Raw genomic sequence first — 243793 nt, 5'->3', positions numbered from 1 at the left:
ACTTGGTAATTGTCTGGAATGAAGAGTACAAGGAAGTAGGTCAGTGTATAGAGTACTGTCACCACTGATGTGAACAAAAGTTGTAGCAGACCTCAAACGGGCTCTATATGACATTGCACATCACAATGAAATACATTGGGCCCGCATATTAATCCATAAATTAAGTCCAGTGCATGAAATATCAATTGTTTACTTGTCAATACAGACTCCCATACAGAAGGAAGGTTGACAGATCATTTAAAATGACAAACTCTTTTATTCCTCAGTTCAAATTTGCAGCGTCAGTCTCTGACCAGTGTGCTTTCAAATGGACAGGATCAAAGCCCGACCTTTTTTCAATATCTTGAAGATCTCACAGTATGTCAGCTCTGATCTTTTAAAATGCAGCTATTTCAAAGCCATAATGAGGGCTTTTGGCACTTCGGTTCAAATGTCTTCAGATCTCCACCTCTACTTTACTTCTGTTGGACGATAGTTCCCACTGGTTTTGTTTCTGTGTTTAACGTTGACATATTCAGGTTCCCCTGTGGAAAACAGAAAGATGCCAATCACTCTAGTTCTGGCACATTACTCAGAAACATTGTTCAGCATCTTCCTGGTGGATTATGTTAGATTGGTATTCTTACTAGTTGAGAACCTCTGTAAAGGATTACACAGAGGTCATCATGCAGAGGTCCACCAAGTATGAAAAATATGGGAAAGAAAATGAGATAAGCAGTAGTTATACAATACTAAATTTCTAAAGAATTTCTAAAAGGATGGTAGTCGTCATTTGCTTGCGAGTTGTTATCTAAGGATCTTTGGTGAATTTCTGCAATACATCTTGTAATACAGAGATAATGGGAACTGCAGATGCTGGAGAATCCAAGATAACAAAATGTGGGGCTGGATGAACACAGCAGGCCAAGCAGCATCTCAGGAGCACAAAAGCTGACATTTCGGGCCTAGACCTGCCATCAGATGAAGAGTCTAGGCCCGAAACATCAGCTTTTGTGCTCCTGAGATGCTGCTTGATCTGCTGTGTTCATCCACCTTCACACTTTGTCATCTTATAGTACACACTGCTGGTACTGAGGCTTGATTGTAACTGGAGTGGATGCTTGGAAATGTCATGCCAATCAAGATGCTGTTTTGTCTTGGATGGTTTTAGTAGTTTTATTTTATTTTGAATGGATGAGGGCATTGCTGATTAGGCCAGTATTTGTTGCCCATCCCAGAGGGCAGTTAAGCATCAACTTCATTGCCGTGGGTCTGGAGTCACATGTAGTCCAGACCATGTGTCATGCTTTTTGAGTGTTGTTGGAGCTGCAGTCATCTAGGCAAGTGGGGAGTATTCCATCATTGATAACAAAGTGTGGAACTGGATGAACACAGCAGGCCAAGTAGCAACTTGTGCTCCTAAGATGCTGCTTGGCCTGCTGTGTTCATCCAGCTCCACACTTTGTTATCTCGGACTCTCCAGCATCTGCAGTTCCCATAATCTCTGTAATTATATCACTCCCCTGATTTCTGCCATGTCACAGTTTGTGTTGGTCACACTTTAGGGAGTCGGGAGGTGAGTTACTCCCTATAGTATTCTTAAGTCCTGATTTGTTCTGGTGGCTACAGAATGTTGAATCTCTAGTCAGTGGTAACTCCCAGGATGTTGACAGTATTGGATTCAATGATAATAATGTTATTGAATATTCAGAGGTGATGGTTAGATTCTCTCTTATAGAAGGTTATCATAGCCTAGCATTTGGGTGGGACAAATGTTACTTGCCATTTTCAGCCCATGCCTGGATATTTCCATGTTGCATTTGGACATGGGCTGCTGCATAGCCCATCAAGAGATTTGATGACAAAATTCTAGGTTGTCATACAAGTGCAACAATGACAAAGTTAACACAATGTGGAGCTGGATGAACACAGCAGGCCAGGCAGCATCAGAAGAGCCGGAAAGCTGACATTTCGAGTTGGGACCCTTCTTCAGAAATGACAGAGTGTCATGCCATCAAAGCTGCTTTCTGAATGAGGCTCTAAACCAAAGCCCATCAGGCCTTTCTGGTGGATGTAAGAGATCTTATGAGTCAACTTTGAAAAACAGTGGAGTTTCCTCAGTGTCCAGCCTAATGTTTATCATGGAGCCACCAAATTTAATGGCATGGAAAGAACCCCTTCAGCCCATCATGTCCACACTGGCTATCAAGCACCCACTACACGAATCCCATATTCTAGCACTTGAGGGAATGAGTTCCAAACATACCCAGCTCTCTGGGTAAAAAAGAAATCCTCAAATCCCCTGTAGACCTCCTTCCCCTCACCTTAAATCTATGGTACTCTTTGACAAAGAGAGAAAGTCTCTTCCTATCTATCCAATCCAAGCCCCTTATAATTCTGTACGCTTCAATCAGAAACCCTCTCAGCTTTCATTTCCCTCAATCAAATTGAGAAAATAGATTATTTGACAATGATCACATTGCTGTTTATTGGAGCTTTCTGGGTACAAGGTAGAAGCTGCATTTCCTTACGTTGCAACAGTGGCAACACTTTGAAGGTGCTTCATTGGCAACCTGAGGTCATGAAAGGTCTCTCTTTACATTAAGTTTGATAAAATTAAGACAGGTTGGAAATCAGAGACATTCAAATCATTGAGCTCGATGTGTGTTGATTGGATTTGCTTAGGTGTTGATGAAATTCAACCAAAATATATGTATGTGATGAGGAAAAGTTGTTGTGTAAAACTGAATCATTGTAAAAATCAGAGATAATGGGAACTGCAGATGCTGGAGAATCCAAGATAATAAAGTGTGAAGCTGGGTGAACACAGCAGACCAAGCAGCCAAGCAAGCATTTGTGCTGCTGAGATGCTGCTTGGCCCATTGTAAAAATCAGGCTTTTGATGGAATGCTTTTTGTGTCCTTACTACATCCTGAGATTCACTTCTACCTTGAAATGAATTCATTGTTGTCAGCCAAAGCAGCAACCACTTTGTTTGGTTCCACGAACTGCAAATGATGAATAACCTGGTAATCTGTTTTCTGTGTAAGAAATAATCCTGCAATGGAATCTTTCAACCCACCAGTCACTTTTGCTCCCCCCAACAGTGTAACAATTTACCATCTAATCTGAGATTCCACAATACTTATCCATTAGAATTTTCCATATAATGCCATAAACGCTCCCCTTTCAGATTGAAAAGCCAGATCCCACTACCTCTCGGGATGTCCTGCACCATGTGCCCAAAGTTCCGTGAGATGGAAATCGATCTGTTCAGTCATGTGAAGGCCCACAGCAAAAATTGACTGCTGTGTAATGAAAAGTTTGAATTCTTCCAATTTTTGCTTGCAAATCAAACCACTTACGCTCGGGAGCCTTTTTCTTCCCTGTACTGCTTCCAGGATTTAAAAATACTCGAGGTGTGATCTGATAAGGGTACTGTAAATTTTGATCACAACTAACCTGAATGTTAAACAACTGGCTGGTTGTGTAGTTTAACGTTGCTTTTTGTTGCTACTGTGTATTGTTTGGACATGTTTAACGTTGAGTTTACTAGGATCCTTATCTTACTGTCTAATTCCTCATTGGCTATTTCATCAGCGTTCACAGAGTGTGTGTTGCTTATTTTTCTGTCCTTTTTGCAGTACCGTGCACTTGTTTGTATTAGATTTTATCTGCCACTGTTCTGCCTCCATAATTATCTTGTCCAACTCACTGCAATTTTTGCATCGCTTCTGTCAATTATGCTGCTGCTTCCAATTTAGTATCATCTGAAAATCTGACTATTTTGTAATGTATTTCTGAATCCTGCTCAATTATATAAATGAGAATAACCCTGTGGCATCCTGCCAAGAGTTTCTCTCAACCACTCTTCAACACAACGTGTCTCCTTTAATTCATTGCTTTCTAACCTCCACTTTATTGTGGATCCATTCCTAAGAGGTTTTTGAATCTCCAGAAATAATTTAATGTGTGACGTCGTCAAGTATCATTTTGTATGTCAAGATTTTCTATAAAGTATGGCTCTCCATCATCCACTTAGGATGTCACATCTCCAAAGTAAACTAGGAGTTTGGTTAAACTCATTTGAACCCTTGCTGGCTGATGTCCACCATGTTACCACATGATAGCAAAAAATGGCTGAACGCACTGAATACTGCAAAGGCTATGGACCCTGACAACATTTGGGTAATAGTACTGTAGGCTTGCGCTCCAGAACTTGTCATGGCCCTAGCCAAGCTGTTCCAATACAGCTACATCCGTGCGATAATGTGGAAAATTGCCCCAGTGTTCCATATACACCAAAAAGCAGGGAAAATCCAACCCACTGAATTGTAACCCTTTAGTCTACTCACAACCATCAGGAAGGTGATGAACAGTTCATCAACAGTGGATTGCAGTGTTTCAAGAAGGTAGCTCACCTCCAACTTCTCAAGGGCAATTAGAGATGGCCAATCAATGCTGTCCAAGGCAATGGTGCCCAAATCCCGTGAATTAGTAATTTTAACAATTACACTTCCTTGACTTTTAAAACTAGAGACATAGAGTGAAAGCAAGGAAGTTATGTAAACCCTTATAAAGCACTGATTAGGAATAACCAGCTCAGTGATGCTCAATTTGGATGTCACCAGGACCACTTAGCTCCTGACCTCATTATACCCTTTGTTCAAAAATGGACAAAACAGCTTGGGGGCGCTATTTTCCCTGGAGCATTAGAGGCTCAGGGATGACCTTATAGGGGTTTATAAAATCATGAGGGTCATAGATAGGCTAAATAGGCAAGATCAATTCCCCAGGGTGAGGGAGTTCAAAACTAGAGGTTTAAGGTGAGAGGGGAAAGATATGGGAGGGACCCTGGGAGCAACTTTTTCATGCAGTGGGTGGTGCGTGTATGGAATGAGCTTCCAGAGGAAGTGAAGGAGGCTGGTACAACTACAATATTTAAAAGGCATGTGGATCATTAAATGAACAGGAAGGGTTCCGAAGGATATGGGCCAAATACTGGCAAATTTGGATGGAAGACGATTACCTAGCTGTATTATCACTGGACTGTTAATCCGGAGACCCGAATAATCTTCTGGGGACCCAGGTTTGAATCCCACCACGGCAGATGGTGGAATTTGAATTCAATAAATATCTGGAATTAACAATCTGATGATGACCATGCATCCATTGCCGATTATCGGAGAAAATCCCATCTGGTTCACTAATGTCCTTTAGGGAAGAAAACTGCCATCCTTATCTGGTCTGGCCTACATGTGACTCCAGACCTGCAGTAATATGGTTGACTCTTAACTACCCTTTGGGCGATTAGGGATGGGCAATAAATGCTACCTGGCCAGCAATGCCCTCATTCCATGAATGAATAAAGGAAATGGAACTAGATTTATATAGGATATCTGGTTGGCATGGATCAGTTGGACTAAAGAGCCTGTTTCCATGCTATATATCTCTATGACTTTATGAACTCCAGAGGGGAGGTCAGAATACCTGTTTTTGACAATAAGGCAGCATTTGACTGAGAGTGACATCAAGGAACCCTGGCAAAACCATAATCAGAGAGAATTAGGGAAAATTCTTTGCTGCTTAGAGTCATATCTAGCACAAAGGAGAAAAGTTGCAGTTGTTCGTGGTTATTTATCTCTGCTGAAGTTCCTCAGGATAGTGCCTAGGCCCAAACATCTTCAACTGCTTCATCAATGACTTGCCCACCATAATAAGATCAGAGGTGGAATATTTGGTGGTGTTTATACAATTTTCAACACCATTCATGACTCCTCAGAGACTGCAGATTACCAGTCCATGGCAAAATATAACACAATAAGACTTGCACAATATCCAGGCTTGAGCTGACAAGTGGCAAGTAACATCTGTGCCAAACAGGAACCAGGCGATGATCATCTCCAACAAGAGAGAATTTGTTTCCTCTTAACATTTAACAGCATTATCACTATTGAATCCCCCCACTCCCAACATCCTGGGGGTTACCATTGACTAGAAACTGAACTGAAATCACGTATAAATATTGTGGCTGCAAGATTATTCAGAGTATAGGAATCCTGCAGTATGTAACTCACCTCCTGACCCTACAAAGCGTGTCCACCAACTATGAAACATAAGTCAGGAGTTTGATTGAGTGCTCCCTTTTTGCCTAGGTGATTACAGCTCCAATAACACTCGAGAAGCTTGGCACCAACCCGGACAGAGCAACTGATTGCTTGGCATCACACCCATGAACATTCTGTCCCTCCACCACCAATGCTCAGTATTAGTCAGGTAAACCATCTACAAAATGAATCCTCAAATAGAACCTTCCAAACCTGAGACTCATACAATCTAGGAGATCAAGGACAACAGACATCTGTGAACAGCACAGCCACAGGTTCTCCTCCTAGCCATTACCTTTTTGACTTGGAAATATATTGCCGTTCCTATAGTTTTATTGGATCAAAATCCTGGAACTTCTTCCGTAGAGCATTGTGGGACTACTTTAAACCCATGCCATCTAGTTTTGGACTCCCCTACCCTCAGGCAAAAGACCTCATCTATTTGCCCACTCCATGCTCTTCATGATTTTATAAATCTGGATATGGATTGCAGTGGTTCAGGAAGGTAGCTCACCACCAATTTTTCAAAGGCAATTAGAGATGGCCAATAAATGCTGCCCCAGCTAGCAATGACTATATCCCACGAATTAGTAATTATTAAAAATTACTGTAAAGTTACACTTCTTTGACTTTAAAGATTGTCATAGAGTAAAAGTAGGAAAGTTATGCTAAACAGTTATAAACCACGGGTTAGCTCCTAACTGGTTAGTTGAATTGTGGCCTATTATGGGTAACCCACTTTTGGAAGGAGGCCAAGACACAAGAGCGGGCATTGAGAGAATGTGATAACATGACTGAGCAATTTCATTTGCTTATTGGTGCTAGAAACATGGGCTTATTCTCTACTAAGCAGTAAAGATGAGGAACAATTTAATCTCAGTATTCTGAAAGACTTTGATACGGTAAAAAAAGAGTAAGTGTTTCCAGTAGCTGCAAGCTCAGTAACCAGAGGATATGAATTTAAGGTGGTTAGCAAGTGGGGGCAATGTGATAAACCCTACAAGGTACTTAATTAATCTCTTTATGGAGCTCATTGAATACAAGTTCTCTTGGTTTCCTGCTATAGCTGAGCACTTTGTAAAGCAGACTCAGTGATGACAAACAGATAGGTTACTGCCACGTTGTGGATATCTGTTACCACTTATCTCCAGCTCAAACCTCTATCTGTCCAGGGTTGAGACGAGCCTATATACCATGAGCAGTGGCTCTATTTGGTGTTCAATAATGAATGATGTTCCTTTCCAGTCAGGCTTCCTGAGTCATTACAAACATAAAGGAAAATAATTTATGTATTGCTTTCATTTAGAATACACTACCTGAAAGGGCCGTGGAAGCAGATCCAATGGTTTTCAAAGAAAGGTACGATTATAAGATCAGTTGTCAACAGCAAGTGTTGAATGAGTGCAATGTATGATAAACCTGGTGGTGGGAATTAAAAAGGCTACACAGAAAATCCTCCAACAGAAAGTGTGGGAAGAAACAATCTGTGGTAAACTACATTAAGAGACTCCAGGGTCATGATTGCAAGGAGAGATTTCAGCACAGTATAATCAAATTAAAAATACAAACTGCAACAGTCTGCAAGTACCAAGGGATCAGAGGATGCTGAGGAGCGAGATAAACTCTTCTTGATTATTACACCCAGCACAGACACAAAAAATATCTTCTGGTTTGCTGATGTCATGGTTAATGATCAGGGAACTGAGTTTATTTTGAACATAGAAAATACAGTATCTATTCTTTCAGATTCTAATTCTAGCAGACATTCAAATGGCATTGAGGCAAACACTTGAAGGGAGGTGTTTGAAGAACTATCACAAAACAACAGAGGAATACAATTATTTGGACAGTTTTATAGAGCTGGCATAGACAGGACGGATTGAATGGTCTTCAGTGTGCTACCTTTTTATGATTCCTAAATACACCGCTGTAAATGATACAATTATTTTTCACACAGAATGACACTTAGATTAATTATTTTTAATTGCTAGCTTGTCACCCTTTTTGAATATGGGTATCATGTTAATTTTTTTCATGGACTAGTATCTTCCCTCTCTCCAATGACCATTCTTTTAATGCTTGTCAGAACCATGCAAATCTTACATAGAACATAGAACATTACAGCACATTACAGGCCCTTCGGCCCTCGATGTTGTGCCAACCTGTCATACCGATCTCAAGCCCATCTAGCCTACACTATTCCGTGCACATCCATATGCTTATCCAAAATCTTGTCCCTACTTGTTTTCAGAATCCTGGGATTAATATTACCGACTCTTAGTGATGTGTTTGTTTTGAGCATTTTAGCACTTCTGGTCCATTTGTATCAATGTTTACTGTTTAAACATCTTTGCACAACAGATTTTATAATCCTTCTTACCTTTTCTGATTAATTTCCTGGCCAAAAAGAAAGTGGTAATTGACACAACCAATATGATAGACAATATGCACCCAATCAGGATCCATGTTGAGCCTGCCAAATAAATAAAGTTATCAGATCACTATTTACTGGCATCATTTATCAATAAAACAATGGGTATCACTGAAAAATATACAACAATAAAAAGAAGATATACCTGATTTAATCAAAATGGCTAAGTCATGAATTCATTGCTGGCTGAAGAGTATTCTCGCGCTACACAAGGTATTACAATGATGCAGGATTGGTTGGATAGATGAGAAGGTCTTTACCTGTCCATCATTGTACATATGTTATTTTTCTTATTTCATGTGGTCTTCATGAATCATCAGATCAGTGCTTGGATACAGTATCACAGAAAAAAATTATTTTCTCGGATACCACCTGTCACTATTCAAGATGAACCCCTACATCAAAATATTCAATCACATGAGCCTGTGAGTTATTTGTATCTAACAATTCATCCCATCTTATGGACTCTATGGCATAGGGATATATATGCACACATACAGTATAAATGACCGGAAATGTTATTATCACATTGTGGATATCTGTTTCCACCCGTCCCTGGCTCAAACTGTTGTTTGTTCACATTACACAATCAAACATCTCCTCCATGATCCAACATGCAAAACAGGATTCATAAAATATTATCAATTGACTACGTCTTTGCCTTCCACAGTTGGCCGAATTGAATACTGCTCATTTATGCAAGGCAGGTTAAATGTTTAAGAAGTGCAAAAGCAATAGTGTTGAAGCTGAAGTTCTATTTGGCAAAAAGTTCCTTCCGTTACGTAGTACAGAAGCAAATTGTGCCTTTTTTAAATGTATTTGCCTGCCTCCTTCTTCAAAATTTTGCTGATCTCTCCACACCATTGGACTTCTGAGATCTTTCTCAAACATCTTCAAACTCAAAAAAATGAGTTCACTGAGATGTATCCTTTCGACTCAGAACCTCTGGGCCTACATAGCTCAAATGTTAACCAAATGACTTGTATTGACACAGCCTCTGTCTGAGACTTGTATAACATTCTTTACCTGCCCCACATCCCTGTGCTTCATGTCGGGAGAGAAGCCTCAAAAATCACCTCTGAAGAAACTGCTGTTGATTTTTAAGGTCTTAGTTGTGGAAAACGTTGTTAGTGTTCAATTAGATATAGCAAAATTCTTTTCAGTACAACATACCATATTGTTTAGCTGATTTTTTAATATAATCCTGGTTATCAAAACAGCCACCTGTCAACTTGGCACTAAATTCTAAGGCAAAGGGCAATTAAACAGGGAATAATTGTGTTCTTATTGGATAAGGGAGCATCTGAGGAATATTATCAGAATATGAAACTGTAAGCAAGTATGCACATTGAAAGTGGTTCAATCAAATAAAACATGTCTTATTCTAGGATGATCCTGTAATCTTGCATTGCGGCAATCCTGTTTTTTTTAAAAAAATAGTTTTTTTTATTTTTTCATGGGATGTGGGTGTCATTGGCTAGGTAGTATTCATTGCCCGTCCCTAATTACCCAAAGAGCAGTTAAGAGTCAACCACATTACTGTGGATCTGGAGTCACGTAGGCCAGATCAGGTAAGGATAGCAGTTCCCTTCCCTGAAGGACATTAGTGAACGTGATGTGTTCTTCCCAACAATTGACAATGGATTCATGGTCATCATTGATTGTTAATTTCAGATGTTTTATTGAATTCAAATTCCACCATCTGCCATGGTGGGATTCGAACCCAGGTCCCCAGAGCATTGTCTGGGTCTCTGGATTAACCGTCCAGTGATAATACTACTAGGCCATCACCTCCCTGGTGGTATTGTTTACAGCACAGTGTAAAAATGGCAACATCAACTTTGCAGGGAGCTGAGAGAGATGCCAGGAGTAACCAAGCACCAGTTCTCAGCTGGGTTGGGAGGTTTTCAGTGAAAGAGGATCCAAATTCAGTCACCCCATGGTGAGTGCACACGAAAGACTCACAGAGCCCTGGGACCTGCCAGCCAGATAATGCATGCGACAGAAGTCGAATCACAGAAGACCATAAGTTCCAGAGGTAGTCCACAGGGTTGCCAGAGCATGACAGAAACAAAAGCAAGCCCGCAGCAGTCAGAAACAAAGCAAGCTCAGACATCAGCAGCAGTGAGTGTCGGATGAGCGCAGAATGCAAGACACTCAGTTACGGGAAATACAAGGGCAAACAGAAAACCCTCCAGCAGCAAGCATATGAAGAAAGATAGTGTGGTAAGCCGCATTAAGAGACACCAGGGTCACAAGTACAAGGAGAGATGCCATTTCTCCACAACATAATCAGTACAAAATGTAAAATACAGGTTGCAACAGTCTACAAGTATCAAGGGATCAGAAGATGCTGAGGAGCAAATTGAATTCTCCTTGAGATATCGCACACAGCACAATATTTCACAGACACACAAGGTGAATTCTGGTTTGCTAATATCATGGCTAATGGTGAGGAAACTGAAGTTATTTTGGGTACAGGAGACGCAGTATTTATTCTTGCACATCTCACACTGTGGCTGAAGCATAAGCTTCCTCAAACTCTTAACTTTTAGTGTCTAAGATTAATTCTGAGTAGGCCCAGCATGGAGGAGAGTTAGGTCCTACTGATTTTTCCAGAGCAAGCACAGGGCCTGGAATCGTCGGATGCTACATCAGGAGAGGCGATGTCGGCGAGGTAGGCCCAGCGGCAAAAGATGGAGCCTGAGGATCGGCAACTTCATTGTTGGTTGGGGCCAGCATTGGCTGCAGCAAAGCGGTGGTGGAGGGCTATGGGCCCAGCGGCAAAGATAGTGCCTGAGGATCAGTGACTTTGATATTGCTTAGGTCAGGTGTTGATAGTGATGGCAGAGAGATGGCAGCATAGGGACGCCAACACTGCTGAGCTGGCCCTCTTTGAGCTCTATCTTTTTTCTCCCTTATTCTTAAATTAATCAGAGTGGCTCCTTCTTGTGGTGACAAATGTAAGCTTTTCACTATATTTCATTGTATTCTTACTGTAAAATACACATGGCAATAAAATCAAATCAAAATCAGTAAGAGTATGAGAATGGGTGATCATTTGCTATACGGCAGAGAGATCACCAAAACTTTGTACATCATTTCTGATCACCATTGTTACTTATTAAATATGAACCTTTTTATAGCTTTGAATCTTCTTTATAAAGCAGTAGCAGTGCAGGAAGGTGATGTTGCTTCATTACTCTGTGGAATCAAACTTCTTCAATAAAACACCCTTCCGAAAATATCAAATGGATTTGTGAAATGTTCATTTTTTATGAAGACTCTAATTGTACGGAACAGAGGCAGTGCCAGCAGTGAAGATGACCAGCCCCCATTGAATGGGAATGAAGATACCATTGTTATTAACCTTGCATTCTCCTAGGCGCTTTGGAAAAAAGCATTGATGTTGAAGTAGTAAAAATTGAAATACTTCCTATTGCTAAAGGGACTGCTCCAGAGGAAATTAATTCACAATAGAATATTGAGGATCTTCAAGTTGAACAAGTAGCATATCTAAATGGGCAACTGGATTTTTAATGCACTCAACAAGGCAGCTCACTACCACCTCCTCAAGGGCAATGAGGGACAGGCTATAAATGTTCACGCAGCTAGCGACTCCCACATCCCACAAATGAATAAAATCAAAGAATAAGGCCAGGAAAAGGAAACCTCAGAAAATGAAAAATAAATCAGACACTTGTAGCAGCTACTTGATAAGTTACAAAAAAAAAGTGAGACCTCCTGCAATCCAATATGAGGAAGAGAGGGGAACAGTAAGGTAACTGAGTGTGAATGGCTACCAGCTTTTCAAGAACAGGAAGAATGGTTCACTGAAAAAGTGACTAGAGAAGAGTACAAGCTGGAAACTGATAAAAGAGAAGATGATGGACAACTTTCATAAATTCAGTACAGAAACAGCCATTGCTCATGAAAAACAGACAGAAAAAACAGACACACTGATGAGGGCAATAGAGTCAATTTGCTGAAATATTCACATTTCCAAAATCGCTGTGAACATTACCTGAGGAAAATATGCTATAATCAAGGTTGTCTTATCAAGTGAAAAATAAATTCTTGCATTTAAGAAGAGAGATCTTAGTTTACATTTGCAGAAGACTATATTTTGAAAGCAAGCCTTCAACAATGAAAAGGATCATCATTTGTCTTTTGAAGAACTAATTAGAGAAAAATGTGAAAGAAAATGTAAACTGAACTCCTCAATTCTAGCCAGTATAAATTCTGAGGTGAGATTAATAATTTCATGGAAGTGGCACTCCCACTGCCTCAGAAATAAACAGTCCTCATCGTTAATTTAGAGATGTTGTTGTCCACTCCAGACCAGCCTCCAGGTCATGAAGGAGAGAATGTTGTACCATTGCCTTTATATTCAGATTATCATCAGAGACTAGAGCCCTAGTCTGCTAAACATTTTCCTTCTGAGAAGAATGATACAGATCCATCCCCCCCATCCTCAAAAAAAAGCCAAGAATATGGTTTTGATATCAAAGCCTTGGCCAGAAGAGATTGTGGTGGTGTGTGGAAGGGAAGGTGAGAGCAGAGACAGAAATATTTAGCTGAATAGCAAGTAAACAGGTGACGTATGATCTGATTAATTAAGGCAGAGAAATAATTACAAAAAGTAAAAAATAAGACAGTGCTTGAGACCAATAAAATGGCTAGAATAACATGATAGGTTTAAGAGTCATGCGCAAAGTGCCAATATTCAGCTATTAATACTTTACTCACACTATTTGACGCTTGTGATCACCGGCAAAGACTTGTTATGCAGCCTATCGGCACGCCACTCATGCTATTTGAACTATCTTCAGATGCTCTTAATTACCCAGACTGATCTTGCAATTCCCTCTACACCTATATTTTCTGTGCCTGTGCGCTTTCCTCTACCTCCCCTGATGAAGGAGCAGCACAATGAAAGCTTGTTATTTCAAATAAACCTGCTGGACTATAACCTGGTGTTATGTGACCTCTAACTTTGACATACTGTGTCAGGACACCGCTGACTGATGGGTGCCTCCATGGACTTTGGTGAGGACTACTTCCCTCAATGTTGAGACATGGCTGCCTGCTCAGTCGGTGTGTTTGCCTCATAAGCTGCAGCCTCTGCTGGGAAGAAGGCCATTCACTAGCCTTCCCCTATAGTCAGAGTCAGAAGGAGAAGGGAAGGTAGAGGGGTCCCAAAGTGGAACCATCCCACTTGATTAAATGCCATCTGCCACCAAACTCAGTACAGAGCATTAAAAGATTTTATATGTGGTAGCAGGACTTGGAAAATCAAAAATGATTTGGCTGAATTATCATGGTTTTGTGAAAAGGAACGTTTGTTTGACAAATCTATCAGAGATTTTTGTCACAAGATAGATAAGTGGAACTAGTGATTGGTGTAAACTTGGTACATTGAAAGGTATTCAAAATGTTTAGTGTCACAGAAAATCTCTTTGGATGCTCTAAAGGTAACTATGGGTATGAACTTCCATATGTGTAGTTTTTCCCTGCCTGGAGCAGATGCTATTTGTAATGTGGTTTAGTGTGCTATCTGCTTTTGCACAGGGGGTCCACTGAGGCTCTGGATTCCAGGAGAAATGAATAAATTATTTTCTCCCTTGTCACTGATGGAATAAGCATGGAGCTTCATGAGGATTGCAGGATTCTCACTGTCTGAGTGTTGTGTTAAAATTCTGAGCTGCCTCATAACCGAGGGAGAATCCACTGTGACCATATTGTGCAGGTAAATGCCTGGTATCCTAGCAGCAGTCATCAACTTGTCATTCCACAACAATTTGCTGTGTCATCAACTTTGAGTGACTGCCACAAACCTTGGCTGTTTTTTTTTGATCAATGACAATGATCTTTTCATGATGTGCCTCACGTCTGTGGTGCACATCCTACAAATTACATGGCAGCATTGAAATAACCACATCAGCTGTGATAGAGGAAATCACTGGGGAGTGAAATTAGAGTTATCACAGCCCAGATTAGTCAAGAAAAATCCAATTGTTCCTAATGGGGGAGGCACAATGGCTCAGTGTCTAACGCTGCTATCTGTGGCATCAGAGACCCAGGTTCAAATCCAGCCTCAGGTGACTGTCTGTATAGAGTTTGCACATTCTCCCTATGTCTATGTGGGTTTCCTCTAGGTGTTCTGGTTTCCTCCCACAGTCCAAAGGTATGCAGGTTAGGTGCACTAGCCATGCTAATTTGCCCTACAGTGCTCGGGGATAGAACAAAGAAATTACAGTACAGGAACAGGCCCTTTGGCCCTCCAAGCCTGCACTGACATGCTGCCCATGACGATTAAAGCCCTCTACCCTTCTGGGGACTATATCCCTCTATTCCCATCCTTTTCATATATTTGTCGAGACTCCTTTTAGAAGTCACTATCGTGTCTGCTTCCACTACCTCCGCCAGCAGTAGGTTCCAGGCACCCACCACCCTCTGTGTAAAAAACCTTGCCACGTACATCATCTTTAAACGTTGCCCCTCACAACTTAAACCTACAGCCCTTAGTAACTGATTCTTCCACCCTGGAAAAAAGTTTCTGACTGTCTACTTTATCCATGCCCTTCATAATCTTGTAGACCTCTATCGGGTTGTCACTCAACCTCCGGTATTCCAGTAAGAACAACCCTAGTTTCTCCAACACCTCCTCATAGCTAATGCCCTCCATACCAGGCACCATCCTGGCAAATCCTTTCTGTATCCTCTCCAAAACCAACACATCCTTCTGGTAGGTTGTTATCTTGGGATTACTCCCTGTGCCATGTGCCAGGGAGGCTCGAAATAAGAGGATAGTGCAGCTCAACACGTGGCTAAACAGATGGTGTGAGGGGAGGGTTTCGTATCTGGGCCATTGGGATCTCTTCTGGGGCATGTGGTACCTATACAGGAAGGACGGGTTGCTTCTAAACTGGAGGGGCACAAATATTCTGGCTGGGAGGTTTGCTGACATCATTCGGGAGGATTTAAACTAGCTTGGCGGGGATGAGGGGTGGGAACCAAGGCAATGGCGAATTGACTGAATGGGAACTAGAGAGTAGAGCCAGTAAGACTCAGAGGAAGAGCACGCGGTGTGTGGTTGCTGATCAAAGCAGACCTGGTGGACTGAACTGCATCTGTTTCAACACAAGAAGTGTAAAGGGTAAGGCAGATGAACTTAGAGCTCAGATTAATACTTGGAACTATAATGTTGTTGCTATTACAGAGACTTGGTTAAGGGACGAAAAGGATTGACTGCTTTACATTCCAGGATGCAGATGTTTCAGGTGTGATAGAGGGGGACATAAAAGGGGTGAGGGAGTTGCACTACTTGTTAAGGGGAATATCACAGCTGTACTGCGGGATGAAACCTTGATGGCTCATACACCAAGGCCATATGGGTAGAGTTCAGGAACAGGAAGGGTGCAATCACAGTGTTTGGGCTTTGCTATAGGCCTCCCAACAGCCAGTGGGAGATAGAAGAACAGATTTTGGCAAGATTTAAGCAGCGGGAGAGGTGACAGCACAAGCCAGGGGGCTGCCAGGAAGAGAAGGTACAAAAAACTTCCGATAAAAAACTCACCTCGAAAATAGGCGGAATAAAGGCTGAGCAGGAGCAAATGTGGACATGGGGACTGCTGCGTAAGTGAACTAATATTCAGGCAGTGGCACCCGCCTTCTGTAACCAAAAAAAAACTCTGTGTGGAGGGTTGGGAAGGTAAGCTTTGTTTTTCTTTCTCTTTAGCACTTTTGGCAATCTAGACCACAGAAGATGGAAGCTAGGGCAGTTGCATGCTCCTCTTGTGGGATGTGGGAGGTAAGGATCACCACTAGTGCCCCTACTGACTTCACCTGCAAGAAACCCACCCAATTCCAGCCTCTCACAGACTGCATTAGGGAGCTGGAGTTGGAGCTGGATGAACTCCGGATCATTCGGGAGGCTGAGGGGGTGATAGACACGAGTTATAGGGAGGTAGTCACACCCAAGTTACAGGATAAAGTAGCTGGGTGACCATCAGGCAAGGGAAAGGGAGCAGGCAGATAGTGCAGGAACCCCCTGTGGCTGTTTCCCTCAATTAGAAGTATACTGCTTTGGATACTGTCGGGGGGAGATGACTTACTAGAGGAAAACCACAGTTGCCAGGAAGTGGAGGGGCACTAACAGAGCTCTTTGGGAGGGTTTAAACTAGCTTGACAGGGGGATGGAAACCATAGCTACGGATCAGAGGATGGGGTAGCTGGTGTACAGGCAGATACAGCATGAAGAGAATCTGTGAGGAAGGACAGACAGTTGATAGGGCAAAGTTGCACTCAGTGCAATGGGTTAAAGTGTGTCTATTTTAACACAAGAAATGTCACAAATAAGGATGATGAACTTAGAACATGGATCAATACTTGGAGCTACAATGTTGTGGCTATTACGAAGATTTGGATAAAACAGGCACAGGAATGGTTGTTGGATGTTCTGGTGTTTAGATGTTTCAAAAGAAATAGAGAGGGAGATAAAAGACGAGCAGGAGTGGCATTGCTAATCAAGGATGGTATCACAGCTGCAGAAATGTGCAGGATAAGTTGGTTAGCCATGTGACATGCAGGATTACAGAGATGGAGTAAGGGGGATGGTCTTCAGAGGGCTGGTATGGACTTGGTGGGCCAAAAGGCCTGTCCCCTCACTGAAGGGGCTCTCTAATGGAGCACGGAGTGAGCTTCACGCTCCTCATCAGTGTAAGGAGGAACCTGTGCCACTGGCTACAGAGGAGGTATGTAGCTGAGGAGCAAGAAGAAGGAAGCCATCACAATTCCTTTCTAGACAGCCTGCCCAAGATCAACGAATTTATCTGCAATATCCATTAATTCAGAACCCAATTCCCTGTACTCCAACAGTTCCACTCCTGCCTTCCTTCTGTTTCTGACCATCAAAGCAAATCACACACCCTGTGCCCCCAAAAATCAAGCAAGAGCGATTTGCCAAGGTATATGAGATAAGTAGTTGGTTTTATATGAAAAACTTCAGTTGTTCACTTTAATGTTAGCTACAAGAATATCAGATTTGATAAATTTGCGTTCACAACTTGGGATTTGAACTCATAAACCCTGCCATTGTTGTAAAATTAAGCCTCATTTTAAATGTTTGCCTGAATCTTTGCTTCAAAAAGATTGAATCAATTTATACTTATATCCAGAGTATATTATAAGGGAGTGCCCAAACTCTTTACTCAAACCCCATACACTTTCTAGCGAGAGTCACAGGGCAGTGAGCAGGAACCAGTGTTCACCTTTCCCACCCCATTTCAGAGCCAAAAGGTCTGCTGAAGCTAACTTTACACCAAAATACCATCAAAGCTTGGATCTGCCACCAGCACACAATGCAGAGCCAAGATACTGGATGAAGAAAATCATTATGCTGCATCTTCGTAATTATAAACAGGAAATTGCCACATACCACCAATTGTGTTGTCATTGGAAGACACTGCCATTTCATTGTTGACAACTGGAAATAATAAGTACATGTATTATTCAATTTGCTATAGTAGTGAAACTCCGAGTTCTCAAAACTAGACTGTTTGCTAAATTAACGTACTTTCTCAGTTGTGAAATACTTTGAGAATAAACAACTAATTAAGTGAGAATAGAGAGCATATGGAACAAGTTGCCAGAGTGTACATTCAATCACAGTTTTTCTGAAAATGAGAGCAATTTGGAGCTCTTTCAAGAGGTCAATATTCTATAAAATAGATCAGGGTCAATGTAGTCTGCTGGACTGGATTCAAATGCCTAAATATGTTGGAGAGGAATTTTTCAGGTATTTGGACCCCTGATTGCCCCAGGAGTTATACCTGCTTTTTAACTCAGGGATTGCTTGATGGACAGGGAGCACCCATACCTTATTTACTGGAGAATCATAGCTTCATGGGACAAGCTAGAAAGACCAAGCAGTCTTTTCCTATCATAATCATATCTATTCATTTTAATAACCAAAAAGCAATCATTTACAAATAACACATACCTTGGACCTGCAGGTGAGTGCCATTCCCAGACATTCTGAGCACTGGTGGAGGAATCTCAATTAATACCTCACAAACGTACATCCCAGTGTCATTCCGGTTTATTTGGGAAATAGACAAAGTGCTAATTGTGTCATTGAGAGAGTGTTTCATCCTTTCGGTGTAATCCGGGTTAGGCATCGTTATGTTCCCTTTGGATGTCAGAACTAGAGTCTTTTGCTCTGATAAAACTTTGCTCCATTCGATCCGCCGTTCCAAACTGGAGCTATTAATCCAACAAATCATTGTTGCTGTCTCTCCTTCCATTGCCGAAAGGAGAGGTGGAGACTGTGTAACCATAAGAATCACACTGTTCCCAACTGTAAGGAAAAGAAAATGCACAAGGATTGAACTGTTCAGTCTTTGTATAAGAATCTTCCGGATATCACCCCCTATTGTTTTCAGTTATTCATGCAACTGTATGCACTCAGCCATCTAAAATATTTCCAACAACAAATGATCAAATAAAATATTTTATGTGATATTGATTGCAGAAGGCATATTTGCCTGGATGACTTGATGCTCACTTACAAATTGTATTATAAGAATATCCACCTGAGCAATAAAAACAAACAGCATGGCTTCTTTTCAACAATTTATCCAAATGACAAGATCATTAGGAATGCAGTGTTCCCTTTTTAGTGAATTGTAATGGAAATGGACCAAATGAATGTGTTCTTATTCTCTATCCTTAGAAGATCATTCCCCATTAGTAAATTGAACAGACTGGAATAACATCCCAGTGCCATTCTAGAGAACGTCTTCTGTATATTCTTTAAGGTCCTAAAATCCTTTCAAATTGTGGTTGTTTTAAGTAATGCGTTTAACGACTGAACTAAAGGGAAATGAGTGTTAATAAATGTGTATATTAAACACCTGTGGGATACCAACCAGTATAATATGTACAATTATGTTTCTGCCATCAGACTTACCCAGAATTGAACACATTACTCCATCTAGGACCTGGCTAAAATGTTATAAATTGGTATAATTTGGTATAAATTGTAGCTTTTGTACGATAGCTGTATGCTTCTATTAATAAATCTCTTATGCATTTTTAAAAGCCTTCTCAATTTGATCTGCCACCTTCTGAGATGTATAATATATACATCCTACACTTTTTATTCCTGGCTAACAGTAAATTTGTATTGCCCCCCTTTCATTTTTCCTGCCAATTTACTTCAAACCTTTCTGCATTAATTATTCCAGCCGTCTATCTTCCCAGCTCACCATGTTCTCCTGAAGTCTGTTACCATCCCTGCAAAATGCTTATGATGGCTCAAACCATCCAAATTCTAGATGTCAGAGTCAGAATGTACAACCTGAGATGTGCATTGGTCCTCCGTAGGAGTCTGGATGCAATGACCTTTTTGAGAATTGAAAGGGAGGCTTGAAGTTCCAATGGGCAATCCCCCTTCTCCTTGAGCATACTACAAATGTATCCAATTCTGTCTCGAAGCTGGGAGCTTTAGATAATTCTGATATATTTACATGAATAGTTGCCCTGGAAAAGTAAGACAGGAAAGTTATAGTCTAGCTCCCAGGCAAATCCCAACTATTCACCAGACCGTACCACTCTGACTATCTCATGTGATTTAGTTTGATTTGATTTGATTATTTTCACATGTACTGAGATATTGTGAGAAATATTGTTTTCTGAGTCATCTAGACTAATCACACCTTACATGAGTACATCAGGGTAATAGAACAGAATGCAGAATATAGTGTGAGAGCTAAAGAGAAGGTGCAGAAATAGGTTAATTCTAATTTATGAGAGGTCCATTTAAAAGTCTGATAACAGCATGGAAGAAGCTTTTCTTTAATCTATTAGTATGTATTTTCAAATTTTTGTGTCTACTGCCCAATGGAAGAGTGTGGAAGAGGGTGTAACCAGGGTGGCAGGGGTCTTTGACTATGTTGGCTGCTTTCCTGAGGAAGTGGGAAGTGTAGATGGAGTCAAAGGAAGGAAGGCTGGTTTTCGTGATGGACGGGGCTATGTTCACAACTCTCTAATTTCTTGTGGTATTGGGCAGAGCAGTTGCCGTATTTCCTTAGCCTTCTCAGGAAGTTGAGGCATTGGTGCGCTTTCTTGACCCTAGCATCAATGTGGATGGACCAGGACAGACTGTTAGACATGTTTACTCCTAGGAGTTTGAAGATCTCACCATTGACACAGGCAGGGGCGTGTCTTTCACTCACTTCCTGAAGTCGATAGCCAGCTCCTTGGTTTTGCTGACGTTGAGAGAGGGATAGCTGTCTTTACACCAGCTCCCTATCTCTTTCCTATACTCATCATTGTTTAAGGTTCAACCGACTACAGTAGTATCATCAGCAAATTTGTAAATGGCCGCACAGCCATGAGTGTATAAGGAATATAGTATGCAGCCTTGCAGGGCACCAGTGTTGAAGATTATTGTGGAGGAGCTATTGTCACCTGTCCTTACTGACTGCAGTCTGTGGGTCTGGAAGTTGAGGTTCCAATTGCAGAGGGGAGAAGCAGTGACCTAGGTCTTGGAGTTTGGAAATGAGTTTGGGTGGAATTATATTGTTGAAGGTGGAGCAAAAGTCAATAAGTAGGAATCTGATGTAGGTGTCCTTGTTATCCAGCTGTTCCAAGGATGAATGTAGAGCCTGGGAGATGGCATCTGCCGTGGACCTATTGCAACACTAGGCAAATTGTAGTGGATCGAGGCAATTTGGGAGGCTAGAGTTGACATGTGCCACAACTAGCCTTTCGAAGCACTTCATTATGATGGATGTCAGAGCATGGTCAACATGAAAGCACACTGCTCAGTTTTCCTTTTGCATTAGGATAACAGTGGTCTTCTTGAAACAGATGGAAACCTCACATAGTAGTGAGGAGAAGCTAAAGATATCTGCAAGTACTTCTGCCAGCTGGCCCGTGCAGGATCTGAGTGCACAGCTGGGGTCTCCATCCAGGCCGGTCACTTTCTGTGGGTTCGCTCTCACAAAGGCCAATCTAACGCCTTCGAAGGTGACAGTGGGTATATGTACACCCGAGGCTATATGGGGCAGGTGACATTTATTTCACTGGCCTTCTGTTCAAAACAAGCACAGAAATCATTCAGCTTATCAGGGAAGGATGCATTGCTGTCAGCAATTCAACTCAACTTCACTTTGTAGCCTGTTATATCGTGCAAGCCTCGTCACAATCAACGTGTGTTCATGTGGTCAGTCTGGGACTGTAGATTAGTCTGGTGTTGCCCCTTGGCAACACTGATGGCTTTGTAAAGGTCATACCTAGATTTCCAGTATAAGTCAGGATTGCCAAGTTAAACACATCAGACATGGACGTCAGTAGGGAGTGGCTCTCCTGGTTCATCAATGGTTTCTGGTCGGGGAGCACTCGGATTAACTTCTTTGACATGCAGTTCTCTACTCACTTATTGATGAAGTCTGTGACGGTTGTGGCATTCCCATTTAGATTGGCCACTGAGTTCTTGGACCATTATCATTCACACTGGACATTTAGACCTACAGCAGTCAATACCAATAAAGGGTGGTGTCAACTCTTCCCCTTACCCCACAGCATTGTGATGGGGTTTTCCAAGGATATTGTGCTTTGTATTTCTGGAGATTCTGAACTCAAAAGACCAGGCAAGAAATACAGAACACTGCTGATTTGGGGAAAAGGTCAAATGAAGCAGCAATCCAGTGATCATCGCCACGCTGTAGAACACTGCGTCCAGTAATGTGTGTCATTTTCAAACTTAGAAACATTTCCTTTTATTCATTACTCTGGCCATGAATTCATTTCAAAGAAAGTGGTGAATCTCAATACCAACTCTTGAAGAATGGCATGACATACATCCTTTCAGTCTGAAAAATAACCAGATACCATTCTTGAGTGCCTTCTGTTCCTTAACCTATTTTGAATTCAGAATGCCACGGTTCCTTTAATTCAATGGGTTTGAATTTTGTTTGTAAACCTGTGGAAGGTCACAGCCTGGATGTTGAAATTGAAAATTACCTGCACTTGAGCAAGTGCTTGGATGAGAACATAATGGGGATTGTTTGTGATGCACTCTACATGATGGGCTCTTGTGGCATAGAGTAGCATCCCTACCTCTGAGCCAGGAGATCCAGATTCAAGTCCAATCTGTACCAGATGCATGGAATAACATCTCTGAACAGGTTGATGTGAAACTAGTTTGGGCCCTTTCTGTGGTACAGTGATAGTGTCCCTACCCCTGGATAAGGAGAACTGGGTTCAAGTCCCACCTGTATCAAAGGTTTTGTGACAGTGTCAGATGGATTGAAAATGTCGTTCTTTAAAAAAAAGCCTGGCTTGGTGTGCGATCTTACTTCCTATACATAATGTTGCAATATTTTTCATTGTCTGTACAGTGAAAGTATCATCTAAAGCAGGATTTTGCCTCATTTCTTTTTGACACACCAAATGCAGGAGGATTGTTTTCCAAGTAACATCTTCATTGTGAATCACTCAGGTAGGGATAGAATAAATTTCTTCAGAAGGATGTGTATTAATGACCTTCATTGTAATTGAGTATATAATCAGGCTGCCATGCCACTACTGGAGTAAAGATAAATTGACAGAAGTGCACCTCTTGAATGAGACCGTCGATCAAGACCCCATCAGTAATGAATATAGAAGTGTCCATTACACTAATCAGTGGCAGCAATTGAATTTTTCAAGTGTCTCCACCAACATTTATCCATCAACTAACACTCGCAGAATTGCTCTAACTGGTCACCTATCTCAATGCTGTTTGTGGAATCTTTCTGTGTATGGATTGGTTACTGTGTTTGCTTAGCTAACAAGTGATTACACTTCAACATAATTCAAGGAATGTGAAGTTCTTTGGATAGCCCCAGAAAATGCATTTTATGAGTGTAATTCTCTTTCTCTGGTACAACTTTGCTTTCTCTATGATTGAAATTTATTCAGCTGCCCTGCAAGGCTTTTGGGTTTCTCAGCTGGGGAAAAAACGGAAATGCGCTGTTCAGCATTTTAATTTCCTACATTGGCCTTATAGTAATTACAGAATGATATGATATGTTTAGTCCTAAATTCTGGGTAATCTTTTGAGCCATGCCTTAAGAAACTTTTTGATCCACTGACAGCCAGTTTACTTTTATTCAAAAATTTAAAATATAAATTTCCTAATTATAGTACTTTATGATTTGTTTTAAATACTTTTAATTTGCAATCCCAAAGTATTATAGAAAATAGTTAATGTTTGAGTTTGTTTCATAATAACTAAATAATGAGTCATTCAACATGATCACAGGTGATCCTCTACCTCAATGTCATTTATCGATTTTTCCCCATATGTCCTACAGCCTTTAACATCTAAAAATGTATCAATCTCTTTCTTGAAAATATCCAGTGACTTAAGTCTCCACAACCCTCTATGGTAGAAAATTCCACAGCTTTACCACCCCTTAAGTGATGGAGAAAAACATGGTGGCTCCACATCTCAAAGGAAATAGACATATATGCATTCTCATAGTCTGTCCAACAATGTCCATTATACCAATGTCACTTGTAACTGATTGCTCTCATGCAATAACCTGTACCTCATCCCAAAGAGGGATGGTGGCTACAATTCTACCCAATGATGGCCAGGGGTCAATCTAGCTCATACGAAATGATCCCAGTAATGCTCAACTGAAGATTGAGGTTAATCACATCTTAACACTCAGCTCATCTTCACTTCCACCCCCAATTCCCCCATTCCCCACAGACCTATTTCAAATTGTCAACAAAAGTCTCAATTGTCACCCACCACAAACCAGAAATGGGGGTGTTCTAGGCAGCTGGGTTTCTGATTCGAAACTTTTAAAATTTTACTTCTCATCCAATCCAAACCTACCCATTTTAAAAAGGTTAAAATTTCCCACTAACAGCTGTGAATGGAATTTGCGTTTTTATATCTAGCTACTGAACTATTGAACCACTCTCTATGTTTCCGGTAGGCATTTACACTTATCCCGCCCCAAGAGAAAACTGCTATGCTAACTGGTGTCCAAGGGCAGAGAGGTGCCCTTTTTGGTATGAACATCTGAAAAATACCAACCAGAATCTCACCACAAGCAGAACATTTTAATTATCAAGTGTAGGAAGGGGAAATCTCACCAACAGTCATTTGTTTGATATTCTATTTATGAGACCTTCATAGAATCCCTACAGTGTGGAAACAGGTCCTTCAGCCCAACAAGTCAACATTGATCCTCAGAGCATCTCACCCAGACCCATAACCCACCTAATCTACACTTCCCTGAACATGATGGGCAATTTAGCATGGCCAATCCACCTAGCCTGCACATCTTTGGACTGTGGGAGGAAACTTGAGCGCCCGGAGGAAACCCACACAGACACGGGGAGAATGCACAAGCTCCATACAGACAGTCACCCAACGGTGGAATCGAACCTGGGTCCCTGGTGCTGTGATGTAACAGTGCTAATCACTGAGCCACCATGCTGCCCATAATAGGTACAATTTGTACCTATGTACCTTCCTAGGTACAATTTGGCTACTTGAACACCAGTTGTACCCCATTGTTTAAACAATTGTGGGGTGCAACTTATATGAGCAGATAAATGTTTAAAGAATTGACTTTCTTTGTCAGCTTTTTTAGCAGGTGGAGTTTACAATTAGCCACCTCCCTGAAAACAAAGAACATTTAAACACAAAACAACATCACAAAGGGTCTAGGACCGAAACATCAGCTTTTGTGCTCCTAAGATGCTGGTCGGCCTGCTGTGTTCATCCAGCTCCACACCATTATCTCACAAAGACTTTGTACACGTTTATCATGAATGGTATTTTGGAGGAGTACAAATGTTCTGTGGTAACTTGGGAAAATGTAATGTTACTCAGTATATCACAGACAACTAGAACCTTGAATTCCATCAGAGCTTGGGTCAGAATCTTGAGATAAGGCAACACCGGACAGACTGGACATTAAGACCAGCTCTTAGTAATTGTCAAGTCCTGACCTAGAAGGGTATTCCGCTGGTTCAGTTACAGTAAGTATGCAATCTGCCAGAATTCACGCTTACATTCTCTGGTGACCAGCAGACGGTACATTGCAGTAGTGAAGGGAATGGTGCCCACTAGAGTTTTCCAAGTTGGAAAAGCAACCTCAACATCTGTGGTTTTTCACAGAAAGGGCTGAAATTTGAGGAGATTTTCTGATCTCTGCCAGATCAGGCATCTTGCAAATAGACAATGATCTATTGACTTATCATCTAATACTGAACAGACAACAAAGTGAAATGAGTGTCCATCTGTTCTACCTATGCTGCTTGTTCCGGGGATCCTGAGCTGGATCAGGTCTTGGGTATCATTGTTGACAACTGATTCCTGTTTTTCCAAAGTTACAATTGATTGATTTATTTAATTATAGTCACATTTATTCATTACAAATACAATGAGAAGTGTTGTATAATGTCGCCACACACCAACGCCACTTTAAAACACAGAAATAAACCAAAGACAGAAAATAACGTCAGAAGTTTAACATTACAATCCTTCTTGTAAGTGCTTAGCCATGGACCTGAATCCAAGCTCTTTCACCCGATGCAGAGACCAACAGCAGCAGAAAGCAGTTGTCCAAACTCACGACCCTTCACCGCTCTGCCGCTGCAGGAACTGTGCGAACAATCTTTGGCTCCAGCTTGCCTCCACCGAGAACACCGCCAGCATGAATCTACGTGTGAATCGATCACGGAAAGTGCAGCAGCCACCGCTGAGCCTGACAAGTCCCACACCAGCCTCCGGGAGGGTTGAAGACGAAACGTAATAGTTTCAAATCGCTTAATTCTGAGGCGAGGTCCTGTTATTCTTCAATTTTCTTCGTGATTTTTTTCCTCTCTCAACCGGGGCTCAGAAACAAGGTCAACCTTTTCAAATCAAATTCTCACCAGGGCGTGTAGCAAGGTGGCTCTGTGCAGATTACCGGAACGTGCACAAACACTTTCCTTACGATGGTTTGAAAACAACTCTGTGGCCTTCCTTGCAAAGTAAATGTAACTGAAACCTCTCATTGCCCTCTCTCCAGTAAATTAAGATGCTTAAACTCCGTGAGATTAGGGGACTTTTAGCGGATGCTTGCCCAGCTCAAACATTTCACTTGCTTTCCACCCACTCACCTGCAGCTTTCATTAGAAAATATTTTGTAGTGATAGTACTGTTATTACATTTTTTAAAAAGTAAGGTAAAATTTTGTAAAATAAGAACAATGGCAACAAACTGTCAACACAGAGAGTGAACGGGGGAGGCTAGAAACAGTTCCTTCTGATTTCACACTAAGTAAAAGGAAAATGATCTTTTATCATTCTGGCAGAAAATCAGATAAACTCTTTAATGAATCATATTTCAGCAGGAGGCCTGAGAAGACATGCCATAGCAAATACAACACAAAATAAGTTTGTAAAGGGCTGCATAATAAGTGCTAACCTTCAAAGGATGTCCTTACCAATATAGTGTGTGAGGCACATGTGGAATTGAAAAAGTCTGGCCATTTGTATTAATTCCATCCTCGCCCGTTATTTTAATGAAAAACAGACATGGAGACCAGTGATTTTCTAGACAGCTCCTTGTGCAGAAACATCCTTATAAGTTACTGTTCCCCACATTGTTTGAGAATTGTAACATCACAGTAGGATGTAAACTCCTGTGGTTCGGTCTGCAGCCTGTTAGTCAGAAGGTTATGTGTCTAAGTCCACTCCTCTCCCATTTATAAGAGACCATCTCTCGTCAAAGGATCAAAGTGTTTCCTATGCTCCACACACAAAACTGGTTTAAAATCAGAGAGCAAAGAAATGTAATTTTCTGGATGGTGTACACTCACAATGCTTCCTCATGGAGCTGGTAAATAATTTTGGGTGAAACCCAGTTTACAAACTAATGGGGTCTGCTGGACCAACTAGACGTTGTAGGCCCAAGTATAGATTTTCTCCATCAGTAGCGCAGTGGTAGTGTCCCTACCTCTGAACCAGAAGGCCTGGGGTCAAGTTCCACCTGCTCCAGAAGTATATCACAATATGGCTGAACAGTTAGATAGACTATGGACTCTCTCCTATTTCTCCCTTCTCATTTAGGGCCTTACTTCCATCGGCCCATAAACATTAGCAATTTAAAGCCTGACTCCTAAAAATAAATGGTTAAGCTCCCACATCCAAAACAGGTAGAAATACTTCCAAACTACAAAGTTTTGAGTCAGGGTCCTGCATTAGTGCAGGAGTAATGACAATAAAGCTAATTCTAATTCTATTGACTTTGTGGGCATATGGCCAAATGGTGCACCGTGTTAGGTCCCAGCATGGGATGTCATATCTAGCAGTGCTTAGGATAATCTCTGCAGAATGCTTTAAATCCAGACAGACTAAAGTCTGTAGGGTTGATCTTGACCTTCTTGTTGCTTGTCATTTCAATAAAACACCAAGCTCCCAAATCTGTTATGTGCCGAACACAAGCTAGAGGAGCAATGCCTCATTTGTCCATCTAATCATTTTATAGATTCTAGGACTCAATACAGACAGTCCCCAATTTAAGAGCATTCGGTTTACAAACAATCATACTTATAAAGTCAATCCCAGGCAGGAGTATAATTTAAGACCAGACATATGAACATTTCCTGTATTTAGGAGCAGTTGCTTTACATTGTCCAACAATGTGCTCTGATTTACATAAAAGTGACTTGTGAATGTAGTCCTTTGGCTTAAAACCCAGGAACTGCATGTATTGAATTCTACAACCTCAGAGCATGAACAGTGTATCTTTTTTTCACTTCTTCCACAGCCCACATCCACCACTCGATCTTTACTCACCCCGCCCTCCCGTGCGCACGCATGTGGTACAACAGACACACACACACACACACACACACACACACACACACACACAGGGTTGACTTTTACCAGGCCCATTTTCTTCTGTACAAGACGTCATTCGTACCCTTTTTACATCTCTTTCTTCCCTTCACCATTATCAGCAAGTTATTTATCATTGGCTTTGAGCACCCTTACAATCTGTTTAACTCATTAATCTACAGAATAATAAACACAATTTCCAGCTCCTTTCAGTTCTGAGGTAGGGTTATCTCAGATTTTAAACATCAACTCTGTTTCTCTCTCCACAGATGTATCCAACCTGTCAAGGTTCTCCAGACCTCAAAGTTTTTATTTCAAATTTCCAGCATTTGCAGTATTTTGCGTTTATATAAAGCCCTACTCATGAATAATCCCTGCATACTCACACATGTCAGACAGCTAGAGTTAACCAATTTCCTGGAATAGTTAATCAATGAGCCACTTCTGTGCAGTACTCATAGGTTTCTAGCCACACACTAATAACACCCAACCACTAAGAACAGTTCAGATTTCTCGCTGCCTCGGACAGTTAGCTAATACCTCAGCCCAATTACCAAGCCACGTTCTTTAATCTCCATCAGAAAAGAGATTATATTTGTATACAGCCATCCATGAAGATTCTTTTGGGCTTTATCCTTATCCAATTCACTACCGTCTTGGGGTTTATGTGGCATGTATTTTTCCTTCAAATGTATTACATTTTATTTGTGTCTAAATTTCATCAGCCATTGCTCTGCTCACTCACATGTGAGATTAGGTTTTCTTTCTATTATTGTAGAATTGTTAGAACTGTGTTGTCATAAATTGAAGTATATCTATTCATATTGCACTTTGTATACAAGTTGCAAAGTATGATAGATAGGTTTAGTTGAGTATGAACTAAGACTTCCGTACAAGTGATGAATTGTGAAGAAGCAATATGTGATCATTAGTTCAGCAAGCAAATTATCAGTGTTAAATCTTGTCTGGACATTCATCAAATAGAATAATACAGTTAGGTGAACTTGACTGTAGGCTGCAAAGCAAAAAGATTGTGTCAGACAAGTCAAACATACTCGCTTGATTATTGTAATTCTAATTCAATTATGTCAGCCATGGAGTCATCACATAGTCATGACAATAGAGCATCCCAATCTATTCATTTTAGTATGATAAGACTCGAGAATCCTGAAAGGTATACAATTAAAACTAGCATGTTTCAGCAAAGGAAGAGGAAGACATATTTCAATCAAGAGACCAGAGGTGCAGTCTACCAAAATTTGAGGACCAGCCTTCCACAGTGAATGCACCTGCTAACCACTGTCATTTGTTCCTAGTTATCTACTTGTGATAACCTTAATAGAATAATATTTATTTAACCATTCTAGCATAACTCCTGCCATGTGCTAATGCTATAAGAGTAATACAAAAAAAACTCAACAAGCGTTTGGAGAAATAGCACAGCAGTGATGACCAAAGATCCCTGGAACATCAGAACCAATTCTGAGAAGGAGAAGTGTGCACAACTGGGATGGGATTCAACTCAGAGATAGCAGGGACTGCAGATGCTGAAGAATCTTAGATAACAGGGTGTAGAGCTGGATGAGCACAGCAGGCCAAGCAGCATCAGAGGAGCAGGAAGGCTGATGTTTCAGGCCTAGACCCTAGACATTTCTGAAGAAGAAACAATACACCTTGTTATCTGGGATTCATCTCAACGGGATTTGGAATAATGTCCCGATAGGAATGTTAAATAGTTCTGCAGCAAGTCAGGTTTGGACAAGCTTGCCAGGGGAGGGATATAACAAGATAAAACATTTGTTGGCACAGGCTAAGACTGCACAGAACTTAGAGAGACAAAAAAGATCGCAGTAAAGAATGACTCAGAAATAGGAAGGATTAGATACAGAGAAAATATGAGATAAACCACAAAGAGTGCAGGAAGCATGCATAAATGCATCATTTCTGGTAAAATGGCTGATGACCTGTAGGCGCATATAGATATGAAATAAGGAGAGCTAATGTTACTGAACCAAGAAAAAATGTGGCTGAGTGAATTAGAATCAAAGACTGTCAGGTGACGAAGTAGTTGAGCAATGAGATGTTTTCCAAGAGGGGATTGTTCAGGTACAGACCAACATTCCCTGAAGAGAAAAGGAATGGGAAAGCTGCCTTGCTGGATTAGTAAAAGTATAGAGATAACGATCAAATGGAAAAGAAGACCAAATAGATGACAGTTCATTGTTCAGTGGAGAATTCTGCCAAAGACAAAAAGTACAGGGGACTACTAGAAAATAGATACAATTAGGGCAACAAAATTACATGAGAATAGATCATGAGAAAGTATGAAAAGGAACCTAAAACAAATTGTGAAATGGTAGTCAAAGGAACGTTGGAATTAATTGGAAAACAATAAGGAGATCTTCAGCAGTATTAAATAAGTGGTTTGTACCTATCTCCATTCAGGAAGAGAATGCTGCCAATGCCACAGTAAAGATGAAGGACGGAAATTGTACAAAAGAAAAATAGAAATGGAGAGATACCAAAATGCTTAGATGAGCTCAAAATAGAAAAGTCACTCAGTGCTGATGGATGTGCCACAAGATGCTGAGAGATACAAGGGTGGAAGAAGTGGAGAGTCTGCCATAATCTTCCAATCCTCCTTAATCAGGAAAGAGGTTCCAGAACTAAACGCAAGTGTGGAATAAACTTAGTAACTACAACCTAATGTCAGTGTTGGAAAGCCATTACAGATAGGACAAAAAAATTGTTACTCGCCAAAATAAAAGCTGGTAAAAGGTAAGTTTGCCATAGTCCTAGATAACCATAAAGCAGCTCTCTCATTAGAGATAGAATGGCTGATGGTGGTTTAAATTGAGATTCACCAAGACTCAAGCGAGGGGAAAGGTTGAGAAGTCATGGGAAGCAAAAAAAATGAAAGCTAGCAAAGCTTTCCTAAGGACAAGTCATGTTTGAGTAGTCAAATTATGTATTTCAAAAAAAAATCAGGGATGATTGATGTCACTGTTCATGTTGTCCATATAGATGTTCAAAGGCCTTTGTTTAAATTGTATAAGCTTGGCTTATTAGCAGAACTGAAGCCTATAGGATTAAAGTATCAGCTCCTGTGGATAAGCACTTCAATAGAGGATGATGTCAAAGGCTGCAGACTGGTTGAGAAGGCTGAGGAAGGATAACAGAGATTAAAGGCGAAAGATTGATTTTCCCACTGAAGGAAAATGTGCATGTGTTCCCTCAATTTTTATATTAGGAATACAACAGAATTTGGTTCATATTAATGACCAATAACTAAACACAGAGAGCATAATTTTAACATTAACTGATATTACAAAAACTTGGAACTTCAACAAATATGAATGAGGAGACTAGCAGAATTCAGCAGATATACAGATGGAATGAGCAGATCTTTGGCAGATGTAGATGAAAATATGAAGATGTGAAGTGATTCAATTTTGGGAGAAAGAATGAGCAGATGCAACATGAACTAAATGGTACAATTTTAAGTGGGAGTACAGGGACAAAGAGATATGAAGACAATGTGTACAAGTCTTTGAAGTTGATGTGTCAAATCAAGACGGCTGTTAGGATACCTTTTTATCCATTCCTGGTTTATCATGAAACTCCACACTTTTGAACTTATTTAATTGCTCTTCAATGCCATTTTATGAAAAGCTTTTCAAAAATCAAGGCACGCTACATAACAGGGGGCATCACAACTCAGGCAAGCTATTGTCTTCTTAAAACAGTTATACAGGTTTTCCCTTCTTAGCCCATGTAGTCTACCTAGGTTGCTGTTACACGTATAGACCTCATATTCATCCTGATGATCAGCTTTATTATTTTATATAAATGGGAATAAAGCTAATCATTCAGTTGTTGCCCCAATCTACTTGTACCCCCTTTTGAATAATGCACTAGTTTAGCCTGTCATCAATTTTCCAGTTTCTTCTTCCTGTTCAATAAATCCATCATAATGACTGTCAGTTCTTCACAAGCATCTCCCAAGTCTCTTGTGACACTTTGAAATACCCCATGGAATTTATTTGCTTTATGCGCAGCTTGCATGTCTGAGTTTTCCATTTAATTTATAACAAAGACATAACTTGTGCTTGGAATGTCTTTGTTTAGATAAAATGTGTTTCTCGTGCTCCTTTGTGAATACACCAAGGAAGCAATCATACAGAATATTCATCAGTTTGAAGTCAATTTGCATAGATTATGGTTTTCAGCTGTTCTCTGACTGTCCTCTTGCTGATATAGTACTGCAAAAATCTTTTACTGTTGACACATGTAGTCTTATACAGAGCCATCTGGGCTATGCTTTCTTCCCAGCTCCCTAATCACCCTTCTCATGTTTTTTTTATATTCATTTCCTGTCTCCTTTACTTCATGGGTTTTCTATGTGTCATTTCTCCTTTTTTTTAATCTCACTTTTGTTTGATGATTCATTTAGCAATGAGTTTGTTAAGTCTGAGCTTGTTGCTTTTGGGGTGCCTATATCCCACATTTTCAGGCTTTTATCTTTAAAGGCATTTCCTTTGTCTTCTTCTGAAATGTTGTGAACCACTTTCCAAGGTCGATTTATATTTGCTAGATATAACCCATCAAGAATCTAGTCTATATTGCAACTTCTCATTCTTTCTCACAAAATTGAATCACTTCACGTCTCGATATATTAATCTACATCGGCCAAAGATCTGCTCTATTTATCTGCTGAAGCCTGTTAGTCTCCTCATTCATATTTGCTGAAGTTCCAAGTCTAGGTCTTAGTGTTTTTTATTCCCACATCCTGTTAAACTTAGTTACTGTATGCATCACTCTAGGGAGAAGTGCTATGTTTTCTGTTCCTGTAAGGTTTCTGAATGATTTATTAATACCAGACAAAGATGGTCACTTCATGCCTTCCTTGATACATAAACTTCAGCAGGAGTTAAAAAGCAGTCATGCATTATTGAATTGAATTGAACTGAATTTGTTTTATTATCAAATGAATACAGTGAAAAGTTTGCAGCCGCTGCATTACAGCGCAACCTTAGATACAGATGCTTAAGACCAAAATTCTTAGGAAACTAAAAAAAATTGGAAGTGTAAAGAAATAAATAGCCCAGCATTACTGGACATAGGAATAAATTAGAAAAATAAAGAAGGGAGAAGTTCAGAATATCAGTCTTACTGACTCAGTCCATGCCTGCGCCTAGCCTCAAGGGACACCCCCACTGCCTGGCCACCACCTGCACTAGACCTACCAGCATAGGAGTCGCCCCACTTTAGGTGTAATCTCTTCACTGCTGGGCCCACTTCACTCATGCCACTGAACCCACACTTGCCCCACAACCAAGAGCCCCTGGCTCGGCTGCCAGGCCAGGCTGTCATCGGGCCATGAGTCTCACTTCAGCTGCAGATGTCGTCTTGCCAATGACACCATCTTGAAAAGTTCACTGCTGCTGGCGCTGACATCCCCAATCACTGGGGGAGCTTTGCTGCCACTGCTGCTGGCCCTGAATGCCAGGAGAATTTCCTCACTGCCACAGCCACAGGCCCAGAATGGCAGGACAATGTCCTCATTGCCACAGGCCCAGACTGGCAGGAGACCATTCTCACTGCCGTTGTTGCAGGCCCAGACTGGCAGGAGAACATCCTCGCTGTCACAGGCCCAGACTGGCAGGAGACCATTCTTGCTGCCGCTGCCACGGGCCCAGACTGGCAGGAGAACATCCTCGCTGTCACAGGCCCAGACTGGCAGGAGACCATTCTTGCTGCCGCTGCCACGGGCCCAGACTGGCAGGAGAACATTCTCGCTGCCGCTGTCACAGGCCCAGACTGGCAGGAGACCATTCTCGCTGCCGCTGCCATGGGCCCAGACTGGCAGGAGACCATTCTCGCTGCAGCTGCCACGGGCCCAGACTGGCAGGAGACCATTATCGCTGCTGCTGCCACGGGCCCAGACTGGCAGGAGGCCATTCTCACTGCTGCCGCTGTCACAGGCCCAGACTGGCAGAAGGCCATTCTCGCTGCCGCTGTCACAGGCCCAGACTGGCAGGAGACCATTCTCGCTGCCGCTGCCACGGGCCCAGACTGGCAGGAGAACATTCTTGCTGCCGCTGCCACAAACCCAGACTGGCAGGAGACCATTCTCACTGCTGCCGCTGTCACAGGCCCAGACTGGCAGGAGGCCATTCTCACTGCCGCTGCCACGGGCCCAGACTGGCAGGAGACTGTTCTCGCTGCCGCTGCCACGGGCTCAGACTGGCAGGAGACCATTCTCACTGCCGCTGCCATGGGCCCAGACTGGCAGGAGAACATTCTCGCTGCCGCTGCCACGGGCTCAGACTTGCAGGAGACCATTCTCGCTGCCGCTGCCACGGGCCCAGACTAGCAGGAGAATGTCCTCGCTGATGCTGCCTCCTATCACCTGGGGAAGCCATGCCTACCACTCCTCTTGTGATTTGCTCTCACTGCCGCGCCGGTGCTAATGACCAATCCACCACAGAAAGAAAGAAAAGAGATGAAAAGAAAAAGAAAATAAAGCTAAAGAAGAGGAGAAGCAAAGAAAGAAAGTAGATGGGCCCCAGGCAAGAGACCGCATCCAGACCTGTTACTCTACTGCCACATTTGCCAGGGGCCAGAACCTTCTGGGTTCTGGAAAGTAAGGAAGAAGAATGGAAAAAAATACAAAAAAGACCGTAAAATGAGCATACAAAATGAAGGCAAGATAAAGGATACCAGAAAATTTATGTATAACAAAACAATAACAACAACTTACAATAATAACAATTTGCATCTCTAACATATAAAAGAATCATAAGGTACTTAATGCGAGTTTTGTCAAATGAATAGCTGATCACATTGAGAGTATTTCCAAAAGATCCTCACAAGCTAATGTGAAGTTTATGCTAATATGCAATGTTTTGCTATATGGAAAACCTGGTAACCAATTTGTACACAGCAAACTCCCTCAAAACAGTAAACAAGCAAATCCAGTTTAAGCACCATTGAATTCAACAACAACAGGAGAAACTCTCCACACTTCTTTGGAATAGTGCCAGAGGATCATTCATATTCACTTGACCAACCAGAGATGAACTCAGTTTAGCATTTCTTTCAAAAGCCAGAACAGCACTGCACTTACCCAGAATTGTCTGCGAGTGTGAATCTCAATTCTGTGCTTATTCCTGAAGTAGAGTTTCAACCTACAATGACCAAATCCTGTTCCCTTCTCTTTTGAACCTGCAATCATCACCAATCTCCTAAAAAAAACTTGACCCCAGAGTGTTTGTGAGCTAACACAAATCTCAAGCTTTCTTTCTTCTAAAATATCTTAGAATATGTTGTCATCTCCGAAATTTGTGCCGATCTTTCTCAAAAGCTCATGTTTGAACCCCTTCAATCAGGAATGTGCAGGCTAAATGATGGTAAATGTGAAGGCCATGGTAAATACAAGGTTACAGGGACAGAATGGATCTAGATGGGATGCTCTTTAGAGGGTTGTTGTCGACTCAATGGGCTGAATGTTTTACTTCCACACTGTAGGGATTCAGTGATTCTTTAACATGTTGACCATGAATTTCTGTTCCAATGTCTGTGTATCATACCCAGTCATGAGGGACATTGCTCACATTGCTCCATTCTCACCTATCCTTTCATAGTCCACGAATCATCTGCAGTGGTTCACCTCCTCATTTCATATGTGGGTGGCTCCAAGGATCTATACTTGACCCCTTCTATTTCTCATTTACACATTCCTCTTGATGAAATCATCTAGGAACACAGTCAGTTTGTTCATGTAAAGTGATTATTACCAGCTCTGCTTCATATTCACCTCTCTTGACTGCTCCACTCTTTCTGAATTGTTAGATTTCTTTATTAAAATTAGTAAAGAAACCATTGTCATTGAATCAGCCACAAACTCCAATCCTTTGAAACTGATTCCATTCCTTGCCCTAGCAAATGTCTGAGACTGAACCTGATTTGGAATGTTTATAACATATTTGACTGGGAGGGTTGGTTAAACTTGGGTCGGTTGGTTTGCTAAGCAGTGCCAGCAGCGTGGACTCAATTGCCAAAATTGGCTGAGGTTACCATGGCGGTCTCTCCTTCTTAACCATTCCCCTTGCATGATGTATGGTGGCCCTGAAGTTAAATCACCGTCAGTCGTGTCTTTCTCTAATATGAGAGCTGCTGTGTGGTCTAGTAAGACTACAGCAACACAATACAATACAAGTTGAGCTTTCCACTCACACGTCTGCGCCATCGCGAAAATCCATTTTCACTTCCCTAACATCACCCAACTTGTCTAAGCTTTTGTTACTTCTGGATTCTACTATTCCAGCTCACTCTGAAATGGCCTCCCTGGCGTTACTTCCCTCACAAACATGAGGTCATTTACAATTTTGTTCCCTGTGTCTAACCTCAAAGCATCTGATGAAATGTTATACAATTGAAACATTAACCCTGTTTGTCTCTCACAGACACAGCCAGACTTGCAGAGTATTTCTGGTATTTTCTGCTCTTATTTCACATTTCCAGCATTTATGGTATCTTCCTTTGGTACATCAAAAATAATATCTTTTCAAATTCTGCAATGGATAATTGATACAAATGCTAAAAGATACATAAATAAATAAGCAAGCCCTGCATAGTTTCTTCTTTCTCATGACCTGGTTTTCACACTGCTTTGAGGTTATCAGTCTGGTATCTTCAAGATCTTAATAAGCTGTATGTGGCGTCCTCAGGGTGCAAATAAACTTTGAAATGGTTCTGCCAATTAAAAAAAACACCACCAAATACATTGTAGACTCAAACAGGCTCCAAGACAAAATAAACTGAGACTTCCACACCACTTTGCTTGGAGATTACAATTGGCTAATTGAAATTGGAAAATTTCCATTTGGAAAACCAAATGCTTCAGAGATTAGTTATGTTCACTAGGTACAGGTTGATCAGACTTATAGAGCCATCCAATAGCCCTGAACACAGATTGTTCCATTGTCAATGAAGAATCATTTTCAGAATAGATGTAAAAGCTAGATGATTCTCGTAGATTTTCATTGGTAAAGGCAACACATTTGCAGAATAAACTAACTAACTGCAAAGGAAAGGTTAATTTCAAACAGAAAATTTCATTAACACTGCACTTGCATTTACCACAGACTTGGGAAAATAAATTTTAGGATTGGATTAAAAAATGGTCTCGAGTTATACAAGAAAGTTAGTCCTTTCGTTATAAATTGTTCAGTGCTTTAGAATCATTCAGAGACTCACCTACAGACAGCAGGAGCTGGAATATGAGCATCTTGCTGAATAAATCCATTGAGATGGACTGCCTTTTACTTGTCACGTACTTCAGAAATAAATTAATAATCATTGATTTCTCAACCTATGTGCCTGAGCTTACTCCATTGTTCTCTAACAGATAGTATTACCTCAGTGAGAAACGACCCTTTTCTAATGCATTTGACGTATCAGAGTTTCCTGCCACAAGGTTCTGCCGAGATATCTGGTGGTTTTCACACATACCAGGGAGGTCTTATCATCTGGTGGTTGCTATGACACAACTTTTTTTGTGAGTGTGCATGCATTTCAGACAGGATTGCAAACATCCTAATCACCTGCTTTCCAACAGAACAGTAGAATTATAGAATAGAATCCCTCCAATGTGGAAGCAGGCCCTTTGGCCCATCAAGTCCACACCCACCCTCTGAAGTGCATCCCACCCAGCTCACCCTTGCATATCCCATGGCTAATCCAGCTAGCCTAAACATCCCTGGACACCAGGGACAATTTAGCACAGCCCATCCACCTGTAAGCACATCTTTGGACTGTGGGAGGAAACCAGAGCACTAAAAACAAACCCACACGGACAACATGAAAATTCCACATCAGCCTGCAGTCACACTCAGGTCACTGGTGCTGTGAGGCAGCAATGCTAACCACTAAACACCATGCTACCCCAAAGCTTGGGTTGTGCCTGAACAGCAACTTGAACCCTGGACCCTCAGATTAAAAGCCTGATGCTCTATCAACCGATCTATCAAGATGCATTAGACCCAGCCATCATTTCAGGCTGGTCGAGGGTGCATTCAAGTATTGGTTTTTCACCAAGTAAAAGTTTAAATGGCTAATATTTAAACAACCACCATTTATGAGCCATTCAAGTTATTGCCAAATTTGAACATCATGTAGGATATGAGAACTTACAAGGATACTAAGACAATTCTAGTCTAAGCTTAGATAAAAATAGAAAGTGTTGGAAAAACTTGGCAGCTCTTGGAAGGAGAGAGAAAGAGAGTTAACATTTCCAATCTGGTATGATTCGTCTTCAGAACTCAAGCCTGAAATCAACTTTCATTAAGGTTTGTTCTAGACATGGAAATATCTGCATTGCCAGCCTTAACAATCAGGTCATTAAAGTCCAGTCACTTCAGATCGCTGTGTTTTTCTATTTTTAATCACCACTTGTCTTGCTGATGTTTAGCAAATCTCACAAAGAACTGTCCTTAGCATTGTTGCACATCCAAACTCAAAATGCTAAGCTCTGTTCAAACATAATACTTATGAAATATCCACAGATTAGTGGGAACTTGGTTTTAAGCTTATGGGACTATTTTCCTTAGATACTAAAGAGCCTTTGACATGGTCAAGATATGCCTTTTGCTACTGTTTAACACAAGATGCAGTTGGTAACAATACTGAGACACTCATGAGGAATAGCCATCCGGAGAATTGTCAAGAGTAAAATTGACAATTGCATTGCCTGCTGGTGTTCATTAAGGAAGATGTAAGGCATTTCTGAGGCCAGCACTTCAATCAACAATCTCTCCTACCACCAATCAGGAGTACAATAACAAACAAGTTGTTGCTTTGGTGTTTGAACACGACTTAAAGATTTGCTGAGCTTTCATTTTTCGCTTGGCACTGGAGCTTCGGAGAGATACGAGGGTTCTTCTTGAGAAAACCTTTCAATTTTCAGTACATCCTATGAACACTCATTCCAGAAATTCTCAGTTCTTTAGCAAAAGAGGTTTCATTCTAGTGCACAGCAGTCTCCCTTGGTCTCGATGAGGAAAGCGAGCAACTAATTTAAACCAAAAGGACTCTGGGTGCTGTAAATCAGATATAAAAATAGAAATTGCTGGTAAAGCTCAGCAGGTCTGGCAGCATCTGTGGAGACAAATCAGAGTCGATATTTCGGGTCAAGTGACGCTTGCTCAGAACATCAAGGAAGGCATCCTGTTGCCCATCTCTGAGAGGCGACAGTACACACATAGACAAAGATACAACAAAGGCACTTAGAACCCTATAAAACCACAATTCATTTATTGAGTACTTAAACAAATAACACAGACTTTTAACTACTAGAGATATTTCAAACACTGTCTTTCACTACCCTGATTTCTGTAACTAAACCCAAATGTTATTACCCAGGAGAGTTCACAGCTGGCCAAGCTGGCCACATCCTGTTGTATGGTATTTCTTGCACAACGTTAAACATAGAATCCCTACAGTGTGGGAACAGGCCATTCAGCCCAACAAGTCCATACTGTCCCTCTGAAGGACATCCCATCCTGACCTATTCCCATGTCTAATCCAAACATCCTTGGGCACTCTAGCATGGCCAATCCACATATCCTGCACATCTTTGGAGTGTGGAAGGAAACCCAAACAGACACAGGGAGAACATGCAAACTCCACACAGACAGCCACCTAAGGCTGGAATCAAACCCAGGTCCCTGGTACTGTGAGGCAGCAGTGCTAATCACTGAGCCACTGAGCCACCATGCCACCCCCTTTGAAGTGCTGCTGAATAAAGGAATTTCTTCAGGCTCTTCATACACATCTCTGTGCTAAGTGTCTGCCTTATTTAGAATTATGGGTGCATGTGACCAATCCTAAACATTTTGTCAAAATGCATGTTCTACTTGGACGTATCTTTGCATGTGAGCAATCCCAAATATTTTGTCCAAATATATGCCTTATCTGGTAGAGACAGTGGGCCCTGATTTCTTAGCGGAATAAAAACCAAAAAAACTACTGATACTATAAATCAGGAACAAAAACAGAAGTTGGTGGAAAACCTCAACAGTGTTCTGAGAAAAGTCCACTGGGCCTGAAACATTAACTCTGATTTTTCTTCACAGATGCTGCCAGACCTGCTGAGCTTTTCTAGCAATTTCACTCTCTTTTAACTCTTAGCAGACCTGACTGACTCAGCATAATTCCACTCACATAACATCTCATTATTAGGCCTCTTATCATTCCTGTCAGTTCCTGTTATCTTCAGGGCTATGCTATTCATTTCTCATCCTTGCTCATTCTCCATATAGATAACATGGCTAGTTTTCCATTCTCCATCCTGTACACATGAAGAGTCAGCAATAAAATTTTTTAAGGGTGATTTGGCATTCCCTTGCTGTTCTCCTATTTTTGTCTCTATCTGTCTCTTCGATATTCCTTGTATTCTCTTTACCAGTATTCCCTCCTTATTGTTTTGATACAAATGGTCCCTAGGAATCATTTGCTATCATCACCTGACACTCATGGGGTGTTCCCTGGTAGATTAAGTTATCTGCTAACATGGTAGTACTTGTAAGCCTTTTTACCTCCATGGATCTCCCTAAGAATAGTCATTTAGCCATTCTGTTTCGGCTCATTGTGCCATCATCAATACGTCCATCCAGCAGCATATGAATGGGTGTATGTTCCATCAAAATTATTACAAGTTCAGCTCTATAATGTGGGTAAAATATTGTACCACCCAGAACACTGCCAATAAATGCCTTCGCATGCCATGTACCCCTGCTCTATTGGTGTGAGCATGCGCTAGGCATAGACTACCAGTCTCAACTGACCCTGTACTTCTTACAACAAGATCGCTGGTAGTGTGTAGTCTGTTGCAGCCACCTCCATGGAGAATGATTCATCTGTATTTGGAGCTTTTAGGGCATGAGCACTCACTAAACCCTGTTTCAAAGCTATTGTTGCTTATTTGTGTTCTGACGTCCATTCCCATCGGTTATTTTTCTTCAGTAACATACTTAGTGGTGCTGCCTTTGAGGCAAAACCATCAAATGGTTTCTATGATACCAATCAAACCCAAAAATGCTCCTAATCCCCTCACATCTGTGTGGTTTGGAAGTCTAGCTGCTGTTTCAATTCTGTTTGTCTATCTTTTCCTTGGTGTTAACACCACTCTGAAATAACTTTATTCCTGCCTCATTATCATCATCATAGATCACAGAATCCCTACAGTGTGGAAACAGGCCTTTGGCCAACAAGTCCACATTGACCCTCAGAGCATCCCACCCAAAAAAACAACTAATCTACATTTCGTTGAACACTATGGGCAATTTAGCATGGCCAATCCACCTAACGTGCGCACCTTTGGACTGTGCGGACATGAGGGGAATGCGTAAACGCCACACAGACAGTCGGCCAAGGGTGGAATTGAATCCAGGTCCCTGGTGCTCTGAGGCAGCAGTGCTAACCACTGAGTCACTGTGCCAGCCTTTTTCAGAGCCTTTTTCAAATTCACTTTTAACCCAAGCTTCTTTAACAGTTACAACAATTCACTCAGGAACTGGTAATGGTCCTGTTTGGTTCCTGTTTGCAGAAGCAAATCATCAACATTTTGTATTGGGCAGTCTGGCCTAGAAAAGACCTGCAACCTGTTGCTTAACTATTACTGAAATATTGATGGGGACTTGTGAAATCCCCATAGCAAAGCTGTCAATGTATACTGTTGTCCCTTAAAGGTAAATGCAAATTTATACTGACATTCCTTGGACAAAAGAGATGGACCAAAATCCACTACTTATATGCAGCACCATAAACCACTGCACAGAGGTTTCAGGGCTAGCAGCCATTGTAGATGCTATTAAGGGTGAAACCTCATTTAGTTCTCAATAATCAATAGTCACTTACCAACCCCTATCCAGTTTCAATACTGGCCAAATAGGCAAAGTGTTCGCAGAGGCAACTCACCTTAACACCCCTTGTGCTACCAGAATTTGCACTAACTTTTCCCTATCACCTTCAACCTGCTTGGGGAATCCATATTACTTTTTGGGCTTTGGTCCTTGCATACACATCTCTCCTTACCTCCGCCCACAATCACTTTATGTTTGGCAAACACTTCCTGGTTTTGTCCAATGATTCTTTGTACTATCAGGTCCTCACTCGTGTGAGTAGGACTGATCCACATTTTTCCCACTGTACACCCTCACTCCTAATATTGTCCTGCAGGGATATCAGCAAACAACTGCTCCTCATCTATTCTTGGCATTTGCCACAGCATACAGCACACTGGATCGAAGCACAGTCTTGCTCTAGCCGTGTAATCACTTCCCAGGATAAGCTTTTGATTTGCTGGGAATTTTATTAATACTATCAGATGCATCATCTCTATCTCTTCTAGTTGTATATTTAAAGGACTAGTTGCTTGTCCTACTTGAGAATGTCCTGCAAAAACCACTCACGGTTATTTCTGTTTTTATTTTCCAATCATCGCTATTTACAGTAGATGTGTTCAGCGTGGTAAGGGATCCTCCTGTGTTCCAAAGGAAAGTGACAGGGTAGCCTCCTACCCTACCATTCACTCAGGGTCTCCCTGTGCCACCCCATTTTGCAACACACATCCGTATTGGGGAGGCCTGTCATTGGGGGTTCGAGTACAACCCACTTGTTGCCTCACTTGGTTGCACATTGTTCTTGGGCATGGACTCCGGTCCCCAGAGGAGCGAGCGTTGGACTTGATTCTGATTTGCTCTGCCCCTCCAGGGGTTTGGAAAATCTCTGACATAGTGCCCTTCCTCCCCACAATTAATACACTTCCATGAACCCCCAGGGATCCTACCACTCCCTGCGGCCCTATGCAGGGCTCCCCATCCACATCCGCGTCCTCTTCCTAACATTTGATAGGGGGGTGGTAGTCCCCTTGAGACTGGCCCCTTTCCTTCAATTCTTCATGCTGCCTTTTGATCTCTAAGAGGCACCATTCTTCTTCCCCTAAGACTTCTACCCTCTTGTCTCCTTCTCCCAAGCTCTGACCATTTTCCTCAGCACCTACACCTTAGTGTGTGTGTGTGTGTGTGTGTGTGTGTGTGTGTGTGTGTGTGTGTGTGTGTGTGTGTGTGTGTGTGTGTGTGTGTTGTCAGAGGGGTCAAACATGTCATATGCCTTTTGGGACTCCTCTATCCCATGGAACCCACTGATTGTCAAAAGATGCAGCTACATTTTGCCAGTCTAGCCCGGGGCCATATACACTCTGCAACACTAGCCACAGTCTTGCAGCAAACATGGTTGGGTGCCCCCCTTTCCTCTACACTCATTCTAGGCTTCTACTGGGTCCCCTCTATCAGCTGCCCATAGCCGTCAGTACAGCCTCTTTTAACTCATCTAATGTTCCGCCTCCTGCATTTTGTGGCTTGGCCAAAGCTGAATGTACGGTGGGATGGGGACACATCAGTATTAGCTTTTTCTCCTCCTCATTATCTGACCCCTGTATGATTCTCTCCTTGTGGGCAGCATGGAATAGCTCCGGGGGTCTGTCCTAGACTGACAATCCCCGACACACTTGGTTACACCTCTTAGCAGTTGAATATCATAAGGGGTGGTGCTTGTAATGTCAGGTGGTTTTGGTTGCACTCCTGGCACTGCTGGCTGTTGTTTCCTAGTGATCAAGGTGGGGGTGGGGAGATGGGCATAGAGATAGTGGGCCTTTCTCCTGCCCCTCCCTCCAGAGGGAGACCTCATTGCTTGGGGACCTCCTCTCCACATCTGCCCAATTCACCCGCTACCCCTCGTCAGTCGACATCACCATCTTCCTCCCATCCCTCCTCAAAGGGTGGGGTTACAAATGGACACATTATACACCTTTGTGCAGATATCTGAGTTTCTAACTTTTCTATCTGCTTCATACACTTCGTTTGATTGCTTGAGGTCCCCTTTCGCTCCTGTGCTGCCTTATGCACTACATTCATGGCTGTTTTCCAATCGCTACACTGTAACTCTTCTGTCTGTATGTGAGCCTTTTTAGTTTGTTCTTCACTTATCTCCATTTCCGTTATCAAGTTCTTACATTGCATTTGATACTGGTTCATAAGACCATAAGACCATAAAACATAGGAGTGGAAGTAAGGCTATTTGGCCCATCAAGACCACTCCGCCATTTAAATCATGGCTGATGGGCATTTCATCTCCACTTCCCTGCACTCTCCCCGTAGCCCTTGATTCCTTCTGAGATCAAGAATTTGTCGATCTCTGCCTTGAAGGCATCCAACGTCCTGGCCTCCACTGCACTCCGTGGCAACGAATTCCACAAGCCCACCACTCTCTGGCTGAAGAAATGTCGTCTTATTTCCGTTTTAAATTTACCTCCTCTAATTTTAAGGCTGTACCCATGAGTCCTAATCTCCCCGCCTAACAGAAACAACTTCCCAGCGTCCACCCTTTCTATGCCATACATTATCTTGTAAGTTTCTATTAGATCTCCCCTCAACCTTCTAAACTCTAATGAGTACAATCCCAGGATCCTTAGCCGTTCATCATACGTTAAACCTACCATTCCAGGGATCATCCGTGTGAATCTCCGCTGGACACGCACCAGGGCTAGTATGTCCTTCCTGAGGTGTGGGGCCCAAAATTGGATGCAGTATTCTAAATGGGGCCTAACTAGAGCCTTATAAAGCCTCAGAAGCTCATCGCTGCTTTTATATTCCACTGCATATGCTTGAGGTCTAGATTGCTCAGGCTTTATAAATTCCCAACCTTCTCAGTCAGTCTCTTTATCTCCTCTTTAAACTTGACTACCTCTGTTCACAGCTTCAGCTCTCGCTGGTGCTTTTCCACTCAGTCTTCTAACATACAGCCTGTTGCTACACAGTTTTCTGCATTTTCCCAAAGTGCCTTTTTCCCATATCACCTTTTATCATACTCCAGAGAATATCCCCATGCATTCCCACTCCCAGACCGGTGCTACCAGTATAATTACAGTACTTTTAGCTATTTCCCAGCCGCATTCTGTTGGAGAAATCGTCTCCAACCAGAGACCCCAGGACCCACCATTCTCTTGAAGTGCTAACTTTCTTTGGGCTGTTTTTTTTGTCTATCTCACAATTCCACCTCCTCTTTCCTGGCACCCACTTAATCCTGGTCCTAATGTTGAGCTACTACTCTTTTAATTTCAGGCTCAGGCAGGATATTGGAGCATTCAGAGGTTACCCAGTCTGATATCGGAGTAACTTACAGTTCTTGATGACTCCCACTGGGGACACCAAAATTATGTTGTTCACCTCTGAGAGACAATAGCACAGACATAGACAAAGATACAGCAAAGACACATGGAGCTGTATAAAACCCACAATTCATTTATTGAGCACTTCAACAAATAACAGACACTTTTAACTACTAGAGATATCTAAATCACTGTCTTTCACCGCCCTGATTTCTGTAAACCCAAACATCATTACCCAGGAGAGTTGATCAGAGATAATGGGAACTGCAGATGCTGGAGAATCCAAGATAATAAAATGTGAGGCTGGATGAACACAGCAGGTCAAGCAGCATCTCAGGAGCACAAAAGCTGACGTTTCGGGGCTAGACCCTTCATCAGAGCTTTTGTGCTCCTGAGATGCTGCTTGGCCTGCTGTGTTCATCCAGCTACACACTTTGTTACCCAGGAGAGTTTGCAGCTGGCCACCCCTTTGACATCTTCACCACTCCTCCTGACTTATGATACTTCTTGCACAATGTTAATCTTCGAAGAGTTGGGGAACAAAATGATTTCTTCGGGCTTTTTATGCACAAGTCTCTGTGCCAAGTGTCTGCCTTGTTTGGAATTATGTGTACATGTGACCAATCCTGAATGTTTTGACTAAATGCATTTTATATTCGAATTTATCCATGCATGCAATCAATCCCAAATGTTTTGTCCAAATATATGCTTTCTCTGGTAGAGACGGCGGCTCCTGATTTCTTGCAGTTTTAACTCTTAGCAGACCCGACAGACCAGCGTAATTCCATTCACATAACAGCCTGTTATGTGTTCCGGTCAGTTCCTGTTATCTTCAGCCTCATCCAACAGTTCTCAGGAAGGATCATTGGACCTGAACTCTGATTTCTCTCCATCGATGCTGCCAGACCTGCTGAGCTTTTCCAGCAATTCCTGTAGCCTGTCTGAGCAGCATCAGATGTTGCAGGAGACAGGAACAGAGAGAGCAAGGTGGGCACCTCCCTAAATGTGAGTATAGGGCATCCTTTCACCTTTGACAACTTCATTAGGATCTTCCATGCCATACCCAGGAAGATGTACTCTCACTGCCTCAGCCCCTGATCCATCCTGAAACCTGCTTCTGTCCATCAGCCAATGTAAACCTCTGGGACAAGTGGAACTAAAATCCGGATCTTCCGGCTCAGAGACAGGGCACTACCACTGAATCACAATGAATGTATGGTGACTACATACACTGCTCCTTGAAAATTGATTCCAATCAGTGCTTGAGTGCTACCTACAGGTATCTAATTTCACAAGTCCTGGCAAATTTAAATCATGCTAATGATTTGTTGCTTTAAAATTGACAAGTTTATGCCAGACTTTCAAACAGATGTGTTTTGTGAGCACACCACCCACTTAGTGTTCATTTATAAATATTCATCAATATAATCCCCTATATAGTCATTGATACTCCATGGTATGGACTCGGCAGCAAACAGCAACAATATTCTCCTGACCAAGATTCTTAAAATCTTAAGAAGAGGTTTAAATTCAAAACAAAATATAGTGGAAGCTCACAACAGGGAAGAATATCGTTGTTAATGAAGTAACCCACTTAAAATATTAGTGATTTTTTTTCAGGTAGACAGCACAGATTTAGTGAAAGAACGGTTACCATTTCCATGATGTCCTGTCACATTTCAGAGAAAAGCGTCAAAACACGCCTCAGAAATTAATGTTTGAAGTGCCATCATCAATGTAAAGAAAGCAAACACGGTAATTCAGTTGCGTGTAACAAGGTCTCACAAGGAGATGGGTGAGCAGACCATGTTTTTCTGGTGACACTGGTTATTGGAGATCAGTCTAGAATTAGAGTACCCTCTGTTCTCTAATAGAAATAGTGTCTGGGGATCTGAGCATCTGATGAAACAGATGGTTTGTTAACCATGGCCTGGAGGTATTATCACTGGACGTTGACACAAATAATGTCCTAGGGACCCAGGTTTGAATCCTGCCAAGGCAGAGGGTGTGATTTGAACTCAATAAATATCTGGAATGAAGAGTCTGATGATGACCATGAATCCATCATCAACTGTCGGAAAAACACATCTGATTCACCAATAGCGCAATGTGGAGCTGGAGAGCACAGCAGACCAGGCAGCATCAGAGGTGCAGGAAAGTTGATGTTTCGGGAGGGCATGTTTCAGCATCTCTGATTCCAGCATCGGCAGTTCTTACTGTCTCTGGTTCACTAATACTAATATGGTTTAGAAGGGGTGGATGCTAGGAAGTTGTTTCTGTTAGGCGGGGAGACTAGGACCCGTGGGCACAGTCTTAGAATTAGAGGGGGTAAATTTAAAACTGAAATGAGATGACATTTCTTCAGCCAGAGAGTGGTGGGCTTGTGGAATTCATTGCCGCAGAGTGCAGTGGAGGCCAGGACGTTGGATGCCTTCAAGGCAGAGATCGATAAATTCTTGATCTCAGAAGGAATCAAGGGCTATGGGGAGAGTGCAGGGAAGTGGAGTTGAAATGCCCCATCAACCATGTTTTAAATGGCGGAGTGGACTTGATGGGTCGAATGGCCTTACTTCCACTCCTATGTCTTATGTCTTATACCCCTGTAGGGAAGGCATCTGCCATTGCCTTACCTGGTCTGGCTTTACACATGACTCCAAACCCACAGCTATGTGGTTGCCTCTGGACAATTAGGGATGGGCAATAAATGCTGCCTAGCGAGTGATGCCCTCAACTTGTGAATGAGTAAAAAAAAGCTCACCTGAGGAGCAGCACTTTCTTCAATTTGAGCACCACTCCCGAGTGCCGCATTAGTAAAGTTGGTCTGAAGCCATAACTTCTTGATTAAGAAATTAATATTAATAAATACGCCAAGTTGAGTTTTGCCATATAATTTGGAATGAAAGTACAGAATAAGGGGATATCAACAGAAAATTAACAATTTACAAGTAAGATGAGAAATTTAAAAAATACATTCACACAGAGTGAGAGCAATGTGTTAAAGCAGTTAGTACTGTGAAAATTAAGTGTGAAGATTTAATTACATAAATGTCTGATTAGAAATGTCATAAGACAACCACTCCAATGATTCCAAGAATCTATCCAATAAATAGTAGGAAGAGGCTGGGATGGATGACCACTAGGTACAACAGGTGAGATTTCACAAAGGAAAAGGTTAGAATTTGCCTCTGAAAGTGGTATAGATGGTCAACAGTCTGAAATCATTCTAAAATATTTGAGATAATCTTTGATGTCTTTGTTTACAACTACAATGCACGTTTAAAATACAGCTTGATGTTAAGCAGAAAAATCCCTATCAAGAAACCAGTTTAACTTATTTGATAAAGGCAAGTGATTGGGGGTCATGCCAAAAAAATAGCAAGCAGGGGAAGGGCAAATGCAGAAAGTGCTAGAGAAACTCAGCAGTCTAGCCACACCAGTGGAGAGAGAAACAGAGTTAGCATTTCAAGTGCTCTCTGACTCTTCAGGACTCGGTTGCACTTCTGAAGAAAGGTCATTACTGGACCCAAAGCGTTAGTTCTATTGCTCTCTCTGCAGATACTGCCAGATCCAAAGAATTTCTGTAACACTTTCTGTTCTTGCTTCCAATTTCCAGCACCCACTGTATTTTGGTCTTATTTTAATGATAAAATCATATAATTAAAATGTCTACTTTAAATTGGGACATAGCAGATTAAGTCTGCCCAATGCAGGAAAAGAAGCCACTAAGATTTGCTTCACAATTAGGAAGGATAGACAATATAAAATTAACACTTCAGGATTAAGAACTAAAGAGCTGAGAGACGCTAAGAGGACATGGACCACAGGAGAATACAATTCAGAGGCCAAATGCTCAAACCAGCCCACCCCCGACCACATGCCAAAACCAACCAACTTTACAAGCTTCAAAATCTCTCCTCCCCCGACCACATGCCAAAACTGGCCCAGCTAGTGCCTGCCTCCCTAGCCATTCCTCCCACCTCAAGCCCCACCCCTATCCCCTACCCACTAAACTCATTTCCCCCTCTGACCTGTCTGTCCTCCCTGGACTGACATATTCTCAGCGAGCAAACTCAAATCCAGAACCTCAACCTGAGCTACAAATCTTCACAAAACTCGCTGACATATTCCCCCTTACTCCCCACCTACATTCACCTTCACTAGCTCTAACCCCGCCTCTTTGACCTATCTGTCTCCTCTCACCCTATCTCCTCCTTTATCCATCTTCTATCCACCTCACCTGTCTCCATATTTATTTCAGAATCCCCTTCCCCTCCCCCATTTCTGAAGAAGGGTCCCAACCCGAAATGTCAAGCTTTCCTGCTCCTCTGTTGCTGCTTGGCCTGCTGTGTTCATCCAGCTTCACATCGTGTTATCTCAGAGGCAGATAAAACTTCTGTAGTCATCAACTAGAATTCATGTCATTTGGAGAGAAGCTAAAAAAACCATAGATAATATTGTGAGCAACTGCAGAGAAAAGTGTACATTATATAATTTTTCTCAGATTGGTAGCTAGCAATCAAAATTATTGTCTTAAAATCAAAATGCGATGGATGCTAGACATTTGAAATAGAAACAAAAAATTCTGAAGAACTCAGCCAGTCTGGCAGCACCCATGGAGAGAGAAACAGTAGAATGGTTTGAGTCCAGAATGGCTCTTTTTCCAAATTATAAGTTACAAGAAGTGGCTTTTGAGCTGTGGGAGCAGAGGAGCAAATAAAACAGATTGAGAGAGTATCCAGAACTAAAGTCAGAGGTGAAGGTGGGATGAAAATGTAAAATGGGCGTAGGTCTTAGCATCCCTATAGTTTGGAAAGAGGGCACTCAGCCTATTGAGTCCACATTAACCCTCCAAAGAGCATCTCACCAAGACCCACCTTACTACCCTAACCAATGGCTAATCCACCTAATCTGCCCATCTTTGGCCAGCGGGAAGAAACCAGAGCACGCCCACAAAGAGATGAGGAGAATGTGTTAACCCCATACAGACAGTCACCCGAGGCTGGAATTGAACCCAGGACCCCGTACTGTGAAGCAGCAGTCCACTGAGACACCGTATAAGTGGGAAGGTGAGAAAAATGAGAAATGAGGTCTCAGTTTGCTAAGATCAAAGTCAACAAAACATAGTTTTGGAGGACCAAGGAGGGGGTGGGGTCAGTGATGAAAGAAAAATGGAGGTCAGCGTTTATGCTCTAAAGTTGTGGAATTCAATCTTGAGTCCTACAGTCTGCAAGGTGCCTAAGCAGAATATGAGATGTTGTACCCCCAACTTGCAATGTGCTGCATTGGAACACGGTAACAGGTCCAGGATTGTTTGCATGGATGCAAGGTAGTTTATTGAAATGGAAAGCAATTGGAAGGTTGAGATCATCCCAAAGGACAGAGCAGAGGTGTTCCACAAACTGGTCACCCTAACTGTGTTTGGACTCCCCAGTGTAGCAGAGACTACAAGGTGGCAGTGTTCAAATAGATGGGATTGTATTTTTATTGTGTATTTCAAAATCTTTCAAATCGTGTTACATATTAATAGCTTGGTTTATTCAATTTCATGTTAACTTCCTTTATGTCATAAGCTTCTGTTTATTGATAAAACCAAATCTGCAGCATTGCTTGGTTGTGTTTCTGTGAAAACAAATTATAATCTATAAAGTCAGACTTCAGTCTGAGCTCTGATTGTTCAATAGTAACGTCAGCTGGAATCATAACATAATTGCTAGAACATCCAATCATAACAAATCATGTGGTAAGTGTAGCATTGTCTATATGCAAGGAAATGCCCAGATTTCAGTCAATTTTACAAGGTGTTTGGTAGAAGTTTGTAAGATTGTGAATGACATGGATAGAGCGGAAAGTATGTGGCTTTTTCCCAGGGTGGAGGGGTCAGTTACTAGGAGACACAGGGAAGGGAGGGGTTTTGTTTAAAAGACATGTCCAAGGCATGTTTTTCACACAAAGGGTGGTAAGTGCCTGGAACATGCTGCCAGTGGAGGCGGTAGAAGCAGACACAGTAGCAACATTCCAGAAGCACCTGGATGAGTACACGAATAGGAAGGGCATAGAGAGATACAGATCCTATAAATGAAGACAGTTTTAGTCTGGAAGGGTAAAATGTGTTAGCATAGGCTTGGAGGGCTGAAGAGCCTCTTCCTGTGCTGTATTATCTTTTGTTCCTCTTTGTTCTTTGTAGAAAAGGCCATTGGCAGAGGCAGTGTACAACAATGCAGATGTAACTGCAAAGAACCATGTAGCAACCCATACAGATTGTGCGCAAACTACAATGAAAATGATATGGGGTCCCAACAGAGGGGATACAGGAAATGATCAACAACCAGAATCTGACAATGAACACAATGAGCCAAAGACAAGCAAAAATATGTTTCATCGATTGAACACTATCCATCTTGTGAGAACCACCAGCATCACAGCAACAATTCAAATCAACTGTCCTCAGAAATCTGGTGGCTATTTGTACTGACTCTGACTGCGGCAGGGAAAAGTGCCAATATACTGTCTCCATAATTCTAAAGTGCATGTACCCAAATACATTGGAAAGCATGATGCAACATGTATGTAAAATATTCTACGTGTCACCCTTTCCAGGCGCGTGACTAACAGTGCTGAACATAAGTACTACATAATCAATCCACTTAGATGTCACAGATGATTCATGTTATAGTCACAGTATATGGACCACAAATCAAGATCGAAAAGTTTACCTTTCACTTCAAATTAAATCATGACTTAAAATGACAACATTCAGAATGTTTTGATAATTTCAAGCGAGTTACAATAACGTATTTGAAGGGGAGCTCATTGACCCACTTGTAAGTGGACTTAAAAAACAGATTGAGGGTCATGTTAAACAATTTGGAATGAAATGGAATCACTGAAAGAGCACAGGAGCACACAGGCTGATATATGTACATAACCTCGATCATAAAGAAGAATGATGTGGAGGTGTTGGTGTTGGACTGGGGTGGACAAAGTCAGAAGTCTGCTGACACCAGATCATAGTCCAACCAGCTTATTTGAAACACAAGGTTTCAAATAAAGCTGTTGGACAATAATCTGATGTCATGTGGCTTCTGATAAAGAAGAATGGATCTTTGAGAACATGTTTTGATCTGCAGTACCTAAATGCAACTTTGAACCAGTGACTCTTAACTAATCTACTTCAGAAAATCTAAACAAAGATGTGCAGGTCCAAAATTTTTCTCAAAGCTTGAAAACAAACACAGTTGTTGTTCTTGTAGAGGGGTCCCTAGTTCTGCATCCCAGTTATACAATACTGTTTTCAATTATTTCCCTTTAAGCTGCATGCTAGCTGGGATTTCCTTTAAGGTCGTATGGACCACATTATACCCAGTGCTCGAGGGTTTACCTGTGTCACCGATTACACTTCTGTGGAATGAAGGGTGAAGTAAGAACATGAACATAATCTGCATTTATTGATGCCAGCACTATGCAATAATAGAAATGTCACATTAACGTGTCACAGACCAACATTGTCAGTTCTGTTTTATTTCAGTGTGGACAAATATCCTGATCCAAATTAAACTGATTAATTGAAACACGTGCATACTACTCAAGACAAAGGTGTCTAAATCTATTTAATCTTGAAACTACATATTCCCAAATTTGCTCTAAAGTCTTCATTACTAAGGGGACAACTAAGAATGGACATGAGATAACAAGGTGTAGAGTTGGATGAACACAGCAGGCCAAGCAGCACCAGAGGAGCAGGAAAGCTGACGTTTCAGGTCTGGACCTTTCTTCAGAAAAGGCTTTGCTTATAGCATGAGGACCACTATTGCCTCTTTGAAATATTGAAACAGTCACTATCAGAAGCATCAAACTTGCAATTTTATGTCTCCAGGAAGATAACTACCCTGAATATAGAAGCTTCACAGAAAATACTGGGAGCTATAAAAAGGCAATCCCATTGCAGTTACTTTAAAAGTTTCATCCATAGTGCAATCCAACAAGTCAAAAATTGAGTGGGAAACAATGATTTGTGTTTTGGGAGTGATGTGCCTTAGAACATAGAACACTACAGCACAGTACAGGCCTTTCGTCCCTCGATGTTGCGCCGACATGTGAAACTAAACTGAAGCCCATCTAACCTACACTATTCCATTGTCATCCATATGTTCATCCGATGACCATTTAAATGCCCTTAAAGTTGGTGAGTCTACTACTGTTGCAGGCAGGGCATTCCATGCCCTTATTACTCTCTGAGTAAGGAACCTACCTCTGACTTCCGTCCTATATCTATGACCCCTCAGTTTAAAGCTATGTCACCTCGTGCTAGCCATCACCATCGAAGGAAAAAGGCTCTCACTGTCCACCCTATCTAATCCTCTGACCATCTTGTATGTCTTTATTAAGTCACCTCTTAACCTTCTTCTCTCTAACAAAAACAGCCTCAAGTCCCTCAGCCTCTCCTCATAAGACCTTCCCTCCATACCAGGCAGCATCCTGACATATCTCCTCTGCACCCTTACCAATGCTTCCACATCCTTCCTATAATGCAGTGACCAGAACTGTACACAATACTCTCATACTTAACTATTCATCTAAAGATTTGTGGTAGAGACCAACCACAAACCATTGAAGATGGTTTGGCTGAAACCACTGACCTTTGTACTGTCAAGGCTGAAGGGTCTCCTGTTAAAGATCCAAATTTATGACTGTGAAGTTCGGTCCAAGTCAGGTAACCTGACAATTACATCAGTTACACTTAGCAGACTGTCCAACTTGGCAAAGCAGAATGTACATCCTTGGTTCTGCAAGTTGATTTCAGTATCATCAAATTTGAAGATGTTCTCCAAATTAGCCTGCAACATTTTGTACAATGCAAATCCCACCAGGTGTAAAAAAAAAGCAAAACATTCTACGTGAAGGAAACTACCGATAACATCAGTGAAATCTGGCAGCACCAACTCAATGTGCCCATGAACATGTATGACCATATTAACATTTCTGACACAATCTAGCCATCTCCCAGGGAGTCATTTTTAAAGAATGGCAGTTCGTAATATCAGAATCTTTGCAACAAGATATTCTTCAACTACATCATCACTCACACATGGGTGTACATCTCACAGGAAACATTACTTCAGCCATGTCTCAGCAATAACAATTAACTTCTTGTTTAAACCAAGAGACATATCAAAACTGTATACCAAGTGTGAAATAAGCTTATTGATTTATATAAAATATCATTTAAATTTAGGTTTTGAATTTTGAATCAGTCATATATGGGTTTTCTATCAAACTAAAGTGAATAAATAGCTTGTAAGTATTTTTATAACCATGCTGATTGCTTTTTAGAATGGTTTATGAGGGCTACTTTGGCAGCTTAATAGTTCTTGTTCTCTTTAGAATTTTACAACCTAGCAAGGCAGACAGTTACCACAAGATTTTGTTGGAAAATCCTGGTTGGAAAACTTTTTTTCAAGCTTAAGGGAAATACCCATAACTAAGAGGGAGAAATTTTCATTTCAGTTTTAACTTAATTGGGGCAATTCTGTGGAGTCCATGGATAGAGATGTTTATAAGGAGCCTTGCTCATGAGAAAGGGAGAACATAATAAAACTAGATTAACTCTCAATAAGGTATTAGTGATAGTTCAAAAGTAGATTTGCTGGGATAACGCCCTGAAGAAGTTACTTGAGGCTGGGTACAAATAAGGTCTGATGTAAGATAGCACCAAGAAGAAGCTATCAGAATTTCCTGTCTAGGAGTTAAAGTCACAGTTGTTTGAAGTCTATCCAGGTGTTATAGAAAGGGCTTTCAGTGTGAGTAATATACAGGCATTGCTTTTGGGTACTGTACAAGGGCTTTATTTTAGTTTTGTAAAGGAATGATTTGAGATTAATAGAATTATACTTTCATTATGTGTTTTTTTTCCCTTTATTCATTAATGGGATGGGGGCATCACTGGCCAGGCAGCATTTATTGCCCAGAGGGCAGTTAAGAGCCAACGACATTGATGTGGATCTGGAGTCACATGTAGGCCAGACCAGGTAAAGATGGCAATTGCCTTCCCTAAAGGACATTAGTGAACCAGATGGATTTTTCCAACAATCAGTAATGGATTCATAGTCATCATTAGATCCCATTTCCAGATATTTTTATTGAATTCAAATTTCACTATCTGTCGTGGTGGGATTCAAACCCAGGTCCCCAGAATATTATCTGGGTTTTTGGATTAACAGTCCAACAATAACACCACTAAGCCATCGCCTCCCCATAATATGGTTAGACATCTTAGAATTCACATTATAAGTAAATAGTATGAGTTTATTATAATCTTCATTTCTTTTGCTAATAAACATTCATTGAAACAAAATCTGCAACTTTGCATTTAGTGCATTATGTTTCAGTGAAAGACCACCTTGTTAAAACCCAAACCAAGTATGATCTTCTGATAGACTGAACTGTCCAGTAAAAACATCAGCTGGGATCATATACATGTCAGTGTGAAGAGGACATGAGGACAGCACCCTTCACTGTCCAAAATCATACCAAACCTTCTTTATGTTCATGGAAATGATTACATGATCATTGGCTATTTTCACAAGTTCCTCAACATAGGTCATTTTGAGAGGTGATGACCTAATGGTATTATCAGTGGACTGTAAATCCAGAGACCCGGATAATGTCCTGGGGATAACAAAGTGTAGAGCTGGATGAACACAGCAGACCAAGCAGCATCTTAGGAGCACAGAAGCTGATGTTTCAGTCCTAGACCCTTCATCTGATGTTCATCCAGCTGTCTCGGATTCTCCAGCATCTGCAGTTCCCATTATCCCTCATGTTCTGGGGACCTGGGTTTGAATCCTGCCACAGTAGAGGTTGGAATTTGCATTCAATAAAACAAAAATCTGGAATTAAAAGTTGAATGGTGACCATGATTCCATCTTTTAGGGAAGGAACCTACCATCCTTGCCTAGTCTGGCCTACATGTGATGATGTGGTTGGCACTTAACTGCCATCTAGACATTCAGAATGGGCACTAAATGCTGACCTCATCCCATGAACAAATAAAGAAAAAAAATTGCAGAATGCCTCAAGCACAACTGTCCAGCATGCTTTCAGCCATATGTTAAATTTATTTGATCCCCCAAGAGATCATTCCAGGCAATAGTCTACAACTTGTTTGTAAGCTATTCCCAAATATATGTGAAAAATGGAGTATTGATCACAATATTACTTCTCCACATTATCCCATGTCCAATGATTTAGCTAAATATCTAATTCACACAGTCAAAGATCTAATTCTCAAAGGTAAACAGACCAGATAATATCAACATTGCTATGCTACGACTGAAAGTAACACATCTGAATGAAAACATTAATTCACCAATGGAGCCTGAGTCTGGCAGACCAGAATGTATCAGTTTATTGACTCATGTCTTAAGTACTCTTTTCAAAACTCAAGAGCAGCTTGTAAATCTGCAAAAGTAGATGATCATCGTATTTGATAAAAATGCAAGTACCAAATTTCTGAAATCAGGGCAATAGAGTTGTATTCAGGATCTCACAGAGGATCCATGTCAATCAGCTGAGATGACCAATGTGCTCAGAAGTGAGTACCTATGAGGTCCATGCAAGCTATGGCACAATGGTGAGTTGGAACTGAGGAAAAATAGATGTGTTCCAGTTTCTCAACTGCCTCCCAATCCTGTTGCTTGGCTTACAAGATCCCAAGCACAAACACAAATGATGTAACATCACTGATGATGGTAAGCAATCTGTGGTCACCTCCATACAGAGTCACTATCATGAGATATGAATATATCAGCAAATTACCCATAATTTACAAAATCTGATAGACTCATGTGTTATTGTAAATAATTCAACTTTTTTGTGAAGGAGGAGGATGTTGTATTAAGATGTTATTGGGATAACATCCCGTTGATTTACATTCTCTGTAAATTAATGCTTTTTGTATGCTTACACAGAGGTATGCAGATGCTGCCTTAAAACTTCCTGCCTGAATAGAATTAGGTATAAAACTTTGTAAATCCTTATCTTCCTACACAAAGGTAGAATGACACTGCCTTAAGCTTCCTGCTTGAATAGAATTAGGTATAAACTTTGCAAGTCTTTATCTTCCTGCACAGAGGTATGTAGAAACTATCTCAAATAAGATTAGGTGGGCAGCATTTGTGAAGGTGTGACACTTCTGAGACCCTGTCAAGAACGTAACTTCTGTTTCTGCTAAAGGGGCCAGGGCACTGACTTTTGTTCAAGCCAGGCACTTTGGCGACTTGAAATTACATTGTCACTTCGGCAACTTGAAATCACCTCCTGCTGTATCCTTCTCTCTTTAAGTTTTCGATATAGTAATTGTTTGTGTATCATGTCATTGTCCAATGTAGTGATTGTTTCATGTAACATGCCATTGTGAGACGTAAAATTGCTTTATGTATTATGCACTTGATAAGGTACAAAAAGCGGGGACTGTCCACTGCTTGGAGAAAATCGCTTACGAGACTCTGCACTCTGTGCTGGGTTGAGTACAGTGATCCTCCACAGCTTGTACTTGCTTTGTAATAAAGGATTTGTGTTTTTCTAAACAGGTCAGTGTTTTGTTATTGCTTCAAGTCTGTGAGGGTCTCCGAAAACCAACCTAACAGTATGTGTACCCTGCAAATACATTTTCTCATTCACTGAGTCATTTTTTAAAAAATATAGATCCGACACAATTACCTCAGACTTATTAGTTGATAATTGGCAATTTGATTTCCAGATTTTAAATGTTTGCTACATTAGTCCTGGATGCTAATTTGCACAATTCATATGGCTCCTAGATACACTATAATCTTGAAGTCTCCTTTATTTATGAATCCTTTTAGAAAGACCTACTTTTTGTTGCCACTGTCCAGGTTTGCAATAGCCATATCTGAGTCTGAAGGTTGTGGGTTCAAGACCCAATTTAGACACTTGTAGCTAACTCTATTTGCAGTCTGAAGGTGTGTTGCGCTGTCAGAGGTATTATTTCTAACGAGATGCTAAACCAAGGCCTGTATATCCTTTTCAGAAATAATTTATTTTAAATTCATTAATGCAATTAGGACGTCACTGGCTAGGCAGCATTTATTGCCCATCCCTAATTGCCCAGAGGGCAGTTCAAAGTCAACCACATTGCTGTGGGTCTGGAGTCACATGTAGGCCAGACCAGGTAAGGATGGCAGTTTCCTTCCCTAAAAGGGATTAGTGAACCAGATAGGTTTATTCCTGACAATTGATTCATGGTCATCAGTAGATTCTTAGTTCCAGATATTTGATTTAATTCAAGTTCCACAAGTGCCAATAACAGGATTTGAACCTGGGTCCCCAGAATGTTATCTGTGTCTCTAGATTAGCAGCCCAGCAATAATACCACTAGGCCATCACCTCCCTAAATACCCCTTGACAGAGTCTTGAAGAATCTATCCTTAGTTCCCGGGTGAGGATTTATCCATCAATAACACCACTATTAAAATAAAATCACATTATTTCGATGTCATCATCACATTTTTGACTGTTTGCTGGGTGCAATTAGTTGCCATGTTGCTTACACTACAACAATGAATACATTTCAAAAGCTATTCCACTGGCTGTAATGTCCTTTGAAATGCCCTGAAATTATAAAAGGCACTTTATAGTGGCATGGTGTAAAGACAACAATCTTTCCTTCAAAGTCAGCAAAATGAAGGAGCTCGTCATTGGCTTCAGAAAGTAGAGGGGAGGATATGATCCTGTTTGCATTAATGGTGCTGAGGTGGAGCTGGTCGAGGGCATCAAGTTCCTGGGAGTGGTGATCACCGACAATCTGTCCTGGTCTACCTATTTCCACACTACGATCCAGAAAGCACAACAATGTCTCTACTCAGGAGGCTAAGGAAATTTGCCATGTCCACAAGGATCCTTACTAAATTTTATAGATGCACTATAGAAAGCATCCTATCTGGATGCATCACTGCATGATTTGACAACTGCTCTACTACAGAAAGTCATGAACATAGCCCAGTCCATCATGCAGACAAACCTTCCATCCATTGATTCAATCTATACTTCTCACTGCCTTGGGAAAGCAACCAACATCATCAAAGGCACCCCCCCATCCCCATTATAATCTATTCCACCGTCTTCCATTGGGCAGAAGATATAAAAGCTTGTATACACATAAGAATAGATTCAAGAACAGTTTCTTCCCTGCTGTTATCAAACTTTTGAATGGACCTCTCAAATTTTAAATTTAAAGTTGATCTCACTCTCTGTGCACTTTATTGTGACATTGTATTCCTTGCTCTGTTCTATTCCCTAATGCACTTTGTGTTGTATAATCTGCCTTCACTATATGCAAAACAACACTTTTCACTGTACCTAGGTACATGTGACAATAATAAATCAAAGCCAATCAAATAAATGAGAGCCTTTCTTTCCTACCCTCACACCTAACATAGCAACTAGCTATCTTTTAAATGAATTTTTCCATCCTTTGAGTAACCTGGAACTCCAATGCAACAACTTGTATCAATAAGAATTTCCCGGCATCAATGTTGTATTTGTTATTTATTAGTTTTATGCTGCGATAGGGTTAGGGTTAGCATTAGGGTTAGGGTTAGACTTACTTTAGACCTACTCTAACATCTGCAATTGAAACTATATTCAAAATGTAGCTTTTCTTTAAAACTAACACCTTGTGGATGACAAAAGGTCCCAGTCAATTATTTTTTTCAAGACAGAAGAATCTCAGTGCCCCCAGCCCATGCATTAAGTTAGAATATTGAATTAGAGAACTATCTCAAGGACCATCTCTGTTATTTTTAATTCATTCTCGTGATTCACAAATCACAGCACTTCACTGATTAGCAGCCAACTGATGCAATTTTTTGTTATTGTAAGAACAATTGTAATTCTATGTTAATGCCTATCAAACAGACCTTAAAGACCTTAAATGGTCAGAAGGCTATCATGCCTGGAAGGTGCTTTCCAACATCACTTCTACTTTACTAGATCAATTAAGGCATTTTGATTGATGGTTGACTCCTCTTATTTTCACTCTCAATCTCTCAAAGTCTCCATTGTAGTCTGACCGGTGGCCTTTTTTATTTATCACTTAGCTCGAAATCTGAAACCTTATTTGAAACCTTCCTGAATCTTTATCATGTTGGAGACTAGTAATAGCACAGGCTGAGACAACTCGCTTTTACATTTTTAATACATTGTGGACCTTTAACTATTAAAAATGTATCATAATGCACGACACAAATTGCTTTTACATTTTTAATACAATACAGATCTTTGACAATTAAAAATGTATCATAATGCATGACAACAATTTTACAGTGCTAAACAATGTAGGGGTCAACTTACCTTTGGATGAATCTCTCCTACATTACGATACAGTATGGAGTTGTCAAAAACATCTTATACTTATCTTTCAGAATTCTCCAGTCTTCTTGGTAAGCTTCCTTCACCAGTCACACTGAATTTGCAAAACCTAAACCAGCACTTAAAAAAATAGTGTGTGGAAGACAATATAATTTTCCTGTGGTGCTCAGAGCGGGAAACCTAGCCTTAGAAAGAGGCGCATGTGTGTTTTGCACCCAAAGCTTTCATCACCAACAGTGGGCTACACAAAAACGGCCTGGGATCAGGAATATAATGTATAAAGTAATGGTCCTGAAGGAATCAATGTTCATGTCAAATTGTTTCCACCCGTTCCACAGATGTCACTCACAGTATATGGATGGAGGCAAGGAGCTGTAGGAATGAATCCCTAACTTCCTAATAGAGCCATAGTCGTAGACTCAGTAGGTCTACAGCATGGGAACAGGCCCTTTGGCCCAACTTGCCCATGCTACCCAGTTTTCACAATTTAAACTAGTCCTATTTGCTTGCATTTGGTCCATGTTCCTCCATAACTATTCCATCCACACACCTGTCCAAATGTTTCTTGAATGATGAAATTTAATTATGCCCGAGTAGAATGTGATTGCATTTATTGCTATCTTGCAATAATTCATTTTGTTATCTAAGAAGAGAGCCTCTTCTGTAGATACTCCTTAACTGTGTACCGTCCACTACTGATCAATAGATAGGCCTAAATAAAGCAAAGCCAAAGGAGAAGGTGGGGCAGCAAAATAGCTCAAACAACTTTTACTCTGTGCTTCACACTAGTAGAAAGCAAGCTACCACTTGATGCCTGCAGTGATAATCAGGAGATAATACATAGTTGCAGAAGTGTAAATCGGATTCTGACCACAAGGAGAAGAGATCTGGAAGACCCAGAAGAAAATAAAGCATTTAAATTAAGAGGGCTTTTACCATGTTAAGAGCATCACACTTTGACAAGATGCAAACAGTCAACCAGCATCTAAAACACAATTACAAAGAGACAGTAGCAGCCACAGAAACAAGGAAAAAGAGATGCTTGTTATTCTCAAGCCAAAACTTCATTCAGAGGTTGGTAAGACATGCTAGAGTGTGGGCTGGCTAACGAGAGAAAAGCCAATCACACTGGGGACACGCAGAAGCGTTAGTAACTTTCTCTGCAGCAATATCTTTCCTGAGATAAGCGGACCAAAACTGCACACAGTGCATTGGGTGTAGTCTGACCTTGCAATGGAGGAATAGCTGCTAGCCTACAGTGGCTCAGTGATTAGCACTGCTTGATCACAGTTCCAGGGACCCAATTTCAATTCTGCCCTCAGGCAGCTGTCTATGTGGAGTTTACACATTCTCCCTGTGTCTACGAGTTTCCTCCCAGATTCCAAAGATGTGCAGGCTAGGTGGATTGGCCATGATAAACTGCTTGTAGTGTCCAGGGATATGCAGGTTGGGTGGGTTAGCCACATGGAATACAGTATTACAGAGATTGGATGGGATGCTCTTTGGAGGGTTGTTGTGAACATGATGGGCTGAATGGCCTGCTTTCACACTGTGGGGATTCCATTTCATTATATTTGCACCCATTCACCGTTCTGTACTTGGGCTCCTAAGCCTCTTCTGCTTCTTAATAATCCCTAACTTTTCATCATTTAAGTACAGAAACCAGATACAACTATCTCAGGAAATGAATACGAACTAAGAATGTGCTTTGATGTAGCACCTTATTAATTTGCAAACAACAAAATCGTAAATAACTAGTTAATCTGTTTACCTTTTATGGTGTTGGTTCAGAGATTTATGTTGTCTTGGATAATATATCAGAGCCCATGCTCTTCTTCAAATAATCCCTTGAAATCTTTTAAGTTCACTTGAACAGGTCCGTGAGGACTTCATTTAACATCTTATCTTAAGAATGACACATGCATTGATGAATCATAACATTACTGAAATGGCAATTTAAATCATGTGTTCAAACCCCAGAATGGGAGCTTGAACTCCTGACCTTCTGATTCAGGGGTAAGCTAAGCCAGGCTGAATAATGTTCAAGCAATTTTATGAAAATTATGATTGAGTCCCACGGCATAAAAAGACCATGAAATGACTTCACAATGTAATGCATGGTTGCTGCATATTTGGCATTGCTCAATAACAGGAAGCCAGGCTCCAGAAAGCAGAATCTGAAAATTCAGAATAGAGAATAAATGTTGCCAAGGTATATTGCAACTTAAATAAATTGACAGAAATAGTTTTGAGTTGCAAGCATTTACATCAGTCAGTCCACAATGCACACATTTTAAAGAAACTGTTGCTAAATATTAATAAAGTTTATGCAGTTTTTTTTAACAACTAAGTTGATGAATCTGCACAAGTTGCTCAGTGTCACCATGGAAGAGATCCATAATTAAAGCGAAAACTCTTAGGGTTTGATAAGTATGATTGAAAGGGAAGAAAAGCTTAACAGGATTGTATTTTGTTTCAACATCTTCCTAACTTAGCAATCTCTGCTTAAAAAAAATGTAATTTTTCACTGTGTGTTGTTATTGTGGGTCCATGAAATTTCTTTCAGTTCTAAGTTAATGAAGATTGAACCCACCTATGTATTGCTTATATCATTTGAAACTGAGTAGCTACACGGCAGGCCAAGCAGCATCAGAGGAGCAGGAAAGCTGATGTTCTGAAGAAGGGTCTCGACCTGAAACGTCAGCTTTCCTGCTCCTCTGATGCTGCTTGGCCTGCTGTGTTCATCCAACTCTATACCGTGTTATCTAGGATTCTCCAGCATCGGCAGTTCCTACTATCTCAGCTATAATATTTTAATGGCATTTGTGTTAAGATGATGCTGTGAAAGTTGGGCCCACTCACAGAATAGAAGATGAATCTGATCGCATTCTTTTGTTTCAAGGTTAATCAGTCATTCTAATGTGGTTAACAGTTTATAGTCAGCAAGCACCTTCATTGATGTGATAGACACTGTTACAGAGACTTTGCGGAGGACATGATGTTAGCTCTCTCTCCTTCATGATCATAAACTTTTCTGCCCACAAATCCAAGCTCACTTCGGCAAAAATTGTAACAATACAGAGATTAGCATGGCCCCTGCACAAGGGTGACATGCAAATTCATGAAGCATTCCTTTTTTTTAGGGTGGCACAGTGGTTAGCGCTGCTGCCTCACAGCATTGCAGACCAGGGTTTGATTCTAGCTTCAGGCAACTGTCTCCGTGGAGTTTGTGTGTGCTCCCTGTGTCTGCATGGATTTTCTCCCACACTCCAAAGACGTGAAGGTTAGGTGGATTGACCATTCTATAATTGTCCAAAGTGCTCAGGCATCATAGAATCCCTGCAGTGTGGAAACAGCCCCTGCAGCCCCACAAGTCCACAATGACCCTTGCTGCATCCCACCCAGACCTATTCCCCTATACCCTACCTAATTTGCACACCCCTGAACACTATGGGCAATTTAGCATGGCCAATCCACCTAGCTGGCGGATCTTTGGACTCAGGGAGGAAAGCAGAGCACCCAGAGGAAACCCATGCAGGCACAGGGAGAATGTGCAAACTCCACACAGTCACCCAAGCGTGGAATTGAACCTGGGTCCCTCGCACTGTGAGGCAGCTGTGCTAACCTCTGAGCCACTGTGCCACGCCTCTAGAAGATAAAATAATATACAATGTGTAGGCTAGGTAGATTAGCCATGGGAAAAACACAAGGTTACAGAGATTGAGTAGAGCTCTGGGCGGGATGCTCTTTGGAGGGGCAGTGTGCACTTGGTGGGCCGAACGTCCTGCTTCTATGCTGCAGGGATTCTATGACCTGGCATCGTCATAGTCAATGGTGCTAATGGCACTCCACATTATTAACTCTTTCAGACCTAGAAATGTCAAAGTAGCTACACGCTGAATGCTGTCTCCCATCTCTCGCACCCATAATTTCCATCTTTCCTTCCTCCCTCTCCACTTCAATGTTTTCCCATCTCAGCCTCTCGTCTGCAGCTCTCCTTCCCACATCTTCTCTTCCACTCCACACGACAGGTTTTGTCTCCCGCTTCCGTTTGTCTCTTTCCACTCCTTCCTCTTCTCATGCCTCCGTCATTCCTGGCCGTTCCTATTTTGCTCCCTTCCTGCACCAGCCTTTTTCATTTCTCCCCCTTCATTTCCTCCTCTCACCTCCTCTCCTCCCCTCCTCTCACATCCCTTTGTCATCCTGTCACTGCCCATTTCCTCCTTCTCTCTCCTAACCCTTCCTTCCTCCCACAACCCTTTGTCTGTCTGTTCACTTCTTTCATTCTCCTTTGCCTCCTTCCACTCCCTCAACCCATTCCAATTTCTCTGCTCTCTCTCCACTCTCACACTACAGCTGCAGCACCAGACTTGTTGCCAGCAGTGCAAGTGATTGTAGGAGATTAACATCATTATATCTTGAAAACGTGGCGCTATTCTCACGGTAACATTCAAAAGTTGCAACATTTTAGTTCCTGCAGCTGACTCCAAACTTTATGGCCTCAGAAACACATTCCCCACCAGATGGCACCATACCAAGAATTTGGCAATTCATTTCAACAACATCATTCCAGCAGCAAATTTAATATAGGTATGCAGGTCCAGGGATTTGTGATACTGTCCCCAACTCTAGACATGATTATCCCACTTCAATTCCTGCCACATCCCCTGCACCCCACCCACCCCCCCACCCCCCCAGGAGGTGTCATGTATAGGTAGCTTAAAAATAATTGACAAGCTCCGAAAGCTTGTGATTTCAAATAAATCTGTTGGACTCTAACCTGGTGTTGTGTGATTTCTGACCTTGTCCATCCCAGTCCAACACCAGCACCTCCACATTATTCAGATTATACATCTGGATCGCCAAATATGGCAACAAGCATTTTTATTCCCTGACCTGGTGACTGTCCATCAGTGAGGCACTCTGATGAGATTTAACTTTTACAGCAGCAAAACTTTTCTGGCAATTCTCCAAAGCACTTCCCCATATGTTCACAAGCAGCTGCTGCTTGAGACTTTGAGGTTACAACCTGTCGCTCTCTTATGTTGAACCTTGTTCAGGAGGTTTCTACCCTTTTGCTTTCTTCCTTCCTATGCCCAACTAATATCCTATTGCCAGTGACTTAACTCACACTAAGTCTTGCTCATCCATCAACCCTGAGCTTGTTGATTTACGGCAACCCCTCTATTTTAAAATTCTAATCCTTGTGTTCAAATCCCTCCAGGGCCTCTTCTATCTCTGGTAACTATCCTAGTTCTATAATCCTCCAAGTACTCTTCATTCCTCTAATTCTGTAATTTTGCATATTGACAGTCTTCATCGTTCTACTAGATCATGTCTTCAGTTGCTTAGGCCCTGAAACTCCCGCCTGAAAATGCTCACTTTCTCTCCTCCTTTAGGTCAGTCCTTAAACCCTAACTGCACAACCAAGCTTTTAGTTGTCTTACATTTGTAGGTGAGTAGTCAGCATCATAAATATCCCAAATGGCTTGAAAAGAGAGTTAGCAAGCAAATTGTGACACTTCGACGCGTGGGGAAATAGCCAGGTAGCTAATAAAAACTGATTTTTAAAAAAATTGTTCACGGAATGTGGGTATTATTGACACGGTCAAAATTTATTGCCCATTGTCATTTAACCTTGAGAAGATGGCAATGAGCCGCTTTGTTGAACCACAGTAGTTTGCGTGGTAAAGATACACCCACAGCTGTTAGGTAGGGAGCTCCCAAACTTTGAGCAGACAAGGATTAAGGAATGTCAGTATCATTCTGAGTCAGAAGGATGGAGGGGACCTTACAGATGGTGGTATTCTCATCCACCTGCTGTCTTTGTCATTCTTGGAGGTGGGAGTAACACATTTGTATGACGCTGTCGAAAGAGGCTAGGTACTAGGCTACGACTTATATATATTGCACATGGTATCTACAGTGTGTCGGAAATTGCAGGAGTGTTTGGCTGTAGATGGCAAATGAGGTGCCAGTCAAGTGGGCTGCTTTATTCCGGATAGTGTCAAGATCTGTGAGAGCTGTTGGACCTGAACTCATGCTTGTGAGTGGAGAGTGCTACATCACACTCCTGATTTGTGACCTCTGTTAAATCTTTGGGAATCAGGAGATGAGTTACTCATCACAAGAATCTCAGTCACAGTATTTATGTGATAGTCCAGCTAAGCTTCTTGTCAATGGTATCCACCAGGTGCTGCGTATGGGATATTCAGTAATGACCATCCATTGACTATGAAGGGGTGATAGTGAGATTCTCTGTCTTCAGATGGTCATTGATTGGCATTGGTATGTCATAAAAGTTACTTGCCACTTAGCCTCCCAAGTCTAAACTTGGTCCATATGGATTGTTTCAGTATTTGATGATTTACAAGTGGTACTGAACACTATGAAAACATCACTGAACATCTCCATTTCTGACCCTATGATGAAGGGAAGATGATTGATAAAACAACTGGAGATACATAGATCCATGATGCTGCCCTGTGGAATTCCCAAGTGACCCAGACTTGGTGACTGTCAGATAATTGTTTAAGCAATTAGACTGGAATTATACATTGGAAACATGAGGAACCCCAGATACAACTGACTGTATGAAAGCTGCATGGGAAATTGAAGATTCTGATGTCCTGAAACTGACTTAATTGCCACTGATAATCAAAACCATCTTCATTTCTCCTAGGGATTATTCTAATCTGTAAAGAGTTAATTTAACTTCTTGATGCTCTATTCAGTCAAATGTTACCTTGATGTCAAAGGCAGTCACTCTCATCTCACCTCAGGAATTCAGCTGTTTTGCCAACGTTTGCAATAATGTTGTAATCGGGTCTTAAGTCAGGTCTTCCTGTTCCCAAACTAAGCATTGGAGAGCGGCTTATTAGTGGGTCAGTGCAGCTTAATAACATTGTTGACGACTCCTTCCATCACTTTGCAGACAATTAAGAATATACAGATAGAGTGTAATTGGCTAGCTTAGATTTACCCTGCTTTTTGCACACAGGACATGTTTGGGCAATTTTCCAGATTGTCAAGTAGATGCCAACACTGTAGATACACTGAAAGAGATTGGCTAGGGGTACAGCTAATTCTGGACCACATGTCTCCTGTACTATTGCTGGAATATTTTCAGGCCTCAGAGCCTTTGAAACATCCAATGCCTCCAGCATTTCTTGCAATCACATGGAGCCAATCAAGTTGTCTGAAGACTGGCATCAGTAATCCTTGGATCACAGGAGGAGGCTGAGATGGATCACTTGGCATCTCCAGCTGAAAGTGGATGCAAATGCTTCACCTCTGTCTTTTGAATTGATGTGCTGGGCTTCTCCATCATTGAGGATGAGGATATTTGGGAAGTCTCCTCCTCTATTGTGAAGTTCACCACTATTAATGATTGGATGTGACAGGACTGCTATGCTTCGATGTGAAATGTTGGTTTTGAGATTGCTTAGCTCTGTCAATTGTATTCTGGTTCAGCTGTTTGACATACTGTTCCTTCACCAGTTTGACAGTTTACTTGTGAGTATTTGTGAGCCTGCTACTCCTCCTAATGTGCCTTTCTGCATTGAATGCAATGTTAATTCCTCCATCCAGATGGCAAAGTTATTATGGAAGATATCCCAGGCCATGAGGTTACAGACTGTGTTGAACAAATTTCTGCAGCTGCTGAGGCCCATGGTGCCTCATAATTATCCAATTTGGAGTTGCTAGGTCCATCCTAGGTCTATACCATTTAACACAGCAGTAGCTCTACACAATCCATGGAGGGTATGTTTGATATAAATACAAGAGTTCGCCTTCACAAAATCAATGCAGTGCTCAGTCTTACTACTATTGAGAAATTCATCTGCAACAGATAAAGTGGTGACGTTGTGGTCAAATAGGTTTTCCTCTCTTTTTGGTTCCAGCACCACTAGCAGATATGTCCTTTAGGGTTCAACCAGCTAAATCCATAGGGGTGCTGCTGAGTAATTCTTGGTGATGGATAATAAAATATTCCATCCAGAGTACAGGAATAAAAAGCTTTGGCAATTGCTTGTTCTGGAGCTCAGGTTTTCAAGATGCTGTCTGGCCCATCATCACGTGCCTATCCAGAAATCATGAGTTATTTCTTAATGTTACACAGAGTGAAACAAATTGGTTGAAGATTAACTTTTAAGGTACTGAAGCCCTCTTGCTGAAGATCATTGCAAGTGCTTTATTTTTATCCTTTTGTGTTGAGCTCTCCCATCAGCTGAGTATGGAGCCTCCATCTCCAGTGAGTTGTTTGAATGTTGACCACCATCAGGATTGGATGTGATAGAGCTTTGAAATAATTCTTCAGTTGTGGGATTGCTTAGCTCCCATACTTCATTCACTATTTGTCATGCAAGCAGTCCTGTGTTGTACAATGTCATTTTCGATATGTCTTGGGCTATTCATGTAAAAAAGTCCTTTCTAGAATCTAAAGGCTCTGGCCCAGATATCAATAGCACAGAACAACTTGGGTACTATTCCATTTAATGTGGGACACCTTTATAACACTACTAAGCAATAATACATATTTACAATGACTAGGGTTGCTTAGAAGTTCCATAAACCAAGGAAAACCCTAAAGCTTTCTATAGGTATGTCAGGAATAAAAGATTGACTAGAGTAAGATTAGGGCCAGTCAAGGACAGCTGTGCGTGGAGTCCAAAGAGATAGGAGAGGCACTAAATGAATATTTTTCGTCACTATTCACACAGGAAAAAGACAATGTTGTTGAGGGGAATACTGAGATACAGGCTATTAGACTAGACGGGATTGAGGTTCATAAGGAGGAGGAGTTAACAATTCTGAAAAGTGTGAAAATAGATAAGTCCCCTGAGCTGTATGGGACTCATCCTAGGATTCTCTGGGAAGCTGGGGATGAGATTGCAGAGCTTTTGGTTTGGATCTTTATGTCATCATTGTCTACAGGAATAGTGTCAGAAGACTGGAGGATAGCAAATGTTGTCCCCTTGTTCAAGAAAAGGAGTAGAGACAACACTGGTAATTATAGCCCAGTGAGACTTACTTTGGTTGTGGGTAAAGTGTTGGAAAAGACTATAAGAGATAGGATTTATAATCAACTAGAAAGGAATAATTTGATTAGGGATAGTCAGCACGGTAGGTCATTACTCACAAACCTTATTGAGTTATTTGAGAAGGTGACCAAGTAGGTGAATGAGGGTAAAGCGTTTGATATGGTGCATACGGATTTCAGTAAAGCATTTGATAAGGTTCCCCATGGTAGGCTATTGCAGAAAATACGGAGGCATAGGATTGAGGGTGATTTTAGTGGTTTGGATCAGAAATTGGCTAGCTGTAAGAAGACAGAGGGTGGTGGTTGACGGGAAATGTTCATCCTGGAGTTCAGTTTCTAGTGGTGTACCGCAAGGATCTGTTTAGGGGCCACTGCTGTTTGTCATTTTTACAAATGACCTGGATGAGGGTGCAGAAGGATGGGTTAGTAAATTTGCGGATGACATCAAAGTTGGTGCAGTTGTGGATAGTACGGTATATAGAGGGACATAGGTAAGCTGCAGAGCTGGGCTGAGAGGTGGCGAATGGTGTTTAATGTGGAAAAGTGTGATGTGATTCATTTTGGAAGGAGTAACAGGAATACAGAGTACTGGGCTAATGGTAAGATTCTTGGTAGTGTGGATGAGCAGAGAGATCTCGGCGTCCGTGTGCATAGATCCCTGAAAGGTACCACCCAGGTTGATAGTGTTGTTAAGAAGGTGCATGGTGTGTTAGGTTTTATTGATAGAGGGATTGAGTTTCGGAGCCATGATGTTATATTGCAGTTGTACAAAATGCTGGTGCGGCTACACTTGGAGTATTGTGTATAGCTCTGATCGTTGCATTATAGGAAGGATGTGGAAGTATTGGAAATGGTGCAGAGGAGATTTACCAGGATGTTGCCTGGTTTGGAGGGAAGGTCAGTGAGAGCCTTTTTCCTCGGATGGTGATGGCTAGCATGAGGTGGCATAGCTTTAAATTGAGGGGTGATAGATATAGGACGGAAGTCAGAGGTAGGTTCTTTACTCAGAGAGTAGTAAGGTTGTGGAATGCTCTGCCTGCAACAGTAGTAGACTCGCCAACTTTAAGAGCATTTAAATGGTTATGGATAAACATATGGATGATAATGGATTAGTGTAGGTTTGATGGGCTTCAGATTGGTTTCACAGGTCGGCGCAACATTGAGGGCCGAATGGCCCGTACTGCACTGTAATGTTCTATGTTCTTTGCTCTATAATCAAAGTCTCTCTCGGTTAGCCAATCTATCAACAGACCTCCTGATTCAATTTGGGACTAGCTGACCAAACTGTTTTACCCCAACTACAGCAGAAAGTTGTTTATCAGGTTGACCCCTTCTCTTGCAACAGAATTATAGAATCCCTGCAGTGCAAGTAGAGCACATTTGGCCCATTGAGTCTGTTCCAATCTTCTGAACAGCATCTCACCCAGAACCACCATCCTACCCTATCCCTGTAACTCTTTCTTTCCCATGGCTAATAAACCTAGTCTGCATATCCCTGGGCACTACGGGGCAACTTAGCATGGCCAATCCACCTACCCTGCACATCTTTGGACTATGGGAGAAAACCGCAGCACTTGGCAGAACCCACAGAGAAACAGGGGGAGCATGAAAACTTCGCACAGACAGTCACCCAAGGGCTAGTCAAAGCCATCCCTACACATATTATCCCTGTGCCTCTCTTTAAGATTATATTTGAAGAAAGACAGGCAGCTGTTTAGTGTGTTAACTCCAGCTGCTTTATCTTTGTGGTCATGGAAACAATGGGGTATGGTTGTCAAACACATTGTTTCTGAAAGTACTTTGCAGACATCTGGTGAATTTTCCTCTTTTGCGCTCCTGTTGTCATAATTACAATACAATTCTTTGGTGAAGATGCCAATTTCTTTTTTTTAAAGCCCATTCAAGTGATGCACTGTGAAACAAAACTAGCACAGACCTTCACCATGACCAGTTTATATTCATTATGGCAAAACAAAGGGCACATACACATGAGCCAAGGTGATTAATACATGAGAAAATAATGTAATGGCTTATTAAGTTTCTGTGTCTGTGTGTGTGTGTGTGTGTGTGTGTGTGTCTTGTTGCGTGTGTGTGTCTTGTGTGTGTGTGTGTGTGTGTGTGTTTGTGTATCTACTGCCTTAATGGTTACAGCCACATTGAGGAATATGTTGACTAACAAGAGTAACAGATTGTAGTGGAAAAACAATTGTTGTTGCTGATGGCCCACATTGTCATGAGATGACCGGTTTTGAGTTGCTAGTTCTAATGTGACTTTATCCTGATAGCCTCACTACACATCAACGGGAGTCAACAAGGTGTGGAGCTGGATAACACAGCAGGCCAAGCAGCATCCTAGGGGGAGTCTTCAGTTTGAAAATGGCAGGTGATCTTCACAAGGACTGTGCTATGGTCACTCTTACCAATGCAGTGGCAAAACAAATTCATTTGTGACAGGTAAATGGCAGCAATAATTTCTGACATAAAAGTCAGACTAGCTACTTGCTGACTCCAGCTTACTGTTCGATTCTTTGGAACTCCATCTTGGACATTAGGTACTAACGTCTCAGGGCACACACCACGGGTGCAGCCCAGTCCATGTACACTGCCATTCAACACATACCAACCTCACCATGTCAGCATGGGACATCTTTGATTCACTTACAGTACAGTTCTGCTCTTTAATACTCCACTTTGGAGTGTACTGGCAATGTTAATTGCAACTGAAAGGACACTTTGTATGCAGGACTTGGCACCTAACTCATAGATTGGACCATACTGTATCTCAGGCTGTACACTTCTTAACATTCACTCACTCCATGCCTATGTGATGCTCACAGAATTCTTGTTTTGCTAATTTTCACTTTGCCCCTACAACCAGAGCTTACAGACTCACGGCTCTGGACTTTGCCTTTCAGTGTGGACACAAAGCAGGCAGCTGGCCAGCAGTGATCAGTCAAAGGTGGACATGTTGAGATACAGGACCATGCTCCATTCATCTCACATCTGCACCACATGCCAGCAGGGTACATGTTAAACATGCTGCTTGTGCTTCAAGAAAACAACCAAGTCTCAAAGTCCAAGGGAAGTAATCCTCAAGTGTCAAGGAAGATATGGTAACTCAAGGGCAGTTTCTGATATCAGCCTAGGGGCTTGGGGAGTCAGTTCTTGACATGTTTGGGGTTAGGAGAGTTGGTACCTCCACGGTCCAGGGAGTGATCTATGATCACTACTGAGGGTTGAGATCAGCCATGCTGGACAGTTGCATCGGTTCAGTAAGTCATGGGAAGTTAGACAGAGAGTTGCACAGACAGTAGTCACAGTCTGGTCACTCATTGCTGAGGTTTGTGGATCTACGCCAGTCAAGGAGATGGGCCAAGATCAGTTCTGGGGGTCAGTCTACTAAAATTCTAGGTCTGGGGCCAATCCTGTGTGAAGAAAGCTGGGGTACTAAATTGTGGGGATTTTGGGCAGCACACCGCATTGCAGATGGATAACAATTATGAAGGGGGCATTTCAAGGATTTCAAACAACAGAGCATTGAAAGGAAAGGGTTGTTGTGGGCTCATTGATGGTAAGCAATATCTTGGCTTCTTTAGCGGGAGATCAGCAACATGGCATGTAGTAAAATGAGGTGAAAATCAGACATCACGGATGCCATGGGGTGTAATATGTTACTACTGAAGAGCATTTGGGAAGACAGGACAAGAAAACTCACTAGGCTTCACAGTGAAAAACACTCTAAGTCACTCCGTGCAACTCAAACATAGTCAAACAAATGTAAGATTCAACTCAATGCAGCATCATCACCAATTGCGATCCCATCATTTTTATGTTATTTGCAAGCTTGGTGGTAATACATTCACTTTCCTCATCCAAGTCATTAATGAATATTGCAGATAATAGTGGTCTTAGCACTGATCCCTGTGGCCTTCCATAGCTATAGGTTATAAGGCGAAGCTGAATAGACTGGCATCTTTTCCCGGGAGCATTGAAGGGGTGATCTTAAAGACGTTTATAAAATCATGAGAGGCACAGATAAGGTGAATAGTCAAGGTCATTTTCCAAGGGTAGGGAAGTCCAAAACTAGGAGGCATGGGTTTTTGGTGAGAGGGGAAAGATTTAGAAGGGACCTGAGGGGCAACTTTTTTACACAGTGTGTGCTGCATGTTCCAGAGGCAGGTACAATTACAACTTTTAAAAAGACAGTTGGATAGGTATATGAATAGGAAAGGTTTAATGAGATATGGTGCAATGGGACTAATTCCATTTAGGATACCTGATTGGCATGGATATGTTGGACTGAAGGGCAAGTTTCCATGCCGTTTGACTCTACAACTTCCTGTTTTCGATAACTTAGCCAATCCTCTATCCAATAACAACATGATGGACTCATCTTATTATGTAGCCTAACATATGGTACCTTATCCCACACCTTTTTGAAATTCAAACATATTTCATCCACTGCATACATCTAAAGAATGTAAAGAAGCGTAACTCTTTACTCAGAGAGTGGTAAGGGCATGGAACGCCCCGCCTGCCAATGTAGTTAACTCAGCCACATTAGGGGCATTTAAACAGTCCTTGAATAAGCAGATGGATAATGATGGGATAATGTAGGGGGATGGGCTTAGATTAGTTCACAGGTCGGCGCAACATCGAGGGCCAAAGGACCTGTTCTGTGCTGTATTGTTCTATGTTCTCTATGTTCTAAACAAATTTCCAGAATTCAGTTCTGCAGATTTCAAAAATGAAACTAAAACTATGTCCTCCCTTCTTGGCCACACAATATAAAAACAGATCAACATTAAAGCTGTATGTAGTTCTGTCTGTGTTATCAGCCAAGTTTCTAAATTATAATAAAGCACAAACCTTCATCACAATGCTTTAAACATTATTTGAAAGCCATAGGAGTAGAGACAAGAGTTTCACAAATGAGTTTTGACCAAGTATAAATTTTGATACAGTCTACACACACTCACAACCCCAGCAATACATTCTGAGTTCACAAACATTTGGTGTAGCTCAGTTAAGAAAGTTGTCATCTCAGAATCAGCTGCTTTTTGGGGTTGAAGTCCACAACCAGGGTGGATAGCACAGACACACTAGGACAATACTAAAGGATTACTGACCTTTCAAACAATTAAACAATACTCAGAAAAGCGAGGATTTCTATTGGTATCCTAGTTAAAATTTTCAATCTCAGCCAACACCACTATAAAATGAAATTGCTGGAAAAGCTTAGCGGTTCTGGCAGCGTTTGTACAGCTCCAGTGACCGTTCCTCAGACCTCTAAAACCTGATTAGCTGGTATTGATGTATTTGCTATTTGAGGACAGTATTAGAATAAAATGGTTGCTATGATTGCCCACATGGTCACATCATTAGACCGTGAAAGGAATAGTTTGTGTGAGAAAGACATTTGGTATAATAAGGAATTGTTAAAATGTATTTTTAAACGTACTATAACCGGGAACTGACGGCATTGACGTCTTTAACAGCAGTAAACACTTTGCTCTGACATAGTTTAACCCTGGGATTAGTAGCCCAGGAGAATCTAATTTGTTGGAGCTTTGAAGGATAGAGATGGTTCCGGCTGTGTGGATGTGGTGTGGTTAAAATCCGCCGGAGTATCTCCTACAAATCCCACAATCCGCTGTAGAGTTCGCTGCTGTTGCGCAGAGCTGGTGCTGTTCAGTGGCAGGCCCTTTCTTCCCCCCTCTGTAGCTGTGACTGTGCTTTTGTTCGGGGTTTTAAAGACAAGGGAGGAGAAATTAAGTTAGGGCAATGTCAATGCAGTCAGCCTGGTTTTAAAGAAACGGAAAGGATTTTTGCTCAGTCGCGATGGCAGATCACAGTAAGGTAACAGAGAGACAATGTCACACCTACAATGAATGGTTCGACCTGGTGGATTTCAGCATGGCAAACGGGGGAGGGGAGGTGAGGGGAGGGCGATTGTGTGCACCCAGTTTGAATTTTTCGTATCGTAACACAGATTAATTTCAAAGGTCTATGATAGTCCATAGCTTAACATTGTAGCATAATTTAATTATTAAAACTATATGTGAATGGGGACGTGAAAAAGAAAATTGGACCAGCATTTGAAACGAAAATGGGGTGGGAGGTGGTCGTAAATGACTACGTTTTGCTGTTTCAGTGAATCAATGTAGCGTGTTCTAGGCATGGATGAGTTGGAGGAATACTGCAGGTGTGGCTGTCTGCATTGTCTATTTTCCAGAATATACTGAGCCCTTTATTTTACCTCATTTATACTTGGGATTTATATTTATAAGATATGGGTTTATTTTTATTTTAACTCAGTTAAATATTAAGTTGTATCTTGCTGCCAATGTTTTTAGGCCTGTGTCAGTGTCGATGTTATTATCATCATACTGAGCGTCAGTATAGACCAGAATTATGAACTTCGCGGATTGATCACGGTGCAGAATGGACTTGTAAAACTTGACAGACTGCTACAGAGTGCTAAAATGGCTAAGAGCCTGTGGGCGGGTCCCAATTTGTTGACATTTTTAAAATGGAATATTTCTGTAATGGGGCAAAGAACTTGGGTATACTTGAATGTTGTCCTTTCTCCAAAATTTTAAATTAGTTATTTGCATCACTCTTGGACATTTGGGCAATCTACTGATTTGTAGAATATATAAAGGAAAATAAATTGGAACAAGTCCCAGTTTGTGTGAGCTGGTTCTGATTTCCAAGCCTACAATGCACCATGTTACATTCTATGGCAGGACTGTTGTCATTTGTATACATAAGGCCCAGTGCTGCTAACTCTTATACAAACTTGCAGAGTCCCAGCTTAAGCAGAACTGACAGTATTGAGAGGCAGACAGGTGGCTGGAAGAGTGCAGCAAGCCAAGCAGGCATTTGGAGGAAAGGAGCAGTCATTGTTTTGGGTATAACCTTTCTTCAGGACGATTGAGGGGCAGTTTTCTAATATTTCCTTGTTTGCTGCTGCTACTCACCAATCAGCTTCCCCACACCCGCCATCCACATAGTATATCAAAGAGAGATGTGGCTAAATCCCAATACTGACGGCTTGAATGTTAGACAACATCAGAGAGATCCAGACAGACTTAAGCAGTTATTCTGGCGGGGGGGGGGGGGGGGGAGCGCAGCACAGTATAAAGTCATAAGGTGCTGGCTTGGAGTGCAGAGCAGGTCCACATCTAAAAATTGTTTATTGCTGTAGCCCTGGTCCAGAGACTGTGACTAACTTATTTCTCTTTTTGGACACTGGAAGCACATTGACGGTCCAATATTCCTACCTTAGACTGCCAGCATTTTAAGGTTTTGTGAAGTGAATAAGCAGAGGGTGGCCACTAAGCCTGGAACTGTGCTCTCAGTAAAACAGTCACAGTATTTACATAATGGCAACATGACTGAATAAGGAAGGCAATTAGCTCAGCATGGAAATTCTTTGCTTTAATTTTTAAAGTTTGGAATGATTCACAATTGCATCCCATCACTAAGCGGGTTTTGTGGATTGCATGAGTAGACCTGAAGTTACATTACAACCAATACAGCAACCACAAGCCCAGTACATGTACCACATAATGCAGACATCGCTAAAATATATCCTGCAGACTATTTTTCAGCCTTCCCTCTCATCATCATTTTAAAATGTGTCAGATTGCAGTGGTGCCTTCTAGCTCAAGAGGCTATTCTCTGTAACTCTAGACCTGATGAGCTATGGGAGTGTTATTGGATATGTGGTGTGAAAGCATACATAAACTATGGAATATTCTGGAACTTGTGTGTTATTTTTCCACCCTTCAATATCAGTGCATCTCTGCCCAGTGATGGAAAATGGGAGAATTGTAATATTGTACGGTGTTACAGACCAAGTGAAGAGATCTTCATTAAAATAAGAAAATCTTTCATTTTACAGGATTTAAAAAAATGTCTTCTGGAGGAAAATAGTGAAAAGGAGGCTTTTTATTTGAGGCATTAATCTTTGGAACATTGCCTGAGGTGGGGGTGGCCAATGAATATTTTTAAAGCAGGTCTAGATTGAGTCCCTTGTTAGTCAAGAATCTATCAAGTAGATGTGGCCATTGCTAGTCGGCCCAGCATTTGTTGTCAATCTGCAGTTGGCCTTGAGAAGATGGTGGTGAGCTGTTGCCTTGAATTGCAGTAGTCCATGTAGCGTAGGCACACCCATTAGGGAGTGAATTTCTAGGATTTTTGATCCTATGACTCTGAAGCAAGTATGATCTGTTTCAAAGTCACATTGGTGAGTGGTTTGGACAGAAACATGCAGGCATTGTTTCCATGTATTTTCAGTCCAAGTCCTTTAATATTGTATTGGTTGCGAGTTTTGAAGCTGCTGTCTAAGGAACCTTGGTGAATTTCCGTGATGCATTTTGTAGATCGAATGCATTGCTGCTACTCAGCATCGCTGATTTCTGGCTTCTCATCCACAAACAACTATCCAGGCAGCTTTATCCTGGATGGTGCTAAGCTTCTTGAGTGTTGTTGGAGCTGCGTGCATCCAGGCAATTGCGGAGCAATCCCTTACACTCCTGATTTGTGCCTTTGTAGATGGTGAACAGGTTTTGGGGAGTCTGGAGTTGTGTTGCTTACTGCAGCGTAGCCTCTGATCTGTCTTTGTTGCTATTTATTTATATAGTTTGACCAGTTCAGTTTCTGTCAATAGGAGCCTTTAGGAAGTTGATCGTGTGGTATTCAGTGATTGTAATGCCATTATATGTTCAGGAGTCATGGTTGGATTTTTTTGTGTTGGAGATGGTCATTGGGTGGCACCTGGTGCCAATGTAGAATTAAGACCACAATCTGATCGGCCGCAATCTTAATGACAGGTTAGATTATGATTTGACTGGCCTGTTCTTGTTCCTTGTTCATATAGAGAATCCTTTTGGTAGCCAAAGGAAAGAATAGTCCCTGTGAAGTGTACGAAGAGATGTGACTGCAAAAAGGAAGTTGGACAAAGCTATAGAAGGGGTGTACTGTTTAAAGCTAGAGCTGTGTGCATAGCTAATAGGTGAGGTAGGTCAGATATCACCGCTTGATGCAAGTTGGTGTAACTCGCTTGAGAGTAACATTAATGTCAAAACGTTACTGAGGAAAAATGAATAAAACATTCAAATAAATGGATGTGTGCCTTGTAATTTGATGGATGCATGGCCTAGTGTACAGAAATAATTAAGATTCCATTAAGTACATGTTGTCTAATGTCTGTCCGTCTCTGATTTAAGAGGGAGAAAAATCAAGTTACTGAGTCTGCTTACGTGATGTATGGCTAAGTCCATCGTATTCTAAATGTATTTAATTCTCAACTGGCAAACAAGTATTTCTGAGACTGCTGGAATTTCTGACAGGAACAGCAGAAAATGTTGGGATTCTAGATTCCTATCCTTAAGCTGTGGCTGTTTCTGAGGGGAGCAGAGTGAACTATTTTGCGCTGTGGTGAATTACAGGTGGGTATGCTAACGATTAGGGTGTTCTTATAGTGCAGTCTGTGGCATCTCTGCTTCTGAGCCAGAAGATCTGGGTCCAGATCCCACCTCAGAACTTGATGGATAAGAAAGTTGTGTTCATAATGCAGCCAATCGCGTTAGTTGTTAATCTTCCAATAACCGAATGGCAGGCACTTACAGCAGGAGAGATTCCTACTTATCTATGGAATAGAAAGACAATTGGTATTGTCTCTACCATTATTACGCATTGTTCCAGACTACAACGTACATTTAAAAAGGCATGTTGCCACGACAACTTCGACTTCCTGTGGCGGCACGGTGGCACAGTGGTTAGCACTGCTGCCTCATAGCGCCAGGGACCCGGGTTCAATTCCAGCCTCGGGCAACTGTCTGAGTGGAGTTTGCACGTTCTCCCCATGTCTGCGTGGGTTTCTTCCGGTTGCTCTGGTTTCCTCCCACAGTCCAAAGATGTGCAGGTTAGGTGGATTGACCATGCTAAATTGCCTGTAGTGTTCAGATGTGTGGATTAGGTGGGTTATAGGGGGATGGGTCTGGGTGGGATGCTCTGAGGTTCATTGTGGACTTGTTGGGCCGAAGGGCCTGTTTCCACACTGGTAGGGATTCTATTCTTTTATTCTATTCAACATTAATATACCACCACCTCGCTGGGAGGGAAGAAAAGAAATGTAAAGTCTTATTATTTCTCCATCCATAATAGCTCCCAATATAGTGGACAACAACTTATAGAATTCCAAGGTGAAGTTCAATAGTCGATCTAAGACTATTACTGCTGTAAAATTGCGATCTAATAAATCAAGTAACATCTAATGTAAGCAATTGATTTGGAATTTGTACTATTGTACTGCAGTATTGTATAAGCCTCTACTTGGTTTTTTTTTAATATCCGATGTGCTCCACTCCAAATCCAGCCCTGACAAACCAGCTTAAACACTTGTGGACCAACAGAGCACTGTATAGAACATTAACAGATTCAGTGCTCCAGCTGTTCACCGGTCCAACATGCCCTCTGCTCTCACCAGCATAGAAAGCGAGCAGACAGAGTATGCAGATTTTACAGTTGCCAGTTCCACTGTGATTAAGGCTATTAACTTGAATATCAGCACAAGGAAATAGCTCGCCTAAAAATTGGCTTCTCCTGGCCCTCGACAGTTTTATAATCTGTTCCACTCGCAGTGAAAAACAAACAAACCTGTGTTTGCTGGTGTTTGGACACCTATGCAACTTGTGGCCAAAGATGCACTTCTTAAAATGTTGTAGTTAATGCAAGAAAATATAGCAACAAATTTATTCACATTAGAATCCCACAGACAGCATTAAAATAGACCGAGTGAACTGTTTTAGTGATGGGTCTTGGCAGAACTCTGATAGAACTCTGCCTGCTCTTCTTTGAATAATGCAGTGGGATCCATTTGAAGTCTCCTGAAAGCATAATTATGATGTTGTGCCCCTCTAGCACAGCACTAGAATGGGAGCAGTTAAACATACAAATCTTTGGAGTGCTGTTATATCCTGTGACCTGACTCAGGTAACAGTGCAACCACTGATCTAAAGTTAATGCCTGTAGATCGTTTTGTTGCTGCCTGGGTGACAGCTGGTTATAACTGATGTTAGGTTCGTACTGAGATTCCTGTGTATAAACAAGACAGATGTTAGCAGATGTGTGGAGTGTTGCACAGTAGTGAATTAGCAAATCAGTATGTAATATGGGTCATGTTCTTTTCTGTAACTGGTCAACACTGATATAACAAATTTGCAGAACTATAAACTGACCATAATGGTTCAACATTTGATATTTCTGACAGTGGAAACTTGGACGTGTAAGCAATAACTGTACCAGAATTTGAAGCCCACTCAATATAGTAGGAAGCGTATTGACACTGCAGCAGAGTTGAACTTTCCTGTATGTCATGCAGCTGTCTGGATTTAGTTGCTACAGCCAGCAATCCAGTAACGTTTAAGTTATTAACAGTGTATTGTTTGCCATAGCAGCTCACCAGATTCCTCCATATTAACACATTTTACTTTGTGACAACACAATTATGTTGCACAGAATTGTCACTTGCCACAATAAGTATTTTCTAGTATGCCATGTGGTAATATTTTAAGAAATATGCAAAACCTGAGTGAAAAATCAATTTGTAAACTTCACTTCATGCAAAGTTGAGGCTCACATTTTATGCTGATTCTTGTGGATAATGCAGATGTAGATACTTAGTGTTTTTTCTCTGATTAAAACTCGTGCTCTTCAAATCTGTTCCTTTTCCTCTTAACTTCCCTCAGGAGACTTTGAAGAGGATTATTACCACCCTGGCTGTGAAGAATGAAGAGGTCCAGAACTTTGTCTTTGTGCTAAAACAAACTCTGAAAAATGTTGAGGTAATACTTAATTTCTATTTAATGTACCATATGCAGGCCTCTGCCAGACTGATAATCTATTGAACTCTTCATTTTTTTAATGTTAAACATTGCTGGTAAGGCCAGCATTTGTTGTCCATCCTGAATTTCCCAAAATTGCAGTGATGTGCCACTACAGTCCATGTGGTGTCGGTGGATCTACAGTGCTGTTCAAGAGGAAGTTCTGGGTTTTTGATCAAGTCAGGATGACGTGGGGCTTGGAGAGGAACTTGAAGTTGGTGGTGTTCCCATATTCATCCAAAGATTTCGGTATTTGAAGTAAATAGATATTTGAGAAGGTTTAGTTGTATCAGATTACAGGGTAGTTTAATGACCAATTGCTTTTATTTTCAGTTTGCCCTACTTGCCTTTTGTTTTTATTTTCTCTTCCTCTGCACACTTTGAGCCCTGAAGGTGCTAACTTGTGTCCAAATCCACAGTCTGATCCCAATTGGCCCTTGAAGTGTGCGATGATGGAGGGTAATGATTATTAAAAAGCATTAGGCAATTGAGCCCTGTCTATTAAGAAACTAACTCAGGTTCATGCATCATGAATATCATGAGCCATTCATTCATTAGCTTGCTGTTTTACATTGCATGAACTGTTTCCTCTTGTGAGAGAGTCTAAAACTAGGGTTCATAAATCTAAGATGATGGCAAACGAATCAAATGGGGAATTCAGGACAGTACTTTTTCTTATATTGTTCAGGGTCAGTGCTGCTTTTTCCTTCTTCCCAGAAGTAGAAATGCACAACTGATCTGCCTCCCCACCACCAAGATCACCATGACTTCTTTTCTCCAATTTTTGTAAACTAGTAACTGTCACCAATAAAACACCTGTGTAGCCAACTGAATATTTAAAAGCGAAGCCTATCATGCGCAGTGCAAGCCATCAAAGGTGAAAGGGGGCATGGAGAGAGTGAGAAGGGACTAAATCAAAATGGAATTGGAGGTCAAAATAAAGCGCTCATTGCCCATGGTATCAAGGGCATTGATGGATATTGCGTGCTCCTTCTTTTAGGACACCCAGACATGAACGTAACTGTGGAAGAGGGGCAGACAGTTGGTGCAAGGGAGTGCTGCTTACCCGGTGATTAGATTGTAGACATGTGCAGATCTTGTTAGCACATAGTCTAATTGAGATGAATAGCTTAGGTGCCCTTTTAAGGCCAAGCTAACTTAGTGTTGAAGAGGGATAAGATCAAAGAAGATGCTGACAGTATTGGAAAGTTGCTGGAAAATCTCAGCAGTTCTAGCAGCATCAGGTCACCAGGCCCGAAATTTTTTTTTATTATTCTTCACAGATGCTACCAGACCTACTGAGCTTTTCCAGCAACTTTGTTTATGTTTCTGATTCACAGCATCCGCAGTTCTTTCAGTTTTTAAAACCTGTTGAGTTTGCTTTTGGCTTGCAGCCAGCTGCAAAGGAGCCAACACCGTAAGCATGGGACTTGCTGTAATGTAAAAGCAGCTTTTACTTTTCTATTCCACAAGGGCCAACAGGGAGATGAGCTGCAAATAACCCTTCCTCTTAGTGAGCAAACATGGCAAGTTTTGCGCTAAGCTGCGTGAATGAACAAAGACTTCTGGCTTGATCCTTGGCCTAAACTAGGTTTGATCTGTGATGGAGCCTTGCTGGTGCTCCACGATTAATGTCTGTGCCCCTGGATTAGTAACAGTTGGGTAAAGGAGAATTACCTTGTCACCTGCTGTTCATCATCATTATACTGGCCTGTTGTTGGGACGCTGACGGCTGCATTAGCAGCTACTATTTTGTTTGCTGTTGATTAGTCTGTCAGCCTTGCAGATGGGGTTCATACATGTCGAAAGTCATTTGGATTCGGCAATGGCAAATGGAACTGTACTCAAGCGACCAATGATATGGTAGCAAGAGGCTTCAGGATATCTTCCAAATATTTGGCGTAGTCTTGTACTCTAATGGCCCTGATTGAAATATGAGCTGGATGAAGGTCTCGCTGAAACTTAACTGGATTCAGCTGGTCAGTGTATCTTAATATCTTAAAGCTGAAATCAAATACTGCAACATTTTCTTTTTAAATTCACAGCACCATCAGAAGAGAAGGGAAGAATATTTAGAAAATCATTGTGAATTTCAATTAAATTTACATTCGACCAAGCATGTTGTGTTCACTGCTTATTCTCCCATGGGGATTGAGTAGATTAATGACTGTGATCCCAGGCAGAATGATGAATGGTAATGTTGCTGAATTTCAGGCTTCATGTGCCGACTGGTGTCAGTCCCTGATTCTGTTCTCATGAGACCAGTAATGTGCCAGTAGTCTTCCATTTTATAAAAATATAAGCAATATTAAACTGACGGGTGCTGGAATGATCCTGCCATCTGTCAGAAAGCTACAACAAAGGCTTTTTTCTTTTTTTTAATTAAACTGTTTTAACTTTAACTGTGTAGAGCTTGGTCACACCAATCTTGCCTCTAGTTATAGTCTCCAGTCTGTGCCAAGTTAATTGGTCTTAGCCAAGGCTTCTGTTTGCTACAGTTTACTTTTTGTTCTGACTCAGGCTTTGGTCAGTCCCACATCCAAAAGAGGGCACTGCCAGCCTTGTAATAAATCCTCATATTGCACTGAAGGAATTTTTGAAAAACTCACAGCTGGAAAAGCGGTTTACAGTTTGATATGAATCTGTTCAGCAGCTTCGGCTGATGCAGTTTCACTGGCTCAGATACCATCAGGAGCGGATCTGGATTTCTGGTTATTAAAGACATCAAGATTAAAAGGGGCTAGTGTGGGGAAATGAGTGAAAAACAGCTGTGGTGTGGTTGAATAGAGGAGCAGCCTCAATGGTTTTAATGGCCTCCTCCGGCTTGTTTCATAGAACATAGAACAACACAGCGCAGAACAGGCCCTTCAGCCCTCAATGTTGCGCCAACCTGTGAACTAAGCTGAGCCCAATCCCCTACACTATCCTATCAGCATCCATATGCTTATCCAAGGGCTGTTTAAATGCCCCTCATGTGGCTGAGTTAACTACATTGGCAGGCAGGGCATTCCACGCCCTTACCACTCTGAGTAAAGAACCTGCCTCTGACATCTGTCTTAAATCCATCACCCCTCAATGTGTAGCTGTGCCCCCTTGTACAAGCTGAAGTCGTCATCCTCAAAAAAAGACTCTCACTGTCCACCCTATCTAATCCACTGATCATCTTGTATGTCTTTATTAAATCCCCTCTTAGCCTCCAATGAGAACCGACCCAAGTTCCTCAGCCTTTCTTCATAGGACCTTCGCTCCAGACCAGGCAACATCCTGGTAAATCTCCTCTGCACCTGTTCCAACGATTCCACATCCTTCCTGTAATGGAGCGACCACGCAATATTCAAAGTGAGGCGCACTAGCGTTTTGTAGAGTTGCAGCATGACATCACGTCTCCGGAACTCAATCCCTCTACCAATGCAACCTAAAACACCATCAGACTTCTGAACAGCACTATCAACCAGGGTGGCAATTTTCAGGAATCTATGTACATGGACACCAAGATCCCTCTGCTCATCTACACTACCAAGAATCTTTCCATTGACCCGGTGTTCTGCCTTCCTATTATTCCTCCCAAAGTTAATCACCTCACATTTACCCGTATTAATCTCCATTTGCCACCTTTCGGCCCAATTCTGCAGTTTATCCAAGTCTCCCTGCAACATTCTTCCACAATGTCCACCACGCCACCGACTTTAGTGTCATCTGCAAACTTACTAACCCATCCACCAATGCCTGTGTCCAAGTCATTTATACAAATGACAAACAGCAGTGGTCTCAAAACAGATCCTTGAGACACACCACTAGTAACCGGACTCCAGGCTGAATATTTTCCATCAACCACCACTCGTTGCCTTCTTACCGAAAGCCAGTTTCTAATCCGAATGGCTCAATCTCCCTCAATCCTGTGCCTCTGTATTTTCTCCAATAGCCTACCATGGGGAAACTTATCAAAGGCTTTACTGAAGTCCATGTACACCACGCCAACTGCCCAACCCTCATCCACATGCTTGGTCACCTTCTCAAAAAACTCAATGAAGTTTGTGAGACACGACCTGCCCTTGACAAATCCATGTTGACTATCTCCAATCACATTGTTGCTTGCTAGATGATTATAAATCCTATCTCTTATAATCCTTTCCAAAATTTTTCCTACAACACACGTAAGGCTCACAGGTCTATAATTGCCTGGGTCATTCCTACCGCCCCCCTTGAACAAGGGCACAACATTTGCAATCCTCCACTCCTCTGGTACTAGACCTGTAGACAATGAGGACTCCAAGATCAAGGCCAAAGGCTCCACCACCACCTCCCTGGCTTCCCAGACAATCCTCGGAAAAATCCCATCAGGCCCAGGGGTTTTATCTACCTTCACACGTTGTCGAATTGATAACACTTCCTCCTTACTAACCTTAACCCTTTCAATTCTAGTAGCCCGTAACTCAGTCACCTCCTCTACAATATTCTCCTGTCCCTCCGTGTAAACAGATGAGAAATAATCATTTAGCAACTCTCCAATCTCCACAGCGTCCACACACAACTTCCCACTTCTGTCTTTGACTGGCCCTATGCCTACCCCAGTCATCCTCTTATTCCTCACATACCTTTAGAATGCTTTCGGGGTCTCCTTTATTTACCTGCCAATGTCCGCTCATGTACCCTACTTGCTCTTCTGAACGGTCTCTTTAAATCCTTCCTAGCTAATCTGTAGCTCTCCATCACCTCATCTGAACCATCTGGTCTCATCGTCACATCATCCTCCCTCTTCTGCTTAACAAGAGATACAATTTTTTTAGTAAACCACGGTTCCCTTAGCTTATCGCTTCCTCCCTGCCTGACAGGGACGTACCTATCAAGGACACGCAATATCTGTTCCTTAAAGCTCCACAATTCAATTGTCCCCATCCCCTGCATTTTGCTAACCCATTCGATGCCTCCTAAGTCTTGCCTAATTGCATCATAAGGGAGGAATGGAGATGCAGATAGTGAAGGGGACTATCAGAGATTACAGCAGAATATAGATAGACTGGAGAGTTGGGCAGATAAATAGCAGATGGAGTTCAATCCAGGCAAATGCGAGGTGATGCATTTTGGAAGATCAAATTCAAGGGCAAACTATACAGGAAATGGAAAAGTCTTGGGGAAAATTGATGAACAGAGAGATCTGGGTGTTCAGGTCCATTGTTCCCTGAAGGTGACAATGCAGGTCAATAGGGTGGTCAAGGCAGCATACAGCATGCTTTCCTTTATTGGACGGGGTATTGAGTACAAGAGTTGGCAGGTCATGTTGCAGTTGTATCGGACTTTGGTTCGGCCACATTTAGAGCACTGTGTCCATTACCAAAAGGACGTGGACGCTTTGGACAGGGTACAGAGGAGGTTCACCAGGATGTTGCCTGGTATGGAAGGTGCCAGCTATGAAGAGAGGTTGAGTAGATTAGGATTATTTTCATGAAAAAGATGGAGATTGGGGGGGGACCTGATTGAGGTCTCCAAAATCATGAGGGGATAGACAGGGTGAACAGCAAAAAGCTTTTTCCCCCCCCCCAGAGTGGAGGACTCAATTACTAGGGGTCATGAGTTCAAAGTGCGAGGAGGAAAGTTTAAGGGAGATATGCGTGGAAAGCTCTTTACACAGAGGCTGGTGGGCGCCTGGAATGCGTTGCCAGCAGAGGTGGTAGACGCAGACACGTTAGCATCTTTTAAGATATATTTGGACAGGTACATGGATGGGCAGGGAGCAAATGGACACAGACCGTTAGAAAATAGGTGACAGGTTAGACAGAGGATCTTGATCGGCGCAGGCTTGGAGGGCCGAAGGGCCTGTTCGTGTGCTGTAGGTTTCTCTGTTGTTTTGACTGACTGGAGGGAGTGAGGGACCGACGGCTCATATGACCTCTTAGAGCCAATGGCTGCTGTTGTGACTTGAGCTATTCCTCCCGTTCCTTTAGTGGACCAAATGAAGTATTTATCTGGATTAAGCACCTCCAGGCTTTAGCATGAAGCTTGAACCCATAATCACCTGAATCTGAGTTAAAAGCTAGCTTGGTGCAAGAGAAATGGGTAAATATTTCAAAGTATTTACCAGCTTCCTGAGTCTGTCCATTCATACATTTACCATACTCTATGGAAAAGTAATTAAATCTAAATTATTTGTGCATATTCCCTCTAAGCTTGAGCCATGTCCATTGGTCCTAGAATCTTTTTGAATTCATTAATATTGATTATCAATCTGCCTCACCTCTTTAGAATGTTGCTTTATCTAGAACAAAGAAAATCACAGCACGGGAACAGGCCCTTCGGCCCTCCAAGCCTGCGCCGATCCGAATCCTCTATCTAAACCTGTCACCTATTTTCCAAGGATCTGTATCCCTCTGCTCCCTGCCCATTCATGTATCTGTCTAGATACATCTTAAATGTTGCCTTCATGCCCACCTCTACCACCTCCACTGGCAACGTGTTCCAGGCACCCACCACCCTCTGTGTAAAGAACTTTCCACGGATATCTCCCTTAAATTTTTCCCCTCTCACCTTGAAATCATGACCCCTAGTAATTAAGTCCCCCACTCTGGGGGGGGGGGGGGGGGAGATAAAATTTCTTGCTATCCACCCTGTCTATACCACATGATTTTGTAGACCTCAATCAGGTCCCCCCTCAACCTCCGTCATTCTAAAGTAAATATTCCTAATCTACACAACCTCTCTTCATAGTCTTTGTAATATATCCTCATGATGGATATACAACCTCTCTAAGTCTTTGACAGCATTAAACAGGTACCAATCTGTACAACCTCTTCTAGGTCAGGTGCCCTTTCTTCTCCTACTCTACCCAAAAACTTGAATATCCTTATTGTAGCATGGTAACCAGAACTGTATCAAATACTTTAGCTCAGGCCTTACCAGTTCTGTTATGCAGAATCCTTGTAATCTCTTGGAACTTAAACTACATCCCTTAGCTATAGGCTTGTTTGTCTTTCCTTTAATGTTACAACACTGTACATTGTTCATCTTACTGAGTGGCTTTTGCCTTGTACCATATAGTTCAGAACAAGTTAATTTAATATCCTGACTATTGGTTTTCTTTCTCCATTCTGGTTATCCTGATTTATCCACAATAAGTGTCACTTATCACTCACTGAACCCCAGTATTAATATCTCGATCCTTGTATGTGAAAAAGAAATGTTTGAAGGGATATGGGCCAATCACAGGCAGATGGAACGAGTTTACTTTGGGACTGTGGTCAGCATGAACTGGTTGGACTGAAGGGTCTATTTCCGTGCTGTATGACTATAATGCATGGAAGTGGTCAGCTCTGGCAAGTGCCTGTGACAAGTGGAAAACTGAACGTTTCATGTCCGTGAGCTTTTGTTTTCATAGTTTTAAAGGCTAACTCTGCTTTTCTCTTCAGATGCTACCAGACATGTTAATTATTTTCAGCAATTTTGGCTTTCATTTCAGACTCCCAGCTTCTATAGTCTTTTCACTTTTTGTGTCTGTTCCTGCTTTTACCTTTGTACCTGTTGCACTGCTACTTGAAGTCCCTCCGCTTCTCTCGGTTTTGTATAATTTCAAAATGTGGTACATTTCTTCCAAATCATACGCTATTAATGGCAATATTGACCTTTTCCAAACCTTGTTGCTTTCCAGACCAATGTGGTTCTAGTCACAAAAATCTACTTTTGATCTAAATGAAGGGGAACACTCCTATAGTTGTTGGAGAACTACTATGAATAGATCCAGGAGTACTTTAATATTGCCTGAAACACCAAAGCAGTGCCTTTGGTAATGAAGTACTCCGTCAGTACTGTAGTGAAGTGTTAGCCAACATTTATTTCCTCAGGTTTTGGAGTGGTGCTTGAACCCTCTTCAGTGTTGCCAAGTGAACTAAACTGACATTTTCGAGTATACATTTGAATATGCATTTCTACCATTCTAACAGCACTCCAGAATATTTGATCCTTTCACCTTTTTTGCAATCTGACTACCTTTTGAATACAAATGTGCAAACAAGGAACAAGAGTAGACCGCTCGGCCTTTCAAGCTTGCTCCACCATCAATAAGATCATTTTTGATCTGATTTTAACCTCAACTTTACATTCCTGCATAACTTACCCCTTTGGTAATCTATCAACCTCTACCTTTAAAGGTGTTTAAAAATTCTGCATCCACTTCCTTTTTGAGGAAGGGAATTCTAAAGACTCTTAATCCACTGAAAGAGAATGTTTCCTCACCTCTGTCTTAAAAGGGTGCCTCTTCCTTTCAAACTATGACCCCTAAAGGAAGCATCACTCCGATCAAGTGTCTTCAGTATTTTGTATGTTCCCAGTGAGTCACACTTGACTCTTCTAAACACTGGAGGGTACAGACCTATGCAGTCTAACCTTTCCTCATGAGATGGTCTGCTCTCTCCAGGTATTAGTCTTGCAAACCTTTTCTGCTTCCCCTTCTATAAGTACAGTGACCAGTATTGTACATACTACTCTGGCGCAGTCTCACCAATGCCTTGTATGACTGAAGCATAACCTCCCTACTCTTACATTCAATTTCCTCCCCCCTCTTCCCCCCCACCCCCCACCACCACCACCACCACAGGAAGTAATACCATTCCATTAGCTGTCATGATTACTTGCTACACCTGCAACAAACCTGCTGCACCGTCCTAGTGCACTAGGACATCCAGATCTTTCTGCATCCTCTCGTCAGTTAGATAATTGTTTTTTAATTCTTTTTGCCAAAATTGGTAGTTCTACAGTTTGCCACATTGTACTCCAATTGTCAGATCTTTGCCCAGCAACTTTACAAATCTCTACCCTTTTACAAGGTCCTTTCCGTCCCCTTTACAGACTACTTTCCTACCTATCTTTATCATGAGCAAATTTAGCTACCATATTTTTTGTTCCCTTCACCCAAATCATTCACATAAATTGTAAAGAGTTGAGCTCCCAGCACTGACCCCGTACCACACGTGATATTGTGTCAACATGAGCAAGACTCATTGATTCCTACCCTCTGCTTCATGTTAGTCAGCCAATCACCATGAGCTTTTATTTTTCACAATAGTCTCTGTGGCAAAAGATTCTGGAGATCTCAGCGCAGTACACCCTCTGGTTTTCTCCTTATCCACACCTTTGCTTTTTCAAAGAGCTCTGATAAATTAATTCAACTCAATTTTCCTTTGACAAAACCACGTTGGCGCTACCTGATTACCTTCAACTTATCCGAGTGTCCTGTTATTGAAAACATTTTAACAGCTTGTAATGTTTTCCTTATGACAGATGCTGTTATTCTCTCTGTCTTGCTTATTCCTTCACCAGCTTTATTTGTTTTTGTTCCAGGTTCTGCATTCTAATCTTTTTCTGTTGCTGAGCTGATTCTACAATTATTTGCAGACCGCAATCACATATCTGTAGTTGTGGGCACTATGCCACAGTTTCACTCTCTCTCATATACTTTCTCTGTGTACTTTCTCTGCACTGCATTTCACATTCTGTTCTGCCACCCTGGTGCACTTTGGTATGATATGCCTGATACGCAAAGCAACACTTCTCACTTTTATCTCATGTGACAATAACAAATCAATCAACATTTTGAACTGCCTACGTTACCAGATTGAGAGATGATTTTCCTTGGTGTTACCTTTCCACGTTTTGGATGTGACATCACCTGAACTTTTTCAGTGATTTTTCATTCTGTGAAAATTGGCAAATAAGCCATGATGCAAAACATATGAGAAGCTTAATAAGCTGCAAAGGTAGCTTTAACGTGACATTATTTCAAAAATGTGAATATATGACATTACCACATTATGTTCACCTGAATGGTAGAAAGCTACCCAACAGATTCTGTCTTTCTACATTTGTGTTGTACGTGAAGGGAGAAGGCTAGGGAGCTCAAAATTTAGAGTGAAACACTGTTTGTGTACATCTTTTGTTGCTTATGATGTTTTGCCTTTTGCTATTCTTTGTTTATTTTGCAAAATATGAAGGTCCAAATAGACTCTTTTGCTGGAAATAACAAATTGAACACTGTTTCATGCCTCATTCTGATTTGGTTTCTTGCCACTCACCTCCTTACTTTTCTAAGGCTAATTCCGAGCGAGCTCTTGCAGACCTGGAAGCAGAGTATAGTTCACTGTATGCCATACTGGATGAGATGAAGGAAGACATGATAACAAAGATCAAGCAAGAACGAGCCAGCAAAACATATGAACTGCAGGTAGGTTCTGTCATCCCAGCAAATCACCTAGCAAGGATATCTATTGGAGTAAACATTGTCTGTGGTATAAGCTATTGGAACTGTGCCAAGATGTTTCAAGATGACAAAGAAATACTTACATTTATAGAGAACTTTCAGGACCACTGGTCATCTCGAACTACTTTACAGGCATAAAGTGATTGTTAAAGGACTATTAATGTTGTAACGTAGAAAATGCCACAGCAAATTTTGTACATAGAAAATTGTTATAAACAGCTATGTGGTAACGAGATTTCTTCTGTAATGTTGAATGAAGGATAAATATTGGCCTGCATGCGAATAATTCCCATACCTTTCTTTTGGAATAGTCATACAGATTCTTTTTACATTTATCAGAATAGGTAGATGGGTCCTCAGTTTAACATCCCATCTGAAAGTTTTCACCCTGATCATACAGAACTCCGTCAGTGCTGCACTGCAGCATCAGCTTCTACGTTCATTGTGTTCCAGCTGTAGAGTGCACCTTAAACCTGCAAACTCATGTATTTAAAGGTGACCATCCATAACTCCACACAAATGCTTATGGGCTGAACATTGACGATGTGTTTACAAAGTCTATGGCCCGTTAAGGACAATAGTAACAAGTGTATTGTAAACAACTGAATGTGCTGTTTTTGACACTGCATTTCTCACTAAGCTGAGGAAAAAAAAGGAATGTTGGTAAGAATAGAGAGAGGAAAAACAAGTTGTTGGACAACAGAAAGGAAGCTGGATCCAAGGTACAGGTTATTGTACTTGCAGTGTGCTGTCATATCCTTAGATCATCCAAAGGGCTTCACAACCTAATTAATTAATTTTTGGGTTAGGAAACTCAACTCATTTTGACCCTAAGACCCAAAAACACCACATGAGCATGTTGGATGATGGATAAATATTAACCAGGACAACAAGAGGTCACCGCTGATGCTCACCAGATAGTGGATTATGAAATTCCACACTGCAACAGCCTGCCATTCATTATCCCATTGGGAAGATGGCCTTTTAACAATGGAGCACCTACCGATTACTGCACTGAAGTGTTAGCTTGGGTTGAGCACTCGGGTCTTTGGACTGGTGTTTGGATCCATTTGCTTCTAAATCAAAAGGAGAAGTGCTAACACTGAGCCAAATTAATGCTTAATATGTATTGTTTAGTCCATTTTTGAAGGAAATGGGGACTAAAATGCTTTTTGTGTTGAAATTTCCAAGTCCTTTCTGGGTTTTGTTTTTCAGCCAGAAACAGTCTTTTCTATAGATTTCAGGTTGACTGTCAACTTCTTGTTTTCTCTTGCTGTGCAGTAAGAAAGGAAAGGTGTATGTTTTATGGATACTGGAAATAGCAGCATTGCTAGAAGTGAAAGACTGGACAGAATCTCAATGCTTGACTTCTATCCAGACTGTCATGTGGGAATCTGCATATGTACCCATGTCATCTCAGTTCAGAGCATAGCATTACTGTAGGCAGCCCTGAAGTGAGCTGGGTGTGGACTTTAAATAATCTTGGCACGTACAAGTTTTGCTAAATTGGTATCATGTTCTGACTGTCCTTTCTAAGAGGAAGTCTGTTCAGTCACACCACAGATGTACTGAAGCCTTACAGAGTGGTTTAAATTAAGAATGACGAACACAGATGATCTTTCTTTGCTTAGGATAACTTTGGTTATCTTAATCTGCAGCTTGTTTTCACTGGACTTTGTCTCCCTTGTTTGTTCGAAACTCCAAATATTCCGTCCACCCTGTTTTTCTTGTTTGCATCCAAACTTGTCTCACTACTTTGTCACCGATTATAATTCACTTTCAAGACCTCAAAATTTGATCGTGCAATCCACTAATCTACAGGTATTGTGCTAAATCAACTCTTCAGTGTTTTCCTTCAACTAATTCCATTCTTTTCCAACTTCAATTTCCTACTTTGCCTCTTCATTTAGACTCTGACCAACACACTTCTGAACTACTGAGTCGCTAAAGCTTACCATTTTCATTAGTGATCCCAGCATTTAATGATTACTCCACATCCTCTTTCTTCTTGTAGAATCAGCTGACGGTCTGCACAAAGGCTTTGGAGAGTTCAGAGGAGCTGCTTGAGTTTGCTAACCAAACTCTGGACACTGCGAACTCTGATGGAATCAACCAGGTAGTTATTTCCAGCCCCCTCCAGTTTATCCTTTCTTTAACAAATGTTTGCATGGTTCCTAATAAGTCTTGTGAATTATAGCTGTTAGAGAAGTGATATTCCTAGATAATAGTGTTAACCGATATTAAATTCCTAATGTGCCTGAATCCCCTCAACACGGCCAGGGAAAAGAGAATATAATTGAGTAGAAGAATGCAGGGAAACTAATTACAAAGGATTCAGGTTTGTTCAATGAGCTAAAGTGGAAAATGACTGAATCTTTTTGCGTTGCGGTTTATTTCCAGTACTCAACAGTTCAGTCAGCTAGCAATGTTGCACTTACTGATTGGACTTCTGTACTGTAGATGTTTTCTAATCAACATGTTCAGAGATGTTACTACATACCAGGAATGGGTTGGACTTGAATCCAGGCCTACTAACGCAGAGGGAGGGACTCTACAAATGCACCTCAATAGCGTTCTTCTGTACTATATCGCTTTCCCTGTTGCTGGCCCTTGTTGAGGATATGGGCTTGACTGGTCCTCAGCTTTGCTGTACCTGCCCTGTTTTCACACGAACCTAAATAGTATCACTAAGACTTTTCAATGATGGGACATTACAATCATGCCTGAACCTTTTCTTGGCAAGTATTCAAACATGTCACTTTTCCAGTATCACTCGTCTCATCCAGGGTAGCATTAGCGGTGATAATGTCACTGGACCAGTCATCCAGAGATATGGGTTCAAAATCCACAGCAGCAGCTAATGGAATTTTAATTCCATGAAAAAAAACAGGAATTAGTGGCATGTGGTCTAATAGCCTCTAAATAACCACTGTTCATTTGTCATAAAAACCTATCTGGTTCACTCCTGCACTTTAGGGATGGAAATCTGCTGTCCTTACTTGATCTAACTTACATGCGACTTCGGACTCTAAGCAATGTTACTGTTAATGCTCTCTGGGCAATTAAGGATGGGCTATAAGTGCTGGCTTGGACAACAATGCCCAAACCCCGCGAAAAAAATCTTTTAAAAAAATCTGACTTTTTTTTATTTTTCAGTCCATAGTCTTGAATTGCTAAAGGCTAATTATAAAACCTAAACTCACATCTGGCTGTAGGCAATTGATCCAAATGTCAAATCTTCCTTGTCTGATTAGTTCTGCTCTTGTTGCACAGTGCATTTAACAATAGAGCATTTGGGATTCTTTTGGTTTTGTTTTATTCGAAATAAAAGGCTCATGTCTTTTTTTTGCATTATAAGTTGTAAATCCTGTGATACTTTTAGGGTGCATGTGCCTATATTGTCATCTGTAAGACACAAACAGTTATGTTTCCTTTTTATGATTCCTCTAATTGTAAAAGCTTAGAGAAGGCCTCTTGATGCCTTTTGTAACGATGTGTTAAAGATTGATTTGAAAACTGCTTAAGACATGGGACTGAGAGAATTGGGAAGGGAAAAGAACGCGGGTGGGGAAATGGGCAACGTGCAAACGGAATGAATACATTCAATGCTTTCAGTATTCTTTTGAATGATGTTTTTATTTGTAAGTCTAGTCTTGCTATTTGAGGAGATTTATAGCTTGAAATAGTGGTTGTTTCCAAGTTGCAATGCTCTGAAATAAACTGGTCAATCTGGAAATTAACCAAGGTTGTGAACTAATTTCTCTGGAGTTTGGAGCAACTGTGCACACAGGATGGAGTACTACAATTTGTTGTTGCTTTCCTGTCTGTTTGAATGCTCTTTATATCTGCAGCAAGAGATACAAATCACTTTAATTCCAAAAGATTTAGCTCTTGTACTTCAGGTAGGCTATGTGGAGGTGGCTTGTGGCTGGTTTATCTCACAGCAATATATAAAAAAAAATTTGCTTAATAGCAGTTTGAATAATTGTGCTTATTTGCATGTTTGACTTTCTGTCTCTTCTTTTCTGCTTCAAAGGCTGCCAAGCAGATTAAAGATAGGTACTGTAAAATACCTTTTTGATTTCACTGCATGTTTGTATCAAACTAACCTGCATTAAGGACCGCATGAATCTTTAACTAGTTTTGCAATACTTACTAAACTTCTTACCTCAATTTTTGCCTGTTCTAGAAGTAAACACATGTTCAGGTTGTTAGTAAAGTTCGGATGTTGCTTGTTACAGAAGTAAAGCAGTCTCTCAATATTGCATTCCACTGATCTTTAACTGGAAACCTCATCGCAAACTTTATTTTCTTAAGCTATTGATCCATAACAAGAAGCCTGTGTTCCCTAAACAGTTCGACTTAGCCTTCTTAAAAAGCTCAGTTCTAATTTGGCAGGGAATGATACATTAGACATTACCCCCTAACAATGAATGTTTGACTATTTTTTAATTATTAAAACACTGACTTGCTGGCAACAGCTGAAAGTAAATTGTCTGGTTCTAAGTGAGAATTTGAAGGCCTAGGAAAATGGTGTAAAATCATATTATGAGTTGAACACCTCTGTAATGACAATTTCAATGTGGATCTTTCACTACAAACTAGAGACAGTAATTAGTTTGAACTGTTAGTGTTTGCAGTACATCTAACTTCTTAGGATGTTGGCATGCACACAAAGCCTCTTCCACTAATAGTATTATTGAGTCATACGGCATGGAAACCAGACCTTTCAGTCCAACCAGTTCATGCCAACTGTAACCCCAAACTAAACTAGCCTCACCTGCCCGCACTTGACCCATATCCCTTCAAACATTTCTTATTCATGTACTTACCCAAATTTTTTACAAACATTGTAGCTGTGCCTGCATCCACCACTTCCTCTGGAAGTTCGTTCCACACAATGAACCACTGCTTTTCAAAACAAAATATGCCTCATGTCTTTTGTTTTTAATCTTTCTATTCTTTCCTTTTAAAAAATATACCCCCGGTCTTGAAATTACCCACCCAAGAGTAAAAAACCCCTATCTATACCCCTTATGATTTTATAAACCTCAATAAGGTCACCCCCTCAACTTCTAAGCTCCTGTTGGCAGGGGCGGGGGAGCAGGTAATGTCTCGGCATCTCCTTTTTATAGCTCAAACCTTCCATTCCTGGCAACATCCTGGTAAATCTCTTCTGAACCCTCTCCAATTTAGTAATAATGCTTTAATGGAGATGTCTGCAAACAGTGGAGAATAGTGTTCTAATATTCAGAAATGCCCAGCCATAGCGTTGCCAATGTACAAAAGGAAAATTGTTTTGATCTATTTATAGAATCATAGCATGCTTACAACTCAGGGGGAGACCATTTGGCCCATTGTGTGTATGCTGGCTCTTGATAGGAGCAATTTACTGAATCCAGCTTGCAATTTTCCATGTAGGCCTGCAAATATTTTCTGTTCAGGTAAATGTGATGTTTAAAGGAAGTTGCATGATCGGATCGGATCTGCAGACCGTAACAGCGCTCTCCATCAAAAAGATTGTATTTGTGTCTCCTGGTTGTCCTTACCAATAGCCTTAAATCTGCATGCTCTGCTTCTTGATCTCTCTGCTATGGCCAGACCACTCATGGTTTGGAGCATCTCTATGGAATCTCCTCTTGACACGCCCAGCTTCTTAAATCCATCCCAGTTTCTATAATTTCCCATCCCTGGAACTAGTTTCTTAGTCTTTTCTATGCCCTCTCCGAAGCCACCGTAGCCTTCCAACATATGATCACCAGAATTGGGCATGGTTCTCCAGCCAAGACTAGGGTAGCCCTATTTGCACCAAATCTTCCTCCTGCTAATGACAACCAGCCATTTACTAGTATTTTCCATGATGTTATGTCAATAGGAGTAAGAAGGAATTTACAAGAATGGTTCCAGAAATGAGAAATACGAGTTATGTGGATAGATTGAAGAAGTTGGGGCTGTTCCCGTTGCAGAGCAAAAGGCAGAAAGGTGATTTGGTAGACATTTTCAACATGATGGATAGGGTTAGACTGGACAGAGTAAATAAGGACAAACTGTCCCCATTTGTTAAAGATGAGAGGGCATGGATTTAAAAATGCAAACGAAGCAAGGGTAATGTTAGAAAAAAATGTTCCCGTGTAGCATCTACTTAGTGTGTGGGATGCACTGCCAGAAAATGTGATTGAGGAATTCAAGAGGGGCATTGGATGATTAATTGCATGGAAATAGTGTGCAGAGACATGAAGAAAGGGAACAATCAGCACCAGGTAATAGAACTAGTTCCGGCATGACGGGCTGACTGGCCTCCTCGTGTACTGTGGTGATTCTGTGGGTGCAGCTTGCAGAAATTACTCACTTTGATGGATGTTGAGATTTGACCTGAGACAAACTGTTGAGTTCCTCTGCACCGTTTAGCTGTGGTGACTATGAAGTTACTCCCAAATCACACTCGGTCATTTCGGCAGGATGATTCAAAGTCAGTAACCCCAGAATGGAGCCAAATGCACTCATTGTTATTTTAAAGATAACATTGCTTTTGTGGACCCCCTAGCTAATTATTTAAGCGTGGATGTAGGCCATTTGACCTATCTGCTTATTTTACCATTCAGTTAGAATCAAGGTATTCTGTCTTAACCTCACCTACCTATCTTGGTACTGTTAATACCCTGACCCAACAAAAATATATCAGTTTCACTTTTGAAATGTTCAATTGTCCTCGCTTCAACGGCTTTTCGACAGCAACATGTACATTTTTATTCATGCCCTTTTTTTGGAAGGAAATAGTTCCTAGCATCACCCCTGAATGACCTTACTCAAAATATAATTTTATTCTGAACTCCCACAATACAGCAAATGGTTTCCCTCTGCCTGAACAGATCCTTTTAATCATTATAAGCCTCAATTAGATCGTCATTAATCTTCTACATCCAAGGACGTACAAGCCTTTTCTTAAAAAAAAACTGAAAGGTCTGTGGATGTTGTAAATCAGGAACAAACAGAGGAGTTGCTGGAAAAGCTCAGCAGGTCTGGCAACATCTGTGGAGGAAAAAAAGCAGAGTTAATGTTTCCAGTCCAGTGACGACCCTCAGAATTGCACTGGAGCCAAAACGTTAACTCTGATTTTTTTTTTTTCTTCACAAATGCTGTCAAGCCAGTTCTTTTAACCGTTCCTCACAACTCTACTTTTTTGGCCCTTAGTATTGTGTTGTATAACCATTTCTTAAAAAAAAACACCGGAAAATAGTTTCTTCTTGAGTTTTAACTGAATTCAAGAATGAACCATTATATTTTCAATATAGTTCACCCAAAAAGAATCCGGAATAAGCTAAGAACTGCAGGATGTGGAGGTCTGAAATGAAAACAAAGTTCTGGCAGAGCTCAGCAGGTCTGGAAGCATCTTTAGAGAGAAAGCAGAGTTATTGTTTTGAGTCAGATTCTGATGAAGAGGGGCGGATTCTAAAAGTTAAGTCTGCTTTCTTCACACAGATGCTGTCAGATTGCTGAGCTCCACCAGCACTTTGTATTTCTTTTGTTTGTGAAAGGAATCTGGAATTTGGGTTTACTTTTGCAATTGATGCACAACTAACATTTAGAAGACCTCAAAAGCGTTTTGAAATTTCCTCTGGAGTCCAATGGCTACAGTTACTAAAACTGGGTATCAATATGTGTGGAATCCTGACTTAGACTTTGTGCACTTGTGTATTTTATTATTGGCACAGTAAAGCTCCCCTGATATTGCACAGGTGATGGTTAATAAAAGGACTGTGTCTGGCTGGAGTGGACGTACAGTTTATGGAGCAGGTTTCAGTAAGAATCCTTTAGTATATGGAAACTGTCTCTCTTCTGGTTGATTTATGTGAACTCCATTGCAAAAAAAGGTATAACATTGTGAGTGCATGAGCTTTTAATTTAAAAGTTGTATTCAAAATCAATTTAACAGGGTTTTAAAAAGTTAAGTTTTTGTGACCTTTTTGAGGAGAGAACTTGTGATGTGAAGTAGGATGCCTTGATTTCAAAGTCGAGCAGAACAAAGGTAATTATGATGTGTTTGAGAAGTAAGAGTGGAAGGTTGAAACAAAAATAAGGTACAAAAATATTGTAATTGAGAGAGGGCTTAGAAGTGAAAACAAAATGTAGTCACTAAGATGAAAGATGCTCATGTCATATGATTCCATTATCCAGTATTGCCATCAGGCAAACCATGTTAAATATAACACCGCTATATCTAGAACCAAACTTCCTTTCACAGTAGAAAAACAAAGTACTGAGGCTGCTGGAAATCTGAAATAAAAACAGAAAATGCTGAAAACACTTGGTCTGTTAGCAATATGGAGAGAAAAGAATTATAATGACCTGGATTTTTCTGTCAGCCAGATGCTCGTTTCTGGAGCGTAAATCCCCATCATAGCATCTGCCAAAGAAATTGCTCAGGAAACCAAAGATTCCACCGCACGTTTCCATTATACTTGGAACCTTCTGATAGTATCCATTTAAAACAGAGGCTTCTGCTGCAGTTCATAGAATCCTTACACTGTGGAACCAGGCTGCTCTGCCCACACCGACCCTCCAAAAAGCATTCCATCCAGACCACCTGTAACCCTCAATTCCTGTTATTAATCCATCTAGCCTGCACATCCCTACATGCAATGGGCAATTTAGCATGGCCAATCCACCGAGACTGCACACCTTTGGACTGTGGGAGGAAACCCACACAGACACAGGGAGAATGTGCAAACTCCACACAGACAGTTGCGTGAGGGTGGAATCGAACCCCGATTCCTGATGCTGTGAGGCAGGAGTGAAGTGGAGTCCAATGCCTATTTGCCACCTCTGTCAAACCTGTTCGTTAACCGCCTCCCTACTCTGATCTATCCTAAACACTCCCTGACAAATCTGGCCCTTTTGCACCCTGGCAACCTGAACTCAGACCTGTCCTGTGTACTTAGTGTCACACAGGAGCTCAAAGCAGCTCTCTGTGATTCTGGATCTTTTAAAATTTCAATACTTAACAACTGGCTGTAGTTAAAACAAAAAGGGGACATGGTCACTTTCCCCTGACAGTTTTACACTATGAAGGACCTGTTGGAATGTGAGCACATCTCCATGTTTGTGAAGAAGCCCTGATTGGAATCTCCTGTCAGAATTGCAGAGCACTTTCATTTCATCAAAAAAGGGTAAGGGTGGCAATCTATGTGAGAGAGCCATTCTTTGAGGAAATGCAGCCCAATATATTCCGGTTGCTACATTCAGAGCATTTTGATGAAAGTTCATGTCCTGAAACATGAACCCTTCTTTCTCTCTCTCGCACACTCAGCAGATTCTGCAGCATCTTGTAACAATGACTCTCCATTATTGAGTCAGAGACATACAGCTCAGAAACAGACCCCTCAGTCCAACTTGTCCATGCCAACCAGATATCCTGTATAAGTCAAGTCCCATTTGCCAGCATACGGGCCATATCCCTCTAACCTCTTCCTAATCATACACCCAGCCAGATGCCTTTTAAGTGTTGTAATTATACCAACTTCCACCGCTTCCTCTAGCGGTTCATTTCATATGCGCCCCACCCTCTGTGGAAGAAGTTGCATTTTAAGTCCCTTTTAAATCTTTCCCCTCCCTCCTCGAACCTATGCCCTCTGCATTTGGGAAAATATGACATTTTCTGGTTTTATTTCTATTTAACCGTTTCAATTATTAGCTTAAATATGACCATTTCCACTCCTGTATTAATAATTAACTGCCTCAGTCGTTAAGTTTGTTTCATGGGTCCCACCTAATACTTTTGTCACCCCCAGCTGAAATTCTACATATGAAGAAGAGCGGGGTTTGTTTTGTTTTAAGCACAGATTTTCATTTTTTTAACTCTTAAGTTTTATGCCATAGCAAGCTAAATGATTTCAGCTCGATATACAAGCGTTACTCACCAACTGCATATCATTCGTTTTTTTTCCAACCCCTGGTCAAATAGTTGATCAACTGTGTTTGTTTGTAGCCTGATTTGTAGAACTTAAAGTATGACATTCCAGGGCAACAGAATAATGTACAATCTAGCCACATCTGAACATTTCTTGTTTGAATGTTCATTTTTAACTATTCTTCCTCCCCTTTGCCTAAACCAGCTGCCCATTTCCAGCTCCCCACCCCCCACACCAAAACTTCCAAATAAATCCTTTTGAAGTTTGCAAATCCTTTCTAATAACAGGTTTTTATAAACCTCTGATAATTACTGATTTGTATAAACTAAACTAATTGAATACAGGACACAGTGGTCATCGTACTCCCAAGTGGGTGAATGGCTTTTGGAAGGCAGCAGGTCAGATTACTGAATGTGATTGATAACCCATTCATGTTCCTGAGGTTAAGTTAGTAGACTGTATAATAACTTTGTGGAAAAAAAATTAAGCAGTACTGTAGTAATAATGCTACTAGAATAGTAATCTATCATCTCTGTCAAATGTCCCGAGGATGCAGGTTCAAATCCCATTGTGGCTGATGGTGAACTTTCAATTCAATAAAGAAAAAAATCTGGAATGAAAAGCTAGTCTAATGGTAACCGCTGTTAATTACAGCAGGAAAATAACTGATTCATGAATGTCCTTTAGGGAAGGAAATCTTCAATTCTTACCTGGTCTGGTTTACATGTGACTCCAAATCCACAGCAATGTGATTTGATTTTTAACTGCAGTCTGGGTGGTTGGAGTGGAGACTAAATGCTGACCTAGCCAGCAACATCCACATCTCCTGAGTAAATGACAAAGATAGTATAGATAATAAGTTAATGAATAGATGGAATACAAGATGTAGAAGGTATGATGGCCTTTGTTCATATTTTGAGCCAAGGGATAAAGTAACATGCTTGTAAAGGGCTCGGGAGAAGTTTGTGGTTTACTGCATCTGTTTTAGGCTTCCATTAGAAGCATGACCCTTCAAAGCAAAGTTAAAATCTATTTTTATTGACAATTTCACTCTTTTTAAAAATGGCTTTAGAAGGAAAGCCACATGTAACACTAGCTCTTGGCTTTGTTATACAGTGTTACCATGGCACCAGCATTCAGGCTGTCCTTAAAGGCTAAAGCCAGTGACAATATGAGCCATCTGATGGTTGACTTTTCCCAAGAACAGAAGATCCTTCGCTCACTCAAGTTCTTGCCAGGTAAGAAAATAAGATAGAAATGTCATGCATGTTTGCTTTTCCCAAGCCATCGTTTAAATGGGTACGTTCACAGCCTTATCTAAGTTGCCTTCGAGGTGCAATCTTTCAACTTCTCCGTGAGTTAATTAGTTACTGTCACACAGGGTGGGGACAATGGGGATAGCAAGTTTACATGGCTAAACAGATTCCTGCGTCTATGGTTATTTCTACAATTCATCATTTTAAACAAGCACTTTTGGACAAAAAGAAGATAGGGAAACACCAATCTTCTGCTCTTGCATAATACTGAATAATATCGGCAGGAGTGTAAGAGCACATTACCAGGTTACCCTCTTAGACTGCACATAAAAACATTGAATTGATTCGCTTTGATTAACGGAGCAAAATTGAGCCAATGTTTTTCTTACCTGAACCTGCGTATTCTCCGGCTACCAGTACCTGTTAATAAAATTGCCTGTTGGACGGCTCAGTGGTTAGCACTGTCACCTCACAGCGCCAGCAGCCTGGATTCAATTCCAGACTCGGGCGACCATCTGTGTGGAGTTTGCACGTTCTCCCCGTGTCTGCATGCGTTTACTCTGGATGCTTCAGTTTCCTCCCACAGTCCCAAGATGTGCAGTTTAGATGGATTGGCCGTGTGAAATGCAAGGTTGCAGGGATTGGGTAGGGAGGGGTGGGTCTGGGTAGAATGCTCATCGGACGGTCAGTGTGGACTTAATGGGCCAAATGGCCTGCTTCCACACTGTAGGAATTCTATGATTCTGTGTTTACTGTTAATGGGAAATGCTTGTTCTGCTTTGTGCATTTGTGGTGATAAAGAATTCTAAATTAGATGGTAACTGATCTCTTCTCAGAGTGGGCAGCTGTTTGCCAAGTACATTACATACTTCCAATTTTGGAGTGAGATACTGAAAAGCTCATTCGGAGCCATAGTGACCACTCTAATTGCTATAACTGCCCTTAATCTGGCTGGATTAGAGTCTGTCCCTCCTAATCACTATCTACTGTGAGTGATTACATATGCTAAACAGATGACACCATGGTGCTGATAGTCGATGTCTCAGTTTCCATGAAATGAGCATTTGCACCAGAGAATGGCCAGTGCATTCTGCCTATGCAAGAATGTTTGTATGTATTGATTTTTCTTTGACTTTTGTGATCAGTACCGAGTATTCCAGAGATCGATGCATCAGAGTGCCTGGTGGCAGACAATTGTGTGACAGTAGTCTGGAGAATGCCTGAAGACGATGGAAAGATCGATCATTATGTTCTAGAATATCGCAAAACCAATTATGAAGGACCACCACGACTAAAGGAAGAGCACCCTTGGATGGTGAAGGAAGGCATCAAAGAGCAGGAATTTACCTTGTCAGGTAATGCCAGCTAACCTCAGCTCTTCCCTGAAGAGACCTGCTATATAATATGCTCAAATTCCTGGAATATCCCTTGAACCAACGATCCACTGATTCAGAGATGATGGTGCTGTCACTCTTGACTGAGAAATTGCGTCCACCCCTCAACTAATTTTTATTTTTCTTTCAATGGTAACTCACTTGGCAATATCTTAAACCGCACCCCCCCCCCCCCCATCCCACATAATATGGTCTAACAATGTGGTAAGTGGAGGGAATGCTATGCATCAGATTCATGGCCACCTTGAAGCCCTCCTGCCAGGTCAGACAGAAGTGTAAAAAAAGTTGAGAGACTTTATTTATAAAAGCAGTGAGTTCTCCCAGCTTCTTGACTAATATTCCTTCCCTTAAACAATGTCAGAAGGACCTGGCTATCAGATTATTCATCCCATTGTTCTTTGTGAGTAGCGATATGTAAGTAAGTGGTTGCTTTGGTTGCATATGTAAGGACACTGGGACCGCACTTTAGAACTAAATGCATGAAACATTCTGTGGCAATTTGATTTAAAAATGTGCCGTGTAAATGGAAGTTTATATTTTAATGTCAAATGAGTATGTTTCCAAACATAAGGAAAGGACAATGATTATATATTGCACTATTTTGAAGGGCATTGGTAAAATCCATGTGGAACTTTAACTTTGTCAATATGTAGAAACCTTTTTTCGTCAATAGTTAACATGCTGTATTTTCCCTCTACATTTTCTTTTGTGTTTCCTAGCAATTATTGCCCATTCCGCACTTCCCTCAGAAAGATAGTAATCAGTCACCTTAAGTTGCTGGAGTCCATGTGCTGTAAGTGCACCCAGTACTGTTAGGGAGGGAGTTTGTAAAGGAACGATGATGTATTTCTGTGTCAAGGCGATGGGTGACTTGGACGGAAATACCTTCGTAGTGGTATGCATCTGATGCCCTTTTCCTGCTGTGTGATCGAGATCAGCATGTATTGTAAAGCATTGCCGTAGGACTCTTGGTAAATGACGCCCAATATTACTTATATTGGTGCCATTTTCAATAAGAAAAACATTAACATGGTATTAACAATAACATTAGGCAGGGAAATATCAATGCTGACATTTGGAGGTATATAATTTGCTGTCGTAGAGAACTGGTACAGACCTGATAGCCTGAATGGTACCTCTACCTCTGCTGCTATGATTCCGTAATATCAATTAGCATTAAAAAAGCTTTGTGAATGATGCTTTCATGTGCCATTTAGTATTTGCTACTGTTATGTGTATATCCAAAGGTGTAAAGCCTTAAGTATACAGAAGAGATAGTAGGAATTGATGATGCTGGAGAATCTGAGATAACAAGGTGTAGAGCTGGATGAACACAACAGGCCAAGCAGCATCAGAGGAGCAGGGAAGTTGACGTTTTGGGTCGAGACCCTTCTTCAGAAATGGGAGAGGGGAAGAGGATCCTGAAATAAATAGGGAGAGAGGGGGAGGTGGATGGAAGATGGATAGAGGAGAAGATAGGTGGAGAGGAGACAGACAAGTCAAAGCGGCGGGTTTGGAGCCAGTAAAAGTGAGTGTAGGTGGAGATTCACGGAGGATGGAGAGCCCAAAGAAGCAGGACAAGGTTAGTAGGTCGGAGATGGAGATAGGGCTTGAGGTGGGAGCAATGGTTAGGGAGGCAGGAACAAGCTGGGCTGGTTTTGCGATGTGGTCAGGGGAGGGGAGATTTTGAAAAGATTCTTCAAATTTTTGGAGGTATATAATTTGCCGTCCAAAGAGGGCATTGGTTTAAGGTGAGAGGAGAGAGATGTAAAGAGAATCTGACAAGTAACTTTGAGATGGAAAGGGTGGTGCATGTGTGGAATGAACTGCCAGAGTAAGTGGTGTAAGTGGATACAATTACAGCACTTTTAGACTGAAGGGTCTGTTTCTGTGCTCTCTATGACACCATGACTTCTAACACCAAGGGTATGTGAACCAAGGTAATAGGTAGCAGCCACCTGAGACTGAGCTCTGGGAGATGTGGCCATAACTCGCCCTGAATTAGTGTCACATATCTTTGAAAAGCATTCCAATGCATCCTGATATTTTTTTTTCCCTAATTTCTCTTTGCGAGCCATTCTCGTTTCTAACTCAGCTGAAATGAGCTAACTCCATACAGATCAAAGATCAAAAATCAAACACTAGATTTTTTGGACTCACCATCTTTCAGACTGAATTTCACATGAGGAAGGGTATTTCTTAGCTTGATTATTAGAGATGCTTGACTTGCTTGTTAGTGCAAATCGTTTATGACCTTAAATTCTTTTCGATATGCTTTACTAGGGTTGAAATTTGACACAAAGTTTATCAACTTTCGAGTGAAAGCTTGCAACAAAGCAGTGGCTGGAGAGTTCTCCGAACCCGTCACCCTGGAGACAAGTGGTTTGTAAAACTGCTGTTTATTCTGAATTGACTTTTCATGTACTTGTTATGGATTTGCTGTTGTCTTGTTCACATCAATTTGCTGTGGGTGTAGAGCCAGATGGGTAGGGCCGTTCTTGAACTTTTGCAGTAGCTGTGTCCATCCAATAGGACACAATGTGGAGAAGGTTTGTGTGTCTAAAGCCGGTTGATATTGGGTGCCTTCTGACTTCTTGATTTAAGAGCAAACAGCTCTAATGAACCTGTAACCATAGTGACATCGACATGAGACCACACTGTCCCCACCTTCAGCTACATCGGTGTTTTCCAATGCAGTACTGTAGCCTGTATTTATTAATTTTTGCGTTGTTGTGTTTTTAAACCTTTTATGTAGAGTCTCATCATTTGTAATATATAACTGTTGTCTCCTTCGTTTGACACTCTATCTCCTTAGATGTTCTGGGAGCGCTGAGATTGTTTTCTTTTAACCCTATCTTTCCCCCTTGTGGAAATGTACACTGACTTTACCCAAGATGTCATCTCATTAAAGACGGCCCATTGTTACATTATTGGTTTTCCTGCCAATCCTTAATCCACTTTACCCGGGCCAGATCCATTCTCAAGCTGTTGAATTTGGCTGCCCTCAGTGAAGCTATCTTTGCTCCTTGCCTTTTCCCATTGCTGACCTAAGGCCTAATGAAATGATGATCATTGTGCCCTAAATGTTCCTCCACTAACGCTCTATCTACACCACCCAACTCATTCTGCAGAAACAGATCCAGTGATTTCTTCATTGGACTGGAAGCATGTGGGTCCAGAAATTCTCCTGAAAGTAATCTAGGAACTTTTCCTACATCTCAATCCTTTACATTATTACTGTTGTATTCTATATATTAGGATAATTAAAGTTCCCCATTATAACTATATGTCACTTAATTGCAAATTTAATCCTCTGCATTTTTCCTTCTAGGCATTGGTCTCGTGCTGGGAAGGGTGTATTCTGTTACCACAGAATCTGCTACACTCTTTAAGAGCACCTTTTTATCGAGATCAACACAGAGCAATTGTAAAATGAATGAAACTTCAATTTGATCATACTTGGAAACTAATATAATAAATGTCTACAATTAAAGAGTGGATAAGACTCTTTTGTGAAGGATGAGCATGTGGTTTAAGGATATTGGGATATCAAATATTGAAAAATTTATGAAGATGAAGCCTTTTGCATTAAATCAGCTTTTCAGCAACAGCTCATTTCCAGTAGAGAGTTCTGCTTCTGTTGTTATTACTGATAATTAAAGCCATTTGTCTTTTCTCATAGCATTTAATTTCAATTTGGATGCTGCAACAGCCCATCAGAACTTGAAAGTGGAGGACCACAGTGTGGAATGGGATGCATCAGGGGGGAAGGTGCAAGAGATCAAAGTCCGAGGAAAGGAAAACCGAAGTAGGACAGCATCGCCAGCAAATTCCCCTGCAAGGTACAAGACTTCAGCTAGGGTCAAGATATGTGGGAATGTGTCACAGACCCGTTTCATTGGAAGATGTCCTAAGTATTAGCAGCTGGGCTATATATATACAGCAGCCAACGGCTCCAGCTGACCAGCATATTAAACCCTAGCGACACATCGTACTCTAAAGCAACAAATGCAAATAGATTGTCAGGAGGCAGAAAGGGAGTTATTTTATGCATATTCTTTGAATTTGGTATTATGCTGTGTAAACATGTATTATTGAAATATAAATTCCAAGCACTCCTGCCATCCTCATTTTAATCTTTGTTGCTGCTAGTGGTCAATGCTGATCTTTATGGCGTATGTGGGCCTCCTTGCACTTTTCCTCATCTATTCCTCCCTTCCTGTTAGACTTGAATTGACCAAGGTTAGATGGGTTCCTCCTGAGTCTGGTATTGCAAGTAAAAGGAGAGAAAAATCAGAAACAGAGGAAGCATTTTTTTTTAACATTTTCTCTTTGATTCATACCTAGGGTGATGTGTCAGTTCCTGTTCTGTAACACCCTGACATCTTTGTGGAACTGCTCTCAACTTCCAAGTTGAAATATGCACATTTGGAAACTTTTAATATCCAAGTTCAATTACCGAACCACAGTGTTGACAACAGGATTAAACCTGTGCTGTCACAAGCTGAATTTTTGATCATGTTATCCATATTTTCTTTTTCTTTTGTAAAAGGAATGTTTTGATTCTACGGATTCCTGTCTCGTAATGCACTTCTCATTAGTTTTGCTTGTGGTACTTAAAACAGCTCTAACATCACCTACGAATCGAGCAGACTGTCTGCCAGACTCTGGTTATAATAGCTTTATCTTCCTGTATTAAGGAGCATCATTCAGTCGCCAAAGAGAATGCCATCTGGACGGAGCAGCAGAGATCGCTTTACTGCCGAGTCATACACAGTCTTGGGTAGGTACAAGAAACACTTCTTGTGCATTGAGCTTTCAAAATCCTATACCTTAAATATCTAAGTCCTAATAATTTCTAACAATATGGTCCTCGTTTGCCCCTGACCTAACAATATTACTAAAAAAATTTATTGAGCAAGATTTTATAAGTACTTGTGAAGATAACATAAAAGGGCCAGGATTCCTTGACTTTCCTTGTTACTTTCCTCTCCCGGAAGACAAGTTCACTGAACCATGTCTTAGAGGTAACCCACAAAAGCGATGGTAGACTTTGATGTCAAAGATGCTAAGCTTCTGATTCTTCTCCTTAATTCTTGCTAAGTTGCTCATCCCTTTTATTAGGGAAAGGTCTGAGTTGCCCCCTTTCATTGGCCTAAAATGACAGTGAGCTGATGTAACCCCCATCTCTGTTACGAGGGTCATAAAGGCCGAGACAAATCTCCATCACTATTTCCTCCTTTTTCCAGGAGGTAATTTATCTAACAGTTATGTATCTGTAAAGAATGTTCTTCGCTTCTGAAACAATTTTAGTCAGCAAGACCAGTTCTTCACAAATAGTTGCCTTAGCCATTAATTGTTTCACTAGCAAAAAATCAAACAAAACTATTTAAAAAGAAGTTGAGGCTAAATCCTAAAATTTTATTTCAGGCCAATGCAGTGGGACAATAAAACCTTAGAAGCATTATCAAAACATTATAATTTTACTGTCCAGCATTACAATGCACTGCAGTGTCCAATTGAAAGTCAGCCCATTAATAGTTTGTATCTTACAGCAACCTGTAAACATTTAAAAAAAACACTTCAAGTCTCATTGAACACTTAAATGTGATATTTTAATAAATCTAATAAGAACTAAGTTGGGTGTAGAAATCAAAACTAGTGTCTGGTCTGCTTCCTTATATATATTGCTTTAAAATGATGTTCTTAATGTGGGTCTTGCATGCAAATAGAAGTGAATATAGCTTCAAGTTTTCAATTTGCATTTGGAGAAATTCTGCTTTAATGCAGAACCATTGTGGTTGTCAGCATGCAAGGAGATGTTTTGACCCACCGAGTCTGTGATAGTTCTTTCACTAGATTAACACAAAGCTGACTCCACTATTCCATTTCTGCCCATGGGTCCTGTACCTTACTTTGCTTCAAATGTTTATCTTTTCTCTGTATCTTACCTGAGCTATCGCTCAGTGTCGGAATGGCTGGGCAAACTGAGAGAATGGCAAAACAAAAAACAATTAGAATGAAAGCCACATTATGCCCATATTGCCGACACACAGCCAGGAAGAAGCACCAACTCCCATTGCAGTGAGGTGACATCAACTTCCAGTGCGGCACCGCCCGATCCAAATTAAAGCCCCCTAACAGTGGAGCAGGGGCCTAAGCAAGGAAGACTCTGGCTGCGACATTTGAAAGGCTGTAATGCAATTTGTGGAGTTCACATGTCATTGTGGGATCAGTTATGAGCAACAGACCTCAATCTGACTGCAAGGGGTGTCAAGCTTGGGCACTGGTCAACTCATGTTTTTAAAGTTAGCTTCAAAAGTTCTTGTGCCACTTCTATCGATGACTATGAAGTGAAACAGTGGAGCTTTAGTCCACAGCTTGCTTGCTTGTTTGTGAGCGGGGGTTTGGATGGTGATAAGTAGGTGTCAGTGTTTTCCAACCCCACCCCCCCAAAGTCTCTGTCTTGCCCACTGTGCGGAGCTGCAAGGCTGCACTACTGTATGGCTGGGGATGCATTACCAGTCTTTACCCCTTCACCAGGTTTGCAGTTCTAGGCTTCCTCAGATGTGGAAATCTAGCCACCTCTGCAGGTAGTTGCAGTATTATGCGCAGATTGTAGTAACGTCAGTCGTGCGTATGAAAGTGCATCTTGCTTAGAGATATCGTTCAGCAACGGATATCGCTGGGCCCATTTTGTGTGCTTTAATGGCTACCTTTGCATTCAGGTCAATAACTGATAGGTATTTACGTCAATACAATTCAGTAAAATATGGGGATATTTAGTATATGTGCAATAAACATCATGAACATGTGCACGTGAAATGTTTAACTACCTTATTGCAAAAGGTTGAGCGACTTCTTCCATGGTTTAGATTCCCTACAGTGTGGAAACAGGCCCTTCGGCCCCACAAGTCCACACCACCTCTTGGAGCATCGCACCCACACACCCCCGCACACTATGGGCAATTTAGCATGGCCGATCCACCTAGCCTGCACATCTTTTGGACTGTGGGAGGAAACCGGAGTGCCCGGAGGAAACCCACGCAGACACTGGGAGAATGTGCAAACTCCACACAGACAGTCGCCCGAGGCTGGAATCGAACCTGGGTCCCTGGCGCTGTGAGGCTGCAGTGCTAACCTCTGAGCCACCGTGCCAGCCCAATATTATTCATAAAAATTGCATGCAACAGTGACCTGAAGGCAGAGTACTAATAAAATGTTGTTCAGTGCAAGCAGCTTTTTCTGAGAGTATTTTGTTGCTAATATTTGACTTTGCAGCATGTGTATTACCTTGTCATTTTAATTTTATGTAAATATCCTGAATAGTTCACAGAATTTGCATGTTTTAAAACTTTTATCTGTTCTTTTATCTCACCTAATTTTTAAAAAAGTCAATTTCCATGTCGGCTTGCTCACCCATAGAATCCACTTGCACCTGGCCCCTAGCCTTTCATGACATTGTTTCCACTGATGTCTTAAGGGATATGCCTTGGGACAGGTGAGGGGCATCAGGCTGAAAGTTTGCAGCTAATGCCCTTGCACTGGCCCTGGCTATTCCACTGTAAAGTCTGCCATGTGACTTTATTATTGCAAACCCTATTAAAGGAATGATGCAGAGCTACAGGGTTTAGAGGTTGGAGTTTTTAAAATTCCGTTGTCTTTCCTGTGGGGTTTAAAGCATTCAGATTTGCACTTGTAATGAATCAGAATTTTGGGTGTGCCAAACATTCAAGCAAATTCATAATTAGAAATGTCCTGTCTCTAGGAGACTTCACTATATGTCTATGGAGTCAGTATGGGTTGAGGTCAGGAACAAAAAAGGAGCAGTCATCTTGGGGTTTTTTTACAGACCCCCTAATAGTTGTGGAGAAGTGGGGGAGCGGATTGGGAGGCAGATACTGGAAAGGTGCAGAATTCTCAGGGTTGTAGTCATGGGTGACTTCAACTTTCCAATTATTGATTGGAAACCTTTTAGTCGTAATAGTTTAGATAGAGTGGATTTTGTCCGATGTGTTCAGGAAGGATTCCTGACACAGTACGTAGATAGACCAACATGAGGAGAGGCCACTTTGTATTTGGTGCTTGGCAATGAACCAGGCCAAGTGTTAGACCTGTTGGTAGGAGAGCATTTTGGCAGCAGTGATCATAACTTTGTTACTTTTACAATAGTCATGGAAAAGGAGAGATACATACAGCAGAGTAAGGTTTATAATTGGGGGAAGGGTAATTATGATTCTGTTAGGCAGGAACTGGGTAACATTAAATGGGAACAGATGCTGTCAGGGAAGAGCACTATTGAAATTTCGAGATCGTTTAAGGAACGCACGCTGTGTGTGGTCGATATGTTTGTCCCTCGCAGGCAGGGAAGATGCAGTCGACTGAGGGAGCCATGGCTCTTGAGGGGTCCAACGACTGGTTAGGAGAAAGAAGGATGCTTAAGTAAGGTTAGGAAACCAGGAACAGAAAAGGCTCTAGAGGGATACAAGTTATCCAGGAAGGAGCTGAAGAAACGGCTTACGAGAGCTATAATGGGGCATGAGAAAACCTTGGCAGATAGGATCAAGGAAAACTCCAAGCCTTTTTACACATACATGAGGAATAAGAGAATGACCAGAGAAAGGGTAGGGCTGATCAAGGATTGCAAAGGGAATTTGTGCACGGAGCCTAAAGAGAAGGAGAGGTCCTTAATGAATACCTTTCTTCGGTATTCACAACTGAGAGGGCCTAGTTATAGAGGAGGACAGTATGAAACAGGCTAGTAGGCTAGAGGAGGTCGATGTTAGTAAGGAAAGTGTACTAGGAATTTTGATTACCTTGAAGATAGATAAGTCCCCTAGGCCTGATGGGATCTATTCAAGGATGCCACGGGAAGCGAGGGAAGAGATTGCAGGGCCTTTGGCGATGATCTTTTCATCCTCACTGTCCACGGTATAGTGCTGGAAGATTGGAGAGAGGCAAACGTCATTCCGTTGTTCGACAAGGGGAATAGGGATAACCCTGGAAATTACAGGCCAGTTAGTCTTATGTCACCGGTGGGCAAATTCCTGGAAAAGGCTCCGAGAGATAGGATTTATGATCACTTGGAAAGGCCCAGTTTGATTCGTGATAGTCAACATAGATTTGTGAGGGCTAGGTCATGCCTCACAAACCTTACTGAATTCTTTGAAGAGGTGACCAAACACATGGATGAATGTGCGGGAACGGATGCGGTATACATGGATTTAGGTAAGGCATTTGATAAGGTTCCCCATGGTAAGCTCATGCAGAAGGTAAGGAGGCATGCGATGGAGGAAATATGGCAGATTGGATTCAAAATTGGCTGACCCTTAGAGGGTGGTAGTGGACGGAAACATACAACATGATGCTCAGTTACAAGTGGTGTACCACAAAGATCTGTTCTGGGTCCTGTTCTATTTGTGATTTTTGTAAATGATTTGGATACAGGAGTAGAAGTGTGGATTAGTAAGTTCACGGATGATACAAAGGTGGATTGAGTTGTGGATAGTGCGGAGGGCTGTTCTAGTTTACAAAGGGCTGAGAAATGACAGATTGAGTTTAACTCTCAAAAGTGTGAGGTGACCCATTTTGGAAGGACAAACTTGAAAGCAGAATACAGGGTTAACGGAAAGATTCTTGATAGTGTGGAGGAGCAGAGGGATCTTGGGGTTCATGTCCATGGTTCCCTGAAAGTGGCACCCAGGTGGATAGAATGTTAAGGTGTATGGCGTGTTTACTTTCGTTAACAGAGGGATTGAGTTCATGATCCGTGAAGTTTTGCTCCAGCTATACAAAAGTCTGGTTCAGTCACATCTGGAGTATTGTGTCCAGTTCTGGTAACCTTATTACAGGAAAGCTGTGGAAGCGTTGGAAAAGGTGCAGGGGAAATTTATCAGGGTGTTGCCTGGAATGGAGGGAAGGTCTTACGAGGAAAAGTTGAGAGAGCTAGGGCTTTTCTCTTTAGAATGACGAAGGATGAGAGGTGACTTGATAGAGGTGTGCAAAATGATCAGAGGTATAGATACAGTGGACAGCCAGAGACTCTTTCCGAGGGTGGAGGTAGTTGTTTCGAGGGGGAATAGTTTTAAAGTGAGTGGAAGCAGGTATAGGGGAGACATCAGAGGTAGGCTCTTTACTCAGAGTGGCAAGAACGTGGAATGCATTGCCGGAGACGGTAGTGGAGTCGGCTTTATTAGGGGCATTTAATTGGCTATAAGATAGGCATATGGATGATAGTATAAAGTAGGGGTGGAGGTTAGATAGACCTTTAGGATTAGTGTAAAAGTTCAGCACAACAACGTGGGCCAAAGGGCCTGTACTGTGCTGTACTGTTCTATGTTCTACATTCTAAGATCGGCAGTTGCTTTAAAAGTCCCTTCGAATTGCTTCAACAGCTCAGTCTTGACATAGTCGGCCCCTTACGTAATAGACGCAGCAAGTTAGTGATTCGATCCCAGAGAGAAGCTGAATAAGCCACAATTGTGCCGTTTCCAGAGGGCATTCTTGAATGACTGGAATATTTTGGGAAGTCGATATTCTGCAGAAATGCTCTACATGGAGAGGTGAAGGCATATAAGTAATGTGTAGGTTTAACCAGTTTTTTTTTCGTTTAGAAAGGCCAGCAGTAGAATTTCTTTTTCAGATTAAATCCTCAATCCTTAGAGTCATGCAGCATGCAGCCGGAGCCTTCAGACCAATCAGTCCATGCCTAACATCACCCCAAACTTAAACTCATCCCACCTGCCTGCTGCTGGCCCATATCCCTCCAAACTTTTCCTATTTTTGTCCGTACTGGGTTGCAATGTTGGATTTTTTAAAAAATTGTTGACTCTCCACTTCAGAGCTACTTCATGTAGATTTTGTTTGTAGTGAACATTTGCTGTGACAGGAAACATTTTCTGTGGAAATGGGGAATTGAACTGTGTTTCATATGGGTCATCTCCTTTGTTTTCCGCAGGGGACACTCTAGTTGATGGTGGACAACATTATTGGGAGGTCACGTTTGAAAGGGACAGCAAGGCTTTCATTGTAGGTGTGGCCTACAGGACTATGGGCAAATTTGATCAACTGGGAAAGACCAGTGCCTCCTGGTGTCTACACCTCAATAACTGGCTACAAGTCAGCTTTACTGCCAAACACAACAACAAAGCCAAAGTCTTGGACACCTCAGTACCTGAGAGAATTGGAGTTTATTGTAACTACGATGAAGGTATTGGGATTCCTTAACTCTACTATCCCTAGTTTTGGGCCAAGATAGTTAAAGTTTGTATCACGGTTTCAGTTTTGAATGCTGAATTTGTCCAGTGTTCATTATAGTATCAGGTTGGGGCAATTGTAATAACTGAACACATTGATGCAGCCAGTAATTTAACTAAGATATTTTTTAATGCTCCTGTCGGTTCTACTGAGCTATTGCTATCAATGAATGACAGGCCGCAAATAAGGGTCAGTATATGCATTCCCTGTCAACTAGCTTTGGACATCACTGACAATGATCCAGAAACTCTCCCTCACAATAGTTGTGACTGATATATTTGGGCATGGTTGGGAGGGGGTGGGGTAAAAATCTTAAGGAAAATTGTTTATTTTTGTAAAAAGTAAATCATTATACGTTTTAAACCCCTGACTGCTGAGGACATGTGCAGCACGGTTCAATTTTTAACTTCTTTTACCGCTTTTCAACACCAGTGCGTGAGCTCAAACATAAATGTTTTTATTTACTTCAAAATCCAGTTGATGAAATTCCTTGCTGCATCAGATTTTTGCTGTTTGTTTTAGTGAAATTCAAAGTTTTAGTTTGCTTTCCTTATCCAAATTTTAATTATTTTCCACTTCTGTATTTAAAAATTTGAAATATGCTGCACCTCTGACATCTCATCACCTAATCATGTAGCCATAAAAGAAAATAGTTGAGTTTGTAAAGTGTATTTTTAAAATTGTGTCTTTGAACATCCTAAATTATTAGATAGAAATATATAGCATTCAAAATTGACCATTCAATGTATGTCATCCGTGGCAGTGTTTATGTTTTGCCATAACCCCCTTTCCAGCCCTCTTCCTCTCGCCTGATCTACATATTCATTTCTATTCCTTTCTCCCTCGGATGTGTTTGTTATTCATCTCCACTAATCTATGCACTTCATGCAATTGCACAGTTACCGTCAATTATTGTGGAAGCTGATTTTTTTTCTTCCTACCACAGTTCTACAGACAAGTGAGACAAACAACCAATTGATCTAATTCCATTTTTAGGGACTGGTAGTTCATGAAGAACTAACTCCCTGTTCTTCAGATTATACTGTTGGACCTTTTTCATATTCACCCTTATCAAGGGAAAGCCCTAGGTTTAACATCCCATATAAATTTTTTATAAATGATGGACACTGGGCATCACAAGCATCAGTTGCCCATCATCCATTTCTTTTGAACTGAGTGACTTGCTATGACCATTTCAGAAGAGTTTTAATGATCAACCACATTGCAGAGGGTGTGGAGGCCCTCCGTAAGCCAAACCAGGTAAGGATGACACATTTCCTTCCCTGAAGGACATAGTGAAACAGACAAATTTTTGAAAATAATGGTTTATTGGCTATTGTTATAGAGACCATATCTTAATTACAGATTTTTTTTTAATGGCCATTCCACCAATTGTCCAGTAGGATTTGAATCCTGAATGCTGAATGTTTATCAGTACAAACTCCTATTGGAATTAGAACCCTACAAACAATAGCATGGATGCTTAGATAACTAAATATCACTACATCTTCCCCCTAATACATATAAAAGTATGAATTGGGAGAAGGAATAGGATATTCAGCCCCCTGAAATTTCTTTACTATTCAACAATATAAAACCTGGTCTGATTGTGGCCAGTAACAATGCACATTCCTGTAGTACTAAAGTGGTGAAATCATAGAATGGAGTTTGCAGTCCTAATCATTTGGCACAGATGAGGGTGCGAGCAACTGAGTTAAGTTAATCCAAATCTTTGGAATAGATCTGCGCTTGAACACGGTTGCAAAGGTGGTTATTTTTATCAAGTGAGTTTCCTATAATTGATTAAAGTCACAATGCAGATTTTAGTCAACTTCAGACATTCAAGGTTCAGGAGGCAATTTGGAGGTAGCCTGTAGATCTGAATACACTGAAAAATATTACATTGTGTTAAGGAGAGTTAAGGCTTGATCCACAAATAAGACATAAAGTACCTTAAGGCTAATCTGTCTCTGGATTAGATCCTAGCCTAATAAGTACGTTAGTATGCATTATTATACACGTCATTTCCTCTGTTACGCAATGCTGTTGAATGAAAAAACTTCCCTGAAGCTAAAAGCATGCATGATTTGGACCCATTAATTGTGGTCAAATTGAAGAACTTGTATCCTTTCCCTCAATTAAAATGAAACGAAGCTGCTGTTTAATTGCTGTATAGCAATTGACTTGTCCTGCAGTAACTTGCACAAAACACTGAAGAAGAATTTAAAGCAGGCTACATTTGTCTCCTTTTCTTCTGGTTGCCACTACCTGGCTGTCCCTACTGGCCCTGGTGATCAAGTCCAGTATATTTGGAGATAATATCCTGCATCCATTTCCAGCCAGGTGGAGTGATACCTTTAGAGCTTGCTGTGCTATTTCTTTCTTCATTCCAGCAGTTCGTTGGCCCAGCCAGAATATATTGCCCATCCCTAATTGCCCTCGAGAAGATGATGGTGCGCTATCTTCTTGAACTGTTGCAGTCTATATGGTGTAAGTACCACCTACGATGCTGTTAGGAAGGGAGTTCCAGAATTTTGGCCCAATGACAGTGAAGGAACAGCAATATAGTTCCAAGTCATGAGCAGTGATTGCAAATTGTAGGATTTGAGACGTTGTTGTCAACAGTTTTGGAAATTAGCTAGTGTCAAGCAAAAGGAGATAATCCTCTCCAATCTGAATATCATGGCTACGAGAGTATGACAGAGGCTGAAAATTCTGTGATAACTTGCCTCCTGATTCTCAAGTTTTCCCCTATCTATGAGGCTTAGATCAGGAGTTTGATGGAATATTGTCCACTTGCCTGGATGAATTCAGCCTCAACAGCATTGAAGAAGCAATTGTAATTCACCTACCAGCGCAACAGGTCCACAGCAGATGCCATCTCCCTAGCCCTTCAGTTATCCCTGGAACATCTGGATAATAACGATACCTATGTCAGGCTTCTACTTACTGACTATGACTCTGCTTTCAACCCGACAATCTCAACCAAACTAATCTGCAAACTCCACGACCTAGGTCTCTGCTCCGCTTGCTGTAACTGGAACTGCAATCAGTTGGGATAGGCAACAGCACCTCCTCCATGACAATCTTCAATACCAGAGCCCCGCAAGGATGCATACTCAGGCCCTTACTATATTCCCCATACAGTCATGAATGTGTGGCCCAATTTCATCCAAACTCCACGTATAAGTTCACCGTTGTAGGCCAGATATCAAACAGTGGTGAGACAGGACACAAGAGAGAGAGTGTGCTTAGTGTGTAAAGACAACAATCTCTCCCTGAACTTCAGCAAAACTAAAGAGCTAGTCATTGACTTCAAGAAGTGAGGAGGAGGACACGCCCCTATCCATATCAATTGCGCTGAGATGGAGTGTCATGTTCCTAGGAGCTTCGATCACCCACGATCTGTCCTGGACCACCCATGTTGATGCAACGGGCAAGATGGTACAACAATGCTGCTGCTTCCTCAGGAGGCTAAGGAAACACAGCATGTTCATAAGGACTGTCAACAACTTCTACCTATGCACCATAGAAAGCATTCTATCTGGATGTGTCACATTGTTTGTATGGCAACTGTTCTGCCTTGGACCATGAGAAACTATAGAAAGTTATGAACACAGCCGTGTCCATGTTGCAAGCCAACCTTTCATCAACTGACTCCAGCTACATTTCTCAATGCCTTGAAAAGGCAACCAACATCAGCAAAGACCTCCCCCACTACAGTTATAATTTCTTCCAACTTCTTTCACCAGGCAGAAGATACAAAAGCTTATATTCACGTACCAGTAGGTTAAAGAACAGCTTCTTCCCCTTTGTTATTAGGCTTCTGAATTGACCACTCAAATTTCAAATCTAATGTTGATCTTACTACTTGTGCGCCTTCTTTTGCAGTCGTAGCACTATATTCCTTGTTCTGTTCAATCACTTTATGTTCATTGTAATGATCTGCCAGTACTGATCACAAAACAAAACTTCACTCTGATAACAAGGTGTAGAGCTGGATGAACACAACAGGCCAAGCAGCATGATAGGAGCAGGAAAGCTGATGTTTCAGGCTCAGACCCTTCATCAGAAAAGGGTGATGGGAAGGGGGTTCTGAAATAAATAGAAAGAGAGGGGGAGGCGGGTGGAAGATGGATAAAGGAAAAGATAGGTGGAGAGGAGACGGACCGGTCAAAGAGGCTGGGATGGAGCCAGTAAAGATGAGTGTAGGTGGGGAGGTAGGGAGGAAATAGGTCAGTCCAGGGAGGACAGACCGGTCTAGGAGGAGGGATAAAGTTAGTATGTAGGAGATGGGAGTGGGGCTTGAGGTGGGAGGAGAGGATAGGTTGGAGGAAAGACAGGTTAGGGAGGTGGGCGGGGACAAGCTGGGCTGGCTTTGGGATGCAGTACAGGGAGGAGAGATTTTGAAACTTGTGAAGTCCACATTGATGCCGTTGGGCTGCAGGCTTCCCAAGCAGAATAGGAGTTGCTGTTCCTGCAATCTTTGGGTAGCATCATTACGGCACTGCAGGAGTCCCAGGATGAACATGTCATCTGAGGAATGGGACGGGGAATTGAAATGGTTTGTGACTAGGAGGTGCGGTTGTTTAGTGCGAACCGAGCGTAGGTGTTCTGCAAAGTGATCCCCAAGCCTCCGCTTGGTTTTCCTGATGTAGATGAGGCCACAATTAGTAGATGTGCAGGTGAACATCTGCTTGATGTGGAAAGTCTTCTTGGGGCCTGGGATGGGTGTGAGGGGGAGGTGTGGGGGCAGGTGTAGCACTTCCTGCGGTTGCAAGGAAAAGTGCCAGGCCTGATGCGGCTGGAGGGGAGTGTGGAGCGGATAAGGGAGTCACAGAGAGGGTGTTCCCTCCGGAAGACAGATAAAGGTCAGGAGGGAAAAATGTCTTTGTTGGGGGGGTCAGATTGCAGATGGCGGAAGCGTTGGAGGATGATGCGTTGGATTTGGAGTTTGGTGCGATGGTACATGAGGACGAGGGGATTCTAAAACACAAAACTTCACTGTACCTAGGAACATGTGACAATAATACATGAAATCAATACCATTATAGAATAAAGCTGCCCACTTGATTGACATCCCATTCAGCCCCCCTTTGTCATCACTCCTTCCACTACTGCCAATTCACAGCGGCAGCACTCTGTATTAACTGTAAGATGCACAGCAGCAATTTGAGCAAAGCTCCTGCAACAGCACCTTGCAGAAGTGCAGAGTCTAGCATCTAGAAAGACAAGGGTATCAGTTACGTAAGAACACCTCTGGCAAGTTCTGTCCCAAGTTGCACACCATTCTGACTTGGAACTATGTCATTGTTCCTCAGAGACGCTGGCTGAAATTCCTGGCATTGTCTAATAGCAGTGTAAGGGACCTTACACCCTGTGGACCACAGCAGATTGAGATGGCAGCTTACTGACACATCCTGCAGAGGCAATTATGGATGGTCAGTAAATGTTAGTCTAGCCAGTGGCACCCACATCTCGTGAAAGAATAAATGAGATAGAACTTATTGTTCCCAGTGTTCCTACAAATTGAGGACTTGTTTTGTTGATGTTCGTGAGCCTAACCTAACTCTTGTATTAATTTTCGCTTAAATGTCAACTTAGTTTGGTCAGCATGAAATTGGGAATGAAATTGACTTTGTTTTCCAGCTAATGACAGATGAGTATTAGGAACAGTTTTCTTAGTGCTGAGAACTTCAACTACTTCCACTTCAGTAACCTGTGTCAGCAGCTGTCACCTCAGATATTTGTACAGCTAGGTAATGCTAAGGACACCATTTTACTGGTACAACTTGAGCTGGACTCAGTGATGTTGTCTGGCTACTTTTCAGTTAGATAGAAATTTATGAAATAGCAATAATGCAACTGATGAAGGGAACAGCATGTAGAAAAAGGAAACTAGAAGGATGTTTCTCAATGTACTGAATTGCAGGTCAATGTAGGCAATACTAATAGCTAGTGTAGAGATGTATTTCAACAGCCACATTCTGTGCCTTTCAGTCAGTGCAGTGCACGCATCTACATGGGACGACTGTGTGGATGATACTCCAACAACAGAATGGAAAATCCAAGCAATGATTTGCTGCAGCCCATTCCGGTGTGGGATCTTCCTTATCATAGAGGTTTACGGAGGAGTGAGATCACTGATTTCAATTCCAAAGTTTGGGAAGATGGTAATTTTACTTGAGGCAATTTGAAAAACTTTATTTTTTCTATTTTTTTTGTTGTTCTAGGTCACCTGTCATTCTACAATGCCAAAACTAAGCAACTGATTCATTCATTTAAAACCAAGTTCACACAGCCTATCCTCCCTGCCTTCATGGTAAGTGCTGTACTCTCACAGCGCTAGGTTTTCTGTCTGCATGCATTTGTTGAATAGAATTGACATGGAAAGGTGACCATGTAACTGACATTACTGCCTTAATTCTCTGTACCTATAACAGGGCTGCACAGCTTCAATGGTTTGTGATCTGACGTTCTGAAACTTTATTTAGTGGTGTAATAAAAAGAGTAAATGCTGGAAATACTCAGCAGTCCAACACAATCTCTGGAGAGAGAGTCAGAAGTCACACGCTACCAGGTTGTAGTCTAACAGGTTTATTTGAAATTACAAGCTTTTGGAGCACTGCTCCTTCGTCAAACAAAGCCATCTTAGTATCCCTGGAGGACCCTTTAATCTAGCTGGTGTGAATTTAAATAAATGTCACCCTACCTAAATCTGCTTTTGCCTCCAGTAATAGAAACAGGAGTTCCATCATTGAGTGTCTTTGCTTGTTTTCTAATCGTCTTCACATCAGGACGTTGAGGGAATATTTTGTAGAAGTGCCCCCCCCCCCCCCCCCCCCCACCACCACCCAAACCTATCTCTTTAATGCTTTCGGAGGCCAGTTAAAATAAATACACAAAAATGAATGTGTATAAATGATGACTGGGTCACCATTTCTGCATCTGTACTCTGCAATTCTCCATGCTTGTATATGGTTCTACCATTCGCTGTCCCTTTCCAAGTATAGTTCACCATCTCTGCAATTTGTCTTCTGGTTTCTGCTGGATGGTCACAGCTTCTCTCCACCCGCCCCACAAAACACAGTCCGACAACCTGTTGCATGTTTTATAATGTTGACTTAGACCCCTCTTCTCCATTTCTTTTCTTTTCCCTTCCCCCACAGGTCTGGTGCGGTAGTTTTACTGTGCAAACGGGGCTTCAGGTACCAAGTGCTGTCAAATCGCTGCAGAAACGTAACAGTGGGACCTGCAGCTCCACTGCCAGCCTAACCTAGAAGTCACTTACCAAGCTTCCATGCAACTGCGCCCAGCTCGTACTAAAGCAAAGACTGTACCCTCAAACCTGCCTTGAGAAGGGAACAGAAGACTGGAAACTGGATTCTTCACACCCCACCTGAGTGTGGAACTTTGGCCTTTCTTTTTAAAATTTGCAATGATTTGAATTTCGAACTCTGTCAGAAATAGAGACCTGTGCTGCAGCCTCTGTTTCTGATCAGCATTGACACTAAAATCTTGATGCACAGCCTTGATGTGAAATGTTTTTAAAAAGGATAATCTGAAAAATATTAATCACAGCCAATGCTTGAACAGATATTTCTGGTAGAATCTCATTTGATCATTTTTCTCCCTTTCAAGGGTCGTTTGACATCATAATATCTTTGGATCATAATAAGCATCATGTGTTATAAAAAACAGGTTTTCTGTTGTCCCATTTTTCTTAAACCCAGAAAGGAAGAGAGGAGTTATTCAGTGTTGTCATAAAGATAATGTTGCTTCATCCAATCCATTCTAAGTTGTAGAAAATAATATAGCCACCTGGAAGTCAAAATATGGAATTGAGCCAATTGCAGTAATGGGAATCTTGTAAAGAAACTTGAAAGAGCAGTCCTATTTCTCTATCCATATGCTTCTTTTAAAATTTAAATTGGATGTTATCTTTCTTCCACAGTCTGGAGTGCACCAAATGTTAGGCCTAGGATGAGTAAGCAATCTTGATTGTTTTGTTTCAGTTGCTCATGTTTTTATTTTAAATGCTATCCCCTTGTATTGTCTCATTACTTCAATGTAGTTGTACAAGATGGGAAAGGAAGATATTATAGACTTTATCTTTCGTGTGGCCATTCTGATTACCATCATTCTGAACACGATCAAGCTTTCTTTGAACTCGTATCCATCTCACAAGATGGATACTTGTTAGTCAATGGCCTGTTCCAAGAATATTCTGAATCTGTCCATTGAAGGCAATAGGGCTTTAGCTCATGCTGAATTTGACTGAGAGCAATGAGGCTGCTAGCCATTTTGTTATCCTCATTCTTCTATAATTTAGTTAGGATAAGTAATGTCAAGATTCTAAAAAGACTATTAATGATTGATTATCTGCTCATGCTCTTCAAGCTGTCCCGCTACTGGCTGCTTTTCACAACTGGGGCAAAATGTAATGCAATCTGCATACTAGCTGTTCTGAATTTAAATATAAATGTGGGTAGAGCATTGGCATCTTGCTGGGTTGAGCTTAATTGTACCAAGCACAATATTTCATCACAAGATTTTCTTAGAAGAGACACATCTATGTGGGTACTGTATCCTGCCTTCTCTGTACCAGTAAACATGTGGAATGGATATGAAACTACTTTGGATCCGTTCATGTTCAATCAATCAATTAACAAAGCTATTTCAATGAATGTCGCAATCTGTTGTGGGTTCACAGTTGGGGGAGGGGGGGGAACCCAATGCAGGCTTTAACACAATAGGGTCTTGTAAAATAAGTCACTATTTGCTGAATGTTGTTGCAGTTTGAAATTTGGCACATGCTACCTGTATATTTCGATATCAAAACTTCATGGATGGCAGTGTAGAGGCCAAATTAAAAGGAAGTGTATTTTATTGAATTCGATGTAATGTTGGCATGTCTCAATGACCCCAATCTGTGTTCTATGCATTTTACAACACTTTTGGTGGAGCAGACATTTTGCGGTGTGCTCTCTCTGAAAGGAATGAAATTGCATTTGTATAATGTCTGAAATTACAGTAAATGGTGATTCTAATAATGTTTGTGCACCTATCAGTATTTTAACTGGGGTAGCACTTAATGCAGAGAAAATTTGACGTGAATGTGACAGGAGCTAAGAAGAGGGATTTCCTGGTATCTAAACAGTAATAGTAAATTCACTGAAAGGGAACTGAGAAATGCTGACTGTTAGATAGAGAATTCTATTTTATACTATATGAAGGCTGTGATATCAGTGAAAGTATTCTACTGGATTAAGTTTACATGTTTAAATCTTTTAGAAATGAAATCTGGGCTGTTGAGGTTTTGTGACTGGTTCTAAATTCAGTATTTATTTTTACTTGTAAAATTCATTTTGCAATTTCTTAGTAACACATTGGCTTCAATATCCAATTAATAGAATGTATATAAAGATTGACATTTCACGTTTATGTTTAGTATTGCATTAAAAATTAATTGCACCAATGTTGCTGTTTTATGTTTATCAGGATTGGTATATTTTTAAAAAGCAACAGTTCACAGCTACACTATTGTATGGTCCTCATTTCAGTTCATGGGCTGGGCCTTTTCCCATCCTGAGAAGTGGTGGGGAAGGACAGATAATCAGTCAGGTTGGCTATGGGAGATAACTCTTCCTCCCAACTCTCATTCGTTCATGATGGACCTCTGTGAACGGCTCACCAGTTAAGGCCCTTGCCAGATCCAATTGGGCCATAATTTCTTGAGCTCCAAGCAAGGCCGAGAGAGGTTTGCTGATTCCAACTCAAACCAGTGTCGGTTGAGATAGCGGATGTCCCTCAATTAATGTTCTGATGTAACAGATCCCAGAAAGGCAGTGTACCTTTTAAGAAATTTGAATGACATCACATGTGACATTTGGTACAAAAGTCAGCATCTCCCCTTAGATAATCCAGTGCAATTTATTCAGTATGGTATAGTCATTCCAGTCAGTACATGAATGTAACACTACAATGTAAATGTATCAAGCATCAGACTGCATAGAACCTAGACCATGAAAGTCTGACACCTTTTATAGTGACGTAGTTAATAAATTTCAAGGCATATGTCTCATTGGGCCCTGTTCATCTGCTGACCATTAAATCAACTAACTTTTATAGTGCAGCATTTTGGACCAAACACTGCTGCCAGTATGATATGGTCAAGGATCCAATCTGCAATAATTTGTGCAATATCCTGAGGACTCTATCAAAGACATAGGTGTGAGTTCTGAGATCCACAGCTCTTCAACCGACACAGACCCACAAATCCAAAAACCGTTCACCTACACAACACCCTTTTCTTGCCACTGACCATCTAGGTGTCCAGGCAAAAGTGCCCTGAAAGGAGCCAAAGACCATGCCAATACAGTGCCAAGTTGTGGTGATCATAGAATCCCTACAGTGTGGAAACAGGCCCTTCGGCCCAACAAGTCCACACTGAACCTCGGAGCAACCTATCCAGACCTACCCTTATAACCCACCTAATCTACCCATCCCTGAACACTATGGGTAATTCAGCATGGCCAATTCACCTAACCTGCACATCTTTACATGTGTGGAGAATGTGCAAACTCCACATGGATAGTCACCGGAGGGTGGGTTCAAACACGAGTCCCTGGTTTTGTAAGGCAGCAGTACTAACCACTGAGCCACTGTGGCACCCCAGAGATGCAGGGCTGTAATGTGCTAGCAGCCTGGATGAGTGGAATTTCCTACTCTGGCTTCATAATTTAATTAGGAAGCCGGATGACTGCCCGATCGTTGCCTGTTAGATATTTGATTCGTTCCTTCCAGGACAAGGCAGGCTGAGTTTCTCTGTAAAACCTTGCCGCTTTCAAACTTGGCCCAAAAGTGGGAATATCCAGGCCATAATAACCACCTTGTCGCCCGGGTATGGCAGATTAACCTTGCTGTGATGTCTCTACATTCAAAAAAAAATCAGCCCTGATAATTGATGTTCATAATTAGTAATGATGTGCATGAAGTACTGGACAGCTCATTGTGCACATGGGAAGAATTCTGCAATTTCAATACGATGAAGGCCTGCAGCAAAACCAAAGTGGGGGGTTTGGAGGCAGCAGTTCCAGAGATACCAAACTGAATTGGGTGGGGCAGTGGGCCTGGATGGGGTGCCCTTTGAAGGGTGGTGTGGACTTGATGGGCTGAATGGCCTTCTCCCACACTGCAGGGTTTCTAGGATTCTATGGTACAAGACCCCCTATGTCCACCTCAACAATGAACACCCAGATCCCTAGAACTATTCACCCCAGACCTATGACCAATTCTAATGATTATGACTGACCAGGCCCAAGATGACCACATCATTCCTCTGAGTGCTTGTGATGCTGCTGCAGGACTGACCTGTTCCTGCTTTCCAATACTGTAGCATCGGCTTTCCTGTTCCTATGTTGCTGCCTGGCTTGCTGTGTTCCTCCAGCTCCACACTATACTGTCTGTGTGCAGACTGGACTGGAACTGGACCTTCTCTCCAACACAAACACCCACAACTTACCCCCGCGCCCCCCCCCCCCCCCCCTGCCGACTTAACAGAACTAAAGTCTAGACCCCACCACGTTCCTTTATAGCTTTCACTCTTTGCTGTTACTGTTGGTGGAAATTATTTTTACCTCTCCCACAGTTAGTTACTGGTAACGTCATCAAACTAATCATCCAGCAGCCTAAGATAATGCACTGGGCTCACGGATTCAAATCCTGTCACAGCGTTTGTTGGAATTTAACTTCAATTAATAAAACTTTCTAGTCTGTTAATTTAAAAAATCTTTCCTCAATCATGGTGAAGATGAATCTGTTGTCAATTGTTCTAAAAATCATCTGATCCTTTAGGGTTTAGGGTGGAGGTGAGTAATGTGTTGGAAATCTGCCATCCTTCCTTGGTGTGGCTGAAATATGACTCCAGATTGACAGCAATGTGGATGACTATTAACTGTCCTCTGAAATACAATACCAAACCACTAAGTGCAGTGGCAATTTAGAGATGGGCAGCAAATGAATACCTTGCCAATGATAGATACATCGCAAGAAGAGAAAAAAGCAACAGAGCATCTTCTGGCATTTATTTTGGACAACAGCTACATCTCACTGTTAGTTTGGATGGAAGCTTTTTTTCATGTTTGTGTAATATTTTAGGATTTTCTTTTAACTACTTGCCCATCTCATTGGTTTTTTATTTAATTCATTCCAAGGACAAGGGCATTGCTGGCCATGCGAATCACCCAGCAGGCAGTTAAAAGCCAACCGCGTTGCTGGCATCTAGAGTTGCCTGTTGGCCAGATCAATTCAGGATGGCAATTTCCTTTCCTAAAGGGCCAGATGAGTTTTTTTCCTGGCAATAGTTTCACGGTCCACATTAGACTCTTAATTCCAGATTTTTATTGGATTCAAAAATTCATCAGCTGTCATGGCAGCATTTGAACACAGAGTCCCAGAACACTACCTGGGTTTCTGAGTTAACAGTTCACTAGCAATACCACTATGCCATTGCCTCCCCACATGTGACAGTTTTCTATAAATGTGCCAAACCTGGAGCTTACACCACATTCCAGCAAGCTGTGACTTCCTCCGATGGCTCCCATTAACATGCATATTCAAGATTACCTTGACCTGCCATTTACTTGTCTTAATCCCTAAGGGATCCTTTACCTCATATTCCACTGCTTGTGGCATTCCTTGGCATTCCTGGTGAGAAACGAGTGTATCCATGACAAGGATGAGGACAATGTACCAGTGATTGCAAACAGTGGCACCATAATGAGGATCAACAGCCTTTTCTTGTCTCCTTAAAACCTGCAGGAAGTTTACAAACCTCGTAATGTTTTGAGACATCACGTCAGACTATCTACACTCGGGAGATTCTAAAAGCAGAAGACGTCAACAGTTTTGCACCCAGCATTTGCAAAGAAACTTGCAGAACACCAATGTAGCTTCTTTTAATTTCTTCATGGTCGCCCTGACAGCATGATACATCCCCTGGCTTAGAGCTCAGGTGTTGGTTACAGCCACAGCTGAGACATTGAGTATTCACTCCATTGGCATGAGGCCGATGCTAGTGTGAACCTCCAGCAAAGCTTGAACGTTGCTGTCGGGGCATGAGGCCAACATCAACCTTTCATTTATTTGCAGCAAGCATTTCGAGAAAACAAAATGTGTTCTTGGCCTGTAATGAACAGAGCTTCTGCTCTTTTATGTAAATATGGTTAGTCATTTTCCAATTACTTGATGTCAAAACATAAGTAGGGAAAATAAAGGAAGATAAATAGGGAGCTCAAAGAATCACATGAATCTGGACCGGTCTGACTCATTGCCAAATCCTGTACTTAACAATCATATTGTCAGTCTATATTAAATCTCTTCAGAAGGAGTCTGACTGGCTGTCCTCCTGTATAATTTAGACATTCAAAGGGGAGTACTGTATTTTGAACAACTATACAATTTAATAGTCAATTCGCAAACACATTTCCTTGCCAATTGTTGAAACACACACTGCTGTGCTTCAGAAAAATGTAATTTTCCCACCAGCAGGACAAAGACAATCTCAGTGCTTGACATTTTACAATGCGTGACCTTTATTAGAATTGTTTCCCCCTTGCAGTAAAATATTCTGTAGAATGTTGGCTTTAATTATAGCTCTTCTCATTGACAATTTTGTTCTTGTTCCTTCCCTTTCTGAGTCCTCCAAACCAATATAATACATAACCACATTTATATAATATCAAATATATTTTTTGATTTTATTGAGACTGTCCTCGAAAATGCAATACCAAGCCACTAAGTGCAGTGGTAATTTAGAGATGGGCAGGGGACTGTTGAACAACTCAGCCAAGTTTCTTTGATGGTGTCTGATGAGTGTTGGCAAGATGATTTACTTTGGATTAAACAAATAAAGATTCTTAGAGAATAAGACAGAAAATGCTGAAAGTACTCAGCCAGTTATGTGTCTGTGGAGGGAGAAACAAACATTAGTTTGATGATCTCACACTTGTATATTTGGCTAAGAACCATCTTTCCTGGAAGAACAGGTATTTGGATTTTTTGGAACCAAAGAGCCTCCAACATGAAATGTACATTTGTAACCTGGTGAACAATATGACGCCTCAACTAAGTCGCTTTGCTGACTGACCAAGCATACGAGAGGTAGAAGAAACCTACTAGACTTCCCTACTCAGGCTTGGACATCTATGATCCATGCAGTAATGGATAAGAAAGCCCTAGTTGGAGAAGTAACTGGATGATTACCACTGGTAACTGGTACTGGGCTCTGGTATGTGTCAACATTTTGACAGTCCACAGTCGATTTTGAGCAAACTTCTGAACTAAAACTTCCCACACGAGGTGTTCAATTAAGCATTTCATAATTAAAGTTGGTGCATAATAGCTGATTCGATCACAAACTTAAGGCCAGCCACATGGGTTTCAGAAGCAAAAGTCAAGCTTTTAAGCCACCTTTTGACCAGACAGTATATGTCACTCTGTGATTTAAGAAATAGACCAATAGATTCTGTATTAATTATTCTGTTGCCATACTGTGGTGAGATTTCAATACCTTAAGACCATCCAATGAGAGTTCATTGAAATCAACAAATGCTGGGGATCACAGCGGGTAAGGTAGTATCCATGGAGAGAAAGCAAGCTAACGTTTTGAGTCTAGGTGAGCCTGTATTATCAGTTGACCAACTGGTTAATCCTTGCTTGGGTGAACAAGCTGTGGCGTGTGATCAGTGCTGTATGTTCATGGACTATTTTAGCTCATTTTAAGATTCATTCACAAATCAGATTTTGTAATTGGTTTCAAAATGCGCCAAATTTTTTTTTAGAAGATTAAAAGAACACCTTGGTTGGCATTTTAGATTTTGAAACAGTCTGCACCAGGAGTGCTGTCAACACACAGTGAAGGTCTAATGGAATAAAAAGAGGTACAAATCTTTTCTACCATATAGCATTCTATGAAGGTTCTTTGAATTCTGGAAAGTGTTGAATATGTAACAGGCTTTAAGCAAATACAGAGCAAGGGAAAAGTGTGGGGAGGAGATGAAAATAAAATAGGGATGGAAGGTCAAATTTGTTAGCTGGCAAATGAATACAGTGTGTTTCTCAGAGAGATGCAAATGATCACTGCAACATTACCAACAGCTGCGTTTGGGGGAAGAAAAAGCAGCACAATGATTGTAATGATTTGGAGCCGCTGTAAATGCTGCATTATTATAACATTTTGTTCTTCCTTTCTGCAGGTTCATGGCAACCTGAGGGGGTGCAGCAACAGAGGGCATTGAACTGGTAAGTGAGCGAGTGGAAAAGGAACGAATGGCGGGGAGCGGTGCCAGCAAGAGAAAGTAGTATTTCTGCACCTCCAGCATTGTGAAGTAGGAGGTGAAGAGGGCAGGCCAACAAAGCATTGACAGCCTTATTCCAGTGATGCACCGTGAGAATTCTAAAATGCTGAAGCAACTGAATGATGAAGTTAGAAGTCACACCACAACAGGTTATAGTCCAACAGGTTTATTTGAAATCACGAGCTTTTGGAGTGCAGCCCCTTCGTCACCTGTCACAGCGACTGCACTCCAAAAGCTTGTGATTTCAAATAAATCTGTTGGACTATAACCTGGTGTCGTGTGATCTCTAACTTTATCTACCCCAGTTCAACATTGACACCTCCACATCATGACTGAATGATGCTTGTGATCAATTTCCCTACAACCTCCCTACAGTTCCACCCTCCTGTCTAACTCCCAACCCACTGGAATAAGATATAGGTGCCATCCTTTTCACAGGAAGCTGCCAAGCTGGAGTGGTCATCAATGGTAAATTGTTGAAGATGAGGCTGCCATGCCCACCTCCCTGGTTAACTTGTAGGGTGTATAAATGGGCATTTCAGACAATAATCACATTCAACAAATGAGATACTTTCTTATTTGTGAAGCCTACAGTTTCATGATGTGTAACTTTCATAAGTTTCAACTGCCAGACAGGAATGTCCCCTCCCAGTTGGGGAATCTGCAGCGGTCAAGGACATCCAACCTTTGACCTTTGGGTAAGCGTCCTTCAAAGCGATCTTCGACATACAACTCAGAATCACTGAGCAGAAACTGCTAACCAAATTTCGTTCCCATGAAGACTGCCACAATCATGATCTGTAAAATCTTTCTTACTGTCCTGTTTTGATAGTCTATTATGATCTCTCTACCTTAATTAGTTTGTAAAGTTTTGGCTAGATCCTCGACATACCACTCTTGTACATATCATGTTATTCCAGCCATTTTATTTGCCTCCAGCACCACCTTATTTTAAACTTTTTGTAATTTTCTCTCTGCCTCAATTAATGGATTGTAGTTCGTCTCTTTCACTTGCTATTCAGCCGTTAACACTTTACTCACGTCATCTAACACTTTTGACCAGCTGCAGACACTTATTATTCAGCTGTCAATACTCCATTAACACCATTCATATGATCTTTTGATCTCTCCGCTCTGAATTCTGTACCTATGTGCCTCTCTGCACTTCACCTGACAAAGGGGCAGTGCTTCAAAAACCTGCCATGCTATAACCTGGTGTTGTGTGACTTCTGACAGTTTCATGAAGTAGTGCTTTCAGCAACATGTCATAGACTCAGAGATAGACATCACAGAAACAAACCTATTGGTCCAAATCATCCATGCCAGCCAGATATTCAAAATGAATCTAGTTCCATTTGCCAGGATTTGGTCTATATTCCTCTAAACCCTTCCTATTCATGTAAACATCCAGATGCCTTTTAAATGTTGGAATTGTAACAGCCTTCATCGCTTCCTCTGGCAGCTCATTCCATATATGCACCACCATGTGAAAATGTTGCCCCTTAGGTTCCTTTAAAATCTTTCACTTCTCATTTTGAGGAAGTCAGCAACCCATTGGAATCTAATGGACCCATACTCAGGATATACCATATCTGATAATTGCTGAATTGAGAGTAGGTTCTTGCCCTAGATAACATTACAAATGTCATTGCTCTCTTACTGGAAGAGTAGAACTTCAGTTACGATCACCATTGTCACTGACAGGTAGTAAATGATTGTTAGAGATCCTTTCTTTCAGATGTTTAAAGCTGGCTAAATGCCTGTTTTGTAATATACGGCGTTCTTGTATCTTCTCTAACATTGATACCAAGCACTTTCTTGTATACTCGGTGAAGGTTTAATTGTTTTGGTCATCCTCCAACTGTTGAATCTGTACTCTGCTCCTTGTCCAGGCCTTCTCTGACCAGCAGGCATGGTGGGATAATCAGGTGGGTGTGCCATCTCACTGACGTAACCTATCTGAGTATCAAAATGGCTTCTGTTATGGAAATTGTCACCTGCAGTTCTAACAGCTGTATGGATAGCAAGATATCAGAGAAAATACAAACATATTTTAGGCAATAAGAAGCCCTTAGAATCAATTCACTAGTGCAGGCGAGAGAATTTTCAGCTTCATGGTTCTCCAAGATTCAGTATCATGATAGTATCAGAGGAAGATTCTTACAACGCCCCGAACAACTGCAGGAAAAAATAATTTGTTACCATCATAAATTCTGAAATCCCTTCAGTAATTTCAATGGAGGGCCTTTTGATAACTTTTCCCATTTTGAGAGGCAAATGCTTTCATCACTCTCCTGGTCACCAATAAATTTCCCAAATAGCAAATTATCTTGCAACTTGTAAAAAAATTGCATGTTTTTCATAATAGACTTTTACATATTTCTAACACAAAACATTGTTAAACCCACTCCCCCCACCTCCTGTCGGGTATTCACCATCCCCTCTAACCTTCCGCTCTCTGATACTTAACGCTCTGTGCTCAGCAAAGGCCTCAGTTTTATTCCTCTGTGTCCCCATCTTAATGAATTTCAGGCATGACGTGACACCTAACTCTTCTTCCGCTGTCTTTGAGTCGTCTCCCCACCCACAGACCCCTGCACCCAATTCCAATGCCCTCCCTCCACCTGGACCCCTCCCTCCTGTCTTTTATTTGCACTCGATCTGTTCATTGAGAACTGTCGACGTGACATTAGTTGCCTCAATTTCGCTGTCCCCTCACCAAATCCAACCTGTCTCCCTCCGAACTGACTGCACTCCATGCATTCAGATCCAACTCCGACTTTGTTATTGAGCCTGTTGATAAGGGTGGTGCTATTGCAGTCTGGCATACTGACCTCTACCTTGCAGAGGCTGAACGCCATATACCTCTCCTAACTTCCTCTGGACCATGACCCCACCATGACGCATCAAGCCATTGTATCCGCTGTAGTTATTGATCTCATTTCATCCGATGATCTCCCCACCTCTGCTTCCAAGCTAATACTCCCCCAACCGTGCACAGCCCGTTTCTACCTCCTGCCAAAAATCCACAAACAGGACTGCCTGGGCAGACCCATTGTTTCAGACTGCTCATGCCCCACAGAACTCATCTCTTCCTACTTTGACTCAGTCTTCTCACCCCCTGGTCCAATCCCTGCCCACATGCATCCATGATTCATCTGACGCCTTACGCCAGTTTCAAAACTTCCAGTTTACCAGACATGCAGTCTCTTTACACATTCATTCCCTACCAGGTGGTCTTAGGGCTCTCCACTTCTTGGAGCAAAGACAGGACCTATCCCCACCCATCACCACCCTCTTCTGCTCAGCTGAGCTTGTCCTCACCCTCAACAACTTCTCTTTCAACTCCTCTCATTTTCCTCAGGTAAGAGGGGTTACCATGGGTACCCGCATGGGACTTAGTTATGCCTGTCTCTTCATGGGGTACAAGGAACATTCTTTGTGCCAGTCCTATTCCGGCCCCACCCACAACTCTTCCACCAATATATCGATGATATCGCTCTCTCGTCTGGAATTGGAAGGCTTCATCAAATTCGCCTCCAATTTCCAACCTGCCTTCACTTTCACCTGGTCTATCTCTGACTCCTCCCTTCCCTTCCTCAACATTTCTGTTTCCATTTCTGGGGCTAGACTAGCCGCTAATATCCATTACAAACCCACTGACTCCCACAGCTATCTGGACTATACATCCTCATGCACCACTTCCTGTAAAGACTCCATCCCATTGTCTTAGTTCCTCCATCTCCGTCGCATATGTTCAGATGAGGCCAACTTTGATCAAGGAGTCTTTGAAATGTCCACCTTCTTCCTCAACTAAGGATTCCCCAGTCCCATTGTCGACAGGGCCCTCAACCAGGTCTGACCCATCTCCCACACTTCTGCCCTCACCCCTTCTCTTCCCTCCTGCAACAGTGATAGGATTTCCTTTATTCTCACCTACCGTCCGACCAGCATCCACATCCAGAAAATCGTCAGACGCCATTTCCACCACCTCCAGTGAGATGCCATCACCAGACACATATTCCCTTCCGGTCCCTTGTCCACTTTCCGCAGGGCCCGTTCTCTCCGGGACACCCTGGTCCACACTTCCTTCAACCTCAACACCGCCCCACAGCCTTATGGCACCTTCCCCTGTAACCAGTGAAGGTGCAACACCTGCCCATTTACCTCCTCCCTCCCCAGTATCCAAGGGCCCAAACATACTTTCTAGGTGAATCAACACTTCACCTGCACTTCCCAGAATCTGGTCTACTGCATTCACTGCTCACAATGTGTCTCTTCTACATTGGGGAAACGAAGCATAGACATGTCAACTGCTTCACAGAACATCTACATTCTGCTCGCAAAAAAGACCCTGAACTGCCTGTTGCCTGCCGCTTCAACACATCACCCTGCTCCTAAGCTAACATCTCTGTCTCTGGCTTGCTGCAGTGCTCCAATGAAGCCCAATGCAAGCTGGAGGAACAATACCTCATTTTCTGCCTGGGGTCCCTACAGCCCTCCGGACTCAATATCGAGTTCAATAATTTTAGGGCCTAAACTCTCCCATGTCCCAGCCCCCTTGCCCACACACCAGGCATTGTTACCACAGTCTGCCACTATATGCCCCCTGTTGTTAGTCACTAACAATCCCCATTAACAACCACTCACCCTCCCAGCCTGATCATTAGCAACTCCTATGTCTGTTCAACTGTCTTTCTCACTCTTTGGGCTCTATCCTATCGTTTACTCCCTACCCCACCCACCTCCCTAATTTCTGCATATAAACTGATGTTTTTCCAGCCACCACCAGTGCTGAGGAAGGGCCACCGGAACCGAAACGTTCACTCTGTTTACTTCCTTCACAGATGCTGCCAGACCTGCTGAGCTTCTGCAGCAACTTCGTTTTTGTTCCTGTATTTACAGCATCCGCAGTTCTTTCGGTTTTTATTGTTAAAGCAGATTCTGACACAGTATGTTGAATGTCTCCAACATCTTTAATTCATTACCCCAGGTAGTAGATATTTCAAATCATTTATCACCTACTGAGTGATACTATTACTCTGTTTCAATTCATAATCGCTCTTAAACAACTATTTGAAAAGGTAATTGCTATCTCAAACTCCAGGCTGTTACCAAAAGGATGCGGATCTTTTGGAGAGGGTGCAGAAGAGGTTTACCAGGATGTTGCCTGGTATGGAGGGTGCTAGCTATGAAGAGAGGTTGAATAGATTAGGATTATTTTCATTAGAAAGACGGAGATTGAGGGGGGACCTGATTGAGGTCTACAAAATCATGAGGGGTATAGACAGGGTGAATAGCAAAAAGCTTTTTCCCAGAATGGGGGACTCAATTACTAGGGGTCATGAGTTCAAAGTGAGAGGAGGAAAGTTTAAGGGAGATATGCATGGAAAGTTCTTTACACAGAGGGTGGTGGGCGCCTGGAATGCGTTGCCAGCAGAGGTGGTAGACGCAGACACGTTAGCATCTTTTAAGATATATTTGGACAGGTACATGGATGGGCAGGGAGCAAATGGACACAGACCGTTAGAAAATAGTTGACAGGTTAGACAGAGGATCTTGATCGGCGCAGGCTTGGAGGGCCGAAGGGCCTGTTCCTGTGCTGTAGGTTTCTTTGTTTCTTTGTTATCGGTACTCCAGAGATGACAGATCAGGTTAGACAATACATTTTAGGTGCAAGGCCTTGTTTAGAATCTGGGCCTGTGTTATATCTTGGAATCAGATTGGTTTTATTTCCAAAGTAGGAATTTATAAAATATCATATTGACTTTGCATAAATTGTGTGCTTTTTGAACAAAATAGAATGCCTTACAAATTACAAATCTGCAAATGCAAATTCAACTCACAGATGTATATATATGCACGTGTGTGTGTCTGTGAAGGAGAGAGTGTGTGTGTCTCTCTCACACACAGACTCTCTTATATACTCTCTCAAACACACTCTCACACTCTCTCTCCCTGCGACCTCCCCCCACACATCCACACACTCTCCCTCATACACACACACACACAAAAACACCCTCTCCTCCTCCTCACACACACGTGCACACATATAAATCTACAGGGTGAATTCGCATTTGTCGATTTATAATTTGTAATAAATTCTATTTTGTTCAAAAAGCACATGATTTGAGACCATGAGGCATTTTATAAATTTCTACTTTGGAAATAAAACCAGTCTGACTCCAAGTAATGAAGACCCAGATTCTAACAAGGCCTCACACCTAAAATGCATTGTCTGACCTGATATATCACCTCTGGTATACCGATTAAACATTTAGTTATCAAGGGTAGTGACTTGAAAGAAATTCTGGGATCTGCATTTTAATCAATTGAAACCTGCATCTCCTCTCTAACTGATTAAAGATTTAACAGCCATCTTAGGCTTGTTGAGGCAGGTCTATAATCTGGTGTCGTGTGATTTTTGACCTTGTCCACCCGAATCCAACACCGTTATCTCCACGGAATGAGCCTTAGTGGGTTGTTGTGCATTTTATAAATAATACTGTTGCCACTGTGCTTTAGTGATGATGGGAGGATAACCAGCAAAAGCATTATTAGGAAGAAATTGCTTGAACAATGTAATGTATCTGCCAACAACAGTGCAAACCTATAACATCAGGCTAGCCAGCCTACCTCGAAGCAGGAAGGTGTGAGTTTTTATTGATTGACAAGATGAAGGCATTGCTGGCCAGGCCAGCATTTATTGCCCATCCCTCATTACCCAGAGGGCAGTTGAGTCAACTGTGGGTCGAGAGTTCACATAGGCCAGATGGCAGTTTCCTTCCCTAAAGAACATGAGTGATCAAGTTGGGTTTTTCCTAACAATTGGCAATGGATTCATGATTGTCATTTTATTGCATTCAAATGCTGTGGTCAAACCCAAGTCCTCAGCACATTACCCGGGGCTGTGAATGAACAGTCCTGCAATAATGCCACTAGGCCATCGCCTCCCCATTTGAGTCCTACCTCAGGTCGTAATAGCCACGGAAGGTGCATTCATTATTTGGACACATAGGTTGAGTATCAAGTGTTCACCAATTCTGTCGTTTCTTGTTTGAAACTTCACTGAGTTAATTTTGCAATCAGAGTTAAGAGGAGCTGGAAATGACAAAAATGTACTGAGCCAACTGGCCACAATTACTTTGCATTTGATTGTGGTGTGTCTCAATTTATTTGAATGATTATCATAAGATCTTACCTCAGTTTTAGCATTGCGCCTAACAGCAAATACGGAAAAGATATTCAGCAAGCAGCTCCAAAAGAAAAAGAATGTTGTTATTTAGGGATAAATGGTTACTCACTGATGCATAACATTACAGCCTTTATAAAAGCTCAAGATGAAAATAACCCATCTGTCAAACATGCCATATCGTATGAGAAGGAAGATGAGGATTTGCAAATGACAAGTCACTTCTAATAACTAGTTGAAGAAATTGCATTTGGTTATAAAGGCAATTCTGTGGATATCACACCCATAGATTTTCAAATATTTGAGATGAATAATAGATACAGCTGTAAATAAAGTATGTATGACCCTAAATTATATCAACAGGGACATGGAATTCAAAAGTAAAAGTCAATACTAAATTGATGCAAATCACTGGTTTATCCACAGGGAGAACAGTATACAGTTTTAAGTTCCTAGCTTTGGGAAGTATACCAAGGGCTAATGGGCAAAGTACATAAGGATCCACTAGGATCATACTGAATACCAGCTTTTGGCTATGAGGAGAAATTAAATGCAGCAGTATCATTTTTAGAAGAAATTTAAGGAAATTTGACAAAAATAATTAAAATTACAAAGGATTTGATAAAGTAAATAGCAAAAATTGTCATGGTGACTGAGTAAATAAATAGAAGCCACAAATGTAAGATCATTGCTAAAAGAGGTACAAGTGAAATCAGTGAATTTACTCATATATAAAATGTAGAGCATATGTAATGCTTCATCAGAAGTTTAAATAGGAGAAAATCCACAGTAGATTTTAAAAGAAAAATGAACATAATTTTTTTTATTAAAGAAAGCACTTGAAGGAGAAAGGGAAAGGGCTAAGGAATAAGATTAAATGCATGACATTTTAACAGTTGGTACAGAGGCACTGAGTTAAATTAGGTTATAAAACTGTTTTTCTTCTACTCTCTTTCCATCACTCCAGAGTTCCAGGTATTCCATTGCCTTTGTTATCACTTGACTTTTCTTACTGTCTTGCTTTTGATCAGTTACCCAATATTTCCAAGTAGTGATATTCTCAGCAACTTTCCACACATTTCCCACAGCATGTTATTAGTGGATGGCAGGAAGGGTGGGGTAAGACTGGAGTATTATACATCAGATTCATTGACATCTTCCCTGCTCCACACCACGTCAGTCAAACCCCATTGTCTGCAATTCAAATTTGTGCTCCTGCTGAGCGGGATTCTGACTGAAACACATGTCCTTCAAGATTCACCATATTCCCAGCTTTACATCACAAATTTATAGGCAGAAAATTAAGCATATAGTGGGTATCTCATGATGGGCATTTTATAGGTGGGATAATCGTCATTCCATCTATACATACAAGATATATACATTTGTCAACCTATGTGTCCAAATAATGAATGCACATTCTATGGCTCTCAAGTCCCTAAGTAGGGCTCAAACGCATACCTTCTCACTCAGAGATAGGTTTCACATTACATGTATGCACTATTATTATACTGCATACACTGACACATCACTGAACAAGGAAAAATTTCACCTGACACATTAATGGTACCCAGGACAGGTTCAAATATTATAAACACCACAACAATGAATTAAATAAAATGCTTGTCAGGACTTTATTTTCACTTAACAATTTGCAAAATTGTTGCAATTAAATACAGAACTAATAGTGCAATCCATAAATGTATGCATTTGTTTTTATACTTGTTTTTATACTGTTAACTACAGATGATCCCCCTACTAGCTATAAATGACAAGGTGTGTAAGTAAGTCATATAGGCCAGAAGTTTGATAATTTGCACAGTGTTCACTCAATTCAGCCAGGACAACAGTAGAGGTACAATATTATTAGTCTCAGTGCTCCTGGACTCACAGCAGAACAATTATTTAGGTTTCTTGGTGATTATGCTAATAATGCTGCAAATCTGGATGAGGGCAGGATTTTATTAGTTAAAGACAGGTCCAGGTAGTTCTATATTGTCCTCCACCTGAAGGAATCCAGTGATACCTCTAAAGATCCCAGATAAAGAATAGCCACCTGATGTGAGGGTTGGAACCATTTCTAACAAGAGTCTAGTGCGGGGAGAGGGGCAAAATTTGGGGAAAAAAACAATTCTGTCCTATGTTACAATCTACTAAATATCATTTCAACCTATTTCCTAACATAAAGTGTATTATGTTTAAAACCATTGAGGTTGATTTTCACAGCACTGCTGGTTACTTAGCTCAGCTTTGTTATAAAGCAAACGTTATTGTCCACATGTACTCCTGTATACCAACCTTCCAACATGATGCTGGCAGTGGTCTTAAAGGGAAGCTGCACTCTCGTGGGGAAGCCTGTTCTTTCACTTACTCACTCTTTGTGTTTGAGTGAGATTTTTGTCCCCTCCACCAATCTATTCCAGTCTGTGTACACTTTTCACTTCCCACTGAAAATTGTGTGTATTTGTGTGTTGGTGGAGTTGGGGGGGGCAGTGATTGAGACAGACACAAGACAGTGAGAAAAGCTATCTAGATCTATTAACTTTTCACAACTGATTTGCATGCTACTTTTAGATATTTCACACATAAAGACCACTACCAAATCTCATGGTCAAATGTGCCAGTTGAACAATGAAGCTCACACTAAATTAAGATAGCAAGGTGGGGGCCACAAAGCTCATTTTAACTCCAGCTCACCCATCTCAGTCTGAATCTCAAATTGTCTTGTATGTACCCCATCACAATTACTAAGCTATGTACATCTAAGCATAAACCTGAATTAATTTCAGGAGGGTGTCTGCAAGAACTGGCACAAGTGTCTACAATCTCACTATCAAAAATGAATGTTTGCTTCTTGTTCAACTGAGAATAAAAGAATAGTGACACAACATTCCATTGTTACATTTCACTGTGTGTCTGGGTTGTGTGTTTGAACATCTACTGCCATAAAATAAAACATTCAGCAATGACAATTACCAAAGTCCATGGAGGTATCAGAATCACTTTGTGAACATACACTTTGTGAAGAAGTTTGGTTTGATATTATCCAAAAGAGAGCTCAACAGCACTTCTCACAGTTCAATGTCCAAGTGCTGCATATTTGGATTCCGTTTAACCCAAATCCCATTTCCATGCTTCACTGCTTCTCTCGATCACCGAGAGGTGGACTGGGAAGAATGTCATTCATCACTGCCCTTCTCTGCTGCAACTTTAACTGGAGCTCACTATTGACAGCTGCTGGAGAAATTGTAAGACGTGTTAGCTATAATCAAATAAACATTGTTCAGTAAATATTTCTCTCCTTTCCTGAAGATGAGAGCTCATGCTGGGACAGATACCGGCCATCAGCACCATTTCACTCCTTTGGGCCATTCTCCATAGTTAATGCTACATTGTCAGTATAGAGTCATTACAATTAAGCCTGCACTTCCTAACCAAAAATTCAACCCCATGCCTACACTACCAAGGCTTTCAGGAGAGGTTTGTGACTGTTTTTTTCTCTAATTGCTCAGGGGTTTCAGTGGACCTTGTGCCAAAGTTACGACCAATGATGAGGTCAAAACATCATGGAAGTCAACGGTGATAACAGACTAATTTTACTTTCCCTCATTGCACACTTACTGAGATTTGCTAATGGAACAGACACAAATAACCAATGCCGATTGTGTGATCACCATGGCTCATCGTCACGTTAGGTACTTTTTTTGAATGATGGGTGGTGCAGTGGATTAAGAGCTTCCAAATAGTTTAAAAACATGCCATTTCATTTAAACATGTTAGGAGATACCCCATCTAGCCTACACACAACAGGGCAGATTAACGTGGCAAATGCATCTAATCTGCACATTTTTGAACTGTGGGAGGTAACTGGAGCACCTGGAGGAAAGCCACACAGACACAGGGAGAATGTTCAAACTCTATACAGTTACCCAAGGCTGGAATCAAACCCAAGTCCCTGGCATGGTGAGGCAGTAGTGCTTACCATTGAGTCACTGTTCTGCTCCAAAATGGGGTTGGAGTATAAGAGTAGGGAAGTCTTACTGCAACTGTACAAAATGTTGGAGAGACTACATCTGGAGTACTACGAGCAGTTTTGGACCCATTATTCAAGGAAAGATAAAATTTAATTGAAGGCAATTCATAGAAGGTTCACAAAGATGATCCCTGGTATGGAAGGACTGTCTTATGAGCAAAGGCATGTTGAAAATCTACTCACCGGAGTTTAGAAGAATGAGAGGTGATCTCATTGAAACATAGAGGATTTTTAATGGACTTGACAGGGTAAATGCTGACAGAATATTACTCTCATGGGCAGAGTCTAGGACTAGAAGGCAAAGTCTCAAGAATAAAGGGGCACCAATTTAAGGCTGAGACAAGGAAGAATTTCTTCTCTCAGAGGGTCATTATGTATATTTAAGGCTGACATTGATAGCTTCTTGATCAATACATGAATTATTCATTCATTCATCAGCCATCCCTCGCAGATGAGGATGACCCTCTTCCACTGTGAGGGTGAGTCCATAGATGTCTGTACTGATCAATCCAGCTACTGCAGGCTCTTTTACACTTGGGGCAGGTGATGGTCATGGGAAGTAGTGAGTGGAATGTTGGTGTGGCAGTGTGCTCCTTATGCTGATTTTGCCTGGCTTCCACTTTTTCCAATCGGCAAGTCTAGAGATGCCTTCCCGGATGTTGCTCCTACACTCTGGACAGTCTTGGGCCAGCAATTCCCAGGTGGGTATCACTGAAGGGTGAAATGGGTAGGATAGTGGACATGAGGAATGTCAGATCAACCGTGATCCCTGAACACTATGGGGCAATTTAGTATGGCCAATCCACCTACCCTACACATCTTTGGATTGTTGGAGGAAACCAGAGCAAACCCATGCAGTCTGTCTGGGTGCAAACTCCGAGGGTGAAATTGAACCTGGGTCCCTGGCGCTGTGAGGCAGCAGTGTTAACTAGTGAGCCACCATTTCACCCTCTTGAAAGGTGAAGCTGGCTCAAAGGGCTGAACAGTCTACTCATGTTCTTATTTCTTATCGTCCTATCAGACTGTTGAACGTTTCAATGAGGTCATTGTACATTCTTCAAAACTCTAAAGAATACATACCCAATATCCTCAATCTTGCTTTTTAAGCCAATCCTGTCACCCCAGCAATTAAACTGTTGAACCTTTGCTTCACACTGTGCATAGCAAGTATATCTCTCTAAGAAAAGAAGGCAAAGACTATCCACAATACACCAGGAGAGGCCTCCCCAAGGTTCTATGTAACTAGAGTGAGATATCCTAACTACTATACTCAAATACCTCAACAGAAAAGTTACAATAACTCCAATGATTCATTTTATTCGCTAGAAAATCCTATGAAATTTGTTGATTGCATTCCAAATTGCATCATGAAAATTTCCTGGTGAGTGAAACTTATCTCTATAATTAGACAAGGTACACAATTTGATGATTACACTGAAAAATAATGTTCACATGTTTTAACCACGTTCTCTACCTACATGGTGTTAATCTAGGGAGAGTACTCCAGCCGGAAGGCTCTGTCTGCGTCTCTGATTTTGAACATGGTGGGTTTCGTGCATCCTTGCACAAAGCTGCAAAAGGCAGAAATGAGATGTTAAAGAAGACCACAGTACCATGAGTTTACATTTTGAACATTTCATTAAAACAAAACCAAACTATTTTAATCCCATTTAACTAAAAGCATTTAAATATATTTATTAGTTTTAATTGTGAACAGAGCACTAAATATTCATAGTTAGAGACAAAAAAAACTGCAGATGCTGGCGTCTGAGGTAAACAAAGAGGAGGCTAAAAGAACACAGCAAGCCAGGCAGCATCTCGAGGGAAGGAGAAGTCAACATTTTGGGTATTACCCTTCTTCCGGACTTGAGTCTCCTGTCTGACTAAATATTCATAGTTTCCATATGTTCGCTTAATTCTGATGGATATTTTTGTTGTGGGAAGTGAAGGGTGGGGAGTCCTAATCTTCCCATCTGAGAGGTCAGAGGATGTAAAGGTTTAAGAGCTAGCGCCTTGCTCTATATTTTACCACAGCTCAATCAATTCCTTATTGTCAAGACTGCTACAACATTGGGGACTGTGACGTGGGTCTGCAACAGCAAATCTCTGCAGACCATGCTGTTCTTAAACTTGAAAGAGTTCAGAACATATTTACAAGGATGTTGACAGGGTTGTATGGTTTGAGCTCAAGGGAGAGGCTAAATAGGATGGGGCTATTTTCCCTGGAGCGTCAGAGGCTGAGGGATGACCTTATCAAGGGGCGTGGATAGGGTGAACAGACAGGTCTTCTCCCCACGATAGGGGACTCCAAAACTAGACGACATGGGGATGGGGGGTTGTGAGACAGGAAATATTCAAAGGGGACCTAAGAGGCAGCTTTTTCATGCAGAGGGTGGTGAGTGTATGGAATGAACAGCCAGAGGAAGTGGTGGAACATAAGACTATAAGACATCGAAGCAGAAATTAAGCCATTCAGCGCATCAAGTCTGCTCTGCCATTCAATCATGGCTGATAAGTTTCTCAACCCCATTCTCCCACTTTCTCTCCACAGACTCACCATAGATTCTCTGGCCGAAGAAATTTCTCCTTATCTTCATTCTAAAGGGTCTTCCCTTTACTCTAAGGCTGTGACCTCAGGTCCTAGTCTCTCCTATCAATGGAAACATCTTCCCAATGTCCACTTGTCCAGATTGTTCAGTATTCTGTAAGTTTCAACTAGATTCCCCCCCCTCTTATCCTTCTAAACTCCATTGAGTATCGACCCAGAGTACTCAAATGCTCCTCATTTGTAAAGGCTTTCATTCCTGGGATTATTCTTGTGCACCTCCTCTGGATCGGCTCCTGGGCCAATACACGCTGAGGTATGAGGCCCAAAATTGCTCACAGTATTCAAAATGTGTTCTGAAGGGAGCTTACAAAGTCTCAGATGTACATTCCTGCTTTTATATTCTAGTTCTCTTGAATTATATGCCAACATTGTACTTGCCTTCTTAAATAACGACCCAACCTGAAAATTTACCTTAAGAGGATCCTGGACTAGAACTCTCATGTCCTTTTGCACTTCAGATTTCTGAATTTTCTCCCCATTTAGAAAATAGTCTATGCCTCTATTCTTCCTACCAAAGTGCACAACCTCACATTTCCCCACGTGTATTCCATTGATGGACAATTACAACATTTAAAAGGCATCTGGATGGATATAGCAATAAGAAGGGTTTAGAGCGATAGGGCCAAATGCTGATTAATTTCAGAAATCTGGTTGGCATGGATCGGTTAGACCAAAGGTTGCATTCTCTTCAAAGGCCGCACTTGGAGTCTGGCGTACAGTTCTGGTCACTGCATTACAAGAAGGATGTGGAAGCTTTGGAAAGGGTGCAGAGGAGATTTACTAGGATGTTGGCTGGTATGGAGGGAAGGTCTTACAAGGAAAGGCTGAGGGACTTGAGGCTGTTTTCGTTAGAGAGAAGAAGGTTGAGAGGTGACTTAATTGAGACATATAAAATAATCAGAGGGTTAGATAGGGTGGATAGGGAGAGCCTTTTTCCTAGGATTGTGACGGCGAGCACGAGGGGGCATAGCTTTAAATTGAGGGGTGAAAGATATAGGACAGATGTCAGAGGTAGTTTCTTTACTCAGAGAGTAGTAAGGGAATGGAACGCTTTGCCTGCAATGGTAGTAGATTCGCCAACTTTAAGTACATTTAAGTCGTCATTGGACAGGCATATGGATGTACATGGAATAGTGTAGGTTAGATGGGCTTCAGATTGGTATGACAGGTCGGCACAACATCGAAGGCTGAAGGGCCTGTACTGTGCTGTAATGTTCTATGTTATATGGCCATGAGCTGCTAGCTTTCAAATCATACCATTGTTGCAGCTGTACAGAAGCCTGACATTTCTGCATAAGGTGAAAATTTATTTATAAAACATTAAGGTCTATTAAACATGATTTATTCAGATACCTTACAGAAGTTGAGATAATTCTATCTCATCATATGCAACTTAGTGCTTTAAGGAGAGGGCAAGGCAAAGACGATAAACAGCACTGAATCCAATACCAAACAATGGGCAGGCTGGGAAAGAGCCTCTCAGGCAGGTGTGGTACTAAGCCCAACAAGGTTTGCAGATCAGCTCCACTCACTGTATTCCAGGTACATCTGCCTCAGATGGAGATCAACATTTCATTCCTATTTTAAAATATAAGGTTTTTTTAAACTTACTTTGTACTTTGACATGATTCTGCTTCTCAGTTTCTGATGAAAGAAAAGATGGTATACGGTCAAATCAAAAATTAAAAGGGACTTACTACACAAGCCTTCCAGTTGTAGAAACATATAACACAGGAAGAGGCCATTTGGCCCAATATAAAGCCTGGTTACTGACCTTCCTTCAGAATGAACGGCTTCTCTCAATCCAATGCATCAAAACCCAATATAATTTTGAAAACTTCTGTTCAATCATTGCATAACCTTTTGTGTTCAAAGAGAAAAAATCCTGGCTTCCCTGCTGTCCACATAACTGAAGCCCCTCATCCCCGAAACCAATCTGATAAATCTTCTGTGTGCCTTGTTCAAAGCTATGAAATGTGTCCTAAGGTGTAGTGCCCAGAGCTGGACAGAATATTGCAGGTGAGGCCTAAATATTGATTTATAAAGACTAACCATAAATTCTTTGCTTTCATAACTAATGCCTCTTTTTATCATATGGGGTGGTATTGTTCAGTTGGCTGGACAGCAGATGGCTGTGATGCAGAGTGACACCAACAGCATGTGTTCAGTTCCCACACTGGCTGAGGTCACCATGAAGGAATTCCCTTCTCAATCAGTGACCTCGCCTGTAGTGTGATGATCCTCACAATAAACAACCACCAGTCATCTCTCTCTAACGAGAAGGCTGCCCTATGGTCTGGTAAGACTATGGTGACTTTACCTTTTTATCACGCCAAGGTTCCCATTGCGTTTCCAAGCTTGTCATTGCCAAATTCAAAGATCTGTGATCCTCTGTGTCCCAAACCCACATTAAAGTCAAACCCCTCATTTTATAGTACCTGTCTTCATTTTCCACTCAAATTTGTATCATTTCATATTTCTTTGCACTTCACAAGCTCCACATCTGCCCATTTCACCCATAATACCACCCATTAGAGTCATGTCATATTCGTAGCTTGATAGTCATGACAACAGTCAACCTGCAGGCAGGTTTGAGTTAGTTTTGTCCTATTGTATCATTCCTGCCAGACAAACAATGGAATCCAAGATTATCTTGGTTTGCCCAGTACAGTGATTTACTGGATACACACTTCCTAAAGCAAGTAAAGTGAGAGAGGAACTTGAAGATGCTGTACGAATTATTTATTTGAAATTGGGACTAACTTAATGACTGCTCTTCTGTCGCTTACAACAACTCCATTTATTCACTTTACTTGTTAGAAAATCCATTGAAGCTTGATTTGATTTGATTTGATTTATTAGAGTCACCTAGGTGCAGTGAAAAAGTTTTGCTTTGCCTGCAGTACAGGCAGATCATACCATACAAAGTGCATTAAGGCAACAGAACAGAGTGAGGAATACAATGTTACAGGTACAGCTCACAAAGAGGTCAACTTTAAATTTGAGATTTGAGAAGTGCATTTAGAAGTATAATAAGAGTGGGGATTCCCAACTTGCACAATATACAAAAACAAAGTTGCAGGAAAAGCTCAGCAGGTCTGGCAGCATCTGTGAAGGCAAAAACTGAGTTAACATTTCGGGTCTGGTGACCCTTCCTCTGTGCACTCCTTGGTAAGTGGAAAGAAAGGTTTAACCTGAAGGTCACCACACCTCAGGTGAGGGCACAGGCTGGGAATGGCAGTCCTTAGTGGCGACCTCAGCCAGCAGAGGAATTAAACTGACACTGTTGATGTCAATCAGCATCACAAACCAGCTCTCCAGCCACTTAGCTACAATTTGACACGGTTCACAATTTGTTAACTGCATTGAAAAGCAGTTTTGAACTATTTTAACCATTTTCTCTATCTACCTGATGTTAATCCAAGGTGAGTACTGAAACGGCAAGGGTCTGGCTGTGTCTGAGGTTTTCGATGGGGTGGCATCAGTGCCTCCTTGGGTAGTTCTGCAAAAGACAGCAAAGAAATGTTGAGGAGGACTGTGGTACCACGTAGAAATGTCTACTATTGTAAACCAGTATATGTTATACCACAGTAACTATAATTATTTAATAATTGGGCTATTAAACAACATGAGCCAATCTGTGGCTCTTAATTATTTAAACGTGGACATACTGGCCCTTTTAATTGAATGCTGTAAGATGCAGAATGTAACAAATGTCCAATTTTAGCCACAGGAGCAGCCTCAACTCATTTTCTCAAAGATTTGGATGGAGCAGAATTCCAACATTCAGTTCACTGAGCAGTGGTTGTTAAAATCTTCGTGATGGCAGCTATAAAACTAAAATTTGTTATTTATTTCACAGTCAAATTCTCCTGGGTCAGTGGTTTTCAAAGTGTTGTCCATGGGAATCATCTGGGTTAAATGCAGGCTGGTCCAAAACATCAGTCACTGATGCATTACAACATGGCCAAGGGCTTTTGAGAAAACAGGCCAGAACCCTTTGCCTCATCTCTCATATAACATTACGCATTCAGATTGGCTTTCGTATACACGGCACAAGTGATCATAAACTCAAGCAGGAAGGTTGCAGTTTTATCTGGAATATTTACCTTACTGTTGATTTTGTTTGATTAATAGGTGTAAGATAAATAATGTTTTCTCAGAGTGTTGGGATGATTTAAAATGTACATTGGAATGTTTCAAATAAACATGTTCTCTTGTAGGTTCAATGTTTCTAATATGGGAAGATCCAAAGCTTTGCATGATGTAGGAAGTAATAACTTACTTATTCTGTTTAAAGTCATTCAGATCTCTAGCACAGAAAAAGGCCCTTCAGCCCATCTAGTCTTCATCAGTCAAAAACAATCACAATTATTCTAATCCCATTTAACTGAAAGTAAATTAGATAAATATTTATTATGGTTAAAATTGAGAATAAATTGCATATAGATACTTATAGATTCTTTATGTTCTCATTAACTCTGATGAATATTTTTGCTGTGGGATGGAAAAGTGGGTACAGAATCTTTTTATTCCTCATCTGAGAGGTCAGCGGGTGTAAAGGTTTAAGAGCTAATGACTTGCTTTGTATTTTAAACTTTTGATTGAAAGGCCACAACTCAAAGAATTTCTGGTGAAAGGTTTAGCGTCAAGACTGCTGCAATACGGGGGATTGTGACAGGGGTCTGCATCAGCAAATTCATGCAGACCATAAGCTGCTAGCTTTCAAATCATACCACTGTTGCAGCTGAACAGAAGCCAGATATTTCATTTATAAAACATAAAGGTTTACTAAACACAATTTATTCATACAGTCTACAGAAATACAATTCTACCTCCTTATATGTAATTTAGTGCTTTAAGGAGAGGGCAAGGCAGGGAGGATAAACAGCACTGAATCCAATATCAAATACTCGGGAGGCTGGGAATGAACTTCTCAAGCAGACGTGGTACTAAGCCTAACGAGGTTTGCAACTCAGCTCCATTCGTTGTAGTCCAGGCACATCTGCCCCAAATGGATTATTCCCATTTCAATTGTAAGAATTTTTTCAAACAACTTACTTTGTTCTTTGACTTGATTCAGTTTATCAATTTCTGAGGAAAGAAAAGATGTTATACTTTCAAATCAAGAAATGAAAAGGGACATACAAGGCAAGCCCTCTAGTCATAGAGTCATATAACACATAAACAGTATACATCACAGGAAGAGGCCATTTGGCCCATTATAAAGTCTGGTTACTAACCCTCCTTCAGAATGAACAGCTTTTCTAAATCTAATGTACCAAAACGTCTTCTAATTTTGTACACCTGTGTTGAATCATAGCTCATAGCATTACTTTCTCTGTTCAAAGAGGAAATGTCCAGGTTTCCCTTGCCTTTCCATTAACTGAAGGCCCCCATCCTCAAAACCAATCTGATAAATCTTCTGTGTGCCTTGTTCACAGCTATGAAATTTGTCCCAAAGTGTGGTACCCAGATCTGGACACAATTTTCCACCTGGGGCCTAAATATTGATTTATAAAGACAAACTGTAACTTCTTTGCTTTTGTTATTAATGCCTCTGTTTTTAAGCCAAAAGTACCTCTCCTTTTTCAATGTTGTTTTAATCTCATCATGCCAAAGTCCAAGCTCTGATTCCCCAGATCTTTCTGCCCCAATTTTAATGTTCACATTAAAGTTGCGCTTCTTATTTTGTAATGCCCATCCAAATTTTTTGCTCAAAACACTTATCACTTCACATTTCTTAGCATTAAATATCACGAGGTCCAGGTCTGCCCAATTCACCCATAGTGGGAACACTATCCATACTCCTAGCTGGATATTCACTGTGCACCACTCAAGTCTGAGTTAGATTTGTGCAATGGTACCATACTGATTAGGGGATGGTAATTTGTCAGCAAACCCTGTAAACACTTTTAGCCTGTTGTCAAAGTTTTACTGAACTGCCTGCCAGTGTGCCAAAACTTTTAATAAATTACAACAGAGTGCTTCTCAAGTGGAGTAATCCTGTTGATTAGAATTGTAAAAGGAATAGTCACCACGGGCCCACTGTCTCATTAGAGATAGTGAGTTTAACCCGAGGGTCACCATGCCAACGTGGAAGTGCGAGGTTGAGAAGAAGTGACCTTCATGCTGACCTCAGTCTGTGTGGGAATTGAACCCACACTGCTTGCATCGCAAATCAGCAATCCAGCCAATTGTATCTATCTACTCAGAGTCCACCCATTATTTGAATGTTTCTTCACACAAAAGTTAGAAGTGAAGGGAGTGTCCACATGATGGAGCTCTGAGCACTCATTATGCGTCAAACTGGGACAAGTAACGTAAGAAATAGAAACAGGGCTAAGCCCATTAGTTTGCTGCACAATTGAAAAAGATCATAATTGACCTGACTGTGGCCTTAACTCCTTTCTCGTCCCTCCCATGGGCAATAAATATTGGCCTAGCTGGTGACATCCACTTCAGTTGAAATGAATAAAATAAACTCCTTTCCTGTCCCTCCCTCAACTCACTTGTAAACCAAAAATCTGTCAAACACAGCCTTGAATATTTTTGCAATGACCCAGCCACCACTTTTCTGAGGAAGACAGTTCCAAACACCATTGAAATTCTTCCTGGTTTCCACTTACAATGGGAGACCTCAATTTTTAAATTGTTCCCCACTTTTGGATTCCACAACGAAAGGTAATATCTTCCCAGTATCTAACTGTAAACCTAACCATCCTAGAATCTTAGATGTGTCAATAAGATCACCTGTCATTTGTCTAAAATCCAACGAATGTAGTTTTGGCTTGTTCAATCTTACCTCATCAGATAGTCCCAGGAATCAAACCAATGAGCCTCCTCTGAACTGTACACAAGACAAGTATCCATCCACCTTAAGACAGGCGACTAAAACTGTACACAGTAATCCAACTGTAGTCTTACCAATATCCTGTACAGTTGGAGCAAGAGTTACCTAATTTTATGTTTCAGCCCACTTGCAATAAAGGTCAATAATCCATTTGCTTCCTACTTTCATGCTGTACCTGCTAGCCAAGTATTTTTGATTCATACACCCAGATCCCTCCATATGGCAACATTCTCTGGTTTCTCTCCAGTTAAGTAATCTGCTTTTCTTGTTTTCTGGACAAAGTGGGCAACTTCACATTTTTCCCATAGACTACTTCATCTGCCATTTTCCAGTCCACTCTCTTAACGTATCCATATTCTCTTGCAGTGTCTGAATCCTCCTCACAGCTTTTTTTCCTACCTATATTTATTTTGTCCTTTTGCCTATACTGTTAATATATTTTGCAAATTGTTGGAAACTCAGCACTGGTCCCTGTGGTACTCCACTCATTACAACTTGCTAACCTGAAAATTATTCAGATTCTTGTGCTTCCTGGTACTTAGCCAATCCTCTATCTATGTTCATTTATTAGCCCCAACACCATAATCTCTTATTGCATGCTGTAACTTTTTACGTCGTATCTCATTGAATGACATTTGGAAACTCAAGTTCTGGCCTCATTTCCAACATCTGGCACTCTTGGGGCCAGGAGACTGCACTGGATTTTGGATGTTCCTGCATTCTGGATAGCCCACTAGAGGAAGAGGAAGTTTGCGAATATGATTGCGTCCCTTCTAGCATCTCAGTGTAGAATTGTTTACATAGAGGTTACTGTTAAAAGGATGTGATCATCCAATCTATATCCAACCATTCTAATCACTAAAACCCAGTTGCGTCAAATGCTAATCATTTGCCTTAGTGAGGAGATCCTTCACTCAAATTAGAAACACAACTAGCTGCAGAGGCTAGAATTCAAGAGTTCAAACCAGCTGAGTGAGAATATCTCCAGTTCTTGGATTATCCTACTGGGGCACTGCAAACCTTTCCATTACTGCAGTTTACAGAGACCTCCACATTGCATTGAAAGGGAACATTTCGAGAAATGTGTTGATGCACAGTCAGGTACCTCTTCAAGTAGACTTTTTTGTAATGTAAAGACTATTAGCATAAACTCTTCACTTTCTCTTGAAGTGAAAATTTTACAATCAGATACTTGTTTCACACTAGATGAAACATTTAGTTCATTCCTCTTGATGCATGTGTACTATAAGGCACTGATACCAGGAGAAAGAACATTGGTTGAAGTTAAATCTATCATTCCTATAGCAACAGCCTTCTGAGGTCTAATGACTTAGCAGAGACTAAGAACTGAACGTCGGTTTATTTACTGATTGTCTTCACTAACTGAATCACCGACAGATCTCTTCCATGTCCAATTCTTCCTGATTTTGTCCTCTGGCTTCAATGCAAAATTGGTTTCTTCATTCCCACACTTACCCTATTCCAGGAGTGGTACAGATACATAGATTATCTGACAGAATGAAATTCACTTTTGTACAGGCAGATTTTGGATAATTTATTTCTGAACTAAATTTACCGATGCTCCTTCATCTGCTTTGCTAGTTAAATTTACAAGAACTATAAATTTTTTAAATCAAATGCTATTTTCCTTAACAAACCATATTTATTCTACTTGATTGTTTTAAATGCCCCAATAAGCCTCCATAACTATGGATTCTACCATTTTCCCATTGACCAATATCAGACCAACAGGCCTACAGTTGCATGCTTTCTGTCCTTCCTTTTCTGAATACAAATACTACATAAGGGGTTTTCTAACCTGCTGGGATCTTTCCAGCAACTAGGAAATTTCAGAAGTTTACAACAAATGTATTCATTACCCCTATAGCCACTTCCTTTCGGAACCTACGATGTAGACCATCAGTTGCAGGGCTCTGATCAGCCATTAATCCCAGGAGTTTTCCCACTAATTGTTTGCTCTAACAATTTTGACTGTTTTAATTTCCTCCCTCCTTTCTGCCTATTGATTCTGGAATGTTTTCTACTCTGAACAGCACACAAAATTCTAGGAAAGGTTTAGAGGGATATGCGCCAAATGCGGGCAAATGGGACTATTTCAGTTTAGGATACCTGGTCAGCATTGACAAGTTGGACCAAAGGGTCTGTTTCTATGCTTTATAACTCTGATTCTGCTGTTTCACATTATTGACTCCTCAGTCACACCTTTTGAGGGGCCAGAATTTACTTAAGTGTCTCTCTTTCATTTTATGTACTTGTAGAACTTTTATCTGTCTGTTTTCATATTTATTTGCTAGTTCTATCTCAATCCAATTTATATCTTTCATTAATCATCCTTTTCTCATTTCAGTTTTTTTCCAAAGTGTCTGGGCTCCACCTTTGCAGCACTGTACACCAGTTTTTCAATTTAATACATTCCTAACATCTTTAGTTAGCCACAGGTGGCATATCCTTTTCACCGTGTTACTCTTAGTGGGATATATTTTTGTTAAGAGTTATGAAATATCTACTAAAACGTCTGCTAAAACTTCTCTACCTTGCTACCTTATCATCAATTTTTCCATTCCATTATAATGAACTCAGTCTTCATATTGTCTTTATAATTGCCTTTATTTAAGTTTAAATCACTAGTTCAGACCCAAATTATTTACCCTCAAATTGAGTGTGAAAGTCTAATATGTTAAGATCACTCGTACCTGTAGTATCCTTTACTATGAGGGCAATAATTAGCAATTTCACTATTAGTCAAATTTTTAATTATATTTACAGCTTCTGAACAGATATAAACTGTAAAATGAATCCTAGGCAAGAAATTAACAAAAGAATGGTGGTTGCACCATGAACACTTCAATTTATGTAATGGATAAGCACAGTGCTATGTTGGGACTAAAGCTTGGATGTCCTGGAGTTAAAAATATTGGCTGTGGTTTTACAAACTAGACAGGCCAGTTCCCAGTGCTGCCTTCCAGTTAATTTTTGGTAATTAAACACAAGAGTCTGCACACTTTTCCAATTCTGCTTTTAAAAATTGACACGCACATTGTAGTCAAACTGTACTCCTAAACAATGCTGCCCAGCAAGCCAACCCGTCGCATTCATACATCGAAATTAACAATGCAAATTTCCTAAGCCGTACAGGAATTTATAACTGGAGACAGTGGGGGAAAAATAGAGTCTTGCTGTATGGTAAAAGTTACTACAACTAATGTACACAGTAGTCATAGTTGGGCTGGTACAAGGAGGATAAGAAAGTAATGAAGATGCTGTCGATGTTGTGAAATTCCAGCATTACTCACTATCACGTGAACATTGGAGAATATAGTGTACTATTGGCCAAGTCATGATCACAAGCAAATAGCTGGGACACTTTGAGTAGTTTTTCCTGATGATTAACCTGAAGGTAGTATGTCAAAGAATAACTGCAAAAAGAGAGGCAGAGCCACGAATTTCAGTGACCAACACTGCACTGTATTTCAATGCATCAACATGCCTCTGAGCCTGGATTTCACTCCTAATAACAATAGATTTGAAACTATTTTCTTGTTCTTTCTTCTGTAAATATCAGGGGTTATTCTTCTAAATTAATAAATGGTGTCCCTTCAGAACATTTTCGATTTCTCGATGAGGAAGTTTAATCAAAGAGCAGTTAAACTTTAACACTAGATGCACCCTACAACTTCAGCCACTTTCACTGAAATTAAATCAACAGCAAACTGTATTTATATAGCATCTTTAACACAGCAACCATCCCACGGTGCTTCACAGTGGTATTATCAATGAAAAAATGTCACACAGAACCACATAAAATCATATCAGAAAAGGTCAGAACAGGTTGGTTTAGAAGGAGCATCTTGAAGGAAGAAAGAGAGTGAAGAGATTCAAGGAATGTTTCCCAAAGTTTAGAACTAGATGGTGACAATTCCAGACATGAAATTCCGAGTGAGTAACTGGCAGCTCCATTTCCTGCTCTCAACCTGTTCCTCCAGGCCTCCACTTTAGCCAGGAGGCCCTGTCCCCTCACGGCACACTCCGTGGGTACTGACTGTCTGCACTCCATGGAAGTTGGCACCAAACATGCATCAGCCTTGCCATTTCTAGAATTCAATTATCCACTTCGTGCTCATTTTGGAACACTTTGACACCTTGCATTGTAATGTTGCTCCAGGCAATTTTATACACAGAACGGGCACTCAATCATGAATGGAACAGGGTGCATCGCAGAGCCCTTTGTGTGCCCTATTATCCCTCATTCATTCTACACCTATATAGATGCTCACAGCATGTTTTGCCTTACCTTGATTTTTAGCACATTGTCACATAATTCAGAATTTACAGGCTCACAGGATTACTGTTTCATCTTATCTCTTAGCACAGACATAAATCCAGGCAACTGGCTATGTTTGTGAGCAATGATCATGTTGCTTTACAGCACTATGCCCTGTCAATTTCACAAATGCAACAAAATGTATTAGCAATGTACGCAACAAACACACTAAATGTCCTTCAACCAGACAATCTCAAAGATAAGGAGAGTATCCCTTTTTCAAGTCAAAGGGGAGCCGTTGTCAATGGGTGGGTACCAGCACAGTACGTCAGGGGCATCTTGGATGTAGTCAGTCAAAAATTCAAGTAGCCAGCTTCAGGACTTCCATTTCATTACATTCCTAAGACTGGGCAACAGTCAGTCCTAAACAATGGCAAGATGTTATGCTACGCTGGGCATTAGGGAAAGAATAACACTCCCTTAAACACGGTTCAAACATGATTTGGCACTAAGAATGGTTTGCCCCTGAGGCTTGATTCTTGTAACTGCAGTTACGATGACACTAGATCTGACAGGTGATGATGTAAAGTGGCAACACATCGAAAAATGTGAGCTTTTAGTTCTCATTCCCTCACCATATTCACTATGTGCACTGTGAAGGGCTATTTGTGGCTGACAGCAATTGACCCAATGGACAACTGGACTTTAAGTACAATGAAGGAAATCCTAGGAAGTCCAGGCACTGCCACTGGCAAATGCTAGATAACATGAGAGAGGTGCCTCAGAGTCATGCTGTATTCATGATAAGGTGAGCTGTGGAGAATTGCAAAGGATAAATCCTCAGAGGACATATGAAGTAACAGTGCAGGAATGGACAGAGGCTAATTACAACTGATTTTCTGGCGATGATGGATGATTAAGAATTTGTGTTAATATCCATGAGTCTGTTATTTTCAATGTGCTGAAGTTTGAGGAGAGTGGAAGATGGTAGGTTGACTAAGAGAGCTTTCAGATAGCTCAAACCTGAGATAACACAGGCTGGGATAACATTTCAGTTACAGATCGGCCAAAGTAGGGCAGAAATGATTTGGAGTGGAAATTGTTGATCTTTGTATTTAGGTGATTTGAGGGCAAGTAATGATCGTCTTTGGCCAGCAGCTGGGAGAAAAATGTGGTAAGTGATGAGAATGTGGAGGTGGGAAGGAATCAAATAGGATAGCTTTAGTTTTCCTAAGGTCTACTTTCCGAACAAAAATACAGCTTCTTTAAATTGTAAGGCAGTCTTTATTAACAGAAGAAGGGGAGGAAAGTGCTTGAAAGGTATAACTGGATGTCACATCTATCTACATGTGGAAGCTGATCTCATTTCTTACGGTGACATTAGTGTGGATTAAACATGAATCTTTCGGTGACTTAACAGGTAATTCGACAGGATTAGAAGATGAGATATTGGTACAGATTCTTAAGTCACAACTGGATAGGTAAGAGCAAAATCAGTTAAAGACTGGTCAATTGCAAGAGCATGATATTGTTGGCAATGCTTAAAGTTGCAGAAATGATAATACACTACACACACAGATGACAGAAAATGTCATTTGGGGGATTGGTTAAAACTATTTCGGCATGTGGAAAAAAAAAGCTTGTCTGGAAAGATTCAAACAAAGAGTTTGTGAAAAGACGGAGAGATGTGAGAGGGGTATTCACTAACTCCCCCGAGCTTTCGATATGAGAAAGAACATCACACTCTTTGCAACATTCTAAAGCAACTCATGGCCAATGAGACACTAATTCACAAAATCACATAAGTGATAATGGTGTGGAAAGAGGCTATTCAGCCCATCATGGCTGTACCAGTTCATTAAATGAACATCATTACCTAGTGGCAATCTCCTGCTATTACCCTATACCCTGAAATGAATCTGCCCCATTACACTTCCAGGCAGCGCATTCCATACCCCAACTACTTGCTGAGTGAAAGTTTTTCTTTACTTCACCTTTGCTTTTTTTTTGTAGATCACAATTAACATTGATAGATAATTATTAGCCAGGCCACTAGATAAAATTCCCTCTCTTCTACAGCTACGACATTGTTCACATCTGTCTGAAGCATAGGCAGGAGTTTGGTTTAATAACTCCTCTGAAAGATGCCACCAAAAACAATGCAGCTTCTCCTCAGTTTTTCACTGGCATGTCAGCCTAGATTATGTGCGTTAAGTCTCAGGACTGAAAGTGGAAATCAGATGGAACCAGGAGGAGTCTTACCATTCAATCACAGCTGATTCTCAATTGGAATCAGATTAGCAAATGTTTCAGTCAGTTGGAAATGCAAGCAGGCATCAGAACTTGAAGGACCAGTGTGTTTAGAGTTTGGGAGGAACAGGAGAGAAGATATCTGAGAAACAACCAAACTGACATTAAACTTACAAAGTTAAGAAAAATAAGAAAGACAAGGCTATCTTATCGAACCTCAACCAGGTGAGGCTGTGGAATGGGAGCAAACATAATAACTCAAAGTTTGCACCTGGAAATGCCACTTTAGATTTATATGACTGTTTCAAATTGGAATACTGTACTTTACTTGAATAATCCATACAGAATGTTAAGATGAATGGTGATGGTGCAGGCTATATGCAGTGAACAAAACATTTAACTAGGGGTAAATAAATATCCTTTGCATTTGAAACTGGGCTAAGTAATTTAGCACCTTTTTAATTCTGTGCTTCAGTTAGAAACAAGGCTCAACAATTACAAATATTCAAGTCGATGGGTTGTACAATACAAAACAATGAGCTCTTTTAAATGTGGAAGTTTTGAAAAATTAAAGTGGTAAAATGGCTTTAATGCACGTAACAAATCAGATCTGCCAATCACCGTTCATGTTCTCAAAAGTAGCAAGTCTGGGTCTGACTGATTCTTCACAATGTGCTGCAGCTGGCCTCTACTGCACATGTTTAACATCAGCACACCAAAAGGCTAGATGGTATGCTTCATTATAGGAACATACAAACAAGGGAGAAGTGTAGTCCACTTGGCTCTTCAGGTCAGCTCCACTTTTCAAAAAGATCATGGCTGATCTAATTTTAACTTCATTACAACGTTCCTGCATGCCCCCAGTCATCCTCCATCCCTTTGATGATCAAGAATCAGTCTATGTCTGCCTGAAAATTAGTTAAAGATTTTGTATCTCTGCCTTTTGAGGGCAGCACAGCAGTTAGCACTATGTCCTCACAGCACCAGGGACTCAGGTTCGATTCCACCCTCAGGCAATTGTGTGGAGTTTGCACATGCTCCCTGTGTCTGCTTGGGATTCCTCTGGGTGCTCCAGTTTCCTCCCACAGTCCAAAGATGTGTAGTTTAGGGCTTGGTCATGCTAAATAGCCCCGAGTATTCCAGGGATGTGCAGGTTAGGTAGATTAGCCATGGAAAATGCAGGGTTACAGGGATAGGGTAGTAGTATGGGCCTGGGTGGGATGCTTTTCGGAGAGTTGGTGTGGACTCAATGGGATAAGTGCCCTGCTTCCACACTGAAGGAATTCTATGAAGGAAATTCAAATAATTCACACCCACTGAGAAATTAAATAGTTCCTCATCTCTTGGATGAAAGTAAGCCAGACTCATTGTCTCAAATTTTATCAATCCTTTGACACTAGGCCTAGAGATGGGAAACGATTGTGGGATGTGGTATAGCTTCCTGCTGCTATGTCATTTGAAAGCCAATCACCCACTCCTGGACAATACTTAACAGATAGACTGCAGGAGTTCGAGACGGCACTTCACTACCATTTCTCAAAGACAATTAGAAATGGGCAACAAGGCTTTGACAGTGATGCACACTGCCCAGCAAAGTATTTTAAAAATGTACTTGTAATATGTTGAGGTAAACAGATTGCATCAGTAAAGGGTACGGTTGCAGAATGAAGCATGTAATCACCTGCAGAAAGAAACTTGCTGTTGATTTACCACAAATTCTGGAACTCTGCCAGAAAGGATTGTGCAGTGATTATTCTTATCTGGCACAGCAACCCTGAATAAATGTCATAATAATCACAGAGTGCCTACAGTTTGGAAGCAGGCCATTGAGCCCACTGAGTCCACACTGAACCTTTGAAGAGCATCCCACCCAGACTCACCCCCCTACCCAACCTGCACATCTCTGGACACTACGGGCAATTTAGCATGACCAGTTTTCCTAACTTGCGCATCTTTGATAATGGGAACTGCAGATGCTGGAGGATCTAAAATAACAAGGTGTGAAGCTGAATGAACACAGCAGGCCAAGCAGCATCTTAGGAGCACAAAAGCTGATGTTTCAGGCCTAGACCCTGGGTTCAGGCCCAAAACGTCAGCTTTTGTGCTCCTAAGATGCTGCTTGGCCTGCTGTGTTCATTCAGCTTCACACATTGTTATCTTGTGCATCTTTGGGCTGGTTATTTACAGTGGTCCTGAATGAATAAGAACTTGCATTGATCGAGTCCCTGTAACATGTCAAGAACAATCTGTGATACTCCACAGGAACATTAATAGACAAAATTTGATCCCTAACCCAATATCTCTGCATGTGACTTGGTGACGAAAAGCTTGATTGATGTTGTAGGTTTTAAATTTTAATTTAAAACGGAGACTAAATGGAGAAAAGGGTATAACTTTCAACATTTTAATTAAAAACTGAGACACATAAGAACCTCAAATTGGAGGAACACAGAGATCACAGAAGATTGTGGGGCCATAGGAAGGTACTAAGACAAGGAAAGATAAAGCAAAGGAAGGATTCAAACACACGGATGAGAGCTTTAAGACTGAGCCATTATCAAGGCATCAGTGTCTAAGTTTAAACACCTCTTTAAGAAAATGTAGTCAAGCTAAATTGGTACGTACTCCCAGCTATAATAAAGGGACTTATCAGAGCCTCTCAAGTATTATCACAGTTTAGACTTCCCAAAAACAGCCTATAGTTAACCTTGATAGCATTTTGGGTCCAAGCAGTAACTTCCAGTCATAGAAACATAGAAGGTATGAACAGGAGGAGGCCATTTGGCCCTTCAGGCCTGCTCTGCTATTTTTCACAATCATGGCTGATCGTCTAACTCAATAGCCTAGTCCTGCTTTCTCCACATAATCTTTGATCCCATTCACCCCAAGTGCTATATCTAACTGCCTCTTGAATACATTCAATGTTCTGGCATCAACTACTTCCTGTGGTAAGGAATTATACAGGCTCACCACTCTTTGGGTGAAGAAATGTCTCCTCATCTCCATCCTAAATCATCTATCCCGAATCCTCATACTGTGACTCCAGGTTCTGGACACCAAGATTTGGGTTGTTGAGTTGTCTGCTGACACTTGTCTATGTTGAAACAACCAGAAATACTAGAACAACGATGTTTCTTTCAGGACAGGAATAGTTTTATTATCTGAAGTCTGATCATGTACAATATCCCAAACTGTTGAATTGTTAGAGATGTTAACCAATGTGGAATTGCATCATCATGTTCTGACAGCCCTAGGTTTATTCCCTGGTTTGTGGTAAATTAACTAAACCTTACTCAGATTGATGCGTCAGCATTCTTGGGCTTGGGATGGGTCTATTTCTGACGGCTGTAGTTACTTCTATTAGAAGGTGCCCCATGCGGTATTCAGTGAGGACACAATTGCCAAGATAGCCTTGATACTCTTGGGATCACGCTGACAATCAACCTAGTCACAGGAACATGGTAACAGATGAAAATCTGTGTAACCTTACCCAGCAGGAGACTGTACCATCAGAAAACAATGGGTAAAAATTGGAAAATAAAGATATGAATACTACGTTGGAATTCATTATAAGCTAGGGATAGTGAATCACATTTTAACATTTCAACAGTGCATTGGGCATTACACAGAGAGAAAAAGAATTTACCATGATCATTGAGATACTCTGCTTCTGGTTCCATGATTTCAAGAAGCCCTGGACCTGGTTTCTCTTCCTTCCCTGTGAAGAAAAGAACAATGACAAGGTAACAAGAAGAAAGATTAAACATAAATATACATCACAATTTTAATAGGGTTCCTAAATCAGATTGATTGAAGAAAAGTAGGAGAGCCCCTTCATATGGTGGACTACCATTCCATGGTATTTGTTCCTTGTAATGGAGACATTAAACTCAAACTTAGTGACTACTTCAGTAAACATCTACATGCTATCTACAAGCAAAAGCCTCACCATTCTGATTCACGGCTTCAACTGCCTCTCCCATGCTCACTCTAGCTTTCTAATTTCAACCTAGAATCATAGAATCTCTACAGTGCAGAAGAAGGCCATTCAGCCCAGCGAGTCCAAAGTGACCCTCCCATCTTATTTCTGTACTCTTGCCTTTCCCATGGCTAATCCACCTAGCCTGCACATCCCTGTACATTATGGACAATTCAGCATGGCCAGTCCGTCCCAAACTATCCATCTTTGGATTGTAGGAGGAAACCAAAGCACTCAGAGGAAACTCACAGAGACAAATGGAGATTGTGCAAACTCCACTCCCTCCCCAGGGTGGAATCAAAACCAGATCGCTGGTGCTGTGAGGCTGCAGTGCACACAACTGAGCCACTGTGTTACACTAAACTCCACACAACAGCCTCACACCTTTCTCCTATACACATACTGCCCCTAACAACTTCGCAGATGGAACTTCCCCTCCTGAAAAATAGAGGAGGGAAAGTCGCTGGAAAGAAAGATGATCAGGCAGATTGGCATTGGGCAGACACCCACAATCTTCTCACCACCACAGGAATTAAATTCTGAGCGGCAACACCCAAACACTCCCATCCCACCGCTAATTGAGGTTGTTTAGATTGGTTCATGCAATCACTTTTAGTAAGGGTAAATGCCTGCAGCTATATTAACTCTAGGTGGGATGAGAAAGTATCTGCCTACACAAAGGGTAAACTAGTGTGGGGAAATTGTCAGCTTGCGGGGTGGTTCCTTTGATCTGCAAAATTTGTGCAAGGTTGCTGAACTCAATCTAGGAAAGGAAGACCCAACTTTGCCTCCTTCCTTCTCCCTATGACTCTCACCAAATGCCCTTACCTTTCCTGGGAGCCAGCAGTGAGGAACAGTAACGGGTGGTGTTGGGGAACAGGAGAGTGGAGGGATGAGGGGGAGGGGAATATCTCAGCAGCAACCTTGGCCTTCACTGTGATGTCATCAGGTTCTGAAGCTGCTGGTCTCTGATTTGCCAGTAACTCCAGAGCCTCCCGGTCCAGGGTGCTAATTCCAGGCAAAAACCCACTGATAGCCAATCAGATTTATTCAAAAAACTGGAAAATCCTGGCCTCTATTTTGCCCCTTCTGTCTGTCAGTTTCATATTCAATAAGGTCCCTGGTATGGATGTGGATGTGGTGTATATGGACTTCAGCAAGGCATTTGATAAGGTTCCCCCTGGTAGGCTCATTCAGAAGGTCAGGAGGAATGGGATACAGGGGAACTTAGCTGTCTGGATACAGAATTGGCTGGCCAACAGAAGACAGCGAGTGGTAGCAGAAGGAAAATATTCTGCCTGGAAGTCAGCGGTGAGTGGTGTTCCACAGGGCTCTGTCCTTGGGCCTCTACTGTTTGTAATTTTTATTAATGACTTGGATGAGGGGATTGAAGGATGGGTCAGCAAGTTTGCAGATGACACCAAGGTTGGAGGTGTCGTTGACAGTATAGAGGGCTGTTGTAGGCTGCAGCGGGACATTGACAGGATGCAGAGATGGGCTAAGAGGTGGCAGATGGAGTTCAACCTGGATAAATGCGAGGTGATGCATTTTGGAAGGTCGAATTTGAAAGCTGAGTACAGGATTAAGGATAGGATTCTTGGCAGTGTGGAGGAACAGAGGGGTCTTGGTGTGCAGATACACAGATCCCTTAAAATGGCCACCCAAGTGGACAGGGTTGTTAAGAAAGCATATGGTGTTTTGGCTTTCATTAACAGGGGGATTGAGTTTAAGAGTCGTGAGATCTTGTTGCAGCTCTATAAAACTTTGGTTAGACCCCACTTGGAATACTGCGTCCAGTTCAAGTCACCCTATTATAGGAAAGATGTGGATGCTTTGGAGAGGGTTCAGAGGAGGTTTACCAGGATGCTGCCTGGACTGGAGGGCTTATCTTATGAAGAGAGGTTGACTGAGCTCGGAATTTTTTCATTGGAGAAAAGGAGGAGGAGAGGGGACCTAACTGAGGTATACAAGATAATGAGAGGCATAGATAGAGTTGATAGCCAGAGACTATTTCCCAGGGCAGAAAAGGCTAACACGAGAGGTCATAGTTTTAAGCTGGTTGGAGGAAAGTATCGAGGGGATGCCAGAGGCGGGTTCTTTACACAGAGAGTTATGAGAGCATGGAATGCGTTGCCAGCAGCAGTTGTGGAAGCAAGGTCATTGGGGACATTTAAGAGACTGCTGGACATGCATATGGTCACAGAAATTTGAGGGTGCATACATGAGGATCAATGGTCGGCACAACATCGTGGGCTGAAGGGCCTGTTCTGTGCTATACTGTTCTATGTTCTATGTATATTGTATCATTCTTCCTTTCTCGTTCTTCTAACATATTTTCAGCAGCTTGACTTAGATCATCATCCTTTATCGTCCAGCACTTTGCTCAATTTTACAATGTTTACATGCTGTTAAATACTTTAGTCTCTTCTTTAAGAGATAGAATTTCTGTTATCTTATTCTTTATCTGCTGCTACTCTCTCTTTGTCTCCTATCTTTGTATTGGTCATTTTGGACAGTTTAACAAGGAAGGACTCTGTTTCTTTCATCAATTCTGAAGCAAGGTTTCTACCCAAAAACATTCACCCATCATTCATCTTTCAATTATCGATCATCAGACTCTGTATTTCCAGCACTCAAACCCCCGGACCAATTTCTCCCATTAACAAAGACAGTAAGGGAATTCTCACCAACTCAGCAATTTGTATAATCTTGTCACATGCCAAAGCTTCTTCTGAATAATTAATACTGCCTGTTTCACAGCATGTACCCATTAACCTATTTCAAAGATACATTACCCTTTGTAAATGTTCACCTAACTTCTCTTTCCATTCATAAATCAACTGTTTGACTCATGCTTGATCAATGTCACTCATTAGACCATAAGACCTTAAGATATAGGGGCAGAAATAGACTCTGTTATTCAATCAGGGCTGATAAGTTTCTCAACCCCATTCTCCTGGCTTCTCCCTACAACCTTTGATCCTCTTACTAATTAAGTTCTATTTCTAACCTTAGAAAGTTCAATGAAATAAACTCTAAGTCTCCGCCCTCTGCAAAAAATGCACTTAATAACTTTGGTAAAAAGGTGTAGAGCTGGATGAACACAGCAGGCCAGCAGCATCACAGGAGCAGGAAGGCTGACGTTTCGGGCCTAGACCGTTACTGGAGAAAGGTCTAGGCCCGAAACGTCAGCTTTCCTGCTCCTCTAACACTGCTTGGCCTGCTGTGTTCATCCAGCTCTACACTTTTTTATCCCACAGTCAACAGCATCTGCAGTTCCTACTATCTCTCATTTAATATCTTTAGTCTTTTCATCTGCAACTGAAGGCAACAAGTATTTGGGTTGTTTTTTGCAGGTCACTCTCTTCTCAAAGTCAACAAATACCCAACATCAAAAAGTCACTGCACAGGTATCAGATTACCTGCTGCGAATGGTGTCTTTGTTGGCTTTTTTAGAAGCTTCTGATGGATCACTTCACCACTCTCGACATCTTCCTGCACAAAACCTAAAATAAAGTGACAGGGATAGCAACTTTGATGGGTGTTTTACACAAGATCAACACAGTGGTGTTCACAAGCAATTACGTCCTCCGTATATCAAATATCTCTCAAGGGTGAAATTCTAGAGTAAACAGGGGGAGACATAGTTAATTTTGACATAATTTGACCAAGCTGGGTTGGCTGGGGTGCGGGGGCAGGGGAGGGGGGGGGGGGGGGGAAGTAGGTGGCATTGATAGGACCCAATCACAGGCTTGTTGTACAGAATATCAATCAGAAATGAAATCGGCCAGTAGTTGAATAATAAATGATGGCCAATGCAGCCGTGCAGGCAGCTTAGGTTAACATTAACCTTGTCTTTTTACCAGTTGAAAATAGGTCACTGAAGGGATAGTTAAACAAAAATAGAATAGATGCATTTTGGACACAACTGCATTGCTTGAAACAAAGTTGTGATAGTTTGATTGGTTATAGCATTAAACTGGTGAAAAACAAATGTAGATAAGAATCCACATTTAGATAATGTTCTGAACACATTTAATCACATTGATTAAATTATTTTCTGAACTACAGTCACTATTAGAGTCATAGAACTGCACAGTATGAAAATAGGCCAGATATCCTAAATTAATCTCATCCTATTTGCCAGCATTTGGCCTATATCCCTCTAAACCCTTTCTATTTGTCTACCCATCCAGATGCCTTTTAAATATAGTAATTGTACCAGACTCCACCACTTCCTCTGGCAGCTCATTCCAGACACACCACCCTGTGGATGAAAATGTTGTCCCACTGTTAAATTTTTCTCCTCTCACCTTAAACCTATGGCCTCTAGTTTTGGACTTCGCTCTCTTCTCAAAGTCAACAAATACCCAACATCAAAAAGTCACTGCACAGGTATCAGATTACCTGCTGCGAGTGGTGTCTTTGTTGGCTTTTTTAGAGGCTTCCGATGGATCACTTCACCACTCTCGACATCTTCCTGCACAAAACCTAAAATAAAGTGACAGGGATAGCAACTTTGATGGGTAGATAAATTTGGTAGATAAATAGGGAGGGTTTAGAGGGATATAGGCCAAATGCTGGAAAAAACCTTGGCTATTCACCTTATCCAACACCCTCATTATTTTATAAACCTCTATAAGGTCACCAGTCAGCCTCCAACGCTCCAGGGGAAATAGCCCCAGCCTATTCAGCCTCTCCCTAAGGTTCATAGATCATAGAACATAGAACATTACAGCACAGTACAGGCCCTTCGGCCTTCGATGTTGTGCCAACCTGTCATACCGATCTGAAACCCATCTAACCTACACTATTCCATGTACGTCCATATGCTCATCCAATGACGACTTAAATGTACCTAAAGTTGGCGAATCTACAACTGTTGCAGGCAAAGCGTTCCATTCCCTTACTACTCTCTGAGTAAAGAAACTAACTCTGACATCTGTCCGATATCTTTCACCCCTCAATTTAAAGCTATGCCCCCTCGTGCTCGCCATCACCATCCTAAGAAAAAGGCTCTCCTTATCCACCCTATCTAACCCTCTGATTATTTTATATGTTTCAATTAAGTCACCTCTCAACCTTCTTTTCTCTAATGAAAACAGCCTCAAGTCCCTCAGCCTTTCCTCGTAAGACCTTCCCTCCAAACCTGGCAACATCCATATAAGTCTTGTCTGAACTCTTCCAAGTTTTGCAACATCCTTCTGGGAGACCAGAATAGAACGCAGTATTCCACATTATACAGGTTATTATGGCAGTAAGTTCATATACAACAAGGGATTTGAATCAGTAACCGAGATGAATGACCAGTTTATATAGTTTATAACGGTGTTTGTTGAGGGTAGAACACTGAGAAATTTCACTGGTAACCATGGTCTTAGCTTGACAGTCCAATTTGTAGTAGGTATCTGACTACCCAGAAAGATGGTAGAGTGATATTCTTTCAGGACTGTGTTAGCCATGGTCAAGTGCTGGGGTAAAAGCATTGGCTTATGTCATAATGTGCCAAGAGTAGCAGTAATAACTGAGCTAACTTAATCCACTCAGCTATTGCTTTCTACATTTACAGCAGTTTAACAATGTGCCATGCACCAATAGCGTCAAAGTCAGGTCATTAGAGAACACTATCATTCCACGCCTGGCTTTTATCATCGTAGGTTAAATATTGAGTGGTACAGACATTCTCCTAGCTCTAAGATGCTCAGAATGCTTATGGAAATGACTAGGATTAGTGTAGCCAAATGATTAGCCATGAAAAAAACTTTAAAACTTGTCAGTCTACATCTTCTGTGCATAATGAAGGGTCACTGCAGAAAATAAGTCTCGTAACCATCCCTCCGCCAGCAAGTCATCATGGTTTGGACTTATTCACTGGAGCACAGGAGGTTAAGAGGTGACCTTATAGAGTTTTATAAAATTATGCCACATATAACTAAGGTTAATGATAGGGGTCTTTTCTCGAGGATGGGGGATTTCAAGGCTGGGGACACACTTTTAAGGTGAGCAGAGAGAGATTTAAAAAAGACATGAGGGGCAAATGTTTTACACAGAGGGTGGTTTGCATGTGGAATGAACTTCCTGAGGAAGTGGTGGAAGTGGGCACAGGTACAATGTTTAAAAGACACTTAGATAAGTACATAAAGAGGAAATGTTTGTAGTGATGTGGGGCAGGAGCAGGCAGGTGGGATTAGTTTAGTTTAGGATTATGTTTAGCATGAACTGGTTAGACCTAAGGGTCTGGTTCCACGCTGTAAAACTCTTATGACTCTAAGTTCAGTGTAACCATTTGTTATTGTGAAATAACCAATAGATCTATGAACAATCTATGAGACGAAACATACTCATATTGACTTCATAGTCCATTGATCTTTCCAAAGGCTTCAAAACTCCATTGGTTTGTTGAACAAAATAATTGATTACTTCCTGCTTGCTGCTGCACAAGATCTGGAAAATATCAGAAAATTTTGTTAAGGCTTTAACACAACTTGATTAACAGACAAAGCAGAATATTGGTACTTAAAGTGCATATGTTTCACATTGAACATGTAGGATTGGTGTGAAGCAGTTTGGATAGCTGATGTTGGCTCAGTCTGATTCCAGACCAAAATACAATAGAACTCATTCCTCTGGTCAGTTGTATTTCTTTTTCTGTCTGGTGTCAGCTTGGGTTCTCCCTGATTCAATTCATAATGTAACTGCACCCTCATTGTAAAGTTAAAGTACCATTTTAAAGTTACAACAAATATTTGCTGTAATCATTTCCTACCAACATTAAAACATGAATGGTATGTTTGCAAGTACGTGTGGTATTGGCATTGAAGACATATTATCTGTGATGAAGGGTCAACTGACAGAGAAGTAAAATGTACTTTAGCTTCATGACAAGGTTGGCAGAGAAGTTTGTGAATGTTTTCCCATGGTTGCAAAGAAATGCACTCAAAGTTCAGAGTTTCAAAACTTCAATCTTTCTTATGTAGGTGTGAAGATTTAATGCTGGTTTAGAATTGGCCAAAAAGTATTATGATCAGGTTATGATCACGTATAACAAATATAACTTCTAAAAACATTTATGTTAGCATATATTTCTGACCTATAAATGCTGATTCCTCATGGGGGTATGGTTCCCACATATTATCTTTCTCCAGCAATTCAGTGAGTTGCCTGAAATGAAGTGATCATGGACACACAAATATTGGTAATAGGTGATTTCATCACAAAGCTCACTCCATTTTCCCCTGACAACTACATAATTACACTTTCTAATATCGCTCACTGAGTAGCAATTTCAGTATGAGATTGCAGGGTGATTCTTCCTCTCTGTAGCTCAAGAGTCTAACTCAGGAGGACTGCCAGTCTAAATCTGATTGCTAAAACCCTGGCACCTTCCTGCACTGTATCATGCAGAGCAACAATGGAAGGTGCATCTGTCAGCTGTGCCTCTCAATATGAGAATTATTTTATAGAGAAATAATTATACAGCCATTTACTCACTCCACCCTCGACTTCAATTATGTATCCATTTTCTGCACAGTGGATTCGGTAATGCTTTATAAGTGCTTTGCTGAAAATGGAAATAAAATTTTACTTTAGCAAATCACTAACATTTTCTACTTCTAAGACCATTTTCTCATGCCCTTATCACAATGCTTCAGATTCTAACTTGCATTTCTTCAGGACATGTAAACTTTGCAATCCCGTTATACCTTGAGTCTTCTTTGCCCTCTATAATAGACAGACTTCTGAAACTCATTTAACATTTACCCAATCATTTGTTTTCACCATCGCTTGCTTTCTTCCAAGTTGCATTTTGGCTCAGTCCAGGGTTTCTCCACAAAATAACATTCTACTGCTTTTTGCTTTAATATAGTTACATTGTTTGTCTAAGCCCATTAAGCTTTCAAATCCTAACTTTGTAATTTGTTGCAAATTTAACTCTTATTTGAAAGAGATACTTTGTATTCCTAACGTTTGCAACCTAATCCTTACCCGACTTAATTATGGGAGAAGTGTGGTCGAGTGAACCCAAGCACATTTAATGAAGTTGCAATTGAGGGGGCTTCTTCAAATATTTGAAACTGTATGAGCTCTTCCGTCACTGTTACTGGGTCTTACTTATCGATTCCCTTTCTTCACAGATATGTGGATAGCTAACTCCCATGATTTGCAGCAATTTAAGGAAGTAGCTTACCATCGCCTGCTCAAGGGTATTGAGGGAATAGCAATAAATGCTGCCCCAGCCAGCAATGCCCACATCCCATGACCAAAATATCCAGAAATTTGGCTTTCTGCCTACTGAGACAACAAGGTGTAGAGCTGGATGAGTACAGCAGGACAAGAAGCATCAGAGGAAGCAGGAAAGCTGATGTTTCGGCCCTAGACCCTTCTTCAGAAATGGGGGAGGTGAAGGGGGGTTCTGAAATACATAGAGAGGGGGGGAGGTGGATAGACGATGGATAGAGGAGAAGTTAGGTGGAGAGGAGACAGACAGGTCAAAGAGGCAGGGATGGAGCCAGTAAAAGTGAGTGTGGGTGGGGAGGTAGGGAGGGGATAGGTCAGTCCAGGGAGAAGGTCAAGAGGGTGAGATGAGGTGAGCAGGTAGGAGATGGCAGTGGGGCTTGAGGTGGGAGGAGGGGATAGGTAGGAAGAAGGGCAGGTTAGGGAGGCGGGGATGAGCTGGGCTGGTTTTGGGACGCAGTGGGGGGAAGGGAGATTTTGAAGCTTGTGAAGTCCCCATAGATACCATTGGGCTGCAGGGTTCCCAAGCGGAATATGAGTTGCTGTTCCTGCAACCTTCAGGTAGCATCGTTGTGGCACTGCAGAAGGCCCAGGATGGACATGTCGACTGAGGAATGGGAGGGGCAGTTGAAATGGTTCGCAAATGGGAGGTGCAGTTGTTTAGTGTGAACCAAGCATAGGTGTTCTGCAAAGTGGTCCCCAAGCCTTCGCTTGGTTTCCCCAATGTAGCGGAGGTCACAACGGGAACAGCGGATGCAGTATACCACATTAGCAGATGTGCAGGTGAACATCTGCTTGATGTGGAAAGTCTTCTTGGGGCCTGGGATGGGGGTGAGTGGGGAGGTGTAGCACTTCCTGCAATTGCAGGGGAAGGTGCCGGGGATGGTGGGGCTGGAGGGGAGTGTGGAGCAGACAAGGGAGTCATGGAGAGAGTCGTCCCTCCGGAAAGCACAAAAGGGTAGGGAGGGATAAATGTCTTCAGTGGTGGGGTTGGAATGCAGATGTCGGAAATGTCGGAGGATGATGCGTTGGATCCGGATATAGGTAGGGTGGTACGTGAGGATGAGGGGGACTCTGTTTTGGTTGTTATTGCAGGGAAGGGATGCGAGGCATGAGTTGTGGGAAATGCGGGAGACATGGTCGAGGGCGTTCTCGACCACTGAGGGGGGAGGTTGCAGTCCTTGAAAAACGAGGACATCTGAGATGTACGGAAGTAGAATGCCTCATCCTGGGAGCAGATGTGGCAAACGTGAAGGAATTGGGAATAGGGGATGACATTTTTGCAGGAAGGTGGGTGGGAGGAGGTGTATTCTAGGTAGCTGTGGGAGTCGGTGGGCTTGAAATGGATATTGCTTTCTAGGTGGTTGCCAGAGATGGAGACAGAGAGGCCCAGGAAGGTGAGAGAGGTATAAGAGATGGTCCAGGTGAACTTAAGGTTGGGGTGGAAGGTGTTGATGAAGTGGATGAACTGTTCAAGCTCCTCATGGGAGTGGCGATACAGTCATCAATGTAATGGAGGAAAAGGTGGGGTTTAGGGCCAGTATAGGTACGGAAGAGGGATTGTTCCCTCAGAATCTCAGCTTCTCCAGCATCTGCAGTTCCTACTATCTCTTTCTGCCTATTGATGTCTTTTGATTCTAGACATCAATGATGGTGAACTGGGAAGATAATATAAACAGTCAAGTCCAGTCACTTGCTTCAAATAAATGGTGCTGCTGTGAAATCCTGTATAGATTTGAATACGCCTTCGTTTCAGTGGGATATGAGTCAACAGGTTTGGCTCTAGTCTTGTACAGAACCCCTTCCTCATCTCTGTTTCCAGTAACATGATGACTGCATCAGCAGATCCTGCCCTAAACTGGAAAATGTCCTCACATTTATTCACAATTTTCTCTCTTTTCATCTTCACATGGTCCATCACAAACCCTCCCCTTCCTCAACATCTCTGCCTCCTTTCAGTCGATATGCATTATAATTCTTCTGATCCACTATAAACCTTCAGACTTCCACAGCTGTGTTGACTACACTTGCTCACATACTGCTTCTTCTAAGGACTAGGCCATTCTTTCAGTTTCTCTATTGCTACTGTATGTGTTCTGCTGAAACAGCCATCCTCACCAGTGTTTGTAATATATCTTTCATCTTCCTCAACTGAGGATGTGCCTTCAGAGAAATTGACAGGGCCCTTGATAGTGTTCATCCTTTTCTCTTCCTTCCAGTCACAATAATATTGCATGGAAAATTAACTGACAGGACATTTTGCCCTCTTATTAGAGAAAAACAGAGATAGAGAGAGACAGAGAGACAACGAGTGATGAGTCACGTGAGGGTCACCATACTTTAGGCAAGGGGTGAGGTTGATAAGGGAGGACCTTCATGGTAACCTTAGCCAGGGTGGGAATTGAACCTGAATCATTGGCGTCACTGTAAATCACATACCATCCATCCAGCTAACCGGCCCATCAGACAGGGCAAATACACATTAGGTGACCACTCTGCGAGAATTTCTATTTATGCATGATTCAAAGCTTTTATTTCTAATGTCTGCTCTGGCCTGTGTGTCCTTGGCCTCCAAACACATCAATGAAGCACGACTGGAGGACGACCACCTCAACTTTTGATTCGGCACCTTAAACATTTTAAACTCAGCAATTTCAGATTTTAAGCGCTGCCCCCCTATTTAGTTGGAACAGCAGGTACTGATGAGTATTCTGTTGTTCCCAGTTAAACCTCCGAAGGCCCATATTTCACTTCTTTACTTGTCCCATTGCTATCTGCTTTTATCTTGCACCAGCCTGCCCCTTGTCATTTAATATCTTCTGTTTCCCACCCTATAACAGACGTTCCTTTTTATTTCCTCCCACCTCTGACTTGCAGCCCCTAAAACCTGCAGCATTGTCACTGGAGGTCACTGACCTGAAACATTACTTCCGTTTCTGTCTCCACAGATCCTGTTCCACCTGCTGAGTATTTTCAGCTTTTTCTTCACACTCATTCATGGGATGATGGTGTCACTGGCTCGGTCAGCATTTATTGCCCAGAGGGCAGATAATAATCAACCAAATGGCTGTGGGTCTGGAGTCAGTGTAAGCTAGACCTGGTAAAGATGATTGTTTTTCTGACAATCGGCAACAGTTTTGTGATTAGAGTCTTAATTCTGCACTTTTAAAAAATTGAATTCAAATGCCAATGTAGTGATTGGACCCAAGGCCAGATGCACCTTATCAACTATGGGATCCTTGATTGGGATTGTTAACCTGGGCCTACTAGGGTGCCCTAACTGACAGATATGAATGGGAGATTCAGAGAGTCTCTTCTTTCTCGGGACTTGCTCTGAGCTGGCTGGTCAGAGCCTGTGTACCGTGTTTATGTAAATAAAAGGTGATTTGGTGACAGGATACTGGGCTCAGTGGAGTTATTTAATCCTCAATCTTCCACGTCCAGATTCAAACCTGAATTCCCAGACATTAAATGGGTCTCTGCCTCAATAGTTTAGCAATGATACCACTAGGCCATCTTCTCTCCATAATTAGTTCTTCATTTGTCATTCTCCTGCAGTTTTCAGGATCTTGTTGTAGTCAAAAAGGCTGCTGTATCCAACAATATAACATGCACTGTACTTCAAAATTAATTCAATGCTTCTTATCTATTGATTGCAAAGTGTTTTGGTATGATATAAGGTTGCAGCAAGGCCCTGATTATTATAAATTCAAGTTCTTTCTTTCTTACTTTTTCAGCATTTGCCGTGTTGTAATTGCAATACTCTTATTGTCACTGCCTGGTCTCATTAAGAAGTTTCCATTCTCCATGTTTCTCTCTAACATGATCTCAGCCTCAACCCGTGAGATCTTATAGTAGCATCTGGAAGAGATCAAGATAAAAAAATAGTTAAAACTTAACAAGATTTAACTAAATGGAAAGTTGTACATGCACAAAGCCTGAGTTATGCAATGATGCTTTCACATCAAATTCTTTAGTCTGATTTTATCATGGAGGTGTTGGTCCTTTCAAACTGAATAGGTAAACCCTGTCATTAAAATATTAATCCGGAAGGTTTCATTCAAATGTTCATGAGATCATAATGCAGGGTGTAGTTTTCAGCAATTAGTGTTTCCAGGTTCCCCCAGTGATTCTGAAATAACCCCTCTATCTCTGAAGCCACGCAAATGTAGAATGTCCCAAGTCTAATCTCTGGATTGTACTAATTAGGTGATCAAATCAGGGTAGCAGTTGGGCTCCCTGGTTGGCTAGAGATGATCAAATTCAACCAGTGCTTCTGATTTTCTTCAGTCCAGTACTGAATACCATGAGAATGGCATTCAGCTAGAATATGATGCTCCCCTTACAACAGAAGAGTTTGTCAATGAAAACTGACCAGTTTGCAGATGCACTGGACAATAAGGCTGTGTGAAGACATCGCCTTCAGCAGAAGGAGTGAAGAAAATAAAAATGAGGGGATGAACATGCATAAGCTTTCCTTTTCCTCTCTTCTCTTTGCTCCTCTTCAATAACTGAAGACATACACCACTCCTCCAACACTTCTACCCCACCTCCCCATCCCCAAACCTTCTTCCCGCATCCCAGCAAGATACCTGGGCTGACTTTCTACATCATCATAACTGTCTCCAGGGTCTGGAGTTGCTGGTCGTGCTGGGAGAGGTGGAGGTGTTGACTTCCTGCGTTGTTTTATCTCTTCCTCAAGTACCTCCTTAAGTCTATGAAACTGTCCAGGGAGGAGGTCCAAGCTGGGGATCTCCAACTACAGAAAGAAAATGTGCAAAGTAGCATTTGAATCAAAACAACCATCTCAGTATATGATAAAGAAACATTGCGGTTACTTGTTTAAAACCTAGCATCTATTTAGTCGTTCAATAAGAAGAACTTGGAGCACCACTTTCCTTTGGCATTGTTCACAGGTATTCCAAAAACTGGAAAAGTATTTACATTACTTACTTTCTAATTGGACTGACCCTTTAAGGTCACCACTCAGGAATTCTTTAGGAACCTCTATAATTATGACTGCTTATAAATTGCTGAGGTTAACTTGAGGACAGTAAATTGCACACTTTCGAAAATACAGTACTCTTTTGAAAGCTGACATGCCTATCTTGAGGACAAAATCTACACAGAAGGAGGGAGAGGGAGAGCTCTCTTTTGTTCTGGCCAAACCAGTCAATTTAAACTTACTTAGAATGAATTCTACCTATCAACTCTGCATTCACTGCCAACAAAGCGTGCCAAAACAGACCAGTCAAAAAGTTGAGACAACAAAGTGTGGAGCTGGATGAACACAGCAGGCCAAGCAGCATCTTAGGAGCACAAAATCTGAATGGTTGTAGGCAACAGACCATCAAAAGGTCCTTTCGGGTCCATTCAATGAGCTACACAATCCTCCCTATTCATCTTCTGTTTGGTCTCAAGTTTCTGCATTGCATAGGTTCTGAATGTTCAGACAATGTTTATTCCACCAGTCATCCAGGCTACAAACGAGAATAAGAGCTGGATTACCTTTGCAACCGTGTGAATAAAACCTTTCCACTGCTCTCGGCTCTCCAAACTATCTGCCTACAGAAGAATGAGAAAAGACAATTATAAAAAGCCATGGGAGTCGAGGTTTGTTTTGTATTTCACCATCCTAATAAAAAGGTCATGGACACCAGTTAAGATCCTCAAATGACAACTGCAGGATTTGTAGCTTTAATAGAAAATTTTCATCAGAAGAGTCTGAGATTGCTTCCATTTGCACAGTGTGGTACTTTAACTACTCTACATGCACACAATGCTGATGGAAGAACAAAATATATAAGCAGAAGGAATTGAATGACTCGCATTTATATATCGCCAAATTACATTGTTCAAAATATCGCCTTGCTCAGAAACATCAAAATGAAGCAATCCATTTTAATAGTAAGGGTATCACTAAGGGTATCAAAGTGAACACAGCAACTATTTTACACAAAGCAAGATCTCACAAAATGAGCAAAAAGCCAAATGAACAGTTGAGAGATAATGGGAACTGCAGATGCTGGAGAATTCCAAGATAATAAAATGTGAGGCTGGATGAACACAGCAGGCCTGTGATGAAGGGTCTAGGCCCGAAACGTGAGCTTTTGTGCTCCTGAGATGCTGCTTGGCCTGCTGTGTTCATCCAGCCTCACATTTTATTATCTTTAAATGAACAGTTGATCTGCTTTTTATTTGTCAGGGTCAATTATAGCTGGTGAAGCAGAGAAACTCAATGCTCCTCCTCAACATCTACCCGGAACAAACAAATAGGGCCTGAGTTTTGGATCTCTTCCAAAAGGACAAGAACAAAAAAGGAAGTAAGAAGACTAGAAAATATTACATTAATGTTGTTTGGCTCTTCCCTGTTGCTTATCTGACAGGCAGCGTGCTGCTGTAAACCATATTTACAATTTCAGTCTGAGAGGATGCTCCTGGTGAACAATTCATACCTTGGGGATTTCTCCTGTGTTGACAGATCTGCCACAGGTGACACACTGACACCTTTCTGGGTGAGGCAAGTCACAGGAATATTAATTGAAATAAGAAATGTTTGCTGGAGATATAAACTACCCAGGGAGAGAATGGCAGAATTCAAGATCAAGAACAAAGTGCTACCTTTAATTTAATATCTCCTTGCTTCAGCTTCAGTATTAAATTGGCTGCTTGCAGGTCCATGTCATCATGGCTGTCCTCATTTACTACAGCTACAAAGTCATCAAGACAGATTCTGTCAATATACTGAAAAAAAATTAAATATGTTTCTCAGAGATTATACAGTACTCAAATGTTATGGTGCATTGACTATGAGTAACAAAGATACAGTATAAATTTAGTGGTGTTCTTGCATCCATAGGAGCTTATAAGATGCAATTTTCTCAGGTTCAACAATCGACTTGGTGAAGCCATGCAAATGAGAAACATTGCTCGTTATGTCCCGTTGAATGGAGACAGGTTCAGACTCACCATTGACATGGCTTCCCAATCACCAACCTGTACTGACTTCCTCCACCTTTAATGGAAGCTTCAGCTCCCAGGAAGGTCTAGCTTTACATCCAACTACAAATTAAACTTCCCACCTGCACACAAACCAGCCACAGAGACTGTGACCGCAATGTCTCTAAGGGAGCAGGCACTTATACAAGCTGCTGGGTCTATTAAGAGGAACTGAGCTATATTGGGCCAAATTGGAACACAGAGTCTTACGGTTGAGCTGCAATGCTTACAGGAACTCAAGGAGTGTAAAGAAGCAGGCTACAGACTTCAATTAATAGATTTCCAGAACATTGATTTTTTTGCTGGATAGACTTTTTACAGACCTGAGCCACAGGAAGCAGTAAAATCAGAAAGTGAAGGGGACCCACCATTCAGAACTTTTTCACTCACTTTGTAGCCCTACTGCAGGATGTGCCACTAAAAACCAGGGAGGCGATGGCCTCGTGGTATTATTGCTGGACTGCTAAACCAGAGACCCAGGTAATGTTCTGGGGACCTGGGTTAAAAATCAAACACCACAAGAGGTGGTGAAACTTGAACTCAACAAAAATTTGGAATTTAGGGTCTAATGATGACCACGAAACTGTTGCTGCTTGTCGGGGAAAACCTACTGATTCACTAATATGCTTTAGGGAAGGAACTCTCTGGCTTACTTGGTTTGGACCACATGTGATTCCTGACCCACATCAATGTGGTTGATTCATAATTGCCTTCTGGGACAAGCAATATATGGTGGCCTGGCCAGCAATGTCCTTGACCCACGAACAAATTTAAAATCAGTTTCCAATGAGCTGGTCAGTGAAGTCCACATCAGTGAGCCACACCAGTGCTTGGGCAGGGTGACAGCAGAAGGGGGAGGATCAACTAGGAACCAGGGTCCATAAGGTAGTCTACTAACACTGGATTAAGAGGTCAAAGGCCTAAATAGCAACAGGGGGAAAGGGGGACTCTAGGTAGGGTGGATAAAGTTCAAAACACCTTGAAATAGTTTCCTGGCTCACCCAACCTCTGCTTCAGGAAGGGGATAGTTTGGAAGTCATGTGACATCAGGAAACTAGATGCTCCTGACTTAAGTCTACCTTACGAGACCCAAAGCCACCATTCCTTTTCAGGTTAAAATGGAGTTGCACAGGATAAAGAGGAGATTTTCCACAACTCAAGCTGCAAAGATTCTTTGAAAGAGGTATCACATTTGCAATCCCCAACAAACAGGCTGTATTACCCAACAGTGTACCACCAAAACAGGCTAAATATAATTGGGACCATTATTACCAAGTAGGAATAACTGTTTCCATTTCACAATGCATTTATTGCAGCACAAACCCTACAGACAAGCTTGTAATATAAATGGTGTGTACATTTTTAAATTTAAAATTGCAGCTGTTAAATAGGCCAATGACAAGATTGCTCAAAAAGTTACCAATCAGAACAATAGCTCCATTGAAAGAAGCAAAGATTTGTTTTCATAATGCTGGCCTAGCAGGTGTAAGCCTTGTCTGAAGCCAAGGTAATATCTATTTATAAATCAACCTGTACGTTCCTCACATACCTGGGCACTTTGCCAATTTTATCATTGGGTAGAATGATTAAAAGAAATATCCCAATCAGATTTAAAGACTTTTCCTCAATCTTGACCTAGGTGCATCTGTGTATTTTTCTTCTGAGGTTACTAATGTATCAGCAGTCTAACAAGGCAGTGCAGAATTATAAAAATAGATTCTGTGACAATTGTATATTTTAATAGACGGCACTGTAGGTTTTTTGGTTGGTTGAGCTGAAAAGTGTTTTTTTTTATTTCCTTCTGGGATATGGACAGCTCTGGGTAGGGCAGCATTTATTGCCCATCCCTAATCACCCAGAGGGCAGCTAAGTGTCAACCACATTGCTGTTGGTCTGGAGATACATGTAGGCCAGACCAGGTAAGGATGGCAGTTTGTTTCCCTAAAGGACATTAGTGAACCAGATGGGTTTTTCCAACAATTGACAGAGGATTCATGGTCATTATCAGAGTGATAAAATTCCAGATTTTTATTGAATTCAAATTTCACCATCAGCTATAGTGGGATTTGAACCTATGTCCCCAGGTCATTTACTGAGTTTCTGAATTAGTGAATCTAGCAATAATACCACTAGGCCATTGCTTCCCCTTGAAAGTCTTGCATGTGTTTCACTGCATGCTTATCTTGGAAGCTTTGCTCCTTAAGATCCAAATAAAAAGATAACTTAAATGTATGATGGCTAGTGGTGACAATTTTTTATACTCCTCATTTTGGCAAATGCAAGGAAGACTTCCTAGCATTTTCAACTTCTCCTGACCCCAACAATCTTAAAAGAATTAAACAATTTGTTTATTCACATTGTATTTTTGAAAAGATACAGGTATCAGTAATCAGAATCACACAGGAACCTACCATTGGATCCCGGCATGTCACTTGGAAATATAGGTAGTTCCCTCTTAGCACAGCCCAGTACTTCTTGTATTTCTGTCAAAAAATAATTGTACGTTAAACAAAGAAACGTATTTCTTTAATGTATTTTCTCTCTTTCATGTCTCTGCTCAACATCTCACAGCTCGATTCCCTACTACCACCACTGTGTGAAACACAGTAGTTCAATTCTTTGGCATCGCCATCGAAGCTGAATGGAACTCTCACTTTGATTTGAATCCAATGCTGGGAACCGTACAAAATAGTTATCCACCACCTCCTTCCTGTCTTCACTGGAAAACTGTTACATCAATCAAGGCTGTCTGTCGAACACAAATCATCAATCCAATTTTCAATCTTCATTTACTGAAGGTGCTGACTCTTCCTGGATGCTGGTTCACAGTTCCCAATTCTCCAGTGCAACGACTAGAGCAGTCATTTCTCAATGCAAGTCCTGGATGCTGGTGCACAGCTCCCATTTCTCCAGTGCAACAACTAGAGCAGTCATTTCTCAATGCAAGTCCTGGCAGTGAGCCTCATTGGGCTATTCAACCACAAATTTGCCAGTTCTATTTCTGTTAAATGAAGATGTGTGTCAAATGGGAATATAGTGAGCAGAGGCCAGAACAGGCCAGCCAAGCCCAACCCAGCCCTTTTCTGATATCTGAATACAACTGTCTTCATGTTTCTTGCCTTAGTCCAAAAGCATCTAAAGATACTTCTGGCATTCAAACCTCTACTCCAATTGCAATCAGCCAACTCAGCCTAGTGATCCACCTTTGGACCTCCGTGAGTCTGTATGGTTCAGTGCTATACATTGTTATCACCGTAGCAACATGCACTTGCTATTCTATAGCTCAAGAAACAGGACAAGGCTCAATTTTCTCATCCAGTTAGCTATTTCAGCATCACCAATAAGCTCTGAGAAGTCTATAAATCTGAATCTGCTTCTCAAAAACCTATAAGAAATATTCAGTTGGATATGGTCAGGCAATCATAGGCTGCTTCATATTGTCGTCATCCCCTCTATTTTTTGTGAGGAGCCATGATATATCGGCAACTCAAAAAGGGAGATGGATTGGGGAAAGGAGGAAATTTCCTTCTCACTAATGTTCAGGTTGTGGGGAAGAGAGAAAAACTTATCATGGTTTATTATATCCCATGGCGTTAGAATTACAGATGTGGTCAACATTAATAGCTAAAACTGATTCAATGTAAGCACCATTTGTGCCCTGGAGTATGTTGAACAGTTGATATGTATCAGCCATGAAATGATCCTAATAAACAACAGATGAATGATTTCTAGAACCTGGAAGAGTAACCAACCATACTTCGGTTTATTGGTAAAGCATTTTTTTCTCATAAATGAATTAACTAAATTTGTATAGTTAAAAATAGTTTATGTTCAGGTAAATTATACAAAATGTATGTAATTGTGTTATTAAATAGTAGTCAACTAGCATCAAAGTATACTGGCATAAGCTATATGCTTTAGCATAGTTTCTATGCAGCAGTGACTGCTGAAAGACAGTAGAGGTCGGGGAGTGGGGAGAAGAGAGATTTAGATCTAAATGCACAGAGAGTACACAAAGTGGAGAATAAAAAAATAAACTCTGGTTTGCAGTCAATGTCAAACTTAATTTCCTGTATATCATCAGCTGCACTTGGCAGCTCAAGAAGAATGATAATTTAATGTATATCTCCGCCAATATCCGATTTGTACCTCTGCTTCTGCTAAACGGAAGATATGCTTTGACCAGAGGCCAGTAACAGTAAGTGGCCGTAGCCTCAGAGGACCATGGTGCTGCTCTCTCATTACACAGGCATGACTGGTGATGGGTTACCCTGAGGATCACTACATCTCAAGTGAGGGGAGATATCAAGAAGGACAGTCCTACACGGTAACCTTCAGCTGGTGTGGGAATTGACCCAACTCTGTTGGCATCACTGCGTTGCAAACTAACTGTACAGCCAACTGAGCCCCAAAGTAAAGTTCCCACACTCCTAGAGGACTGTGGGATTGCTCTCTTATTAGAGAGAGTCAACTGGTGATGGTTTACCCTGAGGTGAGGGTCACAGTTGAGAAGGTGGGGCTTTTTTTTAGTTCAAAAATATACTCTGTTCATAGAAATATCTTAAATATACATAATCACTAAAGCATTATGTATATATAAAGATATTTCTATTAACAAGGTATATTTTTTGGAGTTTGACTATTCAACAAACAAACAAACAAACCCAAGGCAATCCTACTTATGCGGGATTATATTTACCTATATTTGAAGCACCGGGTGTGTGTGTCTGTGTGAGTTTTCTTTGGGTGCTCCAGTTTCCTTCCACAGTCCAAAGATGTGAGGGCTATGTGGATTGGCCATGCTAAATTGCCCTGTAGTGTCCAGGGTTAGGTGGATTAGCCAGGGGAAATGTAGGGTTAGGGGGATATGATGGGTCTAGGTGGGATGCTATTTGGAGGCGTTGAGTGGACGCAATGGGCTGAATGGCCAGCTTTCATGCTGTAGGGATTCTCTTCTATTCTATGGAGATTTATTGGTGGCATTGGACAGAGTTCCTCAGCTGACTGCCAAGGAATTTTGACACCAACTACGATTTTTAAGTCACATCTTGCCCCTCCCTCTCCTGTAACTGGATCCCTTCGCTGATGAGAATTGAAATGAATTATTAGCACCATGGAAACAAGGCTCAGAAAACCAGCCCTGACACTACTATCATCCTCTTCAGGAAAAATTTTACATCTTATTGTCTTGGTAGTTAGAATTTCAGGGTCATTGGTTTACACAGCTGCTAGGATCTTCTGCGATCAGAGCTGGATGAGATATTGAAAATGGATGACTGTATAAGCAAGCCCCTTAAGTTCAATCATCCCAGGGCAGTTCACAGTTTGGGTAACAGGCAAGGGTATGAATTTGCTTTTCTTAAGAAGCTTTTGAAAGTAGCAAGACAGAACAATTAAAGGACAGTATTCCAAAATGTGGGATCAAGAACATCGACTAGTGTCACTTAAAGCAATATAAAATATGCACTGAAAAGTGTACGTGGTAATGTCTATCGAAGTACAGTTTGTGAGTTATGTTTAAAATGAGATGGGATAGAACTGGAGCATTTTCTTTCTTACTTAATTATACTCTCCTTTACATTTTGTAACAATAAACTTTCTCTTGACTTTTTTGGTCATAAGTTAACAGAAATACAGGAATATACAGAAACACGGAAGAAGACAATTCAGCAAATCATGTGTATAACAGCTCTCATAATTAGCAATCCACAATGCCATTCTCCTGCTTTCCGCACAAAGCCCTATACATTAATCCTTTTCAGTTAACAGTCTAATTCCGTCTTAATTGCTTTGATTGAATTTGCATGCCCAACACTCAAGAAGGGAATCCAGACCTAAACCGCGTGATGCATGAAAAAAGATTTTCTTCATGTCCATTTGCTTCCTTTACCAATTACTTTAAATTGTGTCCTCTCGTTCTCAATTTTGTCACAAATAGAAAGAGTGTCACCACTCAAAGTCTGTCTAGATCAATCCCTATGAACTCTCCTCCCAGTTTTTTCTTCTCCAAGAAAAGTTTTCCTGATTTCTCCAATGTAGCTTTGGAACTAAAATTCCTTATCCCTGGAACCACTCTCATAAATATCTTTTCTACTCTCTCAATGCCTTCACATTTGCATAGTGTAATGCCTAGAACTAAACATACTGCTCCAGCTGAGGCCGAACTTGTGTCTTGTACAAGCTCAACACAATGTCCTTGCTAACAAAGCGTGGGGCTGGATGAACACAGCAGGCCAAGCAGCATCTTAGGAGCACAAAAGCTGACGTTTCGGGCCTAAACCTTTCATCAGAAAAGGGGGATGGGGAGAGGATTCTGAAATAAATAGGGAGAGAGGGGGAGGCAGACTGAAGATGGATAGAGGAGAAGATAGGCGGAGAGGAGAGTATGGGTGGGGAGGTAGGGAGGAGATAGGTCAGTCCGGGGAGAACAGACAGGTCAAGGGGGCAGGATGAGGTTAGTAGGTAGGAAATGGAGGTGCGGCTTAAGGTGGGACTACCTCCCCACCCACCACCTATCTTCTCCTCTATCCATCTTCAGTCCACCTCCCCCTCTCTCCCTATTTATTTCAGAATCCTCTCCCCAGCCCCCTTTTCTGATGAAGGGTCTCGGCCCGAAACATCAGCTTTTGTGCTCCTAAGATGCTGCTTGGCCTGCTGTGTTCATCCAGCCCCACACTTTGTTATCTTGGATTCTCCAGCATCTGCAGTTCCCATTATCTTTGATCACAATGTCCTTGCTCTTGTATTCTATGCCCCTATTAATAAAGCCTAGGAAACTATATACCTTATTAACTGTTCTTAACCTGTTGTGCCACCTTCAATGACATATACACCCAGGCCTTCCTGCTCTCACACCATTTTCAGATTTATATTCTTTAACTTGTATGGTCTCGCCATGTTTTTTCTATTGAAATGAATCCCCTGTTTCTTTGCATTGGACTTCATTTGCCACTCGTTCACTCACTGAACTAACTGGTCCATGTTCTTCTGAAATTCTAATCTATCTCCTCACAATTCAGAATGATTCATCTGGTAATATTTGTAAATTTTAAAATTACGCCCTGTACAAAGTCCAGTTCATTAATATATATCAAGAAGAGCAAGGGTTCCATCACTGAGCCTTGCAGAAGTACAAACTCTCCTCAAGCCTGAAAGATGTCCATGAACATCAGAAGATTCTGGAGAAGTACCACAGTATTCTAAAGCTGCTCATGTGGCACCCTTAGTCAGAAAGGGAGGGAGGCAAAAAGCAGGGAACTATAGTCTGTTTAGTCTAGCATCTGTTGCTGAAAAAGTAATGGAATCAATAATTAAGGAAGCAATGGCAGAACATTTGGAAAATCTATTCAAGCAGAGTCATGAAAGGGAAAATAGGTCTGACTAATTTATTAGAGATTTTTTCGAGGAAGTCACAACCGGAATGGGTAGAAGAGAACCATTAGATGTGTTGTATTTGGACTTCCAGACAGCATTCAAGAGGGCACCTCAAAAAAGGTTAAGACATAAGACAAGAGCCCACAGTGTTGGAGGTACTATATTGGCATTAGATACAGAATTGATTCATGGGCAGGAAACAGTGACACAAGTTGGAGAGGTCTTTTTCAGGTTGGCAACTATTATAACGTGGAGGTTGAAACACCCCCTCCCACTCTGACAAGTGAAACCAAAACACTCAGAGAGGTGTGCCTTGCCCTATAACCTGTTAAAATAGACCCCAATCTGTTACAAAGGTGTCATTAAACAAAATAAACCCCTGACACTCACTTTAAAGTAACAATTTATTTAACTAACTCTAACAGTAAACAAATCAGCTAAGCTATTAACAAACTAAATAAACCCCTTTTAACCACTAACTATTCATGAATAAAACAAGATTATAAATGGTATGCTGTTCGAATAAGTACAAATCCCACTTATATACAGTAAAATTTTAAAAATTAGAATTTAGTGTCTCAAAATTACAGTCAGGTGACATCTTTCGGGATGTTCTGTGTTTCCTCCAATGAATTCTTCTTTCGGGAATGTTTTATTGGTGAATCGTTCTGTCAGAAATGCCTTCTCCATTGAATCATTTTCCCAGGAACAATGGTTAGTTTGAGCAGTTGGTACCTTTAAGTTAGAAGGAGCTTATTCTAAGGCCAAGAGAATTCCGTGACAGCCAGTGATTCTGTCTTTCAGAGCTGAGAACTGTTCTCTTGACAGATGGCAGTTGGCTTTCCCAAGATTTTCCAAATGTCCTCATCTTTTATACCCTTTATAACATATCAATTTCTTGCAATAGGATTGGTCATTTGTTGTCAAAACCATCAAATTTAAATTTAATTGGTTTTTGGTATCTAAGCAGCTGGTTTAAATTAATTGGCTAAATTCAAAAACCTGTAGTCTGGGTAAAAATGTTGCTTTGCCTGCAAACAGTACAACCTTTTGATACACATGTTTCAATTCAGGTGTTCTGTGCACCTGCAAACCCACAGACATCTTTTTTGAATCTCTAAGCAAAAGGGACCATGCACTGCTTTCCTCATAGCATGTTACAGACACCAACATTTTACAAACACCAAATTCTGACATCCTGCCTTCCAATCCACAAGTACTCTACCCAACTTCACAACAGCAACCCCTGACCAGTGGCCTTCCACAGTGATCTGTGCTGGGATCACAACTGTTTATAATACATGTTGATGACTTAATGTCATAGAGACACGGAGTGGCACTGCATGGAAATGGGCCCTCCGGTCCAACTCATCCATGCTGACCAGATATTTGAAATTAATTTAGTCCCATTTGCCAGCATTGGGCCCATATCCCTCTAAACCCCTCCAACTCATATACCCATCCAGATGCCTTTTAAACACTGTAATTGGAACAGCCTCCACCACTTCCCCTGGCAGCTCATTCCACACACGCACCACCCTCTGCGTGAAAATGTTTCCCCTTAGGTCCTTTTTTTATCTTTCTCCTCTCAGCGTAAACAGATGCCCTCTAGTTTTGGACTCCACCTCCCTGGGAAGAAGACCTTGGCTATTCACCCTAGCTATGCCCCTCATGATTTTATAAACCTCTAAAAGATTGCCCCTCAGCCTCCAATGCTGCAGGGAAAATAACCCCAATCTATTCAGCCTCTCACTAAAACTCAAACCATCCAGCCCCAGGAACATCCTTGTAAATCTTCTCTGAACCCTCTTAAGTTTCACAACATCCTTCCTATAGCCAGGAGGCCAGAATTGAAAGCAGTATTCCAATAGTGACCCAAACAGTGTACCTGTACAGCTGCAACATGGCCTCCCAACTCCTATACTCAATGCACTGACTAATAAAGGCAAGCATACAAAATTCCTTCTTCACTATCCTGCCTACCTGCGACTCCACTTTCAAGGAACTAAAAATCTGCATTCCATAGTCTCCTTGTTCACCGATACTCCCCAGCACCTTACCATTAAGTGTATAAGTCCTGCCCTGATTTGCCCTTCCAAAATTCAGCACCTCACATTTATCTAAATTAAACTTCATCTGCCACTCCTCGGTCCATTGATCCATCTGATTAAGGTCCCATTGTACTCTGATATAGCTTTCTTGGCTGTCCACTACACCTCCAATTTCGGTGATATCTGAAAACTTACTAACCACACTTCCTATGTTCACATCCAAAGCATTTACATGAATGACAAAAAGCAGTGCCTAGCCCCAGTCCCTGTGGCACGCCTCTGATCAGGAGTCTGCAGTCTGAAAAGCAACTCTCCACCATCACATTCTGTCTCCTACCTTTGAGCCAGGTCTGTGTCCAAATGGCTAGTTCTCCCCATATTTCATGTGTTCTAACTTTGCTAACCAGTCTACCATTCAGAACCTTGTCAAACGCTAAAGTCCACATAGATCATATCTACCACTCTGCCTTCATCAATCCTCTTCATTACTTCTTCAAAAAAACTTAATTATGTTAGTGACACATGACATCCCACACACAAATCCATGTTGTCTATACATAATCAATTCTTGCCTTTCCAAATACATGTTAATCTTGTCCCTCAGGATCCCCTCCAACAAGTTGCCCACCACTGATGTCAGGGTCACTAGTCTATAGTACCTGGCTTGACCTTATCACCATTCTTAAACAGTGGCACCACATCAGCCAACATCCAGTCTTCCCGCTCCTGTGGCTATCAATGGTACGCATATCTCAGCAAGGGGCCCAGCAATCACTTCCTGGCTTCCCACAAAGTTCTAGGGTAAACCTGATCAGGTCTTGGAAGAAGGAAATGAATGTACTATAGACAAATTTGCAGGTAACACAAAAGAAGGTGGAAAGGCAGGTTTTGAGAGCAACACAAACTGTTTACAAAGAGATAGTGATGGGTTAAATAATTGAAAAATTGTTTCCAAATAGAGTATAATGTCATTTTGGAAGGGAGAACAGAAGAACAAAATATTATTTAAGTGGAGAAAAACTGCAGAGAACTGCAACTCGAAAAGAATTGGTGGTGTACACAAAACTCTGCGAGTGAGAACACTAGGCACAACAGGTAATCAGGAAGGCTACTGGAATGTTGGCCTTTATTTCAAGAGAATTGGAGTATAAGAGTGTGGAAGTCTTACTGCAACTACACCAGGTGCTGGTGACACCATATCTGAAGGACTGTGAACAGTTTTGATCCCCTTATTTAAGGAAACATAATCCTTTCATTGGAGATAGTTCAGAGAAGGTTAATTAAGAGGGATTGAGGGATTGTTTTCTGGGCACAGATTAAACAGGTTGGGACTGTTCTCTCTGGAGTTAGAAGAATGAGGGGTGATCTCATTGGAATTTACAGGATTCTTAAAGCGTTTGACAAGGTATACGCTAAAAGGCTGTTTCCCTCATGGGAGAGTTTAACGTCAGACAGAAAGTCTCAGAATAAAGGGGCGCCTATTTAAGATTGAGACAAGGTTGAGACAAGAAGGAATTTCTTCTCTCGGAGGGTTGTTAGTCTTTGGAATTGCTTCCATGGGGACCTATGGAGTAATATCCTCTTGTACTTTTAAGGCTGAGATAAATAGATACTGGTCAGTTGGAGAGTCAAGTGTATCAGGGAAAGGGCAGGAAAGCGGACGTGAGGAATGTCAGATCAGCCATGATCCTATGAAAGGTGGACTGAAAGTTTATAGCCAGTGTCATGGCTGTGGATGCAAACCTTAAAATACTATGGGTATTTGTAACTTGCAATTACAAAAATGACTGGAAATGTAAATTAAGTGACTGTCTGGAGAGAGTGATTGATGGAATAATACACTTCAAGTGTCAAAACAAAAGCTTCAACATGTCTGGACTGTTATCACCTGCAACTACAAAGACAACGAGGAGCTGACAATCCTCTGCTCAAACGCTGGCCATTTCCCTCTGGATCATGTCACAAGCTGGAGACACATTTAGTGCTTTTTTTTTCATTTGAAGAATACACCAAGATAGGGGTTAGAAAACGCATTTTATCTGACTGGAGTATCTTAGTAGGGCTGAAGGCTCTCATGTGTACCAGCCTGGATTGAAATGTTAACGTACATTGAAGGTCATAGTTGAGGAACAATCTCATAGTTACCCCTGCGTTGCAGGTGAAATCTCACTCCATTCTGTGTGCTGAAAACTAGTTAAAAGGGAAAAAAGACAACAAAAGTACACACTCTCACCCCGAACGCTGGAATTCAACTATAGTCAAAAAGAACCAGAACAACAGAATCGCAACCAAACTGCAAACCAAACTCACTATCAAACTGACTGTTCAACTGCCAACACTAATGCTGCTGATAAATTCCACAGAAACAAATGCAATCTACAATTATCAACTCTTCATTAACAATTCAGAGACAGACCTGTATATATTTCGCTTTTACTTCTATTTTGCTGGACTGACCTTATGTCTAATTTGTGTGTATGTATGCTGTGTTACTAATGTTTCTCACTTCCAGTAATTAATAAACTCATTCTTTGCTAATTCAAGGATATTTAGTTAAATTAGCTCCTTTAAACCATAGGATCATATGGGTTTAGGAGAAAGGAATCAGAAGGCAAGGGTTGCTTATCCTTCTGAGCAAGGTGCTAAGGTCTTAGGAAAATCATGAAACTGTATGCAGGGTTTGCCACTTCTTGTCTGACATCAGTCTGTACTATGGTTATGATAATGGAAATGAATTGGCACCAAATAATTAAAAATCCCATGAAATAATTTCACCTAACAATCTATTGTTGACCAATGATTAAAAAGAAATCCCATTAAACTTTGGTGAACAGGGCACAATTAAGGAAAGCCAGCACAGATTTGTTAAGGAAGGATGATATTGATCTTAGTGACAGCAGCTGTGGCTAATATGCTTTTGTCAAGGCTATATTAGGTGACCTTTGCAATGTTGCATGGTAGCATATACAAAGAAAATATCTCATCAGGACAGGCAAGGGCCTGGCTAGCTTCTACCTGTGCTTATTAGAACAAAAAATGATTACTTTAACTCAGCCAGTATGATCCAGCACTGGCTGTCTCCTCATGGTTTAGAAGCAGCTGACTGATACAAAGCAGGCAATTGAGGTTTGGAAGTCAATATTATCCAGGCTTCACATTTATCCCATTCTAGAGATCTCACATTTACTCCATTCCCACCCATCTAATTCACTCCCAAACTAAAATCAGGTTTGATCCAAACGTTACCACACATTTTCTCTATCTCTCTTCATGTAATGTAATAATGGAAATAAAATCTTGCTCGTTTACATGAAAAATCAAAATAAAACTGTTAAACTAGCTACCAACTACATGAAAGCCGAGGCACCAGTAAGGTCTAGAAAGATTGACAAGAACGATACTGAGAACTGAGCAGTTATAAATATGAAGTAATACTAAATAGGCTGGGAATCTACTAGTTAAAGAATAAGAAGGCTGAGGGGCTGTCTAAAAGGGGTTTTAGAGGGACAATGTAGAAGCAAAGATGGTGCCTACATTTCTGGACAAGTCCAGAACTACAGACTATCAATATATGATGGTCACTCATTAATGTAATAAGAAAATATGCAGAAAGTGGTGAGAATATGGACTTTGCAACAAGGAATGGCTGATGTTACCAGCAGTTGAGGAAGCTAGATCGATGTATGAGGGAGAAAGGGAGAGAAGAATATGTAAATAGGTTCAGATTAGCAATGGAATGGATGGAACGCAAATAAAGACGTCAGATAGGCTGAATGACCTGTTTCTTTGCTGTAGGTTCTTCATACTTCGTCATTGTTTGCAGAAGATGTTGCCACACCTATATTACAAAATCTTTGGCCCATTAAGTTTTGTTTCAGATGTTGATCAGGAAATGTCTTCTATCTCTGAGTGAAAATGCAATCCAGACAAGGTGTGGGAGCTCCTCCTGTCCACTGATTTGCAATAAGTATGTTTGACGGATCAGTAAATACCCAATTAAATATACAACCAAGGAAAAATGCTGCCTTTGGTTTAGTCAGAACTAACCATCTCATTCTAAAGCCATAGTGATGGCTGGTTGGAAACTGGATAAAATGTCCCAGTGGCTCAGTAGGGGACACTCTCTTTGTTTGAGAACACTACAGGAGGCTTTACACTGCATTTACCTCATATTGTACCCAACCAAGAGGTGCTTAATAAAACATGATGGAAGAAACTTTACTTTGTATCTTACCAAAACAAGACAGCCAGCAAATGCTTGGCAGTGACACAAGCTTTGATAATGGATTCCATTTCATTCCATTTCCTAGCACCATCATCTCTCAATCAGCAAAGAAAATAGTCCTGGCTTACATTTTTAAATTAAAATAAAAGCGGAAGTTTTGTGACATGTAGTCCTTTTCAAAAGATACATTTCCAAATGGTACAATCACCTCAATACATTTTCCCCTAAAGTTTCACAGATTGTCACAGTGGCTGCAGTTTTCTATAAAGTGGGTGACACAAAGGGATTCCAGTCAAACAAATCAGTTCAGATGAAAGATGCCTGATCTGAAAGGTTATTCCTGTCAGACCTGCTAAGTATTTCCAGCATGTTCTGTTTCTATTGAAGCAAAGCCTTGTGTACAGTCTGTCATTCTAATTGTCACAACAACCCACATGAAGCTGTTATGGCTATTTGATCGCACAATGACAAAAAGAACACACTGCAGGGCAAAAATAGATATCACATTTTACAATGTGACTCGATGATGGAGAATGCTGGAAACACCCCGCAAATCAGACAGCATCTGTGGAGAAAGGAGAAAGGTCTGTGTTTCTAAATCTTTTGAATCTCTGCCATTTGGACAAAAGTTACATGATCTCAAATAGTTTTTTTTTCCTTTACTTTTCTTCGTGGATTCAATCTAGCTTGCTGAGTATCTCCAAAACTTTGTGCTTTTTCATATTTCAGATTTCCAGCATCTGCAGCATTGTACTTTTTACTCGTTGTGTGCCCTAATAAACTGTTTGCCGTAAGCGTTTATTCTTTCTCTTAAAAAAGATACTTGGGATAGATTTTACATTTCTGCAACCAGCTTTGTCATCAGCTGTCAGCATCAACATTCTCAAGTAATACAGCAAGACTGGAAGCAAATTAAAGCTTCCTGTATATTGGTTCGTCAACATTCTTTACATGGTTTGTGGCCAACAATTCTCCCTCAACCAAAATGAAAACAGATCATCTAGTCATTTGAGATAACAAGGTGTAGAGCAGGATGAACACAGCAGGCCAAGCATCATCAGAGGATCAGGAAGGCTGATGTTTCAGGCCTAGACCCTTCTTTTTTCTGAAGAAGGGTCCAGGCCTGAAACGTCAGCGTTCCTGCTCCTCTGATGCTCCTTGGCCTGCTGTGTTCATCCAGCTCTACACCTTGTTATCTCAGATTCCCCAGTATCTGCAGTTCCTGCTATCTCATCTAATCACTTATTGTGTTATTGCTTATGTAATGTTGCTGTACAAAAACTGGATACTGAGTTTCCTGCATTATAGGTGTGACTTTAAAACCACTTCACTGGCAGCAAAATGCTTTAGGACCTCCTGACATTATGAAATGTGCTCTCGAAATACAAATTCTTCTTTTCTTCAATGATATAAGGCAAAGAATCATTAGAAAAACAACAAATTTATGATCAGTATTTGGACGTTCCTTCCAAAGTGTGCAAAATGCTCAAAATGAACTCACAGGTAGAATATTGGCATTAAAATGCCGAGAATCACTTCTGCAACTGTTGGGTGATATGATGGATTACTAAGCTTTCCGAGAATTATGAGCCAGAAAATGCTGAATGTTCATCCCTGTCGATATTTTGTGACCCTCCGGGTCTAACTGAAGGGAAAAATTTTAAAAGCATGAACTGTCAGCGTGACTGACAGCTGACTGCAGTCTTCAAACCATGCCCCCCCAGCTACTAGGCCTTAGACTGAACTTGAGCAGTGATCCAGAATCTGAAACTACGATGCTGAAGGCCAGCTTTTAATCAAAATAAACAAATAACATATTTAAATTTTTAAATAAAACATTTGCCATTTTGCCACAAGACTAAAAGAAAATTGGAGCATTTTGGGGAAAGAGAACAGCAGGGAAGACACAGATGTTACATAAAAATTGACGAAAATTTCCACAGGCTAATAAAAGTCAAACAAAATTTTCAACAATGTCCAATTGCACTGTGTTGGGGTCAAACCATTGCTCTCTTCTTGATTGTTAAGATTAATGTTTTGGGTAAAACTCTCCCTGAACGTCCCATCAATAGATACACCAAATAAGGAAAAGAAAGGTTAAATTAGGAAATAGACTAAGGAATGCTTCCAAACTTAACAGGGTAATTTTTTGACTGAATGAGGATTGAACTCAGGCATTTTAACCTTGTCCTGCCAATCCCCTTTGTCACACAAACAAATAACTGGTACCTTGAAATCAAAATGTTATTGACATGCTAGGAATAGAGTTAGATGTTCAAATTTTAATTACTAAAACAGTGCACCTTCAGCTCAATATTCTTTTTTATGTTATTCAAACAGGTTTACAGTTTGAAAAGACAACGCAATTTGACTTAAACGCTTCCTTATAATTCTCAGGGCACAAGCACCTTGTTTGATACTTACATTCCATCTTCAATGGTACACTCAAAGCTCATGTCAATTCCCAGAAATTCATAAGAATCAAGCCAAACAATAAATCCAAAAGGCAGATCAAAGCACTTCTGTTGCCAATTCATGAAGAGTAGTCAATGAATCCATGGGTCGCTGTGCTGTAGGCACAGACATGAAGTTTGATCTACAGACCTAAAGTTAGCTCATTCTACCATAGAGTCAATGAGTTCTATGCTACAGAAAAAGACTTTTCAACCTATCAAGTCTGGCTGGCCAATAGTAGGCACCAAACTATTCTAAACCCATTTTCCAGCACCCATTTGCATGGCGCAAATGTTCCTATACCTTGGCATCACAAGTGCACATCTAAATACTTCTTAAAATGTTATGAGGGTTTCTACCTCTATTGCACTCACAGGTGATGAGTTCTAGATTCCCACCACTCGCTAGGTGAGAATGTCTTTCCACAAATTCCTGCTAAACCTCCTGCTCTTGCTTTAAATCTATGCCCTCTGGTCACTGATCCCTCCACCAAGAGGAAACGTTCCTTCCTGTCTATCCTATCTATTCCCCTCATAATTTTACATATCTCAATCACGCCCCCCTCAGCCTCCTCTGCTCCAAGGAAAACAATCCCCATCTGTCCAATCTATCTTCAGAACCAAAATTCTCCAGTCCAGGCAACATCCAAGTAAATGTAACTGTAGCCCATTTCTGGATCTACAGGTTGAGTAAGTGAGCCTGGATCACAACCTCTTGAACACTATTGAGCAATTAGTTTTACAAAGATAGAATTTGGTTTGCTAATAGCCTTAATGCATACAAGAAGAGGCACTGACATGGTAGTGGAGTGCTGACAAGTGCCAGGCAACAACTGCAACTCTTACATGCCAGATGATGAATATCTCTAACAAGAAGAGGCTACAATACCCAATCCTTTACTTCACTAGCGCCATCAACAATATTCTGAGATCACGAATAACCAAAAATTTACAAAGACGAGCTAGATCAACATGGAGCTATCTTAAAGCCTTGCCACTGTGTGTGAGGAGGTGATAGATTACTTAATACTCAACTGGATCAGTACTGCAATAAAAAACCTCAAGACATTCAATGCATAGGCTCAAATGTCTACCTTACCAGTAGCACTGCTTTTACATTCTGTACCCACCCCTAAACTATCACCACACCACTGCTACAGAGCATCACTTTCTACAGGAATCACTACGGCAGCACCGTATTTACTTTCTCTGCCATTACAAAGGACGAAAGCAGCATGTTCTTGGGAACAGCTTTACTTTCTAGGTCCCCTTCAAATCCATTCTGACATTGGAACAGCTTATGATTTCTCCATCACTGGGTCAAAATTGTGACATATCTTTTCTTTTCTTTCTGCTTAGTGGTAATCAGGGGGATGGCAATGAAGAGGGGGGTTATAGCCTTACATGTCAAGGGGAGGATGGAAGGACAAGCTTTTTCTTATCAGAGATGTTATTGTGTTGGAGTTACAATATGCTGCTTTTATCTGCCAATTGTCAGCCCTTGCTTGGATGTTACCCAGGTCGTAGCTTGATGCAGAATGCTTTATTAACAGAGAAATAGTGAATGGAACTGATCACTATGGAATCATCAGCAAACAGGTACACTCATGACTTTATGATAGAACGATGAAGCAGCTGAATATGGTTAGCCTGAGGATGGTCCTGAAGAATTCCTAGAGTGATGCCCTGTGCATGTGATGACTTGGGCGCCAGAGCTAGCTAGTCATGAACAAGCTACTCCAGCACAGGTATATCATTGTTATCTACCCAAGGGATGGCATGGTGGCACAGTGGCTAGAACTGCTGTCTCACAGCACCGGGTACCCTGGGTTCAATTCTAGCCTGTAGGTGTGGAGTTTGCACATTCTCTGAGTTTCCTCCAGGTGCCCCAGTTTCCTCCCACAATCCATGATGTGCAGGTTAGGAGGATTGGCCGTGGGAAATGCAGTGTTACACGTATAGGGTAAGGTGTTGATTTGAGTGGGATGCTCTTCAGATGGTCAGTGTAGATTGAATGGGCCATAGGTCTGCTCCCAAACTGTAGGGATTCTATAATAAGTGGAAGATTGCCCAGATTTGCCCTATCCCCATAAATTTTACTTAGTCATTTAGTGCCTCTCACTTTTCTCCCATTCATCAGCAAAAGGATAAAAGGAGTCAGAAATGCTGTCTTTAAAGAAATTATTAATAATCCAGAATATGAAAATGGTCTATTTCATTTTCTTTTGGGATCTTATTGACTTCTGAAACATAATTACACTTGGCAATGTTGGTCAATGCCTGGGTAATGTTTGCTAACATAAACTAATAGTTTCCTGTCACCTTCGCTTTTTTTAAATCCAACATTAAGCTGGTAGATCAGCAGCAAGTGTTTGAACAGCAATTGCACGATAAAAAATAATCAGAAGGTCTTCCAGGATCACAAAAAAACCTGCCACAGGAAACATGTTATTTCTTGAACTAAGTAGAATCGAACAGCCTTGCAAGAAACTGTAAGCCAGGCACAGAAAGGCAAATTAAACCAGGCAAGGGTGAAGTGAAAAAGGCAAATAGGGTTTCAGGTGAGACAGAGGTGTAGAGTCAGTTTGACATAAATGACCAGAGACATAACGTAAAAAACAAAAACTGAGAATGAGGGAATTTGTGACAGGAAGGGTTTATAAGAACATATGTGCTTGTGATTACTAGTAGAATTAGCAACAAGTTAACGTGACTGGGAATTTTGTGGCAACGATGAATTATGTTGATATATCAGAAACATGCCTGCATGTAAAAGGTGGAAATAAATACAATTAGAAGTACAGACTGTGTAAAAAAATGAGACAAATGAAATCCTGTTGCAATTTTTCTTTCCTGTCAGTTTCTACATTTATGTGGCTTCAATTCCATCTGCTGTCATTCTGTTCAGTTACAAAGCTCCATACAACTAACTGTAGAATTTAACTGTCTCTCATAATCCAATCACCATATCTAGTTTTGGCAAATGTGATCACCTTGCATCAAGTTTATATACCCAAGTCCATTCTATAAAATAGCAATGATCATATTCCTAGTAGGATTGAGCCTCAGGGTACACATTCAATACTTGTACATCACTCTGACATTAACACCTTAACATCTAAGCGAAATTGTTCATTCTGAAGATTTACACCACAGAGAAGGTCAACTTGTTTTTCCCTCACAGATATCCCTGGTACACCATTAATTTTATTTACCAATTGTCTTCTCACATGGTGAATGATGTTAGTATGGCTAATGATGATGCAGAAATCTTAATAGATTGATTGCTTCAATGCATCCAAACAATATATAATCAGCAAGGAGTAAAGTTTGTTGGATGTTGATCAACATCACCCAGGAAACAAAACATCAGCCAGAGGAGGAAATGATCTTGAATAAAAACAAAATACTGCAAATGCTGGAAATCTAACACAAATGCTAAGAATGCTGGTGAAATTCCGTAGGTCTGGATGTGGAGAGAGGAAGAGTTAACGTTTTGAGTTCTGTATGACTCTTCTGCTGAACAGACCTGCTGAGATTCTCCAGCATTTTCTGTTTGTTTGATGCATTGATTTTGTCACACTAAATCTTAAAGACCGCATCAGTTCTATTTGTCAAATCGGGGCGAGGTGTTCAAAAATTGGAAACAGCACCAAAAAAAAATGAAAATTAATATTTACGGACCTAAATTATGAGAAGCATCTAGTGCAACTTTTTAATTTTGAAAGGAGACATTTGAAAGGCAATCTTTCGAGGTCAACAGATTCTAGGTTTAAGAAAGATTAGTCTTGCATGTTACTTTAAACTACACAGGATCAAACACTCGTTTTTGGGACAGATCTCAGAACTTCTCGTTAAAAATGACCCTGATATGGAACGTGGAGTATAGAGCAGGCAGCAGTCCTGGATTCAGTGAAGTACCTGAAGGTTTATTGGATTTCCCCGCAGTGACGAGGGGGTATTTGTTGGGACTTTCCCCGGTGAGACTTATTGATCGTTCTGGACTGTCAATGAAGCAAAGTCCAGTTCGCAACATGAACTTCGATCTCCAACTGGATTAACTGCGGGTCTGTTCATGCATGGATTCCCCTCCAGTGGAATTGCCAGACGCAAATCCCTTTCGCAGCTCAACTGTAAATAACTCAAGCAGAATAATTTAAACTAGCTGTCGCCTGCGTGAGCGAAATGTGCCATCCCTCAACATATAATCCCGGACATTCCATGTGGCAGAAAAGAACTAGCTGCCACATACTTGTGACTCGCTGTTCCCAAAAGCAATCAAGTGAATGAATATTGCAATACTCTCTTAAAGCATTTGTCAACATTTCCAAATAAAGACATAATTTACGACATTAATGAATTATTAAAACGGTTCGTTCGGAAATACAGTTACCTTGTTTTTAGATTCTAGTTTCTCTAAATAACCCTCGAAGTATCCAGGGTTGACAAAAGTTCTGTGCCGTGTTGGTCTTGGGGATGACATTGCAGCGGGACTGGTGCAGGAGAACTAACTGGCTCAGAGACAGCAGACTGAGTGAGTTATGCCCAGTTGCTGGAAGTGTCTAAGTTGTGGAATGTTTCAGTGACTTATACCTGAGCAATGTTGGACAGGTCTATTCCCGCCCTCTCCTCGCAATTGATTGCACCAGGGAGATTTGACAGGCTGCAGAGGTCCCAAGGATTGGTTCCCATTAATGCCCATCAAAAAGATTTTGTAACCCTAATGAGGAAACATGATATGCTGAATTTATCTCAGAGAATACTTATGCTGCGTCCACGTATACATGTTTTGAATGTTTGTAGCTTTTGAAGTAAAATGAAAATGATACGAATTCCAAAGAGCCTTTCCGAAGGAATTTGCAGGACCAAGCGTCAGTAGCAGCAACCTTTGTTCGTAGTTCTATCTCCTTAGTTCCGGTCTTGTCCAAGATATCCCTGGGTCCTCTTGCTGTCCTGTACAGAGTCCTCTAAAGAAAGGTGTATATTTATACAGAGCCGAGCCTTCCTCAACCACTGTACCCTTTAAAACAGTTTACAGTCAATTAAGTGCTTTGATTTGATTTGACTCGATTCGTTTTATTTATTGTCACGTGTATTTTGTTACAAAATATGGCGAAAGGTTTACAAAAAGTGTCTGGCGCCAGTTCAAAATCCAGAAAAATAAACCAAAGCATGGAATCTAAAAGAAGAAAAATGAAGATATTAAGAAAAAGTGGTCAACTTTATAGCCTGAAATAGTAGGAATTGCCGATGCTGGGGAATCTGAGGTAATGAGGTGTAAAGCTGGATGAACACAGCAGGCCAAGCAGCATCAGAGGAGCAGGAAGGCTGATGTTTTGAGTCAGGACTCTCCAGAACCCTCCTTTTCTGAAGAAGGGTCCAGACCCGAAACATCAGTTTTCCTGCTCCTCTGATGCTGTGAGGCCCACTGTGTTCATCCAGCTTTATAGTCTTTCTTGTTAAGTGATCCAACATGGGCCATGGTCCTGGTGGCCAGGCACGAGTCCCCTTCGCTGTGCCACTGCTGGAACAAAAGATGTCCACTCTTTGGTGCCTCACACCTCCACAGATGCCCTCGCCTCTGTGCACCCTCGCTGAACTTCACCAATGCAGAGGCCACCGATGCCACAAAGACTGCACCAAGCACAAACTTGACTCCCCTGCCGCCATGAATCTGCTTTGGGCCCACCTCGTTGATGTAGCTGGGTCTTGTACAGGGCCTAAACTTGCCTCCCCCACCACCTCCATGAATATGCACAGGATGCAAATGCCACCAGGAACTCAAACTCTCCTCCACTGCAGCAGCTAGGGCTGTCTCATTCATGCAGAAGCTGCCAGGAACCCAAACTCGCCTATGACACTGCCACGACAAGGTCCACGCTGGGCCGACTCATGTCTGTGCTGGGGACACCACTTTAGATGTGCCAGCTGTAAAGTACAGAGCCCAGAAACTAAAATACAACAAAGGACTGGGGATGCTGAAAATTTAAAACAAAAGCTGAAATTGGTGGAGAATCTCAGCATGTCTGGCAGCACCTGTGGAGAGAAAACAGGGGTTAATATTTCTGGGTCTAGTGACTCTTCTTCAGAACTCATTGTTCATTGGAAAAGGCTATATGCTGTGGACAGGAGGTGGGAGACAGTAGATAGGTGAAGATGGAGCCTAGAGAGAGAGAACTTCAGGCAGACATAGAAATGGACCTGAAATGTTCATTCTACTTTCTCTCCACAGACATGCCCAGTTTCTCCAGCAATTTCTGATTTTCAACCCAGCAACTAATTTGTCTCAGGAAGTTCCCACATAAAGCAACGTGATAATAATGGCCATGGAATCTGTCCTTGTGATGTTGATGGGGAGGATGAGTATCAACCAGAACACAAGAGATAAGTCTTTTGCTAATCGTTGAAATAGTGGCATCAGATAAGATCACTGATCAGAATGAGGAAATACGATCACTGAACAACTTTAAAATCATGATTGCATAAGGTCATGTTACTACTTTAAAATTCTTTTACAGTTTTTGAACAACTTCACAAATAAACCAGGGTGAGGATGAGGCAAATATCTTTCTACTGGCAACTAATTATGACCTGGATTGTACTGCCTGTTATATTTGGTGGAAGCAGATTGAGTAATAAATTTCAAAAGGGAATGGTTATATACTTGGAAAGGAAATCATTGCAGGGCTGTGCGGTATGACTTAGGGAAAGGGACTAATCGAGATCTTAAAAACGACTTCATTGTCTTTAAAGTGCAGTGAGCCATCTTAAGGTTGTGAAAGGTGCCAAATGAATGATTATGTTTGATTTTTCCAACTGCTGCACCCACTTCCTGCAACACTTTCCAAAACAGCTTTTTGATATCAGCACATGTATCATACATCTAAAAATGTTCTGACTCACAGTAAACAATACATTATATTAAAACTTCTGAAAATGACTCATTTATGGCTCGGTGTAAACATCTCTCATCTCTGAGGCTGAAGATTGCAGGTTCAAATCTCACCAGAAGCACCTAGGCACAGAATCCTAGGTAACCAGATGCTTTGTTGCTGTTAAAAGTGTCATCTTTTAAATGAGATTTTAAAGGAAGATCTGTCTGTCTTCTCAAAAAAAGGCACAGCACAATTTCAAAGAATAGCAGGTAGTTCACTGCAATCTAGTGAATATATATTCTTCATTTAACATTAATAATATTGTTAGCCTGGTTGTTATCCTATTGCAGTTTGTGGGAGTTTACTGTGTACAAATTGGTTGCTGTGTGTCTTATCCTACAACAGTAATAACAATTTAAAAATTAACTCATAAGTTAAAAGTGCTTTGGGACACCTTAAAGACATCAGTGATGCTGCATCAATGCAAATCTTTCTTTTTCTCTTCAAGTGTTATGTGTACTTGTTTTGTCAGTAGCACCATTATTGTTACGAAGGTCCATTCATGCTTGAATTACCATGAATAAATGTGTGGAAGTCACCTGTTCACATAGTGTAAGAGAGACTCGGGGAGAGAATGGAATGGTAAAATCTCTCCAACATGATAGAAAGCTATCATATTTACATTAGCCCTCTTAAAAAAGCAATCCACTTTGTGGCATTGCTCAGAAATTTACACAAATATTTTCTGATTAAAATATTTAACTATTTCCAGCTAAAACAATCGTGAAGTAAGCTGTCAGCACTATTCCTGTCAGGATGTTCCACTGAAAATACAAAGAATCTGATAAGCTCTTGCCTTGCTCTTTATTGCTGATCACCACATATCAACCCATTGGCAAATGTAAATAGACCATACCTATTCAAGATTCTTAATAATTTGAAGGCTTTATCTGAAGCTTTCTCTGAACCTTGTCTATAAGTGACAAATCAGAATTGTGATGGAATGTCATCCATGTGCCTGGAGTGGTTGCAGCTCCAACAAAACTCAAGCAGTTTTACATCATTGAGCCTAACCTTTTCAGCAGTAATCCATAATAACCTTAAACGTGATGTGCCTTAGCCACCAGTTTTTCACAGAGTATGGTATGTTTCAACTGTTGCCTTAACTTCATCTACCAAAGCTGCAACCTGTACAACTTGGAAGGACAATGCCAACAATTGAACAAACATCTTCAAATTCCCCTTTCAAGTGAGCTAGCAAACTGACTTAAGATTTAAATTGCTATTCCTTATTTGTCATTCAATCAGAAGTCTAGAATTCCACACCAAATAGAAACATGCATGTTCATTCAACACACACTTCAGTGGTTCATGAAGGTTGCTCATTATCATCATTTGATAGTAACCAATAAATAAACATCAGCTTTGCTGGCACTGTTTTTATCCAAGGAATGAGTTTTAAAACCGCAGAGATGGTAATAGTACAGAGAAAGGAATAACAACCATACTCCTTTGTTTTCTGAACTGGATATTTCCTTACCATAAGTATCCCCAAATAATAAAGTCTTTGATCCCTTTTTTTTGGTCCACATGTATTGTCTTCCCAACATGTGTGCATGAAGTGCTTTTAAAATCATTTTCATAATTACAGATACCTTATAAATCCACGTTGTTACAAGCTTGTCTTGGGTTAAGATGCTAAAGGGTTTTCATTTATTCTTCCACTTGTCAAGGCACAGGTGTTAGTTCTGAAGAATTAAATATTTCGCATTTCAAAGATACTGCGAGCATCCACCATTCCCAGATTAAGTATAACTTGGGATACAACCCAAATAAAACTCTCACCAACGTGCTTCAAACATACTGCCTTAGAGAGCACTATTACTGTACCATGGTGATAACTTTCTATTTCCTCACATAACAACACCACAGCCTTTCAAAGTGAGAGTGCTAAGAGAGTCTGATTGTTTTGGACGCAGTTATTTTCCAATGGGTTTGTACCTGTGTCATAATGGTATACTGCAGAGAAGGAGTCCATTTAAACTACTGTGCACTTTTTAAATTCACTTCTGAGATGTGGGTGTCACTGGCTGGCCAGCATTTATTGCCTGTCTCTTGTTGCCCTTGAGAAGGTGGTGGTGAGCAGCCTGCTTGAACTGCTGCAGTGCATGTGCTGTAAGTTGGTCCACAATGCCCTTGGGGAGGGGAATTCCTGGATTTTGACCCAGTGACAGTGAAGCAATGGTGATATATTTCCATATCAGGATAGTGAGTGGCTTGGAGCAAACATGCAAGTGGTAGTGTTCCCATGCATCTGCCGTCCTTGTCCATTTAGACGGAAGTGATCATAGGCTTTGAAGGTGCTGTCTAAGGAACTGTGGTGAATTTCTGCAGTGCATCTTGTAGGCACACTGCAGCTACTGAATGTTGCTGGTGAATGGATGGATGCTTGCGGACATAGTGCTTTGCCCTGGATGGTGTTGAGTTTCTTCAGTGTGGTTGGAACTGCACTCATCCAGGCAAGTGGAGAGTATTCCATAACATTTCTGACACTTGCCAGTTCTCTGTCACAGCTACGCAATTAAACCTATTCACCTGCTTTCTTCCCTTAGCACATTCATTTTGCCTTGACAGTTTTTAAAATTCCTTTTGCAAGTTACTGTAGATTTTGCTACTGTACCTTTTTCAGGCAGCACTTTCCAGGCCTTAATAACTCACTGTAAGAATCAAATTGCTACATTTGCCCTCTGTTTCCTTTCCTAATTACACTAAATCTCTGCCTTCTGCTTATTGGTGCTTCTACCCCCCGTTTAAATTGTCCCTTAACTTTTGCTACTTTAAGGAGAACGACCAGCTTCACCTGTTTCAAGGAACTGAAGTTCCGCACCACTGCACAGCATCATCAACAACAATAACATCATCATCATCATCATCACGTGTGCTCTGCCCAAAGGTAGGTATTTGCTTCAAGGTAATCTTTCCACATCTCTTTATTTTGTGTCAGTTATAGAATCATACAGCATGAAAACAGACCCTTCAGTCCAACTAGTCTATGCAGACCATTTTTCCAAACTCATCTAGTCCCATTTGTTTCATTTGCCAAAAATCCCTTCTATTTTCAAACCCTCCTGTATCAATATCACAAACCCTCATTGTCCCTTTAATCCCATTGTCTTTAATTTTTCTTTCTCTCCCTCTTTTTCCTTGAAATCTTCCCTCAATAACATTTCTTACAAATATTTTTCCTATTAACATTTCCCCTATGCAGACATTCTGATTTGGATCACTAAATATTTTTGTTTATTCTCTCTCCTTAGCACTTCTTTTCTTATGTTTCTTGTACAGGTGACCCTTTGCAATATCCTCCAAAGCTGCATTTCAAAAAGTTATTTTTAATCTCCTTCTTTGGCCTCCTACTTCCAAAAGGTCCAAATCTCAAAACCACACAAAAGCACACTCCAAATCAAGCTCATTGCAAGTTGCTTCTGGAGTTGTTTATTTAGTTTTCCTGCCAGCAACTATATTTTCTTAACGAAAATGCCTTTCCCATTGCTATCCTTGTTCTGATCTTTCTATTTATTCTGGGTCTCTTCTTCTTTGAATGTATTAAAACTTGCTGGGGATGTTAAACTATGTATCACTTTGGTTTGCCAAGGTTCATCCTTGGTACCATATTAAAACTCTTCTGCACTGGATGGTCTCTAAGATTTCGACATCCAACATAACTTGCGTTGCCCAGAATCAAAAGCACATTCGATTCACAGTCTTTTATAAATGCATACCACACCTACTGACTTTTGTATTCATCTATTAATATAATTAAGGGTCCAATATGCCTTTTAGCGCCCTTTTCAAGTTATCCTGCTATCCTCAAATATTTGTGTGTCTACCTCACCAGGTCTCTGTGATCATGCATCACCATCACAATTGTAAATTGAATTAATATTACCACTGCACATGCTTCTCATCAAAACATATCACTTCATGCTTCTTTGCATTTTATTTCATCTGCCACGTAACTGCCCATTTCACCAGTCCATATCCTCCAGTTACCAATTTATGACTGCATTTCTAAGTTTCACACTGTTTGTAAAGTTTGAATTTTTACCCTGCACATTTGGTTACTTCATCAATTTATCAAAAAGAGCAATGGTTGAAATATCTACTCCTTGGATACATCCCTTCAATCTTAGATGCTCTGGTTCACCTATTATCTTTCGCTTAGGTAATATGGCGCTCAGACCCTCATTGTCCGTTTAATCCCATAGTCTTTAATTTTTCTTGGAACCCTATTTTGTAATACTTTATCAAATAACCTTTGAAAGTCTAAATATAGCATCAATACAGCAAGGCCTCAATAATAGAAATATGACAGATGACAGGGAAACCCATTTTTAGTAATATTACTCAAGAGGTATATTTGGCAAGGTAACACTGCAAGAACCAAACTGCTCTTCGACACGCACTGCAAAAGAATCCTTTACACCCACCTGAAAGCACAAACAAGGCCTCATTTTAATATTTTGTGTGACGCTGACTCATCATTTAGTCAGACAAGATTCTGATCTATTAGACTCAGCTGGATTCAGACAAGTTCCCTTTCTTTCCTCAGAGGTCAAGGTTAACATCTGATGTCTCAGTCAGTCTCATATCACTTCGCTGTCTCTGATCCTGGATAACTAAAGCTAGGCATAATACTCAAAGTTGGTCCCCAGGAAATAACATAATACTGATTTCTGTCCCATTTCTGACCACAATTGCATTTTCTTTATTGATCAGGTCAATATTATCTAATAACCAGTAGCTCATAATCATTCAAGATGATTAGGATTCTTCCAGATTCTGGCACAGCTTTTGGGTATGACTTGATATTCTACAGGATTTCAATGTTATTCATAATCCAAATTATTCTTTAAAACAAATTTTTCGATGTTCTTCGCTGGTCTGTTCAAAGCATAAGCTCCAAAATCATTATCAGCCTCCTTCCCCTTGTTACACACAGGGAATTTTAGAATTAGCTTATTGACACCATGTACTCACATGAGTACAGTGAAAAGTTTACAAATGGCGTGCCAAAGTATGTAGGTACAGAATCTTCAGTAGAAATCCTTAGGGGAAAAAAATTGAGAAAACTAAAGAAATAAAATGTCCAGCAATAAATTAGAAAAGCAAAGAAATAACAGTTCAGAATAACAGCCCTTACAACTCAGGTTGGGCTGGGCTTCACCTCAAGGTCAGGAGTCGAGTTCACACTGAGCGCCAGGAGTTCGAGCCCACTCCACACTGAGGCCGGGAGTTCGAGTCCACACTGAGGTTAGGAGTCAGCACTGGGAGGTAAAAAGAGAAAGAAAGAAAAGAAAAAAACTGAAAAGGAACCAATGGATCAGACGAGCTCTGGTTCAGGAATGCCAATCCGCTGCCATCTTGATAGATTGATAGATTGTGTTGTGGGCCTTGGAAATCCCGATCTTGGCCTCATGAGTAACAACAATGCAATTAAAAGCAGAAATCTTGGCTCAATTCCCAACACCCCCAATGCCAACTTGTGTACATCGAATAAAATCAATGCAATGGCCCTAATGCCAGCCCAGCTGAGATCAGTTTGGTCACACCACATAGAGTTAAATCCAAATTCAGAGCTCCAAAGTAAACAGTTGAGAATGAGAATACCTACAGGCACAATGATTCAAAGTATTACAGGAAATCACTGACTGGTTTTACGTGAATCCACCTTTATGCAGGATCACTTCTCTGTTTTCTTGTTTCTTAATATATTTTTAGTCAAGAGTTCCTCGCTCACACAAAGAGTTGATGTCTATTTTTGAATTCTACAGACATGAGGCATCACTGTTGATGCATAAAGCAGCAGTCATTACATTTACCTAAATTTTTAACCCATTTGTTTTTAAGGTCTTTTAACATTTGTTGCTTGTGAAAGAGAGACCAAAACAGAGATAGAGAGAAGTTAAAGACTACAAAGAGTGAAATATTATCAATCAGATTGCGCACTTACATCCATTCTGGTCACAGAAAAGAGAGATATCAAACCTGTCAAAATTCAGATGAAGATTAGAAAACTCAAGTACTATGAGGATGTTTCATACCCTGTGTATCAGAGTGGATTTAGAGACTCCTTGGTTATCAGTGGCCTGGAAGAGTTCAAGTTTTTGAAGATTCAAGTGTCTGTAGCCGCTCTTCCATATTCTGAAGTGACTACTCCTCAGTTTCTAACTGCATTAAAGCATCTGGACTTCAGCCTGTTCTTCAGCCACCTAGTGTGTGGGAAGTGGACAAATCTGGTGAGCTCCTTGTGGGTCCACTGCTGGTCCTGATCAAGGTGACCATCTCAGGTCCAGAGAGCAAATGGTCAAAGGCGACCATTCAGCCCAACTTCCTGATTCTGTTTCTTTGTAATCCATGCCTGGATGTGCCTGGAGTGGGAACACACAGTGTCTGGTAGCACAATTCAGGCTTTCTGATACTGATGGGTATCAGAGGAACTGTAGTACACCACTATCACTGGGAAAGTCATTTTAATTTGATTTGTTAAAAATCCTTTAAAAGTTTTGCATTATTTATGAAATTTTAGTAATTCTGTCCCTTCAAAGTAGGCTATTAAAACTTTTGTTTGAATTCAACAAGGTAAAACACTGAAAACAAGTCTTTATTTATTTGCTTAAGATGTCGAGGTGATGGTTTTGGACTGGGGTGGACAAAGTCAGCAGTCATACGACACCAGGATATAGTCCAACAGATTTATTTGAAATCACAAGCTTTTAGAGCTCTGCTCCTTCATCAGGTGGCTTCTGACATGACAGACTTACAGACATTCAGCTCAGACTCACCTCCAAAAAGCACTCTTTTGGCCTGTTCCTATATATATGAGTACAGATGTGCTATGTAACGACTGGTTACTTTTCCATATTTTTGATTGTAAACTGAAATCAGAATTTATTTTTAAAATCAAAGATTCATACAATTTTTGGAAGGAAACAACCTGTACAGTTTACTCTTTACTGCTTAAGTGTAGTTTGCAGATGAGCTGGAGTCAAGAGGTGTGTATGATTGGTGAGTCAAGCGGTAATAAGTAGCTGATTGGTCTGTCAACTAATAACAAATGTCATCTGCCTACTAATGAACATCTGATTGGTTCTCAAATAGCTGAACAGCTCAGTCTACGAACAAGATTTGGAAAAACAATCATATCTCTAACAGCTTAGGAGCTCTCTCTTCTCGGTAGTAAAAACCATTTTAAAGCTGAAGAAAACTAGTTATTCCTCCTTGCTCTAAGCTATCACTTTTAATTAATAAACATAGTTAATTAATAAGCCAAAAGAACTTTTATAGGCGTGAAGCAGCTTCTGCATGCCTTGTGTAAAAAGCATCCAGAGAGGGAAGACTGAGAAGCAGAATTCCGATCAGCAAAAGAATTATTTCAGCAGATCCCGTAAACAGGATTTCCCGGTTTTCCCTCTGTCCATAAAACCAATATTTTGTTTCCCGTGTTTGTGTGCATATGTGTGTGTACATTTAAGGGGAATTTTCTAAACATATTCGAGTTTTAATGGCAGAGTTGTGTGACATTTTTGCAAATTATTGTTAGTACTTAAACCTGGCATGTGCTCTCTATAAATGTGGTACTGAAAATCTAGTAAATTGGGCAATTCTGCATAATCTTTAACTTCCGTGACAACTCCAGAAATAGTGGGGCCTGATTTTCACTATGCTGCTTCAGTGAGATATGACAATTCCCAATTAAAATCCTTGATTAAAATACAATTGGCAACCAATTTATATACCTCATAAGAACTATAACTACAAAGGCAGGTTGGTGGCTTGAACATCTTGGGAAAGTTACTCACCTCCTGACCTTATCTCCAAAGCAGAAGACACAAAAATAACTACCATTTTCCTGGATGAGTGTAGCTCCAATAACACTCAAGAAGCCCAAAATGATCCATGAAAAAGCAGCCCTTTGATCAACACCCCTTCTCCATACCTTAGACATTCATTTCCACCACGATGAGTGCCTAGAGTCAGCAGTGTACACCATCTTCAAGCTGCACTGCAGCAAGTCAACAAGCCTCCTTCAGGCACTTTCTGAACATGGGATCTCAACCATCCAGAAGGATAAGGGCAGCATCCCAACACCTCAATATGGGGTGGCAATGGCCTGGTGATATTGTCACTGGACTGTTACCCCAGGGACTGAGATAATGTTCTGGGGACCCAGATTCAAATCCCAGCATGGCAGATGTTGGAATTTGCATTCAATAAATATCTGGAATTAAGAGTCTAATGGTGACCATGATTCCATTGTCAATTATCAGGAAAAACCCATTTGGTTCACTAATGTCCTTTAGGGAAGGAAACTGCCATCCTTACCTGGTCTGGCCTACATGTGACTCCAGACCCACAGCAATGTGACTGACTCTTAACTGCCCTCTGGGCAATTAGGGATGGGCAATAAATGCTGACCTAGCCAGTGATGCCCTCATCCCATGAATGAATAAAGGAAAAAAACCTGTAAGACTTTCACCAAGCCACAATCCACCACAATTTGGAACTATATTATTGTTCCTTTACTGGAATTGGATCTCTCTTCCTAACAGCACCGTTGGATTTACCTACACCCCGTGGATTGCAAAAGTTCAAAAAGGCTGCTCACCATCTTTTGAATGGCAAATAGGAATGGACAAAAATTGCTGATCCTGCTATATACATCCTCTGAACAAACATTTAAAAACTTGCTAATTTATTGAAAATCTCCCATCTGCAGGGAGCGATCAAGGGTGCTCCATTTCACCACAACCAAGGTTATTAACACTTCCGTTTTCTTTTGAACAATAAAGAAAATACCCGAACTATGCATGTGTGGCATACTGTTGACGTGAAAGTGACATAGCGTGGTGCCATACACTAACAGGTTTGCACACTGACTGATCAGCGTTGGCATACATGACAAGCCCCCTGACTGTCTGTCTGTGTTAAAACATCAGGAGATACAGAACTACTGTGAGCCTGGGTTCTGAATAAATTCTGAATAAAGCAGCAATGTGCAAACAGGCAATGCATCACAGAGATACTGTATGTCCAAGTAAGAGCAAAGTGAGTGAGGGCTAAGAAACCAAGTTGAGGGCTGTTAGATGCACCTGTTTTGTTACACAAGCTAAGTGCTTGTCCTTGCATGCAAAGCATCTTAGCAAAATTATTCCAATGTAATGTATCAGTGAACTCCAAAGTACAATCTGTGTTATAAGTTGGCCTGAGACGTCCCATGGTGACATAGGAAGGCTGCTGTCTTGCCAATTCCTGATTTCCATGGACAGAGTTTGAAGGTGGTTATTGCTCATATAGCATGTCCTGACGTGTTGGACGATGCAGGCCAAAACAGATGCCATGGAGATGTAGCTGGTGAGTTGTAGCTGCCAAGGTTACTGGTCTGACCTTCAAGTTGGAAACTGGCCCTGTTCAGTTTACTTTGTCACCTGGGGACATAGCAACCTGCACATAAATGCGGTGAGAGTAGGTAATAATTAAACATTAAATGCATGGAAATATGACCCTTATCAGTTACTCATGATATCCTCACCTAACTGTTCAAACCTGAAGGGTAAAATTTCACTTTTTCTTCTCAATGTCAAGAGTCCCATTTTCTCATCCTGTCTGTATTCTCCCTACATTTTCACTATTGCCCACATTGTTTAGACGCTGGGAAAATTTCATGCATTGGCTTGTTTTTGTCACCACGGAAGCTAGCTGACCCAGTGAGTATTTCTAGCAGTTTTCGATTTTTCCCTCAGATATACTGCTTCTGCAGTGTGCTACCTTTCCTTAGCTTTACCATTAACAAGGTCCTCAGCCTGATCCAAGATGTGTTCAATGCTAAGCAATGCCAGCTGGAGTCACAGTTGGTATGGTTCAGTTGGTCCCATCTTTTCTTGGAAGGGTGAAGAAAATGACAATCAAATCCATTCAAGTCAAATGTTATCTTGAGAATTCAGCAAGATGTAAAGTCATGAAATCATAGAATTTTACAGCATGGAAAAGGGCCCTTCGCCTCATTGTGTTCATTCTGGTCATCAAGCACCTATCTATTCTAACCTTACTTTCCCACACTTGGCCCATAGTCTTGTGTGCTATGGTGTTTCAAGTGTTTATCTTAAATGCACTGAAGGTTCCTGCCTCTACTACCCTTTCAGCCAGCAAGACACCCCCAAACTCTGAGTGAAAAGATTTCTCCTTAAAATCCTTTCCTTAAATCTATGGTTCCTGGCTATGACCTAAATGGAAAAGTTCTGTCTTCTCTAATTTAGCTGCGATCCTCATAACTTTGTATACTTTAATCACATCCACTCAGCCTTCTGTGTCCTAAGGATATCAACCCCAGCCCACTTAGTCTCTCTCTTCATTGCTGAAATTCTCCAGCCCAGTCAACATCCTGATGAAGCTCATCTGCACACTTCTAATGTAATCACATCCCTCCTACAGAGACTGTACACAATACACCTAACTAAAGTTATATACAGTTCCACCATAACCTCCATGCTCTTGTATTCAATGCCCCAATGAATAAAGATAAGTATTTCATATGCTTTCGTAAAAAACATATCTACCTATGCTGCTGCCTTCAAACATTGGCTTGCATTTGATGGCAACCGAATGTACGGGTGTTCAACTTTGAACACAGATCGAAAGGTACCACACTCAGTTACACTGCTGGCCAAAGTAGCCTTTGACTGATTGATGCTTTGGGTACAATAGTTAGATTGCCAACTTTCTGGGATTGCCCTGGACTTTCCAGGAATTAAAGATGCATCTCCTGAACACAGTTACAAGTAGGTTGGAAGATAAATCATAGAGGTATTAAACAAAATGCCTTCAGTCACAAGGAGGACAAAACACACAACTTCAGTCTGGTCAGTATGTTCTTCCCTTTTCTTGTTCTCTCACCATCTGTCTCATGCCGGGTCTACCAGGGCTTAGTCAGCTCTTGGTGTTGCTGAGCCACCTTTAGTGTTAAATACTGAACCCCAGCCCCACCACCACCGAGGGTACAGTCTGTGCCTTTACACCACCTAGTGCTTTTTCCAGGTGATGTTCAACAGTGTTTCGTCAGCTGAGGGAGGTGGTAATCAGCAGAAATCTTCCTTGTCCATAATTAACTTAATGCCATAGACTCCAGGGGATCTGTATTCAGTGCTGGGTTTTCGATGGGCCAGTCCTTCCTGACTGTGTACTATGGTGCTGTCACCTCGGCCCTACAGGTGGGACTGGAATTAACAGGAACAATGACGATAGAGATATCTGGGATGTCAAGGGCAAAGTATGATTTTTTTGCCTATGACAATGTCAACCTGCTGCTTTACTTGTCTGTGGAACTGCTCTCTGAGTTTTGCACAAGTGCCCAGCTACTGGTGAGAGGGGCTTTGTATTGGTGACTAGGTAGTGTGAGCCTTCCTGTGCCTAGCTGATGCTGGGGCATCCTTCCATTTTATTCTCATCTGACTTTTCTGTCACAGTTTGATACAAAGAGTAATGCAGAAAGCATTTGATATGCTTGCCCTTATTTGTCAGTACATTGAATATAGGAGTTGGGATGTCATGTTGCAGCTGTACAGGACATTGTTTAGACCACTTTTCAAATACTGCATTCAATGCTGGTCTCCCTGCTGTAGGAAAGATGTTGAGAAATTTGAAACAGAGCAGAAAAGATTTATAAGGATGTTGCCAGGGTTGGAGGGCATGAGCTATAGGGGGAGGCTGAATAAGCTGGGGCTATTTTCTCTGGTGCGTTGGAAACTGAGGGGTGACCTGGTAGAGGTTTATAAAATCATGAGAGGCATGGATAAGATGAATAGCCAAGGTCTTTTTCCCAGGGTAAGGAAGGCCAAAACTAGAGGGCATCAGGTTAAGGTGAGAAGGGAAAGATTTAAGAGGAAACTAAGGGGCAATATTTTCATGCAGAAGGTGGTACATGTATGGAATGAGTCGCTAGAGGAAGTTACAACATTTAAATACAACTTTTAAAATGCATCTAAAGGCCCTCCGCATCTTCCTGTCCCACAGGCCTGACCAGTCCCCCTCCACTGACACCCTCATCCACTTATCTGAACTCGCCCTCACCCTCCACAACTTCTCTTTCAATTCCTCCCACTTCCTACAGACAAAGGAGGTGGCCATGGGTACCCGTATGGGCCCAAGCAATGCCTGCCTCTTTGTAGGATACACGGAACTATTCCTCTTACATAGCTACTCTGGCCCTATTCCCCATCTCTTCCTCTGTTACATTGATGACTGTATCGGTGCTGCCTCGTCCTCCCACGATGAGCTCGAACAGTTCATCCACTTCACTAACACCTTCCACCCCAACCTTAAGTTCACCTGGACAATCTCAGATACCTCTCTCCTTCCTGGACCTCTCTGTCTCCATCTCTGGCATCCACCTGGAAACCGACATCCATTTTAAGCCTACCGACTCCCAAAACTACCTAGAATACTCCTCCTCTCACCCACCTTCCTGTAAAAAGGCCATCCCCTATTCCTAATTCCTTTGCCTCCGCTGCCTTACTCCCGAGAAGAGGCATTCCACTCCCAAACATCCCAGAACTTTCCCGCCACAGTGATCAAAAATGCCCTCAACCGTGTCTCTCGCATTTCCTGCAACTCATCTCTCACACCCCCTATTTGCAATAATGACCAAAACAGAATCCCCCTCGTCCTCAAGTACCACCCCACAACCTCCAAATCCAACGCATCATCCTCCGACATTTCCGCCATCTGCAATGTGACCCCACTAACAAAGACATTTTTCCCTCCCCAGCCTTATGTGCTTTCCAGAGGGACCACTCTCTCTGTGACTCTCTTGTCTGTTCCACGTCCCCCTCCAGGCCCACCACCCCTGGCACATTTCCCTCCAAACGAAGCAAGTGCTACACCTACCCCTATACATCCCCCCTCACTCACATCCCAGGCCCTAAGAAGACCTTCCACATCAAACAAATGTTCACCTGCACATCTGTTAATGTGATATACTGTATCCGCTGTTCCCGTTATGGCCTCCTTTACATCAGGGAAACCAAGCAGAGGCTTGGGGACTGCTTTGCGGAACACCTCCAACCAGTTCGCAACAAACAACTGCATCTCCCAGCAGCGAACCACTTCAACTCCCCCCCTCACTCCTTGGACGACATGTCCATCCTTGGACCTCCTGCATTGACACAATGACGCCATCTGAAAGATGCAGGAACAGCATCTCATTTTGCTTGGGAACACTGCAGCCCAAGGGTATCAATGTGGACTTCACAAGCTTCAAAATCTCCAATCCCCCATCACATCCCAAAACCAGCCCAGCTCGTCCCTGCCTCCCTAACCATTCCTCCCACCTCAAGCCCCACCCCCATCCCCTACCCACCTACCCACTAACCTCCTCCCACCTCCTTAACCTGTCTGTCCTCCCTGGACTGACCTATCCCCTCCCTAACTCCCCACCTACACTCACCTTCACTGGCTCTAACCCCGCCTCTTTGACCAGTCTGTCTCCTCTCACCCTATCTTCTCCTTTATCCATCTTCTATCTGCCTCCCCCCCTCTCTATTTATTTCAGAATCCCCTTCCCCTTGCCCATTTCTGAAGAAGGGTCTCGACCTGAAACATCAACTTTCCTGCTCCTCTGATGCTGCTTGGCCTGCTGTGTCCATCCAGCTTCACACCATGTTTACTTAAGTATTACAATCCTGTTTTCAAGCACATGATCCACAGCTGTGACTACCTTGACATTGAAAGTGCACAGCTAAATATTTCTTTAATGTTATGAGAGCTTCTGTCTGTATTACCCCGACAGGCAGTGAATTCCAAATCCTATCACCCTCTGGGTGACAACATGTTTCCTCAAATCTTCTCAGAATCTCCTGTCCCTTGCCTTACGCCAATGACCCCTGGCCTTTGATTCCTCCTTCAAGAGGTAAAGTTCCTTCCTGTTCACCCTATCCAAGCCCCTCAGAATTTTATACGTCTCAATCATGTTCCCTCTCAGTCTCCTCTGCTCCCAGGGAAACAACCTCAGTCTGTCCAATCTCGCTTCATGACTAAAAGTCTCCAGTTCAGGCAACAGCCTGGTGAATATCTTTTGCAGCCTCTCAAAACTGTCCACTATCACGCAGTGTCTGAGGATGCTGTGCAATCTATATGAAACATGTCAGTTTGAAACAATAAGTCCAGTAGCATGGATGGGAAAACATAGAGATCACCTGATTTAGAGATTTAGTTGTGGGATCCCTGGGCTTTCTAAAGTCACATTGCTGTTTCATTACCCTTTCTGGTAGCTGACTGAAATCATGCTTACGGGCAGAGCATCTAGCAGCCTCAGCTGGCAAGATAAAGCTACTGCGTCTCCCAAAGAGATACTTAACCTTCTTGACAACTTTCCACAATCAAATACAGTTGGGTATGTGCTCTGATGAAGGGTCTAGGCCCGAAACGTCAGCTTTTGTGCTCCTGAGATGCTGCTTGGCCTGCTGTGTTCATCCAGCTTCACACTTTCTTATCTTGGGTACGTGCAGTGCTGTGTGAGAATAGACTTCTCCTTCCTTTTCTGCTTTGTGTTTTTACGTCTTTTCTTTTTTTTTCTTTCACTCAGTCTCAACACTTTCTCCTCTCAATTCCCACTTATGGACAAATGAACAGGAAAGCAGAGAGAGAGAGAGAGAGAGAGAGAAAACGCAAGAGTGAGCAGAGGGTGGTTGTTTAGAATGGTGTGAATGTGCAGAGCTGACAGCAGCCTCTGCTGGCAAGAAAAGCTATAGCACCTGGTATTCCTATCTACATACTGTACGAAATAAAAACTGAAAGAGCTGCGAATGCTGTAAATCAGGAACATAAACAGAAGTTGCTGGAAAAGCTCAGCAGGTCTGTCAGCATCTGTGGAGAAAAAAGAATCAGAGTTAACGTTTGGGTCTGGTGGACAGTTCTGAGGAAGGGCTACTGAACCTGAAACAGTAACTGTCTTTTTTCTTCACAGATGCTGGCAGACCTGCTGAGCTTTTCCAGAAACTTTTATTTTTGCACGTACTGTACTAACCAGGACAACCAAACCCTATGTAGCTCATGTTAGGTTAAGCATCAGGGTCTCAACACTTGGCTCTTCATCTTATATATGAATATCTTGCACTTTGGTGTACAAGGCACAACTTCAAAATTGATCGATGAAATGAAACCCCAAAATATTGTGAACTCTGTGGAAGATTGTGATTAACTTCAAAAGGACAGGAACAGGGAGTATATGTGCACAGATCACTGAAGAAGCAAGAAAAGTTGAAGGAGCAGTTAAAAAAGGCATTGGGATCCTAGCCTTTTTAAATAGGGATATATAGAGTTTGAAGGTAAGGAAGTTACAATAAACTGGTATAAAATATGCATTGCATTTGATTCTAGCATCATATTTCAGGCAGCATGTGAAGGCATTAGTGAGGGTTTAGATAAGATTCCTGAGATTAATTCCAGGGATGAGGACATTCAAGCTGTCAATAGATTGGATTGGCTGGTGACATTCTCCAAAGGTTGAGGAAGTTTGATAGAGGTGTTCAAAATAATGAGGTGTGGTAAAGGGAGGAGATGTGGAGAAACTGTTAACATTATCATCAGGATTGAGAACCAAAGGACAGCAAACTAGGATGATTGGCAGAAGAGGGTACAACAGCATGAGGAAAAATATTTTTACACTGGTTACTATCCAGAATGCGCTACCTGAGAGTACAGCGGAACAAGACTCATCCATGACATTCAGAATTTGATTATTATCCGAAGAGGAAATGAAGATTATTATAGGCCAAGGAATAAGGGTGGTGAATAAAACTGATTGTATCACCGTTTTAGAGAATTGGCCCAGATACAATGGGAATCAATTGCTTCATTGCTATCAAATCATCATTTAAAACATTTACAGCATTGTGATCATTACAGTTCAGAAATGAATGTTACATATTTCAGGTGTTGTAGACCAGTGTGACATTGGATCCATGTTAATGGGTGCTTCCTTTACTTTAAAGGCTTGCCATCCTATCACTTCTATACTGTGTCCATTCCTAACTACCCTTCTCAACCTTGCTCTCTTTCTTTCTTGATATTCAAACTCACAAACATATGAATGAGAAACACTACTCACATCACCTTCTGGAGAGACCACTCTCTCCGCGACTCCCTTGTCCGCTCCACGCTCCCCTCCAACCCCACCACACCCGGCACCTTCCCTTACAACCGCAGGAAGTGCTACACTTGCCCCCACACCTCCTCCCTCACCCCTATCCCAGGCCCCAAGATGACTTTCCATATTAAGCAGATGTTTTCCTGCACATCTGTCAATGTGGTATACTGTATCAACTGCACCCGGTGGGTTTCCTCTACATTGGGGAAACCAAGCGGAGGCTTGGGGACCGCTTTGCAGAACACCTCCGCTCGGTTCGCAATAAACAACTGCACCTCCCAGTCGCAAACCATTTTAAGTCCCCCTCCCATTCCTTAGATGACATGTCCATCATGGGCCTCCTGCAGTGCCACAATGATGCCACCCGAAGGTTGCAGGAACAGCAACTCATATTCCGCTTGGGAGCCCTGCAGTCCAATGGTATCAATGTGGACTTCACAAGCTTCAAAATCTCCCCCTCCCCCACTGCATCCCAAAACCAGCCCAGCTCATCCCCTCCCCCCACTGCATCATACAACCAGCCTAGCTCATCCCCACCTCCCTAACCTGTTCTTCCTCTCACCTATCCACTCTTCCCACCGCAAGCCACACCTCCATTTCCCACCTCCCAAAGTCATCCCGCCTCCTTAACCTGTCAGTCCTCCCCGGACTGACTTATCCCCTCCCCACCTATACTCTACTCTCCACCTATCTTCCCCTCTATCCATCTTCGGTCCGCCTCCCCCTGTATCCCTATTTATTTCAGAATCCTCTCCTTCCCTGATGAAGGGTCTGGGCCCGAAACATCAGCTTTTGTGCTCCTGAGATGCTGCTTGGCCTGCTGCGTTCATCCAGCTTCACACTTTGTTATCTCACATCACCTTCCCCTTGCTTCACCTTCTAAAGTCCATTGTCTTCACTATTTCCTACCTCATTTACCCAATCACTCATCCAGAGGGTTTTCAACCCTCTCAGTTTGCTCAGGAGTTGCCAGGAATGAAGCATTAATCTCCCAGACATTGCTGGCAGAAACCTGAGAAAATCAGAGAGGTGCATGCCAAATTAGTTTATCACCTTTTTGAAATATTACAGTCATCCACTGGGATTTGACTACAATGACAGTAGCTTTGAAGGCATTGTGCGTGCATATGTTCATGACTTGGTTTTAAATGGGAGCTGTGTGAGTTGAGGTATTCGGCAGAGTCGGAACAGCCAGAAAATTCCTTAGAATTCTGGTCACACCCCCAATATGGCAATGGGCACATTTACATCTTCAGCTATATATCTGCTGAAGTAAGGCAGATGGGGTGGGAGCAGCACTGAAGACTTCATGGCCATTGAATAATGTTGCTTCCATGTTCTCTACTTGCTGATTCATTTTTGTCTGTTGCTCTCTTTCCTTGTCTCTTTCTTTCTCCCTGTCTTTGTTGTTTGAAATTCCTTTGGGGACTTTCCAGCAGGATCAGTGAAGTCTCAGAAAATACCCTGTGTGTACTTCCAGAGTTTACCTATGTGTTTTTCCAGGGTTCTCAATTAGTTATGACAAAAGATTAAGAATTTTCCAATACTCTTGCCATCTGTCTGTTTTCACTTGTCTCCCTCTCTCTCCATTCTTTTTCGTCATTTTTTTCCTTTAAATTAAGGAGAAGAATTTCCATGGCTAAGGGCAGGCAGTTTGAGTCTGAATGAGGCAGTAAATCCCTAGGAATTGACGTTAAGTTAGAATTCTGGTCCCAACACACTCTTTGTTGAATATCCCCAGACCAGCTTTCAAATTCAGCAACGAAAACACTTATGCTTGGACAGAAAGAAATTGAACCAGGAGAAAAAAAGGCAATTAAGAGCATTATTAACCCTGGGCTTCTGTTTTCTGAATGTGGATGGGTTTCATGCTGTGTCTGCACCTCATTAGAATCAAGAAGAGAGTGCACAATAGGAAGAGCTTTGTCAGTGAAACTGAAAAGCTGGGCAGACTTTGATCAATTACAGAGAAGAATCTCAGCCATGGCCAGGGGAGGATATACTGTCAAAGGCTCTTCTTCTTTCAGAGAACACTATAATTGTTTAACAGGCAATTACAGCCATAGAGTCACAGAGTTGCATAGCACAGAAACAGACCCTTTGGTCCAAATTGTCTATGCCAACCAGATATCTTAAACTAACCCTCCTAACCTCGGGTCTCTGCCCATCCCTGGATTATGTGGTCTCTTCTCTAGCTACGAAAGGAAGAAGAGGGGTCTGAAAGTTCACTGTGTGACAAGGATTGGAGGTTACCATTCTTGGACAGCAAGTTATGATGCAAAAGAGCAATAAACTGAGGTGGAGTGGAATAGTAGACATTCATGGTATGTGTGAGTTACCTGCAGAGAGAGTAAAGCATGTATGACATGCAGGGGAATGCCTGGAATTTCATTAGTGTGGAACTTGGCACCCAGTAGTGGTATTCCACTCACCTGTCCCATCTCATGGTATCCTGGATATTCCAGGCAATCATTCTCCAGGACGGAAGGATCGTATCTGCACGGATTTCCTCAGGCATTTTCATCATTGCCTGTCTTTTTGGAGAGGTGGTCCTCTTCCTATCGTCTTTGCGAAAGCCTCATAGGTCCTGCAGTAGGTCTTCGAGCTAAGAGTGAGGAGCACGAGAAGCAGCTTTCCCAGGTCTTCTCTTCGCTCATGTAGCTGCTGCATTAGTCAGTCAAGGATTTTTTAATTAGAAATCTTTCTTTTGACTGAATTGGTTCCTCACCCAAACTAGCCTTCTTAATTGGATGGAATGCTCAGAGGTGGTCTGATTGTGGCTTCTCTTGGAAAAGGGCCGTTGCAGAACGCATTTATCAGGAAATCTGGTTCCTAACTTGAAGATGGTTCTGCTGTTCTAGTCGTACACCCCGGTTTCAGTATATACTGTTTGCAGGAAACATTACAGCAAGTCATTCTTTGACAGTACGGGTTACATGAAATCACTGTGTTCTTTGCCCTCCAAGTCATATTTAGCTGACTTATATCTATATTATCGATCCTTCATACTCGTTGGTTCAATATTTGGGAGCTTCCTCCTGAGCAGCACAGTGCCAATTCTTTCACCATCAGACTGCAGTAGTTCAGGAGGAGGGTTTTCCAACACTTTCTTATAGTAAATTAGGAATGAACCAAAAGTAGCAGGTCTCTTGTTTCTTGCTTTGAAAGTATATACTCCACACTCTCTATCAGCCCGCCATTGCCTCACAGTTGCTTCTAGATAGAGGAAGGAGTCATTTCTCGTCCTGGTTGCACCTCAATCCCAAATATTTCCCACAGTAAATTGGGAGCAGTAACATCAGCTCAATTCTCCAACGACTAACAACACTGACTTGCCCAGTATAGCCCTAGTGCTGGCCCAGTTGAGACCAGTGCGACCGGAATTTGTCCCTGGGAGCCTGCTGAATGTGATGGTTCATAGTTAAACCACACAGACTTAAATCCAAACACGGAGATCTGAGGAAAACATTTGCAAGAGCCAGATTACCTCCAAGCACAATGAGTCAAAACATTACAGGAAACATTTGCCTTTACATGAATCCATCTTTTTACAGGCTCACTTGCTTGTTTTCTTCTGCCTTAATATTTATAACCAAATCAAATCAAAGTTCCTTGATTTCACAAAGGCTTTAGTTGTATTCTTTATGGGTGTATCACAGCTGATGCACAGTGTCAGTCCCTCTAGGCTATGTTTCATTATTCAAAATAATCCCTTTTTATTTTTTGTTATTCAAGAAGGAGAATGAAAATTTAGAGGTTACAAATGAGGGAATGATTGCCATTCAGATAAAAAGTCTTTTGTCCAGAGATAATAGAGAGACAAGCAAAACTTGTCTTGCCAATCCAAATCTCTCACCTGCCAAGAAGAATTGTGAGATGCCCTATTTCCTTATGTTTCTATTTGTCTGAGTTCCAGTAATTTTTGGAGCAAGGAACAGCAAAGACCTCAAGCCCCTAACTATTCCCTACTCCATCATATCTTACACAATGTCTTGGTTTAGACAAGAAACACGGGTATCATTGCTGTACTGTTTGGAGCATTTAACTAAACCCTCAGTTCCCTTAAGAATTACAAGAGATTTTATAAATAGATAATTGAATGATTAACCAGAGGAAGTATACATAAACAAACAGATTATTAGCATGCTGTCAGGCAATGTTCCAAAATTGCTTTATGGGAAGGCTTGAGATTTTGACATCTCATTATCAGGCATTTTGCTCTTGAGCTTCCTGGTGGCTCAGTGTGTGAATATAATACCCACTGTGGTACACCTGAAAACACAGTTGTGAAGAATAGAACTGGATTCAATCTTTACACACACTTTTATAAGCATTTATTGATGTAGATACACATTACAAACCTGCATTTCTCTTAATCCATTAACTAGAATTTCACTAACTTCGTATTTTTTAATAGAATCCCTACAATGTGGAAACAGGCCCTTCAGCCCAACTAGTCCACACTGACACTCAAAGCACCCCACCCAAACCCATCCCCCTATAACCCACCTAATCTACTCATCCTTGAGCACTATGGGCAATTTAGCACAGCCAATCCACTTAGACTGCACATCTTTGGACTGTGGAAGGAAACCAGAGCACCCAGTGGGAACCCACGCAGATGCGGGGAGAACTTGCAAACTCCAGACAAACAGTCACCTGAGGGTCGAATCAAACCTGGGTTCCTGACACTGTAAGGCAACAGTGCTAACTGCTGAGCCACCATATTTATAGGACTCAAGTGAATTGCCAATTAATACCTGTGTACAATTAAGCACAATTAACATCCACCATGACCCTTTGTTTACAGGCAACAACGTTTGATCGAATTAGGTGATCTCAACTCAGGCTGCAATGAGAATTGTTCAATTGGACTCACATTCTCTTGGTTAGGAAAAGAAGATGATAGCAATATCTATTGAAGGCAGATGTTGTCTTGAGTAGGCATAATGAACTGCTTGTGTGTGGCTTAACAAGTGTCTTGGTATTCATCTTTGGCCACAGGAACAATATAGTTTAGATTTGCCCAAACATGATTGCAAATAAAACCAAAAAAAACTGCGGATGCTGTAAATCAGGAACAAAAACAAAGTTTTGGAAAAGCTCAGCAGGTCCGGCAGCATCTGTGGAGGACAAAACAGAGTTAACATTTTGGGTCCGGTGACCCTTCCTCAGAAACATTAACTCTGTTTTCTCCTCCACAGATGCTGCCAGCCCTGCTGAGCTTTTCCAAAGACTTTGTTTTTGTTCCTGAGCATAATAGCAAACTTTCCTGACTTGCTCTGGAGTTTCCAATAGTCGAAGTCTTAGCCCTTGGACAGTGCTGCGAACAACCTGGGAAACAAATCATAGGGTTATTACACAGAATGACCTTCATGCATATTGATAAATGAGGCAAATGGCCCAATTTTGATCAGAAGTTGGCCTAGTTGACTCTACGAGAAAATAGGCTGAGGGAAGTCAGGCTGTGAGAAGAAACAAGAGCAGGATAGATGCCTGGCCACACAAGTGATCAATTGATTGAAAGCAGCAACATGCAGAACAGCCAGCAGCCTTACTGATAGTAAAGCTAACTACATCTGTGGCAGTCACCCAAAAAACTATTAAGCTTAGCACCTAGATAGATAAGTTTGTATAGATTCAGCATCATGTGGCAATTGCCTATGGCCTGTTTTGGTTTTTGTTACTTCTTTCCCCAGCTTATTTTCTTTTTCTCTTTTCCTTCCACTCTGTCTCAACCCACTACCCTGTGACCTGCCAACAGAACAATGTACAGTATGGCAGAGAGAAGCAGTAATGGATTGAGCAGCAGATTACCTGGAGGTTGAAGGCAGTGTGAATGTGCAAAGCTCAGCTATGGTTGAATCTTAACAAAAACAGAGCTTCAGCAGGACATTTGACTGAATAAAATGGTGGAGTTAGTGAATTTGAGAAAGATTTCTAGGCAACTATACATCTGTTTTCCTTTCCCTTCTATTTTCGCAGTCGTTTTCTGTCTCAGTCTGTTTTTTTACCTCCATCTCTATTGGACCCTTTTCCATTTTCTATCTCTCTCTTTTCTTAATTTCCCTGTCTTTTCTTGTCACACTATCTCTGCGTGCATCTTTTTTTTCCTGGTCCTCAGCATTTTTCATTCCATGTCGCTCTTTCTCTCTTCTTTTTTTCTATTTCTCTCACTTGCACTCCCTCTCCCACTTCTATTTTTTGTTGGTCTCTCTCTTTCTCAGCACCTTTCTCCATCTCTCTCCTCATCTTTTTTGAATTTTATTTGAAATTTTCCTGCAGCGGAAACCCAAACAAAATAAGTTAATTGTTTAAAAAAAGTCAGTTTGTGCATTTCTTCACTATTTCCATTAAAGGAACTGAAACCCTGCTGACACTCTTTCTATCTGTCTCCTTTTACCTCTCCCCTTCTCAGTCTCTCTTTATGAGATAATGGGAACTGCAGATGCTGGAGAATCCAAGGCAACAAAGTGTGGGGCTGGATGAACACAGCAGGCCAAGCAGCATCTTAGCAGCACATCTTAGGATGAAGGGTCTAGGCCCGAAACGTCAGCTTCTGTGCTCCTAAGATGCTGCTTGGCCTGCTGTGTTCATCCAGCCCCACACTTTGTTATCACTCTCTGTTTCTGCTGTTTTTCTATAACTGAATCTGTCAATACATCTCCCTGTCCAATTCCTTCTCCCTGTTAATCCTGCTCAGGATTCTTTTCTCCACATTGTGGTCTGGTCAATTTCTCTATTACTCACTCCATTTCTGTTGCTCTCTATCTGATACCCTTTCCCTTGTTGAGACTCCGATCAATTTCTATCTCTCTTTCTCTGCTTTTCTTTTTTTTTCAGATTGTCGGTTACTTAACTCTATCTTTCTTTAAAAACCTGTAACTTATCTTTAAATATCTTATTTATATTATATCCTCTTGGTTCAGACTAATGACAGAATCCAACCTTTGAATATTCAACTGAATTCTGGCTCCAGTGTCTTTCTTAATTTCAAGTGGACATGGACATTTTTTAGAACCAACTAGGCAATTATATGGTCTGGTAAAACTCCTGAAAATGACTAGATATAGTGCTGAGTTGAAGGTTCTGGGTTTAAGTTCCAATCCAAATGTTTGAGTTTTAAAAAATCAAGGCTGACTATTTTGGAGCCAGTACTGAGGGCGAGCAATGCTTTCAGAGGTGCCACCTTTTGGTTAAGAGGTTAAACGAAGGCCTGTTTGATGCCTCAGGCAAATGCTAAAATTCCCATGGTACTATCTCAAAGAGCAAGATGTCCTACTCGATATTTTTTCCCCAATCAGTATCACTGCCTGCTCATTATCACAAGGTGTTCACAAGAGTTTGCACATTCAAATAGGGTTTTGCAATTGCTACACTTACTATGTTGCATCAGGATGGAAGTGTCTGAAAGCGTGAATAATGAAGGGTGACATAAGCACCAACTGCTATGATGATGCTAAATTGACATGGTGGGGGAATAGTTTAGGATCTCAAGAGAATAAGGTGCAACATCCATGACCTCCTTTATCTCTGTGAGAGTTTATCATGTCATTGTAATCTGTAAATTGTTGCCGACACGCAATAAACTACTTCTTGTTCAATTCAAGAGTCTCTTCTTTTTAAACAAGTAAATGGTTTCTCATCTAATACATTAGACCAAGCAACCAGAGCCTAAAGAGGATGGTGACAGTTAACCTGCCACATAGTGAGGTGCAGACTCAGTTTGACACACAATGGATCAAGGAACACTTAGGTAAGGAACAGCTTGCTGTGTGACAACTGGTCAAAGGGACATTGCTTTGAAATCCTCTGCCAATCTCTCATCTCTTGAGGAACCAGAGAGAAAAAAATAACAAATTATATTTAAATTAGCTATGTTGACATACAAAGTATTTTCATGCTGTCAACAAGATGGAAAGCTGCAAATATTTTCCGTTGCTATCAACGCTAAGAGAATTCAGGCTGCAAGGTTTGTGAGGAAACATGAAAAGACAGAGAGTTAATGAGCAGCACACCCACTTGAGCTAACTAACAAACCACTAGCTCATGTAACTTAGAATACTATGTATTTTGTTGAACAAATAGTAATGACAGATGCCAGTCTGAGGTGACTCAGAAGAGACGAGTTTAAGCAAAGAATTTAATTGCCTCACCTTCCAAGAAAGAATCCTCAGTAACAGTGGCAGATCAGGCCAAGCAAGAAAAAAATCATCAAATAATGGATGAAGGAAGTGAATATGTTTTGTCAATGCAATCATTGAAGGTGAACAAGAACAAGTTGAAGCAAAGATTTCACATAAATCAGCATAAAACTACCAACAGATTTTGAATTAAAATTTGGTGCCTCAGATCAAAAATTTGGTGCATACTACCCCACTGAAAAAGAACTACTGAGAAGCGACAACCAATGTTCAATGATTCAGGGTATGGCAAAGAAGAACAGACAGCTGTCTTCCACCAAGGGAATTCATGAACTATAAAGTTCTCCAAATATTGAAAGGAGCATTTCCTTGTCTCAGCAGGGAAGATGCCCTCTCAGAAAAGAATCCATGAGATTAATTGCTCCCCAGATTAAAGGAACTTTCAGACATCAGACAGTGAATCGAGCAAAGGAACTAACAGTGTTCCAAGTCTAAAAAGAAGGTGTTTTGGGAGAAAAGTTAAAATTCCTGCTTGATTTTGTGAAGCTACAGACTTGGGATGGACAAGTGTCAAACGTAGTTATAATTCACAAATATATAACACCAATGATGGAAAATGCTTGGGGGAGATATTGTATAAAGTTGTAATGACTTAAAATATTGACGAGTATCCATTATAATGATTTAATATAGATTTAAAGGAAGAGCAGCTTAGGATTTTGAATGTTTAAGACCTAATAGCCTCATAGTTTTTGTAGGTCTAAATGTCTATCATTTCAATGTAACCTGTAACTAGTTGATATGGTGCAATCAACTAACTTTGTTCAATATAGCAGCACCTTCTAGTTAAACTAGTAAATGGTTTCCTTTACCACAGTAGGCCAAGTAGGCCCTTGTAGATCCCCACATTAAAGAGGATGGTGGCTGCAAATCTACCACACTATAAGGTACAGACTCAATTTGATTGCAAAAACAACAAACTACACTTTAAAATTACATCATTGGCTGTGATAAACATCAGAAAATCCCTAGGTCGTGCATTTGTGGCGTGCCAAGGATTGACATTACAAATAAATTGATGGATAAGGTAAGCCATAAGTTGGAGAGGTACAGCACTGAGCCATGGCTTCTATTGCTGTTCTGTGCTGATCTTGCTAACCTAAGCCGTGACTGAAGATCAGTTGCTACAACAGGCTGGTCATGCTGGGTAGTATTACAGAGTCATACAGCACAGAAACAGACTCTTCAGTCCAACCAGTCCATGCTGAACATAATCCCAAACTAAACTAGTCCCACCTGCCTGTGCTTGGCCCATATCCCTCCAAACATTTCTTATTCATGTGCTTATCTTTTAAATGTTGTAACTGTACCCTCTTCCAACACTTCCTCTGAAAGTTCATTCCACACGCAAAACACCATCTGTGTAAAAAAAATGCTCCTCATATCTTTTTCTAAATCTTTCTCCTCACACTTTAAAATATGCCTCCTTGTCTTGAAATTCCCCACCGTCGGGAATAGGCACCTGCCATTCATCTTATATACCCTTCGTGATTTTTAAACCTCGACAAGGTCATCTCACAACCTCTTACTCTCCAATGAAAAAAGTCCCAGCCTATCCAGCCTCTCCTTATAACTAAAACCCTCGATTCCCAGCAGGATCCTGGTAAATCTCTTCTGAATCCTGTCCATTTTAATAATATCCTGCGGCGTAAAGGGTGGAAAAATTAAACCGGGGTCTGCTTTGATTTGCAAAGACAACTACTGGAAAATATTTATGGATGTCATGCGAGAGGTTCGGCCCAGTTGTGATTACATTTCTCTCCACATGATCAAATGTTTAGCCAACGGTCTATGGTACACTGGCGAGTAAAGAAATACGACACAGCTAGGGAGTATGGGAGATCAGTCAATGAGCTTACAGCCCAGCCACAGTCAGTTCCCCCAGGAAAGGAAGAGAAAAACATAAATTGTAACGATTGATGTTAGCATGAAATGGCATGGTCTGAATTACTTTGTAAAGAAGCATTATCAAACACTCCTCTCAATTGCAGAATGACCTTGAGGTGAGGTTTACTTTTTATCAGTAGTTGATTGTAACTGCAACCCTTGTTTCCTTGTGTAAAGATAAGCAATTCTGTATGTTTTTTCAGAATGTAATCTGTCTCGGCAGCCAATATGAAGTTTATAAAGGACTCCCGCCAATTTCTATGTCACACTTGGAGCCACAGAATTATCACAGAATTGCTAGTATACAGAAGGATGCCATATCCAATGAACAAATTATTTGTTCTGAGGTGCATTTGCACATGAATATCCCTGTGCCTGTTGAAGTTATTTTCATAAATTCAGTAAATTTGGGCTTGGAATCAACATGTTTTAACTTAGTGATGGTGAGTGCTTACAGCCTGTATTCCAAAACTGTGTATTCATCCTACACATAGGAATTATAGCACAGAATTAAAGCTGTCTGCTCTCCAATGATCACGCCATGTGAGTTCTTAGGGCATTATTAATTACCTTTAACATTCTTAATAACCTTAAAGTTGCCACACAAAGATAATTTCTGTTGCTAACACAGAGTATTTCTAGTTTCCATTATTTTGCTTCTGTTACTATCTTTTATGTCATATCTCTTCAAAATTTTAAAATATCTTAGTAAATCCTTCAATAATTTTCTCTGTGTGGATGAAAGCAGTTCCAATTTTTCACATCTTCATTTTTATATTTCTACATGCTAAGCAGCATCCAAGTCTATTAGTCTTTGCTCTAACTAAATGACTCAATGTTCTTTCACGAGGAATCCAAAACTGCACACAATTCTCCAGCTATGACCTTAGTCAGGTTTAATATTATTGTATCATTACTTTTCAACATTTTAAAATCAGAAACCCAAAATACCATTATTTATTAAATGTCCTTTCTATTTGCAGTATGGCTTTGAATTGGTTAAATGAAGTGAGACAGATCAACTGTCCCTCAGCACCTCATTTACTGTGAAGTTCAGGCAGGTTAACGATAGCGCCTTCATTCACCAGATAAGTTCTCAATCTTCCTTCAAAGTAATTGGGGGGAGAATGAGGGTATGTATGGTAGGCATAAACATTTAATACAAATCACAACATACAAAGCGTGTCAAATATTGGGCAATATGCATGGGAAATCCCTAATTATTAAATACTCAGAATGCTTATTGCCCTCCCTTTAAAAATCTCCTTGACAGGCCAATTTTCAGCTTGCCCTTTCACTCACCTCCTCAGTTCACTTTTTCTCTCCATAGAGTATCCTCAAGAACGTTACTAGATTAAGTAGTCTGCATAAATGTCAGCCATTCTGATTAGAATTGAAAAAATGTTAAATCTATTCAGCATTTTATTGACCTGTAATAAAATACCTACAAATACCTACAAATCTAGTTTAATTCCGATCTAGCCATGAGGATTTATGGAAAAACAACCGACTTCAACACTTCTAAACTGGGGAGGGGACTAATTAACCAGAATTTCCAGTTCTGATAACTTTTTGGAAGATGTATGATCTACTATGTTTGCATTAGCCACCAATACCCACTGGTTAAACATCACTCGTTAACATCTAGGGCAACCATTCCACAGAAAGGGAAAACAGCCCTTTTATCCTTTTATTTACAAGCATTTGATCATGGCTTTTGAATATTCTAAGATCTGATTTTATTATGGAAGCAAGAACACCTAACAACTAAGGTCTGCCACCAACAGTACCTTTCAGTTTGTTCAGTAGCTGCCTGCTGCATTTCCCAATGTCACATAACCTTATGTAACCACAAAAAAGGATTTCCTCGGTTAAGCAAAATCAGTAACACGGGCTTTATGAATGGAGTTATATTTTGCTAAGAAACACAGAGGAAATCTGCCTTCCCATTTTGCTCCCAACCATTGATATTATTCACCTTTCTCCTTATGGAAGTGGACAGGATGAGCCAGCTGACCACGGCACCGTGGCGCAGAAGGTCATTCAAGAGGGGGAGCAAAAAGACAGGTAGTTGTTATAGGGGATTCTATAATTAGGGGGACAGATAGTATCCTATGCAAGCCGGATGGGGAGTCCCGCATTGTGTGTTGCCTGCCCAGTGCCAGGGTGTGGGACATCTCCGACCGGGTTGAAAGGATATCGAAGTGGGAGGGGGAGGATCCAGTTGTTGAGGTCCACGTTGGGACTAACAACATAGGCAAAGCTAGGGTAGAGGACCTGTTCAGGGATTATGAAGCACTAGGAAGGAAATTGAAGTACAGGTCCTCAAGGGTCATAATCTCCGGATTTCTGCCTGAGCCACGTGCCAATTGGCATAGGGAGAAGAAAGTTAGGGAAGTAAACATGTGGCTAAGGGATTGGTGTGGGAAAGAGGGATTCCATTTCATGGGGCATTGGCATCAGTTTTGGAACCGGGGGGATCTGTACCATTGGGACGGTCTCTACCTGAACCGATCTGGAACCAGTGTTCCAGCGAAAAGGATAAATAGGGTGGTCAGTAGGACTTTAAACTAGTGAGTCGGGGGGAAGGGAAAGTGAAAGAGACAGGGAGTATGGAGTTAAATGGAAAGATAAGCAACAGGATAACATGTGTACAGGTGGATTTAAGCTCGAGGCAGACCAGGAATACAGCTAAAAGGAAGGATAGCTTCAGACATCTTGGGATTTCCAACCTCTCTAATAATGATAAGAAAGCTAGCATTAAGACACTTTATCTAAATGCTTGTAGTATTTGCAACAAAGTAGATGAATTAACAGCACAAATCCTCTTGAATGATTATGATGTGGTAGGTATCACAGAGACATGGTTGCAGGGAGCTCTGGACTGGCAGTTAAACATCCAAGGATTCACAACATATCGAAAAGACAGGGAGGTGGGGAAACGGGGTGGGGTTGCCTTGTTAGTTAAGAATGGGATTAAATCTACGGCACTAAATGACATAGGGTCAGAAGATGTGCAGTTTGTGTGGGTGGAATTGAGGAACCACAAAGGCAAAAAAAACTATAATGGGAGTTATGTACAGACCTCCTAACAGTGATCAGGACCAGGGGCGCAAGATGCACTGAGAAATAAATAGAGCATGTCAGAAAGGCAAGGTCACAGTGATCATGGGGGACTTCAATATGCAGGTGGATTGGGTGAATAATGTTGCTGGTGGATCCACAGAAAGGGAATTCATGGAATGTTTGCAGGATGGCTTTTTGGAACAGCTTGTGATGGAGCCCACAAGGGAGCAGGCTATTCTGGGCTTAGTGCTATGTAATGAGCCACACTTTCTAAAAGACCTTAAAGTAAGGGAATACTTAGGAGGCAGCGATCATAATATGGTAGAGTTCAGTCTGCAGTTTGAAAGAAAGAAGGCAAAATCGGATGTAATGGTGTTACAGTTAAATAAAGGTAACTACGGGGCATGAGAGAGGAATTGACAAAAATCAACTGGAAGCACAGCCTGGCGGGGAAGACAGTAGAGCAACAATGTCGGGAGTTTCTGGGTGTAATTGAGGTCACAGTACAGAGGTTCATCCCAAAGAAAAGAAAGATTATCCAGGGTGGGATTAGACAGCCATGGCTGACAAAGGAAGTCAGGAAATATATCAAAGAAAAAGAGAGAGCCTATAAAGTGGCCAAGAGCACTGGGAAATCAGAAGATTGGGAAGGCTACAAAAACAGACAGAGGATAACAAAGAGAGCAATAAGGAAGGAGAAGATCAAATATGAAGGTAGGCTAGCTAGTAATATTAGAAATGATAGTAAAAGCTTCTTTCAATACATAAGAAACAAACGAGAGGCAAAAGTAGATATTGGGCCGCTCCAAATTAATGCTGGAAGGCTACTGATGGGAGATAAGGAAATAGCTGAAGAACTTAATAAGTACTTTGCGTCAGTCTTCACAGTGGAAGACATGAGTAGTATGCCAACAATTAGGGAGAGCCAGGGGGCAGAGTTGAGTACGGTAGGCATTACAAAAGAGAAAGTGCTAGAAAAGCTAAAGGCTCTAAAAATTGATAGATCTCCTGGCCCCGATGGGCTACCTCCTAGAGTTCTGAGGGAGGTGGCTGAGGAAATAGGCTTTGGTCGTGATCTTTCAAAAGTCACTGGAGTCAGGGAAAGTCCCAGATGATTGGAAAATTGCTGTTGTAACCCTCCTGTTTAAGAAAGGATCAAAGTAAAAGATGGAAAATTATAGGCCGATTAGTCTAAACTCGGTTGTTGGTAAAATTCTAGAATCCATTGTTAAGGATGAGATTTCTAAATTCTTGGAAGTGCAGGGTCAGATTAGAACAAGTCAGCATGGATTTAGTAAGGGGAGGTCGTGCCTGACAAACCTGTTAGAATTCTTTGAAGAGGTAACAAGTATGTTAGACCATGGAAACCCAGTAGATATTATCTATCTAGACTTCCAAAAGGCCTTTGATACAGTGCCTCACGGGAGGCTGCCGAGCAAGGTGAGGGCCCATGGTGTTCGAGGTGAGCTCCTGGCTTGGATTGAGGATTGGCCGTCTGACAAAAGGCAGAGAGTAGGGATAAAAGGCTCTTTTTCGGAATGGCATCTGGTGACGAGTGGTGTCCCGCAGGGTTCAGTGTTGGGGGCACAGCTGTTCACCTTATATATTAATGATCTGGATGAAGGGACCGGGGGCATTCTGGCGAAGTTTGCCGATGATACGAAGATAAGTGGACAGGCAGGTAGTACTGAGGAGGTGGGGAAGCTGCAGAAAGATTAAAACCGTTTAGGAGAGTGGTTCAGGAAATGGCTGATGAAATTCAATGTGAGTAAATGTGAGGTTTTGCACTTTGGAAAAAAGAATACAGGCATGGACTATTTTCTAAACAGTGAGAAAATTCGCAAATCAGAAGTGCAAAGGGATCTGGGAGTGTTGGTCCAGGATTCTCTAAAGGTTAACTTGCAGGTAGAGTCCGTGATTAAGAAAGCGAATGTAATGTTGTCGTTTATCTCAAGAGGGTTGGAACATAAAAGCAGCGATGAGCTTCTGAGGCTTTATAAGGCTCTAGTTAGGCCCCATTTAGAATACTGTGTCCAATTTTGGGCCCCACACCTCAGGAAGGACATACTGGCGCTGGCGCGTGTCCAGCGGAGATTCACACGGATGATCCCTGGGATGGTAGGTTTAACGTATGATGAACGGCAAAGGATCCTGGGATTGTACTCATTAGAGTTTAAAAGGTTAAGGGGAGATCTAATAGAAACGTACAAGATAATGTATGGTTTAGAAAGGGTGGACGCTAGGAAGTTGTTTCCGTTAGGCGGGGAGACTAGGACCCGTGGGCACAGCCTTAAAATTAGAGGGGGCAAATTTAAAACTGAAATGAGGAGACATTTCTTCAGCCAGAGAGTGGTGGGCTTGTGGAATTCATTGCCGCAGAGTGCAGTGGAGGCCGGGACATTGGATGCCTTCAAGGCAGAGATCGACAAATTCTTGATCTCAAAAGGAATCAAGGGCTATGGGGAGAGTGCTGGGAAGTGGTGTGGTGGAGTGGACTTGATGGGCCGAATGGCCTTACTTCCACTCCTATGTCTTATGGTCTTATGGACTTTCTTTAGGCCTAGCTCCACCAGTGTTGGCATTTTATACAATTGATTCCTATAAGAGTGTAGGCAAAGAACGTGAGGAGCACTGCACCTGTCATACTACTAAGCATTCAAAATCTGATTTTAAAAAGAACATATTTTTTCACCTGCGTCTGTGTGGAATGATGCTGGGTCATCAATTTTTGAGGTTTTCAATTACTTTGCAACACGGAAAGAACTTAGTACTGTTGTTCCTGCCTCTGAATTAGGAGGTGTCACATTCAAACCCTGTTTCAGGAAGTCCAAATGAGAGGAAACCTAAATTCCACACTAACTAACTGTACAATTTAACAGAAAGATACTTGTATCCACAGAGTGTACATGACCACTTCCCTGTCACTGGATGGGCTGTAGGAACACATAAAAACCTATTTTTTTTTTATCAGATCAATTGCCTCACTGCTTGGCATAATAAAGATGTTTCAGGCCATGGAAAGAGAGTTCACCTGTGGCCTTTCAGACTCTTAATCAGCCTCTGAATACTCACACTTTTATCAAAGGGAAAAGAGTGAACATGTGAAATTAACTATAATGATTACCATCTGCAAGGCAAACATTAGGTTTGGAGCTGCAATCTATCCTGCTTTCCATTCCCTGATTTTACATTTGGCAATGACTATCTTGGTCAATTAATCACAGAAAAGGAGTTGATCATTTACATATTGCAGAAATTGGTCTATGTTAGAATTTATGTTGCACTCAAACCATCTCTAACCACTAGAATGTTTAATTTTACAGTGCTTTTAACAATATAAAACAGCTCAAAGCACTTCAAATGGAACATTCCAAAATGTTTATGACATTAATACTTAGGGAGATATCATAAGTGGCGACTTATAAACTTTTCACTGTACTCATTTGAGTGCTTGTCACAATAAAGCTAATTCAATATTGGGTCAAATGATTAAAACTTCATCAAAGGGATAGGTTTTAAGGAGAACCTTAAAGGAGGAAATCAAGACGGAAATGTTATAGTCTCTCCCCCCAAGCTACTCACCAGCCTGATTTGGAAATATCCTTCACTGTTGCTGGGTCAACATACTGGAATTCCATCCCTTAGGGCATTGTGAGTCTACCAACAGCACAAGGACTGCCCTGGTTCAAGAAGGCAGCTCAACAACATGATCTGAATGGTGTCTAGGGACAGGCAATAAATGCTGGTCAGCCAGCAACATCTATGTTCCGGGAGTGAATAAACAAGAATAAAATCTAAAAAACCCTGCATTCCTTTCACTTTAATGTGATTATCCAGCTCCCAACAAACACATTAAACACTATTCACTTCAACCATTCCCTATTCCAGCAAATCCCATATTGTTACACTATCTGGTAAGCAGAATTGCATTTTGGATTTATTGTCACTATATTATGGTTTTGATATGTTACTTTGGGCTCCTCCACAGTGAAAACATTTTTATGTGTCTCCTCCCTTCATTATTTTGAAGACCTCTGTCTGGGTACCTCTCAACCTCTTTTCTGAAGGAATGAGTCCTAGTGTGTTGTCTTCTTTTGATAAGCACGGAAATTAATTTCCACTTGTAATTGTACATGAGACCAGACCACATTTTTATGAATGAGCATAACAATCAATTCATTTCAGTCATGGATCTTGCTCTTATTGATGATATTTTACAATAAACATGTGGAAAACTTTTGACTTGGTTTTAATTTTTAATTTCATTGATCGTGTGAAACATGTGAAAAACCAAGTAAGATCATTAGTTACTGAATGTTAAAATTATCATATCACAGACCACACAGGGAGAATATTTAGCCCATTGTGTCCATGCTATCGCCTTGAATATTCTATCCAATTGGTCTTGCATACCTGTTCTTTCACAACTACTCTGCGCATTTTCCCTTCCCTAATCTATCTCCAATTTCCTCTCAATGTTATAATTGAATATGCTTCAAACATTCTTTCAAGAAGTTCATTCCAGATCACTATACCTGCTGCCAAACAAAAGTTCTGCTCTTATAAATTAATTATTCTACGTACACGGAAAGCATCCCCACAACTATTTCCAACTAATGTAAATTGATTATGATCACTTGGGTATAGACGGAGGGACAATATGGAGGACTTGATATCACCACAGCATATCTCCCAATCCAGAACAGGCAGGTGAGTGTCAGGAGCTGCCAATTCAATAACCTCCTTGTTGACCATCTGTACCAGAAATGTAGTTCAAACTCCCTGCTATCCTCCATTTGTTGATCATGGCTTCTCACTCTCTCTTTTCTCACCAACATAAGACCATAAGGCATAGAATCAGAAACTAGGCCAGTTGGCCCATTGAGTCTGCTCTGCAAATCAATCACGGCTGATAAGTTTCTCAACCCATTCTCCCGCTTTCTCCCAATAACCTTTGACCCCTTGACAATCAAAAACCTATCTATTTCTGTCTTAAATATTCAGAACAACCTGGCATCTACAGCCTTCTGAGGCAGTGAATTCCATAGATTCACTACTCTCTGACTGAAGTAGTTTCTAATTAACTCAGTTCTATAGCATTTTCCCTTTACTCTAAGGCTGTGTCTTCATGTCCTGGTCTCTCCTGCCAATGGAAACATTTTCCCAACATCCATTCTATCCAGGCTGTTCAGTATTCTGTAAGTTTCAATTAGCTCCCCTGTCATCCTTCTAAACTCCACTGAGCATAGACTCAGAGTCCTTAAACATTCCTCATATGTTAAGCCTTTCACTCCTGGAATCATTTTTGTGAGCCTTCTCTGGACCTGCTCCAGGGCCTGCATATCCTTCCTGAGGTATGGGGCCCAAAATTGCTCACAATGCTCTGAATGTGGTCTGATCAGAGTTTTATAAAGCCTCAGATGTGCATCCCTGCTTGTAGATTCTAGTCCTCTCAAAATAAATGCCATCATTGTAGTTGTCTTCCTAACTACTGACTTAACCTACAAAATTACCCTAAGAGAATCCTGGACTAGGACTCCTAAGTCCCTTTGCACTTCCAACTTCTGAATTTCCTCCCCATTCAGAAAATAAACTATGCCTTTTTTCTTCCTACTGAAGTGCATGGCCTCACACTTTCCCATGCCGTGTTCTGTTTGCCACTTCTTTTCCCACTCTCCTAACCCGTTTAAATCCTTCTGCAGCCTCCCTGCCTCTTCAATACTACCTTTCCGTCCACCTATCTTTGTATCATCTGCAAACTTAGCTAGAATGCCCTTAATTCGTTCATCTAGATCATTAATTTATAAAGTGAAAAGTTGTGGTCCCAACACTGACCCTTGTGGAACATCACTAGTTACTAGCTGCCATCCTGAGAAGGACCCTTTTAACCCAATTCTCTTGCCTTCTGTCAGAGAGCCAATCTTCTATCCATGCTAATACCTTGCCTCTAACACAATGGGCCTTAATCTTACCCAGCAACCTCCTATACGGTACCTTGTCAAGGCCTTTTGGAAGTCCAAGTGGAAAACATCCTTTGGCTCTCCTTGGGCTAATCTGCTCACTACCTCCTCAAAGAATTCTAACAGATTTGACAGGCATGACCTCCCTTTGATGAAACCATGCTGACTTTGCCCTATTTTACCATGTACTTCCAAGTATTCAGAAATCGCATCCTCCATAATGGACACCAAAATCTTACCAATTGCTTAGATTTGGCTAATTGGTCTGTAATATCCTGTCTTTTGCCTTGCTCCCTTCTTAAATGGGGTGTTACATTAGTCATTTTCCAGTCCTCTGGAATAGTCTCTGAGTCCACTGATTCCTAAAAGACAACCACTGATGCCTCCATTATCTTTTCAGCTATCTCCTTCAGATCTCTGGGGGTGTAGTCCATATGGTCCAGGTTATTTTTCCACCTTCAGATCTTATTTTTCTAGCACCTTCTCCTTGGTTATGGCCACCACACTCACCTCTGCCCTCCAATTCTCTTGAATCTTTGGAATATTACTCATGTCTGCCATGTTGAAGACTGTCACGAAATACTTATTCAGTTCCTCAGCCATTTCTTTGTTCCCCATTACTATTTCTCCAGTGTCATTTTCCAGCAGCCCAGTGTCCACTTTTGCTTCTCTTTTGCCCTTTATATTTCTAAAGAAACTCTTACAATCTTTTATGCTACTGGCTAGCTTACCCTCATTTGATCTTCTCCCTCCTTATTTCCCTTTTCATTGGCTTCTGTTGGTCTTTGTAGGCTTCCCACTGCCCTTTGATGCATTATATGCTTTCTCTTTTGCTTTTATGCTGTCCCTGAATTCCCTTGTCAGCCATGGTTGCCTCATCTTCCCTTTAGTATTCTTCTTTCTCTTTGGGATGATTTTTTGTTGTGTCTCCTGAATTACTCCCAGAAACTTCTGCCATTGCTGTTCCATGTCTCTCCTGCTAGGTTCCTCTCCCAGTCAATTCTGCCCAGTTCCTCCCTCATGCTTCTATAGTTGTTTTTATTCAATTGTAAAACCATTACATCTGATTTTCACCTTCTCCCTCTCAAACTGCAGAATAAATTCTATCATATTATAGTCACTGCCTCTTAATGGCTCCTCCGCCTTAAGCTCCCTTTTCAAGTCTGCCTCATTGCACAACACTAAATCCAGAATTGCCTGTTCCCTAGTGGGCTCCACCAGAAGCTGATCCAAAAAGCCATCTCGTAGACATTCCACAAATTCCGTTGCTTGCAATCCACTAACAACCTGATTTTCCCAGTCCATCTGCATATTGAAATCCCTCAAGATCACTGTAACCTTACCTTTCTGAAACGCCTTTTCTACCACACTTGGAATATTATGTTCAGTTCTGATCACCTCACTATAGGAAGGATATAGAAGCTTTAGAGAGGATGTAGAGGAAATTTACCAGGATACTGCCTGGACTGGAGGGCAGTTATGAGGAAAGGTTGAGGGAGCTAGGGCTTTTCTTATTGGAGTGAAGAAGGATAAGAAGTGACTTGATAGAGGTATACAAGATGATGAGAAGCATAGATAGAGTGGATAGCCAGAGACTTTTTCCCAGGGTGGAAATGATCATCACAAGGGGGCATAATTTTAAGATAACTGGAGGAATGCCTGGGGGAGATGTCAGAGGTTGGTTCTTTACATAGAGAGTGGTAATAGAGTCAGGTACATTAGGGACATTTAAGCAACTCTTGATTAGGCAAAGGGATGATAGTAAAATGAAGGGTATGCAGGTTAGTTTTGACCTTGAGTAGATAATAGGTAAGCACAACATTGTGCTGTACTGCTCTATGTTCTATCTCCTGGTGTATCTTGTGCCCCACATCCTGGCTACTGTTAGGAAGCCTGTATGTAACTGCCATTATGGTTTTTGTACCCTTGTGGTTCCTCAACTCTACCACACAGATTCTACATAATCTGACACTACTTTGTTTCTTGCTTTGGATTTAAGTTCATTTCTTACTAATAAGGCAATGCCATGGGCCTGCACACCAGCCTGACTTTTTGATAGGATGCATATCGTTGGATATTTAGCTCACACTCCTGATCCCCTTGCAGCCATATCTCTGTGATGCCCACCACATCATACCTGCCGATTTTGATCTGCACCACAAGCTCATTTACCTTATTTCTTACACTGTGCACATTCAGATATAACACCTTCAGTCCTGTACCAACTGTTCCTCTTCTCACTATTATTCATTTATCCAGCGTGCTTGAAGTTTGATTCCTAACCCTTTTCAAACACTTTGTCCTATGTTGTGTGCTGGAGACTTTAATAATGTCTCCTGAGTTCTCCTTTCTTTTCACTTTTTAATATACATACTACATTTTACATACTGTTGAATCCACCCCCACTGATGTTAATCTGCTGCTTTGTTTCCCATTGGCCATTATACTTCTTGGAGTTTTACTTCCCCCCAAGTTTTCTAGTTTAAAGTCCTGTTGACCAGCCTATTTATTCTTTTCGCTAGAACATTGGTCCCAGCTTGGTTCAGATGGAGACCATCACAGCTGTGTAGATCCCTCCCGTTCCAATACTAATGCCAGTGCCACATGAAAAGGAACCCCTCTTTCCCACACCACTCTTGTAGCCACGTGTTTACTTCCCTTATTCTCATGTCCTATGCCAATTTGAACATGACTTTGGCAGTAATGTACAGAATATGAACCTTGATGACCTGTCCTTTAACTTAATCCCTAAACAGGTCCTCTTTCCTAGTCTTGCCTATGTTATTTGTCCCAACATGGACCACAACAACTGGACCTTCCCCCTCCCTCTCTTTTATTCTTTTAAGCCAGTCAGACTTGTTCCTCACCTTGGTACCAGGCAGGAAACATATCGTGTGGGACTCTCTATCCTGTTTACAAAGGATGCTATCTATTCCCCTAATTATAGGATACCTACAAATACTACGTGTCTTTTCCCCCTCTTGAATGGTCTCCTGTGCCACAGTGCCGTGGTCAGCTGGCTCATCCTCCCTACAGCCCTGTTCCTCATCCACACAAGGAGCAAGTAGCTCATATCTGTTGGACAAGGTCAAGAGCTGAGGGTCCTCTGTTCCTGACTGCAGAATCCCTCTACCTGCCTCACTTGCAGTCACACTCTACTGTTCTTGTCTACTGACCGAATTTATGGTATGACTGCCTCCTGAAACAGAGCATCCAGGTAACTCTCCTCCTCCTCAAAGTACCAGAATGTCTGAAGTTCGAGCAATCTACACTTGCTGCAGATGTGATCACTGCAGTTTGCCATCGGATCAGCCAGCTCCCACATCATGTGTCCAGCCATCTTTACTTAAATTAATTAATTTGTTTGTTAAGCTAATCCCTGGTTAATTATTTACTGATTAGTTTTTCAGTTGTTTTTTCAAATTTAGAATGATTGCAGATGCAGTTCTGAGAAAGGGTTACTGCATCTGAAACGTTAACTCTGATTTTTTCTTCACAGATGCTGCCACACGTGCTGAAATTCCAGCAACTTCTGTTTTTGCTCCCACCTCTCCTGACTGTTTCCCTCCCCCTTCAAATATTGATCTTCAATCCCATTACTCCTAGTTGTTGAGACCTGTTCTCAAGGGGCTATGGCTGCTGCTGGTTTTCATGTCTGGCGTTTGGTCACGTTGTTGATAATGCCAGCTATTACTGGAGAAACAGAAATGATAATAAGATCCCAAATTGGCCTAGTTTCCTTGTTTCAGGCATTTCTGCGCTGCCTGGCACCCACACTCCTCAAGTGATCAACAAAAATTTTAGGACATGATATTTTCCCCAAATTGTAAATTTCTCTTTGATTATTTTTTTCCTTTATTGCCACAGAGATTTTGTAGCATGGAAAGAGGACTTTAGGCTTATTGTATCCAGCTCGGTGATCAATCATTCATCTGTTCTCATTCTGTTTTCAAGCACTTCGCACAGTCTTGTAAGTGATTACATTCCAAGTTTTCATCTACATAGTTAGTCAATGTTTTGAGGGTTTCTGCTTCTATCACTCTTTTAGGCCATAAGACCATAAGACATAGGAGGGGAAGTAAGGCTATTCGGCCCATCGAGTCCACTCCGCCATTTAATCATGGCTGATGGGCATTTCAACTCCACTTCCCTGCACTCTCCCTGTAGCCCTTAATTCCTTGTGAGATCAAGAATTTATCAATCTCTGCCTTGAAGATATTTAACGTCCTGACCTCCACTGCGCTCCGCGGCAATGAATTTCACAGGCCCATCACTCTCTGGCTGAAGAAATGTCTCCTCACTTCTGTTTTAAATTTACTCCCTCTAATTCTAAGGCTGTGCCCACGAGTCCTAGTCTCCCCGCCTAACAGAAACAACTTCCCAGCATCCACCCTTTCTAAGCCATACATTATCTTGTAAGTTTTCTAATAGATCTCCCCTCAACCTTCTAAACTCTAATGAGTACAATCCCAGGATCCTCAGCTATTCATTGTACGTTAAACCTACCATTCCAGAGATCATCCATGTGAATCTCCGCTGGACACGCTCCAGTGCCAGTATGTCCTTCCTGAGGTGTGGGGCCCAAAATTGGACACAGTATTCTACATAGGGCCTAGCTAGAGCTTTATAAAGTCTCAGAAGCACATCAATGCTTTTATATTCCAATCGTCTTGAGATAAACGACAGCATTACATTCGCTTTCTTAATCACAGACTCTATCTGAAAGTTAACCTTTAGAGAATCCTGGACCAACACTCCCAGATCCCTTTGCACTTTTGCTTTATGAATTTTCCCACTGTTTAGAAAATAGTCCATGCCTGTATTTAGATACCTACAAAACTCTAGGTGAAAAAAATTCCCCAATACCCCTTGAAACCTCCTGCTTCTTAACTTAGGCCTATGCCAGCCAGTTATTTACCTCTCTTCTAAAAGGAAATCTTTTTCCCTATCAACCTGGCATGTGCCCCTAGGAAGTCTTTACACCTCAATAAGATCCGCCATCATCTTTCGCTGCTCTTTCTCCTTTTCCATTTTCGGTAGATTGCTGTTCTTCATTCTGCATTAGAGTTTTTTTTGTTTCTTTACATGTCCAATTACCAATGTATTTGCTCTTGAACCACAAATCCTTGCGTCATTTAACCTCTTCTGCCTTGTACTCTATCACGGACCTTCCTTTTTCTACTCTTGCTCTTTTCACTTCCTAAACCAGATTTCTAACTTTTCACAGTTCTGTGAAGGATCATGGGAACATAGAAACATTGGAATTAGGGTTGGGAGCAGGCAATTGAGCTCTTTGGGTCTGCTCCCCTATTTAACATGATCATGGCTGATCTTAATTTTGTCTCAACTCCACTTTCCTGACTGCTCCACAAAGCCCTTATCCCATTTGTCATCAGGAACAAATCTATTTTTTTCTGCAATCAGTTGGTTGATTCTGCCTCCACTGCATTCTCAGGCAGTGAGTTCCACAGATGCACAACCCTCTGAGAGAAGTAGTTTCTCCTCATCTCGGTTCGGAACCTACCTCCTCACACTCTATATCCATGAACTCTTGTTCAAGGCTGTCCCACAAAGGGAAGCACGTGCTCAACATCCACCTTATCAATCCCCTTTAGCATTTTATGTACTTCAATCAGATCCTCCCCTCATTTCTCTTATTTCCAGCGAGTACAAGCCCAAGCTATTCAACCACTCCTTGTACAACAGCTCTTTCATCCCTGATTGTTGAGCTGAAAGAATGGGCTAAATTTTCCCCGCCTTGCAGAATTCGTCTGGGTGGGTGCAGGGTAGTATAGAATTGGTCACATTGGTCTAGTTCTGTGGCACATTCCTGCTTTTGCATGTTTTGTCTGGGGACAGGTACTCAAACAGCTACCAGCAGGGTGGGTAGCCAATTGGAATAGTCAGCAGGGTGATCAGTCCCTATAATAGATTGAAAATTCCCCAGCAACTCAAGGAGCCCAACCCAGCTGTGTCAGGACACTGCCAATGTAGTGGAGGCGCTTCATGATCTAGAATTAAGACATGGAAGGGATTTTATTTATTTCTTAGCGGTAAATCAACTATGCTCAGGCATCCACCAGGGAAAAGATATGTCATTGCAACCCTTCATGATGTATCAGTTCATGTCACATCTGCTACAATGGCACTTTTTCTAACCCTCACCATAACCTTCCTACTCAAGAGGTTTCTTGGTGGGGCTGATGTCACTCCTAGTTGCAGACCCCTTCAACACCACCCCCTCTGAAGGGCACAATGACTTACAAATATATATATTTGAATTAGGAGAAGGGGCCATTCAGTCCCTTGAGCCTACTCTACTATTCAATAAGATCATGGCTAATCTGACTGTAACCTCAAATCCACATTCCTGCCTCACCGTGTTGATTTCTGACCTCTTTGCTTTACAAGATCCTACCTCTCCCTTAAAAATATTCAAGGACTCTGCTTTTGCCACCTTTTCAGGGACACAGTTTCAAAAGCCCACTTAAAAGCAAAATACTGCAAATGCTGGAAATCTGAAACAAACACAGAAAATGCTGAAGAAACTCTGTGGGTCTGGCAGTGCCTGTGGAGAGAAACAGTTAATGTTTTAAATCCAGAAAGATTCTTTGTCAGAACTGAACTTCTAAACTTCATTCCCGAGAAAGAGCTCAGAGCCACAGATAACGCCAGGCTTGCGAGCCAGAATTTTCAGTGTATGCTTCAAAGACTCATGACCCTCAGAGAGAAACAAAGTCACCTGATCTCTATTTTAAATAAGTACCTCCTTGTTTTGAAACAATGAGCCCTAGATCCAGGTTTTCCCGTAAAAGGAAAGGTCCTTTCCACAAGTACTTTGTCAAGACGCTTGTAGATTTTATATTTCAATTGTTACCTCTCATTCTTCTAACTTCCTGAAAATTCAAATCTGTCCAACTTTTCCCCTTTTGATAACCCACACATCGCAGGTATTTGTTTAGTACACTCACCTCCATCACAATTACATCCTTCTTTAAATAAGGTTAGTAATATTTTGCACAGTACTCCAGATGTAAATGAATAGGAAGGGATATGGGCCAAATGCTGGCAAACGGAACCACATTCAATTTTTGGAATGAAGGTTCTGTTTCTGTGCTTTGTGGTTCTGCATGATCTCAGTCGTACCCTGTATAACTGAAAGCATATTTTGTATATTAGCTTTTCTAATTACTTGCTGTCTTTGCATACTAATCTTTTGTGATTCATGTGAAAGGACAATCCTCTGCTTAACTCATACAAAAAGCTTTGACAGAAATCTCCCCCATGGGGGCACAGAGAACAGCATCCACAGCAAGGGTGAGTGGAGACTCCTCGGCTTTATCTCTCACAAGCTATCCCACAAATAAGGGACAAAGGGCATCCTTTAAGATGTACAGGATGACTGTTAAAATAGGGGACAATCCTTAAATAGGAGGTAATTGGCCTTCCAGCAAAGGACCAGTAGCCCAATACCCAGAGGGAAAACACAGCAATATTTGGAAAGTGATGCAGTGGTCCTACTAGAACACCACTTTGATGTATAAAGAATGTATCGGACCGACTTGTGTTGTTCGCTAGTTTTATTGATCCCAGAACTGGGTCAAGAACACTGCAGATGCTGGAGCCCCGTCATCATTCTGACTTGGACTGTGGTCGGTGATCCCAGATCTGAGGCTG

General features: G+C 41.4%; 3 protein-coding genes and 1 pseudogene across 10 annotated transcripts; 2 read left to right on the top strand and 2 right to left on the bottom strand.

The window, feature by feature from the left end:
• Nucleotides 1-266: 266 nt before the first annotated feature.
• On the bottom strand, nucleotides 267-96460 carry LOC125465996 (cytotoxic T-lymphocyte protein 4-like). Of its 3 annotated transcripts, none has more exons than XM_048560069.1 (5): nucleotides 96385-96460; nucleotides 18521-18877; nucleotides 17957-18004; nucleotides 8467-8559; nucleotides 267-524 (listed from the first exon to the last, which is right to left on the bottom strand). In XM_048560069.1, exons 2-5 carry the CDS (start codon nucleotides 18855-18857, stop codon nucleotides 451-453), a joined length of 552 nt encoding a protein of 183 aa, XP_048416026.1. In that variant the 5' UTR covers nucleotides 18858-18877; nucleotides 96385-96460; the 3' UTR covers nucleotides 267-450. The 3 variants fall into 3 exon arrangements, with proteins under 3 accessions (XP_048416026.1, XP_048416027.1, XP_048416025.1); XM_048560070.1 differs by lacking the exon at nucleotides 96385-96460 and adding an exon at nucleotides 92032-92073; XM_048560068.1 differs by lacking the exon at nucleotides 96385-96460 and adding an exon at nucleotides 37681-37814.
• Nucleotides 64083-64177, top strand: LOC125466083 (U6 spliceosomal RNA; annotated as a pseudogene).
• fsd1 (fibronectin type III and SPRY domain containing 1) lies at nucleotides 75727-125442 on the top strand. Of its 2 annotated transcripts, none has more exons than XM_048560064.2 (13): nucleotides 75727-75938; nucleotides 81839-81934; nucleotides 92049-92180; nucleotides 94231-94332; nucleotides 96253-96275; nucleotides 103241-103362; nucleotides 104526-104735; nucleotides 107058-107156; nucleotides 108457-108616; nucleotides 109475-109557; nucleotides 115732-115983; nucleotides 122264-122352; nucleotides 123200-125442. In XM_048560064.2, exons 1-13 carry the CDS (start codon nucleotides 75921-75923, stop codon nucleotides 123308-123310), a joined length of 1497 nt encoding a protein of 498 aa, XP_048416021.1. In that variant the 5' UTR covers nucleotides 75727-75920; the 3' UTR covers nucleotides 123311-125442. The 2 variants fall into 2 exon arrangements, with proteins under 2 accessions (XP_048416021.1, XP_048416022.1); XM_048560065.2 differs by lacking the exon at nucleotides 75727-75938 and adding an exon at nucleotides 76194-76284.
• LOC125465699 (signal-transducing adaptor protein 1-like) lies at nucleotides 102903-198502 on the bottom strand. Of its 5 annotated transcripts, none has more exons than XM_059638475.1 (16): nucleotides 198317-198502; nucleotides 180232-180303; nucleotides 177443-177565; nucleotides 176330-176386; nucleotides 175414-175580; nucleotides 174551-174682; nucleotides 170078-170147; nucleotides 168928-169030; nucleotides 166994-167077; nucleotides 166009-166092; nucleotides 162254-162325; nucleotides 150284-150316; nucleotides 148632-148724; nucleotides 146834-146866; nucleotides 144093-144185; nucleotides 102903-102950 (listed from the first exon to the last, which is right to left on the bottom strand). In XM_059638475.1, coding segments are annotated over exons 1-16 (1308 nt in total). In that variant the 5' UTR covers nucleotides 198407-198502; the 3' UTR covers nucleotides 102903-102948. The 5 variants fall into 5 exon arrangements, with proteins under 5 accessions (XP_059494458.1, XP_059494455.1, XP_059494456.1 ...); XM_059638472.1 differs by lacking the exon at nucleotides 102903-102950 and adding an exon at nucleotides 140192-141818; XM_059638473.1 differs by lacking the exon at nucleotides 102903-102950 and adding an exon at nucleotides 140192-141815.
• Nucleotides 198503-243793: the final 45291 nt, after the last annotated feature.

The sequence above is a fragment of the Stegostoma tigrinum genome, chromosome 30 (genome assembly GCF_030684315.1).
Source record: "Stegostoma tigrinum isolate sSteTig4 chromosome 30, sSteTig4.hap1, whole genome shotgun sequence".
Taxonomy (NCBI): domain Eukaryota; kingdom Metazoa; phylum Chordata; class Chondrichthyes; order Orectolobiformes; family Stegostomatidae; genus Stegostoma; species Stegostoma tigrinum.
This window is presented reverse-complemented; position numbering and strand designations above follow the sequence as displayed.

Bases quoted from the DNA above. Each gene is read 5' to 3' on its own strand.
- LOC125465996 (XM_048560068.1), bottom strand. From the start codon at position 37,783: ATGATTATTAATTTATTTCTGAAGTACGTGACAAGTAAAAGGCAGTCC. The intron at 18,005-18,520 runs GTATGTGTTATT...TATTATTTCCAG, and splicing joins CACTCACCTGCAGGTCCAAG to TTGTCAACAATGAAATGGCA. The intron at 8,560-17,956 runs GTATGTGGCAAT...TTTATTTGGCAG, and splicing joins CAATGACAACACAATTGGTG to GCTCAACATGGATCCTGATT.
- fsd1 (XM_048560064.2), top strand. The intron at 103,363-104,525 runs GTAAGAAAATAA...TTTTGTGATCAG, and splicing joins CTCACTCAAGTTCTTGCCAG to TACCGAGTATTCCAGAGATC. The intron at 104,736-107,057 runs GTAATGCCAGCT...ATGCTTTACTAG, and splicing joins GCAGGAATTTACCTTGTCAG to GGTTGAAATTTGACACAAAG.
- LOC125465699 (XM_059638472.1), bottom strand. From the start codon at position 198,406: ATGTCATCCCCAAGACCAACACGGCACAGAACTTTTGTCAACCCTGGA. The intron at 175,581-176,329 runs GTAATCCAGCTC...TTCTTTCTGTAG, and splicing joins TTATTCACACGGTTGCAAAG to TTGGAGATCCCCAGCTTGGA. The intron at 169,031-170,077 runs GTGAGTAAATGG...GATATTTTCCAG, and splicing joins TAATTGAAGTCGAGGGTGGA to ATCTTGTGCAGCAGCAAGCA.